The sequence below is a fragment of the Apteryx mantelli genome, chromosome 18, assembly GCF_036417845.1.
Source record: "Apteryx mantelli isolate bAptMan1 chromosome 18, bAptMan1.hap1, whole genome shotgun sequence".
In the NCBI taxonomy this organism is placed as follows: Eukaryota; Metazoa; Chordata; class Aves; order Apterygiformes; family Apterygidae; genus Apteryx; species Apteryx mantelli.
The window spans coordinates 15696833-15979158 of NC_089995.1; the positions used below are offsets into that span (position 1 = coordinate 15696833).

The following is a 282326-nucleotide window of genomic DNA, read 5'->3' on the forward strand; positions in this document are numbered from 1 at the left end:
TATAGTTCCCACAGCAAAAGATGGCTAGGGCTGCAGCTCAGTGTTTGACTTGCAGTAGTTCCCAAGTTAACGGGTAATATGTTGCCCACAGAGGCCCTCTGGTGCTGATTTCTGGACATAGGGGGGAAAAAAAAGTTGCAGATAAGGCCAGTAAAAATAACAGCGGATAGTTTCTGTTTGGTATTTACTTTATAACCTTGCTTTTGGGAAACAAAGCTTGAGCATCACCATTCCTTGTCTTAGTGAAAATGGAAAAACTCTTTTTAAACCTAACAGGGGAATCAAACGTGAAATGCAGACCTGATCCATTCTTGCTGTTTTCTTTCTCCCTGGCCAGTGCTGATAATATTTGGCTTGGTCTTAATGGCCAAAGCTAAGAGATATCCAGCTGTTGTCAGCTATTTTATGCTTTATAATCTGTTGCTTAAGATCTGTTATTCTGCCCTACATGATAAAGCACAGTTCAGTGTGTAGACATCAGCGTTTTATTTCAGCAAGTGGAGAACATGTACTGTTAATCCTTCGTAAATCACTTTGGAAATGATAGTTACTGGAAGTATAGTTATTGGAAGTTAGTAGAAGTATAGTTATTGGTGCAGTGATCCACAAGTGTACTAAATGCTTTACATATGTTTAGGCTGTAAACTTTTTAGAATGATGCTGAGCATTCCTACATTGCAGTGTCCAGGACCAGTGACTGATTCCATACTTTTTGCTATTGTAAAGGGTATCAAAGATTGATAACATATAACATGGCACCAGAAGTGTTCCAGGAATGAAGTAAGGAGAAAGAGGGGCAGGAATCAGTGATATAAGCAAATGGAATTGCCAGTGATTACAAACACCTTGTTCATGATTTGTTGGTGGGGTTTAATTCTCTGAGGTATCAAGATGCTCCATGTTACTTCTGTGTCAGACTCTCTTGTCTTGTCTTGTTTTGCCATGTTCTTGGACAGCAGTCAGTGGGCCAGAGCAGCAGGATCTAGTGGTAGACCATGACAGAAAAAATCCTCAGCTGTGGTCCATCTGCCCTCCTGCATCACAGCTGTTTGGAGAGGAGCAACATGAAATGGGGGAGGAGCAACCCAGGAAGTCTCTGAAGCTTCATGGGATAGGTATGGGAGTAGGAGATTAAAAATTCCCATGGTTACTGGGCTATTCCCATCCTGCACTCCTCCCTTTCTGGAAAAAAATAAAAGCAGTTGTTTCTTCCAAGTTCATCCTCACAGGCTTGTCGCAGCTGGGCTCCTTTCCTCAAACCTCTTCTGATGCTTGAGGGAGGAGCAGCAGCAGTGGCTGCTGGGGCTGTGCTTGAATTACCCATGTGTTTGTGCAGGGTCATAGCCACTGGTGCATGAGAGAAATCTAATCAGGTTTCTGTATGCAATGTGAAGTGTGACACTGTATACTTCAAGGGAAGTCCAGGAAGAAGTATTTTGGGGTTCCTCCATCTCCCCAGCCGAACACCTTTGTGCAGAACAGACTGGCTCTCACTAACAGAGCAAGGAAATAGCTTTGAAAGCAGTTTTATTCTAAAAAATAAATTTCGCCCATGGCTATGAATCAAGAGATGCTAGTGCTGATAGAAGGGGACTTTGTTATATGTATCGTATCTGTACAAATTACTGAATACAAAATGCCAATATAACTTGGCTGTATTGTCTTCCGCAGGATCTTGCTAACTGGGCTTACTGGCACACTAACATCTGTAATGTCAGGTTAATGTTGGGATCAGAGGATAGTTGTGTTGCAGGTGTGTGATTTAATGAGTTATTAATTGGATGGCAGGTGGAGCATAAAGAGGCAGCACAAAGGCTGCTGAAATGCTAATTGTTATTTGAACAGTTAGCTCTGCAATGCAGATTAAAAGACAATAAATATGTGCTTTGGCTTAATCTTTCCAAGAATATCTTTTTTTTTTTTTTTTTACAAGCCTCAAGATTACCTTTATACTGGAAATTCCTATTTTGGGGGAGACTGTACCCTATAATCTGGAGATTTTTGTCTTGCATAAAAGTTATGGGAGGAGAGGCTTTCTGAGAGAGATAGTGTCTTTATTGGACCAACTGTACAGTGTGTGTGTGTGTAGGGAGAACGGTTTAGCTTACAGCTCAGCATTTCTTCAATAGGTCTACAGTCTGATCACTATCCTAAAAGTCATATTTTGATTTTGAAACTATGGGGACTTTGTCCACTTCCATTAATAATGAAATTCATTACCATTGTGAAAGTGGCTTTGCTATAAATTAAAACCTCATCCTTGTATTGCTGCTGCCTGGCCTTTAAAGACCAGTTTTGTTTTCTTCTGTTTGTCTTCCATACTGCAGTTCCCAATGCTATTCCCCATTAACAAGTTTCCTCATCTTGTTAAATAGGGATTAGTTGTGCCTGCACTACAGAGGTCCGGAAAGACTGAAGGTATTAATATTTGGATGGTAGATTATATATGTGTGCCAATAATGATAAGGGCAACTATCTTGATAATAGAACAAAGCTACCTTCAGGCTGCACTCTTGATTTTTTTCTATGCAATTCTGAGACTTATTATGTGGTATGTGCCCATTTTTCTGAGACATAAAACATAGCTGACAGGACAAAGGCAGAGAGATTTTTATCAAGCTTGTTTTAATATAGAGATTGTGTTTGTTCTTCATTTTCCTACCAAGAGTAATTTTTCATCTCCTCTTTCCTGATTGAAATAGAATTGTCCAAGGAGGCCTTAACAGCGTCTGATTCTCTTATCCACAAACTATTTTTTCCTCTGCCCTTGTTTATATGAAATACCGCTTTGACTCTCTGAAGTATGCATTTTTTAGGCTCTATTCTTAGCTTATTACTATAATGTTACGTCACAAAGACAGAAGTATACATGTATTACATATGTATTTCCTTGGAGTGAAGACAAAAGACTAGCTATGCTACTAAACTATATAATTATGGTTTAATAACTTAGTCATGTCTGCATGCTTAATTTCAGTAAGAGGTAGCGGGCATGACTGGTTACTTTGTTACAATCCATTTTATTCTGGTAACATTCCATTAATTTTAATCGGAGTCACTCTGGCATAATGCAATGGTGACCCAGGCCCAGGTTGGTTCTGTTTTTATGTTATTTTATTTCTTTTTTCCTGAATGTGGCATTGCAGTATGCTCAAATATTGTTACTTTATGTTGTGGTTATTGGATAAAATAAGCACAAGGCTCTTCATTTGTTATATCTTATTCATATATGCTGAAAATGTTTTATACAGACTAAATTACCTTTTGAAATGCATGCTTTAGAAATGCACTTAGAACCAGACATATTAACACTGAAAAGTAGGACTGAAAACTAACTGCAGAACAAATGCATCTTTTGTTATTCAAATCTTCAGTTGGGTGTCTTTTAAACTTTGTAACTAGAGAAATACATGGTCAATAAAGGCTTAATAAAAGTATTTTAGAAACAGAAAATATCTTAGGTTTTGGATTGATTTTTAGCACATGGAAAGGCTTGGTCATAATTTTTAGGATTTTTCATTTCGATCGTGACATTTGGTTCCTCAGTGCTTAATTACCATTGAGATTGGAACATCACTGTTTTCCAAAGACATGTGAATCCCCACCCAATATATTCTTTGTACACACACTAATCAGGCATTGATAGAAGTTAGCCATTCACTGTCTAAATCTAGATGAATTAATCTTCCACTAAATGTGGAAAATGCTTATGAAGAAAAATATTTGCATGAGGCAATGTAATTGCTAAAACACTGGTTGTCAAGAAGACATCTGTGATATTACAGATGAAGTATCCATATTTTGATTATCTTATTCATGAAATCATACTGTTTTGTGGCTATTCATTTCCTGTTGTTTTCCTCTATCACAAATCAGGAAGATGCATTTGGCCAGCAAGTCGGCTTTGTCCAGACAAGACACACATTTATCACATTTAAAAAACAACCTGGTTAAAAGGTCACTGTATTAAATCAGCATTTTTACTGGGTTATTTTAGAAAATGTTTATTTTATTCATTTACCCACCCCCACACCAGACATGTAATGGAAGTTTAAAACATTAGTTCAAGTAAACAATCACTGGGACAGTGAGCTCTGCTAGAAAAACAAGAACCAGTAACATTTAGTAACTTCCCTGCCAGGAGTTGGGATTCTGAAGTTTGCCTATCTGTGTGACAGATTAAGTCCTATATTAGCTTTGTTTCCCAAAGGTCCTGACGGCCCCTGTAACTATAGATGTAACAAATGTATTTTATTTTGGTAAGCTAACTCACCTCTGTTTCTATATCAACAGAAAATTTCCAGTTTCATTAACTAATCTATTATCATCAGGAAAATGGCTTTGAGGGATGAAAAATTCATCTGTGTTTTCCCTTGTATCTTCTTTTTTTACACTACCCTGTCTTTGGGAGTGATTTATTAGCTTCCTTTTCCTAGTGGAAACTATATCGCAAAGAAGCTGAGGTCCAAATCTAGCCAGACAGTGAAAAGCCTATGTCCCACTGAATTTTGGGAATTTGGAATATAAGTATCTGTGTGTATTTTGACCCAAGCGACTTGCTCAGTCACATAGGAAACTTTGGCAAGGCAGAGGACCTGGAACTTGGAAAAACAGAGTATAGCACTAATCCTGTAATACCTTTTTTTTTCTAGATGGCTTGTACAAGTGTAATTTATAACCATACATGTCATATTTACATTTGTAGCTTCAACGTGCTTCACCTTGATATGTCTACAGCAGGACAAAAATACACAACTCACTGAAGAGATGCCCAGTTCTACCTGCTGCATCACATCTGCCTTCCCCCAAATTGGCGATACTCTTGCAAGGTATTATAGTTTTTCAGTATCTGTTTTACCTTTTTCATGATATTGCAGTCTCTTTTAGGATTTAGGATATTACCATTATTGGAGCTGACTCAGCTATCTCATTTTTTTTGAAGAGGAAATTCAGGATTTTTTTCCCCCAATAAATAAAACTTGATTTGTGGTTTGATAGTAACAAAAATTGCCATGTGAACATGTACAGTTTATTAACTGGTGCTGCTAATTCAGATAAATTATCACTAATTCTTTAAAGGTTCTGAAGATAGTGTGATTTTTTATACTTATTAAATGTATTCAAGTGGCTTTGAAAATTGATAAACACAGAACAGTTCCAGAATTGTATATTCAGCCAAAATGATCTTAGTGCTACATAAGATAATTTCATAATTTATCTAGTCTGGAACAAAACCAATAGTACATTTGACTAATCAGATTCACTTGATGAATGAGTGCACAGTATGAAATTTGCTTTTAGTGAACATCCAAGCTACAAAGTAGCTTTTTCCTCCAATTCATGCTAGTAAAGCCTGAGTGCTTATATATTATTGGAGGCAGTAATTACAGAGTCACAAACGTAATGGAATAAAGAAGGAACTTGTTCAAAGTTTCTCAGAGAATTTTCTGCTTGCTCTTGTCTTTGATAGATAATATATCCATTTTTCTAACACAGTTTTGTAGATCCTATCAGCACACAAATACCTCTTCAGAGATTGTTGTATAGCTTGCATTTAGGCTTAGTAAAGTTTGTTTTGTGTTGCTTTTGTGTGGGAGGCATTACTTCTGCTGCATTATTTGCTGGGTTGGCACATTGTCATGCCACTTTTATGAATGATTAATGTTAACTAGAAATTTTCCCTATTTATAAGTTGGGGTTGAAAGGTATTCTGCTAAAGTGTGCATGGTGATGGCACCTGGTGAATTAATTGCTATGCTGAGGTGAAAACATGGTTGTTCAGATGAGTTGATCATAATGGCCATAAATAGTTGATTTCCCTGTTCTTAGTCTTCTGTTCAGTGCCGGGGCTTGGGCTACCTCTTAAGATGACATGCGTTAAGGAGGCATGGTGATTGTATTTCTAGTTTTTCAAAGGAAATTATTCAACAGCCTATGTTCTCAGAAAGCGTTTTTGAGATGGTGACTTTGAAACAGAGCTCAGAAGCACGTGGGATTTCTGAGGGGAAATTTCTAAGGGATTTCAGCTTTTTATCCTTTCGAAATAGGTGAAATGTTCCACACACTTCATTCTGCATGGGTTCTTCCCAACGAGAATGTCAGAAAGGGTGTGTTGGGCATTTGAGTCCTCTGCTGACGTTTTAATTTGCCTTGTTGCTCTTTATACCTTGCAATGACAATCATTTGAGTGCATCTGATTCCAGTCTTTCCTTTACTCTAGAAGTAGCTATATGTCAGCATTCTTCTGTTTATGTAGTTCTATAAAGTACTTTGCAACCTTTGTGTAGATTAAAAGTATTAACAGCAACAATAGAGGCTCTTCCTACTTGTTGCTTTCATCAAATCTCTTGAATAATGGCTTAATTCCTAGTTATGTGAAGTCTTAACTTAGGCTTCATGCAAGTGTTATACATACTATTATTTTATCCCAGTATATCCCAGTATATCTCCTCAGAGATATTAAACAGTGCTTTAGCTGTAATGGTCTATTGAATTTGTGCTTCCTAGAGTGTAAATTCTATTCTTAATGGAGGTTAATCACTTTGTTTTGTCAATCTGTCGTCAATTCATGAACATTGTAGGGTGTACATGCAACCTCATGTTCAAGGAATTATATATGCAGCTCCCATTATTGTTTGTTGTTCAAAAAACAGCTTCTAATGACTGAAAGCTGTGTGTGAGCTGTTACTTAACTCTTAATGGCTAAAGCATTTGCCAGAACTGTCATCGCCCTTCTAGCAGAGAGCTTGCTGTTCATGAATGCTTGGAGATATCCCGAATAAGATGGTTAACTACATTGAAAACAATTTTCCTTCAGTGTTAATTGTGCTGCTAAGTCCTTAGCTGATATGTTAAAAAATAATTCAAAAGTCAATGTCCCATCACAAATGCATTTTTGTGCTTAAAAGAAGGCCTGATGTCTAGCTGTGGACACAGTCTGCTTATAAAAATTTAGTTTGTCATGAACCTTGCATTTACATGCACAGAATGGATCCTTGTGTTGTCTGTACACACGTGCCACCTTTATGCTCTTTCCTTGCCATCTCTTCTGTATGATCATTGTATATTATGGCAGGGGGCCTTAGGAGTTATTGACAGATATTTGCTGTATAAGAAAAGCTTTAACAACGCAACACAAAAGTCCTGCTTGGCACATCTGAGTCATTTTTTAAAATTATATCGGGTTGTAGAATTTCACAAATGGAAAAATAATAGTCTTGTTCTTCCCCCACAAATGTGCACACATAGCCCTATCTATAATGTTTGCTAATTGGATTAAGTATTAGTTCCGCTGTGTACTTGGACTGTGCAAGCAGCTTGTAAATTAGGGAGTAAAAATGTGTGGCCTGTAAATACCTAGTAACAAGTAATGCTTTTGCATCCTGGACTATAGCAATAAAAATGGTGGTGATTTAATGAGTCATCAGCATTCCTGAGCTCACAAGAGGGATTTACAGACAGACCTGGGTTTCCTGCCCTTGAGGTATGTACATGTCATCCCCTCCCAGGAGCCGTGGGTTGTGTTTAAGTGAATGCCGATGACACAGTTTTATATCTCAGTAAAATGACGGTACCAGGTTATAGCGGACACCTTCCCCCTGCAGATTTCCTGGTTGCTTTTCTAAAAACGGTACTTCCCTAATCCTGCAAATGCAACCATATTGGCGGAAAAATATGTTGTGAAGTGGAAGAAAGGAGTAGATTCAACTCAAGGTTAGGTGAACATGTAAGTGCTGTGAGATCCCTGCTATCCACAGGAACACCTGTGAAACCTTGCATGATAAAGGCTAGTTTTGTGATAAAGCAAAGTGTTAGAAACCTGGGGAGCTTTTGCGGTCTGTGGCAGTTATCCAGGGTGGCTAGCAACATGTTTTTATTCTCTGCCTGCTATTCCCACCTCTGAAGGGAAGAAAATAGTCCTTATTCTGTTCCATCTATTTGCTGAATAAGCTCTGCAGAGTGAGGGATTCTCTTCCAAGACCAGGTCTATACTTCAAGTTGTGCTGGTATCACTGCATGGGGAGCTGGGGTTGTGAAAAATTAATCATCCCTCTTAGAAATCATGTTGTTAAACTTCTCTCTAGCAAGGATACTAAGCTAGTGTCTTTCTATCCCTGTACTGCTATGAAAATGAACGTTCATTTATAAACATGGAAGGAAACCATTCACATTCTTTCAAATCAAAATACAATCACATCTTCCTGATTTCAAAGATTCTCTCTCTCAGCAAATCTCATTAATTATCCCAGACAGGTGTTTTTCAACAAAAGCTCCTTCTTGTGCTGTCTCTTCTCTAGCCTCCTGCTTGAGCTAATGAAGCTTCAGTGATGTCTCTGGAACAATGGAGCAATTTATATAACTACAGGTTAGGAGAGAACAAATAAGGAATCATAATTGAGGAAGGGTGCTGAAGAGAGGCTGTGGGAGCAAAGTTCTATGTTTGTAAAGAGATATCTCATTACTGGTGATTAGGGAGGAAGCATTGCAGCGCCAAAAAGAAAGTAGCTGTGCTGAAAAATGTTCTTTGATAGTTTATTGATATGCAGACACTGCTCTATGAAAGGACTAGAGACCTCTATTGCAGCCTTTACATCCTCTAGTTAATGGAATGTAGGTTTGTATTAAGGGAACTGGCATTACCTCCAAACAGGACTTACGGTCAGTCACTTAGCCTGATTCTTTAAAAAGCTTCTGGGTACGATTTACAGCTGCATGAACGTTGTTTACTAACGCTCCCTGCAAAAATTGGATACTTCTCTCTGGAAATAGGCACAGAGGAAGAAAACAGCTATGTGCTTCTGCAAATATCTGATGTGTATTCTTAATTATGGGAAGTCTTCTTTCACTTTTTTTGAAAACAGCACCTGCCTGTTCAGTTTTCTGCCTATAAGATAGAAATGGGACTTTTTTTTAACAGGTGTGGTAATCAAATATAGGAACTGAAACAGTGTGTGTATATATAGGTGTTTTGGTAGACCAGTTGACAAGAAGCCCTGCCTTGTCCTATGGTAACATGTTTTCACAGTCCATATTCGATCATGCCTAGGAGCTCCCTAGTGCCTACCTTTTACAAATGCATATAGACATTTACATTCTGAACACTAAAAGTCAACAGAACCAAGTACTCCTTTAAGCATATTTGAATTAGTCATCAGCTACTCTGAAACTTCAAACTAGTTCATAGCATTTTCAGTATGGAAACCGGGCTCAGGTGCGACTGCAGATACAGGCATAAGTAGCTATTTTTCTTTTTTTTTTTTTTGGCAAAGCAGGAGCTCTTATTTCAGGAAGGAGTATAAGTATCTTCCCTGCAAAGTCCACCAAATGAATAAAATCACTTTCAACAAGGTTTTGGTAATTCTCAGAAGTCACCTTTTAGAACCATAGGATATGGATAGAAAGAGTTCCCCTTCCCGCTCAAAATCATGGCTGGGCTACATTTTTATTCAAGAAATATTTTATTTCTATCCTTAAGCAAGAGCTATTCTTGTTGAAAAGAAACTTGATTATTGAGTTTGACCTATTCATATCCTTCTAGAAAAAGCAGGCAGAAGGAAATCTCTCTGAAAGAGTCCAGTGACAACAAATAGAAAGCATAAGTTAACCAGGAATCACTTGCTTACCTCCCAGCAGAGAAGGCTGTGGCCTTGGAGACAATATTACTTGGGGATTCCCCCAGTCCTGCTCAATCCTTCCTGTTTTCCAGGAAATTGTTAACCAAACAGCAGAAAAATGGAATTTCTTTCTGACAAATTCATAAATCATCTATCTGCCTATAGTCAAAGATCTCCTAGTGCTTTAAGGAGGATTTTGCTCTTGGTGTTACGTGAAATTTACTTTCTCCTGCACTGCTGCAAAACCTGTGCTTGGATCTTTCAAACAGTATGAGACTTGCTATGGAATTCCTTTAGCAGAAGTTTACTGGTGCCTAGGGAGAGAGGTGAATGAACGATATTCTGGATGCCCGCTCAGTGCAACAAAACTGTAATGCTTGTGTTCATTCTATGCCATTGTGCTTGCCAACTACACGACTGCTTTCATAAATACTATGTAATTATGCACACAATGTATTTTGAAAAAGAACAATATTGTATATGGTTCTGATCACCTTATAAAGGAACGGATGCATTTGCATTTTCCTCTACTTTGTTTTGATATTGTTAGCTTTCATACACAAAAGGAATCAATTTTGAATGTTAGAGGTAAGAACAAGAAGGTACTTTTAACCTCTCCTTAAAAATAAATGAAAATTTTCTTTGCTGAATTGTTGGTGTGCCAGTCCATAAAGTATAGGTGTTGATATTTTGCTGAATAAGGGTTGACTCAGCAGAACTCTTAAACACGGTAGGTCAGGGATCCATCACTTCTGGGGCAGTAAGCCCCTACCACAATCTGTTAAATAATGTGTAATTTAAGTCCAGGCTCCCAGGGCTGTGAGTCTTGAATGCTCTGTCTTCACCTGCATACATCTGACCTCTGCAGTAGGTTTTTTCCCCCTCTTTGATAATGACTAGAGTGTGTCTTGAACAAACATTTTACACTTCAAATGCTTCGTAGAATTCAAAATCCAAACCTTAATCTTTGCTGATCCACAAAAAGAATATTAACGTCTTTCAAAGGAATTAATCAAGCATGAATGTGTTTAATCATTGAAACATTTATTTCCAAGCATGCATACATGTGTGGGTACAAGCATGGGCATATATACATATATAGTCTCTCATATAAGATGAGATAATATGCTACAAAGCATTCTAGAAGTTCACCAAATCATGTTTCCCTAGAAACTGGTTTAGAGGGAAATGAAGCTTTACTCCTATCTTATTTGAGAATTTATAGTTCTGGGACTGTTTTTTGCTCATCTTGACAATGCACATGGACACAATTAAAACATTACCTCTGTCAATGTGATGGAAGCATCACTGATTTCTCCCGTTTCCTTTCCCGATGTCCATGGTTTTCAATCTTCATTTTATCATGCAGGGATAAAAGCTCTGACTGTAAATCTCACTGTTCCTGATCGGAAATGAATTGAACGGCTCCTTCTGCCCATAGGGAGGTCAGAGACCACACAAATACTGTGCAAAAGGCTCACAATGAAATGTATCCTTTTTGTTACTCTTTGGGAAGGGACTTTTGGACCAAATGCTTGCTCCATTCGGACAGCACAAAGAAAAACACCAATAGATTTTAAATTATACAGAAATATATTGATGTCACTGGTGGGAATCTAAGAAAGCAAGGCACTTGTAAAGATGGTATGTGCACTTCAGTGCAGGTACATCATGGTCTTACAGAATACTGAAAGCAAAGCCAATCTCCACCAGCCCCATGCGAGTTAGTATTATGGTTTTTAGAAGTCTCTAAGAACTGTTCCTTAGCTCTGGTCTTCTTGCCTAATAATATTTTAATGTGCTTGATGTGTATTGGAATGTGGAAGAAATATAAAAAAAAAAAAAGCCTCAGCCATCTTCACATTTTATGCTACTAGAAAGTCCAATTACCTGTCCTTAGTCTGGCAAATGTCTCGTATAGGAAGGATTGATAAATTCTTTGTTCGTTCGTTCGTTTAGTCAGGAGTAACGAAACCACGATCAGGTTGATAATCTCTTGCATCTGATTTGTCAGAGATTTAGCTGTTAACCACAGACAGCTGTGGTTTTTTACGTGGAGTTTTATCTTTTCTGTTAAGTGTCCTCTCTCTTAAAATGATGGAACAAGTGTCTGCTAATAAAAAGACTGCCTGGCTTTCTGTTATGTTTGGGGAAATTTCTGTGAAAAACAAAGCAAGCTCCCCAAAATGGGAGAATGGAAGGAGCCCAACCAGGTGCTTTGTGCTGTGATTGTATTCAGTTTTGTTAAATGATATAACTGGTATCTATTTTGACTTAAAGGTTTCCAGAGAAATCTATTTTACTAACAGATGTAAGGACGAAGCTTTCAATAGTTAGCTGTAGCATCATGCTAGTTTGGGTGGTGGTAGATGGCACACAGTCAATGTTTATTTGCAAGTAGACTGAGGACTGATGGGCAGAAATCAGGGCATCAGATGGATATGTGTTCTACAGGTGCAAGAAATATTCTCTTGTGTCATGTAGGGGCAAGAAAGAAGTGATACAGGAGCAAGCATTGTGGGCATAACTTAAGGAGCTGATTAAAGCTTCCTGGAGAAAGGTGCCCCTTTGGATGAGGGAAGACCACATGGAATGGGGCCTACAATTTTGCAACCAATTTAGTATAATTTTAATAGATGGTTGGCCTCTACTGTATTTCAGAGACCTTCCACTGACCCATGGAAGATCATGTAGGGTGGTCTCTTATTTTTTAGTTTAAAAGAAGATAATAAAATCCTTTTTCTGGACAATAAGAATGGGAGAAGGTAACCGCTATTTAATACCAGATTGTAAAAACAGACAATAATCCCTCCACCCTTTTCTTTTGGTATAATATAACTGTTACCTTTTCTATAATCTGAATAAATGATCTAGTAGTCCTATCTCTCTTTCTGAACAAATGAAGAGAAACACGGCTGGAAACAAGTAACTTGTTCATATTATGAATTCATCTTTTTTAGGCAGACCAGTGGATTTCATGAGTCACAGGAAGAGTTAGTTTCAGATCTAAATTGTGTGAAACACGCTCTGCAGAAGAGCTAGTCTTGGAAAGAATTAAGTGGTATGCTTTCACCACGGACTTAATGTGCTATCAGGGCCTTGCTAATCAGTGGTAAGAGAAATCTAGTTGTCTGAGGAGCTTGTTTTGGGGTTGTTTGCTTGTTTTCCAAATGTATAGGCTTTAATTGTGTCCTCAGACAAATCTGTAGGTGTTCTGCTTTTCAGTTGGATTTGTAATTTCCAACAATGCCCTGTTTACCGTAAAGTATTTAGCAAGCTTCATATAAAAATACTTTATTGAGGTTCTCGGAGGCTGGTAGACACTGGGAAAGGTACAAGCAGGCTCAACAGTGTGCAGACTAGCTGCTCTTGGTACGCTTGTTTCAAAGGATATGTTTTAACTCGTATATAATGGTCTGACCGAGCATGTTACAAGACTGAAATATCATATACACCAAACAAGACATCATTTAAAACTTGACTTCATATGACAATATTGATCTACTCAACAAGTATCACTGGAATAAAGTTCAATAGTATTGTTTCTTTTATTCCTACCAACAGCCAAGAAACAGTTTGCTTACAACAGCTAAGTGTAATTGGCAATCACAACATCATAAGCTTTTGCAGACTACTTTACAGTATTTGGGTTTCTATTTGTAAATGTAGTTTTCAGACTTACGATTTTGAGCTCCCCTGTACAATACTGTTAGAGATGAGTTTTTGCCATGGCAACTAATTACGTATTTGTATTACAAAAGCACTGAACAGTGCCAACAGAGATTGAGAGTTACAGTCTTTTGCTTTATGTTCGTACTACCTCTGTTCCCACAGCGATTGTAGACTAAATAGGCTAGTATGAAGTGTGAGATGGGAAGCAGAGACAAAATGCCCAAGGTCTCACATTAAGGCTGAGTGAGGATAGAGCCCTGGTCTCTTGAATCTGGTACCATATCTGTGAAACTAGTTGACTGGTTGTTACTTGGATCAGCTAGATTAGGGTCTCTGTCCAAAATATGCTTCCCATGGAAGTGTGCAAGAGATTTGGAGCTTGCTAAAATTAAGAGGTCTGGAACTAACTTGAAGAGCAGAATACAAACTTTACTTCTCCTACTGCCTGTTATTCTACAACACATTGCCAAAAGAGAATTTTTAAGATCTTGCAGGAGATATTTAGAGACACCTTTGGGTCATCAGGAAAGAGACTACACGGAGAAGCTGACACCTTTCACGCAGGCCCAACAGCCCTGTTCTTCCGATTTGGCAGGACTCCCAGCATCTGTGAGGACCAGTGACTACACTTGCTCTTGCTGGGCATCTCCAGTCTGAAAGTCACTCACATTGCGTTGCTCTTCTCCATCCGTATAGTACATTGCAAAGCCAGTCAAACAGCTGAGAGTCTAAATGGGGAAAGGCAGACAAGTCCATTGTGGGACATGGGACCATGCTTGAGGAAGGATGCTTGAGAGAAGAGAGGTAAGCTTTCCAAAGGAGGCAAGATTGATAAGAATACACAGAAGAGGAGACAGGAACCGTTGGCAAGGAGCAGAGGGCATTGCTCCCATGGGGGTGGGGACGTTGGCTGGTGCATGGCTGTCTGCGAAGGAAATTTTATCAGTTTTGAAGCAAGGATCAGGAAATGCCAACAGGGTGCTTGAGGATGCTGGGGCCTCCTAAGTCTGGCTGTAAACTCCTTGGGGCAGAGATTTGCCCCTTTGGGGGCGAATACCTATCGCACCATCTGCAAGGGGGATCTAGATTATGGTTGTAGTTGTAGCAGCACAAATGAGGTGTTTTTTTTCTTGAAAAAAAGTTTGAAATTCTGCATCATTGCATATGCATAATATTATAAGTGTAAGAAAAAAACCTCTCATTCACAAAAATATCTGTTTTGAATGCAGGTAAACTGTAGTTCAGTCCAATGTTTTCAGGTTAGATATTTGTATTTGTTATTTTTGTTTGTTTTAACAAAATGCTGGTGCCACTCTGGCTGACTAGGTGGCAGCAGAGCTCTTTTATGGCATCTTATGGTAGAGGATGCAGATTTTGGGAGCGTGGTTAATGTCAAAAACTTACCCCTCCATTCTGCATGTTTCTGCTGTTGATGGACTGGAAGAAATTTAATACTGATCTCACTGCTGCCTTCCTCACATCCCTCCAGACCAGTGCCCCCAGATGCTTCTTCAAGGAAGCAAACTACAGTACTTCTCTGTAACACAAGTGAATTAAAGGAGGCTCTTCTCATCCATACGCAGGGCTGGGTTCACTTCCAGCAGTTCTGAAGGGGATTGTGAGGTTGAATCTTTAGCTTCTTCGGGCAGAGGAGTTTAATAAAAGCTCTTCTGAAGCTGTAGTGACAGAGAGGGTATAGGACAGGGTTGACAGCAGAGTTGATCCACAACAGCCAAAAGGAAGTCTCATACCAGTAATCAGAGATGCAGCGGCCATGGCAGCCAGCACGGATGATCATGAGGAGAGTGTATGGTGCCCAGCAGATCCCAAAAATGCTCACAATTATTGCCAGTGATTTGGCCACTTTCTTGTCTCTAGAAAGCCTGAAGTGTTGAGTCATGCTCTGGGAGACTATCTTCATTCGTTTTTCTAAGGACAGAGTAGATGCTGAATTTTTACAGCTCTTTTTGTTGTAATGCTTTGGTTTTCTGGAGCACTCTGGGCTTGTTGTCAGCGCATCTTTTGCGCTCAGGCTGGCAGTGGAGGCTCCTTGTTGTGCTTTGCTCTTGGAGAGGTCGAGGATTTCAGCTGGCTCCTTCTGCTCCCACTTATGGCATTTCAAAGAAAGCTTTTCTTCTGGGCTCATTTCCATCTCTTCAGTGAAGGACTGGTTGTGTACTCTGTGGAAAATATCCAGGCGTATTTTGGTACGCTTCTGTATGTTCAGGTAAATGCTCAGGTTGAAAAACATTACACTGATGAAAGGGGTGAAGAACTCCAGCGTAGAGGCTGTCATGAGAAAATACCAGTTGTAGAAAAATTCAGCGTAGCATTCCCCGGTGGGTATGATACTCTGGCCCGATATATACTCCCAGCTGATAATGGCAGGTCCATAGAGCAGGAATGCTAATACCCAAACCATCACCATCTTCAGCACTGCTTGCTTGGTGTTGCCTTGCTGGGCTCTGTAGGCGACCTGCAATGGGGATATCTTTTCTTAGGAATGGCCACACACGCCAACTGGTTGAGGCTCTTCACAAATGAACTGTTAGCATTTCTGGTAAAGTTGCTAGGCAATATCCCAGCAGTGTAACAAATTCATGTGCCATAGGCAACAGGAGCAATTGCTAGATAAATCACACTCCCGCGGGGAAGACTTAGAACCCTCATCTTGCAGCTCCAAAAACATACTTGGCTTTTCCAGGTGGAAATGTACTGACTTGGCTCGAGCTCGGCAGTCCCTTGCCTGAGTTGTCCCTAGCTACTCTCTGTGACTCCTGGGCATCAAACCCCCAGGCGAGGCAGAGATTTTGCTCTGGCTCTCTCTGAACTTGGGCTCATTGTAGGTAATCTGTATCATATTTGGAACCAGAGAAAAAACAAACAGCAATCCGATCTGCCTGTGAGTTGCCAGCTACCTCCTGCAAAATGCTGAGTATTTTCATCTTACAGCATAATACCCAAACACCTCAGGGCAGTGCCCTGCAGAAGTGGAACTGAAAGCTACTGCCTTGGTAGCCAAGGAGAAGCTAGGAGTCCTACTGCAATCCACTTGCTTGTCCTGGAGATAACAAGCCCCTGGAAGTTGGTAACAGGTCTGCTTAGCTTGCTGACTCACTTGTATATTATCTTCCTGGTGTCTGAGTAGGGAACACCTGCACAAGGGGGTTTGAACCTTAAATGATTTAATTGTACCAGGAATACTAGTCTGAAACCACAACTGAATTATGTACTTGTGGATAATTATTGCTTTCCATCAGCAGGCTGAGAGATTCATAATTTCTGGAGGATTCAAAAGGCTTTTAATTATTGCAATGAATCTGGAGAATAAGGCAAGGGGAGAATATTCCCCTCTCAGCTGCTATGACAGGACTCACCGCTCTTGTCACAGAGAGAAATCTGTCATAGCTAATCAGGACGATGTTGAAGACCGAAGAGGTGCAGAGCAGGTAATCAACTACCAGCCAGAGTTTGCAGAGGCTTCTGCCGAAGATCCATCTCCCTGTCAGCACATAGGGCACGTACAAGGGGATGCAGAAGGCACCTGCAAGCAGAGCCGTTCGTTCACGTTGAAAGACCGGAGTCTGCACGGTGGCTGCCCCGGGGGAGCGCGCAGCCGCCGGGCACCGGAGCGCAGCGCCTCCCCGACGCCGCGACACCCCCGAAGCCCCTGTGCGGCCGCTGCTCCGCCCGGCTGCAGGCACCGGCCCGGGGCTGCCGCTCGCAGCCGCGGGGCTCCGGGCACAGCTCTTTGCCATGGCCCGGTCCCGCGGGCCCGTGCAGCCCGCCCGGCGCCGCGCTGGCCCCTGCGGCGGCTGTCGGTGGAAGGGACCCCGGGTGCTGCTGGAGGGGCGCCCGGCGCCGCCGGGGGCGTCGGTGCAGGGAGCCCGGCGCCGCCGGGGGTGTCAGTGCAGGGAGCCCGGCGCTGTCGGGGGGGGGGGGGTGTCGGTGCAGCTGCCCGGCGCTGTCGGGGGGGGGGGTGTCGGTGCAGCTGCCCGGCGCTGTCGGGAGGGGGGGGGTGTCGGTGCAGCTGCCCGGCGCTGTCGGGGGGGGTGTGTCGGTGCAGCTGCCCGGCGCTGTCGGGGGGGGGGGGGTGTCGGTGCAGCTGCCCGGCGCTGTCGGGGGGGGGGGTGTGTCGGTGCAGCTGCCCGGCGCTGCCGGGGGTCCCAGGGCGGCGGGGCAGGGCGCAGCCCGGCTCCCCCGCCCGCCCCGCCGCAAGCGCTCTGCGCGGAGCCGCTGCGCCCCAGCCCGCCGCGAAGTTTTCTGCCGGGCCGGGGGAGGCGGCGGCGGCGGCCCCGCGGGCGCGGAGCTGCGCGGAGCTGCGCGGAGCGGGTCGGCACTTTACCTACTAGGAAATCCGAGATGGCCAGGTTGAGCAGGAAGAAGTTGTTCTGGGTGCGCAGGCTGGAGTCCACCACGAAGGCCAGCATGACCAGCGCATTGCCGGCCACGGTGACGGCGATCAGCAGAGCCATGAGCGCGCCCAGCGCCGCGGTGCCGGCGGCGGCGAAGCGCCCGGCGGCGGCGGCGGCGGCGGAGCCGTTCAGCGCCCCGCCGCTCTCCATGGCCCGCGCCGCGCCGCGCCGCCCCGCGCCCGCCGGGCTGCGTCCCGCGCCGCCCCGCCCCGCGCCGCCCCGCCTCGGGGCGCCGCCAGCCCCGCTGCCTCGGGGCCGCTGGCACCGGCAGCACGTCCCCAGAGCGCCCCTGCATCCCCCCGGAGCATCCCTGCAGCCCCCGCCCCGGGAGCATCCCTGAGTCCCCAAGAGCATCCTTGCATCCCCCCAGAGCATCCCTGGACCCCCTGCCCCGGGAATGTCCCTGAGTCCCCCAGAGCATCCCTGCATCCCCCCGGAGCATCCCTGCAGCCCCCGCCCCAGGAGCATCCCTGAGTCCCCCAGAGCATCCTTGCATCCCCCCGGAGCATCCCTGCACCCCCTTCCCCAGGAACATCACTGCATCCCCCAGAGCATCCTTGCATCCCTCCCTGGGAGCACCCCTGCATCCCCAAGAGCATCCCTGCACTCCCCACCCCAGGAGCATCCCTGCATCCCCAAGAGCATCCTTGCATCCATCCCCGGGGGCACACCTGCATCCCCCCAGAGCATCCCCACATCCCTACCCAAGAGCATCCCTGCATCCCCAAGAGCATCCTTGCATCCATCCCCAGGGGCATCCCTGCATCCCTCCAGAGCATCCCTCCATCCCCCAGAGCATCCTGCCACCTCCCAAACAGCATCCCTCCATCACCCTGGAAGCACCCTCCCTCCCTGCAGAGTATCCTTCTCTCCAGCCAGGACATCCCTTGGGACCCCCTGGGCCAGCCCGCCTGCCCCCTCCTCACCCTGCCGGTGGTCCCTGCCCCACTCCGCTTTGGGGACGCGGAGGGCCCAGGGCGTCCTGCCTGGCGGGGCGCCCACCTGGGGCTGCGGGCGATGCCTGGTCCCTGCGGCTCTCCATGGGGACATTCCTTACGAGGCTGCCTCAGGCTCTCTGCCTCGATGACGAGGAGCGGAGGCCAAGGCTTAACTTGTCTCTAATGGGCTAGGCCTGGCCATGCCACCAAGGAGTCCTGCCTGCAGCTCCGGGCCCGGAGGGGGCTATTTCATGCCCTGTCTCCCCGAGTGCTTCATAGCTAAGGAGAATAACCTTGGTTTGAACAGTCTGAACAGCTGGCGATACTCGAGGCTGAAGTCACCTACCCCTGCAAAACCCGGGTGCACAGTGCCTGCTCCGGACTGCAGGCGTGGAAATCTTTGCATAGGTATCGTGTCGCTGTAGAGACAGTCACCTTCCTACGGTGTAGCCACCTCTGGAGAAAGGCACGGGAAAAATGCAGGGCAGCAGCGTTAGACACCACAGAAAGGCCCTGGCTGGAGACGCTGGCCAGATACCTTTTTCTTTTCTGGGGAAATCTGGTACGTTGTGCACCTTTCCGAAGAACAGGGCTCAAGCAGCAAGACTCAAGAAACACGCGTGGAGCTACCGCCCCGGGAGCTGTGCCTTGCCCTGAGCGCTGCAGCCCCCCACGGGGGAGCGGCCGCGCGGGGGAGCCCGGGCTGCGGCGCGTCCCCACGGGCGGGCGGCGGCGCGGTGCCGTGGCCGCGGCAGCCGTGGGAGCCGCCGCGCACCGGGCCGCCAGGCAGAGCGGGGGGTGCGGAGACGGCGCGGAGAGAGGAGCCTCTTCCAGCCGGGAATGAGCTGGGGCTGAGCCGGCGGTGGTCGGTGCACGCCTGGGGAGACTCTGAGGAGCTTTCTGCGTGACTGCAGCGCTGCTTTGAGGAGGAACCGATCCAAGGAGGAGGCGGACCGGATTCCCGCTGATCCGGTGCTAGGTGGCGAACGGCAGATCAGCTCTGTAATTCCGCCGTGGTCACGGTCTGAGTGGAGCTGCTGGATTTTGGGCATATCTCCTCATAAGTGATGGAGAAAGTGTTTGTTTTGTTTGTTTGTTTGTTTTTTTGATGCTGTTTAATGAACCAGCAGGCCACTTCCATTCTGCTGCTGTTTGTGATCTCCTATTACTTGTAACCGCTAGATATTCAAAGAGTCATTAATATTCATTAAAATGTTTACAAATGCCGAATTACTGTGTGCATGCTGCAGTGTTACCACTATGAGCTGTTTGCTGTTTGTCAGCCGTCATTCATTATTCACAAAGTTTTTGCCATTCAGATAGGAAGCAGAGACGGTACTTTGTACCTAAGGTAATTTCCAAAGTGATTTGCAAAATGTGATACGGACAGTTCTAAGTTATTGTTTATCCAGAGTAATTTGCCTGGAGTATTAGATAAATAAGAGATGACAGAGCAGAGCAGACTATAGTTTTCCTGACCATGATATTTATCTCTTGTTTCAGTAGAAGGACAAAAATATATCTAAGATACTTCAAAAAACCATGGTACCTTGGTAGTGAAGCAAAGGAGATTGTCCAACTCAGAAGAAGAAGTTAAAGCAGATTAAATACGGTATGCAGGTGGATGGTAGGATGGATAACATTTTGACCTGATTTATGCAGTTCATATATGACATGCAGATAGCACATGTTCGTAAGCACTTATATCGTATGTGTTCGGGCAGCGTGTGTTGACCACCAGTCAGCCCACAGGGTCCTCTGCAAGGCTCAGAAGCCTCCTGAGCCTCAGCGCTTTCATACCACTTAATCCCCAAGGGCCAAAACGGGACCTTGCCAGAGGGTCTGAGCTGTAACTCAGGTATGAGCTCTCCTGAGCCTGGTTTCGGTTTATTCGGAAGTTTGTGACTGAGAAGCAGGGATGGCCGACGGCGGATGCTGAGGTCCCAGCCCAGAGCTCCCGAAGGCGCCTGCCCTGCTGCAGCGATGGCTCAGCTGGCTGCGACGAGGCAGCTGAGGACCACGGTGCTCAGCCTAGGTGCTAAGGCAGGTTTCCTCAGTACACACTGGTCTGCCATGGCTCAGGAGCTGCTCCCCGACCAGCGAGGTCATTGCTGGAGGCCCCAGCAGAGGCCGGGGCAGCAGCCCGGGTAGCCGAGCTGCCGCGGCCCGGCAAGCTCTGCCTGCGGGCGCCGGAGCAAGGCTTGGCAGCTCTGCTCCCTCCTCTGCTTCCTTCCCCGCTCTGCTCCAGGGAGCCGTTAGCTTGAATATGAATCCTGCAGGTGTCGTCTCTCTTTAAAAAAGGTGGAACGGTAGCATGTGACCATTTTCAAGGCTGTTTTATAGTGAAAGAGAAGTCTGCACTTGAAAGTTGTTTTGGATTCATGCAGTGAATGAATGAGGAGTGAACAACCCTCCTGTAGGCAGGCTGGGCTGGGGAGCTTTTCCGTGATGCCAAGCCTTTCGGGCCAAGAGGCGAACAGCTTCCGAGACCTTCCGAGGTCTGGGACGCTTGAGCTTTCGATGTAATTTTGCAGCAGGCCCTATGCTGGGTGCAGGCCTGGCGAAGCGTGTGCTACCCCGTCAAGGATCAGTGCCTCCTTGCTCCTGCTGCTGGGCTTGCTAAACCTTGCTGGTGAGCATCTCCTTCCGCTTTGGGGAAAGGGGCAATCGGTCTGACTCAGAGCGTTCTGCGTGCATGTGGCTTCCTGACACCAGCTTCTGGTTCCGCTGTTTATTATTTTAGTTTGGGGGTCCTAGAGGGACCAATTTGGAGTTTCCTTTGTATATATTTCCTCTGTTCAGCATCTCATTTATGTTTTCTCTTATGACTTGCGGGATTGCACACAGATTTGTAAGCGGGACAGAAGAGGTATGATGAAGTTCTCTCTTCTCCAAAACTCTCTTTCAAATAAACAAAGTTTCAGTGTGGGCTGATTATGCGGCCACTGGTGCTGGGACTGATCTGTCCTTCCCAGTGGGGCATCTTCTTCTACAGGCCAGGATTAATTCTCCTTGTTTCTAGAATTTAACATCCTGTAGTTTTATTAAGTCCCCATAGTCCCCATGCTATAAAAATGCAACAGTTTTATTATTCTCCCAGATCAAGATGTTTTCACTGTAACACTCAAGAGGTTCCTTGAGCTGCAAGACATATACTACAGTCCATGTGAGATCTGAGCCTGTGTTATACATGCCTCTATCTTGTCCTAGACCGCCACCACTTTGTCTTCAGGTTACCTCACGCGTTTGCAATTCATGAAGGTCTCAGACAACATATGTCAAACACTGGATGCACAGAATCACACTACGAAACCCGTTCTCAGATTCTTAGCAGTTTTGAACTTTTGTTGCAGTTTTGAATGAGATTGAATGAGATTTTGTCAGATGCTTTTTCAAGTGCTTAGATTTTGTTAGCCGCTCCTTATCTTTCCAATGAACCAAGAAGTCCAGCTGCAAGGAGCTGGATTGCTCCCCTCTCCGGGAGGCATGTCAGTGTATGTGAGGAGACAACTTCCTCGGCTTGCTTGTTGCTTTAATCTGATCCACTTAAGTTTTATTCCACAAAATGTCTTTTTAGCTGCGAAGAGTACATTAAAGTGTTTCTTAAATACAGCATCGTCTTGGCCGCAGGTAGCCCTTACCTCTCAAGGGAGCTTGCAGGCCAAGCGAGGACAGACTGCCCCCGGCAGGACAGACTCCCCTCTGCGTCGTCTGAGCCGCACGACGAGCGCGGGTTTAGCGCTCCGCGGCGTTGCGGTCACGCGGTAAGGACAGCCCCGGGGACGCTGGCACCGCGACGCCTGCACCGTAGCTTTTCCATTGCTTATTCCTGTCCCGTGGAGCCAGCTCCTCTGTGAAGCAAACTGTGAAGAACGGGGGGATTAAAAAACCTCTTGGCGCTCATGTCCTTGCTGATGAGGGCTGAGCGCGCGCTGGTGTTCCCACGAGCGTCTGTCAGCGCAGCCCGTCTCCTTGCTCTGCTTCCTTTTCTTCTGCCTTTCGTGGGGGGAAATGTTTATCCGGCTCGGAAAAGTCCCTTCTCTGAGCTCCGCTCGCAGTTAGCAGTGCCGGCGGGGAGCAGAGGGGAGCGATCCCGGAGCTGCGAGGGCGAAACCTCCGGAGCAGCCCCCGCGTTCCCGCTTCGCCGGACCATCGAGCTGCTCGGCTGCTGCACAAGCGCAGTGCCAAAGCCCGATACAAATTTTGAACATGTGGCCTCAGAGGAGGGTACAGAAAACGCCAGGGGACCATCTCCCGTCCCAGAGGGGCCTCTCCAGCGAAACGCGGCTCTTTGATATATTCCCCTTTTAAAAACGACAATGACAATGGCAACTTGTCTGTTAAACCTGGGGAGATACCAGGCTTGGAAAACAGCGTGCCGACACAAACCTGGACGGGACATAACGGAACCAGCTCTTGGGCGCGCTTCGTCCTGCCGCTCAGTCAGGTGGCAGAACGACTTCTACTGGTGGCCAAGCGTGTGGGTCTGGCGGGCAGCGGGTGCTGCGCCTCTGCCAGGGCCAGGGCCACCACCGCTGCCACCACCGCTGCCACCGCCACCGCCACCACCGCTGCCACCGCCACCGCCACCGCCGCTGCCACCACCGCCGCCGCCACCGCCGCCGCCGCCGCGCGCCCCAGCCTGCCCGCACCGCCGGCGCACCGGCTCCCGCTGCCCCAGCCCGAAGCCCCTCCGGAAGGCCAGGCCGCCAGCTCGTCACCGCTGCTCCCGTCCTCGGTGCCCATTTGCTACATATATATATCTGCACACAGAACAAGTCCTGTGCCTCTTTCCTTCTCTTTCAGTGCACTTCCTTCCCTCCTTCCTTCCTTCCTTCCTCCTTCCCTCCTTCCTCCCTCCTCCCTCCCTGCTTCCTTCCTTCCTTCCTCCTTCCCTCCTCCCTCCCTCCCTCCCTGCTTCCTCCCCCCCTCCCTTCCTTCCTTCTCTCACGCTTCCTCTCTCCCCTTCCCTTCCGGGCTTTAGCTGTAACCTGCACATACGGCCCCACCAGAGCACCAAAACCCGTATCCTTTGGCACGAGCGAGGCTGTTTTCACTTGGACCTGTCCCAAACTGCAGCGACTGTTTTTGGCTCCTTGGGGACTAATTCCTTAAAGTTACGGGTCACTGTCACCAAGCAAAGCCGCGTTCCCAGTCTTGCGCAGAAGCCAACTGCAGCGCTCTGAGCCTGAAAACGCTCAGCTTAGCTGCTCTGGGGGAGGAAAGCAGTTGAGCGGGATGAGTAATACGGCTAGTAATGAAGAAGCTGTCTGATCAGAATTAACACCTGGTTCTTGTCAAGGCCAATTCAATATTGCGTTTTGAAATGAAAATTTCAGAGCACAAGGGGAATAAGAACAAAAGTCATCCTGCATCTGTCAGCTTGGACTGCTCTGGCACCTGCTAAGACCAATAGATGTTTTCATAGAGAGATGGCAGGGTCTGAATAACAAGACATAATATCTGTATACAACTGGTACCAGCTACGCTGGAATCATTTTGCCGTGTGGAAGAGTAAATGTTACAGTTCTATGGAAAAAATGTCAGTTAAACTTGGTTCTCCATCAGGTGATGCTTTGAAGAAGCAGGGCTGGGCTTCGTTTCTAAAGCTCTTAATACGATAGGTAGCTTAGAAGATGAGCAGGGGCATTTGAGAAGGACTGAACAGTTTCTAATCAAAACCGGTTTTGTTCCCATGCAGATGCAGAAAAGGAGCAGCTGCAGAGAAATGAGCTGGGTTCTCTGGACTTCGGCGGGTGCAAGCTGCGGGACCGTGTGCTCCTTACTGCTTAATCAAACTTTATACAACTTAATGACACTTAGCAATTAGCAGGGTCTAGTTTAAACCCACTTCTGGAAGCCATAGTTTTCCTCAGAGCTCCTCCAGGCTTCCTATGGGAGACGATGTGCAAATGTCAGCTCCCCAGCTCCCCGCTGGCCCACGGAGACCCGGAGGCAGGGAACTCGTTGGGAATCTTATGTAATATTTAACAGACTTCCTGAACTAATTAAGCATATTACTTTATATAGAAACTAACATATCTCTAATATGTATCAAAGTTTAATTCCGTTTAATTCATTACTGCCACTCAACGTGGGGCCCAATTCTCCTCTCTCTGACAAGGGGCAACCACGTGGACTCGTTGTGTGCAACGGGGAGGAGAACGTAGCTCTTCCAGATGAATTCCACGTGGAAATGTAATGGCAATTTTGCTCTTGTCTGACTATTCGCACTAGTGTGGCTGAAAGCAGAAGCTGTTCAAAAACCCTCAGATAGGTGTTCAGTGTAAACTGGAGTGTCCTTCAAGCACAATATTTGAGGAGCTTCTCTGAAAGTCAAAGTTTGGACTCACAATCTGGTATTTATTCCATCAGCATACTTGGCTGCAAAAGCAATGCAGCACGGAAGAAGAGCTAGTCCTCCAGAGCCCTGAAGAGCAGAAGACAAACGCGATCTTTGTGGCTGAGATCAGAAACCAGCTCCAAAAATTCTTAGCTTCAGGGAAATCAGCAGTCTATCTAGTTTTTAGTTTGGCTGATTTGACCATTTGACTTCTCCAACACCCTGATAATGAAGCCTGTTGCCTCCAGGCTGCTGGACAGGGTCTAGCCGAGGGGCTGCAGACTCGTTGCTGTGCTCGAGCTATTGGGTGGCCTCTGCGAAACAAACTGACAGAGTCTATCCAGACCCGAGGGACAGCAACCTCCTTCACCCAGACACCATCCTTCCTCCAAGTCCCTCCTCCACGTAAACAGGGTCATGTCTGCTGCTTCAGGTTGGGCACATCTCTTTGGGATGGGGGACTTCGCCTGAGACCCGCGAAGGTCCAACAGCTTCATAGTCCGTTAGCGAAGTGCGTTTCCATCGAAGGAAGATAACCTTCGTTGGAGGAGTGAACCGTGTCCGTCTGCTCTTCCAGCCTCATCAGCGCTCCTGCCGAGCCGCAGCGGCGCGTCCTCCTCCTGCCCTTCTCCTGAAACTCGCCTGGGGAGGGATGCTGCCTCCTCAGCCCGCCCGTTTCCCTCCGAAGCCCGAACGGTGTTTTGTGGTCTGTGGGGCTCCAGATCAGTTTAATCTAGAAAGAACTCCATCTGCACAAGGATTTTCCATGACTCCTGGCTTTTCTAATACAAATCTCTTTCTAAACCACGTCTCTGGCTGCTTGCGACAATGCCGAGCCTGCCCTTAGATCCGACACAGGCAGATGGAAAATGTATTTTGCATCGAGCCTCTGTGTGCCTAATGTATTCTCCTCTATTAGCTCTTGCTCTAGGTCCTGATCTCTGGTTCCTCATCTTTTCAGGCTTCCTTTTGATGTTGTTATAAGCCAGCAGAGACTAATAGCGAGTGCGTCAGGCATCTCGCTCCAAAAGCCTGGGAAAGAGGGATTAAAAGGGACCAGTGGCAGGAGAGAGCCGAAGCATTTAGGAGGCATCAGCTGCAACGACGCTCAGGGCGTTTCTGCCTGTGGTGGTATCTGCTCACGTCCTTCTTCCAAGCATGGAAACACGCTCCTGGCGTACGAGGAGCCTCGCGCCTTGTCCGTCCCTTGAACCTCATCCATCCCCTGGTGCCCCCAGCCCCTCGCTCCCGGCTCTGTCGAGGCGTGCACCTCCGCCTCGGGCCGTTTCCCCCTTTTCTTGGTCTTGTGCCATGTTTCAGCCTCCTCCGCCAGCACCGTGCAGCGCGACGGAAGAGGGAGGGAACGCAGAGCACGGAGCTAAATGAACCGGCTTTGCTCGGGTCCCAGAGGAGCTGTCCGGACCGAACCGCGCTCCGGCGGGGTGCGAACCCCTGTGCGCAGAGGCCGTGCCGGGGCCGCGCTGGGCGGCTTTTGAAAGAGCCTTGGTAATTCCACCGGTCAAAACGCACCACGTCCCGCCAAGGCTGTTTCCAGCGCCCCGCTGGCGGATCCTGCCTGTCTGCAAGCAGGTTGGGAACAACAGGGGAGCGAGTCTAAACCACGTTTCATGGGATAGCTGGTGTTTAAGAATACTACGGCATTGTTTTAAGGCCCTTCACCCGTTTCAAAGCAAATCTGAGTTTGCATGTATGAAAATGGGCTCATACATTTGCAGGCATCGACATTGAAATGTGCGATCTCCCAAGCACGTCGCAGCCCCTTTTTGTGCACCGGCACCCTATTTTGAAAAACGGGTCCTACGAGGACACCCTGTAGTGAGCAAGAAGTGAAAGCTTTCGGGAAAACACACGGGCTGCCCTTTAGAACAGCCAGACTTCGAAAAGTCTCAGCAAATCATGGGACCTCTCGAAAACAAGGAGAAAATATTCCACAGTTTTCCTTTAATTCAATTGTCTTGATTAAGACTTTTTTTTTTTTAAATGATGCTGATTTTAGCAGCTCCGAGCGGATGAAGCGGCTCTGCCTGCCCGCCCGGGTCCCACGGAGGCAGAGCGGTGCGGAGGTCGGACGAGCAGGGCTGAGGGGCTTTCGGGCACGTGCTTCGCGCAGCCCTTCCCTGCAGGCTCGGGGCAAGCGTCCGGCACGGCGCGGGGACAGCGAAGGCAGAGGACTGTGCCGCTAATTGCTGGGCTGCAATTATCTGCCATTGTGCAGAAGTTCTGCCAGCTCTGCCTGGCTTCTCTCATTAGCGTCGGGTGGGAAAACACTTCCCTGCATCACTGCTCCGTCTGCGTCATTATCCGCACGCGGAGCAGCTCGAATCCGCCTGCCCTGGGGGACAAGGGGAGACGACCTTCCCCCGGGCAGTGGGGCACCGCTGAAGAAGGCGCAGAGGCAGGATGCAAACCTCCACAGGCCGGCTCCGCTTCTCCTGCGCTGCCCATCGCTTGCTGGAGGCAGAGTCCCACATCCCAAAGAGCCCCAGGACCTCAAAGCTCCCAAAGCACTTTGCAATTGGAGGCTGATTTTCCAAAGCATCCGCTCCAAGCGTTGCACTATCCCTGCGGCATGGCTGACACGGAGGAGGGAGGGAGGGCTGCAGCGCGGTGGCACCAGAAAGCCAGTTTTGAAATGTGCCTCCTCGCCCCGTGCTGCGTGCGGTCATTGCGCGCTGACGTGCAGATGCAATCCTGGGCTTGCACAACCGCAGCGGCTGCATGTGCAAGAGAGATGCGGGAACAGATTTCTCCTCCCGGGAGGCCGTGCAAGGAGAAAAGATGGTGAAGAAGGTGCCAAAAAAAAAAAAAAAGTTGCATCCTGCCCAAAACGGGCTCCATAAGTGACGTGCGGCAGGGCAAAGCCTCTCGAATTTTACTGACGCACACAGGAAACAGCGTGAAGCCGAGCTGCTCCCTGCTGAAAGCGGAGACCGAGCTGCCAGGCTTAGCCCTGAGGTCTGGTTTGTAGCGCAGGGCGACCGCCGGCGCATCCCCGCAGACGGAGGCTTGCCGTCCCCCCTCGGCGGACGCAAGCGTCTCGGCGTTGGGAGCGGAGCCCGAGCGGCTGCGTGGAGCGGGAGAGGGATGAGGCAGCGGCACAAGGGAAGACCCTCGGGACCCCGGTGGCCCGCGCGCGCCGCAGCTCCAGGCAGATAACGGGCAGCGCCCCGACGACGGGAGGGCATTCAGCATTGCACGCCAAATCGTGTGAACGCCGGCTTGAAGAATAGATATTGCAGCAAAAAATCTGCCTTTGGGTTCTGAGTCATCGCTTCGTGCTCAGGATTTGGTCCACTGTATGTCCCGAATAATTATTAAGCAAGTCCTGACAGAATTTTTATTTACCCAGCCTCAAAAAGGAAGAGAAGAATCCTTAACAGTTGATTAGATCAGAAAAGCGTAATTTATTTTTCCGTAAGTGCTTTAGATGTAAGATCAATGGCTTGAGGTTGACTGACGGGAGCTGTTTGCAAAGACCTCAGACCTAACTGCACTCGGGCAATCACCCGGACTTTGCTTTGACTAATCCCAGACACCATCCCTCCGTGCGGGTGGGGGAGGCACCAGAAAATAGCAGTGCTTTGCATTGGAGAGTTGCTCAGCAACTGCCCCGTATTCTTTTTGAGTTGTCCTCGAGTACAGCGTCCTTTCTCTTTGATCTTCAGGTAATTTCTGTTGCTGCTGCTTCTCACAAAAAAAAAAGACAGACAACATTTTGAAAGAATTGCACCTCCATTTGCCACAATCTTTCTTTTCAAGCGCAGGTGAAGCCTGATGACACCAGGGAAATCAGTGCATCTCACTGCGGAGGGAAGGGAATTAAGGTCCATCTGCTCCGCCAGAGCCTTTCAGGGGGATCTGGGGAACCTGGGCTCCGACGGAGAGTTAGCCTCAGCTTCTGTACGTGGTCCAAACACGAAACTCAGATGCACAATAACGGCGCTTAGCTCTCGGCACTGAGCTGCCAAGCAGCCCATTTCGGGGCTGGCCGGCAGGGCAGAGGAGCCAGACTAGCGCTCCCGTTTTGGCAGCGTTCGATTACGAAACAGCATGGGGCGATTTGTCCAGGGAAGACAGCGCCAGAGCCAGGATTTCTCGCTCTGCTGCAACCCCGCAGCCCCCACCTGCAAAACACCGAGTCACCACATGCAAAAAGCCCAGAGAAGAAAATAGCTCATGAATGTAAATACCATTTGCAAATATGAGTCAGGAGCATTTTTCCCCAAATCTCCAGACGTCAGAGTTGTGCAGCAGCTGTCAGTCACGTGCACTAAAACCGGGACAATTTGGCAAAGACCAGCACAGGCACCGCTGGAGGAGACACACCAGCTCCCGAGCGGGTTGCATCCCGGCTGGAGGAGGGCAGCGAGGGAAACGAGCAGTTTCACCATTTCCCCTCCGTCTCGGGGCAACCGCACTGGGCAACCGCTTACACAGGCCCCAGCTGCAGAACCGCAAGCAGGGGGAAAACTGCCTTTTTGCACCCTTTTCCCGGTGGTGGGTGGCAGAAAGCAGCCGGTTTGTTTTGCTGGCGTTGGGGCAGGCACCACACAGAAGTCTGAAAAATGTCTCCTGAGACTTTTAGTGCAAATCGACTCCAAAAGCAACAGAATGAGGTGAATTTCATTTCTATGTCTAGTAGAAATCGGAGCTTGAAAGGCCTAAAAATAAACTTTTCTTGCCTGGGGAATTCTAGCCTGGCTTTGTAACTCATGGTGCTAGAGATTGTTGCCTTCATAATTTAAATGTTGGATGGGTATAAAATTACTCATGTGGGAGTTATTCAATTTCTGGTAAGTACATTGACATCAAAGAGCGGCTGCGCGTACAAAAGGCAGGAAAAACCTTTCCACTTCTGCTTGCCCGAAGCGGGACGAACACGTGCAGCCTTGCAGGGCATGTGGCTGGGAGCAGAAAAGTCTTTTTTTCCTACCGAAAACCTGACAAAGTTGACCACGGCTGCAAGGGCAGTTGCGTCTCCTCTGACCCAGGGCATCGGGCGCTGCTGAACTAATTCCTCCTGGGGTTGGAAAACCGTCCCGCGCCGATCCGAGCGCCGCCGGGGATGGCGACAGCGACGGCACCGGCTCGAGCATCGCTTCGCAGCTATTGCATTTGGTCACCGCGCTCCCACGCGGGGCGGGTTTTGGGGACACGCTTCCCGGGCTCCCGTTTCTGGGGATGAGGCCTCTTCCCCCGTCGGCCGCCCGGCGTGCCCGGTGTGAAAATGGGGACGAGGAGGGATTTTCTCCTTCTTTCGCTGGCAAGCGGGAGAATGGCAAATGCAGCCGAGCTGCCCGGAGCACTGGCGACCTCCAGCTTGGCAGGTAGCTCCGTTAAGGTAACGAACCCTGTTCCTCCCCAGTGCCCAGCCTGGGTCCATCTTACTTTCCGACCACCAAATACGCGCACGGAGTAATCAAAATGATTCACAGTGCTTTAATACCCACAGTATTGCTGTCCCGTCCCCCACGACCAAGCCCCTTCTCCACCGCTGACAGCCGTTCTTCCACCTAATAACTTGTTTTCTCCCGTTTTCTGAAGGGCTCCCTCAGACAAAAATAATGCGGAACACGTAAGACATCATTGCGAATATCAGTGAAGGGTTTTCTTTTCCCTTCTGCTCCCGGTTCCCTTGCCGGGCTAAAAGCAAATGCAGTCAGCTGGAGCGGCCGCCGCGGCCGGGGGGGGACACGCCGGATTGCCGCGGTCGGGGACTGCTCCTCTGCCAGGCTCCGGGGCCGGAGCCAAACTCCCGGCTCAAACGGGGACGGGATTTGATCTTAGCGTTCACACTCAAGCATTCTGTCTATTCGATTACTTGCTTTTGCGGAATTTTGTGATGAGACCCTTTTTACACTTTCTCTTTGAAACCCATCTGCAGGACCGGTACCGCTTGTTTCTGGAAGTTTTAGATGATAATTTTCTCGCACACGAGATGGTGCAGCGACATGAAATTAATCCGGATCTTATTTTTGAGGGACGTGGGTGAATTAGTAGTTACTAATTAATTTGTTCTAGTGGTTGCCTAGGGACCAGTGACCAGCATTTTGTCACATTCAGCGCAGGAGACTGTCCCAGCAAGGAATATAAGCATATAAATATTGGTTTGGATCAAAGGTGGATCAGAGGTGCAATTTTCCAAAGCTAAAGAAAATTACAGGCCAGATTGATTTGCAACAGCCCATAGTCCATGAGTAAAAGCGCTTACAGGCTGCTACACCCAGGTCTTTCTGCAGGTGTTAGAGGCCGGTACCCTACCACCAGCAGTAGCACTAAAATCCAGGGATTTTTAACAAAAGTGCGGAGCTGAACTGGCTGGAGCCTGTCCCCGGTGCTGTGCCGGGAGGAGGCGGCACTGGGGCGCCAGGGCCGATGTCCCCGTCCCGTGCGGCCCCGAGGTGTCACCTGGAGGTGTCCTCAGAAACACCCGGAAAAGGCACAGAAATGGTTCGCTCTGCTGCTCCGTCCGCGACGCAGACAAAACGCAGAGGGAGCTGGCGCTGCGTTTGGGGAACCACGGTGCTACCGAATGAATAGTAGCTAATTCAGGAAATCACTTCAAAATTAATTTACCCAACAACAGCAACACATCCATGCTGCTTGGGCAGCAGGAATACGTTCGACTTCCTGACTTCGCAGGGCGGCTCTCCATGGACAACGTCCCTTTGGCAAGGACTGGGAAGAACATCCCTTCTTCCCGTCTGGAGCGCGCCCATCCCGGCGCCGCTTGCGACGGCGAGGTCCTGGGGACGGAGGTACCGTCAGGGGAGCGGGTTTCCGAACGTCGGGGGCTCTGGGATCCCTTACGGCGCTTCCCAAGCCCTGCACAGATGTCTGGGGATTAAAGTTGGGAGTCAAAACTCATCCGTCCCAACGCACCCTGCTGTGGGGGTGCAAGAAAACCGTGGTCCAGCATCCCAGGGAGGGGAGAGGGGACGTGGATCCGGCCTGGTTTCGCTCCCCTGTCTCAAGGCAGAGCACAACCCCCGTTCGCCTCCACGTGGTTCCCGGAGCCAGCGCTGCCGCTGCCAAAACTCACATCTGGAATTAGAAGAATTCGAGTTTCAGCAGAGAGTAACGTTTGGGAGAAAGCACGCTTTTTAAGGCGCTTGCTTGCTTGCTGTGGAAAGCCCCTTGTGTATTCAGGGGCCAGCTCTCACACTTTTAAAACTCTGACTGTGTAGATTTGACTGACCGTGCAGATTTTCAAAACTTTGTTTTATGCTGCAGAGAGATGGCTCGGAGCCTGAGCTGCCGCGAACGGGCGCAGCTCCCAGTGAAATTATCCCTGGAGCGCAGGATACGCCCTGTTGCGCGCTTTCCTCTCCGTGCCATTGCAAAGAGCATCCTTATTCAGCCTTTTAACAGACTGGCTATTTCTACTTAGCAGCTTTTGCCTTATTGTTTATGGATTCCTCTTTCTCTTGAATTGCTTTTCTTCAAGCTTCTGGTTAAAATCCACGCGCTTTCAGTGTTACCATGTTCTTCACTAAAGCCTTATCAGTATTACTATTGTCTGATTTTTAATGTGTTTTTTATATTCAACAGATTTATATGACGCACAACTTATTCACTCTACCTTCCTTTTTTTTAGTGCCAGGAGCTCAGAATATGGTATTACAGGGAACAGAATTTCTAATATATATCTTGCAAGACGGGACAGGCTATAGGAGGAAATCTTTATTATTCAGATTGTGCGTGGGTGGAGGGAAGAAAGCACCAAGCAGAATACTGAAACTCAGAAAACATATTGGCGTCATGCAAACATTTGGGTGTTGCACATTTTGCGCAGCGGTGCCTGGCTCGCTTTTAGCTGAACGCAGCCTCCTCCGAGCCGGGAAGCGGGAGAGCCCTCCACTGCAAGCTCTTTGAGGCAGAAAGTTTCTTTTTATTCCGTGTTTGTACAGCCTCCAGCACGGCACGACACTAATATCGCACGGGCGTGCCGTCTCACTGTCAGAATAATCATGATTAATATTTAACGAGGAAACGGCACCGCTCCATTGAACAGGTGGTGCAAAACGCAGTATCCGCCCGCGGCCGGAGGCAGAGCGCCGTGTCCGGCTGGTGTCTGCCCCGGCCGGGCGAGCACCGGCTTCTCGGCGGAAAGTACCCCCGATGCGTTAACCAGGCACGGGCGGCTGCCCCTCGCCTTCGCCGGCTCCTGCAGCGGGGCCGGGAGCTCCCCCACGCCGCCTACCCCGACCCGCTTCCCTCTGAGTGCACCGAGCGTCTCGCTGCTCCATGGATTTTGCAGTTAGTGACAGCGTATTTAATCAGTCATTTTGATACTTCAGGGCTGATCTGCCCAGGGTGATACTTTGGGGCAGCGACTGTGCTTTTAATTCACACCCCGCCTCAATCCAAATTAACTTTCAAGTGTAGGCAAGCCCCAGACTACAGGGTGCCGCTGTTTGCAGACAGGAGCGGGAGCGCTCCCATGCATACTCCGCCTGCGGCGTAAGGCTGATGCCGTGTCTTTGAAAGTCTCTCTAATACGAAGGGGAAATGCAGGATTTGTCAGGGGATTTCCTATGCGCTGGGGTGGCTCAGGCAGAGCTGCGTGCGGGGAAGGGCCGGTCTGCTCTGCAGATGTGCCGGCGTGCGGGTGTGCTGCTGTGCAGGCATGCAGATGTGCAGGTGTGCAGATGTGCGAGTGTGCTGGTGTGTGGGTGTGCAGGCATGCAGATGTGCAGGTGTGCAGGTGCAGATGCTGCGACTCCAGGCAGGAGATGCTGCAGCACTCGCAAAATAAATGTTTTCTGTTTTGAAGCTCGCTGGCTGGGAGTCATCGCTGGAAAAGAGCAGCCGGTCGCAGAGGTTAGCGCTTGCCCACACTTGTTGCGGCTGGAGCGGCTGCCTCGGTAGATTGGCTTATTTGGAGGAGGAGAGGAGAGACATTTGTCTCTGCTCACATACAGCCGGTGAAAAATGATCGGTGTTTTTGCTGTAACAGGCCGCGTTTTGAGGGATTATCTCTGGATCGCAGGATTCATTGTGTTTTGTTTCTCCATTTTGCCCTTCCTTATTCTGCTGCAATTCAGGTTTTGTAAATCTGCTGCAGCGACAAGGTTTTCCTGGAATGGTTCTTCAAGCAGTTTGCATTGCTCCACAGCACCTGAATAGTTGGCTTCCTTATAGGCAAGGTTGATAGTTACACCTAGGCATGAGACAGTTGCTCAATACTTTCCACTGTAAAACCCCATTTTAATTACTTTTTAACATTGCAAAACTTTTGCCAGCGAGGCAAAATTTTCCATGTCATCTCCTGTTAAAGGCACCTACTTGTTCCCCTCACTGCCAACATGAGAGGGAGACAAACGAAGATCTAGATTCTTGTCCCTGTCCTTTTTTTTTTTTTTAATTCCAGAGAGTAGAACATCCTGAACATTTTACAAAGGAAGAACTTTTCAGTTAGCCTTGTTTTTGTAAAGCATGGGCATTTATCTCAAATGCTCAGAATAAGCCTGGGAGAAAGATTTTTGTGGCAGGTTCAGCACTTGTATGCCTTCAGTTAAGATCTGAAAAAGCTGCCACAAATTGAGTATTCCTTGGTCATCTAATTGGCAGATTTCTCTTTCCGTGAGCCACTCCGAGAACTCATCCATATCAGCTGCTTAATCATGACCGAGGCCTGTTCAGGCTTATTTATGTGCAATACTTTATGTTGCCGAACACAGGTTCAGAAAATAATTTAAAGTCATGCTCAGTTTCTTTGTGGGGGCCTTTGCATAAAAAGCTGCAATGGGAATATTTATGTGCTTCATATTAAGCCTATGGGCTCACGCGTTGCTGAATCAGGACTTACCAAAAAAACCCAATCACCTTTCTGTGCAAATCAGGAAAATATTAAAACCAGATTTGGAATGATACAAATTATCCTCTCGTCCCAAAGACTTTTAGTCTCAAAAAATGAGTCCAACAACACCTACCCTCTAATTTACCCTGCGTGAACGCAGGGGTGAAACAACACGTGGGGCAGGGCCAGGAGCAAGACAGGATCCAGGGAGACCAACAGACCTCCTCGGAGCCAGCTGGGCTTCCCACAACACGCGTGAGAAATTCCCCACGGACATTTTATTTGAAAGCTTACAGCTGCCAGCCCATTTCGGAGCGAGTAAGGCTCCATCATCGACGTACGCTGCGCCGTGCAGAGCGCCTGAGGACGCGCGGAGGGAGCCACGCTGCAAACCGGGCGCTGCTCTCCCGCTCCTGGCGCGGTGGATCGTCCTCGCCGCCCCGCTGAGCGACTGTGTGCTTCGCACTGAGAACGTAGGGCAGGGTTTGAAGGAGTCTCGTTCCGCGTGGAGAAGAACGGGAGGAGAAGATCACTCCGGGGATAAACGCTTCTGTGGCTCGTCCCCTCCTTCACGCCGTGCGGTCCCGCATTCAGCCTCCAGCTTGTCCGTCCCGGGCGGGTTTTGTCCACTCTCGTGCTAGCCCTTCGTGACCGCCCGCGCTGTTTCCTGCCGAAGAGCACGTCAGAGTCTCCCTGGGCAAACACAGCAAGGGCTCCTTTCGTCTTTGCAACGCGCAACGTGCTTCACCCAGACTCGGTTTTCTAGCTCCTCAGGACAGGCGCTTGCTATCTCTGCTGTGCATCTCATGAGGCATTTTGCTCTGTTTGCACTTTGTTTGCAACCTGTTTGTTCAGTTTAGTTTAGTTAGTTTTTTTTTTTTTTTTTAAGTCTTGGTTGCTGGGTGCAGTGAGATTTCATTTGATTTAGCTTCCAGGTACAAAAAGGGAGGGAGGGAGAGAGACATTTGGGAGGAAAAGAGTTTCAAGTCTCTCTGATTGTGGAAAAAAGTTCAGCGCGTGTGAAGGAAAAGCACCTTGCAGACTCTGACAGCAGAAGGTAAATAAGAGCAGAACAGGTGTTGCCTAAAAGAACTGTTATGAGTCAAAGCCGTTTCAAAGTCCTGAGTCACGGTTTTGGTGCTTGCATCAACATCTACAGACACTCTCAGTTGCTTTAGCATGACAGGTAGCTACTCTGCAGTGAACGGGGCTATTGCGAACTTGCAGCAAGTTAATTGCTGTGTACGAACAAGTGCAAGTTCAGGACCAGTGCAACAAAGGCGCCTGCCAGCTCCTCTCCGGGCAGGGTACTCCTTTAACCCATGAGCTGCCAGCCCATGGTTTTGTTGGCCATTTCTCTGGGATTTTGCCCCATAGGCTGCTCAGAGCAGTAGCACCGACTGCAACTGCGATGCTGGATGTACCAAAATCCTTGCCACGCGGCGCAGCCCAACGCCACGTCGTGCCTGCAGGCTGAGGCCGCCGGGCTCACCAGAGGCTCCTCAGAGCCGCTCTGCTCGCGCGCCGCCCGCGTGGCACGTGCCAAGCTCACGGCCCTGGTGCAGGCTGGGTGCGTGGCATGGATGCGGCTAGTGTTTGCCAGCTGATGGGACTCGCTCTGGGAGCCCCCGGGCAGGACACGGGGGAATGAACACGTGACCTGAAAATCCAGATGTTGCATCCAGTGGCCTAGTGGTGACATGTGCTATAATCTACATGCAACTTGCCTCAAACTTGATTGGAATATTAAAAAAAATACAAAAATACCTAATTTCTATCACAGCATAGCAAAGTGTAAGGCATGTATAAACCTCCAAGGTGACCCTCGTGTACCAGGACGTGCCTGCCACGAGGTGACAGGCCAATACCACACAGACCGCAAGCAAAGGTGCCTAAAAACAGAAAAAAAGAAATTTTCTAACTGCCAGACCAATAGGAGCCCCTAGCCTCCAAAGGTTATGGTGAGGCAAGCTCACTTTTCAGGGTGGAGGACAACACAAGTACCAAACAAAGCACACGCTGCTGGTAAAAATACAGCCCAAAGGCGTGTGTCTGTGGGCTGAAGGGTTCAATGTCCCCTTCAAGGCGGCCCCAGGTGAGGCGTGCGCCGGCCTCCCCGGCCCGGGGGCTCCTGGTCCCCGCCCTCATCTGCATAGACACGCCCCCGCGCGCCATTGGCCGGCGTTCTCCCCAGCGGTGGCGCGGCCGTGGGGCTGTGGGGCGGGGTGCCTCATTAGCATTCTCCCCGCCTCGGAGCGGGAGGCCGGAGGCGCTGATTAGCCGCTTCGGGGGCGGGGGGGCGCGGCCGCGCTCTGTGATTGGCGGCGCGGCGCGTCACTCCGGCGCGGCGAAGACCGCACTTCCGCCTCGGTGTCAGCGGTGCCGGGCGGGGGGGGGTGTTGCTGCGGCGGGGCCGTCGCGGGAGCGCGGTGCCAGGTAACTGCCTGCCTGCCGGCCCCGGGTGTGGCGGGGGGTCCGGCCCCCGCGGCGCGCTGCCCTGCCTCGCCGGCCCTGCCTCGCCGCTGCGCCGAGGGGGCTCGGCTCCCCCCACCTGCCGCAGCGGCGCCCCCCGGCCGCGGGAAGGGCGGGAGCGCCTCCCCCGGCCCCGCCCGGGCCTTGCGCGGGCCCCCTTCCCCCACGCGCGGCGGCCGTTAACGGCTCCCCGTCAGCCGCTGCCCTCCCAGGCGCCCCGGGGAGGGCGTCGCGCCGGGGCGAGGGGGGCCCCGCCAGCCCCGCTCGCTGTGCGGTGTCCTGCCCGTGCGGCCGGGGGCGGAGAGCGGCGCGGCCGGGGGAGGGCGGCTGCCGCCCGGCTGAGCCCCCCCGCGCCGGGGCCGTCGCGCTGGAGCAGCGCGGCTGACCTGAGCGCTGCTCTCCTTTCCCTGGCAGAAGCAGGATCCCGGACCTGCTGAGTTGTTTCCTCAGGGCTCTGTGATGCGTAGGCCTGTACAGCTGAATAAATAACATGTTGTTTTGAATTTATGCTCCCCCCCACCTTATTTTTTTTATTATTTTTTAAAGCAACGGTGGCAGACCTTGAATGCCCCCAACCGCGGGCCTCTGTAGCAAAACCCCTCTGTCAGCTGCGGGGCTCATACCGGGCAACGAGGAAGGTAGAGCGGGCAGAAGGAGGTTTGTGTGGTGAGCGCGGCTTGTGAGGCAGCTGGGCTCTGCGAATCCCAGCGTAGGGAGTTTCTCTTCTGGTTGCTTTTGGATCCAGGTAGTTTAGCGAAGATGTCTGTAACAGCCAGTTCCCAAGGCGGATGTGTTGAGCTTGGCTCCCGCGTAATACAGGAGCCTCAAGGGGCTTTTTAGGCCGCAGCTAAAGCACAGACAGCAGTTAGGATTTCTTTCAGTTTGTTTTTTGTTTTTCAGTTACCCACTCAATGTTTCTCTTACAGAGCTCCTGAAAGGGAGACAAGCAAGATGGGGAAAATAACAGGAAAAAAGCCTTTTTTTTAAAAATAACATGCCACAAGAACTTCTGCATGGTAACAAAGGTATAAATTATGTTGCCATTTATTTAATTTGAATATTAATCTTGTTTGTGCTCTCTGTATGTTTTGACTCAGGACTCCCCTAGGAAATGGTTTGTTACTGTACAACACTTGCAGAGTGGAATTTGAGATGTGTGCCCAAAAGCACTTTCTGTTTATTGTGTCTGCCATAGGCTTGCCTTTCCCCTCAGAAATACCTGCAAAAGCGTGTTCAGTGCAAGCGCTTACTACTTTCATTCACTACCAGTTTTCTCAATTAAAATACATAGTCTTCATTTAAGCTTTCAAAAAGTAAAAGTGAAAAAGAGAAGCTGATCTGCAGTGTAGATTAGCATTAGTGTATCACTGTTCTCATAGTGTTTTTGTTCTTCAAGCTTATCCATGTAGGTAAGAAAAAATAAAAATAATTCATCTTTTTAATTTCAACTTTTCCTTCAAAAGTTCAGTAACTCCACATTCATGTTGGTATGTGGGGTCAACCAAATGTGTATCATCTTACAAACTTTGTACTAGTATGTTGTGGGACTTTTACAACCTGAGGGCAATTTCTGGAAGCAGTGATTTGGGCATCTTCCAAACGTAAAGCACTATATTGTGGGATGGAAGTAGGAGAACTGGCTAAACTAGCACGGAAGCACGGGAAATTCCAAGCAGTGATTTTTCCCTAGGTATGTTTTCACTTAGTGTAAACATAGCTTATTCTTAAAATGATTGTCAAGTTATGCAAATGACTTTATAGTAGTATAATGGAAACTTTTTAATTGTTGCCTCTTTGGGTTCCCAAAGTAAAATTAAATTGGGAGCTTGCAGCAATTGCTAGTTAGATGAAAGTGTTCTGAGTATAAAGCAGGTGGTAGATCTGAAGGGACTGATCTGCTTTCTTTTGACCATGTGACAGAGAGTTGAGGGGTACCTAGGATAAGATCAGGAATGATTCTTAATGTTGTTTTCCTTCACCAAGAGCACCTCATAATGAACTTATAATGTCAAGGAGTGCTGAAAAGAAAACACTGAGACATCTGCTGTCCAGGAATAAATATGCAGCTTTTTCAAAAAACTGGCTCTTTGGCCATGCCAATATAATGTTATAAACAGAAAAGTTAAAGATGGAAAATGATGATTAAATAACAGACTCTATGCCTGGAAGTAGTTGAAGACTAGATAGGTCAAAGTAAAAGTTTTGGTTGATGTGATGCTGAAAAACAAGAAAATCAAGGCTGGTGCAAGTAGTTAGCTATGTTTGGTAACCTCTATGTAAATGCATTTGTTTTGATAACTGTGATCACTGGGGGCAGTTTTCACTGTTCGATGCTTTCTTTAAATGAATTTTAAAACTGTTACTGCTTTTGGTGATAGGTTCTTGCTTAAGCTGACAGGTCTTGTGATTGAAACTGTTATTTCTTTCAGTCGTCTTTTGAATTCTACTGTGTGAACTTCACACATGCTGACCTAGAACAAAGGTGGAAAGCTTAGCTTTCTGTTATTTTAGTGTTGGTTGGAAAACATACCAATCAGGCTCTTTTGCTTTGATAACTCTGTATTTTTAAAAAACTCTTTTTACTGCCAGTCAGATGATTTTTGCTTGAAAGCAAGCTTCACATGTAAGTACTCTGAATCTTTAAGCAGATAATTCATTAATTTTGGTATTTGAAATAATTTGTTTTTGCACAATGCAATGTTACATCATACTACTTGATAACTAGAACTTCCATTTACAAGTTGGCATTTTTTTCCTGTCCTTCGCTCAACATTGATTTTGTCACCTGAGTCATGAAGATAATCTCTGAACAGAAATGACTGTGACACTTGTATCATGTTTTGAAATGCTGTTTAATCTATTCTTTTAGAAATAACTAACATGTTTGTTTCTTGTATATTTTTTCCAAAATGCACAAAATCAGGCCCACAAAGAATATGCTTTAAACATGGAGTTCTGAACATCTTGACTATTTTTGCCAAGTCTGAATAAGTAAACGGTATGCTTGTCACAGGAGCATCTTCCTCTAGATGAATGAAATGGGAAATTAGAGCCATGGAAAAGTTGGTCATCCATTATCTGCCGCTTGGGTACATATGGGACTTTGTGCTTCCTGATGCAGAAAATCTAGGTTATACATTGTATTGATTTATATCTTTTTTATTTTTTTATGCAGTAGACCACTATAGAACTTGGAATTAAAAATTACATCATCTCAAGCCTCTAATTTTAACTTACTATGCAGAAGAAAGTGTGATGACATAATTAAATATTTATTTTGTATTCTGAAAGGCTCATAATAGAAAGCTGTACGGAAGCAAAATATTTAGAATGTGTCAGATGTGGCTTACAGTTAGTTGCAGGTATACTCTGAAAATATATTGTTGATCCAGTACACAAGACAGTGTTTTAATTTTCAGGATCAATAGCATATAAGAATAGACTAAGCTTACTTTAAATCTATTTTTATACCATTATAATTGTAAATTAATTTTCTGGCCTAGACAGATCCTTCAGATTATTTCAGTATATTTTATTATGCACATGATTTAATCGTCTAGTACCGCCAAGAAAGTTGAGATGACTTTTCAAAAATTCTATTGACAGAATTTTTAGAGCCAGATTTTTAGTGATTTACAGCTGCCCTTCATTCAGAAGATGCAGGAGGGTGGATAGCGGTGTCTGCTTGCGATTGTTTGTAAGTCTGGCAGAGGATACGCAAAAGGTGAACTGTGCCTGCAGCTGCAGAAGTGCATGCGGACCTTTTAGTCTTGGCCCCTTGGTTCTACGGTCCAAAACTTAAATTGGACATTGCACTGGGCATATAATGTCAATACTTGGTATTAGATTTAATAGCAACCTTAATTGGCAGGATTCCTATTTGAGTTCGCTTCCTTTGCTGTGTTGTTATTATTGGAGATTTAGATGCGATAGGGATTGTGGCTGTTGGTATGCTGTGGAACTTTGAGGTCTTACAAAGGAGTTTGGCTGCTCATGAAATTTGTCAAGAAATGCATTTTCATGAATTGATAATTTCATTGTATTTTACTAGTGTTATTTGAACTTTTCTGAGTCAGTTTTTTAGGGCCCCCAAAGGAATCTGTTATTATAGCTCATTGGGTTTTGGTACTAGTGATAGTTCTAAAGTAATTACAGTATAGAAACTTTTAAGATGGTAAGCATCTGCAATCTAGATATCTCTGTGGTTCCCACACATTTCTCTCACTTCAGACCTAACCAGCTCAGACGATTGAAGTGGTAGAGGCCAGTGTAGACTGTGCTGCTTACAATATGTTGGTGCAATTGAGCAAAAACTACAGTCCTTTTAATAACTCTGAATTAGAAAATGTTAACTCTACTGAGAAGTTAGCTCATCAGCCTATTTATAATGGTTAGTTTAGCAGTATGTTTGTTTACCAGACAAAATGAGGTCTTAGTTGGAAGAATATATATTCTCCCACATGCATGTGTTCTTTTAGTCTTTACCAGAAAAAAATAAACTATTGAACAGTTGTTCAATACTAAAACAAAAACGTTACCTGTATTCAGAGTTGCAGACAACTAATTTTTATTTATATGGTCTTATTTTGTCTTAAACATAATTATAAGTGCTTTGCAGCCTTTTTATTATCAAAGTGGATAAATATTAGGAAGCAGGTGGCTAGGTGGAGTCTTTATTAAAATTGAGCAGTAAATAGAGATAGTTTCCTGGCTTGAAGTCAAATTCTATCATTTTTTTTTAGTTCTTGACAACAGCAAGCACGGTGAGAACTCTTATCCTGCTATCGTAAGATACCTGTTATGAGCATAGCTTTAAAGGAAACTCATAGCAGAAACTCTGACTTTAGACCCCCAAAATTAAAATAGCTTTTATAATCTTAAAACTCTTAATAGTCTGATAGCTTCAAAGAAACAGTTCTATAAGCTGTTTGCATGCGCTGGTACTGCAGGATTTGAGTACGTGAGGAATTGGTGGTGGGCATAAAAAAATAGAGTTGTTTAACATGGTAGTACTTTGCACTAGGTTAGTCAGCTGTTATAGTCCTTGTGGCTTTTTTTGCAGTATGATTATCATCATAATTGTTCAGAGTCTCCATGAAAATGATTTATGAGATACTTGTACAAAATAAATGTAAAACTATACCAGCAAAGAGAGAATGGATGCACAGAAACAAATGTTTAGAAGTGCCTGTGAGTAGGAAAATCAATAAACTAAACCTGTAACCATTTTTACTATTTTAGTGATTTTCTCCAATGAAGTTATATGCCATAATTGTCTTCATATTCTTAAATTTCAATGATCAACTTGTTTACATCATATTTACATGATGATGAGAAATATTAAAGCATACTTAATTGTATCTTCAAAGTACGTTTTGGTTCAAAGATAAATGTTCATAGATGGTTAATTATATATCTGCTGACGTTTGTGTCCAAAGCTACTGTGCTTGGAGCTATTGATTACTTCCCACGTTGCCCTCTTAGAAATATGGTAAAACAAATGTTCAGGAAACTAGTAAGAAGCAACAAGTTTTACAAGACAGTACTGATTTACTAATTTTTTTTTTTAAACGGTACGGCTAGAAATGAACTGGTGTATCAGTCATGATCATGTGTGGCATTATGCGTCATGGATATGGAAGGCATGTAAAAAAAGAATTTTATGATCTTTTACAATTGTGGACAATGAAAGGGTTTCCAAGAGAAGGCTACATAGTTTAAAGAATATTGTACCAGATGCACTCAAGTGGGAAAATGTCTCAAATATTGATGTAGTGTTAAAAAGTTGGAGAACAATTACAGAATTCTGTGGGAATTTCAATTAAGTGTTTTACACCAGAAAATACTAATTTGATGGAATCAAGTTTCCTCACTTTTTTTTTTTTTGTTAGGTTTGGTAACAGTTCTGCAAGTCAGCATCCTTGTCCATAGAATAGAATCTGTGGCCAGAGTGAAACTGGGAATAGCCATCAGTTTCATATGTGGTTAATCACTATACTGCTAAGAGTATTTTTGGTCCAGTTTCATCTATACAGGTTTCATGTTCAATAAATCATGTTCTGATTGAAGAGCCTTGTGATGGGGCACACTCAGGAGGTGGGACAGTTATTGTAGTTTGTTCTGATGCAGAAAGAAACAAGTGTTGTAGCCTTAACTCTGTAACAAACCAGAATCCTGGCATCTCAGTTGGCCCTAATCTTATGAAGTATCACCAAAAATCTGTAGGCCTGAGAAAACAGAACATGATGCCATCTGCCATTAAATCTATTTGGCTGATGTGTTCAAAGTTAAACTTTCAGATGTGCAGTTTGCTGCCACCATTGTTTAAAGTGCTTTAAAAATAAGTTCAACTAAGCTATCAGCCTCATATCCTTCACCTTTGGGGTACTCAGAACTGGCCCTGGTACATTTAACTAACTCCCAGCTACTCCAGTGAAGCTTTATAATAGGGATAGCTGCAGCCTTCAAAGAAATTGAAAGGTGAAGGTGGGCCAGGTTTTCAGCTGGTCCTCCTCACTCAACCTTTCTACGCTCTGTTTAACAGGCTTAGAGAAGGAAGTTACACTTCTCTTACTGTGGATGTTGGGTGAGTTTAATCTTGCCAAGACATCTTGGCAGAAGATGTTATTACCTTAAGGCTTTGGAGTAAGAAACATGTCTAACTGGATAAATAAAATTCTCTTCTGGATGCTGCCAGCTGTTCTCTGGTTGAAGAGATTTTAAGTGTGTAATAATTACAGCAGGTATCTAAGTTGCCAAATAAAATGGTTTCTTGGCAAATTTTTATAGATGTTTTAGATCCAGTGTTGTTGGTAGCCTAATTTCATAAGTCAATTAAGATTCATCCTTGCTGAAGCTTTCATTCAGAGATGAAACACTGCAGTTTGATGCTTTGAGGAGATGTATATGAAGCAAAAACACATGAATATTTATCTTCTAGTTCAAGCTATTTATTTCTGTCCCTTGAAGTACTACTGCTATGTTTTATATAAGCTGGCAACTCAAGAAAAAATGGGATTGGCTCTTATTCTACTAGTCATGCTGTAGGACTATTGTTTTTTTAGTTCTTATATAGCCTTCATATTGGCTCTAAAAATATGTATTTACTCTTCTACTGACTCTTTTTGAGTCTCTTCCTCTGGACAAAAGTTGTATCCTAGATCCAAGATAGCAAACTAATGAAAATGTTGCTCTTTATTGCTAGATGGATTAAAGAGGCCATGAATAGATTTTCCTTTGCATCAAGCTAATTTTAAATTCTGTCCAAGCTGTTTCTATTAAATTGAGCTTGTGTCTTTTCGACCTATTAAAGTGAAATTCTGAAAATTGAGCATCTTTTCGGAGTTCATGTGATTTACCCCTTCTCTTCCTTCCCTCTGGCAATAATTGTGCAGTATTTCAATTATGTGAGATTTGACAGAAAGTTTTCATTAGTTACTGCAATGAAAGCCTCACTTGACTTTCGTTTTTCCTTTCATCTCTTCTCTTTTTCTTGCTTGCAAGTGTTCTCCTTTGGAGTTAACAAAGTTACTGTGTTACTTTGTTTTAAAATTTGGTGTGGAGGTACAGGTCCAGCAAAACCTCTCTAGGCATGTGAAAAAGTTGATGAAAATGCTAATTCATTAGTTCTTTGGTGGCAACTTAATTCCAGTGTATTGAACTTCTGGTATACTACTGGTTATGCTGGAGAACCCTTTATTTATTTTCTTGACAGTTTATTATTTCTGTACTTGTTTTTATTTATTTCCTGATCTCACAGGTAGATTCAATGTCTCTATTCACTGGCTGTGTAATGGTCATGTTCTAGTGTTTATATATTCATCTTGCAGAGCTAGAACATGTGCTTTGAGAGTGAAAAATCGGATTTGTAAAGGTAGAGGAATGTTGTCAACAAAACATTTGCTTCCCAGAATTGCTGCATGATATTAAATTGCAGCTCTGGGTCCAGAGGTAAAGGACACTGCAGATGTAGTCAGTCAACCAAATTTCAAAAATGATCTTGGTGAACTGCATTCCATTCAAATCAGTTACTCCAGCTGTAATGCTTACCTTTCTGTAGAAATGTAGATGTTTCTTCCAGGGGGAGTAACTTCTTTTGGTTAACCCAGCTAGGTCTTTTTGTTGAAGATTAATATATAAGAACAAGTTAGTAAGAAGCAACTAGTTATGTTGAATTAACTAAGCCATGGTAAGTGCTTGTTTAAACTCTTGCACATTGCTTTGAGCAGGACTTAGTGCCTTTTTTGGTGTCTAAATGATGGGAATGTCAGGATCTTGGCAACACAGACTTAAGTTTTTTTTTTTTTTTTTCTTCTTCTGTTTAGGAATGGAAGTTGAGCATATCTTGTAACGAACTTTAGGAACTACTATCCTAGGTAGCTAAATGGCATAGCAAACTTCAACTTCTAGTACTTGGCAGAGCTATAAACAAATGAAATGGTGTTATGGGCAACCATTACAGATAACATCACCAGCCTCGTGTAGCTGTGGTGAGTACAGGAAGCAGAAAGGAACCTTTCCCATCTCATCAGGCAGTGATCTCCACACCGCTGGTTTCAGAGAAAAACCTGTATAGGATTGAATAGGATCTCTCTCTAAAAGGTGTGCATGTATGTGTTCTCATATAGACACTTGTATGCATGTTGCAGAATGCATTGAGCAGGTTAGATACTGTATAAGTGATTTGCAAAGTCTTGTACTGTTGTTGTCCTATTTTAAAAAATAAATGCATGTGAGGCGAAATGGTAGTAGATCAGAACTGTGCAAAGTCTGTGACTGGCCTTACTGATAGGAGAAGAGCCTGATACTGTATCTTTGGAAAGCTGTTCTTTGTACATTCTGCTTCTGGGGACAGTGAGTTTGTACAGCACCCTCTGATCTGTGCAGAGTTAAGCTTTTGAAAGCAAAGCATGTTACCGGAAGCCAGATCAGCTGATGTGTGTTACTGTCAAGTTACCAGTTCAGTGCAATACTTGATAGAACACTTTGTTTGACATTATTCATAACCAGCTGATTGACAGGTACAGTGCAACTTTCTTCCTTCTTTATGGGAGCTTAGCTTTTGCTGCAGTGGAAGTGATAGGAATACTTTAATTTTCTGGTTAGCCCTAGCCTACTGCTAATGTTCTGCATAAAGGCTGTAAAGCTGATCATTGAGGGAAGCATGTTTTCCTCTGAGTGACTGACTCTCTTAGGATCTGTTTTAGTGTCAGCAGTGCCTGTTGGGACCGTTGGTGTGTCATGCATGTTCAGGAACAGCTGTTGCTCAGTTATTTCTTGTCATCCATGACAGTTGCGTTTCTGGCAGGCAGCATGTCAACCTTAGTAATTTCCTCCTCTCTGCAGAATGTACTGCAGGCTGTGTTCTGAACTTGGTGCAGGTGTTTTCTCTTATTTCTGCAGTGTTTAATGCAACTGCATGCTTTGTTTTATCTCTGTGTTGTATTTAAAAGTACTTTCGTTTTTATCCCTTCCTCCTTTTCTTCCCTCCCCCCTCCCCCCCCCCCCCCCCAAGAGGGGAAGCGGGCTACTAGTCAGGTTTTCAAGTTGTCTTACAGGACTTTTTTCTTTCCTCTTGAAAGAGAGTAAGGCCCTTATCTTGGTTTTCTGTTTTTGTCTATTGGCTTTTATATTACCATCCTCGTACAGCTCAGTTTCTTTCTGTGGTAAATTTAAGGCACTTGGATTCTTAGACAAAGCATGAATGTCATCCAACTGCAGTGCACTTCTAGGATCCCAGGCTACAGCTTGTTCCAGTGGCAAATGTGAATGAAGTCAGTGAGAGTCCATGGAGGCTTTCAGCCTGCTTATAAAAACCAAGGGCCTTTCTCGTAGTGAAGATAGAACACATAGTAGTTTATTACATGTAAAAATGCATGTAAAAAATAGACTAAATTCTGTTTCTGCAGCTTAATGACTGTTTTTACACCCCTGATGATAACAGTTTTTCATGTCTTCCTATGTTTTTGCTTCCAGCAGCAAGATAAGGAGATTTTTAAAATTGCCTTTTAAAGAGCAAATGAGCTTTAGCTTTTAATTTGTAAACTTCTGCAACTGCCTTTTAGATTGTCTATCACTTGGGGCTTTCAAAAAAAACCCGCTCATGGTAAATTGAGTACTGCTGTGCCTTGGCAAAACATCCTAATGCCCTTTAAGAGGAGGAATGTCCATGGTTATCAAAGTCATGCAGGAATGCGCTAACCTTTTCTGATAAATCGTGAGGATTCGAAGGAGTTTTAATGGAGTAACTTGCTTTTGGTCAGCTGTACTTGTGCAGCACTGATGACGCCTTTTAACAATGAAAGTGTGAAACAGACTTTGTGCACAAATGACTTGTAGTTAGTGTTATATTTCAGTCCCTCATGGTTCAGATTGTTGGGTTACTTGCTTGGGACCAACCTGGAATTCTTATTTCAGTGTTGGTATTAGCATTTCTAAGTTGTGTTATAGGACAGTGTAATATCTTGTTTGACCTGTTGGTGGGTGGTTTTACAATGTCACTAAGGTGCAAAGCTTATTTGAGAGGAACAGAAATGGTAGTCCTTTGATTAGAAGCTATGAAAAGCTCTTGCAAGTTTTTGGCTTCCCATGCTATGCTTAGCTTAACTCTTGCTAGTCTGTTTTTGTATATTGTAGGTATTTGCAGGCAAATAGGTAAAATGACTAGGAAAAACTAGCACCTACCAAAATAATTTCTTCTTAAAATTTTGCTTCAGGAAATTATGTTAAACTGTCTTCTGTTAATTGCTTTGCACCTGCTTCAAATGTAATTGCAAAGAGTAGAATTGTTTTGTGAATGATCTTGACAACTTAGTGCAGAGAATTTCTCGGAGCAAAATATAATAGTTTACAGTTCAGATTTACTAACCAATAATAAAGTTGTAGTGTTGTGATGGGCATGATAGCTTTTTTTATTTGCTTTATCTGTTTTTTGGTTTGAGCTTTAAAAATATCATCTCTCCTGAGGGGAAATCAGTCTATTACAAACATAAAAATAAATGTGGCAATTTTTATGTGTGCACACAAAATGCAAATAAAAATTAGTATATACCAATCCATAGCCTTAAAATATGAGGAAAGATATGAGCTTTGTGATTTGTCTTATAAACCATGAAACTTGGGCTGTTTGTGGTCAGGAGAAATTAAATCACAAGTTTCCAATTCTCTTAAGAATTCTCTGCTTGCAGCTTTTCCTATTATTTATAAAATAATTTATTTACAGTCTCTCTTTAGCTATGAATTGGCAACAGACAGTTGGGCCTCAATCCCCAGACCAAACCATCTTTCTGGGTATCTGTGCTGTAAGTATTCAGGCCCAGCCTGTTAGCACTGGGTTTTAAAGTGAAGCCCAGTAAGCTAATTTTCACCTGTAAACCAGCAAACGCCTTTGGCTAAAATAGTGTTCTCCAACCTTAGTTTCCAAAGAGCAAGTGAAGTCCTAAGGAGAAAAATGGTTGTGGTATGTACATAGTGTTCAGTAGGAATATAAGAAAATACCTAAATATACTTTATATTTCAGCTACACTGTAGGGCTAAAAGATGTGAGCATGATACAATGTTTATGCTTTATGAGAGATTTTCCAGGATGGGAATTGATCCTAGGCTTGGAGCTTTCTTATGCAGGAGTATCGTGTCCCTTCCTTGAACACGTCTATGGTAATTTTGATAGAGAAAGCTGTAAACTGCAGTTGCTAGTGTGTAAGTGAATTCTTCTTCATACATGATGGAAGTGTAGGGGGAAAGGCAGATTACAAATGTTGAATATGAAGCAAACAAGATGTTTTTGTCTTCTGACATTTCAGCTTAGTTTGAGGTAACTTTTTGTTGTTGCTTTTAATAAGAAAAAAGTACTTTATTGTGGCCTTTTGGCTCAGGAAAGCCAAATACTGCTATCAGTTCTGATGCATGCAAATTCATGTTATTTCTGCTAAATAAAGAGTTGAATTTAAAAGATGTGTACAAGTGTTAAGCTATTCCCAGGTTGCTTTGAGAAAGTTGATTACAGTCAGCTATTCTGACTAGTTTTCCCATCACGATGTTGTGTGACTCTGGTGCAAAATATGTTACTTTATCATTTTTTAAATCCCCCTAGCCCCTTAAGAGAATGCTGTGGCTATTTTTTAAAGTGACTTCCATGAATATTTTGTTCTTTGTTTAGGTAATAGCTACAAATCTTGTTTATAATTTACAGGGATATGACTGAACTTTCATTTTCAAATAGCCAGGAGCTTAAAGTGTAGTGTGAGGTGCATATCATGAAGAGAACTTATTAATAGCATAACTCTTACTTTCAGTTAAATAAAGCCTTTCATGCCAGTTACTTCAACTGTATTTGGTGAACGTTTTTTATAGGAGAGCTTCACTGTCTTTGTAGTGGAATTGTGTGCTATATAATACAGTTCCAATTTGCAAGTCCTTTTGTAATGCAATGCTTATCATGAGGAGGAGGGAGAAGAGAAATTGTCATTCATCTATATGACCTTGTTTACTATAAGGTTCTTAAAAATTGTCATTTATCCTATTATCATTGCTAAGTCACAATTCTTATGCCTGAGTGCCTTCTATGGAAGACTATAACATACTGGAGTTCTTGTTATCAAGGATCTGTAAAGCTTGCAAGCTGATATGTAACGTGGTTGTGTTTGGCTAGGCAACCTGAAGAAGTGTGCTTTTTGCATTTGAACTGAATAAGGGTGGGTTTTAAACTAGCTTGTGTGCATTTTTTTTGTAATGTGTTGCAGGTAGCTGTCGCTGTCCCAGACCAGAATCTCACCCTGTGAGCTGTATGCAACAATAAGAGAATCCTGCTGCAAGAGCTTAAATAAAAAATAAAGATGAAACAAAAACAGAAATGCAAGAAAACACTAAAAAAATGAGAGAATTGTAGTGCTGATCTTGAGAGCTGCATATTGTGCATATACAAGTTTCCTTCTGGAAATATTTGCTGCAATTTTGCTAGAAGGATGCAATATTTGTGGACAGATAAAATGGTGAATGTCTTGCATCTCCCAGGATATAGTTTCTTGGAGAGATAAAGAAGCCCTCTAATGTAACTCCTTTTTTGGAAAGCCCGTGAAGCCATCTTAGTATGGTGATAATGGCTTTTTGGTGAACAGTTGTACTGAGATGTTGAGTTCCTGTTTTCTGTAGCAACTGTTTTCTTAGGATTCTTCCCCCATCCCCAAGTTAAGTTAAAAGGTTTATGTAGCTGCTTCCTCAAGGACAGATTTTTTCACAAGAATAGGATATAATTGGAGACCTTTGTAAGTGGTACTTGCAGATACATTGCTGGTGTGGCTGAAAAGCCTGGAGAAACTCTTAAGACTGTCAGCTGCTTTGGTATGAGTGAGCATTTCTTACAAAGCCAAGGACTAGCTTCCGCTAGGCTAGATAACACAATGATAGCTACGCTGATTTGTACTTACAGTACAGATTTCAGTATTTAATTTTTTGGTAGTGAATTATGGCTGGAAAGTTCGTTAATGTAAACAGGCATTTAGAACACCATAATTCCATCTACTGTTGTTTTGAGATGGAGTGTAACGTCCAGTTTAGTTGATCCAGAAATCTTAGCTAGCTACTACTTTTGAACCAGTTATTGGTTAAGAGGGTTTCTGTCTTTCTCTGGTTCTGTAGCAGCATGATTCCTGGTCACCTGAACTGCCTGTATCTTTCTGAAGTGAAGCTGCTACTCCTTTGCCTTCTGCAAGCAGAACATCTGCAGATAATCTTTCACTGAAAGTCTTTGGGTATACGTGCTTCTGACTTGTTAGTATTTTGAGCTGTTGCATCCTTCCCTAGGAGAATGTGATACTTTGACATATCTGAATCAGAAACTTGTTGCTGATAAGCAAGAAGGTTGAGGAAGGTTTAAAGGTCTGTCACTGTAGAACAGCACAGGAAAAAGAGAAGGAAACTGTCATTCAGCTGAGCAATTGCAACAGCAGTGTAGTAACAGTCAAGAGAAGCAGCTGCATATAGTTTTGTCCTTAATGGCCTTGTAAATAAGAAATAACTGAAGATTTTTGTGGAAGCTCAGATACTAACAGTGGTGCAGAGACAGATACAAAATCCTATGATGGCAAGTAAAATAGGGAGTTCCTGAGGGAAAAGTCCTGAGAGAGCAAGTGACAAACTGAACTACCTGGCCTTGACAGACATAATGAATGTAGTGTTTGTCTTGAAGTGTTAACTTAGATGAGCTGTAAAATAGATAAACTATTTTAGCTCTTCCTTCTGAATGAAGAATTGGAAGGACTGTGTGTGTATGAGGTATTAAAATAGTTTTCTTTCTGGGCAATGAGTTAAAAAGACTTGAAATAGAAGGGGAATCATGCAATTTGATTTCTTGCAGAGAGGAAGAGAAGGAAGTGGCTTCAGGTGTGGCAAGCTGAGACTAGGAATAGAGTGCACTTCTGTCTTTGTTTCTGTTAATTGGAATGGAAATGTGCAAGTTATAATTACTCTGGAAACACTCTACTGTCAAAAAAGCAGTGGGATCGTCAAGGATCATAAAAATTGAGACTGACAGATTTAGGTTGTTTTGGAGGTGATATTGATAGCATGCTGTGCTTTCATTTAACACTGTACTTGGCTGGTCATTGGTACCCGGTGAACATTTGTAAGGGTGGAAACTAAATTTTCTGATTCTTCTGCTTTGACTAAAATTGGGCGAAATAAACATGTTTAGATTACACCATTGCCAACCATCTGGAATAAATCTAATTTATCCTGTGCATAAAGCAGAGCTGGAATGCTTCATAAATGTGTAACTTATTTGCAGTGTGTGTGGCTTTACTGAGAAAAAGTATTTTCTTTTCTTACACCCTCTCTCTAGAGGGAAAAATCTCCAGTTGTTTCTTCAAGAGTTCATAGCAGTAGTCTGACAAAACTTCTGTAATGGTCTGACCAGATTTCAATAGATACTGATGGCGTGGTGTAGAATGAGTCCCAATCTTTCTGTAGTAGTGAGATTTTTGGGATATAATGCTCTCTTGCCTGTTCCCAGGTTTCTGTGTTAAGGATGCTGTAAGGTTTACCCTGCTTCTGAAGAGGGAAAAGTTTTACTTTGCTAATTGTCCTTTTCCTTGTTCTGTTTTCTGCTTCTTCTAGCTCTCCATGCCTGTATTGCTTGCATGAAATTTAACTTACAGTATACAAAGTATATTTAACAATAATGTGTATGATGTATTTATTTACACACAGAGAACAAGTGTGACCTAATACATCATTTTTTCTTGTGGGAGGTAGTATCAACTTCAGAATTACTTTGGTTTAAAGACTATTTACCATGAATACAAGAGTCCAAGTGTGCAGGCTTTCTTTAGTCATGGGAAGAAATGGGAAAATTAATGTCAAGTGTGTGTGTGTAAGAAATGTGGAAGGTGCTGATTCTTTTTCCCCGTCTTGTCAAATAGATCATCTGAAACAGCTTGGCATTTGCAAACGAAGATCTTGAGAGCACACAAATACTTAATTTTTAAATCAAGCTCAACGATGCATTAGAAGAAGCTGGATTGGCTGTACAGAGATTTCATGCTGAAGGATGAACAGTGAAGAAGAGTTTTATGATGCCGTTACGGGTAAGTGATGGGCACAGCGCTGAAAAAAACTACAGACTGCATTGTGTTTGTGCTGAGGGGATAGGAATCTATTCCTGTTCAGAATAAATAAGAAACTAAAGGTCATAGCTGCGACCTTTAGTAAAACCTTTTTTTTTTTTTTTTTCAGAAGAAGGAAGAAATATAATTCCAGTTCAGTGGGTTTTTTTGTTTGTTTTTAAACACTTGTTGCTGGCTATCACTGTTATCACTGTTAGCACGATTAATCTTTTAGCATCAATGTCTTGCTTTCATTTTCGGTAAAATGTAGGCTATTTAACAGGAGCTCAAGAAGTGATGCTGTTAAAACACTTTGAAAGGTGAAACATCTTCCATAGATGTTCGTTGTTGTTATTTTTATTTATTTATTTATTTATTTTAATGGAAAACTTATCCCAAAGAACTGAAGTAGTAAAAGTTTCCTAGTCAAAAACAAATTGTTATGAAAGTATGCTTTCAAGATAGGGAGCCAGAAATCTTTGCCATCTAGTGTTGTCTATAGAGAAGCAAACATGAATCACTTCACGCTTGAACAGCATATCAAATAGTACTTTTCTTTGAACTGATAAGGACAAATGGTTAGTTATAAGAGCCTTACATAGTTTTAGTGGTGAAATGAAATGCTTAAACTATTTTAATAAAAAATCCTTTCAAAAATTCGAAACAGCTTAAAATTCCTCCACTTAAATGTCTCCTTAGAAATTCTGTAATAGAGGCGAAATGAGAAATGCTGGCAATAGTGCATGCAGAGTCCTTAACTTAGAAACAAACAAATGGAAGGAGAATAATGGGAAGCATTAAAATTGAGGGAATAAAAGTAGTATGGCAGATACAAGTGGGTAAGGTGGACTTAGAGATGGTTGGTTTGAGGTTCCTCTGAGGAGTAAATCGAGAGGGGCAGGTGAAACAATTTGACTTACATCATGGTGTATATGACTTCTCAAAAGTACGCCAGTGAGAGGAAAAGGAGATTTGGGTTGCATTCATGTTAGCTAGTGGTGACACGCTTGTGCTCCACATTCCTCTGTAAAATCCAAATAGTGGTACTGTTAAAACCTTGAAAACCGCATGGATTTTTCTAGTACATTTTTGGTAATCATTTGAATCCAAGAGCTCAGGACCACACCCATGAATGAACTAGAAATTACTCCACTTAAAAAGGTGAACAGAAATACGTATCTAAGTTTAAGGTCAGAGTCTTACAGCCTTGATGATGTTGATGCATTCCTTTTGTCTCTCGCTGTAGAAATGCACAGCCCTCAGTCTGAGTCATCTGTATTTGAACAGTCAGTTCTTCTCCTCGCCTTCTAGTTCCCCTTTCCCCAACCCCAAAAGGTTGATCCTTCCTGCAAGCTCAAGGATTCTGAGCTACTGTGAGCAAGATGCTCATGTGCCGTACAGTTTTTGCTAGCTCCAGTTGGAAGCAGAATGTTGTCTCAATTCTGAGAGCATTCCTTGCTCCATCCTAATTTTATCCTCTCACAAGGAGGAATATGATGGGAAGAGAGAATATCCTAAGCAAAAGAAGATGTCTTGATGTGTCTTGTCCTGTGCCTTGATGTGCTCTCAGCACAGCTCTCTTCTGGTTGAGAGTGGTCAACAGCACTTCAGGAACTAGACATGACTAAATTTTTTTGCCCTTATACAGGCATACCTCGGAGGTGTTGCGGGTTCGGTTCCAGATCACCACCATAAAGCAAATATCGCAATAAAGCGAGTCACAGATTTTTTTGGTTTCCCAGTGCATATAAAAGTTATGTTTACACTATACTGTAGTCCATTAAGTGTGAAATAGCGTTATGTCTAAAAAAAAAAAAAAGTACAAAATGTGACACAGAGACATGAAGTGAGCACATACTGTTGGAAAAATGGCGCTGATAGACGTGCTCGATGCAGGGTTGCCACAAACCTTCAGTTTGTTTTTAAAAAAGGCAATATCTGCAAAGCACAATAAAACAAGGTGGGCCTGTATCTCTTGCCCTGGAGGTGTTTTGTTTAAGTGGAGTGCTAAGCTTCAAATAATGTGTTTAAAATTCTTTCTCCCTCAGGACTGTCTTTAAAGGCAGATGCTTGCTGTCTTCCTCCAGCTAGATACTTTAGAAGATGCTGACAGTTTGATGAATTACTTACACAAACCAAGTAGAGTCTAGAATTAGTTTTTCTTAGCTGTGTCTTCTCCAAGTCATACATAAATGTGATGTGAAGTAGAACTGTGAATAAGTCTTTCTGCACTGATATCCCCCATCTGTTGGTGCCTGTAGTAATTCTTTTCTCCTGTTAACCATATGGACTGTGTGTCTTTTACACAGTGCCTTGCCTGGTTCTTTAGATTCCAGTGGATCCTGATTGTGCCTATTCTCTTCGTTTTTGGATGGTCTGGACATTCTAGAGGTAGACCCAGTATTCCCAGGAGACGAAGTTCAGAATCTAGGGCCTTTCTGCGCCAAGGTGAACATATAGGTTCCACAGTGAAAACTTCAGGATTTGGGCTTCCAATTTTTGATTAAAAATGAAATGCCCTTGGCAGAATCTTCAGTCTGTTCTTTCCAAGGATACTGTCCTTCCTGCAGGTCAGATCAACAGAAGTCACCTTTAGACATGTGCTTGTTTTGCTCTAAAATTCTGGTTGGGATGCAGCTACCACATTCTCCACCCATTCTCCAACTGTCTTAGCTCCATGTTGAGATGAAAACAGTGTGCACACAGTACTCTTTTGCTCTCACTCCCTTAGAGTCCTGTGTCCTGGTTTCCAAAGAGGGAGCTGCGACATGTTCCCACAGGTTCCCTGGTGTTAGTAATTGATGTGCCGTGGTTTGTGCCCTTTCAAATAGCAAAGCAGGTGTACAAGACTGGATCTAGGTTGTTGGGCAGCTGAACTCCGTGGGAAATTATGCTTTAGAATTCTGCAGAAGTCTTAGCAGCAGACGAAGTAGGATGCTCTCCAATTTAAAGAATGAGTTCACTCCTTCAGGCAGCCAGAAGTTTTCTGTAGTTACTACTTGATGACATCCACTTCTAGGACATGAATCTGTCCTAAGGAGACCTGCTTTATGTCAGGATGGATTTCATCTCCTTGTTATTTTTTCTGCTTCTGACATTGTCCCTGTCACATCCAAAAGACAAGCTCACATGGTGGAATTGCATGCTGTGTGCTTGGGAAACATCCTCCTGGCAGATGATTTTACCCTGACCGGATGATGATTACACTTGTAAACATGCAGGATGGACTGTGTTATATAGGTGATGAATCTTTTGCTTGAGCTTGTGAATGGTGACCAGTTTCCATGGAGAGAAGTTTCTTTGCATTCAGAGGTTATTACCTTTGCTGATTAGTTGGACATATGACATCTTACTTCATGAATGAATACATACCTTGGGAATCTTTTGGAAAATCTTAGCTGTAGTGTCCATTGATTGTTGACAGCACAACATCTGCTGTGTTCACAAATACAGTCTTTTCTGAGACTAGGTCAGGTAAACTTGTAAATTCTTAGAATTCAAAATTTTCAAAATATTATGCAAGACAGGGAGCACATAGCTTTGATCAATTCCTTCTGGTCTGTGTCACCCTGGGTTTATTAATCTTGTTGTGGACTTGTTAGAGGCTGCGTGCCATCCGGTTCTGCTGTGTTAGAACTGTATCTTTTATTTAATTCTGTCAGATATCTGTTCGCCAAAGTACTTTGTGAAAGGATCGCCCCAGAACAGCAAAATGCTTGGCTAATTAGCAGGATAATTTCCTGTTTTTCAAAAATAATATTGTTTTGATTTTTTGATTATTAACCTGCAGTTCCATGGAATCTCCTGTCTGTGTCCATGAGGTTAATCTGGCCTGGTGTATCTGTGAATGTGTTGCTCTTCTGGTTCCTACTGCTCTATGATTGTTCACTGTAATCTATTTCTTCCTCTTGGGGAGGAAGAAGTGAGGCATCAGCTGCCAAATTCATATATTTTCATAATGTTTGGATCTGTCTGAATCGGGAGATTCTGCCGTGGGGTTTAAGTAATGCAAATCTTGTGAAAGGTCAGCCTGCCTCCTATTGGAAATAGCTTGATACAGCTACATGTTGTGATGACGGACTTTATTGAAAAGTGGAGAATGTAACCTCTGGCAAAGAAAAAAATTACCTCATTTTACTTGTGATCTACATTTCCTGCATACTGATCCCTAATCTTTGTTCCCATTCTAGGTCTGTAGGTTTTTGGTACTATGCTATTTTGATTCCCTTTCTGTTTTGAGTGACAAGGTTTAACTAGTATTTAAGGAAGTTGCTGACTGTATGAAAGGGGCGGTCTTGTGTCTTTATATATGACTCAGAATATTGTGCCTCCTTGTTGCCTCGTAGGTGGATGTATAACATAGTCTGAGTGGACTTTTCATTTGCAGGATGGGGAAGAAGAAGACTATGAAAACTAGAGTTACTGGCAAGTCATTTTTCTTTAAGCTCTTGAAATAGATTGATGTTGGCACCCAACTTAAATATATGTTCTGTGAATGACTTTGAAAACTTAAGGCTTTTTAAAAGCTTTCGCTTCCTCCTTAACACAGATAAGTTGGGACTTTTGATTTAGCTAATTGTTAACACTGTGTCTTTCAGTGTGTGGTTCCCCTGCCTTTTAAATCCCCATTTTTGTCCTTATTCCCAGGGGTTTTTCACTACAAAATCTGGCCTGTAAATAGAACTTACCTACTCGGTTCTAAGAGTTCAAGGCTTTAATGACAGCTGGAGAAATTTTTTTGTAACTTAGAAAAACTGCAACAAAACATTTCATTAGGTTTTTCTTCTGGATTGGTACTTCCTCTGTGAAGAATATCCTCTGGATAGTTTTTTGTAGAACTATAATGCTTTGCATTTTTTTGACAAGCAACTTTTATAACTTACTCAATTGGCTTGTAGTAGACAAGCCAGCTGTTACTTAAAGGTGGATGTCACAGCTGTTGAAAGACAAGTGATTACACAGCTGTGTACCCTAATAAAAAAAAAGGAAACGAAAAAATGAATATAACTAGGTAAAGATGTGCTCTAATGAAGAGGACTGACACTTCTGATATGTCCTTTTGTTCTGGAGCAGGGTTTTAATTTTTGTTGCTTGTACACTGAAGACAAATTTGTTAGAACCAGTATTTGTGTAGTCATCAATGACATTGTTGTCCATTTACACATGCACGCGCACTCCCCTTCCTCTCCCCTCCAGTCTGAATTCCTATTGTGATGTGCAGGGATGGGGCAAAACACTTGTGAATCATGGAGAAAAATAAAGAATAGTATAGATAAAGACCATGGCTACTTCATAGAATTTGCTGGGTTCTAGGTACAGTGTAAAGGCTGTAATTCCAGTGATGTTTTTCATAACCCTTCCCCTATAAGCCAGTTGACTTTTCCTTTTATGAAATTTTCCTTTTGCATTTAGGTGCGTTTACCTCTTTGAAGTGCCTGTTAATGTTATGCTATGTGTGTTTTATCAGCTTTCTGGGTGAGGGCACATGTACTTGAAAGCTCATCTGTTTTTTCCCCACTTCATCAGTTAGACTAATAAGTTATGTTGTTATGTGATACAGTACTTGCCTTTTCCATCTCCTTGTACCTTAACAGGTACCAAAAAAAGCTACTATATAATTAGAAATGCCATTTTTAAATAATGAATATTCTTTTGTTGTGGGTTGACTGAAGATAGGCATATGTTTTTTTTTTAAGACAGGTGTTTCAGGGTAGTCTTCATTTTAATGACCTGAGCATATATAACTATCATACTTTCCAATTAAGTACTAAGACCTGCTAAGGTGTGGTTATTGCTGTGTAATTATATGCTTGTGACATCAAAATGTAGGAGAGAGATTAATACATTACATCACCCTTTATACCTGCTATTTACCAAATAAGATAATATCAATGATACTTCCTTCTGCAGTTTTGAAGGTTATCGTTATGGTATTTATACCTGCTGAAAATGCAGCTTTTTCATTCTGAATGAATGCCTTAGAATTGCTCTAATAAAATATAAGTGCTATATTGGGGATACTTTTTATTATGCTAATACTTGTGTGAAATGTGTGTCTTTTTACTTAGGCTTTAGTTTCTCCTAAAACAGATTGGAGAAGCTTTTACAAAAATGGTTTCAAAGTAGCTCTGCTGGCTACAGAATTAGAAATGAAGTTTGCTTTGCTATGTGTGTGTGTCTTCCCCCCCCCCCCCTTCTGTCCTGGGCTTATCTCGTGTCCATCTCTGTAATGAAGGATGAGGTTGCATTGCAGCCTTTCTTTCAGTGTTGACTTTAAGTAATTTTCCTGGGGATATCAAGATAGAAAGAAGTGTGACCTGATATTTGATGTCGTCTTGTCATGCTGTTATTGGCTGGAGTTGTACCTGTGTGTTTATGCAAAAACAGGGTTTTGTGTATTCAAGCACTGAAAGTGCAGTGGTTGAAGACTTTACTCTGATGTGTTTGGATTCTTTTATGGGAAGTTTCCTTTTTCTTAGACTTTTTCTTTTTTTTTAAAGGAGTCCAAAACTGCTTTTTTTTTAGATGCATGTAAATTGTTTAAGGAATCTGCACTTGCAATCATTAATTCCAATGCACGGAATCCAGTTGTTCCTTAGACATGTGCAAATGTGTGTCTGCATATATGTATGTGTGTATATATATATACACACATATGTTTTTACAATTTTCTTACTTCATAGTGATGATTTATTTTTGCATACACTTTTTTCTAACTGAAAAATGAGTAGTTGTTTGACTACAGAAGCTTGTGTTCCTGTAGATTCCTGTTGATTTAACTTTTTTGATAATTAAAGCTGTTCAAGGCATGTTTTTATTGTGGATACCAGCATTTAGCTATAACAATATTTCCAATAGCTTTTTTCCCAGGTATTTCCACTTCACAAGTGGATAGAGTTAAGTTGTAGGAAATGGAGCCACTTATTCCGGGTCATACTTTGGGTCGCTTGTAGAGCTCAGTGAATGATTCATCTGGGTTTCCACAGGTTTCTGCTGTAACCATTAGGAAAGTAATACGTGCTTTGTACAAATGGATGGCAAAAAGAAGTTAGGTATCTTAAACTTCTGTTGCTGTAATATCCTGGTTGTTTGCCATTGAATTATGATACAGCCTTTTCCCTTTTTCATATGTATTTTTTTCTTCCTTATCTCTTAGCAGTATGAGTAGTCAAGCTTTTTTTTATTTTTTAAGGTCTTTGAGAAAAAACATGTAAGTGAACAAAATTATCATAATCGCACTGCAGCTCTGAAGAAGAGAACAATATACCTAATCTGATTAGGAGCTATTGAAGAACTCATAAGATTCTAAATTGGTTTTATATTCAGCAGCATAAAAAATTAGTTGAGGATGCTTGATTCTAATGCAGTACTTGTCTCTAAATACTCTTGGAAATTAGGTCACTTAATAAAGGTTCTTCACTCTGATATTTTAAAAATAAAATAACCTGGTATGAGTGTACTTCTGCTATGAGAGTTTAAAAAATGTGAGTGGCACTCTGTGGGAGTGATAAGGCTCCTAGGAAAACTATTGTATTATTATTTGAGGGTGACAGAGCACTGGAACAGGTTGCCCAGGGAGGTTGTGGAGTCTCTTTCTCTGGAGATATTCAAAACACGCCTGGACGCAATCCTGTGCAACGTGTTCTAGGTGACCCTGCTTGAGCAGGGGGGTTGGACTAGATGATCTCCAGAGGTCCCTTCCAACCTCAGCGATTCTGTGATATTATTATTATTTTTTTAAACAGGCTTTGATTCTGACAATTCTTCAGGGGACTTTTCAGAAGCAAATCATAAAGCTGCAGAAATGCTTGATCTAGATCCACACCAAAGCAATAGGACTGGAAAACATAATGGAGAGACAGAGATTCAAGAAAATGGAATTAAGAGACACAGGTAAACACATAGTAATGCATAGTAAAGAAGAAATGTGTATGTGCTGGCTCACTATCTTTTGGGGCATTGAAGGCTCTTACCATTAGAAGAGGTCATTTTTCTGGAACTCCAAAGACAATTCACTTGTCTGCCTCTTCTGTCAGCTATAGAGCAATGCTTTGCTGCTTTTGTGAAGTACTTCAAGACCTACAAATGAATATGTCCCTTCATTTAAGGGACTGATAGTGATAATTGTTGTTTTTTCCCTATTACAGGACATCATTACCTGCCCCGATGTTTTCTAGAAGTGATTTTAGTGTGTGGAGCATATTAAAAAAATGCATTGGACTGGTAAGTTAATTTGGATGAACTGTGCTGCTGTTAGGTATCCTAGCTTCAACTGGTTAATTTTATTGTTTAAAACTTGGACACAGAAGAATACCTGATGCATTTTTCATTTGTAGGGATCATCGTAAACTGCAGCTCTTTAAATCTCAGCATCCATTTAGTAAATGGAACTGTTTCCTTCCTTGAGTTAGCTGTTGGAGCACATGGACTGGCGTTTCTTGTGCTGTCTGATGAGTACTAGTCTAAAGCCCTTAGAAATAGTCACATATGGTTTGATTGACACAACCCTCTGTTTTTCACTTTTTTTACTCTGTACTTAGCAGAATTTAATTTGAGGCTTTATTTTGATTTTTTTCATAATCAAACCAGTATGATACCCCAAGAAAAATTGCTTTCCTCTGATTTAGGGGATAGAAGTGTTTGGGATCTGTAAGTGTTTCTTCTGACAGAGGCTGGTGTGTAGGTTTGGGCTGTTAATCGTGTGTTGTAATTGGGTCACAAGATTTATTCCTGGAGTCAGGAACGGACCTTTACGTTGGTCTTCGTTGTTAAAGGAGCTGAGTGCCATCATTGATCTATTGGCCATCATTACTCTTTTCCTTTAATCCTTTCAGAACTGGGTTTCATGTTTCACTACTTCATTTTTATTAGGAATGAAAATGAGGTTCTAGACTGGAGAGCCTTGCTACCATAGCTGCTTTTTAGAAGTATTAAGCAATTACATTCATATCTAGTCTAGGTCTGCCCATACAGTCCTTTGAGTGCAACACACAAGTCAGCAAGCCCTTTCGCTAGCTTAACTTGTGTCATCTAGGAGCTGGTATAACTGTACTGACAAAACTCCTTTTGTTAGAACGGGCGACGTAGCTGCCAGAATGCTGTATTTGAACCAAATCAATTTACATCGCTTAGGGGTGACATTTTTTCCTTACCACCTGTGACAATGTGAGGAAAACATTGCATTAACTTTATCTGGTGGGATTTTCCGTTCCACTAAGATGTAAGCACTTGAGTAAATGCTTAAAATGCTCAGTTGTGAGTGCATTTCTTCATTAAAACAACCAGATGTGCTTGGATATAGTAGAAGAGCTTGGGAATTAGGAATCTATGTGAGATACTGACGTGGAATGAAAAACTTTCCTATCTTTGTTACAGGACACAAATAACAGGTTGCTTAAATAAAGCCACTAAAATCTGTTAAAGCAATTTAAATCCTATTCTTTGTGTGACTGTTTCTTTGAAACAGATAGGCTTTGTGTTGCAGAACAGTGCAGAATCTGTGGTTACAGCACTAAAATAGTCAGATTTTATGTAAATAGACGTGAGGGTTTCAGAGGAAAGCATGGTACTTAAATATTTGTAATGAGCTGGTTGGCATATCATTGCTGCTAAGGATAGAAATTTTAACCTTTTCTGTTTTATGTAGAACACAAAATAGAAGGTAAAGTTTGTCTTGAATTTACTAGGTTAGCTTGATCAAATTTTGAAGAGTTCTGCAGTGCTTCTAGCCTCTTTCATCTGAAATACTTAGACGTATCCTGTAGGCTTGTAAAATGTCTTTTGAAGACTGCTACAGCTAAACTAATTATTTTCACGTGCAACTTATTTTCAAAATTCTTGTTCTTGTCATTTGATAATTTAGTGTTGTGTCTACGAAACTAGCTTTTACTTCTGTTGTCTAGGAGCTGTCTAAAATTACGATGCCCATTGTCTTCAATGAACCATTGAGTTTCCTTCAACGGATAACGGAGTATATGGAACATATATACCTCATTAATAAGGCTTGTAGTCATGCAGATCCCGTGGAAAGAATGCAGGTATGTAACAGCTTCCACCTCCTGATTAGTTCAGAAAAAGTGTTCCTCTCCCAGAGTCTTTTCTTTAAGACAATTTTTCACTGGAGTGCATCGCATTCTCTGGGGTTGATCATAAGAATCCCCATATTGGCCTCTCTGGACAAATTTCTTGTTTCATAGCGGCTGGTATCAGATGCTTGGGTCACTTTCACGCTTGATGCTGTGCATAGATACTGAGGCAAAAGTCTGGTGCAGGAGAGTGCCACAACTGACCATGTCCAAGGGCCTCAACCTTTTCAGTACTGCTTTAACCGTAACTTTCTTCTTGTGTTTGTGTGTGTTGTGAAGATGAGATCTTACCTTTAAATTACTCTAAATTGATTTGTTGAGTGGCTCCATGATTTTTAAATTAACAGATGAAAATTGTTATGACATAGACAAACTTTATCATTCTTCTGTTCTTCTCCAAAGTGGATTGTTTTGAGGGGTAGAATATAGTATCTGACTAGTCTCACAGTAAGGGACTGGACATGATACTACCAGGCCAGTGTATGTTAGGGTATACTGGTATTGCTCATAGCTCTATTTTAGTTAAGAGAAATTGGAGTGTACATCTTGTATTCTGTGTTCGTATAACACACACCCCTACTTATCAGCCTGTGAGAGCTTCTAAGTGTCATTTGTACCTGCTAGTAGGATTCAAGAAACATCCCATCTGCATTAGAAATGATGCTTGCCTGACACTTGGAAAAGCAAGACTTTGTTCCCAGTATACAAGTGTGGGGGACAGTCAAAATAGGGGAAAAATAGATCTTAAAAAAAAAAAAAAAAAAAAGGAGCTGTACTTTTAGAGGTAGGTGGAGAGGCAGAGTGCACCTTGACAAAGTACTAGAGAAAACGATTGCTGGTTGGAAATGAGACGCTTATTAACTGCATCTGTTTCCCCGGTTCTATATTATTTAAATCCTATGGCTCACAAATGTGTTAACCTTAAGCAATATATAGTTCCTTTGTTTTGGACGAATAGTAAAATACTGTAATATGGAAATATAATATACAAAAGTTGTAGTTTTAATGTATTGTTCTCATAATCTATTCTTATTTGCTTTTAGGCTGTAGCTGCTTTTGCAGTTTCTGCTGTAGCTTCTCAGTGGGAGAGAACTGGCAAACCATTTAACCCACTTCTAGGAGAAACCTATGAATTAACAAGGTAATAATTACTTTAAATTGGGAACTATTTGTGTTGTTAACAAACTGTGGTGCCAGTTTGGTTGTTTATGCAGTGAAATAAATAAAAATCTGTTAAAATACATTTCTGAAGTGCAGCTATTTTTTTCCCCAGACTAACACAAAATCTTTGAGAAGTTATTATAAAACTAAGAATTTTATTTCTACCTTTAGATAGTTTTCTTTGAATCATTCAGAAGAAAAATTGGTCTGTATTCTTCTGACAGAGATTTCTCCTGACCGGATACTAATGGCTAACTAATTTTAAAAGTGTTTTGCTGACATGTCAGATACAGGAGTTAGGTTGAGAGACTTTTAGCTTGCTTAAATGGGTGATATGTATGTTGTGGAGAAAATGACTTCCAGTCAGATCTACTGCTGCCCAAGTAGCTTCAGAATTTTCAACAGTTATTTTAAACAGCTTCAGATGCCTTTCTGGGTAAAAGTCGTTTAGGAGTTTTGATTGTGGGTTGTTTTGGGGTGTAAGAGAAAAGGTGTTCACAGAGTATAGTTTCCTTCATTTTATTGATTGTGCGCCATGGAACTAGAAAAAGAGAAATCTCATGTTTAATGTAAAAATCCTTAAGGCTTTTTTTTTTCCCCTTCAAGTGCCAACTAATTTTTTTTCTGCTGTAATGTTAAAAATTGTTGATCAACCACTCAATGCCCCCCCCCCCCTTTTTTTTTTTTTTTTTTAAAGGGAGGATTTAGGTTTTAGGTTTATATCTGAGCAAGTCAGCCACCACCCACCTATTAGTGCATTTTATTCTGAAGGCCTCAATAAGGACTTTGTTTTTCATGGATCAATCTACCCCAAACTAAAATTCTGGGGGAAGAGTATAGAAGCTGAGCCTCGGGGAACAATTACTTTGGAGCTGCTAAAGTGAGTATGAGAAAAAGGAAATATTTTTATGCTTATCTTCTTAACATTTAGTTATGTAAAAATAGGTGATGACATCCTATTGGTTCCTCATAGACGAGTTTCTGAAAACCTCTTGTCAAAAGGATTGTAAGGGTTTATTTACAAGTCATTGTTCACTGCTTAATTTCAGGGCTCTCTTGCTGGAATTATGTCATGCTTGCACAGCTGCAGCAATTAAACCCTGTTTTTCTACTATGAAAATTAACATTTCTTAAAAATTGAATGCTACTGAAAACCATTTCCTTGAAGGCACGTAAAATTTAAATAAAGAGCTAAAATTCTATTACCAGGCTATTCAAGCCCATTGTACTTTTAAATTTCATAGTTGGTTTTGATCATTTGAAAATGTGTTTATATGTTTTTGTGGAAAGCATCACTTCAGAATAGTTGCTTTATGATACAGGGAAACCTGAGGAATTCATCAGGATTTTTATCACCTATTTAACACTTTTTCTTGTGTGTGATCACCTTCCTAATAAAATCACAAATGCCTTTCCAGATTACTTCTAGGCTTCTTTCTAATTGGTTATATCTCTTAGTTAGTAGCAGACTCAATTTTGAACTCAAATTTTGAACCACTTAATCTTGTGATTCTTATTATTTTATTGGTTTGAGTAGGTCTGAGAACTACTCCAGAACTGAGTTCATAACAAATAACTGTTTAGGTCACAAAATTGAAAGTCAGCCTAAGTGCTGCATTTGTTAACCATGACTGTATTTTCAAAACACGCATTAGAAAGCACACTTCTTCCTCACTCCTCCAGCACATACACTAAGATGCCTCAATTTGTCAGCACTGGGCATGAGTGCCTTGTATTAAATTTTATGCTATGAAAAGCTTTTGCTATCAAGTAGTTCGTGAATAAAAATTTGTACTAAGGCTGATGTGATAAACCTTTTCTTTTTCTTAGCAGTCATTGTTCTAAAGTATACTTGCACGGCTTGCCGTGGAAAATTGTCAGACTTCACTGATCTGCACTGTACTGGGAACTGCCGGAACAGTTGGAGACATTTAATGTTTGTGTTCCATGAATACTCCACGGAAGTAGTAGCATAAGGCATTTATCACAAAAAGGACACTGCTTGTTTTCTATATTTTTGGTATTAAAATTGGGTTTGCAAACTTTCCTTAGATATCTTGATTGTTTACCAGGTAGCATTAGCATTTCTTTCATCAGTACTGAAAATGAGTGAAAATAGAGGACTTTGACTCTGCCAAGCCAGTGATGATAGGAAACCGGTTGTTTAACATTTTGACTACTTACAGAATAGTTTCTTTTAAGGATGTAGAATTGTTAACTCATCTTTCTAAAGCTTTTTACAAAACATGTTTAAAAAAAAAAATGAAGTGGAGAGTTCTTCAATTCTAGGACTTTTCCTTTAGTTCTTCTCAGTAAATCTTGGGGAAAGGATTGAGTTGAGTAATAAATTGGATTTTTAAATGTCATATTTATGGAGCCTGAATATAGTGCCATGGTGTCACACTGATTTAAAAAACAAAAAACAAAAAAACCCCCAAACCCTTAAAAACAAACAAACAAAAAAACCAAAACACCACCACCACCACCACCACAAAACCCCCATACTTGGTAATGTGTTGGATTGTGTTGAAGTAAAGGCCTTGGACAGAAGGTTTATTTAAATAAAACAAACCAAAATCCCACTGCATTCAGTGACACTGGAGCAGGCTTCAGGTACTGATGCACTTCTGGCATATTTGTGGGAAACAGCTGCACTTTTAATTTTTTTCCCCTCTGTATGCTTTCTTTCTAATCCCTTCCACAGCTTGCCTGGGAGAAAGGGTCTTGGTGTTAGCAGCTCAGTGCCCTTGTCTAGTTTGCTGACTCACCTCGTTCCCTCCAGGTTCAATAGCTTTTACCACCCAGTGTTTGTATAAAGAATTGTCTAAGTGGGTTAGTCTGACTAACTCTTAAGGAGGAGTGTCTTCATTTCAAACCTTGACAGTGACTAACCTCCCTTCTGGAAGTCTCACTAAAAATACTCATTTTCAGCCATGAAGGCTGAACTACTTTCTTATCACAAAAAGGTACTCTCTGGATTATGGTAGAGGTTTATAATAAAGGTTTTTGTGGGAAGAAGTTTGCAAAGCTGCTGCAGTAGTTGGATAAAAGACTTCATGCATTATTCTGTCAGTCCAGTTCTCATGTGAGCATTGTGTTATATCACGTATGACTTCAGAGGTGCAAATGAAAAAGATGGATTCCTGTACTATTGTTTATGTTGGGCTGGAATTTGTAATCAAAAGCATAGCAACTCTAAAACACTACTTCAACTCTATAAGAAGCAAGAAAAATAAGGGGGATATTGCTTTATTAACTGGCTCTGATGTTTAGATATAACACACTGTTGGTTTATAAAGAAAAGTCTGCTGCTTTTCTGTTTTGAAGTTAACTGTCTGCTGTCCCCAGGAGTACTAAATATTTTGCCCTGCCTCAAATAGAATTGAAAATAGGTTTACGTTGTATCTCAAGTGCCAGAAATGGATTTATTTTTCTCTTTTCTTTACAGACATAATGAAGCTTACACATGGACAAATCCAACTTGTTGTGTACATAATGTAATTATTGGTAAACTGTGGTTAGAACAATATGGAACGGTAGAAATTGTAAATCACAGGTAACACTGATCATGAAACTGAGGGTTGGCTTGTAGGGGCTGCTGCATGGTCATTTTCACGGTTGTTACAAAGCAGATAATCTTGCTTTTTGTCAGATACAGGGCGCTTTCATTTTTAGGTCCAAAGTCTTTGTTTTTTTTCATCTGACAAATGTTTACTATTCATTGGACTGGGCTTAGTATTATAATGATATGAATGAAAATGCAATAGGCTAGATGGCGTATGGGATACAAAGACTGAGATTTTTGTGAGTACCCGTTCAAATTCAGCCCTACTGACGGGGAATTGAAACTTCGTTTAACCCCAGAATAGTTAAATGGGAATAGTTGTTGGAGGCTTGCAATGGACCTCCATCATGTTCCTTGTGATTTGGCACTCTTTGTAGTTTTCATAGCAGAGGATGTTTTAAATTAAGGGTACAACACAGAAAAATGACAGCAAAGTAGAATAATGTGAATTTAGAGCATGTCAGTTGCTCTGCTAACTGCCCATATGTAAGCTATAAAATAAAGGAGAAAATTACCTCCTGTAATGATGAGGGAGAGAATTTTGTGAAAACTGTGCTACTTCTGCCCGTGTTTTTTGGTCAATAAATGGGAACTTTAATTCAACAGGGCTGCTGTTTTGATACTTCTTACAATGTCAGATCTACAATTCTTTCAGTTATATTCCCATAAAAGACCCAAGATGGTCTCTGTATGCTATATGCCTGACAGAAACTTGGCCAGATGCCTTACTGGGGGCGATTATCTGCATATGTGTACAACTCGATGTAAGGAAGATGCTGAAATACAATGCTGGTGTATGTTTGTAAAAATCTTAGTTCAGAATTTCTGACAAGTGCAATTTAGAGAGAACTTTTCAATGCACTTACCTTGGTTTTCCTATGTAGGTCATTCATAAAAGTTCTGTGTATCTTGTTAAAAATTAGTTGTGAAAAAAATATTAATTTGAAATATGGTGTGTTAATGGTGTGGATTAGGCAGTCTGCAGGACTGCATTCATTTTATTCCTAATGTCTTCAGTAAATTTTAGATATACATGAAATTCAGAAGTCTATTCATATTTTCAGTTGGCTTTCACAGGCTTATGATATCCTTACGTCCACATTGTTTTCTTACTGTTTTTTTTAGTTTTGTGTGATTTTGAAATTTGTGTGCCTTTTAATGCTCTGGTCAGATAATAAACTATAGTTAAAGAAAAATAAGTAAATAAATAACTAGACCTCCACCTCCCCCCAATTAACTATACGTATATGAAAGAAACTAAAGCGTGGATAAAGAAAACAAAGTAAACTTATTAGCGTATATAGGGGCTTGCTTTGTCAGATACACAGGAAGTTTTGTTTATTAGGTTCAAAGTCTTTGTTTTTTAAATGTTCTTGTTTCTTTTACAGTACTGGAGATAAATGTGTCCTTAATTTTAAACCATGTGGACTGTTTGGGAAAGAGCTTCACAAAGTAGAGGGATACATTCAGGACAAAAAGTGAGTGATAAAAGCCTCTCTGCTTCTCTGTTTCTGAGCCCTGTAGCATTTCTTTAGTGCTGGCATGGTGACCACAACCAATGTGGATGCAAAGTTCCCGGCAATGTAGATTGTAATCATTTCTGTTCTCTGTGTCAGTATTAAAACCCTTGATTCTAGTGGTTTTATACTGACTTTTCAAGCCATATTAGGAAAACTCTAAAGTCCAGTGGTTTGAAATAAAGGCATCCAGGGAAAATGCAGAGTAGTTGCAACTGATTTATTTTCATTGTTAACATATTCACAGTTCTAGTCTTTAGTTTAAAATACTGAGAATACTGAGAATACAGTTATTAGAAACTTTTAATGAAAGCAAAACCTGTCATGTGGCCCTGGGTCTCTCTCTCTTACTCTGTTGGCTTCTTTGCGCACACACACTCATATTTTAATTGACAAAAAAGCATATGACTAACTCATGAAGATATGTTCTGCGGGACTGAATACCAGCAAGACTGGAAGAAGCTGAACCCTTTTCCTGGCATTAGTCAGATTTTCTGGCTTCTAAGAAATCTGCAAGCAAAAATAAAATGCAGCCAAGTAGGAAGCTGGGTATTTAATAAGGATCAGAATTTGCATGACTTAGCTTAGAAGGCTTTCTAGAAATGAAGCAGCAAAAGCTAAGTCTCTCCTTTGCTTACTCTACAGCAAAAAGAAGCTGTGTATGATCTATGGCAAGTGGACAGAATGCTTATGGTGCACTGATCCCACCGCATATGAAGCTTACAAAAAGAATGAAAAGAGAGGTGGTGAGCAAAAGAAACCGAAGCCGGTAAGATGTCAGGATTTTTTAGGGAGAACAGATATGGAAATAGGAGAAATGAAAGGAAAATATCTCCTCGTAGCAATATCATCTTTACAAAAGTAGGCAGGTGGTGGTGAATGGAGGGTTAAAACAGTCTGTATTTGGCGGGGGTGCAATGTTAGACCCATGAGATGGCAGTGCACTTTGAACTTGTGTTGGCTTTAGTGAGAGCTGCTGGTATTTAGAGAGCTCACAGAAATAGCATTTGCTAGTGGATTTATCAAAGAAGTCATCAAATATCAACTCCCAAGTTGATGTTGTCCTGTCCTTGAATAAGGAAAGTGGCTTTGTTGCCAACTCCAGACGTGAAAATATCAGGATTTGGGGGTTCTAAAGAAAGAATGTAACTATATGCTTTTTTTTGTTTGTTTAGTACCTTTGTGTTTTGTTGACATGACCTTTTAGAATTTCTCACATCGAGAGGCTTGACAACAAGAGGGTCTAGAAACTCATGTGGTTTTCTTTTTTTTCTTTCCTTTTTTTTTTTCTTCACATATAAGCAGAGTGTCTTGTTCAGTTAAGTTACTGCAAAAGCCTGGTGTTTTATGAAAAATGCAAAATGTTGGAAGATTCAACAGAGGACTGCTGGGTTTCCTGATATCAATAGAAGTCTTGCAGAGCCTGGTTGCTTGTTTGAAATGAAAATGATAGTTTAAAGTTAAGAATGAATAGCTTCAGTTCAAGAGGCTCAAAACTTGGGTTGGGGGTGGGAAACATTTACATGAGAAGAATCTAGATCAACAACAGGCCTTGTTTTTTTGCTCTGGATTCTGTCATGGTGCAGATTTTTATTTTGACTTTTGAAAAAAAATTTTTTTAAATAGTAGGATTCTGTTCAACTTATGAAAATCAATTCTTTCCTCCCCTCCTTCCTGTTGAATTTATATTTAGATGGGGAACCATCTAACAGTAAACCAGATGTTGATATGGAAAGTAGTCTGAAATAGTCTTTTTAAAAAATGAATACTCAAACCAAATGATTTGAAATTAGAATCTTAACTGTATGGAACCATTTTCCAGCATGTAAAACTGGGTCTGTTTAATAGAGTATTTTTTGAATAAAATAAATGAGCTATGTCAGATGGGGCAGAAAGAAAAGAGGAGGAAAAAAATAAAAAGGTGGGAGAGAAGGAAACTCTGACATTGTCCCTCTAGGAAGTTATTGTCTCCAGCTTCCCTTCTGGTGGCTTTAAGTAGTTTCTTATGGTGAAATCCTCTGAGCATTTATAACTTAGCTGTCCATGTCCTAAGACAGTCAGATTCTCCTATAGATCAGGCTGATGGCAGGAACCAAGTATGTGGGAAACAGATTTTCAGGTAGGCTGGGGAAGCTGCCAGATGATCTGTGGTTTGTGCAGTTCAACTAGATCAAAAAGCATCTGGTGCTACAGCTTGTGTTGTCTGGCCTGCTCCTCTGTAGACAGAATGCTTAACTTGTACGTGCTTTGCCTGCCTCTTGGCTTTGTGAGGAAGATGTTATTTTCTGCTATGTTTGTGCTCTGTGCCGTCTCTTTCTTTCCTCCAAGTGTCACAGAACTAGATTGTATTTTCTTCCTAAAACAGATAAAGCCATCACAAAAGTGATTGAGATCAGCAGAATGGTCAGTAGAATAAAAATAAAATAGCAAGGTGCTGAAGTAAAACTCTTCGTCCTGTTTTTGCTCCCACATAAAACTCAAACTGTAGTCCAGCTTTGTGAAACTGCTATGCTGATGTTCTTCCAACTTTCTTTCTTTGTAGCGCTGAGCCTGGGAATGCTGGCCAGAACCCTGGGAAATATTTCTTCCTTTTAAAAGCAGTCATTGAATTCTTAGTGCAGCTTAGGCAATGCATGTGTGCATCTGTATAATCTTAGTTGGGGCGTGAGTCCTGGTGTGGAAAGGTGGCTTTTGTTAGGTTGAAATAGATAGAATTGGTCAGGTGTTCTTAAACACTTAATTCCCTAAACTAAGTAGTTATTCTACCTCCCTGGAGGCACTAAGAATAGTAGGAACGTGAGGTGACAGCTCACTCCAAGAAAAGAATGATAAAAGTAAGTAGAATTAAGACCAGTGGTTGAATGTCACACTGTTTTAATGTCAGAGGGTCCTGTAAAGATTCACTTGGTAGTTGGAAGCCATAGTGAAATTTTTATTCAGATGTCAGCAGCTGAGCAGACTGTAGAAATCTAAGTTACAAGGACATCATTGTCTTTTCCAGTGGCAGGCCTAAAGGTCCTCACAGCTTCTTAGAAGAATGTCTGAACTGGGATGTGGGGATAAAAAGGCAATACTTTTCTGTGCTTGAGAGCATAAGAGCTCACTGCACTCCTAGATGAGCTGTAAATGAACTCTTTTGTTGTCCTTTTATTATGTACAACTAAACGGAGCCTGGAATAGGGCAGCTGTGACTTAGTCTACTGAGAACAGCCTCTTGAAGAATACCTCTCTTGATTTTATGTATATCATAACAGTGCATCACTGATTCTGAGAACAAAGGAACTTAGAGAGAAATATACTATTTATAAACTTAAGTACAAAGCCTTCATAGTGAGAAAACTGGCAGTGATAACAGTTATTAGAATTTGGATCATAGGAAAACAAAGATTGGAAGAAGGGCATGAGCATATCTGTTTTTTAATAAAGCATCAAAATTTTTTGCAAGTGATGAAGTATTAACCAAGAGCAGACATGGCCCTATTCATTAACTTTCCTATGTCATTGTGGGAATTGGTTTAAATTACAGTTTTAACTCATTCCAACCCAAAGAAGTAATAATTATATAGGCAAAATTAAGCTATGGGGTGGGGCAGAAGGGAAGCCAGAGAGAAGATTCCTGAAAGACATGAATTTACTACTTTTTTCTTTAAACAGAAGGTGAAGTTGTACATAGGTGGTGAGAGACTGTTCAGTGATAGTAGGAACAAGACATTAAGATGAAAATGAAAGGAACAAAATATGGAGTGAGGAAAAGCAAACAGAAGGGGTAAGGCAGAAATCCTGGAGAGTGTTTAAAACCTTGAATTTTAACAGATTCTTCAGCAGTCACTCTGTAGAACTCTAGATGATTTCCCTTTTCCCCTGCCAAATGTTATCTCTGTTTCAGAGTGAAGATGTTATTAAATCTGAAAATGATGAGGCTGATGATATGCCAGAGGTTCAAGACACAGTGCAGTTCATACCAGGCAGTAAATTGCTTTGGAGAATAAATTGTAGGCCACCAAACTCATCACAGGTAACTGTTCCAATCAAGTTGAGTGTTGGAAAAGTGACTTTTCCAACATGAGTAATGTTCAAGGGAAACCCTGTTGATATGTCTGCTTATTGACAGGTTCTGGCAATTCTTGCTGCAGTATCAAAATTATAATATGACAAGCTGTCTGCTTAGTCCCTCTCTATATATGTATATAGACTTGACTATTGTCTTGAATAAGTCCAGAGTCTTGTCTTCTGAAATTGAAGAATGCATGCTTTCATGAGAAAAATTATTTGTCTTTTAGTTTTAGGCTTTTCTTTTATAAAATCATGATATTAAATGTCAGACATGGAGAAAAATCTATTATGGTCTTCTGAAGCAAAGACTGCTTAAAAAATTAAAGGTGTGATTTTCCCCCCCCTTCCCCCCACCCCCCAAAAAAGAGCACTTTTGTATGAGCCAAACCCTACTTTTGGGGTAGCCCAGAGGAGCAGTTTTGACTCAGTGATTACTCTTGGAAATTTTGGTGTATCAATTTGGTGTAGGGAACCCAGTGCCACTTTGCCAAAATAACTTGTGTGTTATCTTTAATTTCCTTTTAAGATGTACAATTTCACCAGTTTTGCTGTGAGTCTCAATGAGCTAGAAAAGGGTATGGAAGCAATATTAGCTCCTACTGACTGTCGGCTGCGTCCGGATATCAGAAACATGGAAGACGGAAACATGGGTACGTGTTTGCTGGAGGAAATATTTTTGTGTTAGTAAGTTTGAGAGGGATGATTGAGGGGAACTGGCTTGATACAGGAACACAGTGTTCTGTTTCTTATTCCTGAAGTTGCCTTAACTCTTTTTTTTTTTCCATCCTGTTCTAATGAACATACTTTTGAACAACATGTAAAATCTGTTTCTGACTGAAAAGTCTGGGAGAGCAGATGTGTCCGAGATGGATCCCAAAGGCTACTATGCTGCATTATGGTGGGAAATTGGGGAAATTGGCAGACAGGCTTTGTTGCTCTAGAATTTGTCTGGAAAAACATGTGGAGAACAGATGTGCTCTATTGTTCTGGAGTTTGTCAGGAAAAGCACATGGTGAAATAGTGAAAAACGCTGTTTATTATGTTCAGTCTGTGTTCTTTCCCACTGTCTGGGTGCAGTGTTTCTGAGAGAGAAAACACCAAAATTTCCGATTCTACTCTACATTTGTAGTAGCAACCCTTCTGAAGTGATGGCTTTAGTTTTGTTGACTGAGATTGTCAAATGCTTTCTCTTGTTTAAGTGAATCGTATTCTATTTCTCTGCAGTCTTTTCCCTGTTTTCTGCTTTTTGGGGTTTTTATTTTGCTAAATAACCAATTCTTATTGAAATGTTTTGTTAGATCTGGCTAGCAAGGAAAAAGAGAGACTAGAAGAGAAACAGAGAGCTGCTCGCAAGGAGCGTGCAAAAGATGAAGTGGAGTGGCAAACACGGTAAGGGGGGAAGAAGTTGGGCATGCATTTAATGCTTGGGGTGGTTGGGTTTTAGTGCCTGAAATCTTTTTATTCAAGACAATGTGTGCTTGATTTCCTGCATGACAGCACAATTTGTAGTGTCACTTAAAGCATTCGCTGGGTCAATGTTTAAATGACGTAACTGGAAGCCAAGGTTGCTGATAATTTTGTCCTGGAGAAATTATCTTAACAATAAACGCTGAAAGCTGTCATAATTAATTACTGTGGCAATGCTGTATTTCTTTCTTTCTTTTTTTTTTTCCCTCCCTACAGAGGTCATTTTCTTATGTTAGTGAATAAAACGTTAAGTCTCATCTCCCCTATAACTACTTCCTGCCCAGTTTTTGGCAGTTGAGTAGCATGTTGTGGCCCTCCAGGGCTTTTTACTTTCAAACTGTCAGGACTTTTTGGCTTGCTTACTTCAGATATTGCTTTTTGATTGCACATTGAAGTGACTTCTCAGTCATAGACTGCATCATGAAGTAATGTGTGATTTGGCTCCTGCTTCTGGAACCGGTTGCTTGTACAGATGCCAATGCTATGCAGTCAAATGTTGTACACACTAGGCCGGTTTCTGCAGGTGTCTCCTTTAAAGGCAAAAACTTTTGGATGTTCCCATGATCTCATGAAATTCAGAGGAGAAAGTATTTTATTCCCAAAGGCTGGAGGGAACAGCTACAAACTCATTCCAGTTAATGCCTTTGAAAATCTCTTCTAGAGAACATAAAATTGATTTTAGTCAATATGGTCAAAAAGTGAGCATTTGTTGACGTTCTGTGCAAAGTACAGCTCCATTGAACAAAACTGTTTTTCTTGTTTGGACAGGCTTATGAAAAGGATCCTGGAACCAATTTGGCATTCTTTTTAAGGAAAATTATCATATATGATCAATATATGATCAAAAATATCAATATATTCTTTATATTTAGAATGGAACAGCAATTTAAAAATCCATTTCATATCCCTTCTTGACTTTACATTAAAAAAAAAAATAAAGATGAATTAGAGGGTGGTTACCATTACATTGGAAGTTTAATGCCGTACTTCTAATGTTCTAAATATCTCTGGAGAGAATAGGCTTTTTTCTTCTGAGAAAAATCAGTGTCTCTTTACAATGTCTTGTGAAAGGAGTAAAGTGTGTTTTTGTTTTTTTGTTTGTTTCCCCCCCCCCTTTTAATAACTGTTCCCTCTCTTACCTATTTTCTTTGTTTTTTCTCTTTTCCTTTACAGATGGTTTCATCAAGGCACTAACCCATACACTGGGACTCCAGATTGGCTGTACTCAGGTGGCTATTTTGATAGAAATTTCTCAGACTGTCCAGACATATACTGAAATTACTGAACCAATAGCTCATCTCATCTGGACATCTAGTTAATAGATTTCATTCTAAGCCAGTTACTCTGGTTTTGTTAATAGCAAAAACCAGCTTTTCTAAGTAAATTTTAACAAAAATTCTATCACTCAACAATCGAGGATTTAATTATCACTAACTTTGGATTGCCAAATATTTAAATACTGTTGCATTTTTTCCATAAAGCTGAAAATCATCATGTCTTCACTAATTTTTAAAGGGACCTTTGGTTCTTCATTTTTTTTCCTAGTTTCTTTGTCAGAAAGATATGCTGTATCTGGTAGAGCTTGTAACAACCTTGAAAACTATGTAACTTTATTAAAATAAATAGAGATAATATCCTTGTTACTTAGTACAGCAGTGAAGAATCTGAGTTTTTGGGAACTTGGAATAGAGATGAAAAATTAGTACAGTACAAACATGATTACATCTAGTACTGTTGCTATTCCCCGTGAAGAGATGTATGTGAAGTTTTTAGATGGTATGTAGCACTGCATGGGGATTGGAGCTCCTGGCCCCTTTCTGTCTCTCTCTCTCTCAATACGGTTCAATACTTCAAAGACTTGCGGGAACAAAACACAAAATGTTAGCTTCTCAAACTGTAGTTGTCTGTTACAGAATCTTCCCAATCTTTGGACACTGTGAGTATTAAACTGTGTACCTGTGATAAAATTGCATAAAACATAGGAGAAGGGAAGGTTGCATTAAAAAGAGTCTGCTTTTTCTGAAGTAAAATGCTGTTTTTAAACTACAGGAAGCTTCAGAAACAATTGTAGGCATGTTGAGGTGGTTACAATGTAAAATATATTGCTTGCTACCACTTGGAGGCTTAGATCTCCAGCACTACTTTTGGCAGCTTTGGCACTATATATGCTTCTAGACTAAACTTTTATTTGGAAGCACTTGGTAGACATATCCACACACATTCATATTTTGGGGATGTTTTTGTTTGCATGTTTTTCATTATTAGGTCATGTCTGTTCTGTATGTTGTGAAAAAGCAGAACCCATTTAAAGCTGTGGCATAGTTATACCTATTACAAGTTTTCAAATTTTCTGTGAGCACGTGTTGTCATACAAGTGGAATTTTTTTTGTTCAATATTGAAATATCAAAGCCATATAATACTGGAACTATTTGAACTACAGATCAATTACTGTATTGATGCATTCATTTTCCTTCAAAGTGGTACACTTCTGGGAGGGGGAAGGAGGCTTGAAAAATTAGGTCGAACAATTTAAACTAATTTTAATGTTTCTTGTTTTTTTTATGAAAGCTTTTAATCTAGTAACCAGGCAAAACTGCGGAGTGGCTGCAGTGCAGCTAAGTTTACAGTAATTCAGACATTGCTGGTGTTAAGCACCAGCAACTTGAAGAATTAGTGGAAGAATTGATCTGATTGATGCCCAAATGCACTTGTGGTTTCATCCAAAGACTAGATTTAGAATTGCTTCTCCCAGACAGAGGATTAAAAAACAAAAGAAAATAAACATCGCCCTGGTGAAACATTTTTATATGAAAACATGCATTTAAAGATCAGATTAACTTTAAATTTGTTGGGATTTAGTTGCCTTCTTCATTGCAAAAATAAACAAAAGAAATTGTAAAAATTCAAGGCAATAAATAAGGGCATAATCTGAAATGTGCTCATGGCAACTTCATTCTGTTGCCAGAAATTGGACTTTATGCTGATTGCAGTCTTTCGAACATAAAACCTAGACTTGGAAATATGGTGCAGACAATATTCCTAATAAGTATATAGACACTTGGCTTTTAAAAGACATTGCTGATCCTCATGGAACAGCATAAAAATACTTTCAGCCTTTTTGTAAAAATTTAACTATAATGGCTTTTACAGACACTGTACCCCCCTTTCTAAACTCACTGTAAGCAGAATAGGGAACCATTTATGTAGGTGAGGCTTGAAAGGATTCATATATTAAGCTGGTTTAAAATCTCATGAGAGTTCAAAACTTGTTTAAACTAAATAGCATGTCCAATGTTGTATTAGAGTTTTTAAAACATTATGTGTAAATTGAAATTGCCAGAATGGAAAAGTGGTATAGTAATTGCTAAAGAAATACTTTATTTATAAGAAGTAATGTACAGGTTAGCAACTCTCTCCAAGTCATGATTTAAATTCAGAAGACCTAACCCCTTTTCATTATGCAAAACCATGAAAAGATAGTAGCAGCATGTTTAATCTGAAATGCATTATAGCATTTTCATGGATTAAAAAAAAAATTGGGAAGACTTCTAAAATAAGATCATTTAATTATTTTTTTCTTTATTCCCTTCTCCCCTTCCTTTAGTGTATTGGGTTTTTTTGGTAAAAATTCTGTCTTGGTTCCAAGTCTATTCTCTGTATATTTTATTGTTCTTCATTGAAAATATTTACAAAATATCTTCTCATCACTGATGAAAAGTATGTGTTTGGCTGGCCACGAGATGCATACTACAAAATTTTGTTTACTCTGAAAGTGGAAAAGTTTTATTTTAAATGCAGATCTCACCTCAGTAGTTTACCTGTCAAAACATTGATAACTTTGCACCTTTTAAAAGAATGTCACTTTTATAACTTGATTATACACTGACTGTATATAAAATAACTGTGTTAGTATATGTTAATATAGCTATGTAGAGATATCATCTAGAAAGAAATTATAATAAATGCTTAAAACCCTTTAGACCTCTAGATGGTGAGAGAGGGGTTTTTGTAAAGTGCGACTTTCATACTAGGGCAACTGTTTTGTAGGGCAAGAAAACAGTTGGAGATTACTCTGGCTTTATTGCTGAGCCAGTGTCAGATCACTTACATTTTGTATGTCCCTTGATACTTATTAGACAAATATGACTTAAATTAGAGCTTTGACACCCCCCTCCCTCCCAGATTTAGTTCTTTTTCTGCACATAAGTGGACTCAATTCTTTAACAGCTTGTTGCTGTGCAGTACATTGGATATAAGAAATGTGGGATGATACCAATGTGCACTGAGAGCTGTCATGGCAAAGGACACGTAGTTGGTGGAACTGATTTCTGAAACGTGCAAGGTAAAAGAAAGGGCCTGGGAGTCTTGTGGGAGCATTTTAACTGCAGTGGGAGCCGCACAATACTATAGGCTAAAAGAAGCCAGGTGTTAATTGGAGAAGGGGAATAAGTGGACTTTTACTAAAAAATTTTAGTGGAAGTGAAAAATTAACTTTATGGTCATTGTATAGCTTCTTGTTCTGCCTCTTTGAGGCAATGTCATATTGCAAATTGGGAGCAGCTTTTTCAAACATCAAGCATTTATATAATTACTAGTGCCCAGATTAATGACAGGAAGTGTATGCTCTAAATTACTGCTAATTAGTTGTTTTTCTGACTATTATCCCATTTTAATAATTAAAAATCAATTCACCACTCAAGTTAAACATTGAGACTTTTTTTTTGGCTGAAATTTAAAAATAAAAAAAAAACATTCCCCCAAATCTCTTCTAAAGTAGAACTGTTGCAAAAGACTTCAGCTCCCCGACTGTAGACCGTTGTGTGTGATGAAGTAGCTGGTCTCTGTAATGGCAGAGCACAAATGCCCCCTCGGGTCCCTCCTAAGTGTAGCCCTTGGCCTCTTCACTGTTCCCCGAGTGTCCTTGTGCTAGACATAAACATATGTATTTGTTTATTAGGCCTCATGCTAAACACTACAATAATTTGGTAATGCACTGTAGCTTGCTCTCATTGAAAACACCTGTGACTTGGGTCAACTGTATGACAAAGCAATATTTAAATTATGTAAAGCTAATAGTTCTAACACCTAATTTGATTCTTGGTATGTTTTTATAGCATGAAAAGATTAAAAATGCTTATATCCTGAATTCCAGTCCACTCTGATTTATACTTCTATGAAGCTGCTTCTTGCCTTACTCGACTGCTGTTTCCCTGTTCCTCGCCCCCGGTGTCTGCCTTGCCCATCTTGCATGAGCGTGTCGATGACAAAAATGCTCTAGTGAAATGGATTTATTTTTATAATATTTAATAACTGTCAATACCCATCTCTCTTAACAACCATTTGGCTTTTTAGAGAAGTCTGTACAGGTTTGTGGACATACATGTTAAACTGTAAAACTGTAAATCTGAATAAAGGTCATTTTGCGAAGACGCCCCGCCTGCGGCCTCTGCTTTCCTCAGCGCCGGCGCGGGGCGGGGCGGGCGCGCCGCCATCTTGCCCCGGCGGCCCCGCCCCGCGGCCGTTATGACACAGCACAATGGCGGGGGGCGGTGCCGGCGCGAGGCACGTCGGGCCGCCCGCGCTTGAGTGACGGCGGCGGCGCCCAACCCGCTGCGGCGCGGCGGGCGGCGGGCGCGGGCGGCCCCGCGGCGGGCGGGGTTCCGGCGCGCGGAGCAGGAAGAGCGGAGCGGGGCGCGGGGCCTGCGGGCGCGGCGGCGGCGGCGGCAGGTACCGGCGCGGGGGGCGCCGGACCGGGCCGGACTCCGCGTGGCCGCAGCCCTCAGCCCGCCGCCTCCTTGGGCAGCTGCACGGCGCGGCCCCGGGGACAGCCGCGGGCCCGGTCCGGCCGCGGTGACTAAGCGCTGGCGGCGGAAGCAGCGCTCGGGACTGGGCCGCGCCGGCGGGGGCCCGCGGGCGCGCTGTGGGCGGGCGCGGAGCCCTCTCGAGGCCCCGGCGTGTCCCCGCGGCCCTGCGGAGCGGAGCGGCCCCGGCCCCTCCTCGCGTGCAGGGCCGCGGCGCGGAGGAGCGAGGGTGTTTTGGGGGTGCCCCGTCCCGGCCAGGTGTTCGCTGGGGGCGGCTAAGAGGAAGCCTGAACTGTTGTTTAGAAGCATCTTAAAAATCAGTTGCGAAGTCATTTAGGCTGATATCGTTTGCTGTTTTAAGACCGTAACGTCTGTACACGCTAGGTTGGCAAATAAATTATTTGGGAAACATAATCTTTGTGCTGCTCAGAAACTGCAGTGTATGAGGCTCTGGGGACATACAGTGTTCGGTAGCGAAGAGGTTAACCACGGAGATCAGTTTTGGCACTAGTCGCTGAAGCAGGAGTCCGAAGATCAGAATTACAGTAGAGTTTTATGCAATTAAAACGTCGCTGATCCTGTGAACCATGATATAGACCAGAGGAAAAAGTTGCAGGGAGAAGGTGATTTCATTTTCAAGTGTGTTAGCAGAAATGTTCATTGTCATTAATGGAGTTATATGGAGGAGCCTTTCTTCGTTCTGCTTTCTGGGGTTCTGTTTTGGCTTTTGGAGTGCTTTCCAACTCCTGGAGCCAGTGGAACAGATTCCTTTTGCGAAGTTCATTCTATAAAGTCTTATATTGAGAGGAGAGAATATGGGAAGCTTTCTGGTCATATTTGCTGATCTCTTTCTATTCTAGGATGTCTTCAGGTGCATTGTTTCCAAGCCTGGTGCCAGGCTCCCGTGGCTCTTCCAGCAAATACCTGGTGGAATTTCGGGCAGGAAAGATGTCCCTGAAAGGCAGCACTGTAACCCCAGACAAGAGAAAAGGCCTTGTTTACATCCAGCAAACTGATGATTCCCTCATTCACTTTTGCTGGAAAGACAGGACTTCAGGCAATGTTGAAGATGTAAGTATAGTTTTGTATTTCAAGGTATTAAGTCACAGTGTTGTCTTGTTTCTGTTTTGTCAGCATTGCTGAAAGAGCTTTCTTAAGGCACATTAGGATGAGAATGTCACTGTGGCTTGACAGACAGGCATGTTTAAATCCTCCTGCTCTGAGGAACAATAGGGAAGAGGGCTCGAGGAGGAGGACAGAGGCCTTTGTGGGAGGCTAAAAGGAGTAACAATTATTTCCTAAAACATTTCTTCCTACTGCTGTATTTTCCAGGATTTGATTATTTTTCCTGATGACTGTGAATTCAAGAGGGTACCTCAGTGTACTACTGGTCGTGTGTACGTGTTGAAATTCAAAGCAGGATCAAAACGACTTTTCTTCTGGATGCAGGTTTGTGAGAAGTAAATAATGTAGGTTTTGAAGCAAAAAACTTCCAGTTTGTCTTGAAGGTATAAAAACTTTCTTACAGGAGCCGAAGACAGATAAAGATGAAGAACACTGCCGTAAAGTGAATGAGTATCTCAACAATCCACCAATGCCTGGTGCTTTGGGTGGTAATGCGAGTGGAGGCCATGAGTTATCAGCATTAGGAGGTACAGTCCATTCTCTGCTCTTTAATGTGAGAAACTTTTTTAGAAAATAAGCACTTGTAGTTTCCTAGGAAGAAATTCCTGAGGACATTGGAGGGTGAGTTGGGAACGATGTTAATACAAGAAGTATAAACATGCTTTTAGCAAAATAAAATGTGCTGTTGTAATAGGTGCAGGTTGAAGGTAAGACTGCTAGAAGAAATCTCTCTTGTTGCCAACAGATTCTCTGGAGTCTTACCTCTTTATGAAGCCAAGTTGCATTTATCTTTTATGAGCATCATGAATCAGTAAACACTTGAAACTGTTTTTTTCCATACAGAATGTGATGCCAATTAATCTCCTGCTGTTTGAGCCGGAGTGCTGTGAAAAAACTATGTGAATATGTTGTGTTTCAGAATGTTTTTGTTTTTAGGTGAGGGTGGCTTGCAAAGCCTTCTTGGAAACATGAGCCATAACCAGCTCATGCAGCTGATCGGACCAACGGGCTTAGGAGGACTTGGTAAAATGCTTTAATATCTTTACGCCAAAATGGTATTTTCTCCTGCCAGGTTAAATCTTACCTGACGATGAATATTTTCAAGTAGTGCTATTGATTTGAATAGCACTTCCTTGACACGAGAAAGCAAGGCCCTACCTCAAAGATGAGCTAAGGGGCAAAAAAAAAGGATGCAGGAAAGGAAGGGAACCAGAGCGCGGCCCTCCTTTTAGGGCTTGATCTGCAAGGAACATAGGTTCTGCTCCTTGCTCCACTGGATCTTTCACTCTTTTTTTTCCCCCTCTTCTTCCTCCTAAATATTCACTGGAGCAGGGATTAAACAACAGGAATTTTTCCCAGGTGGATACCCCAGTTATCAAGCTATAGAGTCTTGCTCGTGTTGTCTCTGATACAGAGAATACTTGTGTGCATAGTAGGATGGCTTCAAGAGGAAGGCTGGAGTGTACCTACCCCGCTGCAGTTTATAGCTCAGAAGGGCTTAGGGCTTTCTCTTCTGGGCACTGCTGGGAATAGCTTGAATCACTGAGCTGTTTTTCTGAAGGGAATGAGAGATAGGTTGGGGTCACTGTTGCAGTCTGCTCTTAACACTGCCCATGCGTAAAGCCCAATAGAGCATTTCCTGAGAAGTCAGACCGTGCTGTTGAATTAGGCAAAGGAATGCTTTGGCAATGACAAAGGTTTGGTGTTTAAGCTCCAAAGTCCTTTTTTGTGGATCTAGCCTTAGCGTCTTTGTAAGCTTCAAATGCAAATCTGATGTTGGTGGAGGAAATGTTGGAAGATTCTGACTTCTTAGGATGTGTTTGGAAAAGGCTTTCTTGCTTCCTTCTTGAAGCTTCACAGGACTCCTGAAACTTATTTCCTCTTACTCTCAATACTTGCTGTCAGCAGCTCTTCTTTCATTGCCTTTACATCTTAATCGTAAGACAGCTTGACATGAAGCTAACTACTGTAATGCAAAGAAAACCATCTGCTTGAGTCTGCAAACAGTGGTTATGGTGAAACTGGATGGATCTTTCTCTCTAGTAGTGTATTGTTCTTTTACATCTGGTTTGCATCTCTCAGGACTCTGTCTTTATTGCAGCTCCTGGGTAAACTTTTCCTAGCAAGGACAAACTCAGTAGAGTAGCATGTGATATAACCTGGTTAGCCTTACTCTGCTGTTTCTGCTGCTGTGGAAGCAATGTGATTAGTGAACAAGCAAACAAGTACCAGACAGATGGCTTAGTACTTGCTCTGACCTCTGCAGATTTCTGCAGTTTCAGTCAATGATGTGTTTGCTAATGGAGCACTGTCATTCTGTCCTCTGTGTTTGCAGAGAGTTCCCAAAAGGTGGATGATGAATGCAGATGCTTGTATAGGAAAGTGTATCTACTTAGGTGGGGTATAAGAAACCCTTGAATGGGAAGCATGTGGTAAATGGAGCATTTGGCCAACATGGCTCAAAAGAATCCTAGTCACCGATAACTCTAATGGGTCTAGAAGTCAAACCATTCCCTAGTTCTTTTTAGCTGATGTTCTTGATGCTGCTGCAAGTTCTTGGTAGTTGTGCCTAGCAGTATGGATGAAGGAAGCTGTGATTCTAATTTCTTTTACATATGACAGTTGGCTCAAAGGCCAGGTGTTGGTTTTGTGCTGTTTTTTTTCTGTTTGCTGTTCTGCTGGGAGCACTTTACTCATGCACAGGAATGTCTGTATTTTGCCCTGCTTATGAAGTGTTTAAGGACTCAGTTTCTTCTGCTGCTGCATCTCTGTATTAGATTTGAAGTTGCAAAAAGTCTGGGTATATGGGGGAAGACAGTGATGGTGACTCAAAGGTTGCCTCTACAGTCTTTCTGCTGAGGGCCTTGGCTTTAAAGTTTAGAGAAAAGTTGGATTTTTTGGAAACTAGTAGATAAGAGGGCAAGGATTCTCTGATAATGATTGTGTATGTATGGCACAAACCAAAATCATTTCATCCTTGTGAACAGCTAGAAATTGAGTAATGTCTAAAACATGCAACTATCTTTAAGACACTTTTCTAATAGGGATGCAAGATCAGAAAATGAGAGCTGTTTATTTACAGAAAGGGGGGAGGGGTTGGTCTGGGTTCTTTCACCCCCTCCTCCTTTATTTTAGCCAATAATACCTTTCAGGTACAAGAATGACCTCTCTGGACCAGAGAGGTGCAAAAAAAGAAAGAAAGAAGTTTCTGAATCTGTTCTTTTTTTATCTTTATGGAAGGTGGGCTGGGTGCACTGACGGGTCCTGGGCTGGCTAGTTTACTTGGAAGTGGGGGACCACCGACCAGCAGTTCATCATCAAGGTATGATACCTATGTGGTCTGGGCTTGTAATATTTTTGTAATGTAAAATTGCCACTTATGTGGGAGGAATTGCGGCCTACTGAGCAGAAAATATAACGGGAGGTAAGACTGCTTATTACCTCTCTAGAGTGACGGTGGTGGTTCTTTATATTGCAAGGGCTTGAAAAGAAGTTGTTTTGTTTTGTTTTTAAGGGGGGGGGGGGGACTCTTTTTGCAGGTGATTAGTTATCCTAATTATCTTTCCAGCTCTCGCAGCCAGTCAGCTGCTGTGACACCATCTTCCACGACTTCTTCTACACGTGTAACGCCTGCCCCGTCTGTTCCTGCGGCTGCATCTGTGACCAGTCCGAGTCCTGTACCGAGTTCGGGTAATGGAACCAGCTCAGCCACAAGCCCAACCCAGCCCATTCAATTGAGTGACCTTCAGAACATTTTAGCTACTATGAATGTGCCATCTGGAGCAGGAGGACAGCAAGGTAACAGTATTCTGACCAGACAGCTTTTGGATCCAGGAGTCCTTTGGAGCTGTTTTACTGTCCTATCCTGTTCCAAATTGGTTTGAAAGGTCTCTTAAATTTTTTTGTTCTTTTTTTCATTTGAGTGCTATTCTTCTTGACTGCTTCAAGAGTCTTAATCTTGCTCCAAAATTGGGAGGAAGAAAGGATGCCGGCAATTTGCTCAATACATTTCAGTACTCCACTGACAAAATCATTTGGTTAACGTGGCAAAATGTGTTTTTTGTACATAGTCTAACAATCAACCATTTATTTTCTTCCTAGTTGACTTGGCTACTGTTCTGACTCCTGAGATAATGGCTCCTATTCTGGCCAATGCTGAAGTTCAGGAGCGGTTGATGCCTTACCTTCCCTCAGGGGAATCTCTGCCACAGACAGCTGAAGAGATTCAGAATACCCTGACATCTCCTCAGTTTCAGCAGGTAGATGCCTAGCTATCGCTTAAGTGCAGCTCTCCTTTTCTCCTCCCCTACGTGGGGTGACTTGTGTTGTCCTGCTTTTTCAGGTTTCTGCCACTGTTAGTGGCATAGTAGGAAGCTATTCTGTAGAAGTGGAAGCAGAGAGGGACATGACTTAATGCAACACTATTCTTCCTGCCTTTCTGTGGTTGCCCGAGGGCAGATTAGAATATTTTACTTTCTCTTTTGGAATTGGGCTCTACCTTTCTCTGTATTATAAATGCCATCTCTGGCAAATTACAGCAGACGTAGTAGCAAATTCATTATTTTCTTTTAAAAAATGGCTTCTATGCTGTCTTAAAACTAGTTTCAGGTGACTGCACAAGTGACTGGAAGGGAAGAGAAGAGGTGCTGGTGTTTACATCCCTTTTTTCTCTTAAAACACTATGTAATTTTCAAAGTATGTTTGGGCTTACTTTATCAGATTAAATCTGGTTTATTGTAGGCCATCTTGAACTATGCAGACTGAAATTTGTCAGTATACAAAATTTCAATGGCTAAGAAGGATATCTTTAGGTTAAAGTATGACAACTCTTTTGTGCAGACACAACTTCAGAAATAATGAGGGATGTTTTTCACTGGATATTTGACAGAGTATTCTGCAGGTAGATGAACGTTCAAGTTGTCCATGCTCTAAATTAGCTGGAAGTTATGTCACTGTGTTTTGGTGCGCTGCTAAGTCTGCGTTCTAGCAGGACATATCAATTGGTGCTTTCTCCAGCAGTGATCCTGGCTCTGTGCCATCTAGTTGGTTAAAAGCAAGTATTGTTCCTGATGCTTGCAAAATACTCAAGGGCCTGTGGTGTAAAGAGGCAGTTCAGAGCCTGACCACAGCGCAGTGATTTCTTTTAAAGGAGGGAGGCTGCTCCCAGGTAGGGCATACGGTCAACGTACCGTAATAGGTTATGGAAATGTACAGAGAATGCTGTCGTCATTCATTAGATTATTACACGGCAGCCATGTGGTGTTGGAGAAACATGATGCAAACTTTATTTGATGCTGTTGGCTTTAATCCACAGGCATTGAGCATGTTCAGTGCTGCCTTAGCTTCTGGACAGCTTGGCCCCCTAATGAGCCAGTTTGGCTTACCAGCAGAGGCAGTAGATGCAGCAAATAAAGGTGGTAAGTATTTGTGTTGTTGGGAGCATGATTAAGTATTCCCTTTTGCACTGCATGTAACTGTTGCATGTAGATGCTGAGTAACTTTCAAAAGCTGATTCTTGCACTCCTCTTTTTTTAAAATGAAAACTGTGGCTCAGGTTTTCTTCAGCAGATGCAGCTATTGACATCAGACTGACATTAGAGAATTCAGGTTTCTACAAAGAGATGTGCTGAGTAGCTTTGTGATGGTTTTTTGAAAGAGATGCAAAAAATTCTGGAAACGTCATAGTCACCTTGTTTAGGAATGCTTTCTTTTGTGAGAACCTTTAATGATTCATTTGAAATAAGTGCACAGTTGGGGCCTTAAGCACTGTGAGGGGAGGGAGGGTATCAATTTTCCCTGATGAGCTTTTGGAATCCCTTCCATTACTCAAGTAAACCTGTTCTTAGGCTGCCTGTACACAGTGTTAAACTCTGTAAAATGCTGGTGATGTCAGAGGTATCCAAACATGCACTACATATGAATGAATGTTAAAACCGTTTTCTCTATTAATAGTGTCTTTCTAAAGGAACTGTTTATTTTTCAACTAAGGAAGCTTAACCTCCTGTGGAGAATGAATCCTGTCCCTGAAAATGCAAAGCTAAATAACTAATGTGTTTAACTTTTAGATGTAGAAGCGTTTGCCAAAGCAATGCAGAACAGTGTCAAGTCAGACCAAAAGGAAGGCGACTCTAAGGACAAGAAAGATGAAGAGGAAGATATGAGTTTAGATTAAGTTATTTGCTCTTCCTTACAGATATTCCTAGATACTAACTTAAGCAACTGCAGTAGGACTACTAACTTCATATTATGCTTATATAAATCTACAAATAAAGGAATTTTCTTTATCTGCCATATTGGGTTTCTCAGTCTATTTAGCATGCACTTCAGTAGTACTTGCTGTTTATTTTCAGTGGAGGTGCTTACAGTTCAGTTCAGTTTTAATGCGTTTGACATCAGGCTAGCCCAGTTCTTTAGATTTCCTTGTGATGGAGTCCTGAGAGTTGAACAATATGTAGTTGGATAGAATCTCAAGTGTAAATTATAAGTGGAAAATAGGAAGTTACTTCCTTGTGCTTTGTTGTGTTGCCGCTTTGCATTGCTGTAAGTAAGTAAGTCGTAGAAAGTATTTTACTTGGGTAAGTAAGTAGTGGATAGTTACCTTAAGGCTGGGGGCTGTATAACAGAGGGGAATGATCACTTCCCTCAGCCCGCCAGCTACACTCTTGCTAATGCAGCCCAGGATGCGGTTGTCCTTCGTAGCTGTGAGGGCGCACTGCTGACTCACATCCAACTTCTTGCCCACCAGGTCATGTTCTGCAAAGCTGCCAGCTAACCGAGTTGTTGTCCCGCATATACTGCTGCGTGGATCGTCCTGTCCCAGGTGCAGGCCCTCACCTTTGTTGAACTCCATGAGGTTCAACTGCATGAACTTCAGAGCACTACCACCGCAGGTAGCGTGCTAGGAATTACGGCAGTCGCTCCTAGAGACACTGCCGGAGAGGAAACTGCTTGTGGCAAATATGAATGTAGGGTCCCATGGTGACATTTCCTGAGGTGGTGGTTATTCCTCTTCCAGTTCTACATAAATCTCATACTTGCTCTTCACTAGTCAAGTGAAAGAGAGTAACATAAAATTTTATTCAATTCCAAAGTATGTACCAGTGATTTACAAAGACCATCTTTAATACTACAACTTAAAAACAGGTCATAATTACATTTAAGATAGACATGTTAAAAACCCATTTTACAATATTTACCCCTCATAAAAAACAATATAATGATATAAGTTATAAGTCCATTTCAGAAGCAAGATTTTGTCCCCATGTGTCTAGATATATATATACACACACAAATATATATATGACGTGTAAGTGCACAAGTGAACTAGGTGGCTTGGGAGAAAATGGTTTTGATTTCAAGTGAAAACTGCACTAGAATAGGAGTGAGTTAAGCCAAACAGAAGGTAACTGTTGGAAGGGCAGGTGAGGGCAAAATGACGTATCTCAAACCTAGCCAGGCTTAGAGGTAACCTTTCTTTATTTCTTCCCTTTCAAGCAACCGTTTCTTACTTCATACAACAGGACTTTTGCCAGTGTATCTATCTAATGGCACTGAGTGTAACTGCAGAGTTATGAATCTAGGTGTGACATTTGTGATGTCTTTCTACTTTCCCTCAGCAGTTCTTCCAGCCTTGTCCTTTTTTTTTTTTTGATTGTTTTGAATTAATTTGAACAGAAGAGGCTAGTTCTGTAAACAGAATTTCATCTTGAAGCCCCCCCTGCAGAGCTCTTTGCATAGCAGTGGCAGGTGAACCGACAGTGACCTTAGGGGTTAAATGCATCCTTGCTTGTAAAAACACAAAAGTGACAGAATTAATCCAGTTTGTCCTAATTGCATTTATTATAAAACAGAGGCTGCCTAGAGCCTTTAGCAGAAGACAGTCCGTGACTGTTATTAATAGCCTCAAGTATTCCGTGAACTAAAAATCTACATGCATTGTAATTGTGGGGAAAAGGGAACAGGATTGAGTGCGTGGCTGCCGATTGCCCATGCTCTGTAGAGGACACGAGCCACGTGTCAGAAGGAGTCCTGCTGCAGATGCTTGACCACTGGTGAAGGAGTGAGTTAGCCCTATCTCCTGTTCAAACTTTTTGGTTATATTTGTAAGAGAGGTCCCTGAAGCGCCCCCTTCTCCCACCTTTCTCCCCTGCCCTCCTTCCCCATAGATACCTGGCCCATCTCTGCTTTTGGCCCCAGACTTGCACCTGCAGTCTCGCTCTGCAGTTGCTGGAGATCAAGTAGGTTTGACCACTGTTAATCAAATCTAGTAAGTAACAGCTGGGGCCCAGAGAGCAGTGCAGCTTTCTGTCCTTCAGGCTTTACACTGAGGTGCACTTAGAGCATGGGGCAACCCTTAAGGCCAACTGAGCCCCTGACAGTCCCAGTTTGCAGCAGGCTCACGTGGCTCCGGTTAATCAGCAGATTCCTTATGCAGCCCACGTAATGAGGGAGGGGAGGCAGTGGCCATACTGTGCTTGCCTTGGCCATCTCTGCAAAAGAAAAAAGTAAAACCAAGTATTTATTAGTCTGGTTGCTGAGAGGCATTGCCAAGCCTGGCTGAGCGCCACGAGGGCAGGGGCTGCGGCACAGCTTCTTCGGGGCTACTGGAACAAGCTCCAGTCTGACAGTTGCTGCGTTAACTAACGCGCCCTGTGGCCTTGCTGATTGGCTGTGTGATAACGTCAGGTTCCCCCAAATGTCTCTGGCCATGAACCACAGGAGTCTTTGGGGTAAGTGAAATACATCATAGGAGGCTTCCCAAAAACACCTCCCCCTGCAAGTGCTGTGAGACCTCAACCAGTAGCCACTGCCAGCCCAGGGCTACCGCTGCAGCTCTGCAGGACCCCAAAGAGCTACTCTGGGAAGCCCACCTTGAACTGCTGCAGTTTTGGGGAGAAAAGGGCATGCGGCACAATGAATTCATTTGAGGCTGAGCAGGGAATTAAGTGCCTCTTAAAACAGGAATAGTAACTCCTTGGGCTTTGTGGTGGTCTGTTCTAGAGCCAAGATGTGCTCCACCGCCCTCCCAACTCACCTGGCAGCCCTCCTAGGTGGAATGTTGCCCTGGCACCGGGTGCAGGAGTTTGGGACCCCCGGCTGGGGCCCACTGTGTAGTTTCTTTCTGTGTCCACATCAATCTGGATTATGTTTTTCCTTTTGATAACTTAGAAAGGAATTGAGAGTCAGTATGGCTTCCTCACCCAGGGAGCAATTCCACCTCCTCCCTCCTGCAGGGGCCTGTTACCCTCCCTGCACCAGATAAAGGGCCCCATGCCAAACCTCAGCACTGGCTCAATAGCAAATGCTCTAATTGCTGAGTTTTGCAGCTCACAGGTGTGATAAAACACTCCCCCTCTAAAACACCAATCTCAGCTGTGGGGTTTGAGCCTTTTGGACGCAAACTGAGCCAGGCTGGAGGCAACTGGGCTCTTGTTCCTAGCAGAAAGCGTTAATAGTGGAACAAGCGGAGGCTTGGGACTATTTCAGGGGCTGCAGTAGGGTACTGGGCACCCAGAACATCCCCTGGCCTGGGCCAGGCACCACTTCCCTCCTGTTCACCAGGTGTGACAGCACTAACAAGACCAGGCAAGGTAACTAATTAGGAAATGACTTACTGGCAGCTACAATCTCCTAAATTAAGTACTTACAGGTGGGAGCTGGGGCCTTAAATACTCCAGGAAGGGGCCTAGGCTCCCTCCTAGGAGGTGGGAGCAGAGCAGCAGGAGCCGAGCTCCAGCCTGGTCTGCTCTGAGCTGAGCACTGGCTGTCACCTCACCTGTGATGGTGTGCCACTGCCCGTCGCAGAGAGCTGGGTGAGCCACCGATGTCGAGAGCTCGTCAGTCCCGGTGCTGGTGCTCGCGGTGACCTAGGGCAGCAAGACAAACCTGGTGGATCAGGTTCCTCCTGCTACTCTCCCCCTGCAGGAAGCTCAGCTGCTCCACAGGGTCATCTCATCTTGCAAGAAAAGGTGCAGCTGGGAAATGGGGACCCTCCCCATGTCCCTCTGGCCAGGCTCCCCCTGGGAAGCCCCAGTGCAGTGGGGTAGCTTTGGTGTCACCCCTCCTTCTCCCAGCTCCGGAGGGGCTGTGTAGAGCTGGGGGCTGGCTGGGCACCCGCTGGGCCACCCTCCCGCTACCTTCGTCTCGTCCATGTACAGCTGGAGGTGGGGGTTTCTCCTTGTGCCGATGTGGAAGATGCAGCCGGAGGTGCTGCGGGGACGGACCTCTAGTGTCACCTCCAAGTCCTGCCCAGTCGCCACTGTGTCAGCTGGAAGGAAAATGTCACTGGTGAGGAGGAGGATAAGGACAAGGGGCCTCCTATGAGACATGTCCCTCCCCGTCGGTGGCTGGCTCAGAGCCGCAGAGCGCCGGGGGCCGTGGGGGCCAGCCCAGGCTGCTGTGGGTACCTAGGATGATGGACCCGCCCTCTGCAGAGAAGAAGACTCCGCTCTCCTGGGCTCCCTCGTAGCACGGCGTCACCGCGACGGTGCGCGAGGGGGGCCCCATGGGCCTCCCGTCCAGCTGCAGGTTCCTCAGGCACCCGTCGAAGCTGGAGGCAGAAGCAACCTGCAGAGAGAGGCCGCAGGAGTGAGCGTGGAGGGGCCAGGAACGATGCATGTGGAGCGACGCCATGGGACCGCCGACCCCTTACCGGGATGTGAGCCTGGGCCATCCCGGCTGGTGTTCCCCCCACATAGAAGGGGGTCCGAGCTAGGAAGTGTCCTGCGGCGGTCACGGCAGCCTCCTGGGCTCGCAGCCCATCGATGACCAGCTGGGCTCGGCTCTGGTCGCGGCTGAAGAAGATCTGCAGGGACCAGAGGTTAGTGCTGGGGATTTCTTGGTGCAGAGGATGCTGCATGGGCTGGGCAGAGCCCCTGGGTTGTGCTGGGGAGGGAGGGAGGGTCGCAAGGGCCCAGCAGGCCCTGGTGTCAGGTGGGTGCAAGTCCCTGGGCATCCTTGGCTCAGAAGTTCAGCCAGCCCCAGCAGCGCAGCTGCTGCTCCCTTTGCTCCTGCAGCTTGCACGCCACCCTGGCACCTCGGATGTCCCTCATGCAATTGGGAGCAAGGCCCAGGGAAGGGCTGAGCTGAGCTGACCTCATGCACGGGCATCTGAGGCGGCCAGTGATGGCAAATCTGCAGGAGTTAAGCCCCTGCGAGCAGCAGGAGCTGAATACTGAGATGGGTTGAGTCCTCCCTCCTTGCTGAGCCCGGGGTCCCCCGCTCACCGTGTGCCACCGCCGGTCCCGGTACTTGTCTTTGCTGCGGATCCGCAGCCGGCGCCCACCAAGGTCTGCCAGGAGCACGAAGCGCCCGTTGGAGACGAAGAGCGCCAGGAAGGCGCCCCGCTCGCCGGCGACGTAGAAGAGCAGCCCGTTGGAGGAGCTGAGCTTCACCTCCAGCGAGAAATAGGACCTGCGGGAGGAGGACCGTGGCTCTGAGCACCTTGCCCTCCTGCGGCCGCGGGCAGGCAGGGGCACCTGCTCTCCGCAGCTTGCCCTTGGTCCCCGGACGGTGCCCAGGCACGGAGCCCGTGTGGGGTCGGTCCAGGATGAGCCTCACCTCTCGCGGAAGGAGTCTGGGATCTCCTCAAACTCCCAGTGGCTGCTCGGGGACCCCCCGAACTGGAAGCTGCCTCTCGCCGCGTGGGGGTGTGGGTGCAGATGGCAGCCGCTGTCCTGATCGTGGCGCCGGTCCTTCGAGGCAGCCTTGCCTGGGGTCTGGGTGAAATGAGCCCAAAAACGGGGTGAGGGAAGCACCCTTGCGGGTGGCATCCCTCGGGTGCATGGAGCAGGGATGTGCCAGTGTGGATGGGCAAAGCGGAGACTGGCAGCAAGTCCCACAGCAGGGCCAGGAGCCGTGGGTGTCGCGGGACCGGGGTGCCCAGCAAGGGAGGGAACGGGTGGAGAAGACAGGAGAGATGTGGGGAATATCAGCAGCTGTGGGGCCCCGGGTCAGTACCTTGGGTTTCCGTCTGTCCTTCTTCAAAGTGACTCGGAGCTGCTGCGGCCGCTCCTCCCAGGGACAGCTCATGGTGATGTTGACGCTCCGCACGTTCTGCTGCAGGTCCACAACCATCTGGGGGTCCAGCTTCCTACAGCGCAGAGGGAAGGGGTCTCCCATCACCAGGAGGGCACGGGAGGTAGGAAGGGACCGAGACCCGTCCCTGGCTCCTTCCGGCACCCACCGCTTCACGAAGACGTTGCTGATGCAGCCGCTCAGGTTGGCGAGGGCGCCCGGCTCAGGCGAGCCCCCAAGCTGGAAGAGCTGCCGGTCCTCCTGCCGCCGCTGCCTCCGGCTGGGTCCTGCTCCCGGCACAGCCTCCTGCAGCTTGTCGTCCACGTACAGCCGGACCCTGCGGGGGGATCAGCGCAGCCTGAGCGGGGCGCGCCGGTGAGCCGGCAGCCCCAGCCCCACGAGGGCAGTCTGGGACGTACCCACGGACGTCGCTGTAGAAGGCCACGTAGTGGGTCCTGTCGTCCGCATAAGTGTTTTTCGTGGTGAATTCGGTTTTCAGCATCTTCAAGGCCAGCTGGCCCCCCTTGAGAGACACCTGGCAAGTCCCCTCCTGGGAAAAGCATCGCCCTGTTACCGTTGGGCGGCCAAAGCCCAGGGAAGTGCCCGTTTCCCACCCCGCCTGGAGGAGCTCAGGTGCCCGCCGGGGCTCCCACCTGGGTGGCGTGGTGGTAGAGCAGCCCCTCGCGCTGGCTTGTCCGGAAGCTGAAGCCACTGTAGAAGTCCTGCAGCTGGGGCACGTTCTTCAGGGACAGGGTCAAGTAGCCATGGCCATGGAAGTTAACGGAGCGAGCCACCTGCGAGGGAGGTTGGGAGAGCGTGACCCACCAGCCCCCCCACAGCTCTTCACTGACCCTAGACAAGCCACTGAACATCTTGGTGCTGCAGTTTCCCATGGGTGGGATTGTAGGGATGGTGGGAGGACAACCCAGCTGCTCGGGTCCTTGTTTGGTCAGAGTACTGAGGAGCTGCTGGCTTTATTTCCCATGTGGTTGAGCCTGTCCCTGCTTTTGTTTCTCCAACAGACCCTTTCCCTGGGCCCGGGGAGGCAGGTGAGCGTGCAGGCCTGGCTGCTGCAGCGTTTCACTTACCAGGAGGTCCGAGGTGCACCCGTAGCTCACACCGACCGTGCTCATGCGCTTCAAGTCAACGTATCTGCCGAGAGCCTTCAAGCCCTTCATGCAGCCCCGGATGGACCCCCCCGTGGGGAACAGCGCTTTCAAGCTGCGGGAGAAGCAGATGGCGTTACCAGGCTGGCCCCGGGCAGGGTCTGGCCCCATGGTCCTGTCCAGCCCTTCACACACAGCACCCATGCAGGACCACAAAGCCTGGGAGTGTCTCTGGTGCCTCGAGCATGAGGCTGCTCCAAACCACCTGGCAATGCCAAGGAGGGCTTGGTGACATCAAGGAGCAGCTTGTTCCTCACAGAGATGTTGGGTCCTCAAGCCCATGGCGATGGGCTGGAAGAAAAAAGCTCCTGGGAGCTCTGCAGGGACCCCACCAGCAGCCTGGGATCTGTCGAGGAAGTGTCAATACCACCCCAGCCCTATCCTGGGGCGCTGGGGGGGGAAGATGTGAACTCTGGCTCGAGCACATGTCCTTGGCCCTGTGTTGCCTACTTGGGGCTGGACCCACCTGGGGGGCAGCACAGCTGGGGGCACACCACCCAGGTAGTAGGAGGCAGCATTCTCCAGGGAGTTCTCCTGCTCCACCATGAAGATGGTGAGTCGCTCCAGCCGCACAAGGATGAGTTTCTTACCATTCATTTTGAGAAGGAAAATCTGGATCTGGAGACAGAGGGGAAAATGGGGGCAATTGGTTCTGTCTTGAAAGACTGCAGAAGGTGTCCAGTCCACAGCTGCAGGTGAAGAAAACCCACAAGGGAGGCCCAGAGCCTGCAGGCTTCAAACCTTCCCCTCCAAATGAGGGTCTGAGCATCCCATTTGCCCTGTGGATGAACAACCCTGGGAGAGATGGAGCTGAGATCAACACGGGAGCTGTGGCAAGGAGGAACCTCAGAGGATGGACCGGCCAAACCCATCTGGATACCCCACGAGGGTAGTGCAAAGCCCAGGAGAGCTGGGCCACCCTCGCCCATGCTGCCCTGCCAGGGGCTGCGGCTGTGCTCCCTGACTGGCAGGAGCCGTAGCCCGAGGCTGGCGTGTGGCTGCTGCATCCCCGCTCGGGACCAGCCGGGCACGCACGAGCAGGGCACACGGACGCTCCTTACCGCTTGGTTTGCGGTGCTGCCGATGGCAAGGGACGAGGAGTTGCTGCTGGGTTTTGCCATCTCCAGGCCACCACTGAAGTCGTAGTAAAGCACCAGCTTCCCATCCCGGATGGCCAGACACAGGAACTGTCCCTGGGGGAGACAGGACAGACGCTCAGCGCCCCTCACCCCGTTTGCTGCCGCTGAGTCCAGCCTGCCTTCTAGCACCAGCGGGAGCAGGTCCCACCACTGGTGCCTTGACCCGAGTCGCAGAGATGGTGACGGGGGATTTCTCTGGAAAAAGCAGCCCTGTGGCCAGGCATGAAGAAGGCACCACGGGCTGGAAATGCCCCTTGCAGCACCACCTGCCCCAGTGAAGGCTGGCCTGGCAGGTCTATGAAGGTGCATGGATGCCCTTGGAGTTAAAGGGAGTCTCTCCAGCACCGGACAAACTCTTCCCATCCAGTCCCCTGAAAGAGGGGATGGGATTTCCCCTGCCTGCCTGCTAAATGGAAAGTCTCAATCCAGCCCCCCGGGAGAGCTGGGGCAGGCCTGGGTGAGGGACGAAAGCTCCCTGGCTGCCCAGAGGCCCCACAGGAGCTGGCACCTGCCTCGTTCTCCAAGAAGAAGAGGATGCCATTGTAGGAGACCACGCGGATCTCCTGCTCAAAGCGCTTGGTGATGCCAGACTGGCTCTCAAACTTGATCTCTGCGTAACCGGTGCCGTCAAAGTAGGAGCCATCTGTCAGCCAGGGGTCTCCTGTGGACTTGGACCTGAACCATGGGAGAAGGGAGGAAGCATCACTACAAAGCCAAGCCTGCACTGCTCTGGGGCAGCCAAGGGTCAGGATGGGGGCAGGAGCTGCCCTAGGCCTGGGCAGGGTGTCCTACCTTGCACAGGGCTTCTCTGCGGTGGTATCCAACTGGAAGGTGCGCTGGAAGTTGTACAGACTCACCACCTCCTCGTTCAGCGTGTCCAGCTCCAGGCAGCCACGGTAGTTGGGGTAGCGCAAAGTGGGAGGGGGCTGGGAACAAAACCGGCCAGTTGGGGCAAGTTTGATCCTGGTTTCCCCATGAAACAAGGCATCTCTCCCCAGAACCTCCAAAGGTAGTGCTGAGGTCTCCAGAAAAAAAAAAGGTCTCCCTCCCTGCTCCCAGTGCCCATCTCACCGTGAAGCTGGAGGGGTAGCCACCCACATAGAAGACCACGCTGCGTGGGTCCAGATTGAGCAGCCCCTGCTCCCCCTTGGCGATGCTGTCTCCCTTGGTCTCGTGCACCGTGTGCCTCTCCACGATCACTGACATGTGTCCGTACTGCAGGATCCTGCGGTAGGAGGGGATGGTCGGGATGAGTGGAGACCCGCAAGGAGGGATCAACCTTGCTCTCCCCAAGCACAAAAGCCTCCTTGCAGACCCCTGCAGAAAAGGGGCCGTATCCCCCACGGAGGAGCCCCATAGCAGCAGGGCGCTGACAGGAGCCAGGCTTAACATTATCTGCATCATCACAAGGCTGAATGGACTTGCTGCAAAGACATCTTCATCTCTCCTCTCCCACAGGTGCTCTCCAGCCCCTCTGTGATCTGATAACACACTATCTATCTCCTGCTGGTTTTTGGAGGTATCTCAGCGCTGACCACATTTAGGGATGACTGGAGGTTGGAGTCCACATCACCTCTGCAAGCCCGAGGCCTGCCTGGGTTTGGATGTTGCACTACCTGCATCTGCTGCTGGGACAGTCCTCTGAAGAAATTCCTGAGGATGTGTCCCACAACAGTCCTTCTCCTGTTCCTCCCCTCCTGGACTCCTGCCATACTTTAGGCAACTGCTGCATTTCCCCCTTGGAGGGGTTCACCTGTTCATCTTTGTTCTCCCTGCACTGGCTGTCCCTCAGAAGAGCCTGCCATGCTCAGTGTTTGCCTCTGTCTCCTACCTGTTGAGGCTAATGGTGGCGAACTGCTCTCCGATCTCCTCGTCGATGGTCAGGGAGGCCGGCTCCTCGTCTCCCAGTTTGTAGACCCACTGCACTTTGCGGTCCTTGAGCACGATGCCCAGGTAGTCTCCGGAGGCCTGAATACAGGGAACAACAGGGCCACAGATTGGCATTCAGCCCCTCCAGGATGGGCAGGAGTGTCAAGTGATGGTCTCCCCGATGGAGAGGAGCCCTTCTCCACAGCAGTAGGACATGGCTGCATATCCCTTACCCCTGCATGTCCAGTGCTGAGCAAATCCCACCACCTGCACTGCCCTCCCCATCACTGCATCCTCCTGACCCTCTCTGCCAGCAATGCCCAAGCAGCCCTGTCTCACCTCTCGGCTGCCCAGGTACAGCACGAACCGTCCCTCTTCAGCCCCGTCCTGGCGCCGCTGCCTGCTCTTGGGCTCGGGATTCTGGATGTAGAATTTGAGGGACGTGTAGGCTGCCAAGTCCTGCAGGTTGCTGGGCATGCGGACCTGCACGCCCGAGCTGCCGTTGAACTTCATTGGGACTTTCACCTGGAGGGAGAGAAATCCAACCCCAAGGGACTGAAAGCACTGTTATCTCCTCTCCTTCCATTGCCAGCTCTGCCAAGTCAAAGCACTTTCTGGAGTTTGTGCACGAGAAAGGGACACTGCCTGGTGGCCCCAGAGCTCCTCTGGATGCCTCTCCCACTCCTGTACTGCCCTCATGTTTGCCCTCATCCACCCCAAGCCCCTGACACCCCCCACCCAGTGCTCTGCAGCCCTCATGCTCCCATGAACCCACCTTACTGGCCGCATTCCTCGCCTGCGTAATGAGCTGCCGGATCCTCACGATGTTCTCCGACACGGTGGCATTCTTGTTCCTCCTGTTCTCCAGGCTGCTCAGCTTCCCCAGCAGCAGCGGGATGGTGCTTTCCAGACTGGATACTGGGTTTGGAGAGGAGCCAAGGTTTATCAAGGTTAGTGAAGGAGAGAGATGTGAAGCTCAGGCAGTTTTGGGACAGGCAAATCAAAGCAGTGGCAGTTGGGAGCAGAGCCACAGAATTACCCCTAAACCCAGCAGCCTTGATGGTAGATTGTGAAAACACTCCAGTGCATGCAAATCCCTGCAGTAAATGCAAAGGTGACATGCACCGCAGGGCGAGGAAAAAAATAAAGGGGGTAGGTTTGAGGCACCCAGTCTTAGCTGCCTGCCTCCCTCTACTCTTGACTTGAAGCTGCACAGCACAGCTTCTGAAAACAAGGTGCTTGCTAAGGGCAGACCTGTCACTTGATCCCAGCGAGCCCAACAGGCTCAGCACTCACCGGACTTCCTGGCATCCTGGACCGCCTGGTTCAGGTCTTTGTTTCGAAGGTCTCCGTATTGGTCTTTCCATTCATCTAGGTTCTTTTTCATGGTGTTCAGGGCATCTTCCACTCTTGCAGCTGTTTTGTTGGCCTCAGCTGCTGCTGCTTTGGCATTCTGAATTGCCTCCTTTGTGTCCTCTGCAAGAAAAGGAGAAAAATCGCTGGGATGAACAGGCGAGAGGAGGAAGAGTCCAGCTCGTAACTGGAGTTAGCTGCACGCCAACCCTCATGAGGAGGCACAGGCTGAGGGGCTTGCAGGAGTGATGCTGGAAAGGGAGACCTCTGCAAACCCAGGTACAGGAGGACGTGTGCATGTTTACCTAATGCAAAGGGCTCCACATTAAATGAGGTTGTGATTCATTCCTGTCCATCCAGGGACTTCTAGGATGGAAAACTGGGGTGGGCAGTGGGAGAGCTGTATATGAGTGCTGTACAGCCTGCCTCCCGTGGGAATGCTGACCCCTCTGCCTCACCCATGCTCAAAGTCCAGCCCTGTCCACAGTTCCCCCACCTTGAGAGGGAAGGATGTAGATTACAAAGGGGTTTATAGGACCACCCTACAAGAACAGGTTGTGTGGAGCATGTGGGTCATGGCCCGGGTGTGAGGAAGGGGGCAGGAGCAGCTGCCCAGCAGCAGCTGCCCCAGGACAAACCTTGGTCCCTGCCCAGCATGTCCTGTACGGCCTGGAGCTGGCTCAGGAGCTGCTCCTTCTTCACCCGGAGGTCGGCCAGTTTGTCCTTTGCTGTCTGCAGAGTGCCTTTAATAGCTGCAATTAAAGAAATGTATAAACACATATGCCATGTGCTGGGTCTCAGTCCAGCCCAAAGGATATCACACCCTGCTACTTCCACCCACAGCCACCACCCAGCCTGCCCTAACACACACGCGAACTGCTTTCCCCGCACAGTGATCTGCTGTGATTTCTGCTCTCTTCCCAACCTCCTTGTGTCTATGCAAGGAGCCTCTCTCACCCCCATTGAGTTTTCTCTGCTCTCTCTTCACAGCCTCTTCGAGGTTGCTGCTGTTCTTCTTCAGTTCTTTCGAGATGGCCCCAAGGTTTTCTGACATGACGTTCTATAAAACAAACATGCACTGCCTGGGCCACGGCCTGAGAGTCTGGAAGAAGAAATCAAGTCCCTAGTCCTCGGGGCGTGCTGCTGGGCTGTGACAAGTAGAGGTAAAAAGAACTGGACTTAGGGACACCAAACCCCAGGAGTCTGGCCCTGGCCTCAGCAGGGCCTGGAGAGATGCTGTTCTCTAGCACAGAGCGAAGTGCTGAAGTCCTAGAGGGAAGGGGCAGACAGAGTCCAATATGCTGGTGTGAAAGCTACGGGGGGTTGTTGAGGGGACAAAGGAGGGCTGGACTTTGCTCATCCACACAGGGCTCCCCACAACACATACCATCAAAGCCTCGCTGGCTGCCTCGTTGGCATCACGGGCAGCTTGCTCGGCTTTTTTCACAGCTTCGATGATGCTGGCATAGGCGTTGGAGGCGTCAATCGCTCGCTGGATAAAGCCATCCTGGTTTGTGCCCTGGATAATGCTGTGTTTGAAGGTGAAGCAGTCAAGTCCTTGCAGACAACTCAGGGTGGGCTCCTGCCCTTGACCCCATGGTCGGACCCCTTCAGGCTCCTCATTGCAACACGTGCTCTGCACTAAAGCCCCAGAGACTGCACCCCCTGCTCCCCTGCCACGGCTGAGGGTGCAGCACCCTGTCCCCAGCACCACGGGCACCAGCTCCCTGTGACGGCAGAGGGCCACGTGCACGTCCGCTTTGAGAGGCAGGGTACATCTCGGGGAAGGAAAGTGCTGTCTCCCTGTTACTGCTGCTGGTCTAGAGCAGTCAGAATACAGCCGGATCAAAGAGGTCAGCTGATCCTGACACAAGTGTCACACCGCCCCAGCACCAGCTGCCCCTGCTTTCTGCTGCACTCAAGTGATGGGATGGGGTGCTTGGCAGTGATGTGCGTGTGGAGCAAGCTCCATGGACATAGCTTTGGCTGGGGTGGAGCTCTCTGTCCCAGGAGAGAAGGCTGGGTGATGGCTCAGGGGTTACCGACTGAGCGGCAGGGAGTCAGGTGGATGCATTACCTGGACAGGTTCCTTGCGAGCTCGTCCAGGAGCCGGGCATGCTCCTCAGCCTGCTCTACAATTGGGATCTTGCTGCTGGCTGGGGAGAACTTCTTCACTCGCTCCGTCAGGGGCAGCTTGGCCCCATCCAGCAGGGCTGCCAGCTTCTCGTACTCCTGCAAGGATGCGCGTCACTCCCGAGGGCCGCTTGCCACCTCCCCAGCGTTGCACCAGGGAGATATGGACACCCGTGCGGAGCTGGTCACCTGGTTCAGTGGTGCCAGAGCCGCTCTGTGCTCTCCTCCTCTCCTTCACCCACCCCTGGCATGGAGCTGTGTGGCCCCATTGCCTCCACGCTCTCTGGCCAGGCTGAAGCACCTCCATCACCCACCTCCTTTGCACTCTCCATCTTCTGCAGGAAGTCGGAGATCTGTGCCAGCGAGTCCTTGGCCATCCTCAGGGTGTCCTGCACCACCCCATACTGCTTTTGGAGTTCCCGGCTCTTTTGCTAGAAACACAGATGTGGAGTTAGGAGCCAGAGACGCTAGGACAGGCCCACCCTTACTGCACTTGTACTGCATGGTTGCACGAGTTCACCCAGGGAAGGAAGGTCTACCTGACTCTCCTCCAGGTTGTTGCGATTCAGGCTGTTCAAGTCCTCTGTCTGCCTGGTTTTGTTCACAGCCTCATTGAGGGCATCACGGAGGTCCATCAGCTCAGAGCTGTGCTGAGCCAGCCGCTCGCGGATGCTGTTCACCAGGTCCTGGTTAGCCTCCCAGTGGGTGTACAGCTCATTCTTCACGCGATGCAGCACTGAGGACAAAGGAGACAAGACCCGTTTCTAACCTGTTCTCCTGTGTTAAAGGGCTCTTTCTGTGTTTGTGCTGCAGAAAAGCCTGATTCTGGTCTCACTTTGCAGATATTAAGGCCAAAAGAGACCGTCCTCCCTTCCTCCCCCCTTCTGCCTGCACAGCACAAGATCTTATCCAGGATCATCTCCAAACCCACAACGTTAGTTTGAGGGACAGCATCTCTTTCAGAAAGACACCCAGCCATGACTGAAAGACTCCAAATGATGGACAACAACTAGCTAAGGTTGGTTTCAGTGCCTCGTAACTGTTAAAAAAAATACCGCTTATTTCTAGTGAGACCTAGTTTATAATTCTAGCCTTCAGCTGCTGAATTTTGTTGTGTCCCAGCAGCGCCTGGTGCGCCCAGCTATGCAGCAGGGCTTTGCGTGGAAGCAGAATCTGGCCCCTCTCTTCCTGCAAGAGATGCCCTCAGGATCGTGGACCTGGCGTCTGAGCCAGTAGGGTAGCAGGCTCTCTGCTGTTATTCTGAAAAACTCTACTGGGCAGTGAACACGAGGAAACATGAGGGGATTTATTTGCATCCATATATGATACATATATAATAACAATAACTCCTATTTCTAAGTGTTGTCATTTTTCATCATCAAACAGAACTACCCAGCTATTAAAATCAAAAGTCAATTAAAAAAATAAAAATAAATCTCAGAGCCAGACTCACGCTTCTGAGCCTCCTCATGCTCGTGCCTTGCCAGAGCTTCCTGGCTGCCAAAACTCCGCTCCTTCATCTCCCTCAGCATCCTCTCCACCTCGGCCATCTTCTGCCGGAACTCCTCGGTGGAGGTGGTGCTGGTGTTTGCCGTCCCAAACTTGGCCATCTGCTGCACCACGTCTGCAGGGAAATCCAGGTCCCCCACTAGCATCAACTGACCCTTCGCAACCCACCCGAGCTCTTTCCTATCTCACCCTCGACAAACCGCAGCCAGCTTTTGCGGCAGTACTCAGGCACCTCCTGAATTGCTCGAGATCACTCAGGAGCACTGCCACATTTCTGTCCCCTTTGCCCTTACCACAATACATGCTGCACCCCAAGCACCTTTTTGTGGATCTCTCCTAGATCCAGTCACTCTCTGTTTTGCTAAATCTCTCCTGGAACAGTAGTGCAGACAGCCCCCGTTTTCTGCATTTTAACAAATATTTGTGCAAGTTTAACATGTTTTTCCAAAGACGGTGCTCAGCCAAACGGCTGGGATTCACGACAACCCTGGTCTACTTAAATAGCTAGAAGCCCCTGGGGGTCTCCATTACATTTGTATTTCCCCTTCCTTTTTCCAAGGCGTGCAGTACACAGTGCTGCTTGCAGAGCGAGAGCATGGCATTCCCAGCAGGAAGAAACCCACAAAGCAGAGGGACGACTTTAGCACCTACCTGCAATGCTTTTCTGGATGCTTTGGATATCTAGCAGGAGCTGCTCCCCCCTCTGGTAAGTCTCCCTTGTGTGCTGCTCTAGATGGTTTGCTTCTCTTTGAGTCATTGTCATCTACAACACAAAATCCTGGTTTAACTGAAGCATGAGACTATGTTTAATGTGACCTGTCAGAGAGGGCGCGATGTACCCGAAAGGCATGCTAGGTTTGGGAAGGTGCTGCTTTTGAGCTCCGTGAACCAAGAGTCGTGTCTCCTGCAACGGCCTGCCCCGTGCTGCTCTCCTACGATGCCTTTAGCGATGATCTTATTCACCACGTGCACAGAAGCACAAGTGAGACACCCAGCTCCCAGTGCACCAGGCTGGGGCTCCCGAAACGCTCCTAAGACCAGAGCGGACAGCACTGTTCCATGCTTGTAACACAGTGCAAAGTCCTAGAGCCTGGGGGCAGACAGACCCGGGTGCTGAGCAGGAGACAAGAGGTCTGGGTTTGGCCGTTCAGAGCTCGTACACAGAGGTGGGCATTTGTCCGCGTAGCCCAAGGGACGTATGTCATCCAGCAGAAACTTTTGCCTCTCACTTAGATTAAAACCAAGGCCTCAAATCCTGCTCAGTTTATAGTTTCCCTGAAGACACAACTGGTATTTCTTTACCGTATGTAGACTGACCCTTGCAAAAGGTATTCTTGGACCGAGGCCTCCAAGGACGGCTATGATCAAAAAGGTCAGTTCTTCGGCTGCCAGGACCAGGGCTCTGCCTGCCGCAGCCCGGGTACCCCTAGGACAGACCCAGCCATTCGCATGCCTTCCTCACATGCTCCTTCTTTTGAATTTATTTTTACCAGTTAAAGTTGGAGATGCCTCAAAAGCAAGTAGTAAATCGAGAAATGACCAGAAATATCACAGTAAGTTTAGCAGCCCTCCAAGGGACCAATCCAGATAAGCTAGTCCGGGCATGTGAGTAAGAGGCCCTGACACCCACAGCTTAGCGCTGGGCTGGGCAGGTGATCCAGCCTGTCTGAACGAGGCTCCTCATGGCCTTCAAAGCCATCATTTTTAGTAAAAGGAGGGATTCACACTCTGGCAAGGGGAGGAAGACAGGCAAACACCCTACTTTGTGCTGCAGCGCATTGAGGTCCTGCGTGAGGTCCACGTTCTCGTCCTCCAGCTCGTCCACCCTTTGCCTGACCTTGCTTAGGGCTCGCTGGTACTCGCGCAGGTGGTTCTGCAAGAGAGAGCAGAAATCAAGCAAATGGGCCGGGAAAAGCGGGCAGAAAGCGGCGCTGAAGCCTTGCACGTACAGTGATGGTGGCCATAGTGCTGTTGAAACCGTGGAGGCGAGCCCAGGCGATGGAGCTGGCGTTCAGGTTAACCAGCTGGCCCCGAATCGAGGGGAAGGACGTCTCGATGCTCTGCAGATCTTCCAGCAGGAGCAGGACACAGCTGTCGCACACTGCCGCGGGAAAGGAGCGGTGAGCAGAGCGCCCTTTCCCTGGCTTCCCTGGCCACCTTCCCCAGGACTGCAGGAGGGACGCAGCCTCCTTTTCCAGCCAGGCCACCCCAACCCTACTACACCACCACGTCTGGGCAGAAGGGAGAGGGGAGGATGGGTCACAGCACGATACAGACCTTCGCACCTCATGCTGTCCGGGCTGTTTGCCACGAGGACCTCGTGCTTCTCCTGGCAGACGTCGCACTGCTTCCCCGCCAGGCCGTTGGGGCAGGTGCACTCGCCCGTGCGCGGGTCGCAGGAGCCGCCTTTGCACTCGCACTCTGCCGGCGAGAGAGGGGAGGCTGGAGCGGCCCCGCCGGGCGCCGCCACGGCCCTAACCCGCACCGGGGAGCGCGGCGGTTTGCTGCGACAAAGCAAACCTCCATCCCGGGAGCAGGCACTAAGGGCTGGGTTTGCGGGTTTTGAGTGGGAGAAGGATCAGCTCAATCTTTGCTTTCAACCCTAAAGGTTAGAAAGAGGAAAACAGCAGTGGCATCGTTTTGTGCTGTTGCCATGCTGGAGGGAGGGGAAGGGGTGGTTTTATTCCAGGTGCGCAACTGCATCTCTGCTTATCTACATGGTTTCAACCCGGCAACACGCACAGGATCCGAGATACCAGGTTTTCCTCTTCAGCAGTTCAACAAGCGCCACCAAAACCTTGCCCAGCTCCTCCACGCACCAGAGCCGGGAAGCAGGACTCACTTGTGCAGCCGCGGGGGCCGAAGCCCCAGTAGCCGGGGGCGCACTGCTGGCAGCGCGAGCCGCTCACGCCGGGCAGGCAGCTGCACTGGCCCGTCTGCGCGTGGCAGCGGGGCCCCACGGAGCCCACGTCGCAGTCGCACCGCTGGCAGCCCGAGCAGCCCTCGAAGCCGTAGTAGCCCTCCTAGGGAAAAGCAGGGCGGTTGGCCTCCCGCTCAGCCGGAGGAGGGCACGCGTGCCTCCGTCCGGAGACACGGGACCCCGACCTCGCTTCCCAGAAGCGTTTTGACCGTCGCAAAACTCGTACCAACACCGCAAAGACCGGGAGCTGCAACAGGGGCCCATCACGGGTGGGCAGTTAAAGCAAATGCAGCATCAACCCCCCGGCTGCCACCTCGACGGTGGCACCGCTCTGCTCCCAGCCCGCCCTCCCCGTCCCCCACGCGCCGTCCGGGCCGCGGGCTCCCCTTACCTCGCAGCGGTCGCAGTGCTGGCCCGTCACTCCAGGCTTGCAGAAGCACTGGCCGGTTCGCGGGTGGCACGAGTCAGTCCCGCAAGGCGAACAGTTGCACTCTGCCGGGGAAAAGCACACCCAGCTACACCCAGCCACCCGCAAACCTCCCTGTTCCTGGTGGGGAATCCTATTTTCCCCTTGTCTATCACGGGCAGAGCAAACACAGCACCTCTCTTCTCTTGGATTTGCTCCTGCCAACAACTTATTGCCGTGACCCTTGTCCAGGGCAGATCCCCTTTTCTGAGCTATAATTTGGCTGTTGTTCCTCAAAGGGGAGACAAGCAGCGTTGGGAATGGGCTGTGCAAACCTATGCTCCGATGGGAACGATGGCCAGGTGAGCTGCAGCCTTACTGCTGGGGGAGCTGCTTGGGTTGAGACCGTTCCAGCCTGGGTGCGGCGTAGAGCCTTGCAAACGGGGGTGGGTAGGAGGTTATGGAGTTGTGATGCTGGAGGGCAAGTTTTTGGAGTCGATCTTTTCTTAGTAGAGTTTTTGGAGGCTGCCTGCCCCAGCATGCAGGCAATTCAGTGCGTGATTCACCCGGGCAATGCACAGAACGGCTAGGGGCTGCACACGGTCACGGTCCACCTGTCCATCCTCCCTTCTGGTGGTCGCGGCCCCCTGCCCCGCCGCCCGCCCCACTCACGTGTGCAGTTCTTGGCTGCCACCGCGTCCCCGTAGTAGCCGGGGGCGCAGGCTTCGCACCGCGCGCCGGCCGTGTGGTGCATGCACCCCGTGCAGGCGCCCGTCAGGGAGTCGCAGCTGTTGAACAGCATGTTGGGATCCGTGTTCCCGCTGCAGTCGCAGGGCTGGCACGAGCTGCCGATCACCAAGGGATTGCCGTAGTAGCCCGGGGCGCAGCTGCAGAAACACGGCATGTGAAAGCACAGCCGGAGCATCGGGGGAGCCCCGCAGCGCAGGCCTGCGCCGCGCAAGCCCTGGGCAATTATAACCGTGCAGGCATCCAACGCCTCTACTTGCTGCAGCCCCCGGGGATCCCCACGCACTTTGTGTTTTACCTCTCGTTACCCCAGAGAGGTGCCTTTATCACGGCCCGCAAGTCAAGGCAAAACACGGCGAAGGGATGCACCCACAGTAACACGCTATATCGGCAGCGGGGACAGTAATAGGGTATTTGCAGGCTGAAAGGGACTGAAACAAATCCTGCCGGAGCGAAGCACGCTCGGGACAGAGCCGCCCACTTCCCCTGCAGTTTCTGCTAGGAAAACTTCTCTCCTGCCACAGCGGTGGCTGCACTGGCTGGCGTGGCCCCAGCCCCGGAAACCCTGGGTGCCATCGCTCTTACCGCTCACAGTTCGGTCCAGCGTAGCCGGGCTTGCAGAGACACTGCGTGCTGGAGCCCTTGTGGACACAGCCGACGGCGAAACTGAAATGACAGGGGCGGACACGAAGGAGCGGTCACCTCGCTTATGTAGTGCCAGGGCAGCCGATCATTCGGAAGGGCTGCCGGGGCCTCAGGTAAGCGAGTAGGTTTGGGGCCAGCTCACGGATGAGGCTATTACTGGGACACCCACCAGGGCCAAGCCAGTGCCCAGGTGCAGGACAGCCCGGTTCCCAGCAGTTAAACAGCGGGCCCAGAAAGGGAACCCCATCCAAGCGCGCTTACTTGTTGGAGGCGACTGAAAGAGGACACGGGCATCCGACACACTGCAAGAGTCCTTCGGCCGAATGGCTGCCCACGTAGCCGTCCTTGCACCGCTCGCAGTGGTCCCCCTCCGTGTTGTGCTGGCAGTTCTGCAAGGACAAGGCGGGCTACGGGCTCAGCACGGACGGGAGGGAACCGTGGTTAGGACAGACAATTCCCCGTCAGATAACTGGACGCTTTGAACCTTCTTCTTTCCCAGACCTGTCTTTCACCCTAAGCTGACCCAGAGCCAGGCCATCCTGGAAATGGCACCTGCAGCTAATGCACCTATTCAGGCATGGTCTATATGCAAAGAACCTTTCAATCACGTGCTACAGCCCTTCCAGCTCCAAAATCTCAGCACTTCACTGGCTATTCACTTACCAGGCATATCCCAGACCCTGGCAGGCACTGATCTGAGTGGCCGTTGCAATGACATGGGATGCATTTTCCCAGAAAGAGCCCCTTGGTGTCCCTGTAGTAGCCTGGAGCACATTCCTAAGGACAGAGAAAAAGAGACAGACGTGTAAAAAAGACAGAGATGTGAAAAACAGCCCGACGCATTCAGGCAAAGCAAAGAGGCTGATTTAGTTTCCATTGCAGAATTCCCACAGAGTTGTGTCAATGGAGAAGAGATTAAAAGCAACAACAGTTAAAGATTCCTCAGTGCAGCTCTTTCCTTCTCCTCGTCAATAGAGATAATTGGCCAGGCAGAAGGACCCACGCCCAGGCACTGCACGCCCTTAATTTTGGCCCGTAACACCTGCGCAATTTCCCCACCATTCCTCTTCCACAAGCCCTAGCACACGTCTCCCAGGTGTGTAGCGTTGTGGTGGGAGGGAGCCTGTGAAAGCGCTGGTGCGCGGGGAGCTTGGGAGCAGCTGTTTCTTCCTCGGGCGCAATCTGAGCTGTAATTAAAACTAGAGCCCTCAGGGGCTGGCTTGGAGGCTGGTGCTCTGGCACCATTGCCGTGCATACAGCGAAGCACATCCAAACCCCGTGGCTGCCAGCCGCGCTGCACGCGAGGGACGGCCGAGGCCCCCAGCGGATGGTCTTCGATCCCGCTCTGCCCAGCGCGGCCGTGTCCCCTTTTGCCCCTACCTGGCAGGAGTCTCCCTGGTAGTTGGCTGGACAAAAGCACAGCTCCACGTTGCTGGCACGGATGCCTGTGGCCGTATCCGTCACCATCTCCAGGACCACGCGGCGCAGGGACACCGAGGAGGAGAGCTGAGAGAAGAGCGCCCGGATCTGCAGCTGCTCCAGGTTTGCCAGCACCATCATGAGTTCCTCTCTGGACACAGGGTTGTGCGTCTCTGTGTGCCTGAAGTTTCCCTAGTGGGAGAAGACTTGACATTACTGGCAGGAAGCACAAGCCCTTATTTTGTGTCAGGCAGCTGCAAAACAGCCCCTGGCTCTTCGCAGCCACTTCTGCTGCACAGGCGCAAGGAAAGCCAGCCTGCCTGCTTTAGGAGCAAGGTGTTTCCGCACCTTAGGGCTGTCTTAATGTCTCACTATCACATACGTCCAGCAATGAGGCCATAGGCCCCCGAAACCTAGACACAGCTCAGCTGTCCTAACAAGTCACACCCAGCACAAGCAAAAACCCTGAATCTAACACAGGCTGCCAAGTCCGAGGCTACACCACGGTGATCTTTATTCCAGAATGACTGGCACTAGCCTTGAGAGCAGATGGACATCCAAGAGGCCAACATGTGCTGCTGCAATTCATGTCGGCCTCAAAGATAATGATGCAGAGAACACATGTTTTTTGATGTTTCAAGTGAAAGACTCAGACCTTGGAATCTGCAAGAAATTTGTTCTATGCATGCTTGAGAGCTCAGACAAAAAAAAAAGTGCCAAGAACTAGTAGCAACAGGCAGCACTTAAAACTACTGAGTTCAAAGCAATCCTCCCTTCTGTCTACATCCTAATCTCATCCTTCCATTAGCATCTGAGCACTTCACTTGGTACACACCTGTGTGTGCAAACTCACCTCCACCAGCTGCAGCTGGCCTTGGTGTACCTCCCCCGGCGAGGGGTAGGTGCCTTCCAGAAACATGATGCTCATCTGATTTCCCTAGGAGAAGTAAGGAAGTTGGCAGTCACCATCTCGTCCTGCTCACACATAAGCAGGAGGCACAGGGGCATTTCTTGGGCTCTACCTTCAGGATCACGTCCGGGCGGGACTCCATGGGAATGAACACGTCGCCCCTCCGGGGGTCTGAGTGAAGCTCGTAACGCAGGTGCCCACCGTAGGATGAAACCTAGGGGAGAGCCAAATCATGTAGCAAAGTTATATTGCTGTGAGTCAGGATGGAGATGTGCTGTGATGAGCTGTGTCACAGCTGTCCGTGCTCAACCGGAGCACTGAGCAACACCTGCATGGTGCTGGGCATGCCACCGGCACACGTGTCAATGGAGGCCCAGGATGTGTGTGACTGCTGGTCCGGCTGCCTCGGGCCAAGCACGTGCTCTTACCCGGTCCCCAAGGTAGGAGCTGGGCGCAACCCAGTAGAGCTCCTGATACGCCTCAGGGAGGTTCCTGAGATCGGCACGAAGGAGCTGCTCCCGCAGGCTCAGGGTGGTGGGCACTTCCTGACGGTCGCTGCTCAGCAACACCCACCCGCTCATGTCGACAAACTAGGGGAGAAACAGGAACCATAGATGTTTCCAGAGCTCTTTGTGGAGCTGCAGAATATATTTGGATGCTGACACTGCAGAAGAGTAATTCTTCCTGCAGTGAAAAAGATGCCTACAGGGTCTTAACCTCGCTCACTGAAGTCACTGGGAAGCCGGGCACCACCCCAGCCTCCCACCTTGCTGGAGTTCCCATGGCACAACACCAAAGCTCAAATACGGCGACTTCCCACCCACGAGACCAGGAAAATGGGCTGAACGTGGGAGAAGGGCACAGTAAGATGAAGATAACCCTCCTCACATCAAATCTTCCACCGGGGCAGGACTAGTGCAGGATGGGAGACCTGAGGGCACTGGGAGCCAGGAGGGTGGGAACACATCCGAACAGCCTGCTCTAGCAGCCCCATGGCCCCCGGCTCCACTCACCTCGGCTCGGTACTTCTCAGCACTGCGGCAGCGATCGGTCGCTCCGAAGCAGAAACACTTGGTGCAACCTTTGGGGTTGCCGGCATCCAAAGAAAACGTCCCCAGGCGGCACTGGTCACACCTTGGGCCCTCCACGTTCTCCTGGAAGACAAAGACAGGCAAAGCTTGACACGTCAACAGCTCCTCGCTAGGCTTTAGTGGAGGACAGACGAGTTATCAAAGCATGACAAGTTGTGCTGCTGGAGCAGGAGGGTTCAGCTAAGCAGCAGCACCCCGTGCGAAGGCGCTCAGAGGACTGACCTTGCAGTGACACTGCCCCGTGACTGGGTCGCACACACTCGCTTCAGTGCCAGCCTGGTGGCAGTCGCACTGCCGGCAGTTGGGGTAATGGTAGTAGCCAGGGGCGCAGAGGTCACACTGCCGTCCTATGACGTTGGGCTTGCACCTGGACGGGACGCAAGAGCGGCGGTTAGAAACCTCTGCGTTGCGATCCCGTGCAGGGAGCGGCGAGGCGTTCAGGGCTTCACCCAGGCCGGCGCGGGACGCAGCACTGACGGGGATCTCCCATCCATCGCGTCACCCCCTGAAGGCCAGGGAGGCAGGTGACGCTGCCAAACGTGCTCCCTCGGTGCCCCTCACCTGCACTGCCCGCTGTCCACGTCGCAGCCCGGCTCCGCCAGCTCTTGCACGCCCGGCCGAGAGCAGTTGCAGTCCTCGCAGCCGATGAGCGGGTGGCAGCCGAAGGTCTGGGGCTCGCAGACCACGCACTCGGGCCTCAGCGTGTGCGGAGGGCAGATGCACTGCCCCGTCACCTCGTCGCAGAGACGCGCCCCGCAGTCGCAAGCTGGAAGGGGGAGAGAGGTGCTCAGCCACGCTGCTGGGAGCTGGGCTGTTTTCTGCCTCCTGCTCAGTGTAGGTGGACCCATCTCAGGCCGAAACCAGGGCTGGGCAATGCAGCTGTTTCCCAAATCGGCCTCCCCCCGGCAGGAGGCAGAACGGCCACGGCTGGGAAAGCAGAGCTTCCCCCGGGTGGGAGACAGGACAACTCACGCCTGCAGTTGGGGAAGCCCCAGTAGCCGGTGGCGCAGCGGGAACACTCTCGCCCAATGACGTTGGGCTTGCAGGGACACTGCCCGCCGAAGGGCTCGCACTGGCTGCCCCGCGCTCCGGCCTCGTGGCACTGGCAGGGCCGGGCCCCGTTGTTGTAGAAGAGCGAGAGCGAGATGGCGGAGTCGCGGCAGAACCTCGAGGACGTGACGGGGCTGCAGAAGGAGGCACGAGGAGTCACCGCGCTGAGCACCCCAGCAGCCTCCCCACCGGCCCACACTGAGCGTCAGTGCAAAATCCAGCAGGATCTCCCACAGCGATTTACCCTGAATTAGTGGGAGGGAGAGCCCAGCGACTCCAAGATCTCCAAACATCCAAAGGTTTGATACTTAGATAAGGAAAGCAATTAACTCTTCCCCTGCCACCTGCAGTGCCCCGGGAAGCGTACAAGTGCTGCTGCTTTTGCTTCCTGAGGAACATGCAGCCTGTGGACGACAGAAAGAGTACCCCAAAGCCAAGGATCTCACTTGATGTAGAAGCTGTTGATGCCACAGCTGCTGATGAAGTCATAGGACTTGTCCAGGCGTTCTTCCTGCAGGTACTGAGAACTGTAGCTTTCTTCTGGCACCACGAGGATGTAATCCTGCCGTGAGAAGATGGATGAGCCAGGCTCTTTAGCTAGGCCAGACAGACACAGTCTGAAATGAGCTCACTCAGTAGCCCAAATGCACCTTTAACTTCTCATCAAGCCATCCCTCCATTAGGGTTTATCCATCAGGGTCCATCTACTCTAACCACCCATGTGAGGAGTGACCCAAATTCACTGCAGTCAAGAAAGGCAGAATACCCTAAAGGGGCAGCAGAGGCTGTGCTTCAGCATGGAGGCAGGCAGTCGTTGTCACCTTAAACTCCTAGCTACAAAGTCACATGGGTTCCAGCCCTATCTTTCAGCCTTCTAGTCCTTCTAGCCTTCGGTCTTCTAGTCGTTCTGTGCCTGAGTTTAGGATAACAAGGACTACCTGCTCCCATGATGAGACATGCCTGGACAAACAATGCCATATAGGTGCCAAATATCACTGGGGCAGGAAGAAGGTTTATTCTGGGTTATCACAAGCTATGCAAAGCAACAGCTTCAATTTCCACCTTGCTTTGGTATCAAAACCACACAGCACTGGGAAAACGGTGTCATACACAGAGCCTGTCTTTGCGAATTCTGCGCTCAATTCTGCACCACTAAGTAGGTTTAAGATTGCGGCTTTACAGGATAGCGCAGAAACTGAGTGATGGTGGGAAACATTCCTATGGTCACACAGTAGCAAAAATCCTCAAGGACAAACTCCAGCCCTGCTGGAGGCAGGTCCAGCAGGCACCCGGAGTCTCCTGGAGAGAGGCTTACCAGCCACAGCTGCTTGCCTTCCGGCACTCGCACAATCACGGTCAGGTCGTTGTCGGTAACATCCAGGATAATCTCATTCTCAGAAACCACCAGGCTCCGGCACCCATAGCCATGTGGGCAGAAGGTAGCATTGGTCTCCCCTGAAACGACAACAAACCCTTTGGTGTCCCATTTCCTTTGCAGTCCCCATCACCCCCTCCACTCGCTCTCAGGGGAATCTCCTTTCCAGCTGGTCACCCTTGCCTAGGCTATTTCTGCTAGGAACAGTGGTCTGCAGACCCCGAAGGGCCTCCCAGACTGCTTTTGAGGGGCGTGCGATAACTGGTGAAGAAAAGCAACTCTACTGTTAGTGGGCTGCAGATGCCTACACGGAAGTCCTCATCTCTACAGCAGATTTTTTCAGCGTTTCCAAACTGAAAATAGTTGAAAAGGACAAAAAATGAGAAGGACACCTGACACCCTGGAACAGACCTGTCTCACCCTGCTGCCCTCTTTCTCCACTCTTGGTTGGGACTGAAGAGACTAGTCAGGCACATTTTGTTTTTCACACTCCTCACAGAACCTGCAGTTATCACCTGGCATGACAAAGGTTTCTGGGGCCCCTTTTCCAGGAACTTCTCCCAGGACTCAGCTCTTCTTACCTTGCCAAATGCGCCCACCGTTGATTAACACTTCCACAGGGAAGGTAGGATGGTTGGGCTGGTAATAATGCAGGATGAAAGCGTAGCGTCCCAGCGTCTGGATCTGACTGTTGAACACAACAGCAGCCTGGCCCAAAACAGGAGGACAGACACGAGAAACCTCATCAGACATCTGCACTCATATCCAGGATAGTTTTTATTACTGCAGAAATTTGTGCTCTTATTGCACAAACATGAGTTAACAGTCGCACGCTCCTGAGACTTTTGGCGACTCGACGCCCAACACATCTTCACAGTTAACCCCCTGAATGGTGGCTCTCAGGCTGCCACCTACAGCGATCTGCAAAGCTTTTCGTGGGAGCCCAGAGAACCAAGCAGGGTTGGATGGAGGTAAGACAGGAGAGTCCATGGGAATTACAGGCTCAGGCGCAAGTCTAAATCCCTGATTAAAATTAAGAGCTAATAACCACAGAGGGGAAGCTTCTCCACGCACTCCGGTGCCTGCGCTGGGGCAGCCCGCGTTCCCGCTGCAGCAGGGCCCGTGTGGCGCCGGTGAAGCAGCCCACCCAGCACCCCCGTCGCTACCTGCGGGGGCTGCAGGAGGATGAGCTCTGCCGAGGAGTCCACCGCGGTGGGAGGCCGAGGCGCAGGCTCCGTGGGGACAGCAGCTGGAATGACGTGGACCGCCTGAGCCAGGGGGGTGTCAGGGGTGATGGGCAGAGCCTGGCCTCCCTCCAAAACGATCGACTGAGAAAGTTTCAGGAACCGCGAGGGAACGCAGAAACTGCTGCGAGGGAAGGAGAAAACAGGATGTAAAGACCCCCAAGAAGGAAGGATGGAGGCTGCTGAGGGTCCTGGCAGGAGAGGGGACGCCCTGCAACACCCATCTGATCACAACGCGTGCCTGCTGAGGCAGAGCCTTCTGAGCAACCCTCGGGGGCTTCGGGATAACGTGCTCAGCAGGAGGAAGAGGAATCTTGCACAGGCTAATTCCTGTGCAAATATTTATTCAGAGCAGTGTCAAGCATTTGGATACCGCGACCATCTCCTGCTGTACGCGAGTAAACAGAGGAAAGCCTATTTCACAACGGCACTTCAGTACGTGCCGCAGGAGGCAATGCAGCGTGGTGCTCAGGCAAAGACCAGCAAGCTGCCTTCAGTCCTTCCTCCATCACTGCCTCCTCGGCGGATGTGGGCAAGGCACGTTGCCTCAGCCTCCTGCGCCCCAGAGATTTCTTTCTCCCGTGTCAGGAACTCAGAGGCACCAAACTTGAGGGAAGAGGGGGAAGCAATTGCTTTTGGAAACAGCCACAGTCACACTAAAACCTTGAGGGATCTGAGACCCTGTTACCTGTTGGAGGAGAACGTGCCATGGAGGCTGATGCAATGCACCTTCGGCTCAACGAACTCCGTGGTGAACCGTGCAGCAGGTACGAGGTACGCTTTGTACTGGCGCGCAGGAAAGGAAGAGAGGCCTGGTTACACCACGTCCCCTGCCACCGGGAGCCCACAGCTGCTTTTGTACCCCCACAGATCAGGCTGAGCACGCTAGGCATTCCCTTACCAGGCACTGCACAACCTGCTAATGGCTAGGGAGAGACTTTGGGCATGGTGGAGGACAGGAGCTGACCACCTCTGACCCTGCATCACCAAACGTTACTGTGAGAGAAGCTAAAGGCACACAGGCTGTGGGGTAAGCAACGCACATCACCCCCTCCGGAGACTGCCATGAGCATCCCCTTAATCCTCCACGAAGGGGACAGTACTGCACAGCAGGTCAAAACCCTGTTTACTGTCCCTTCCTCCTGGGCGCAAGCCCTAAGGTGTTTAGGGGCTCCACTTCTTCATGGGATCCTTCTAATCTTGGCTAAGCAGCTGGGAATGCTTTCAGGTAAAACAGGATGCTGCACTGGCACGTTGCTGCAAAGCTCCTCTACAAAGAGCAGCTTCTCTTTCCTATCATCTCCCAATTCCCAGTCCCACGATCTACCTCAAAACACATCGCTGAGCATGTTCTCCACCTTGGACTGCTCATGACATAGATGTAGATCTAGTAATCCATCTAAACAGGACCAGAAAGCCCTTCTCCAAGGTAGGCACTGCTCCTATCTCTGCTCCTTGCAATGTGCAAACAGAGCTGTCCTCTCAGGAAGCCTTACCAGGAAGAAGTCAGCCTGATCAGCCATGAACCGAATGGTTGCCTCCGAGGTAAGTTCAAAAGTTGCCAGGCGGCTCTGAGAATCTACAGCCATCCCTCGACAAAGGAAACTGTAAGATAAAAACAGATTTTGAGGCTAGCCTTGAGCAGGGTCATGACCCATTTCTTGTCTTGCTAGCTGTATGTCCTGAAGATATTTATACAAAGTCCCTGTATATCTTTTGATGCCTTTTCTGGCAAGTCATAAGAGTGAAATATCCCAAGGACACCCCAGATCTTTGTTTCCTATTGCAAAGGTTGCGATCTGAAACCAGACGCTTGTGAGCAAGGGACAGGCTGTTTGAACCGCACCAGTAGCTCCAGAAAACATTTCTGTAGGCCATTCCCTAAATTGGGGCCCTTCCCAATTTACCCAGCTGCAAACGGGAGCAACATATTAGCTACTGGCAGAGGCATTACAGACTATGTTGGCACACGGTTCCCAGGGATGGCTCATCTCTAAAATCTATATCCAGCTAGAGCAAGTTCAGCCATACACAGCTTAGAAGTACAACACCGAGGCATTGCCTTATTCATGTGATAAAGCAGAAAAGGTTGAGCTGAGGACTCTGTCCTTGCCATACCGCACAAGGACTGACCCATCTTCCCCTGCCCTTTCTCTCAGCCTCTCGCTCAGAGCTGACCGTACCTGTAGACACACGGGTAGAAGGTGAACGTGCCCTGCTGCATGGCTAGGTGTGGCGAGCTCACAGCAACACCCACTGTCTGCAAAGCGTTGGTGTTGGCGTACTCCACCACCAGCACGTATTTCCCAGGCTGGGGAACAGGCAGAGACAGCTGAACTTCCACCTGGAGAAGAGAGACACGACTGAGCTGGGGTCTCCTGGCCCCAGAGTGAGAGCACACAGCACGCCCATGCTACCAACCAGCCTTCTCTGGAATGAACCCACACCCCCTGCAGAGCTTGCACCCCACTGCTGTTTGCACCCCTCTCAGGCACAGATACCCAACAGCACTCATGTGGCATTTTGAGCGGCCCCGATTGAAAAGGTACTTCCAGCTCTAGTCCTCAAAGCAATCTCCCCTTGTCCCTGTGCAGAATGAATCGGGGCAGGAGATGCCCTACTCAAAGGCATGTGCTACTTGTTTGCCTGGGGTCATCTGTTCCAGGTGTATATACCTTACGTTTTAGCTCTCTATGTCCGTATGTCTGCAGAGGGTATCTTTACTTCTGCTGCTTGTGGGCTGCAGGCTCTCAGGGATACAAGCCGGGGCTGCAGGCGACTGAGGGGACTCTTACCACACATCATGTGTGTCCTTGCAAACCCTTTGCACGGGAGACACTGCTTTTGGGTGCCTTGAGTAGCAGAGCGTGCAAACACACAGCTCCAAGACTGATGGGGAAACGGGGATGCACAGAGGTGCAAAGCCCTTCTGGTAGCCTGCCCTGGTGTATGTAAAGCACAAGGTGGCGGGAGCAGAAGGATCAGTGCTGCAGTGCCTGTGTGAGGCATGAAACAGAAAAGCTACTCACATCACTGCCGCTGCATGTCGCCATCCGGGGATGGGAGGGGGTGAGCTGCTCCATGGGACACGCTCTGGGTAACCGGTTGTCCAGCCTGCACACCGCCTCCACTCCTGATGCAGTGGGGAAGCCATCCACCGACAAGTACTTATACAAGAGGCAGCTAAAAGCATTAGGAAAAGATTTGCAAAGTACTGTTGTTACATCGAGATTGTAGAGGAGTCAAGAGCAATCCCTTTTTGAAAAAAGCTTTGGTAGAACATGAGGGCTCCACTGCCCAGAAGAGCACCCCTGGATGGCAAGGAGCAAGAGGTGATGTATTATAGGATAAGCAAGGGCAGTAACAGTGGAAAGATTCTCCCCTTGCAATGAGCTGCCCTTCTTCCCATAGATCCTCGCTCAGTGCAGAGGGAGACTGGTCTCCAGAGCCCATCCAGCCTTCCTGGCAACATCAGCAGGGAGGTCTTGGGCAGAGCAGGCAGATGCACTAAGGTGCACTAAGCACTGACCAGGCACTGCAAACTCATTTTAAATGGTCTACTAAGCACCAGCTCATTGCTAGCCATTTGCCAGGGTTGTAGACTGATGCACAATCCAGTGCCCAGCACTATGCTCTCACTGGTAGCTTCAGCTCTCCACTGCCCATGAGCAGAACACATGGCCTGCCTGTGCCACGGACATAGAGATGGACATGGCTTTCTGGGCCAGCCAGGTTCAGCAGGCATTACCAGCCATGGCAAAGTGCTCCATTAAGCGGCTTTACTGTGTCCAGACCCAGCCAGCTCCAGGTGCTCACCCAACTGTTACCCGAGGTATCCCTGCCCCATCACCTCACAGAGTATGGACTGAACGTATTTCTTAACCCCAGGCCCAGAGGAGCTGAGCAGGTCCCACACAGCACAAAGACGTGGAGATCCTTACTTCTGCGTGGCTCTTTCCGGGGCTGGCTGGTAGGTGCATGGCTCTGTGACCTTCAGCTGCAGTATTGGAGCTTCATAGTATGAGCTGGGTAGCAAAACCAGATAGTCCTAGGAGGAAAGAAGGGAGAGGGTGTTACGTTTGGGATACGTGCTGCTGGGTGACTGCTGAAGCCTCCCTTGGTGCGTGGAGACTGGTCCTTACCAGCAGCACACCCTCTGCTTCAACAACCAGAGACCAGGTGCTGGGGTTGAGTACGAAGGGCTCCCCAAAGCTGTTCTGGGGGACGGTGACAAAGGCTGGTTCCGTGCTGGGAGCAAAGACGATCTGCTTGGTCTGCTCTGTACCTGGGGTGGGAAGGACGAGAGGCTGTGAAGGCACTGGGGAGGGGTCGGGAAACCTGGGGCTGCAATTTGGAAGCTACGGGCAGGGAAGCAGCTCTGTAGTGCAGCGGGGAGTCCTGGCTTGGAGCTGCCGTAGCAGATGCACCACAGTCCCACAGTGACCCATAACAGAGATATCCATGTGGAATCTGCTCAGTAACTCAGTGGGAGAAAAAGAAAAAAAAAAAATCACTGCAATCCTTAATGCTACTCCACAGCCCTCACAGTGTGCTTTGCATCCCTGGACTGCAAAGCATGGAGTATTGCACGCCAAAGAGCGTTTCGCCAGCTAGAGGAGGAAGGAATTCATCCACGAAGAATTTATTCTGAGACAGACAAAAGAATTGCCCAGATATGTTTTTCCACAGGGATATTCTGACCCCAGCTTCCTGGGTCAGATACCCGTTTTCTAGCAAACTCTGACTCCCAAGCTTTCCTCCTGTCTTTCCTGCCAGCCACAGACTCTCTGCAGCTGAGATTTAGACATTAATTTTAACTGACAGGACTGAATGGATTTAAGGCCTGATCTTGCTGCTGTTGAACAGCTCCTTGCTTCAGCTGACATTCTCATAACCTTTGAATTCATTAACTTTGGATGCAATAATGATACAGAACCTAGAAACAGACTGCCTGCCTGCCTAGCAGTCTCAGAAGTGTTTTGAAGAGCATGGACAAGAGAGATTCACCAAGAACGCAGCTGCATGGGGAGCAGATGAGATGAAGAAGGAAGTGGGGAACTTCACACGCTCAGCTGCTGACTATCCTGGTGTGGTGCATGGACATCAAGGCATAACGCAGAGGGAGGGAAGCTATAGCAAGGGCTTGTGCTACTCCTGGGACTGGTCACCACTTCCCACGTGGGCTATCCCTATTATGTGACCAGCATTAGCTGAGGCCAAGCCCTCACTTTCTCAGAGAAGAAGCAGAGAAGGTGAAGATGCAAAGGATGAACAGCATTTCCCTGAACAGGCAACAAGGGGTAGATGTCTCAAAGAGCTGAAGTTTGACATCCCTTGGAGAGGATACACGTCTCAAGTTGAAATGGCTTGTGGAGGTGGGGTGGGAGAAACTAGTCTGCAAATCACACACTCAAAAAAGGCTTTTCTTTTCACAGGCCAGATCTTCTGATCTTTTTCAGGCAGGGAGAGATTAAATGATTGAACTTGGTGTGCTATTTTCTTTCCAGGCCACTTGTCCTTCACCATTTGAAGCCCATTCCACCCAGGTAGAAGGTGGCTCCACATTTCTGGAGCCAATCTGGCCTAGCAAAGGAGCTGCCCTCCTGGACTCATTTGCTAGTCCATCAGTCTGGCAGTTTGCCTTCAGCTTCACCAGTGTTGCTTCTGAGCAAGGAGGAAAGCACATTACAAAGCAAATGAGCTCTGCCACTGGATAGGGCAAATTAAATCCTTCCAGACCATTGGTGGGATCTTGAGGCACAAGGGTGGCTCACACTTCTCATGTTTTTCTGCTGCGTAACATGACTGGCCACAAAAAATAACCAGATCTTTCATTAAAAAAAAAAAAAGTGGAAAAATAGTATCTTGGCATTTCAGACTTGGCATATCATCTTCAGCTGTTCACAAGTCAAAACGTCTTCTATGTCAATTCAAGACAAGGAAGAGAACTTCACGTACTGATAAATAGGTAGCTTGTGTCGACTTGCTCTGTGCACACGCAGTCTGGAGGGAGAACCTCAGCAGGACAGCGTCTGTAGGGTCGTCAGAGTGGTAAAATCAATCAGACAGCCGTGCACCAGTGCACTTGTACAGCCTGAGTTCTGGCCCCACGTGATCTTGCTCACGCTGATTGCCAGTATATTCAGCACAGAGGTCTCAAGGCTTCTTCAGTCATCTTTTCTGGCTTTTCTTCCTCTTCAGTGGCTCATGTTGTGATAGCAACTAACCACCAGAGTGCAATGCCAGCATAATGTGTGCAATTCCATGCCACTTCCAAACCTGGCACCCTCGTGAGAGCAGCCAGGTTTGGGAGAAGCACAAGGCAAGGGCAGCCCTGCTCTGGATGGGGACCTGAGAAATAAAACCAGGTCCAGCTGCCAGAGTCTGGATCCTTTTCCCAGCACTTGGCCCATTCTGATTTTGTGGAACCTCAACTCAGTTCTGTCTGGGGCACCGGGGTGACACTCCTCTGTCCCTTGCAGGGAAAGCTGTATCTAAATGTACAGCAGCCTCATCCAACAACAGCTTAGCTGGTGCCAGTCCTCACCCTGCACGGCCCCAGGACAGGGGACCACCGCGCTGCTGCTTTGTTAAATGAGGGGGCTGCAGGCTTAAATCAGCCTTTGAATCGGAAAGGCAGCACTTATGGGATAAAGCCATATATGGAAGTCTCTTCTGGAAAAGATGATGCAGGAGGTTGCCTGGGATGGGGAGGAGGTGGCGATGGTGCAGGGGAGCAGAGCGGTCTGCGATCCTTACCTCTCCTTCGTGGCTGATAAGCTGTAATTTTGCCATACACAGTGGCCCCTCCTGAATTAATATACCTCAGGATGACATGGAACAGATAGAGCTCTGCCTCCTCCACGTCTACAGTGACTCTGACTTTACTCTGCAAAAAGCAAAAAAGCACATCGGGCACACGTCACCGGGGGGCCAGCTCCTGGCCGCTCGCCCGCTCCGTGGGAGAGCCTTAGCCGCCTGCCTACCTGCCTGCCTGCCTGCCTGCCTGCCTCGCTTCCCCCTCCCCGGCCATCACGGGGCGCCGCGCCGGCCGGTCACCTGGGACCGGCACACCTGGGGGCAGGAGAAGGGCCAGAGGCGCAGCGTTGCAGAGTGGGACGGGCTGAGTTAGTCTAGAAGTGAAAAATGCACTTACAGTTGCCACACACATTAAACTTTCCTTCCTCAAGGACCGAGACCCTCCCTTGCACACTGGCGGGCCCCCGGCTGACGTAGCGGAAGACGACGCGGAAGAGGTCGGGGGAGGTCACATTGAGAGTCACCACTACCTTGGGCTGGTGGGAGAGAGAAAGGGGAGAGAAGCAGAGCACACCTTCAATTACCTCCACCGCCGCCAGCCCAAGCGCAGCCGCTCGGCGCACTGCTCCCAAAGCAACATGCCACAGCGCAAGGAGGAGACAAGCAACTGGCCCTAGCGCGCAGCCTGGGGACAAGGCGGCGCGGCGTTCCCGCACCGCAATCCCATCCCGTCCAGAAACTGGACCGGGGTTGGCCGTAGAGGGAGCAATCTGCCTGCAGGATGGGGATGGAAAAGCTCCGACAACATCTGGAAGATGCTCTCACGCAGCAAGGTGGGTTGGCTATGCTGGGGCACATCTCACACAAAAGGAAAGGTTTTGAGAAGTTCTTTCTCTTGTTATTGGCATAATGTTGCTTTTGGGCTTTGTGCCATAACCCACCGGCAGGTACCGAATGCTGAAGCACCTGCCCTTGTGCTCACAGGTCTCCTGCCCAGATGCCTCCAGAGAAGGCTGCAAACGGAGCCCATGCCTCATCCCCAGGAACCTGCAAGGCCAACGCCTGGTGTTGCAAAGGGAGGGTGCCGCTGAAGGGTGCCTCAACCCTCTGCCTGCCCTCGTGCCAGAAGACATCAGTTAAGCAGATGCTTAAGTCCTACCAATTTCAAAGATATCTAAGCACCTGCTTAAATACCCTCCTGCATACGGGACAAAGCGGGGGTTTGCCCAGGGACACTCCAAGTGTGTTCCTCAAAGCTCCAGTTACACACCATCTTCTCAGAGCGAACTGGAAGGACCTTGCAGAGAGCAAACTACAGAAGAGACCTGCCAGCAGAAAGCCACGTGCTAGCCCTTCTCTCGAGGACTATTCTATCTCAAATGGCAACACTGGATGCAAAGCAAAGGCCATAGGCTTGAGGCTCATTCTTAAGCTTTAAGGCTGGGGTTTTCTCAAGCCTACAGGAGTCTGTTGTCTCCCTAGTGCCTACAAATTGAATGGGAAATAGCTAACACATCTGTCCCCGCTGTTATTTCACCTAAGCATGAAAAAAGTGAGGAAAACAGAAAGTACACGCATCAGAACAAGCAACATCTTATACAGGACAAGACTACAGAAATCACGTCAGAGATCCCTGCGCTACACCCCGCTCCCCAAACACACGCAGACACACAAGCGACACTTTCGTAGGGGCCATGCAGAAGAAGAATCCACCAAGGGGGAAGTAGATGAAATAACTTCACCTCTGGGGCTTAGACAACTGCAATTTAGCGTTAACCACCTTTATGACAAACCACCTATCAGCAAGAGTCTGGGCAGAGCAGTAACGAGAGGTTCAAGCTGAATATGGCAGCCAAGGAGAAGCTGCTTTATTTTTGGAAAAGGGAGGGAAGGTTATGCAGAGTTGTAGGAAAGAGCAGAGTCAGATGAAAGAGCCGCAAGCAAACCCAGAGACAGTGTTTACAGACATCCCTGTAAGTAATTACCAAGCTACCACCTTTGTCTAACCGGATTAGGATGTCAGGGAATTCCCAATTTAGGATCTTTCCTCTCATCAGCCTGTGTTGTCCCTAGCACTACAGGAAATCTCTGCACAAACAGGCTATATATACACTGCGCTGTTTATGTTGGCCACCATGTGACTTTGGGGCTTTGAGAAGCATTTGGGGTGAAAGATGAGTGCCAAAAGCACGTCAGCCCTCTGGCCATCCACATCCTCCCCAGGGGGGAGCAAGGCTAGGACGGAGACGTTAGTTGTACCTGGATGGGAGACATCTGTGCGTATCCTCGCCAGCTGAAGTTCTCAAACTCCAGGGGGTTGTAGCCAAAGCGCACAGCCCGGCCAGCCGGCGTGGTGCCTTCTTCCAGCTCGAATTTCAAGTGGTGAAGGTCAGGAAAATAATGGTCCCTTGCAGGTCTGGGGAAGAGAGGAAGCGCCATTACCTACCTGCTAGAGCTATCCAGATAGGAGGGCTCTCATCTCCCCAGCTAGCGTCCCCTTTAGCTTTCTGACGTTAGTGGTGACCCTTGTGGGCTGCACGTCAACATGTCCCGCTTGGGGAGAGCACCCTGGACTGACCACCTCCTCACGGGTGCTTGGGGACACGATGGGCAGGAGGAAACCTCCTCTGGGATCAGCGCTGATGAGGTCGTGGCCCAGGAGATGAGACACCTGGCACAGCGTGGCCTCAGGGAGAGGAAATGGGACGTGGAGCATCCATCAGCAGGACGCCCACCACCCGCCAGGGGACAGGCCGGTACGTGGGGATCTCCCGCCAGCATGCACGGAGCGAGCTGTGCATGGGTGGCTCCGGGCTCTTACTGGGTGCACGTGGGGCCGCGGGTGCTCTGCCTGCAGGGACAGGCTCCGGTGCGCTCCTCGCAGGCCGGCCCCACCGAGCCGCCGACGTCGCACTGGCAGCCTGAGGACAGGAAGCACATGTTTACATTCCAGCCATGCTAACGAGCTCCCGATAGCGCTAATCAAAGGCGCGCCCCGGCCAGAGGGGAGGCCAGGGCACTATTTTTATTCCATTGTATCCGTTTTCATATTGGCCCCGGCCCCATTTGGATGGGCTTCTCCTCCATCTCAGCGCCGAGCTATTTCCAGGCGGCCGCCAGCCGCCAGGAGGAGCAGAGCCTGCAAACCCTCATGGTCCAGCTGCGAGCCCGGGCCCTCCAGCACCCGGCTTGCTCTCCCTCCCCAGCCCGAGAGCAGCCAGAGCTCCTCCTGCCCCTCTTCTCAAGCGCGTGGAGGAGAGAAGCCAACTCCGTGCATCCATGCCCACACGCTTCCAGTAAGAGCAAGTGGTTCCACTCGGAGGACATGGCCAGTGGTTAAACACACCAGTTTCTGTAGCAAGCAGCATCCAAGGAGGCAACTTGCACAACCTTTCATTCCCCCTAGCCTGACTGATCTGTGCCCACCAGTGGCAAAAGGGTGAACTCAGGCCTCCTGGATCCTCAGCAAGACCTGCCCCTGCTCTATGCCTTGGCATGGTCAAAAGCAAGTGGCAGGACACCTCCCACTCCTGCTCTCCAGGGCTACCGTCCAGTTCTGTTCACACAGCCACTTGCTCCAGGGACTGGCTCTCGTGGCCCCCTCCTTCATCAGACCTAACACACCACGAAGGCATCTCACCTTGGCAGCCAAAGTAATTGGCTTTGTCCATATTGAAGAATCCGTCTTTGCACGTCGAGCAGAGCTGCCCGCAGATGTTTGGTTTGCAGAAACACTGCCCATTGCCCTAGGAGACAGCAGGCACGGGGGTCAGTTAGAGCGCGTTCCCTCCCCATGGCTCATCACAGCCGAGCTGTTTCTTGGCTGTTTGGGTCCTAGTCTGAGACACTGGAGAAGCATTTTGAGTTTCATGTTCTGCACTGCTTCCTGTGTGTGGGTGGGCCAGAAAAGTACTAGATAAGTGCAATTACCCAACACATGCAAACAAAAATCCAGGGACGCCGGGCCAGACCAAAAAATATTTAGGTGTCTAATTTATGACAGGTCTTAATCCTATGTTCTCATGCAAGCCCAGACTGCGGTGCAAGCTCTGAGCACTCAGTGTCAGGACAGGCCTCTACAGCAGCTGTCAGGAGAGACGGAGTTGAAACACTCTCCATACAGCACAGGCCTGGAGATGCCTGGATGCAGACTGGAGCAAACTTACCTGCTGACACTCTGCAATTTCACTGATGGTGCCCTTGGTATCACACTTGCAGCCTGGAGATGGGAAGAAGAAAAACAAGAAAGCCAGAAGATCAGTGCAGCCCCTGAGGTGTTAGCAGCCTGATGGAGGACAGTATCCACCACATCAGAGGACACCAGCTGTGACCTCTGTCTGGGATTAGAGAAACTGCCCAAGGGCTCAACTTTCATTTTGGACAGTTACTGTTGCGGACACAACTACCGAAGGCATTTGACTTTTTTGCACATCTCTCCATGAAAACCCAAGTGTGCAAAGTCTGAAGGGAGGGCTGAGAATGCCACAACTCACTGCATGAACTCTGCTAATTCCATCCTAAGCAAAAAGCTCCAGACTCCAGCCTTTCCCCTCCCCAGGTATGGGTTACTCAGACCATTACAGCTCTGACATGTCACCTCACGGTGAAGAATGAAGGAAAGGTATCACTTCCATCCAACAGTGATGGTGCCCACTCACTTGGGTTTGGGTCTTGCCCCATTACACCACGGGGGAGACGTTCTGGGGCCACGCAAATAGCATTTCCTTACTCATACAGCCGTAGGGGTTCTCCGGAGTCAGGTTCCAGTACAGCGGTTTGCATCTGTCGCAAGCTGGGCCTTCAACATACGCCCGACACGCACAGGAGCCCTGAGGAGGGAGGGAAAGACGAGAGCAGGCGAGAATGGCAGAGTCTGCAACAGCGTGGCTGAACGCGAAATCTGCTCCTCTGGAGCGGGTAAGGGCTGCTGGGCTTAGGGAAGCACTCGGCTCCAGGGCAGGGCAAGGGGATCAAGCAGGAGTGAGCCGCAGAGACTGGCAGCTGCATTCGATACTCACCGGGGCCAGCGAGGGGTCCGCAGGCACTAGCCCTGCCGGGTTACAGGAGCCCACTGGAAAGCAAAAGCACAAGGGGAGGTTTGGAAAGAGATCGTTCCCCCCCCCGGCTAGTCCCAACGGGTGGCCCCGGCCGAGCAGCAGCAGGAGGAGGCGGCTACCTTCGCAGTGCGGAAATCCGTAGGCCCCCGGCACGCAGGTGTCGCAGCGCAGTCCCGCCACCTTGGGCCGACAGCTGCACTGCCCGGTGTCCTGGTCGCACGTGCTGTGGAGGGAGCCTTCCCTGGAGCACTGGCAAGCTGCGAAACAGGGAGAGCGACCGCTCCGGAGCCCGTTCCTCCCGGCGAGGCTCGAGCGTGACCTACGCGCAGCGACGGGGGGCCGCAGCCGAGCAAAACAGAGCTTCTGACACTGAAAAGGCTGCCCGCGGTGCAAACCCCCAGGACAACCTCTGCTCGAGTTAAGACCTCCCGAAGAAAACATCTGGAGCTCTGCTCAGCTCCCCGAGCCACCACCGAAGCGGCCCTGTGGCTGCAGGGACACAAGGACTTCTGCCTTCAAGGCTTTACACCAATAAGCTCTTTTGTCTGCCTGACCTTCGCCATCGCCAAAGCAGCCAGAAAAATGGGTTGAAAATAACATATGCACTCATTCTTTGCTTTCAGTTAAAAACACCCTATTAAGAAAAACAATAGAAGCTACAGTGCTTATCACGCCTATATATTTCAGCGAGAGGGAGGAGCTATGGGGTTAAGGAAAAGGAGGATGCAAGATCGAACCCTCAAAATGTTGGCGACCACCTACAAAAGGCCATTTACACCCAAACATCTAAGAGCAGCGTTCGGTTCTGCACCGTGGACACGAGCGCGTGCAGCACCAGGCCGCAGGGATCTCCGGTGCCCGAGAGCGGGAGCAGGGAAACGGCTTTGGGCTCCCTGGACAAGCTGCCTCCTGCGAAAGCACACGCAGATCCTGCACCCTATGGGATGAAAGGTCAGCGAGCCGCCAGGGAGCCACCCGCTACCCCCGGCCCAGCCAGCGCTCCTCAAATCCCTGCGCTGATGCCAAGGGGGCATTTTAGGCTGACACCTGCAGCCTGGCTAACAGGAAAACATTGCTCATAAAACAGCAGGTTTTCAAGGAAAAAAAAAAAGAGGTTCTCCTCCTCTTTCCCCGCTACGACTCCTGCACAGCTCTGCACTTTGGATGCTGCTTCAGGAGGGAAGCACCAAGCGACCACTGAGCTCCGGCGAGCCCGTTTCACCCACGCGGGTGCCTCTTCAAAGGCGCCGCGCCGGCACCCGGCTCCGCGCGACGGGCGCTGCCAGCTGGCGCCGGCCCAGGCGGCCGCGGGAGAGCGCGACGGTGCGCGGCCGCCGCTGCAGGGAAACTCCGTCACCGACCGTCTTCTAACGAGCAGCGAGCCCCGGCCGGGGGACGCGAGTGCAGCTGGCTGCCGGCGTGGCTGCCCACGGGGAGGGAGGTGGGGACGCGCTGCCCGGGGCCGCGAGAGGGCTACGGAGGAGACACCAGCGCCGCTCGCTCGCTCGCTCCCGCTGCACATCCCGCTGCGAGCCGCTCCGCTCCGGTGGCGGCACCTCCTCTCCGGGCACCTGAGTATACTCTGACCGTCTGGTTCGACACTTCTCCGGGAAAACATTACCCAGCCCAAAGCCCTGCTTTGCCCAGCCGCAGCCGCTCGAACCTGAGGACAGGCGGACAAAATTCAGCACGCTTTACGCCCTTTTGCACGCGCTTTTTTCAGAGGGAGAGTCGTTCTGGGCCACCGCCGGTCCCCACGTTGCATTCCGCGGGTCTCCTTCTTAATAGCTCAGCGGGTTGGAGGCCGTAGAGCCAGACTGTGCTCTACTTCCCACCGGCGCAGGCAGGCTGCCCTGCTCCTGCTGCTAGCGACAGGGAATGAACGGGGGGAGAGCAGCCCCGCGGCTCCGGGGAAGCGCTGCTGGGAGATGCTCGCTCGCTACGGAGCGCGCCCGTCGGGTGAGTTAGCCGGGTGAACCGCGCACGGAAAACGGGTCCCTGCCCTAAGAGCCGGCTGCGTTCATACGTAATCCTTGGAGGTGGATTAGGGAAAGGAAAACCATTATAAAGCCAGGAGCAGCAGTTATTTGGTTGTCTCCCACGAGACGCCCCCGCCGGGGCAGGTACTCACGCGTGCAGCTGGGGTACCCGTAGAAGCCCAGGGCGCACTGGCTGCAGGTGTGTCCCGCAAAGTTCGCGTGGCATCGGCACTGCCCGGCGGGGCTGCAGTCGTTGTCCACCGAGCCCCGGGAATCACAGGAGCAAGCTGCAAGAGAGGCAGCGCGAGAGCTGAACCAAACGCGCAACCCACCGCCCGCCGCTGCCGTTCAGAGCTGCCATTCAGTCACGGGAATCAGCTGCTTCCATCAGAACTGAATTAATTCATTTCTTAATCCGCTGGAGAGACAGGGAATACTTTCATCTAGAGTCATTGCCAGAGCAGGAAAACGCCCTGGAGATTTTTTTACAGCCCGTTCAACGCTCCCCAGCAGCAGTTCAGTAGGTTAATGCACTAAACAGACAAGAAGGCAGGAGCTGGGACACCAGATCGCAGCGGGGCCGTGACGAGGAAGTGTGACTGATAAAAACCGCTTTGTCTTCCAGGCTTTGGCATCATCTGCGACCTCCACAGCAAGCCGGCCAAATTTGCTGTGCAAATCACATGGGTTTGGGTTTCGAGAAACACCAACGTCTTTCTAAAATAGGCCTGTTTTTTGGAAGGTGACGGAGCAACAGGATCTGAACAATAACCCTTATTAAAATGTCCCATGCGAATAACCAAAAATTTGAGACGTGTTTGAGCTACATTTTTTTTACTGGCTGACACAGGCTGACCTGGGAGCCAGGCTGGTTTTTTCCTCTGCCTTCAGCTAGACGTCACCCAACACCGCCCCGAGGAGACCCCCAGACTCGGCTGCCCCCCCTGCGCACGGGACGGCCCGTCCTCCTGCAGTGCGTTAACCGTCCCCTTTGACGGCTTGTTTCGGGGAGACACAAGCACCCTGTGACTTCTTTCATTACACTGCTCTAAAACACAGACGTCTCCACCTATTTATCCATCGCGCCGACAACGCCGGCTTGCTCCTTACCGTAGCAGTGGGGGTACGAATGGTGTCCGGGGCTGCAGCGGTCACAGTGGGGCCCGTCGAACTCCGGCTTGCAGAAACATCTCCCAGAGGCGTCGCAGCCTCCCGGCAGCGTCCCGACGGCGCTGCAGCCGCATACTGCAATGGAGAGACACCTCAGCGGTGGGCAATGGGGGCTTCCCCCGCAGCGAGCGTGGAGCAACACCCATGGCAAAGTGGGGCTTTTTCTGAAGTTCTCAGATGGGCATTCAGGTGCTGTTTTAAGTGCTCAAAGTGTCAACCTCTGCATCCGTTTGCTGGGTCCCCTTTGTCAACATGTGAATCATCTACATGTCCCATATCCTTCCACCCCTCTCCTCTTTATCCCTTCTCTGTCCTGCTCCCATCCCTGATCGGCTATGTTCACCCAAGGGCCCAGGGTTGCTCCCTTCCCTGCTGCCGCCCGTTGCAGATCTCCTCCAAAACACCCACAAAACCACTTCCCAACCCCTCAACACCCTTCCAGAAGTCTCTGGCTTTGCTGGAACATCTACCCCAAGGTGACAGAGGCAGATTGCTCCTGCCACACTGACCAACACTGAGTCACCGTTGCCACGTGCTCATTTTCCGATGTCTCTCGCCCAGTAAAGCGACCGTAAGCAGGGCAGAGATCGTCTTTACAGTGTTTGCCACCACCCAGCGCAAAAGATCTCAACCCTCTTGGGGCCTCCCGAAGTCGGCGCTTGCACGGGCAGCTGCGTGGCGCGCGCCGGGGCGGATACGCACGCTGGCACAGGGGGTAGTTGAAGTAGCCGGGAGCGCACTGGTTGCACGCGTGCCCTTCAAAGCCGGTCCGGCACAGACACTGCCCGCTCTCGCTGTCGCAGGTGCCGTCGTACTGACCGGGGCCGGAGCACTGGCAGGCTGCAAAGGAACAAGGACCCTTGAAAACCGCCCCAGGTGTTCCTCACCCAGGGCAAGGTTTTCTCTCCGGTACGCAGAGGGCACTGGCTTTTCACAGGCTGGGGGGAAGGCCAAAGCAACCAAATTGCCCACTCCTCCGGGGTGGAAATGCAGGCACCGGAGCAGCCGTGGGGAATCGAGCGGCCAGGCAGCATGTCCAGCCCAGAGCTCACGTCCGTAGGGAATTCCTCGAGAAACCCCCAAGGCTGAGAAGGTCAGGGCTGGGTGGGAAATACCAGCAGAAGTCATGGGAATTTGTCACTTGGAAGCGGGGCCGGAGAATTCCTGCTGCGCGGGCCGAGCAGGGGAGGGGGGAGAGGCGCGCTTCCCGGAGGGAGCCCGGGGCCGAGGCACTCACGCTGGCAGCTGGGTCCGTAGTGGCCCGGCGCGCACTGGTCGCAGTGCGCTCCCTGGAAGTTGGCCTTGCACACGCACATGCCCGCCCGAGGGTCCTTGCGGCAGGCGTTGCCTTCGGTCCCGCCGGCGTAGCAGTCGCAGTCTGGAAGGACAACAACGCGCGCCGCTTTCAGGACATCCCTGCCGCGAGGCAGCCTGGACACCCCGGCCCCGCTCCACCAGTGCGTTCCCACCAGGACGGGGAAGGGGTTGCAATGAGGGGTCTCTGGTCACTCCAGGAATTTCCGGGAATTTCCTGTTGCCAGGGTGGGCTGGGGCTCCAGGCCAGCAACGCCGGGACCCTCGGCCAGCCCCGCATTCGCCGCCTGTCCCGAGCACACAGCAACGGCCTGGGGTGCAGGGCTGGGGGATGGAAGTGCTGAAACCGCCTGAGAACTGGAGGAAGGAGGAGGTAAGGAAATGAGAAGGGAGTGAGAAATTCCAGTTCAGGAAGGAAAAACCTGCCTGGAAAATACAGAGTTTAAAATATCAGAAGGAAGGAAAAGGTTATCTGGAGTGCACTGGGAAGCAGGAGTTCACAAGGGAGAACTTGGTGGGAAAAGAGACAAAAAAAGACAGGGGAAGAGAAGGACTGAGAAGGGTGAGGACGTGAGACGAGGGAGGCAGAAGGGAGCAAGGATAAGGGCAAGGGAGAGAATTAAAAGCAACAGAGAAAGCAAGATTGACCGGACCTGACATCTGCACGTGCTTCCCAGACGCTGGCAGCAGTGCTGCAGGGGCACGCACACACCTGTGCCCCAGGGAAGGCTTGTGTCGGAGGAGGACACGGGCACAGCCCAGCCGTGCCTTCCACCCCTGGGAAAATGAAGAGCGTGCAGATGTGGCAGAAGGACAAGTTTGTATCTAAGCTCAAAGGCCGGGATTTGGGAGAACCGAGCTCAGTTTCGAGCTCAGCCACAGCCTTCAGGTGATCTTGGGGGTTTCCTTGCAGGAAGGCCAGAAGGACCTCCTCACGTGGCGCAGACGACAGAATCAAGCACACAGTCATGCGGCTGCTCTGTGCTAGAGTTTCCCCATCGACAAAAAGGGAATCACAAAACTTCCTTCTTTCTACCCTTCAGCTGCCTCCTCTCTCAGAGCCACAAGCGCTGCGTATCAGGGCCGTCACTGACAATGTACGTGCCCAGGAAGCCGAGGACCTGATCTTGCCTCGGGTGGTGAGATTTGATAACAATACTAGCAGTATGATTGCCAAAGCAGCAAGTAAAATTGCATCGCTTACTTATTATCTGTCCTGCAGGGAGCACTTGTTCTCCTGTATCGTTGTGAGCGAAAGCCGGAATAGCTACGTGGAGAAAGAGATATTGCACAAAGTCATGACACATGCGCTCAAAGAAATCCTGTTTGGAGTATCAGCAGGTTGATGGTCCCAAAACTGAACGGGCCGAACAAAAACACGCACCATGAGAACAAAGTGCAGACATCCCACCAACCAAAAACTAATTACAGCCATTTTTAACCTTCCCCCGGGCTCTGGAGAGACCTCTTTCTCTCTCCTACACAGAAAGCGAAGGATGAGCCTTCAGCCAAATGGAAAACTCCCCAGTGACTCCAGAGAGCCACGTTCCTCCCAGTTCTGCACTGCTCCAGGCTCCATCGAAGCCAAACGGGGGCTTGTCCGTGCCTGTGGGTACCCCTGCTGAGGGCAAGGGAATTCAGCAGCGCAGAAAGATGCCTGGGGAGCAGATCTGATGGGAGCCGGGGGCTCTAACGTTAGTCCTTCTCACACCTGCTGGATCTGGAGGGTTTCAGACCTCGCCGCCCGCGTGCCAGCTCCCCGCAAACTGAGCTGCCCTGGCACTTACGGTAGCAGTGCGGGAAGTCGAGGTACCCCTCGGCACAGGCATCGCAGTGCTCCCCGGTGTAGTTGGGCTTGCAGTAACAGCGCCCGGTGAGGTCCTCGCAGGTGCCGTCTGTGAAGTCCGACTCACAGTTGCAGCCTGCGGAGAGCAAGAAGGCCACAACGGTCATCCCCGACAGCGACCCTCACCAGCCGCCGGCACAGGAGGGACGTCACTGCAATCATCAGCCAAAGAGCAAGGAGCCTCCAGGAGAGGTCCCACTGTCTACTGCAAATCCTCTCCAAAAATAAAAGGTTTGATTGCCCCTTTGAAAGGGGTCTGGCTTAGGGGAACTGCTGCCACTGTCCTTGTCACACTGTGGGGGCCTAAGAAAAGCAGCATAAACCCAACTCACTTCTCCAGAAATTACCCTGGAGAGAGGACACTGCTGCCAGGAGGCAGCGCAGAAGAGCCAAAATACCACAGCTAGCAGAATGAGCGGGTTTCCCAGCCAGATGGCCACAACCAACTGCTGCCTGGAAATCCCTGTCTACTGCACGGAGAGCTACAGACTGCTACTGCCAGCTGAAAGGATGCAGAGATGGTAGCTAAGCCTGGACTTCTCTGCAGGCATGGTGGGGTTGACAACACATTTTTAGCTCATTCCAGTTTTGGAATATGCAACCACTTCTGATTTCATGGCTGCTGTGGACACACATGGCGTCTGTGTGCATGGGTGGCTGCGTGCACATACACATTTCCATGGGCAGCGTCAGCTGCAGGAGGAACCACACAGCTAGGGTCTCACGTGGCCCCATCTGTCATGGTGCTGCTGGACCATTACACCAGAAAAACCTCTCAGCCTGACACTCCAGACCACCCTCCCCAGTGTCACAAAATCCAGGACAGCATCTACGACCTGCAGGGCAAATCACACTCACGATAGCAAATGTACGGAGAGTCGATCGGGTGATCAGGGGACCGGTAGTATCCCGGGATGCACCTCTCACAGTTAATACCCGTGGTGTGATGCTGAAAGACAGAGAGTTAGAAGGGCATGAGTTCCTCTGCCAAGCAGGAGAGGATTTAAGTTCATCTGCCAGATTTGCTGGCAGCTTCAGGATCAAGAAGGAGCAACTCAGGAACGTCAGCACATGAAAGACCCAAATCTGCTCAAAATTCCACATACGCCAACTTGAAAACGAAGTATTTCCTGCAAACTGTGTATCCTCCCATAAGCCCAATCCGAGTTTCAGGTTCACATCCGATCTTGAGCCCATTCTGCTTGTTTCAGATGGTAAAATGTGCCGACTGCTTTGCGCTAGGAGGACAGAAGTGATCCATTTCCTCATAGCAAGACTGTAGAACTAAAAATCATGCCAGATTCCTGCCACAACATGAATCAGCCCACTGTCATCTTGGCAGCAGAAGAGCTACTAGACCATTCTACGGGCACTTCTGTTGGAAACCTCAAAGGCTGAGGAGATCAGTATTTCAGTGGTCAGGCAGCGATCCAGAGAGACGGCAGCACCTGAGCATTGCAAACTAGGCAGGGACTTTCCAGCGTGATCAGCATCAGCCTTGCTCTGTTCCCTCCGGAGGTCAAAGACCAAACTCCCCCAGCTCCTGGGAGAAGCAGATGCAAACCAATGCTCGGTGCCTCAGAAGCCCTACCCAGAAAGCGTTAGAAAGGCAACGTTATTCTAGCAGAGGGACGGCTAGGAACTCCAGTGCTTTTTCATTAATAGTGCAGATGCCTTTAATCTGTTGCCAAGAGCCCAAATTTCCAGGATACCTAATTAAGATAACAGAGTGTGTGGGGGAGAGGGAGTTTGCCAGAAAGGCAGCACTCCGGGTCGACAGTGGAAACAAACACAAGGATCTGCAACAGCTTTTTCTATCATACACCTTCTGGCCTACCTGACAGTCAATGCAAACACCTCCCCCTTCAAACTTGTCTTCATGGCTTTTGCTGGCTTTGTGGCGATCCACCTCGGGGTCGTAGTAGCAGTCGTAGGCATGGCCATTGCAATTGCAAGCTGAAAACAGAGACATTAGTTAAGCCACTGCTCCAGAGAGGTCCTTCTGCCACCAGCCTGATCTCAAGATCAGACCTTTCCTCATGGGTTTGGTACTGCATGGGTTACATTTCCATGAGGAACGAAGCTCAAATGCATCTGCAGGATTGCATGCTCTTTCAGAGCTTCCAGAGGTCTTCAAAAGCATAGAAGAACAGGCTTTTTCACAAGGTCTAGTCTGCAAACCAAAAAATGCAGCAGGCACAAACCCAGAAGTAAAATAGGTACAGGCATGTAGAGACAAGAAAGAGAAATTATCCAGTTTTGGGGCCTCAAGTGGTCTGGTGTAGAGGGCAACATTCCCAACTGTATCTGCTTCTACCCCATCAGGGATGGAGGTGAGCTGGAAAGTTCAACACGGGGTGAGGGTGTTCTTTATAAACCCACAGGAATAAGACCCAACTGTCCTTTGCAGCTCTGCATTTATAGCAGGTCAAGTGATGTAATTACGCTCCATGCTTTGCATTCCCAGTGCGGCATAAATTCCAGTGTCGGCATCTAGCAAAGGGTTCTGCTAGACAAATAAAGATGCCCTGTATGTAAGCACATCCAAATGCAATTCCTCTCGGACACAGAACTGAGCAACCAGACTTGCCTGCGTGAACCCTAGGATCAGATCCGTGCTTTGCTCCTGCCTGCAAAACAGCTGGAAAAGAAGGAAAACGCAACTCCAGCCACCGACAACTTACGCTGGCATTCGTTTGCGCTGTCGGCGGTGGCTGGCTTCCACGGGAACTGGTTGAAGCCGGGGCAGCAGCGATCGCAGGAGCCGCCGCAGGTGTTGTGCTGGCAGTCGCACTGCAGCCTGGAGGGGAGAAGGCAGATTTTGACTTTTGAAGTTTGCTGTTTTTCTATGAGCTAAACACCAAGATTTTCTCTTCTGGTGCCATTCCCTCCCTTTTTTCTTTTTCTCCCCCATTGCCACTTCTTTCTGTACAAGGAGACAAGGAATAGAAGAAAATTATTCCCATGTCCAGCCAGCTCCACAGACAAGAGAAGTGTGAAATGGCCGGAGGGGGCAGCAGCAGAAACCTGAGCCGAAGCAAATTACTTGACAGGTTGCTGCTGGATGCACGCGACGAGGAGATGGTCCTGGTGCTGAGCAGGAGCAGCATGGAAGGAATAACTGCTAGCCCAGAGCTGGAGAGGGATGAGGACACACAGGTCACATCTGATCCTCCAGGTGCACCTATGCTTCCAAATAAGAAGGCCATGAAGCAAGAATTTAGGCAGGATTTTAAGCTTAATTTCAGCAGACACTTGCCCCAGTCTCTCTGTGAAATGCACCTCTTGCTTTTCTCAGCTCGCGTAATCAGGGCTCTGCTGAGTAAACAGGCAGCTCTGGAGACACCGGGCGAGCAGTCTCGACAGCCGACCAAAGGCTGTCGCTGCTCGACCGCAACGTTAATTCATTAACGTCGGTGACATCACCTCCAAAACTTCCACTGAGCAGGCGGCGATTCCCCGTCCAACACAAACGCTTTCTGTTGTATTAGACTTATGGATAATACAGCGTGTTCCAGCTTTTATCTGTGCAATTACTCATTCCCCAAGGGCAGGCCTGCCACTCCCAGCTCTCCCCATGCTTTTCCATTCAAAAGCAGCATTTAAAAATAACTGTAATTTCTTAAAACATTAGAAACAAATGAAGCAGTCATGCCGGGTGAGAAGCAACGACGTGGGCATATTCTTCCACGCTGCAACGAGCTGCTACTGTTGGGTGTTTTCACCTACGGGTATTTTCAAGATGTGGGACCCGCAAGCGCATATATTGTGAATAGCCAGACAGAGGCAGCAGCATGGCACAAATTAACTCATTTTCATGAAATATGGAATGAGCTGAAAGTTTGGGGGAACCTGAGCTGAACACACACACACAGTTCTGCTGAAGACGTTGCTTCAGAAAGCAGGGTGAGCCTCGGGAGGTCCGTGCTGTGCCCGCCGCCTTGCCCAGCCCTCCCGGCGTCCTCTCCTGGCAGGCTCCACCAAACGCTCGGCTGCAGCTGCCTCTCTGCACCCTCCTCATGTCCCTGTCCTCACCGCGTCCCCAGGCCAGGCTGTGGCCAGGCGTGACCAGGCAAGAAGCTGAGCCCCAGAGGCGCTTGTTCGTAGCCTCAGTTGCAGAAACGTGCCCTGAAACATGCGCATTCACCAGAGACTTTGTTCTCATGATGCTGTGCAGACCCAAGAGGGAGACCTGAGGAGAGGCTAACATCTGGCCACACTTCTATAACGAAGCTGTTCACAACCCCCTTAACTGGCTGACCACTTCCCAACACTTCCAAAGAAACAACATTTTCCTACGTTTTCCACGGCAGCAGTCAGAGATAAAGACTAAACTGTGTACAAACACATGTTGAGCAAGATGATCACCGTGTCCGGGAACGTATAAACCTGCTGAGCAGTGTTAGTCTCACTAACTTGAGGACGTGGCTCCAGCCGCCCACCCTGGCTCTCTAACAGTCGAGATGTTTGAAAAGCATTGGTTCGGTTCCCAGAATGCAAAGAGATGGCACTCAGGGAGCAAAAATGCACTTTTCAAATGGAGAAGGAGCTATTTATTTAGTCTCTGCTGTTTCAAGTCAGCAATGACCTCTCAGAGAGCTCATCCATCACAGCAGCTTTACTGCACCTTGTGTCCAGTCTATCCTGCTAATGAATTATGGGCAAACGTACATAAGCTACAATATTTACATGTTTCATTGATTGAATATATACAAGGAAGAAGAGGGAGCATCTGTGTTCACATAACGCACGTATTTCCTGGTCGTCCTGCCTTAAAAATAAAACCTCAGCCTTTCCCCTGGAACTGATGCTCAAGAGCGGAGAGCACAAACAGTTTCCAGTGAGCAGCTCTGTCGGAGCTCATGGCGCAGCACACAAGGCACGCAACATCTGGATTTGGCCAGGACAGAAGGGTAGCGCAATCGGGGAAAAAAAACCCTTGTTCCAATTGCTCCTGACGGTGCTGAGGGAAAGCCACCCGCAAAACGGACTTGCTGGGTCCTCGCGGGGGCTCGTCTCGCTGCTCACGTGGGTTTGCCAGGAGAAAGGTTTGTGTCTCACCCTGCTGGTGTTCACCTTTAACCAGAAGATCTTTCCTTCCCTTGCCCAAATTCAGCCCAGTCCATCTTTGTGCTAACAGAGCCAGCTGTGAAAAGTGCAAATGGCCCTCGGGGAGGCTGTAGCTGCCCGCACAGCGCAGGCCCTCGCGCTCAAGCACCAACATACCGGGATAAGACCTGCTGCCAACTTAGCACGGCTGAAAGTGCAGCTGCTGTATCTTGGCACTTCAGAGAAACTTTCCTAACTTGGATAAACATTTTCATTTATGGCCAGGAAGTCAGCTCATGAAACATGCTCCATCGTGTCCTAAAGCCTTTGCCAAGATTTCCAGCTCACCTCACCTCTACCAGAGTGTTCCTCCTGCCTTCCTGGGCAACAGGCACAAAAAACACAGGCATGTGCAGAACAGAGAAGTTAAAACGGGAGGCAGGGACCTCCCAGATATGCCGAGACATCATCAGGATTTCTAATAGGGCCAGAAAAAATGGACTCCACGTCTCCCTCTGCTTGCATCTCCTTGCCTTGCTGCTGTCAAATGCCAGCTTTGAAGAGGCAGGACACGTGCTGTCGGACATGCCGCGCCTCCCTCTCCGATGGGTTGCACAGATTTATGAAAGAACAACAGGGTCCTGACAGCTGCGGCTGACGACACGGCGGCCCCGGCTGCCTCTGCGGATGGCTCTCGCCATGCAATGTGACACCAGCTATCGCCACACTAGCTCCACGCTAGGGAGACGTTGCGTCAGGACAACGGGGTGGGAGCGCCTGTCCGTTAGTGCCTGCCTCAGTGAGAAGGCTGCAAATAGCTGCTGCCGGAGCCTTGGAGAAATAGCAGCATTTCCACTGATTACTCATTTTCTCAATTTAAATGCAAGCGTAATTTCACTTCCTCCCATCCAGCCACACTACCTGCTAGAGAGTATGGCTGGGGGAAATGTAAGAAGTAAGGGCTCAAATCCCACCGCCTCACTACCAACATCTTTTTGGAAACAAAATCTGTTATAGCTATTCTTGAACGAGTATCGAGCTAGCTGGTCCCCCACTATCACACTCCTGCTGTCGTCTTTGCACTCCTGGGCTTGCTAACAGGTCACAGCAATACCATGAGAAGTTCTCTTTACCCAACTTCCTTGTCCGGATGTGTCCCAAAGGGCCTTGCAGATGTTATGTGCTCACTGTCCAAAGCACCCAAGTAGGAAATGTTTTCTTCTCTAGGCAAGTGCAATCTGCTCTGTGTGAAATGCGACAGCTGTTAACGAACACACGCTGCTACACTACAGCGCAGTTTGGGACCAACAGCGAAGACACCAAATGCATCCAAATGAAAGTGGAGGAGGGAAATTCAGGGAGGCAGAGACAGTCATCAGCAGAATTGGCGTTGAACAAGGTTCCCAGCTCATCTATCTTCCCTCAATTTTCCCTCCCTTCCTAGAGCACCCTGAGCCATCAATATACCCGAGAAATTTCAGTGTTAAAAAAATCACTTTGCACCATGAAGACCTTCTGTTCTGCTACACTAGTGTACTGTGCATCCAGCAACACCAACGTCTAAAACAAAACTAAGGAACAATACATTCAAATATTTATGAACTTTCCTTTGTCAGGGAGTTAAGCACACTGACGCAGACTTGCTTTTCAATACGTCTTTGTTTTAACACTTAGCAGCTTTTAATCTTGGCTGGGACTCACTGGAATTTTATTTTACAAGATCCAAAAGCTCTACGTGATCCTTACGAGAAATAAATATAAGCTTCCTTGGTCCTGCTGAATCTACCATCCCATTTATAAAGGCAACATTCAGGCTGCAAACAGATGGCAAAGAAGCAACACTTTCATGGTTTGAAGCAGCTCTTTGGCATTTCAAGTAGCTAAGGCTGACGGGAGGATTCCCATGAGCCAAAACGTAACTGCTTTGCACGCTCTTGCTCTTTTGCAAAGAGTATTTGCTTAGTTACATACACCAGCAAGTCCACAGTTCTTGTGAGTAGAACTGGACAGCAGAATCTTTGTTTTTCTGAGAAACCATCTGTTTATGACAGCATTGCCCCAATTCTTAGGAAGCCATGCGTGGAGCAAAGGACATCTCAGAGAAGCTGAGAAAGCTCCGTGTTCAATGACAGTAGTGGCTTTGCATACCCACCCTCCCATTTCAGCACACTGATCCCACTGGGATGGCAAAGCTGTAGACAGGATGGAAAACCAGACCAGGAACTGATCTGCCTGCAAAATAACCCAACAAAAATGTTGCGTTTTTGCTATTTTGGCTGGACCAGTTGCTGGTTCTCTGGGCAGACTCAAGAGCAATGGTGCTGGCACAATGAAGAGTGCAGGACAGGACACAACTCACACTGGCATTTTTCATTCTTAGCACAACAATTTAAGATCTGGGACTCTTGAAAACCCTACCTGTAAGGGTCATTAGGGTCTTTGGCATCACAGACGTCTGCATGGCCATGACAGACACAGCGCCCTCCAATGCTGATATCTTTGATGCTGTAGTAATACTGGAGAACACAAGAAAAGTCGGCCGTGAATATTTTTATGAATAAACCTCACAGGTGCTTCCACCTGCACACATAGACCATGAAAAACTGCCTTACTCGGGATTCAATAGGGCTTTATTTGCTAAAATGACAGTTCCCTTACATTGGCAAGCTCAGCCTCATTAGAGCCAACGGCTGGCTGTAATCTCTGCCTATGGTAACACCTGCCACCAGTAAGAGAGGACATTAGCTGCAAGCTGGGACTCCCAACACAGCCAAAAAGCCAGGTGCAACACCAGCAGGTGTTTCTCAGTTTCACATTTCTGGCCTGAAGCATGACTCTTCCCCAAGTGCTCAAGGCAGGAGTCTCCAACAGTGGCGTCTGCTGCAGATGCCTTCACCTTGGCCAGAGCAAGAGCACAGAGAGAGAAGAAACCCAAAAGCAAAACCCAGGGATGTCTTCTCCCCAGAGATGGCACGCACAACCCTCAAACACTTCCACCCCTATAGCAAGAGGTCAAGAGGTATCAAGGACTGCCTTACCCTCCTGGTCACAGTAGGGTCTCTTAAAGCTTTTCCCATCAGATGCCCCAGCAGAGTGTTTGTCTGCAGGAAGCGCAGCCTGATATTGGTGGCTTTAGTGAAATTCCGCAGGAGAGGAGAATAGGAGAAGTTCATGGCTCCCGGGCGCCCGTTTACCAGCGAGACGACAATCTGCGAGTGTAAGGAGGGAAAACAAATCAGTGCGATCCTTTGAGATGAGAGGAAATTAATCTCTTCCTCAGCCAAACCCAAACCTGACCTCCCTTCAAGAAGACTGAATCAATTCCCTGCCAGTCTCATTCTCTAGACCTGTGTAGCTTAACCGATATCCAAAAGAGGGAACCAATTACTAAGAGCATCTACAGTCACTGAGAAAACAAAACCAGAATTCTGTTATCTTCTTACACCCCTAAACGACTGCCAAAGAAATCAGCTCCAAAGACCTATTCCCTAAGCACGTTTTTGGCATTAAACATAGTGTGGTGCTCTCCCTCATGCCAAGCCACTGTTCATATCAAGGCTGCTGAATCCCCTTGGACACTGAGTGTCCGGTCCAGTGCAAACATTGGCACTGATCGCTCTCTATTTTTTTTTTTTACCTGCTCTTATAGAGGAGAAAGGATTTAGCTTTAGTAGTGCCTGATTTGCAATTTTTTGTCATCATGCCCTTTCCATTTTCTCCTCCTCTTTGCTGTCATCCTCGAAAGCCTCCTGTTCGACCTGTGCTTTGTACAGAGAAATGCCTGTGGGGCACTGACCCTTTCACAGTTTGCTGTGACTCCACGGGTTCAGGCTCGGCCAGGGCAGCAGCAGAGAGGGCAGTCACACGTCAGCAGCTGGAAGGATTCCCGTGACTCACGCTCGGAGCACAATTGGCAGCCGGATGCCGTCCTGTTCCTCCCAACTGCCGCACCCCATGGCCATTTATCATTGTAAATGTAGGCACAAAAGGAAACAGGTAATGTTTCCACGCTGCTTCCATGAATGGACATGAACGTCCACCTCTGCGTGCTGCCTGGGCTCGTACGCGGGAGGGGCAAAGGACTTTCTTTGTCCACACAAGGAAACAGCAATCAGTGCTGGTCCAGCGGGAATCTTTAGCTTGAGGAGCAGCAACCAGCAGAGGAGTCCACAACCAAACCCACCCAGTCGCCACTCAGGAAAGGGGGAAGATCCCCTCAGCCCTCAAAGGCCTTTTCCCTGCTTTGGGAGCAAAATTCAAAACTTGCCACGCACAAGCAGAAGCCTTTCCAATCTCAGAACAGCCAGAGTCTCCTCAGAGACTCTTCCACCTATTTCAGTGCCCAGTCATCTCACCAATTTTCTCCCAGACACAGAAATCCTGGAAACGCCAGGTAACTGCTCACCTCCCCATTTTCTAAAGGCACGATCCGGGAATATTCAGTAGTGCAGATGGCATGGTCATCCTTGGTGATACGATCCACCGTGTGCAGGCCAAACTTCTCTATGCAGTCCCTCTTGGAAGCTGTTCATCAACCAGAGAGCAGAGCAGTAAGAGGAGAGGAACAATTTGGAGCCCTGTATTTCCCCATACTTGCCAGAAGGAGAGAAGGTCATATGCTCTGTGTTAGGCATTCACTAGATATAGATTGCCTTGCACCACTAATTCTCTCACCGCTAAAATATATGTCCTCCTCTCCAAGCCTGCCGAGAAGGGAGGGAGTCACTATGAGAATAATAGGCATGGTCAGAAATCCCCAGAAAAGGCCCCATTGCAGCGAATGAATTCAGCCATGGAAGGTGAGAATGGACACTGTGTGACCACCTGCGGAGCACCAGCAAGAGAAACCTGCCCTGTAATTTTGGCTTTAAGCTCATAGCTTAACTAGCTTGAGCTCTACGTCTAGTCTGGATTTGACCGGCTTGATTTGCCAGGCACTGGCTTTGCTACGCTGCTTCTGCTGAACTGCAGGGTTGTTTGGTTGTTTACCGTTCCCTACGTAAGACCTTGCATGATCACATCCGTGTCACTTCTTAACCTCTTGTGCATCTCCCAAAGAGCGAGCTAATGAGGACTGCAAGACACGGAGCAGCCTCCTAACCAGAGCGACTGTGGGGCATTTCCCGTAGGACAGAGCAGGACTGCGGCCGTGGAGCGGGAGCCTGCGGTGCCGGGGACAGGCAGAGCAGCCGGCCACAGGACATTTCCTTCCCCAGCAGCCACTTGCTGAATTCTGCAATTGCTCTTAAACCAGCGCTTCCAAACAGAAATGCCGAAGGTGCCTGCGAGCACCCCTCGGGGACAGCAATCCGGGGCTCCTGCCACTAAGTGGCAATGCAAGGCTGGCTAAAGCCCAGGGCCAGGCGCTGCTGGTCACTCACGCTGCCGGCCACGGCACTGGCTTTTGGGACCCGAGTCAACCGCCCTGCCGGGTTCCCAGGAGCCGGTCTGCGACAGTGTAACACTGAGTGTCTCCTCGCAGCCGTAGGAGCGTCCTGGTTCCCCTCGCACAGCCGGAGAGGTGGTGTCACCGACAGGCGGGCAGCCCTGCGAGCCCTCGTCCCCGGGACGTCTGACACCCCAGAGCCAGCAGAGCCGACAAGGGCGGTGCGGGGCTGCCCGTAACAAGGAGGGCATCTCCCCAGAGCCCCTGGTTCCTTCAGGATTCACCATGAAGCTGGGTGCTCCAGCAGGGATGCAGCCAGCGTGGGCGCTCAGCATCGAGGGGGTTGGGACAGCGTAAGTCAAATAAACCACAGGAAACGCACTGGGACAGTTAAGGGCCTGATTCTGCAGGGTGTACACCCAGACCTACCAGTGCAAAAACCCTACACAAAACACTCGCTGGGGCTGCTTCCCTGGGTGAGAGCCTTGGACAACTTCTGCTGCCTCCCTCTGAAGCAGCTGATGGTGACAGCAGCAGGGACAGGGCCCGGGAGAGCCCAGCTTGGAGCCAGCACGGCAGCTGCAAAGCCTGGAAGAAGGCAGAGCTGCTCGGATCTCGTGCTCTCAAGAGAGCATCCAGGCTAGGCATTGCATTCGGGCGTCTCCAGCTGCAGAGTGCTTGGACAGAAGATATTGGAGTTGATCAAGAGAAGGGTGAGAGGGATTTCCTCTCCCACGAGTGCCCAAGCACTGTCTCCTGCTCTAGTCACCTCCATTTTGGAGATGAGGAGACAGACATCTGGAAACAAAATCACAGAACAGTTGAGGTTGGAAGGGACCTCTGGAGATCATCTAGATAGACCCTGCTCAGGCAGGGTCGCCTAGAGCACGTTGCACAGGACCCTACCCAGACGGCTTTTGAGTATCTCCATGGATATGACCCCGAAGGCCCGTGTGGGATGTGCACCTTGCACTTCAGTCCCTTTCTGCTCCGACTCGTCTTTCCTCGCGCTGCTCTCACCGCTCCTTCTGCTCACGCTATACCTGTGCCAGGAGCCCTCAGCAACTCGTGCCAAAGCGCAAGTCGCTGCAGCGTTACTGAAGGTGTTTCCAGAGGGAGAGGAGAGAGCAAAAGGCAGCCAAAACCACCAGCTGCTCCTGCCAGTGCTGCTCAGCTCCTCTTGGGAGCTGGCGGAGAAACTTTAGCCCAGTTAATGGGAATAATCCTCCAAAATCTGTTATGGTGCCCCTGCTGCGAGCGTGCCCCTCGCATGCACGTGCTGCACGGACGAGCTAAGCCAGGCAGGAGAACCAGGGAAGGGGGGAAGCGCCAGGAGTTGTGTCCACCTCCCCTGCCTTCCCTCCCACGCGAGCCGTGCAGCACGTGCCCACGCACGCTCGTCCCCCTTGCGCGAAACACCGCCCTGGCAACGGCAGGGGCTCCGCTGCGGCCGCGCCACTGGGAGACGGCGTGGAAACATTTGACATCGGGCCTCTGGGTTCACTTAACCAGCTGCTTTTCTAGAGGCAGTTTATTCTGAAGCCCCCGGCGAGGAGCCTGTCGCCGTCACTCGGAGCAGATTGCTTTAAAGAGCGCTGCCCGGGCTGAACACGGACAACATCCAGTCCCGGAGACAGGATGCTACGGAAGAGCAGTCGCTCAGGAAAACCAAAAAGCGTCCCCAGCGCAAGGCCAGGCTCTCTGGGCAGCGGGGAGAAGGGCGGTGGGAGAAGGGGCCACTTCCCAGGCACCGCAGATCTCCGAAGCCAAAACACAGGTTACTATCCGGGAGCCGTAAAACGCCGCCGCGCCGTACGGGAACGGCAAGGCGGGACTAGGCGGGCCGACCCGCGCCCCTGTCCCGCAGAGCGCGCGGAGCCGGGGGCCAGGCACGGCGGCCCGGACCACCGCCCGAGGCCAGCGCGTCTTCCACGTCCCGGCCCCGCTGGGAACGCTGCGCGGGGAGTCCTTTACGCGGATGCAGCCGCCACCATAAATCCCTCGCCAGCCCTCCCCGGTTTCTCCCTTGGCGGCCGAGGGAAGCGCGCTGCCTCCCCGCCGCGAAGCGCAGCCGATTCCCATTGCCACGCGCTCCCGGACCACGACCCGGAGAGCCCCCATCGGCTGCGGAGACGGATGTTTTCCACGACGGTCCTTTCCGCCCTGGGAGCTCAGTGGGCATTTTGGCGGCATGGCCTTGGGGACACGGGGTGGCCTGGGGAAGGGACCTCCCGACGCTGCAGCACTGCTGCCGCGGGCAGGAACGAGCAAGGTGGCCGAGAGCTCCCCGCGCTCGAGCTCCCCGCGCTCGGCCCCAGCAGCCCCGGACCACGCAATAACGCGACTGCACCGGGCCCCGGGAGAGGCCGCGGAGCTGGAAGGGGAATCCCAGTTAGGGAAGAAAGAAAAAAGCAAAGCAAGCGATTTGACAGCACTAATTCCCCCCTGGCACGCAGCAGCGGGGAACACATCCGCGCTGAGCAGGAGCTGCCATGCAAAGGCACCACAGCGGGGAAACCGCGCGCAGTTCCTTCCTGCATGAAGGAAGGCCAGCAAAGATAAAACACAGGCTGACAAGTAAGCCAGAAAAATGAGCCTTTAGGGGCACCCCGGGGCAAGGTCTCTGAGGCTCGGAGCTCCTTCCTCGCCAGATTTCAAGCTCTAGTCGTAGATCTTCACGCACATCATCTCCCCGTTACTGCTGACGCTTCAGGGAGGGGCCAGCGGTCAACATGTTCCTCAAGATCTGCTACCCCACAGACCCTTTGGGACACGGGATTTGTAGAACCAGCTGTTTCTACAGGGATCGGGTTTTAATCAGAGTTGGAAAGAAGGGATCTCAAGCACGCACCCTCGATTTCTGCAGCCTCGCGTTTCAGCAGCCTCTCTCCGTCCCCGTCCCCTGCGTGGCAGCGGGACAGCAGTCCTACCTGCCTGCACGGCCGGCATCGGCCCCCCAGGAACCCAGCTCTGATAACCATGGACAGGGACTGCTTCCTGCCTCCCCGCTTCTCTACTAGAGCAGCAGGACACAAGCTGCCGGTTTGGGTCTTGAGGAGCTGAAATTTGCCACTCTGGATACGGGAAAGGGCTGAGAAGCGAGGAGAGACGGGCAGAGAGAAAACAACAGGAAACCTCGTGTTCCCGATCTAAACCAGCAACGTCCACCGCTGGCACCGGTGCCAGCTACGGCACCCACAGAGATTTGGGTGGGCACCAATGGCAATACTTTAAAAAATACCTTTAGCCCCAGAGGGCAGTGGGGTTCCCCTGCCCTAAAACACCTTTGAGGAGCACCGCAGCTTCGCTGAGGCAAGTCCCAGCCGCTCCGATCCAGCCTGCAGCTCTGGGAGCCTTGCTGGGCGGGAGAGGAACATCGCAGCAACGACACCGAAACAACTCCAGACCCGGTGCGTGCATAAAGAGCAAGGTGGCAACGCAAAACAGCCTGGCTTCTTCGGCCGGGCTTCACCCCCCGGCATCAAGCTGCGGCTGTCTGGTGACAGCGCCGTACTTACAGGCAAAATACTGCCAGGGCTCGTAGGTAAGGCCGAAGTCAGTAGAGCGCTCCAGCACCCAGAGGTCAGGACGGGGAGAATTGGCAAACTTGATCAGGACGTACGCCACGTGGAAGAGCTGGAAGAGAGGAAGGTGGAGTTAGCTGGCTGCATGAGGTTTCACGAAAACCCGGGAGAGCTTAGTGGCGGCCAAAGCGACCAAAGGAGCAAGTGCTCTGCAGAGCCCACCGCTCACAAGTCCTGGACTGCTGAGATTCACCACCCTAGCAACGTCCCATCGCGCCTTGCTCTCAATATCACAAAATCCTGTTCTTACGGCTCTCCACACCGGGCAGCCCTACTTCCCCCAGGTGACCTGGCTTTCGTAGCCGGTTGCGGAAAAGCCCCAGCCCAGCTCCTTGTTGCAGGTGCCACAGGGACGGGAGCCCAGGAGACCCACTTGGCTTCGGCACAGCTGTAACACTGGGCTGCTCCCATTTGTCTGGACGCTGATGTGTGCACGCACACGTCCTTGCCAAGAACAAAATAAATGTACTCTTTAAAGAGCTGAAATGTCAGCGCTAGAGAGAAACAAAAGCTCCAGCAGAATTTCCCTTCCCCGGCTGGCACGAACACGCTCCAAGAATCCCCACTCCATCATCCTGTCAGAAAGCAATATTTAAAGGCAAACGAAGTCCTCTTATCAGACAAAATTCCTAACGTCAAAAGCAACCCCAAAGGGAGGTTAGTGCTTGAAAAGTAGAGATTTGTGGCTCGAGTCCCTCCTCACGCCGAGCGAGCACTGCGGAGCATCCACCCCCGGGGACCAGCAGGTGCCCAGAGAGCCGCCGCTGCGACGCGAGGAGGACGGCACCCCTGCCCCAGCAGCACACATGCCCCGTCAGAGGGCGAGTCTCAGTAATAAAATACTTCAAAAACAGCCCTGGCAATCAACAGGAGACTTTTTAAGGGGAAAAAAGAGATGAGGAAGAGGCATGCAAAGCCGCCAAGTCACCCATAAAGCCCGCTCCTTGCTGCAGTCGTTCAAACGTATTGGGTCTGTACGCGTGGAAACAGTGCAGGAGAAGGTCTGCAGCCCTGCGGATGGACCTGAGGCCAGCGACGACCAGGCTGACCCTCAGCAGAGCCACCAAAGGCAGCGCCAGCACCTCGGCACGCTCTGCTCACAGCTGAGCAGGGGGATTTCCCACCGCCCTCAGGGCTCGCGCTGGTAGGGACTGGGGCGATCCTGGATCAAGGATGGAAGCGGTCACCCAACGGAGCTCCCTTCTTCCTACGTGTTGTCACGGCCCCTGAGACCAAGCTTTCTCGGAGGAGCAGCCTTTCTGCCCGCTGCCTCCCAGCAGGACCCGTTCTCACATCTGCTTCTCGGCATGGCAAGCAGAGCTGAGCACCAGCCAGCACAGTTACACCTTCCCTCTGCTATAAACCCTTCTCCGGCTTCACTCTCCAGGGAACAGATTAATGTTCCCGATGGAGTCTGGCGGGGCTTTCGGCCGCACAAAACGCGCCGCGGCTCCCGAGGGCGGCAGGGGTTCTGCTCCCAGGCGCCAGGAGCACCAGCGGGCTGCTCGCCCTTCGGAGCGGGCAGGCCAAGAGGGACAACCCGCCTTTGCAAAGGCAGACGCAGAGCGCTGGCGGTACAAAGCGCCATCGCAAAAGCGTCAGTGGCAGGAGCACAGGGAAACAGGGAAGAAGGGACCGCTCGAGACCAGGGTCTTTGCAGGCAAGCTGTGCGCTTAGCCCGGTACCCCAGAACAAGGCAGTCGGGGTACCAGGCGCAGCATCATCATCCCACGTGGGCCTGGCTCTTCTAGTCCCACCAGGAACCAGCAATTGCTATCCAGCTGAAAAGGCATTTTGGCCTGAAATCGCCAAATAACAGCGCCTGCCCTGTGCTTTTGTGGGAGGATGACTGCCAAACAAGACAAACTCACCCTGCTGTTGGGAACCTCTATTTTCAACCAGTGAATCTGGTGACTGTGATTTTGGGGTGCCCAGCTGGAAGTGGCAGGAAGCACTTGAAGCTCTTTTGGGAAGTGAATGGAGCCGCAATGAAAAATCCCTCCGGTTGCCTTTAATGCCTGTTAGCAAAAACAACCAAACCCACCCGGCAGCTCTGAAACCCACACGTGGCGCTTTCCTCAACCCAGGGGAAATACCACCTGCACCAAAACACTGCGCGGTTTTACTCGCAGTGCTTCTAAATTGCTTTGATATCCATAGAGGAAAGATGATTCCAGAAAGGTCACCTGTTTTTAGGAATTTCTGAAAGCAGGGTGTGTATTTTTGTCCTCACGCTCAGGGGGAAATGCTCTGAATGAACAGCAACCGCAAACAAAATGAGAAACGTGAGGCATATCGGTATCTTCTGCATTTATCTTTTTTTAAAGACAGCCAGCTATGAGTTTATAGTCAGTAAATCCCATGGTTTTTGATGAGATCTTCCTTGCTGTCTAGTTTCATGTTGGGAAAGAGACATTCCCAGTTAAATGTCCCCGAGTCCAGACTCCTCGCAGGCTTCTGCCTCTCAAAAGTTGGTTGCTTCTGGAAAGCACCGACTGCGACCAGCCAAATCAGTGCATGGTGAGGGTCGCTTTTTGCTCAAACGCTGAAACTTGACTCTCAAACAAGCCTAGAGCTCAGTGCTTTTCAAAATGAAAACAACAGCCCAAAAAAGAACCAGCGCTGCCGGTTGCAACCTCAGCGTAAACGTCCCTGGGGCAGGGGAGCGCCGGGGCCGGGGCGCCGAGAAGCTCGCCACCCGCAAGAGCTATGCTCTTGGCTCGGCTGAAAGAAGAAAATCGAGCTGGTTTCAGTACATTTGACGTCATCGGAGACGCGGGTTTGTGCGTGCACACACACGTAAGGCTGTCTCCTCCGCCGAGGAACGCGCTGGGGAGAACTTTCTCCTCCTGTCTTTCTCGCACCGGGGAGCCCAGAACTGGACACGGTGCTCCGTACTCCAGCACTGCATCCACGCTTCTTGGGAACTTCCCCAAAGGCCCGTGCCACCCACACCGCGAGGGTTAGACATCCAAGGCTAGGGCTAGGATGCTAACTTCATCTGCTCTTTTGTGGCTTTTCGCAGGAAAGAACCACCACCTCCGGCTCCCTGCTGCTTTGGCCACAATCTCTTGGCTAAACCCCAGTTCAGGTATCCCGATCCTGCTTCCACTCTCCGAACCAGCCAGCTTTCCTCTGCCCCTTATCCAAAACCGCGGTGGTTTGCATCGCTGTGCGCTCTTTGACTGCTGCTAAATTTCACCCCAGCCACGACTGTGCTTTCGGGACAGCGAGAAGCAGGCGCCGCTTATCCTGCAGACCTGCTCGGCACAGACGGATTAGGGCCAGTCTTAGACCACAGCAAATATTCGGGAGTCCGTGACCACAGGGAACCCTGCCCAGGACAGGAGCCGCAGCCTTGCGCTCAGAGGAACTTCTTGTCAAATCTGGTGACTCCCCTCCATCCGACAGCCTTATCGTCCCGAATATGACAGCCAGCCGGAAAAAACAGAGGCAGATTGCCTGCTTCAAGTGTATACGTTGGGAAAACTCACAAAGATACAAAGACTGCGCAGTAGCTCTAAAAATAGAGAGAACTGGCAAGAAGGCCAGACTTTTCATTCCATATTTAGTTCCAGTACAGTTCTGCCCAACCAATATTGCAAAAGAAAGTCTTTTTTTTTCCCCGAAGTCTTTATTTAGCTCCTATCATCAGTCCAATGAATAAAAACCTCTATGCTCCAAGAGTCTTAGTTATTTTTTTTCCCTCCTCCATAGAGGAGGGAGGTGAAACACCAGATTTAATGCACACCCTTGTCTCGGTACCAGCAGATCCCTTGCTCCCATCACCTGCAAAAGCACAGATACAGGTCTGGGATTGCAAGAAACGTAAAGGAGGCAGCAGAGCCAGAGCAGCCGGAGACAAACCCGAGAGCTTCGTCGCACGACGGGGGGCACCGTGCAAGAGCCTCGGGGTGGGAAAAGAGAAGGGAAAGGGGAAATGCTGAGATGTCGGTGCAAAACACCCTTGGCCGAGGGGCTCCTAGGGCCACACAGCTCCTTCAGGCCTCAAGGGATGAGGGGTTTGGGGGAGGCAAAGCTAGGACAGGAGAGAGGCGGATAGAAATCACATTTCCAGGGTAAAAAGTGGTCACTTTGTCCCTGTATGAGTTAGCGGGGTACAGCAGCCCCCGGGCGCGGGGGGTCTGGCCCAAAGGGGGGCCAAGGCTCATTTCTGAGCTGGGCCCTCCAGCCCTGCTCCAGGCGGCTCCTGCCCAGAGCCGCGTTTGGCGGCTTGACGGGGAGCAGCACAAACCGGGGGGGGTTCAGCCAGGAAGTTCTGACAATCAGCAACCGACTTTCTTTGCAAATAGTCACATCTTTATCTCCAGCTGATGTTGCCGTGATGGGTTTTGGATCGCGTTTCCCTGGCAATGACCCTTTGCAGGCTGCCCCGGGGCTGGAGGACGGGACAGTCTGCCAGCAGGGAGAGGACGACGGAGGCGAAGGCATCTTCTCCACCTCCCGCCTGCTCCGTCCCTTCGTGCGTTTGGATAGGGAGCAGCTTTTTCCAGTGCCAAAACCCCACGAAGATGCAATTCTGACTGCTGCTCATCGGGACAGCGCAGAGATTTTGAAGAGGGAAACCAGGACCCTGGGAGGCAAGAGCGGTCCAGCTCCTTTCGGATCAGTGCGTTCCTCAGGGATACGTCCTGCTTCTCCCTCAAGCACAAAGCAGCAAACACACACGTCTGTCCTCTCTTCCCTCCCTAAACGGAGAGTTATTACCTTTGGCTTTGATTTATTAAAAGAGCACCAAGCAAAACCAAAAGAGTCTGTCTCTTCCTAACCGCTGCTGAATATCCCGCAGCAACGCGTGCATGGATAGCGTTACCTGGGCTGCCGTATTTCTGCTTGGGATTTCCTGGAAGCGTCGGATGGACCGGCCGAGCAGGTGCAGGCCGCGGGTGCAGCGTGGGGGCGATAGAGCCAACGCTTCGGGGCACACGAGGCCTCCAGGATCTGCACCCCGCCGCGGCGCGACCCAGCACAGCTACAGAGCTTCCGAGCTACCTCTGAACTTCTTGCGGTCGGTGATCTGCCCCGCTTTCATCTTTTGCCTGCAATCACTTATTCTCATTGAAGCAATCGATTTGCACATTAACAACCTAATCGTCTCCCTGCTTAGCTTCAGCTGTCAAACCCTTATTTATTCCTAGCCCAGAGATCAGAATCCTTTAAGAGAGTCTCGCGTGTGGCTGCTGGTAGGTACGTGCGTACCTTTCATTTCCGATCACGCAAGAAAGGCTTCAACCCTTCTAGGCAGCTTAAAAGGTGCTTCCCCTCCAAGCAGGGGTGTTTTTTTCTCTCATTCGTTTTTTTACAAATTTCTCGAGGCCTTGATACCACACAGAGAAATGCCAAGCGCAGAAATCAGAATCTGAAAGTCTGGTGTTCCACTGTGCACCAAAATGCACACTTTGCCCCCATCTCTCTTTTTTGTTCACCGCCTCTCCCACCTCGTTCTGTTATGCCTGTGCCTCAAGATCTCACTCCGAAAAATGAGGCTTTTCCAAATTATTCATTCACAGCTACAAGCTACTGAGTGAGAAGTTCCCATTTGCTTAAAAGAAAATCAAAGATTTTGACAGCCAAGTTTTCGAAATGACTAGCAACCTCTTTAACTCTCTGCAGAGTCCATCGCAACTCATCACACCTGCCAGCCCTGCTCAGAAGCCCTTCAGGGTGCCCCGCGCCTCCCGGAGAGGAGCCAGCACTACGTTCCTCGTCAGGTGTGGTAGTTCTCCTCTTCCCACGGTAGCTCGCTGACGGAGGAGCCTTGCTGGAAAGCACCACGGTCAACGCGCTCCTCCGCTCCTGCGGCACGCGCGGACCCGGGGCAGCAGCTGCGCCCAGCGCCCGTCCCGTGTCCCACGTCCGCGGGGACCCCGGCTCGCTGCAGCTCCGGCGGGGAGCGCGCCGCGTGCCCTTTGCACGGGGTTTTATCGAGAGAGAGCAGAGCAAACTCCAGCCTGGAAACCAGCGGACAGCGTGCAACCCGTTCAGCGTCCCGACCGCCAGCAGCAGCACCCCAACACCTGCTGACGTTACTTCCCCAACGGCGACTCTTCCCTTTTTACGCGGCTCGGCCTCGGCGCACAGCTGCGAAGGCGTTTTCCACAAAGGCCTTTTCCTAAACACCGCCGCGAGAGGGATTTGGCTTGTTCACGGGCAGCGTTGCTTTATCTCTGCACCCTCCTCCTCCCACCCGAGCTCTTCTCCCCCGGCCGGTGCCAACACCCGCTCGCTGCCAAAAACGCTCGGAGCACTGGATCTGCAGCACCCGCGGTGAGGCGGGACGGAGCGGTGCCCCCAGCGCGGGGCTCGGCGAGCCCGCGCAGCGCTGGACCGCCCCGAGCCGGCAGCAGGGCTGGGCTCGACCACGGGCTTGGGGAGCGTCCCGGTCGGATTTGGGGCTTTCTGAAGAAATGCACGCAGTAACCCCGCGCGGCAGCTTGGTTATACGTGCAGAACGACACGGGCGATGCTGATGCACCGACCCGGACGTGCTTAAGCACATGCATGCGTTCAAACCGCTGGAGAAGGTCACCAGCATCCCATCCGAGTCCAAAACCAGCCCGTTTCTGTGCTTGCCCCAAGGGCCACCTGAGAGCCGCTTTCTGAAGCCGGACGTGCCCCAGGCGGACGGAAGTTACTGGACATTGTGCCAAAGCACAGGGAAAAAACAAACCGCAGCTGAGGAGGGGATGGCTGGAATTCCTCCGAACGAGACTTCGGCCACTTAGAGATAAGGACTGGCCCCAAGCGAGGTTTTCACCGTGCGCTAGGAGCTATCCCGCAAGCCGGCTGGAACTGCCTTTCCAGGCGGGCAGCAGAAGCGTAGAGTAACCATTTGGAGACAAGACTTAAATATTTGTCTTTTAGACCGAAGTGGAAGCAGCCCCAGCCCCAGTCCCGCAGGTCGCCCTCCGCCGCAGCTGCGGGCAGGCTCCGGAGCACGGAGCTACGCAGGCGGGGAGCGCCGGCGTGCTCCTCCGCTGCGGGCGGCGGGACACGACTGCTCCCTTTTCCCTCTCCCGATTATTCCTTCTAACAAACTGGTGGTGAAACGGGATGCTGCATTTACAGTCCACAAATGGGAGGTGGCAGCGCACTGGGGGAGGAGGCGGCGCTGCCTGCAGACGATTGCAACCTCAGCCATGCTTTGCAGCTGCTGATGGAGAGCCCCAATTCCCACCGCGACTCCTTCTCCCGTCCTCCCTCCTTCCACCTTTCACCCTCCCCGGTTGCTTTAATCCCTTCATAAACACTAGTACAAGCCCAGCACAGCAGCAGGAAAGATGCCCTTAAAACTTGCTAATGCTTCCGAGATAAGACACCGTACCGATATGCGCCATTTCAGGTTCTCAGACTATTTACTCTGAGCTGTCAATTTTCTTTGACTGCTAAATGCTGCCAGGAAGCTTCGAGGAATGCTCTTTGGAAGTCAAGTATTCTAGGAAAATATAGGCATTGTATTGCAGAATACACAGGTATGAAGCAGAAAACGACAGTATGTTGCCTCAACCTTTCCCCTCCTGGCTAAAAAAATAACAACTTAAAAAAAAAATCTATACGTCACTTCTTAGAGGAGCTGCTAGATGCCTTGCTCAAGACGAGGTTCTGCTGTGCTCACTATGGGACACACGAATAGCAGCAAGAGGTTAACAACAGGTTAAAACCAGACCGACATCCGCCTGCTTTGCAGCAAAGATGCAAAAAAGCTCAGTGAGGGCGATCCTCCAGCAGCCTGCCCGGCGCTCCGGGTGAAGAGCGCACCACCGTGCTGAGGGTTACCCAGCCCACAGAGAGCACAGTACATTTATAATACGCATATGTATTTTTTCTTGTTGCATTTGTCAAAGGTGGGGTGGGGAGAAGGTCTAATTTTAGTGAAAAGCCCGTCTTTTTTTTTACCCGTTTACTGACCATTCCAGCCCTGCAAGCACTAGCAGGGCCAGCGGCAGAACCGGCCTCGGCCCTATCTGCTGTCACATGGTCCCAGCAGTGGTAAACGCAGCAGGTAAGGTCTTACAACACCTACGTTCCTGGGACAATTACAGAAAACATTTGAAGTCAAGAACTGCAATATTTCTTAACACCTATGGCCCTGCCTGGTACCTCCTGTTTATCAACACAGAGAAACTAACTGGGTTGAAACTACAACCTTGAGCACAAGGTAATGAAAAAGTCCCATCAAAAGACCACGTTCATCCCTCTACAAGCCAAGGACCACGTCCCCCACGGGGGGATTTCAGCAGCAGTTTGCCAGTCAGAGCTCAGGGCTGAGCCTCATCTCACCGTCTTCTCAGAGCTCGGTTAATTCGGGTAGCTGCTCGCCCAGCTTCAGACGTGCTGAGGTGCAGAGAATGAAATGTCCAGAGCCACGGACCTTTCTCTTTGCTTTCAAAACACACAGAAGGCATCCGTGACTTTGGCAGCAACCGCGACAAAAGCCCGTCATTAAACTCGCATACCGAGCCCAGATGTCCGGGCACAGCTGGCGCAGCTCCGCAGCCCCCACCGCAGCCGCCCGCGTTGCTGCAGCCGCCCGCGTTGCTGCAGCGCGCGCTGGGAGAGCTCCTGGGGGCGGCCAGCGGAGAGCAGAGGGGCTTTTTCACACGGCTCCACCGATTTCCGCTCCTGCAAGCGGCTGCCGATTCGGGGCATTCGCCACACGGATTGCAAGATGCAAACTGCATCCGTACAAATAAAAGTTGAGGCAAAGCCTCAACGGGTTTGCGAGCAGAGCTGCCTCCCCCGAGCCGCGGGCTCCCACACAGCCCGGCAGGAATTTCAGAGCGCAGTGGGCCAAAATTCCTCAACTTCCTCCAAACAGCTCCTAGCTAAGAAATCTGCTCTGACCTTTCATACTGCTTCATTTCTTCTGTTCTGCAATTAAAAAGAAGCGGCAGCCTGGCCATCTATTTTTGCACAACGGCTGCATGGAAACAGCGTGGGCCACTAAAGAGCAGCTTGGGGGGGGCTGAAAAAAAAAATCACTGTGCTGGTATAATATATGGCACCTGCATTGTACTGCTAAATCATACCGAAAAATAACCCAGCAGGTTCGCACTGCCACTGAAAAGCAACTTGGCGGGTCCAAACCGTGCCTCGGTCCGAGGGAGCTGACGGAGCCGTGGGCTAGCGCGAGGCGAAGCCCTGGCTTGCTCGGACGCGAGGGCAGCGCCCCGATCCCCGCGCGCTGCACAGGCCTGTGCTCAGAGCTAAGCGGATACGGGATATTTCGGCTCAGATAGTCTCTCTAGAGCAAGTGCCAAGATAGCATGGAAAAAAAAAAAGTGCTTGAACACTGCAAAGTAACAGAGCGAGGGGACGCTGCTGGCAGGAAGGACCAAAGAACAGGAAAAACTGGTACCTCAGCCCGGGAGAGGGAGCAGAGCGGAGGGGAGAGCTGCTCCGAGGGCGTCCCCAAGCTCTGCAAGCACTGCTGGCAGTTACACACCTAAAACACCCCGATAAAGGATGGGGCACCCCCCACCGAAGGGCCCCCTAAGGCATTTCAGGTCGGCACGGTCAGAAAGGCCGGTCTGCCCGGTCCCAACCGAACGGGAAGGCAGAGAGCAGAAGAAAACCCCTCTCAGACTCCTGGATGCTTGGCAGGTTTCAAAACCTCCTCCCAGAACGGGCTCTGGTTTAAAGGAGGCTTAAACCCCCCCGGGGCCGGAGCGATCCTGACGGCGGGTCCCGAGCTCGTCGCGTCTCCCCCCGTCCATCGACAGCTCCCGAACTCGGCAATTCGAGCAGAAACCCGCGGCGCACGCCGGCAGGAGACCTCTCCCCATGGGGGTAACAATCCCCGAACGGTATAAAGCCGAATTCCTAACAAATTGGGGGCGGAGGGGGGAATCGAGCCGAGACGCGCAGTACGAGACGGATGAGTTTCTGCTCTTTGAAGAGGTAAACGTCAGGCATCACGAGATGGATTAGCGGAGCAAGAATTCAGGGGAGGAGAAACGAAGGAGGTTTCAGGAGACCTTGTGACTCAGGCTGGGCCAGGTAGACGAGCAGATCCTTTAAGCGGACTAAGATTCAGCTTCGTTTTGTTTTGTTTGAAAGTGAAGTAATATGCATGATGCCATAAGGCTTTGAACATAACGAACTTGTATTCAACAGCAAGGTGGTCCAAATTAAACACACTGGAAGCTATTTCAGATATGCCACAAGCCAAGTTGGCTGCACAGAGAGGTCCAGCGAGGAAAACGAGCGTCTCGATCGGCACAAAGTTAAGATTTCCTTGAACTTCTCCGTCTGCTGGTTCAGCCGTATCCTCTGAAGTGCATTATCTCCACTCGCAGGATTTACTCCAGCCTTTCATTCTCTTCTTATCTCAAGCCCCTTCCTGCCCCAGCTTCAAAAAGAACATTTAACATCCCAAACTGAATGGTGTGAACAAGCTAAAAAGGAATAAATCTGAACTCTTTGGCACCTTGGCTATTCAGCAAAACGTTTGCAAAGGCAGGAAGGGGGCTAATGCACAGGGATGAGGGGAAGCAGTCTGTCTCGGTGGGGGGAGTCAGCACAAAATTCCCCCCAGCACCCTGAACGCCGTTTGTTAAAGGGGGCTCGCGAGGGGCCGAGCAGCCTGCCCCGCTCTTCACAGCCCGGGGGAACAAGCCCCCCAGCCCCTCTTCTCTGCCGGGTTAAAAAAGCCCCCAACTGCCCGGTCTCAGCTCTTCCCAGGAGGGTCCCGGCGCGCGAGTGGCAGCCGCAATCACAGATCCACTCTGCCATGGGACTTGGATTTCCCTAAGAGGCCACTGTCCTCTGCAGCTATTTACTCATTTCAAAATCCAGCTCGGGCATCCCAGCCACCAAAGCCTGATGCTAACGAAGACCCGTAAGCAATTATCAATCCCCCAGCTGCCTCCTCTGGGGTGGGGGTGGGGGCTCCAAAACCCAGATGTGCTGCAGAGTATTCACCTAATTCGGCTACGCTGCGAGTCTCTTGCAAAGCAACTTCGAGGTCATCGGGGCTATGCAAGTTTTGTGTTATTTTTAGGACTCCAAATTACGGAGGGATATCCGGGAAGACTTCACAAATCTAGTCCAATTCCCACAGAGTTCAAGACCCAGTTGCTCACAAACTCATTTTATCCTCAAGGGTCTTTTCTTAATGTTTGGCTTATGCCCTCCTGCTTTTATTGGTATTTTAATTTTTTTAAATATTCTTATTAAACGTTATTTTAAAGGGAAAATATGCTGCAGTCTTTGTGGGTGGGACGGATATTTTAAAGTATTTTCCACATCGGGAATGAAGGTCTAGAATGGCTGAAAAGTCCATTCACGCTCTCCCCCTTCCTTTAGCTTAGGGCTGTGGTAAGAAAAATCGGGGGGGGGGGGGGGGACAAAAGGGATGGAGCCACCTTTAACGGTGCACAGGCAGGAGAGAACAGCAGTGATTTATGCTTCAACTCAATCTTTGCAGCAGCGGCGGTTACAATTCAAACTCTTGGGTAACTTGCTCCACAGGCAGTGTCCAAGTCCATTCCCGTGTCCGGTATGTCCATGTCTCCTTACGTCCCCTAGCAACCCCCGGCTGTGTGAGAGCTGTCATTTCCCGGCGGCAGCAGAGGGACCGCAGTGACCACACCAGGACTGCAATAAAACTCGGTCTCGGTCAGCTCAAACCATCTTCCCAGTTGCCGGGCTGCTTTTTCCTCTCCTTTCTGAGGAACGTTTTAGCTGCATTTTCCAGCTCTGCTCTTTCTCTTTTGGTGATCACATCTCTCCCAGCCAGGGCTCGCACTCTTCTGAGTTTCAATTAGCCCATAGCAAAATTTCTGATGTTTTTGTTCCTCTCACGCTGAATCACCATCCGCAGCATCAGACGCTGCTGTTCAGCTCCACAGGCTCATTCACAGGTGTATCGCGATTACAGCACTGCTTTTAGCTAACGGGCTGCTTTTACACCATCAGTGACTGCCCTCTCTCTCCGTTTTTTCCTGCCTTTTTGGGAAGTTCCCATCACAGCTAGACACTGCCACCACAACCCAGGCCATCACTGCCTCTGCCGTCCCGTGCTGCTCGCCACGGGATCCACTGGGGCTGCTCACCACGGCAGAGAAGGGCAACCCTTGCCGAGGCCCAAATTCATCTCCGCTAGCTCTAGGCCCCTGCGTTAGAAGCAGAGTCACCCAAGGTGACCAACAGACGGGGTTTCGGTCTCCCTCTGGCCAAGCCTCATTTCTCTTGTTGACCAAACAGGGAAACTATGTGCCAAACTTAGGCAGCTCAGTTATCTAAGATTAGGTGGAATAAGTGCAAGCCTGTGTCCTAGGACCTTCCTATTTGTGGAAGCGCCCTGGCCACGCTGGCCCAGCCAGGACCACTAGAACATGCAAGCTGGAGCATCCTTGGTATGAGCAAAGCGAGTGCTGGCAGAGGAGGGAACACTCCATGGAGCGGGAATTTATCCCTCCTCCTCTTAATCCAAAATAGCTCCATTGCTGGCTCATCAAGCTCGCTTCAAAACCCGACTGCTCCGGGGTCAGATGAGGAGAAAGCAGCCGCAGGCTGGAGATGTGCTGTGAAGACAGCAGCACGCTTGCCAAAAGGTGGTGGCACTCAAAGGTTAATATGAAGGGGCCGCTGAGGGCTGCCGATTTTTTAAATTTTTTAATTAACGCGAGGCTGCCTGGTGGCAGAACCAGACACTCGGTTACTGAATCTGCATCCAAATAAAGAGAGTGACTGTGCCGGCCCAGGCACAGCTGACGTACCAGGGCAAGACCCCGGTCGCTCCCGCGCCTGCTCGTCGTGCCCGTGTCCGCACACTGCTGCGCGCAGAACAAATGATCCCCGCTCGCTTGTCTGCAGCACGTTACGCTCCGAAATATTTATTGCCACCCTGATCGGAAGAAAGAAACATTTCTCTCTCAGACGTAATGAAGAACACATTTTCAGTACTTAACAGCTGGAAGCTGGAAAGGTGGCCAAAGAAAATCCCTAGCTGTTTTTTTCCCTTTAAAGTAAGCATCTGGAGAACTTGTTCAGTGGGGCGGAGGAACTCCCCCAAAGCAGCGCGGGGAAAGAGGCAACTAAACCCGGTCACAGCTCACAGGCAGGGGCTGATAAGATCGACGGCTATCGCGAGCGCGATATCAACAGCGTGTTTCTGTCTGCTCCCGGCAGCTCGACTTCAGTAGGACAAGAAGAGGCTGCTTGCGTTTAATGAAGCCCAGCAACTCCCCCGGGCAGAGGTTGCGGCACAGTTCCTATCAGCTGCTTAAATATCAGCAAATCCTCTCATCTCTGCCCCACAGTTCTTCGGCTGAGGCACCCATGGCCAGCACCAGCGCGTTCCCGTCACCACGGGACGGCAAGCGAGACCCCACCGTCCCCGCCGACGCGGCCACAAGCTCCGAGCTGCCCTGGGAGCAGCTTCTCCAGCCCAGGTCAGCGTGGACGCGGCAGATGGGAATGACGACGACCACACATCCGCAAGCACGCAAGCGGAATACTGTTTCGTCCAGGCCAAATTTTAACAAGAACCCTTCCCGACGGCCAGGGAACTGCTGCTCCCTTCCTCCCCGCCGTCACGGTCACCGCCCTTCGCCTGCACCCAGCCGCAGACCTTCCCTCTACGCCCTGAAGGTCCTCCCGAGGTCCAGAGCCGGTCAACGATCGAATGTCCCCGAGCGGCGGTTTTGAGACGGGAACGAGAGGGAGCGGGGCTCCGCGTTGGGTGCTAGCGCGGATCCCGGTCCTTCGTCGCGTCCGGGCCGCGCCGCCCCGCGACGGCGCTGCGCTGCCCCAACCTCCCCGGCGCCCGGGCGCCCTCCTTCGACAAGGCCGCTGGAGGCCGTGCCGCAGCGGAGCCCTCCGAGGCCGCGCTGCCGGCGGCTTTCCAGCCTTCTCGGGAAAGCCCCGCGGGAAGACGCGCAGCCTGCCTTTCCCAGAAGCCCGAGCAGCTGACGAGAACAGAAACGCTCCGCTCCCGAGGAGCCGTCCGGGAGAGTGTTTCTCCTCTAAACTTCCTGACAGGTTTGGATTCCTTCGCAGGGAGGACTAAGGCGGGCTTGTTATTGTAACTAACAACAGGAAATTAATGGCTCGCCACGTGGTGGGACAGCAGACAGTCCTGCCGGGGCGGGCTGCCGTCTCCGAGACTGCCAGAAGCACCCGACACCCCTCAAAGGACGCGGCAAGGGCAAGAGGAAAGGCGCCATGCAGAGCCAAAGCTCTCCCATGCACTCCGTTCCACCTATCTGGCCATCCTTTGTTGTGGAGCAACCAACGCCTCTGTCTAGTTCTATCTACCCTGGAGCCCAAAGGCACTTCCAGGCTGAACCATGCCACCCTGCCCCTGCCTTGGGGACGGACGGACAGACAGACAGCCTGCCCTTCCTTTACCAGATCCCCTTGCAGCCACTCACTAGTTGCAGGAGAAGAGCCACATCTCCTGGCAAACGCAAGGCTTTTTTTTTTTTTGGAGAAACAGAGTCAGCTCCTGCTGTTTTCCAGCACTCAGTTATCTATCTCAGCAGGCAGCCGGGCTTTGCCAGAACAAACAGGACACCAAATAAACACTGCATTAAGACGAAGCACACTGCAGACACGTGCGGTCGCTCTGGTCTTGCTCCCGCGGCGCAGGCATCTGCGGCTGCCTTGCTCGCCGTAGGGCCTCACCCCTCCCCGACCTGCCCCAGGACCGCCGCGGGGGCGCTTCGCTCTCGAAAGCCCGTCTGGCTGCTGACGGACAAACCCGGCTCAAAGGCAACGGTTTTACCTAGCTGAGGGCTGATGCTTTCAACACATCTCCAGCTATCCCGGTCAGATATACACCAGCACGCAAAGAGGAGGCCGACTGCAGACAACATCATTCGTCTAAGTCCTGCCACTCAGACGACACCTAACCAAAAACAGCACCAATCCACCTGCTCGCATGTTTAATATTGAATTTCTGGCCGATGAGGCACGGACAAAGTCCCGCAGCCAGGGACGGGAGGAAAAGGCACAGCCCCAACTTCCCTGGCACGAACACACGGAGCAGGAGGGGGTTTCGGGTCGCGCTTCTGACCTAGTTTCAAATCCGGGCAGTTTCTATTCGCAGACGAGCGCGGAGCGCCGCTCTGCACGGCCGGGGCGACCACCGTCCCCGTAAGGCACCTGTCACCCCTCTCCCTTTCGGAAACCCAACCCGGGGCAGCTACACCACAAATTCGCCCGCATCCTGTCCAGGGCTCGCCCTGTCCTCGGCCCCAGGGGAGGCCACGGCGCGAGGAACACGAATACCAAATTGCGCAGGATCGCGCAATCGAAATGAGACACCGTCACGGTGACACGAGGAAAATGAACCCCAAAGCCTTCAAACATGAGCACCAAAGAGTCTCCTGGTCTGCACCACCACAAGCTCGCATGTCCTCCTTCCCAGTTCTGTAGGTGAGTGGTAGCAGAGCTACACGTCTGTCCTACCAAGCCTCTCTCCCCGCTCATTCCCCAGAAAATAGCATTACCAGGGGGATTTATTACCCTTCAGCACAAGAAAAATGAAGAGCAATTCAAGTCCCTGTTATGGATACAGTGTAAGCACCGGCTTACAAGCTCAGCATGCCATGGACAGCTGGCTTGTGTCCTTCCCGGGGAGAAGCAGGACCACCAGCACAGCTGGCAGAGCCCACCTCACCTCCACTGCGCTCCAGGATTTACTTGGCTGTTCAAACACGGACAGCGAAACAGGCAGCATGCAACGGCACGGAGGGAGACCTGCTCAGCAAAAGCACTACCCAGCACAGCCGCTAATTGCTGCTGCGTCCGTATTGTGCATCTGAGCCTCGGAGCAAGACCTCTAGACATTAGGCTCTTATCTGGGAAGCAGCAGGAGCGCTGTTGTAGCATCTCACGCTACCACGAGATCAACAGCGAGCTTTTAGCAAACTGGTGTGAATATCCCCAAACACCTCTACGAAGGCTGCTGAGAGCAACCATTTACCGTCTATTCTTTATTGAACGTTTTCAGTTCCTGCAGAGACAGGCAACTCGGAGCGTAATTCGGCACTGAAAACAGCACCGTGTATAATGATGATATAAACACTATGGGGTCAATAATGAGAAGTAGCTACCAGGGGAAGGAGACGGTATCCCTCAGCAGGATGCATGCTAACCTGAGAGGGCTTGGCTCGCAAGCTGTTAGATATCTGTACTTAGCAGTCCAAGGGAGCCCACTGTACTGCACAGCTCAGCTCTCAAGGGGAGATTTATAAATATTTTCCAGGATAAACATTTGTAAACAGTGTCTTTCAACTTGTCTGAGACCAGACTCTTGATCTCCTGTTTCTAAAAAGCGTCGTCATCTTCAAAGGAAGGGAGGCAAAGCCATTCATGCAAACAGGGGAGCTACAAGGAATCAGCACTGCTTGGCACCAGTCTCGTGGAAGTTGTTGTGGTGGGTGTTTATAGTAGATGGTGTGTCCACCAAGCCCTCCCCTCCGATTCCTCCCAGCGCCGTTCCCAGACGCAGGGTCCGTCACCCTCACGGCCTCCAGAAACCAGATCTGCTCAGGGAAACGCGATCGTCTCAATACCTCCACTGCTGAGGGACAGGGGTCACATTCTGCTAAGATCAGAGCAAAGCAGACTGGCATCCACTGCTGAACCGCGCAGCTCATGAAATCAATATAGGCTCCACGGTAGTAATTTCACCTCTTCAGCTCTTTGAAGAGTTCCCTCCCTTCCCTCTGTGCTGGCCAAGAAAGTAGGCTCTGGGTGGTCCCTTCCAAGACAATAAATTGGCTTGTTGAAAGCCTGAGCAAGAGAAAGGTCAGACGCCTTATAAACTAAGCAAAAACAATAGTGTAACAGAACTGTTGGCACGTAATTCAAAGGATATGCATGTCCATAGAGCTGGCTGCACCACGGAAGGTGTCATATCTCATCCAGACACGGCCACATTGTCCAGGGTTCCCCAGAAACAGAGCAAAGATGCAACCCTCATTGCCATGCCCCAAACCTTCAACTCTGTCTACAGAACAGGGCCAAGGTGTAAGAAGTTGAGCAGGTGTCGTACACCATCGTGGACAGTACCCCCCCCCCCCCATGCAAAAAACATACCCCTTTGGGGAAGCAGGATTCAAATTCTGCACTCCCTCACTCATGCAATCAAATATCTCCTTGCAAGGAGCAGCAATAAAACCCCCAGACTTTTCTGCAGGCTCAACCACGAGAAGGCAACACCATATACACACATGCACCTGTACACACACACACACACACACACACACACACACAGAAAAAGTCAATGCAGAGACTGGGGGCTGCCTAGAGGTGATTGCACGCTGCAAAGCCACTGCTGAACGTTTACTGTGGGACAGCAAAAGAAAAAACAGAAGCAACCACAATATTTCTAACCAGAAATAGCAGTTCCACAAGCCGGGTGGGAGACAAGCCATGCTGTCCGCACAGGCAGCGTTACATGCCACCGAGAGGCCGGAGAGCGCGAGGGCTGCCGGCACCCGGCGGGGCGCAGAGTGCACCGGACTGCGCGTGGCACAGCAGAAGGGAAGGCTCGAAAAGCTGCTCGCCTGCATGGTCAAACTCTGCAACGCAGAAACGGGGGCACGACCTGCGGACCAGCACGTCAGCCCTGCTACCAAACCGCCACTTAACCTCAGACCTTTCCCTTCTGCCCATGCACTTCTCAGCCTGCTCCAACGCGATGGGCTCTGCGCGGCTTTGCAGGACGTTTCCCATGCCTGGGCTCTACAGGAGTGTTCATTCTCCCTTATCAGCTCCACGGCCCCAGCTTCAGGAGCTGACAGTCAGCCCGTATCCCAAACGCAAGGGAGGAGATGTGTTTTCCTCCACAAGGATTACTTCTCTTTGGTCTGCCTTGGAGGTAATACCGGCACACCCGGCTCTTCAGAGGCCAGGCAGAGAGCAGCTGTGGGTACGTGTGCTGAACGGTCCTGAGATCCCAGGAGGTGCTACCCATGCCCCTGTTGAATGGGCCCACTCCATCTCCCCTACCCGCACCCCTCTTTTGGTTTCCAATTTTCCTTAGAATTGACACAGTTTTGTTCACTGATGCCTAGGATGTTTCCTGAAAACAGGGAGCACAGGATGCAGAGTGCAGGATTCACAGCGATGACAAACATGCCAAAAGCTAAGCGCCCAGAGCCCTGCCAGGCCAGATGACTACCAGCCCAAATGGAAAAACTGGTGCACACCCCTGCCTACCTCAAGAAGGGTGCTAACCAGCACCACGCACACCCGTGCTGCAAGCTCTTCTTCCGCGCACCACGGCAAAGCAGGGCAAAACTGCACAGCCAGAAAGTTACTGCGCTCCTGCTGGCTCCAGGCATGTGACGGGGCATCTTCTAGCCCACAGTGTTCCTGACCCGCAGGCCCAAAGGCAATGGGAAAATTCCCCTTAGCTTTGGTGGCAGCAAAGCATAAACACGGGGTAGATCACAGCCACTGAAGCTATTAGTACCATGAAGATTTGTTAAGATTTTTAATTCTGGGAAAGAATGTCTCATGTTTGTGCCTAGCTCCGATTCCAGCTTACGATGGGAGCTGGCAAACGCAATGGTAGTACGAGTATTTTAAAACCTGGCTCTTACCCTTACCTTCATCTCTACACAGATTATGCACGGCCTCCAATTTTTTTTTTTTTTTTTAAAAGAGTTTCCACACCAGAGCCCCCTCCCAGGCTCTGCTATGTACAGAGTGGTTGTTGATTTGCCTCCTGCCTATAGTGCAAATCCTAGCAAACCTTGTTCCGAGATGGGCTGTGACTTGCCAAAGTGCACAAGCTTACTTGTCCCACAGCCTGCCTAGTATTATTAAAAGCACCTTCCCAGGACTTCACTGCACCTTTATTCTGATGGTCTCAAAGAAGGCAAAGCCTCCTGGATGAGGAGGAGAGAAAGGGACAGACAGCAGGGACAAAACACACACAGCCACCTGAGAGTGACCTTCCAGCCAGTTTTTAGCCCCATTCTACGAGCTGGCGCTCACACTAGAAACTGCGGCTTTGCACTGTAGCAACCTGCTCCAAACCCCACTGCCTCAGACCTCAAAATGAGAATTGCCTTCCAGAGATTATAACTGTCCAGCAATTCAGAACCCCCCAGCTGTCCTAAAGGCGTTCCTCCTGCTCTGTCTGGCCTTCTGCTGGGAGCCACGCAGCATCACTGCAGGGCAAACATGCATTTACTGCTTGTTCAGCCCCTCCTGCTCCCACTGCCCAGCCCTGGAAAAGAACAGAGATAAGGGGAGTGCTACAGAGAAGGCAAGGGCTTAAGAAAGCTGCGATTTAGTGGAGATAAAAGGTATGGGTGTGTAAGCCCACACCGTTGAAAGAAAGACCACTGCTGAAAGAGAGAAGGGCATGTGCAAAGGTATGTGTCTAGGGAGGGGGCATAGCAGAAGTATGTCATTTACTTTGGAGGCTAAAACTGGGGTTTTGAGCAATGAGTGCCCCAGTCTGATGAAATACATCCAGCTGGCTGCACAAAGAATGGAAATGGCTCTTTGCAAATGGCTCAGCAGATGTCTGGGCACCCTGGTATGGTGGAGAGAGGGGCCCCGCAGCTCAAATGAGTGCCCATTCCTCTGCTCTGCAGCTTCGAGCAAACACTTGAGCACTTAGGGAAAAGGCAGAGTAGAGAGGGAAGCAGAGCCACACGGCTCTCATCTACGAGGCCCATTCCACCCTTGCTGGAAGCAGACTTGCTTCTCTGCAGGGTGGGCTAAAGCCCCCATGTTCATCCTGGTTAGAGTGAGAGCACATGCTGGAGAAACCTAGACTTCCAGCTTCATACAATCAACTCAGGAGACCCCGTGAACCACCCTCTGCTCACATTAATGGTGACACACACCTGACAAGGTCCGGACTCTCACTTTTTCTGCACACCAGCTTACCTAACAGCACTTTTAACATCTCTCAAGGTCACAGCAGAAGAGAGCCTGGTCAACAGTGTTGTAGCTCTTCCTTCCTCACTGCCCTCCTGCTGGACACCTGCTCCCTCCACCAGCTGAGAAGCACTTGCGCAGTCCAACCACCTCCAGGGAGCAGTTTCTAGTCCTTGCGCTCAGAGCGAGAATTTAAGCCAAACTCTAGATAAATGAACGTGGTGGTGGAGACGGAGTGCTGAACGGGAGGAAGACCTCCCGCATAAAATACAGGGTGTAGGCCAAAGTCTTCTCCTGGCTTGGACTGAAGAGGTTATGAACCTAACCTGGCCAAAAGCCCCCAGCCCATCAGACCCGCTGGGGGAACTGCTCTAGCAGGCATCCCTCTGCAAAGACCCTCTACCAAAACTGTTTGAGATAACTTAGCTCACTGACTGAAGACAAAGTAGTGGAGGGAAGAAAATAAGGAATTAACCTCACACAAAAGTCACATCTCCAAACATCAAGGGACTTGCTGTATCAAGGGGCAATCCCCCCTCTCAAGTCCTTGCCGAAGGAGGCAGGCCTGCTGGACGCGGAGCTGGAGCTGTGGCAGCTCCACAGAGCCCAGATCAGCTACAAGCTCCTGCCCAGTAAATCACAACTCTGAACCATGTATTTCAGCTGCCCGCCCAGGGCACAAGCTAAGCCAGGAACAATATTTCAGTGTAGCCCTTACTCTGAGCACGCAGCTCCCCCGGTTCCTGAATGAGACGTATTCATTTTTCACGCTGCTAAGGGGAAAGCAAACAGCTTAAACGTCTCTGTTCCTACACTAACTCTCAAACACATTTACTGCATATCTTATCAGCACAGCTTTAGGAGCCTTTCTAAGTTGTTTCAAGACTTTGGCCTTCAGAAACCTGGAGCTGGGGGTGGAAAAAAAGCTTCTATTCGTACTTACCAAAGCATAGCACATTTTCAAGAGGACATTCCTACCATCCAGAACAAACAAAGCTTCCCGACTGTATATTCTATGTATTGTTTAAGTTACAGTAAGTAATACCTATCCAGGTTCATTGTGCAAGACAATTTAGATGCTCTTAGGAGTTCCTGGGCCAATTTACAACTGAAATGGAGAAGCTGGACAAAAGAATACTTGTTTCTGCCTTACCAAAGGGTTCAAATTCAGACATGGCAATTCACTACTTTTCTTGCCACAGTCGTTACAGATCTGAATTTGTTACAAAAAGGCTTTCTGCAATGATGGGAGGACTTGGGTGTCACCAAGAAGAGCCTGCAGCTGTAACATGGTGAGTCGTGCAGGAGCAAGCATCTTAACCGCACAACTAAATTCTCCTAGAAAATCCAGGCCTATCACAAGTTTGGCACATAAGTCACCTAAAAAACCACAAGACCAATTTTAATCTTGACAAGGCACAACTTGTATGGCTGTGAGACAGCAATTTCACATCAAAGAAAGGCTTTCAGACCCAGCCGGTCCATTGCCCACACAAGTGGTCTCCTTCCTTGTGCTTATGGAGCCAAAGAACATCCTGGTCACACATTTCACTTCCAGAGCCGCAGGAAACCTACTCCAATCTGCATGCCAACTTCAGCTACAAGCATTTCCTTGGGCTGTCCTTTTGGAGACTGGGAGAACAAAGCCACCTTGGCAAGTGGCCACGGCTACAAGTAAATATTTCCCCCATTCTCTTGAACTGAGTGGATATCCTGTTACAAACCTGCAACCATGGGAAGGGTGAGGAGGGGAAGGAAAGGGAAGAGGATGAATTAGCTAAAAATTGGCACAAAGTGATAGGACTCAGCATGCCACAAAAGCCACCAAAGGGTTTTTCATTTTAAATGGCCAAATGCAGAAGACTAGCAAATCACACAAACCTAGAGGAGGCCCAAATTCATCAGCACCCAAGAGCAGTAGTACCTAAATTCTTCCGAGTGTAGAGCTGGTTGGAATCACCTAATCTCTATCTGCTTCTGACTGCAGCTCTACAAGGAGGTGAATGCTACTTCCTTCCCTCTCTCCATTCCCTGTCTTGTTTTCACCTCATCTGCTCCCAGGGCAGAGCACCGCTTTTGGAAACTCCCTTTAGGGGCCACCTTCAGGCAGCAGCTCCAGGTCACACAGCTGTAGAGAAGACCCAGCTCCAACAGCGGCTCTGTGCTCAACCACAAGCATGGGAAGGACATTCCCATGCTCACCTAAAGCATGCTGCCCTGACAGCTCCTTCTCCCTTCCTCCAAAGGGGAAGTCTGGCAGGGGTCAGATCTCACCTGAAAGCTCTGGCTCCCTGGCTGGGCCATGCTGATTTTGCTAACAACGTCTTGGGGAAAGCGGCTTCCTTGCATCATGCATTAGCTCCCTGCACCAAGCCCTGACTGAACAAGCTTCCAGACCTTTCAGCAATACCACTTTTTAGTAACTCTTCTGCTTGGTTCCTGCAAGCCCTGGCAACACTGCGCTTGACACTACAGTTGTTAGCAAATTTCAACAATGCCAAACCCGACACGTGCAAGCAAGTTTATTCTTCTAAAAAATCTGTGTTCTAGCCATGCTCTATGCTAGCATTTGTCAGCAAGTTTCCCCACCATGACACCACCATTCAGAGCTGGGTTAGCTGACCCAACAGCAGCGCATACCAGGGCCACAGTGGGATTAACATTCCCGATGCCACTGCTAACAGCAGCAGAGAGCTGCAGCTCCAGTGTTCGCGAGGCAGTTCCTACTGCCATTCAGACACACAGGGTTCACAAATACACAGGTTTTTGTAGTCACGCAAAACCCAAGAGAACCTTGTATTTGCAGCCCCATTTACACATACTTGAAACAAGCCTACTCCAAGACAGAAAGCAATGACTGGTAAAGAAAGGAAAAAAACCCCAAACCCATCCTGGATCCCAGCCAAAGTTTGATGCCCACTGAAGTTTGGGCGGATGCAGACTTTGCAAAAGACTGAAAAAGGATTAAGCAACAGCTTTAGCAAACAGCTAGGACAACATGATGAAGTCAGTGGTACAGATTTCTGTTTGCAGTCCTGAGTCTGTGTTTACAGTTTGCAACTATGTGCAAATACCAGAAAGCCATTCTTTTCCTCTTCCCATCAGGGCTTGGCATCATAGGCATTTAACTGGATCCAAGAGATGCCTACAGCAGCATGCCAACTGTTTTTTGGTCACACTGCATGCTCTGATCCACAGTGACGGGAACTCATGGGAACCCATAAATAGAGCTCAGCTGAGTGTTTGTGTATTAGAGCTCAACAGTGCTCTGTATCAAAGCAGGCAAAGAAAGAAATGGGAAAGAGCAACTAAATGCATTTGTCAAAAATTGTGTGTCAGCTCTCAGGATCTGGCTGTTTGCTTGTCACTGCATGGGCTGTGCAAACAATCACCAAGAAAACTCAAGATGCCAAGCAGAAGATGCAAAATTATTCTCAGCCAGAGCACAACAACTAGAGCTGAATTATACCTACATACTTTGCTAGTAAATCTGCTCAAAAGATGTCATTTTCAGCACATGCAGGTACAATGGTACAAGCCATCAACGATATGCAACTTTACTAGGAAAGAGGCACCTTATTCCAGCAGAACCTATTCTGATTTCCAGGTAAGTTATACCATTCATCCTAGACAAATGCATCTCTGCAAGAGGGGCTCAGCTAATTTAACTCTGTTGGCAGAGCGCCAGAGCTTCTGAAGGTAGATGTGGCTGGGAACAAGAGGGATCAAGTTTTCCACCAAGCCGGTGGAAAACTTGATCCTTATGTCTTCCATAAACATTATTCCAGCAGCCAAATGCTTCCTCCACCCCTTATTTACTGGAAGGAAGGACAAGGACAAAACAATTAAATCACCGTCCAAACACAGTCCTCCAGGAGCTCTGGCCGACGAGCCCAGGCAAGTCTTGCTGCAGCAGCTGAAGCAGTTGCTGCCCCCGCTACCTGCTCCTCTTCTCTGCCAAATGTTAGCACCCCTGAGCACAACCGTCAGGAAGGAGCATGTCCCCATTGCTGCTGCTCTGCAGCAGTCTGGTGCCTTCGCTGTGGCACCAGCATGTCGGACTACGGAGAGAGGAGGTGCACGCACAGTTTGCTCTGCACCTTTGCTGTGCTATAGGGACAGAAATGGACAGCTTGGTTTAGGGGACAGGGAAGGGTTTCAGTTGCCACAGTGACATCCACCAGACCTTGGCCAAGATCCACTTTTGTCCCAAGCCCCTTAGGTCCAATGGGTCCATGATCACACAAGCAATGTACTGCTCTAGGAGCAGGGTGGGCAGCAAATATGGTCCTGAGATTTGCCTCCCCTGTGGCCTTGCCCTTGATAGCTAGCAGGTGATATCCAGATCACCAAGCCTTAGAGACCACAACAAACCATCTCAAAAAGAGGACTAAAAAGGGAACTAGATGCTGAGCCCCTTAAAGGACACCAACAGCCCCTCTGTTCTCCCTGTCTCATGGTAGCTGTCCTTCCACAGCAGCAGTCACAGGACACAGGTCACTTGGAGGAAGCCAGCACTGCTGCCTCCTGTGCTGCCATCGTTTCTTGCACAAACAGGAGCTGGTCCACTCCTGACCTACCTTCTGTCAGCAGTGATCCCATGTTAATAAAGGCCTTTTTATAGTCACGCTTAGCAAGTCTTTCTTTGCAGCACAAAATAATGTCATTCCACCCATCCTTGTCAGTCTCTGGTGATCACATCCAAGGTGATCTCCAAACCACTGCACTGTCCTTGCCTGCTGCAGAGTCATCAAGGCCTTGTCCTCTCTGGATCTCCTAGTTGACAAATCCTAGTTCCAATCTTACCTCTCTATCCATCCCTTTACTATGCCTCCAGAAGCATAAACTCAATAACCAAGTCCATGAGAATAGGCCATGTTTCCCTAACTCGGATTAGTCATCACTGATCTAAACTTCACCTTCTATTTCCAAAGTGTGCTTGTGGCTGTCCTGCCAGTTGATCAAACCCAGTACACCTAAAACAGTGGTTTGAATCTTCTCTTCTCCTTCTTCCCACAACCACTTTGGATAAAACCACCATCCAACCCATTGGTTCCTCTTTGTAACATAGACATCACCTTCAAATTTCAACTCCACTCCTTGTCCAGACAGCCTGGCTCCATCTAAGCCTCACAATCAATCTCTCTATAACTTGTCACAGCTGTTTCCTAACCATCCTCAGAGCTAAACCACTTTCATTTGTGCTCCAAACTTCATCTCAAGCTTGCTTTTCTTCTGTGTTGACCAACACAACTCCAACGTACCCATAAGCCATTTAGAAAGACTTTTCTGTCCCATCATTCCAGGCTTGTGCCTCTCACCTTGCACCTTTCTACACACTTCCCTTTTGTCTTCTATCAAAACAGAAGCAGCGTATTATTTATATTGCACTGCTTGGCATTAAACATAGGCGGGGAGGTGTGGGATTTGAAGAGCATTCAATCCAGAAAACAGGAAGCAGCTAGGATCAAGGCTGGGCACAGCCCGGAGGCCCACATTTTACGACTATAATAAAAGGATGAGGCAGAGAGATGAAAGCAGGGCTGCGCCAGGCTTGGTAAAGCATCAAAAGAAAGGAGCAGGGGGGATAGAGCAGGCTTGAGGCAGCAGAGAGGTTGATTAGGCACATGATCACAAGCACGTTTCAGCATCTTCCCTGCCAGCCCAGTGGATTGGAGCCAGGAAGTGGCAGCACAGGAGCTGCAGAGGCCAGGGACAGCTCCCGGAGACCTGCTGCGAGGAGGACGAACTTCCCGCACGGAGGGACTTTCCACAGGGATCAGGACAAGGGGCAGGAGCTGACGTTACTGTGCAAGGCCACAGGGCGAGTGCATCTCCCCAGCCCACGCCTGGGTCACAGAGAGAGCAGAGCCGGCAGCGTCTCCAAGCTAACAGGCCTTTGGCTTTAGCAGCACGCCCTCGGGTGCACATGCAGGGCACGAGTCCAAGGACAACTAACTACCCCCCAAGGCGGTGAGAGATGATGTTGCTTGTCTGAGGAAGATGGACACAGCAAAGACGAAGGCAGCCTCAAGGTCAGGGCTGCACGCAGCAAAGCCAGGAGGTTCAGGGGGGCCTTGGCTCAAGAAATCATTCTCCTCCCAACAGACCAGTTTTGTACCTGTCCCTCTGACACTTTGGGTGCTCTAGCTAGGTAGAAGGTTGTATGCACAAAACAAGGGAGACGGATGCATTATTCCTGTTTTGGAGACAAAAGCGAAAGTACAGAAAACACTAACACACCTGCTCAAGATGCCAGAACACTCGGACACTCGGTGCCAGAGCTGGGTACACTGACCTTTCCAAAAAAAAAAAAAAAAAAAAAAAAAAAAAGGCCCTGTAACATCCGTTTGCAGAAGGAAAACAACTTTCTGGTAAACAGAGGCCTGACCTAGATGGTTCTGGTCCGTTTTAACTCGCCTGGTACAACCCCGACCTGGCTGGCTGCAGCCGACCCCGGGAGCATGCCTACCCGCGCACATCCACACCCGAGTCAAGGCAGCTCTTGTTTACCAGCGCAGCCAAGCAGACACTTTCCAGGAGAACAGCAAGGAATACAAGGCTCGCCTTCCAGCTACTCACTGCAAAGCAAAGCCTCCGCACCGCCAGCTCGCAGTTTGCCTGACCTCTCCCTGGTTCGCGCCTGCCCCGAGGCTTTCTCCTCGTCTTTGAGGAATCCCAGGGAGCTCGGCAGGAACGGCAGCCTGACGGCGGGGAGGGGAGCCCAGCTCGGGGGGAGACGCTGCCGTCAGCTTCCTTGCTGCTCGTCACGCCAAAATAATACACAATCATATCTAGGAAGAAATTACAGTGGAAATCTTGCATGCACTTTTTAAAAACAGTAATTATCCTTTCATCCGTCTTTACCTAGAGCCGTTGTAAGGAGCAGTCTGAAGCTTAGTTTTAACACCTGAATTCTCCGTACCTGGCTCAGGTCTAGGCAGAGCAAGGGTAGCCCCTGGGAACACTGAGCAGTTGCAGCACAAGGGTCATGTGTACAAGATGCAAAGGAAAAGCAGAAGCACCCTCCTGCGAGCCCACAAAAGGTGCCGCAACACCGAGCCCTCGGCTCCCGCTCCCTCGGCTCCCGCCAGCCGGGAGCCTGCTGTTGCCAGCGGCTGCAGTCGGACAGAAACGCAAGGGCATGACAGGTCTTTGGGGAATCAGAAAGGTTACAAGTGAAATATTATCTACTCATTCCAGCCCTGGAAAATTGATTTTAAGCAGTACTGGTTCATGTCATAAGTAAGTGTAACATAGAATTAAAATTCACATGTCATCCATGATTCACCTAAAACGGTATTCTGCACATTTTTTCCCCTAGCAGCAGTAACAAAGAGGAAAGAAATCTCAGCCTTGGCTGCTCGGGATCCTGGAGAAGTGAACTTGGCATCTGCCTCTGCAGTGCTGTCTGAAAGGGAGAGGACGGGTTCGCTCCCCCGACCGGAGGGGACTCGGACCCTCGCTGCATTACCAACCAGGCACTCCCTTACTTCTCACCTGAGCGGCTCCCGCACAGCCGCCAGAGCCAGGAACCTCCTGGGAGCTGGCCACAAGCACAGAAAGGTCAAGAAGAGCCAAGTGAAAGCAAAGTCTCCCCTTATCAACACAAAAAGGGCTGCTGGTCTGGGTCAGGGGAACTGCAACTTGGAAAAGCCCAAGAGGCCTTCACAAGCAAAGGTCTTTCAAACGAAAACGGGGAAAATATCCTGGGAGAGAAGAGAAGATCCAGCCAGCCGGGCTCCGTGCCAACTCTCAGCTCTGCGCTCTCTCTCACAGTTGCACCTTTTCTGCTCTTGCCGGAAAAGCATCACAGATACGCACCCCTGCTTCCCCTCGACAGCCACGCTGAAAGAGAGCGGCACGGAACAGGCTCCCTCACCCAACCGGGAGCCGCGAGCCATCGCAACGGGGGAGCTAGGAGTGTGAAGATCATAAACAGACAGAGATCTTGATCTACTTTTGAAGGATTTTGTGGCAATTGCGGAGGACTCCACGCAGAAGCAGCTGTAGCCTCAGCAGGTGAGGGCAAAGGGTTTCTATTCAGCCTGCTTAACACGCTTTATTTTTAATACAGCTTTTGCTCCAAGAGCCAGAGAACAATTTGGAGAAAGAATGTCTTTGTTAGGGATTTTATGCCCTGGCCCTTTACGTAAGGTGCAAAAGCTCATGCTATGCTTCACTAGGCCCTGCCACCCTTTCCTCACAGAGGTCCCCTCACATGATGAAGACCTAGTAGTCTTTAAAGAAAGAGAAGAGAAAAACAGAATTATGTACAAAAATCTCAAAAGCTTCATCTGTTCTTGCAATGCCCCAGCAGATGAGGCTGCCTGAGGCCCCGAGACAAATGGAAGCTGTACGTTTGCTAGCAACGTGTGCTGGGGAAAAGGATGCAGAAGACATCCCCACCAAGGGGAAAGAAGGAAGAGACACATATTACCTCTCCCTCTATGCACAGCAAGAAAGAATGGGATGCCTTAGAGAGAAACTATGTCACCCACACACAGCTAAGATATTGCACAGCAACTGAAAAGAAGCTGAAAAGGGAAGATGAAAGAAAGGAGAGGTTTATATACAGTTTTTAGCAAAAAATTCTTCTCAGATGACCACCACCCCTATTCCACCCCCAGCTAACAGCAAATAGCCACCAGGAGAATGGCTCCCTTCAACAGTAACAGTGTGCTGTCTCCTGAGATTTCATGAGTTTTCTAAATAAGATGGATTTTATTGTATTAACTAAGACAGTGAATAAACATGAGATTCATATGTATCCTGAAAGTTTTTGCTAGGGACAGGGAGGTAAGCCTCAACCCATCAGTCTGGAAGGCTTTTCTTCCATCAGTCCTTCCAAGAGTTCTCCTAAAGGTCTCCAAGAGCAACTTCCATTACTATTTTGCTGTAAATGAAAATAAAAGGGAGGCTAGAGACTAACGAGAAGGAAGAGCATTGTGCCAGGCCAGTTACTATGTTCACGTTCAATGGTGTTGCTTTAGCATTAGGCCAGTGGCATTTCACCCGCAGAACCCAGCCCAGACCTATCAAAAATTATTAGGAATTTAATATTCGTTAACAAGGAACCAGTTTGCTTAAAACAAAACGCACAAAAGGGATTGACCTGTTCACACAAGTTGGGCATTCAGCCACGTACCCAGAACCTACAAGCGTCCTGCACATCTAACCCTCGTGCAAAGCAGGTCCCAGAGGGCCGTGTATGCAGCGCAAGAGGGAACAGGAAGAAGGTTCGTGCCCTGGAAATCCACTGCAGGAAAAACAAACACCTCCTCCCGAGAGAAGCCTCACACTGAAAGAACAGCAGCCTGTTGGCCAAGGGCCGTTGCGTGGACACAACGCCTGGTACGTTCTGTGCCGACTGACACCTTACGATGGAGTTAGAAGAGCCTGGCACGCATAAGCTCGCCAGCTAGCCCAACAAGGGGCCAGGAGAAACGGTAGCTTTGACAGATCCCACCGTAACTACTAGAAGACCAAGAGACACTTCTCAAGATACAAGGTAAGCTGTCAACCTACTCCCTTGCCTAGACACATCTCACCGAGACTATGAAAGGCTCCTTCAGACTAGCCCTGGGAGCTCAACTCTCAATCCTTTTCATTTCCTTTCTTTCTATTTTCATAACTTACCAATGAACGCAACTTTTTTTAATTTTTTTTTTTTTTTTAAGTCTAAGGTGACCTGCATTTTAAGCATGTTGGTTGGTAGCAGTAGCAGCCTGGAGCTCTGCAAGGGAGGAGGTTTCTCTTCTCCCAGGGGGACCGAGGTGAGCGGATGTAGCTGTTTCTCGGGGTGGCCAGGGACGGAGGGGAGCTGCGTGCCCTCTCTGAGCAGTGCTGCAGCAGGGCTGGGCAGCATCCTCACGAGGCTGGTTCCAAGCACTGCCAGACACGGCTCTGCCAGACCTAATTTACCCCTTAAGTAGAGGCTTTCAGACATAAATCCTGGTCCTGAGTAGGATGAGAAGTAAATACCTCTGGGGGTGTAAATCAAAACTCCCTGCAAAGCTTCATTCCAAAGTTCTGCTGTTCTCCAGTGTCACCAGGGCCAGGAATCTTGGGGGACGGGGGCGGACGCTATCCAGCCACCTTCTCGCTGTGGTAATTAACCCCAGGCAAGCACTGGCACGAAGCTCCTGCTCTTGCATGACTTGCAAGCATTCCTCTCCACAGCATTTATCATAAAGCACCAACTATCCATAAACATCTCTGGGAAGGGCTGGCCTGGGCTCACCTTCATGCAAGGAAGATGTCAGGCCCTGGCAGAAAGCCAATCATTCATGTTTCTTTAAACCTCCTGATTTTTGTCAGCTCTGACTCAAACGACCTACTTGAAGAAAAAAAAAAAGAGAAAAGAAAAAAAAGAGAAAAGAAATCTTCCATCACACCCTTTCCTCCCCTCCACCCAGTGTGGCACTTAATCACAACAGGATCACAGAGGACAATTCCAGCGGTGGCAGTGAGTCACGGTCTCCTGTCCCCTGCTTGGCGTGCACAGCCCCTTTGCAGCAGAGGCCCCAACCACCAGATGCTTCCCCATTTTCCAGCTGACCTGGAGGCTCCGGGCAGGAAAGGGAAGACCTTGGAGCTAAGCAGCAGTGGATGGGCTCAGTAGCCTCGCAGTCCCACCACGGGCCTTCGCCCTTCGAGCTGGCTAGAAGAGGATGACCTGATCTGGGGACAAGTTCAGATTACCCAGCAATACCACAACACACTATTGCCCCCTCATGGGGACGGCGTCCTCCAGTTCCTCCACCCAGAGAAACTTGAACTGTGCTCCAACATGGTGCCATGACATTGTATTTTGACTATCCAGACCCATGGAGTCACCCGATCTTTCATCCTAAACTATAAACATACTAAATCTTTAAGCACAAGGTTATGATTAAAAGCAAGAAAACCCATCCTCTGTTCATTCTCTCTTCCCAACAGCTCCTAAGATCCAGTTAACTTTCCTCCTTGGAGTTGTTTGCCTTATTTCTAGCTCCCAGATCACGGTATGACATGGGAACTCTAGGTGACTTCTCTTCCTTTCCCAGTTTTTCACCCTAACCATTCTGAAAAGAAAAAGTACCCCTCCCCAAGGAGGCAGGAGCAGCTGCAGCATCGGAGGGAGCAACTCGGACCGATCCCCCCCACCAGCAGATAACCAGGCACAACCTCTTCCCGTCCAACGGCGCGAGCTCTGATCCGCCTTGCCAATGAAGCCGTTAAGATTAAGCCACCGCTGGCACTAAGATGACATGATGCGAGTATTTAATACACTGGCGCCAGCTGGGTGGCCAGCCTGAGCGGTTTTTTAAACTGTTGTTTGCCGGCTGTGACCAATATTCCTCCCTCTCTCCTTCCCGGAGGATTTTAACATCCCTGTGAGGAGAGTAAGCTTTCAGCCAGCAAAAGCAAAGACCAACAAGCCGCTTCACTAACTGCCCCTCTCCCAGCTGCCACGGCCTGGCCGCACGCTCGAGCGGCTTGGTTCTGGCTAGTAATTAAGCAGCTACGACCCGAGGAGCAGCGGGGAAGCAGCGCAACGAGCAGCCGGACCTCGGCACCGGAGCCGTCCCGTGCCACCACGAGGGCCGCTCCAGGGATGTCCCGCGCGGCAGCACCGCGCCGCCTGGCTGTCCTCCAGCGCCGGCACTCATGGCACTCGTAATCACCCCAAAGGGGCAAGAGCTTTCAGCGACCCTCAGTCCCTCCAGTTAAGCCTTAATTGGTCCAAGGGCTCCCCGGAGGGCTACGGGGAGAAGGAGAAGCCTTGTTTGCCAGCCAAAAAAGCCTGCTCTCAGACGAGCCTTTGAGGGTGTTACCTGCGCTGTTTCACAGGTATCCAAGGAATTTCCAAGCCTCGCTTCCAATTACAGCAGCCTGCTCGAGCGCGTGCCCTGCGGACCCGGTTGGGTCCTGAGAATTCCTTTCTTTACCTTCCTCCCTTTCAACCAGCCTCAGCTTCAAAAGGAGGAAATTAGTGATTCTGTACCATTTCATCTTGTTTCTATTGCCTGACCCGCCGAAACAAAAGAGGGAAAAGCAAAGAAGTGACTCTCATCAGGAGCAGAAACAGGTTATATTATACATGCCCTTATTGTATGCAATTGCTATAAAGAGGAAGCTGCTAAAAATGGGCTGAAGCTTAAGGCTTGTGCTCCTGTTGGGACAAGCTGGGCAACCACGTACTTTGCAAAGGCAGGAGGGAACCAGAGGGATCTGTAAGCCCAGAGAATAAGCCCAGCAGATGAGGCAATCACGACCGCACCGCACGTGCAACTTTTGCTACCAACCTTACTGGGGCGAGGGTGCAATCCCACCCCCCCAGGATATGGGTGAGCAAATACAGAAGCTTGAGAGAGGAGGGTGGAAAAGAGAAGGTAAGCTTAGGCCAGCACATTTTTAGCAGTATTCCAGCCCCCCGATATTATTCCAGGCACCAGTTCCCAAGCTCTGCAGGCTGCAAACCCCCAGGAAGCCAAACTTCAGCAGCTTGCAAGCATGCAGCACTGGTTAACTCTGGCCTGAAGCCAGAAGATCTACACAGAGAATGACAAATAGGAGAGGAAGATTTCAAGGTAAGTTGGTCTTTGAAGACCCCCTCTAAGATGAGCAGCGAGCGATCAGAGCGAGCTGCGCTGTGGGCTGGCCCTTGGTCAGAGGGGGGAGCGCGAACGATCCACCCACCCAGCAAACTACTGTTAGTCGGGAGGTTTCCAAGAAACACAACAGATGCTACCTACATCAGTTAACGGGACCAGCACGCTGCCTCCAGCTCCGGGAGGCCTTGCCCACGGAGCTATTACGTTACGTGCATCGTGCCCGGGGCGTTGGGGGATATTTTGCTTTAGATAGCTGGCCCTCATGGGACAGAACAGGTTTACCGAGAGTGCTGAGAAGACCCAAATGAGCGCTACAGCTGGCAGGGAGTGGATCAGAGAGCATCTTGGGGACTAAAACATTTGAGACATCTACCAGAAGGGTATGGTCATCAGTACATCCCAGATCTGTAGAGATCCTCAGTCAGACACTTGGGCTCAGATCCCTCGCAAACAACGATGACAAATGAGCCTTTGCTCCGGTGTGAGAGGGAAAAAGCTAGCTGCAAAGCTACTGCCAAGCTTTAGTGCCCACCCAGACGTGAAATCACTGCAATCCGAGCAAACTCCCAAATAAAGCGGCAGTCCCGTCAGACCCCAGAAAGGCCACCCGAGCAATCGAAGCGGCCCGTGACCTACGCAAGGGGCGAGCCGTCCGGAGCTGCTCTGCTCCCACCCCGCAGACCTCCCAGCCGGGCTTTGCCCAGGGAGCACCCGAGCTCAGCCCTTGGGTGCCGCGCGGCTGGTCGCAGAGCCCAGGGAAGCGCAGCGGAGATGAACACCTAGCCCTGCCCGCTCCTGGGGACACTCCAGCAGTTAACTGCTAAATTGTCGTAAGGAGACTCCAGAGCAAACGTCCCAAATTTTGAATTCCAAGGCCTAAACTGTTCCCAGCCTCCTCCGCCTACCCTGTTCCGGCAGTCGAGGAGCCGGGGCTACCGGCCAGCAGCCTCCCCCTCCGGACAGCGCGTGCTCTCTGCAAAGGACAAGCTCGGGCACAGCTTCGGGTCAGACCCGCCGGCTATCTCCTGGGAGATGCTCCGCTCCCCTTCCCTGGGCCCCATGTGCTGATGCCCTGCAAGGCGCTGGGGCTATTTAAATACTGAACGCAAGTACTGAATATGCAGCCGGGCGGCACCGCGGGGAAAGGAGCGCCTCCCGTGCTCCCTGCCCCTCAGACCAAAAAGCGGACACATCCCGCAGCCTTTTCGGTCTCTCGGTTATAACATCTTCCTGCCCCTGCAGCTTTCAGAAAGGACATCTTTTCTGACACTCTCCCCTGTGCTGAGGAAGGTCCGAGAGAACACCACGGTTCGGTGCTGAATAGGAGCTGCAGAGGAGGCCGCGGGGGCTGGTCGCCAGAGCTATTGCAATGTTAATGCTCTTTGACTTGCCAGCGTTAGAGACCAAGGATCCATTGTCATTCTTTTCCTTTTTTTCCTGTTTTCTATAAAAATGCGAAGACCTTCAGAACGAAGTTGCTCTTTTGAGAGCCCCAAGGATTTAAATGCACCAGTTAAAGTTTTACAGCATAACCTTAAATTCCTCAGGGATGCATTTTGGGTCTGGCAGCAACATGTTCTGGGGTGAAGCTTACCTATCCGGCTGCCCCTTTGGTAGCCAGGTGCTCGCTTTCCAACGGCACCTGTGTAGCGCGGCAGGTTTTCATGAGTGGTGTTGGCTGACCCAACTTTTAGGGAGACCCTAAGCGGTAACAGCAAATAGCAGAGACTGCATTTAAGACAGACAAAAAAGTTTTCTCCCCAGAGTCTCCTACCCTGTCATTAAACAAGAGGGTTTGGTCTCACTCCTTGAGCAAGGATCACTGGAGCGCTTTGAAAGCGCAGAGGTGCAGGTCCTTGCCAGCATGGCCTACAGCATCACCAAAGAGGACTTGGGTTACCTGTCCAAGGTCCAGGGTGACGTTGACTTGGTTGAACTCCAGACCCCTGGAGAGAGGAGGGCTTTGCCACCAGCGCTCGGTCCCGTCGATGGCATTGCTTATGGGATGAGCCTTGTTGCTGTTCGCAGAGGAGCAGATGTCGCAGTACTGGCCCTGTTGGAAGGAAAAAAAATAGCATTTAACTACAGCCAGAAAAAAAAACACAGCACCAAAGCAGCGGTACCCTCCAACCTGCATCTACGAGTACTGGGAGAAAGCCAGACTACCCGGGCGAGAACAAATTCTAACAGGAACATACAGACACAAAGCAGACAGGTACCGGAGCAATTCAGAAAATGCAGGATCTGAGCCTGATGGTGCAAACTGATACATAAACTTTTTGTATGCACCAGTTTAGAGCAGGGACTGAAAAAGGAACAAGGAAAAGCTTGGAGGAAAACAAACACACACACACCAACTAATGTAGAACTTGGACTGCCCTTCTGTATTTCAGACATGCACCGAGCGTTGGGGTAGAGGGGCCTGGGCAGAAAGTGGTGGCCAGATGCCAAAGAGGAGGCAGCAGGGAGCCCAAGCCCCTCTTTGCTGTCCCCAAGGTAAGCCGCTGCACTGCCGCGGGGACCGAGCTCCAGGGCCATCCAGCCTGAGCTCCAGGGCCATCGGCCTTCAGCTTCTCCGCGGAGGCTGCCAGCCTTGCAGATACCCCAGAGATCCTGAGCTGGATCCTGACCATTCCCGGGCTAGGACGGAGGCAGCCTGGCAGTTCTTCTATTCAACTCACAGCCCTCTGGTGCTTGTCAGCCTATTCATTTCACAAGCACAGTCCTTTCAACTACATTTTCATGCTTAATAGTCTGGCAGCCAAGTCCCTTTTTGCTGGTGATGCTACAACGCGAGGCCAGAAACGGACAGCCCCTGCTGTCAGCTGCCCCGGCACCTAGCTGCAAGCAGACGCACGAGATCTTTTCCGTCTTGCTTTAGTGGCGCGGGCTGCTTTGTCACCTCTCTGGACACGCTGCCAGGGAAAACAGCTCCGCAACTTCAGCAGCACCTCCCCGGCAGGATCAGACAAAGACCTGAGCTCTTTCCCATTTAATCCACAAATGGATTTTATCAACTCTTAATGGAACCTGCAAACATCCCCGAAAACCGTCAAGTTGTTTCGTGCAGCCTCTGTTCTGTCACTTCAATTGCTGCTGTGAGCGTCCCACAAGGGAACTCTGTTCTAGGCACCTTTCCTTTAAAAGGTGCAGGTATCCCCAGGCAAGCAAGCCGCCCTCGTCTGTCCCAGCCGCAGCCAGCTTTAATATTATACCAGGGCCATGGTCTTGAGACGGGGGCAATCCACTTCCCATTACTCCAGCTGCACCCCCCAAGGGCTGAAGCAAGACAGAGATCCCGCAGAGCAACCATTTGCGATTTTCCAGATGCCCCAAACACTGGAGGGGATCACAATCCTGAAGGAAATGGAGAATTCCCAGCATTCTTCCCCACAGCCTGGCCGCATGCTATCCACAGGCAATTATGCAACACAAACCGTTCTGAACAAGCACACCTTTTAATTAACTCGGCTAGAGATATGAAAACAGCAGACAGGCAAGTGCAAGGCCAAAGAACAGGGCAGCTGAAACCGTCCGGTATAACCCCCCTGCCCACGCGATGAGCTCCTGCTGCACCGGGAGGGTCAGGACGCAGCCACTGACACGTGCTTCGGAGGGGGAAAGACGTTCACCGGATAAAGCCGACCCACCGAAGAGCAAGCCTTTAAAGGGAACCGGTGCAACAGGTTGCGTGGAGATTCCTACGGCACTGTATAAATCTCAGGGTGGGTGGGGGGGGGAGGGAGATGAGATTACAAAATGGGGATAAATAACAACAAAATAAAATGCTTTCATGCTTTAAATTCTTGCTACAGAATTAAAAACAGTTTTGAACCGAAGTTCACATTGATGTACAATGGGCATTTCAAGTTTAATGAGAGGGGACTAAAAATTAGGATGAGCTACCACGCATTTGTAACGCCGATGTTTCCCTCGCCGCTGCTGTGCGGCTTGCACGTGTTCACTGTCGCGATCGGGAACAGGTCAGCAGCTGAACGGAGCTCGCTGTAAGGGGTGTCATCGGACCCTCGGATGCACCAGCTCCAGAGGCAGACAGAGGTTTCCTTCGAGCTGAGCCTAAACACGACAAGAGTCTTTTCCAGCTGCTCATATTTTGGAGCTGCTCACTCTCCTGAGCAGCACTTCAGATCGCTACGGGGCAGAGAGAAGCTCCGGCATCAGCAGCGGATTTTAATTAAAAAGCCACTGCAGCTCGGAGTTGCCGGCTTGGAGACAGCGGATTCCCAGAGCAGGAGAGCAGCGGGCATCACCCAGCTCAGCCAAAGAAGGAGCTTAAGAAGCGCGAGGAAGTTGCACAGGAGCGCAGAGAACCCAATACCACCGCTATCGGAGCGGACGGCAAAGGGAGAGAGGCGAGGAGGAGGTCTGCAAGGGAGGGCAGCCTCCAGAGCCCTGCGAGGCCTGATCCCGCTCCTGCTCCAGCAGCGGGAACTCTGAGATTTCCCCGCAGCACAAAGACCGGCCCGGCACCCTGCCGGCACGGCTTGCCTCGGCCAGAGCAGATGGCTTTGTCCTGCTTTATCTGGCCTTGTCGTGACCCAGCATCAGTTCTCCTCACCTAATTTATTGGAAAACCGCAGGGAGTGTGACCCAGCGCTGGCTGCTCGGGATAAGGTAAACAGGGCAGGAAACGGAGGGATGAAAAGTAATATTTCAGGCAAGGAAAGTCCACGTTTGCAAACTGTTAGCGGGGCTGTCCTCGCAAATCAAGTGGCTGCTTACACAAAGTTAGGCAGGTGTTATTTCACTAGGTGTCTTTTCTGCAGGCAGCTGTAACTTGTTCTAAAAATTGCTTGTTTTCTGCTGCAATTAAACCACTGATGTCAAATGCTTTCATATATGTAAACACAGAAGAGACACGTACAGAGAGGAACAGCCGCAACTGTCCCATTTCAGGTGGTTGCCCAAACCATCAGAGATCCCAACTGCGCAAAGCCCAAGAGACAAGGCAGAGGATAAAAAAAACACAGGGCCAAAAGTGCCATTGGTCACTTACCACTAGAGGAAATCAAAAGAAAATGCCACTTAATTCAGAGACATTCAGGTAAAGAACAAATTCAGACCTCACCTGTCAAAAAACCACCTGGAACAGTGAGAGGGAAAGACCTCCGGAAAGCTCTGACGCTGCTCAGGTGAACGTCAGCTCAACGGGGTGATTAAACACGTGGACAAGTGTTTTGCAGCAGCGGGACTTAGATGAAGAAGGATTAAATGAAAGCAAGAGACATACTGATTTGAAATCAGTGAGGCTTGTTGCACTTTTAAAGTCTAAATCCATCTTGGAAGCCAGCCAGCTGCAAGCATCTTCAACATAAGCTTGATCAGAAAAACCCCAAACCTCTAGTCTCCCTTTTGCCTCAACTCCCCTATATTAGTCAAACACGCCGTTCATTACGGTGAGATTGCCCACGCTGATTAGCGAGTGGGACGAGGCTGGCAAACCTCCATACAAGACCCTCTCGGTGCACCTCAGTATCGACGTGCATCGTATCTTTACAGGCTGTGAAGCCTCCTGCAGTTAGGAATGGTGTCTTCTGCCAAAGAGCCTTGAATAAAGCGAAGGAAACTCCTTGAAAAGGTTCAGAGCCTTCCCACAAGCTGTGCCAGAAACACTGCAAGTGTCTGCAGGGCAGCATCGCTTTAGAAGGCTTAACGATTCTTAAAATGTAAGGAATATCACGTTTTAAAGTCTGCGGACTCCCTTTTCTGAAAGACTGCTACAGTGTCAAACTAAAACCAGCAGAAAACAAGAGAACGGACTGAACTCATCAATTAGATGGTTGTACCAGTGTTTACAGTAGGTCTTCACTCCGGTGAGCCCCCTTCGCCACCACCGCCCGAGGAGAGCTCTCTGAAGCCCCGAGAAGCATTTTTCCAGAATTCCTGACCAAAGGCGCTTTGATGCCACGGCTGCACCGGGCACCAGCAGCACGGAGCAGGGAATGGGGCCAGGAGGTGACTCGACCTGGCCTGGCGGCATTCGCGTGGAGCTCATTATTGCCACTTCAGCCCTGTAAATTGAACACTTCCCTCCACCTCCCTGGCCGCTTTAGTCCCCAGGGGGTGCCGAAACCCCCAGCGGGGATCAATCGGGACCTCTGACCTCTAGTTTCCTCCCCTCCCTCTTGGGTGCTGCCTGCGGTCACGGAAAGGAGCCGCCACAAAGGGATTTTTCTAAAGCTTTCGGAGCGACCGAGGGCCGCCGGCCTAGGAAGCGGCGCTCACATCAAAGCGCCCCGGTGCCAGAGCCGCGCGGAGCACGGGGAGCCCCACTCGGCACCGGGAGCAAGGATCCGTGAAGACCGCGGGGCCGGCAAGGGGCTGCACCCGCAGGATGAGTTACAAGTGCCCCCAGCGCCGGCACAGCCCGAACGTTTTGTCTGAGCTGCCAGCGCCTTCCGCGCGGTTTGCCAGGGCAGGCTCGCGGGGCGGCAGGATCGCGGGCGAAGGGCAGCGGACTGAGAAACGCCCGCCAGCATCTGCCAGCTTTTCGGAGCAATCTCACGCTACTAGTTTTGCTTGGCAGATCACTTGCATTTGTTTGCAACTGCACATAGTAGCAGCTCCTTCTTTACCCTTCCTTACTACATTTTAATATGAAAACTAAGGGACAATCACTCTAGATGCAACAACTAGATCCCTACAGTCTCCTGCTACTACTACTTAAAGCAAAGTTTATTCAAGCTGCATTATTTTACAGTGTAGCAAATTGAAACAGATCCCTTAACTTTAAAAGGTGGCAAAACTCGGAGAAGACGATGCTGGCTTTTCCCCCCTCCTGTCACATCTTTAACAATTTCTGCTACAAACAGGGTGAAACTCCACGTCACAACCACACAATAGCCCAAAATCTGCAAATAGTATGACACCGACTTAGGACAACGTGGCCAGAACAAGAGAAATGCTTCTAAAGCTAATCTTAAAACAAAGCCACCCCTACCAAAAGTCCAAGAAAGGCTTGATCTGAGAAGGTGACAGTTTTCCCCGCTCTCCTTTTCATCACCAGCACATACAACATGGACAATCCTATTGCTCCATTGCAACAGGTGAACGGGTGCTGGGAACCTCAGAAATAACAGCAGAAAACACCGGCAGGCAGCAGCAACCTAACTGCAGTGTGGTAAGCTTCTCTACGCCGCAAGAGCAGTTCAGATTATAGTTGCTTCTCCCTACTTGGGCCGCTCCACGGGAGGGCAGCGGGTCTGCAGTTCCTGGAACTAAAACTAGCATTTTACAAGTCCTTTTACAATTGTTCTTCCCTCTTTTCAGCGGAGCCATAGCCGTTAAACCGCACGGCAGCTTTTACCATCCGCATTCCCAGCTGCAAGCCGCCTGGGCTCCACTGCAAACGGGACCCTGAGAAAAGTCACCCGACGCTCGCGTACCCAACGCGCGCTCCTAACTTCCTTCCCTCTCTCTAAGCCGCCTGCTCATCCCGACGCCCCGCTGAACGGCCGGAGCCGGGACCCGCTAGCGCCGGCCGCGCTCACGGCTGCCGCGCTGCCGCTCCGCTCCGCTCCGGCCGGCGGCGGCGGGGTTTAGCGGCCGACTCGCCCGGCGTTGCGTCAACCTAAAAACCGACACCGTTACAAATAACGTCACGGGAGGGCGGCGAGCGGCGGCACGGCCGGGCGCGGAGCGAGCACGTGCGCCCGGGGGCCGGAGCGCCGGGGGGGGGGAGCTCGCCAAAAGCCCGCGCGGCGCCGCTCCGCCCGGCTCCCCCCCGACGGGGCCCCCGCACCCCTGGTGCACCCCCCCCCCGGAGGGGGGCAGGGAGGCGGTTTTGATACCTGCACACGGCTCCCCCCCCCCCAACTCCCAGAGAGCTGCCCGGGGCAAAGGGGGGGGGGGGGTCCGCCCGCCCGCTCCCCCCCCCAGCTGCACCCCCTACCTGGATGGTCTGGTTGGGGTCCCCCCCCGCCACCGGGCCGCCCACCAGCTTGCAGTAGAGGTCCTCCACGGCGCGGCCGCCCGCCGCCTCCTCGCCGCAGGTGGCGGTGGCGGCGATGCGGGTGCCCTCGGCCAGGTTGAAGTAGGGCGGGTGCAGGCTGTGCCCGTTCACGTCGCCGGGGAAGGAGGCGGGCGGCCGGGCGGCGGCGCCGGGCAGCGCCAGCAGCAGCGGCGGCAGCAGCAGCAGAGCCGGCCGCGCACCGCCCCGGCCCCGGCCGCGCTCCGCCGCCCTCGCCATCTTCACCGGTGCTGCACGCCGAGGAGAGGAGGAGGAGGAGGAGGAGGCAGGGGAGGAAGTCAGGAGCTGCCCCCCCGCCGCGGGGGGCCCGGCGCGCTGCGCGCCGCGCCGCGACATCGGCATCAGCCTCCCCCGGCCCCGCTGCTGCCGCTGCTGCTGCTGCCGCTGCCGCCGCCCCGGTCCCAGCTCCGGCCCCGGCGAGCGCCTGGTGCCCGCGGCGGGGAGGGGCCGCCGCCACCGCGCCGCGCTGCGCCCTTAACCCCTTCGCCGCGGCCCCGCAGCCCCCGCCCCGCCGGGGAGGGGGTGGGGGGGGGCGGGACAGGCCCGACGGGACCGACCGCTTTAAAAAAAGTAAGAATAATAATAACCGACAGAGGAAAGGGATGGGATCCTCAGGGAAACAATGTGCCTATTGTCTCTGCGGGGCTGCGCTGCCTCCGTCCCGCTCGCTGGTGTTTTAGGACGTTAAACTCCATTAACCAATAGGTTGGTTTATCTGCAGCAAAAGCTAACTCTATTACTAATTAACAAGGCGCTGGAAGGCCCCACAAAACGTCCAAGTGACTTTTCTCGAGGTGTTTGTTTCCGTCGGGTTTCGACAGCGAGGAGTCACTTCCAACTTCCTCGTCGAGCCTGGCCGTTGGGAAGGGCTTTGCTTTCTCACCTAAGGGCGGAAAAGCAGCAGAGCAATAACCCCCCTCCCTGCCCATCCCTCCGCTACCCAAGCGAGCCGCACCACGGAGGGACCGCGAAAGGACGGACACATCGTCAGGTCTCCTCGCGCTGCTGGGGGACGATGTCCTAAAGACAAGAAACTGTACACGTTACAAGAAGTTATACGCAACAGTGCATAAATTAACTCAGCAAAACGCTACTTTGATTTTCTAGCACACAGAGACCTTTTTAAATCCAAGAACTGTATGATACATGTTACTAAAGAAAACGCTGTGCCTGAACTGGCCAACACTGTTTCTTTAAACTAAGAAGATAAATGATAGAGACAAACTAAGATCAGGTCTAGAGTCCAATCACTTGGATTGCTAAAGTATTTGAACCCTATGGGAAGCAAAACAAGGTCTTACGCATGCCCGAGTCTTTGCAGTCTGCTGCTGAGCATTTGCCTGTTATCTCACATCATTCTCTCTGTTTGTCTTTTGTGGACAGCCTACGAGGAAACAACCCTCTTGGAAATGGTACTGTCTTAAATACGAAAAGCTTTTTTAAAACAAAAAAAGAATTATTAGGTGCTTGGTTCAAACACACAGCTAGCAGCACTGCACACACGTACCCATTGGCATGTACCTAACAGGCTACGCGGTTACACTCATTTCAGCAGAAGCCCTACCAGCGCTCTCAAGGGCCTTTGGAAGATCCTTTTTGCTGCATCCAAAGCACTGTACGTGACCCACGACATAGCGATACATTGCAAGATTACCGTATTGAGAGAGTGGAGCCGCGGTCGCCGCAACGCCCTTTGCTGCAGCCGGTCTGACACCGGCAGCATTTCACCCCGGCGCCGCGTGGAGAAGCTGGTGGGTGCCATACGGCGAGGTGGTGGCGAAACCCAAGCCCGCCTGCCAGCGCGCACGGGGCGCGGGCCAGCGCCAGCTGTGCATGCCTGGCACGGCGCCGCGCGGCATTGCATTCGCGTGACCTCACGGCCCGGCCCGGCGGCGGCTGGAGGTGCTGGTTCCACATGGCGAGCGAGCGCTGGAGCACAGCGCCAAACCCATTCGCTCAGAAAGGCTTCCTAAAGGGCCTCCAAACAGCTTTTAACCCCTTCCTGCTTTTCAATTCTGCAGAGATTCCCTCCCGGCTTAGTATAAAACCTTACTTAACAGATGACTTTGTCTTTTAATAACTAAATAAAACCTTTTGAGACAAATCCATATTAAAAAAAAAATCAGGCAGTTTTTGCCCTTTGAACTGCGTATTAAAATGCACAGCTGCCTCTGGAGAAAGTGGACCAGCCACCTTTGAGTACACTTGTGCTCTGTAGTAATGGTTAACTAACATGTCCATGTACGGGAGACCAGCACTCCACAGGACAGGAATTAAAACTTCCTTAGCTTTATCAAATGCCACACTTAATTAGCTGCTTATACCCCATGGTATCTGTGAATATATAAAAAGAATTAACAATGAAAACAGGGCACAGATTAGGAAAGTAACTTTCTTCTACTCCCACAAGAGTTACATGGCAAAACGCTAGGGCCAGTCTAATATCTCTAATCCCTCTAGTGGTAACGTTGTGGCACATAATTAATCACCCTTCCAAAATGCAATTAAGGAAAGTGAGCAACCCATGCAGAGTGAAATCACAGCGAACACGTGGGTTTTGTGGCACAGAACCAGCAGCACCAGGCAGAAAAACCACCTTTCGGCAGTCTGCGCTGGCCTCCTGTTAACTGCAGAGCAATTTTGCAAAGACAGTTTCAAAGACTGAAAACATACTTAGGCTATTTTAGGGTATCTAAAGTTTTCAGAGATGCAACGGAAAGAGTTTGAAGACAAAGTTCTGACTTTTGGGTTTGTTTTTTTTTCCCAGCATAGAAATCACAAAAAGAAAGGGGCAGAGGGCTTATAACATAGTTAAACATCCTATTTTGAGGTTAATCGAAAAATTTAGGTTAACTGCCTGAGCTCCTATTCTGATGCCATCTCAGTCACGCTTAGGAAAACAAGATGTGTGTGCTAACCTGGGCCAGAAACAGTCCCATCTAGCAGCATCTCATCTGAGAGTCACCAGCGGCAAATATTTTGGGTGAAAACCACTTGCAGGCAGAGGACGAATACTCTGTTCCCCAAAATGTCTCTCATCTATAACAGCCTCAAACCAGCCTGAATACTGAAGCCTTTCCGCCCTTTGAGAAGCTTTTTTTAAGCACTGACTGGATATTTATCATTCATGTTATCTACTCGAATCCCTCTCTTTGAATCTAACTTCTTAAGCGCAGCAATGGTGCTTCTTGGCTTGGCTTCATGAAGCTATTGCCTCCAGTGAAGCACTCTGAAACAGGAGGTGTTGAAGCAGAAGGGAGTTTTCTGTTTAAATCCAATCCACTAACAGTGAATGCAGAAAGAACTGCAGAAATCTAGCCCGTGGCAATCTTACCCAAATCTGTTCTCTGACCCTACATGTAACAACACGATTTCAGCCACACTGCTATCCATCTGCAGCCGTTAAAGGCAGCCGAGCTCCACTGAAGCTTTATTTTTACCTCCCTAAAAATTGCAGGACCATAAGAAGCTTGCCATAAGAAACAGCGAGCTCTTTAAGTAAGCAAGGTGCAGGATGATAGCAGGGTTTTGGGAAGGTGCAGGGGCAGGAGGAGTTTAAAACAGATCTGAAGACAAATTTAATGTTTGGGCTCCCAAAGTCTTCCCTGATTAGGGAACTTAGTTGCTAAACCAGAACAAAGATTCAGGAAATACCAGTCACCACTTTTCCTAGCTATGCACCCTTCCAGCCTACTGCAGAAGTGCAGGGCAGCGTCCGAGTCCCACAGGTAGAAGCGAGGCCTGTCAAGAATTTCAGTGTCGATGCTGAAAAGTTCTGCTTGCCTAATTATCTTCTCCATTTTTTATGTTGTCTATTACACAGAGAAAAGAAAGAAGATGCTCCTCCTTCGGGGAAAACCAGCGTCTGGCCAGTCAAAGCAGAACCATTGCCTTCCCTTGCGGTATTGAGGCACCGTTACGTTCAGAGAGGACAGCAGAAGGCCAGTGCCTGAGCCAAGGGATACAAGTCAGCACATGAATTTTGTGCTGTGTGTTGTGTGGGGTCAGGAACACTTCATCTTAAGGAAGGTTTGATTTCTTTTCTACTACCCTTCTGCAAGTAGCATGGAGGAACATGCTTCCTGAGCTTTGGTCTGTGGTGACTGAGAAGTGTGATACAAGATGGCCATTTTCATAAGCACGGCATGTCTTGGCATAAGAGCGTCAAGAGCAGCTACTAGATGCTAAGAACTGATTCCGCGTGAGCTGGGCTTGAACCGACACGAGCAAGAAGAGCATCTGATAGCCTTCCAACACATCTCCGGAATTATAATTTTACAAGAGAGACTGGAAAAGAAAGCCAAAAAACCCTAAACAAACAAAAAAACTCCCCCACCAGCAGGTTCCTGGTCCTCTGCCTTTCAGTGAGACCTGCGCTGAATTTGCTCAGTTCACAAAGGCCTGGAAAAGTTTCCCCTCCTGTTCATACAGACCCTTGCACACGTGCACACCCAGACACTTCTGCAAACTCAGCCTGCAAACACAGCCCCAAGGTACATTTTCCCTGTTTGTTCTTCAAACTGACAGCTCAATTACAGCTTTTTAAACCCTTCTGCATAGGAGGAGCTAGGGCAAAGTTTGCATCTACGGCGGGAAAGGAGTTAAGAGTTTTGTCGAAGGCATGAGGAATTTGACCAGAATCTGCCTCTAAGACTGGTTCTTACAAACGTATAAAACCAAAGGCCAGAAGGGATGATGAGACTCATCACACTGCCTAATCTGGCCTATTTACCACAAATCATAAACTTCCACCCTGCACTGCTACACCAAGCACAACTCAGCTTGTGTAAAAACACTGCTGATGCTGGTTTTGCAGTGTTAGCAGAAATAGAGTTAAAAATTGGACAAGCCTAACCAGGCTGATAAGGCGATGCAACAGGAAACAAATCCGCTAAGATAAAAAGTCTCCTTTTTATCTTTCCAGAGCTGAATTACATTATGTGAAAATGCAGAACCCTAAAACTAGCAAGCCCCAAGCGAGCATTAGCAAGAGCAGAATTGGGAGACATCTGGAATTAACGTTTTTTTTTTCCCTCTTGTAAAATTACTTTAAGGTATCTTATATCCTCACTAGTCTTCTCTCTTCCAACATTTATTCAAATCCAAAAGACTGTTTTGACTCAAAACTTCTGGTCAATTTGCCAGGCCTGGGCAGTACCTTTAAGTTAAAAAAGGGGATGTATCTGTGTTTTGTCTGCCGAGGACATTTTCGCTACGAGATCAAGAAGTTTCATAATCTAGCGGGACACGTTACTCTACACCAGCAAATTCAATTCCCTTGAAGGTCAGGCTGTACCTTCCCTGTAATCAATGGCCCCCGAGCCCTCCCGAAGCCAGAACAGGTGTTTCATTCATGCTGTCTCTCTACCTGGCAAGAGCCCAAATACTTTCTTTTAAAGCCCAAACTCCATATTACTCCGGGGCGCGCTGAGGACATACATATGTGCTGTCTCCTAGACACGCTTCAGGCTTGGTCATCGTTAGCTACATGTTTTTCTTTGCACCAATCATACAGAAACAGCTGCTTTTATGTTAATAATTAAAGTATGCTTTAGATTTACGCCATCCAGCTCTCCTTCTGGCTGGGAGGATCGTGAAGGGCCCCACGGATTTAACGAGCTGACATGTCAGCAGAGATCAGTTCACCCATCGGGAAAGCGCAGCTACTTCTGCGTGAGGCACGGTAGCGGGTTCTTTTCTAAGAGATCTGGTGCTAACACCACAAACTGCTGAAAACAACAGGTCCTGGAGCAAATTAGTAGCTAACATCCCAAAAGAAAGATCTCATCCAGATCAGCAAGGCAAGATACCTGCTGCCTGCTCTGCAGTCTGCCTCAGCCTGCCCTGCCTTCCTAACTGCATCTGTTCAGCCGGAAAGCTAAGGGCTCGCTTAGACCAGGGAAACGCTCCGATTGCATGAGCACGACTGCACCGGCACAACCAGAGCTTGCGTCCGTGTTTGCGACGCAGCTGCCTGCAGGGAACACAACGCTGATGCAGATATACCTGCTCCCCAGGCAGCCAAAGAGCTTCCAGTATGAAAGCAACTTCTAAGTCCAGAACTGTCCTTTTGTTCGTATCTTTTGTCACCTACACTTCCAGGTCAGGGGCTTTAAGGTTAGACTTTCCCTTTCCTGTAATCAGGTTGTTCCAAACCAGCTCTTCTAGCTTCGCATGAGAAATCATGGTGCTCGTGCCCCAGATTTGACTCAAAGGCTATGTCAAGATCAGCGTGGTAGACTTAGCTTGGCTTCAGCCTTGTTAGGCCTTCAGGCATTGCGGCTGTGCCTAAACAGATGTGCAGATGCATGCTGAGATGCTCTCCTGGGTTCTGGTCTCCAAAATCCAGAAAATCTTGATCAGAAATCTCCACCTGGCCCACATGCCTGGACTGACTTTCAATGAAAGGAGAGGGGGAGGTGTCCACCGTTGCCACATCGTAACTGGAGCCAGGACACAGCAGGGGCACATGCTTGAACATGCTTCTGATTCCACCAGTACAGACATAACTGGGGTCCCCACAGGGCAATAATCACACTGTCATATCATATAGAGGCATTTTCCCCAGGACTGACGAGACCTAAAATCATGCACTAAAGACCCCTCACTATCAACTTCTAGTACGTGGACTTGATGGGGAGACCATCTTCTCTGCCATACAGGATAGCACCATTCACATTTTTCTACTAAGTTTTAAGCCCTGTTTCTTTAATGAGAATTAATAGATGCTGTTCTTACCTGAGAAGTGTCATTAAGAAGAAGCAACAGGCTCCAGCGACATTACAAATGTCAAAACTGCTCTGCAGAACAGGTCTCCTTAACAAATATCCCAGACCAGCAAACATCCTTTGGTTTGCATAGGTGTTTTGCAAGCTGAAGGGCATGCCCAGCCTAACGCACACCAGCTGTGGCTCCACGAAGGAATTAGCAACAGCTGAAGCTGAAGAAGGTAGTCAGCTGCCATGAAAAAAAAGTGCAGAGAGCACCACCCTTTTGTAGCACCCTTGCTTTGAGTCAGGAAACTGCGAGTTTATGCACATGCTGTTTTCCCTGTGCCCAACCATTCAAACAGCTAACAGAGATTTGTACGCAAAATGCATGTACAAACTCATACAGTTGCATACAGCGGTGCAGGCAAAGTCTCTCTCCTTGCAGATACAATTTTAAGAAATGGTATTTGAAAGAACAGACAGTGGGATGTTTGCTGGGAATCCTGGAGAGCTTCACCCTCAAATACCACGCTAAAGCATTAGCTGCCTTCCCCATCAAGGTGAACAGTTTTTGCAGGAGTTTCTACATGGTTTTGAAGCTGTAAATGTTCCAGATATCGTTTAACAAGTAATACCAGTCCCTTATCAATCATAAGGAATACAGTTAGAGGGAGGGGCACAGCCCTGGCAGGCCAACCCAGTAGATCTATTGAATTCAGAGGAACAAATATTTAAAGTTGGGATTTCCCTGTAACCTCCAATCTGCAGTTGAGTTTGATATTTAAAAATGCAGCAAAACTGAGTGAAGCAGCAAAGCCACGTTCCAGATATAAAGCTCCAGTTTTTGCTGCTCCCCAGCAGCTTTTCTAATTGCCCTGCACATGTATTCCCAGATGCAATGAGAACTGTGGGGCTTATAAACAGTGCCAGCTGGTAAAGAGGTTAGATGCAAAGCTTGAAAAGAAAAATGTTAAAAACGAAGGGTTTCTTCCCTCGTCCCTTCCAAAGCAGTTCTTGAACGTGGGAAACAACCTCATTCCCCAAGTCCAGGAAGCTGAATGGCCAAGGCCAGCAGCACTGGTACAACGAGCGCGTGGGGCCTCTGCCAGAAGCCCCTCTCCCAGCAGAAGCATCTCGAGCACGCGGGTCCCTCTGCTTGGGGGCACTGACCGGCCCCGGCGCGAGCTGTGCTGCAGCCAGCCTGAGCGAAAGCCGGCGCTGCGCCTCCGCAGGGAGCCTGAGCATCGTCTGGCCTCGATGACGCTGAGCTCCACGCTTTCATCCCTGCCCTTTCCAGTTTCTCCTGAGCTGGAAGGAGAGAGACTAGCTGTTACCCGAGACCGTCTCCCCACAGGGCAAGGGCAGTGCCGGAGGATGGACAGAGCTTAGCTCCAAAGCGCTCCAGCTGCGCATTGCAGGCTCTGCCTGTGCGCAACGCCTTCTTTTTTTCTTTTTTTTTTTTTTCTCTGGGACACACTCAATCCAAGCACAATATTGACAATAAATGCTTCTTTCTGAGATTCCCAGTCCTAATCCGTGGGACTTGGAGAGGGCGAGAGCATTGTAATGAAATATTAGCAAGAGTTGCCTTGGTAACTGCCCAGATGAAGCCCTCTTATATTCACTGAAGTTCTCCCAGCGTGACTAATACCTCCCGGGCTATAGTTACACCACTCCGAATGTCCTGAATGCATGACCAAGTCAGCAGAGCAAACACACTCAAGCCCCATTTATACGGTTATGGCTTAATCTGATTATTTTGTATTTTGACCAAGAGCAGGAAAAATCTGCAGAGTTGCACTCCGCAATCACTGGAGTTGCACTCTGCAGCCGCTTTCATCTCGCCCCTCTCGCTAACTCAAGCTAATATTTCCCATGCTGCATTTCCTAGTCGGAAGAAACAGCAGCCTAACAGCTGAGCGCAAATTGCAGGCATCTGTTAAAATGCATCCGGCGACATTTTCTTCGCCCCGTTAACCTCAGCAGCGAGCGTAGCAGGTGGGGAGCGCCACGGCCTTCGTGCCGCGCAAAGCAAGGAGCGCTTCGTGCACAGGCTCTGCCGGTGCCCTGCAGCAAAAGCCAGGCCACAGTTTTCAGCCAGTTGAAACAGCTGGAGAGAGGGAAAACCGGCAGACCATGGGACACGGGGCAAGGCGCTGGCAGAGGCGCTGGGCCCCCATCGCTGGCCGGCAGAGGCAGCCCCGGGCTGCAGTCCCGCTGCCCCGGCAAGGCCCCCGCGCAGCACTGCCGCCGCGGCGGAGGAAACGGCACCGGCTCCTTTGCGAGCTGCAGCCGGCAGCGGCAGAGCCCTCGCATCGCTCCGAACCAGGCTCACGCGCTGTACTGTGTCCCCTCACCCCAGCTGCCCGCCCAGCCCTTAATTTTCCTGTGGCAAAGCTCCTTCCGCTGCCAGGGCTGAGGATTTATAGGTCCCAGTGCCCCGGTTCCTCCCTACCACTCAGTCTGACTCCTATTTCCCGGGGCAGGATTTTGACTTGTCGCTTCCCCTGCGCGGCACTGGGGACACAGCACCCGCAAGGAGGAGGACTAGCAAGAGCAGGAACGCTCATCTGCTCGCAGCTTTTTGGAACTGCGCAGCATTATTTCCTTTGACAGGATAATCTCAAAATTCGGACACCCATTTCCGTCCAGCAGGCAAAGCTCCCAAGACTCCTGCTTTCTATCTGAGAGAAGGCAATTGCGACACATTTAGGCACATCAGAGAAAGTTGGGGGCTTCAGGAGCTCTCATCTCCAGGCTGCCAGGCCAGCTCAGCGAGCCCGGGCGCTCTGCTCTGGGTGCGCGCACACGCAGCCGGCTGCACGTCAGCGCTAGCGCCAGGGCCCGTTCGCTGCGCTCGGGCTCGCGCTCTGCAACGTGCATTAGGCACGGGAGCTCTGGGAGGGCACAGCAGAGAGCAGAGGTTCAGGTTTAGGACTGCTGTGTCAACGCCCGACCCAACGGTGAGGACGCATACTGAGATTTCTTTCTTCTTCAGTTAAACGGTGGGGGGAAATTAGTAGCTGTCCAGGCATTCGAGCAGAAAGCCCGAGGACGGCTCAGGGAACGGCTTGCAGCTCCTCCAGGGTGACCACCGAGCTGCGTCTTGCTGTGGCCACAAGATACCTCGACTCTCAGCACCTGCCCGTGGGCTTTCATCTCCCCGTGGGGCCTGAGCACAGCCGTACCCTCCGCACGCAGTGATCAGCCTCAGCTAGCGCGGGCCTTGCTCTCCTGGGGAAAGCACAACCTAGCAGCACGTGTGCATCTCCTTCATGCAGCTGCAAGCGCTTCCCCAAGGGCTGCTACTGCATTGCCGCTGCGATTCCTGCAGACGTACCCAACTGCTACCAGCATTGCTGCTCAGGACAGAGCTCCTTCAGCCTCCAACATTTGCCCGACCGGCTGGTTAAAAGCAGGACACCTCCCGGTGCTCTGCTCAGCACAGCGTATTCCTGCTCATCTTGGTGGTGGAAAAAAGCTTCTCCAGCAATGGGGAAAAGTAAATACGGTGGCCCAATCTCTGCTGGCACTAGGGGCTCGCTGTACCGTTTGCTTCTGGGCTGCGCTGACTTGCATATGAACCTGCTCCTGAAAGTCAGTTTACGGGGGATACAGGAAAACATGTTGTCGCCCGGCTCTTAAGCAATTCGCCAGTCCCGGCTGGATCAGCCTTTAAACGCAAGGCGCAGTCAGGCTGTGCTGCAGTAAAGGAGATATTTATACCTTGCATTAGTATTGGTCTCCTGCATGCAACACAAGTGAGTTTTCACACCTGTGTCCAACAGAGATAAGAACTAGCCATGGTTTGGGCTCCATGTCAGGAAAAGATTTTACATATTTCCATTGTCACAGGCATTAATCTGAAATCTAAATTACTTCCTATTTGGGAAAGCATCTGAGCTTTTTCCATGCAGATTATTCCTGCACTAGCTTAATATGGACAGCTAGGTATTTTGCACTTAAAAATAATTCCCCCCAGGAGGAAAAGATACCAAATAGGAAAATAGGAGCCTTCTCCAAAATAGAAAAGCTATTAGCCTGTTTCTAGCATCAGAAAGATGGTGCCACAGCCAAGAAACTAATCTACAGCTGAGACTCAAATCCCTTCTGTACTATGGTTTACTGTGTGACCTTAGACAAATCACTTAGCTTTCTCTTTGCCTCTTGTCACCAACTTGAAATGAAAACAGTAGCAGTCATAGGGTGTGATGAGAATAAAAGCTGTGAGATACTCAACCACCAAATGTTAGTGCATTTTTAAGTCTGTTAAAAATGGATTTAACAGCTAAGCCCTGCTTGATTTTGTAGGTTCAATAACCTTCAGTGAAAATCCTGCACATGCTGCCCAGCCTCTCTGGCTCGCCTTCCAGGAGATTAAATAGCTAGCACAAAAACTGGCAAGTTTGTCAGAGTTTAAGCAGTTCAGAAACATTATGGTCCCTAAACTCAGCTCCGGGGACCAACAAATGGAAAAGCCATCACCAGCTCCGACGCCCGGGAACGGGCACAGCCCGCGAGGTTCCCGAGGCCATGAGCTCAGGAACCGCGGCGGGATGCACAGGCAGCTCTCCGCAAACGTCCCTGCTGCTTCAGGCTGCCGAACTGCAGACCTTCAGTTCGTCTCGGAGGACGAGCTGGTTGCAGGACGGCTGCCGGAGGTCAGCAACCCTTGTTCATGTGCGCGCTGAAACACTTGGGGATCCTTCAGTGCAAAATGTTGCGTGCGGTTTTGCAGCTGTAACACTTCTAATAAGGTAGCTGGAAGCACAGTAGAGACTAGTCATGGGTTTGTTCTTTGGCTAATGGCTTTCAGCATGGGATTTTCCTCCCTTACAATAACCTGCAATTTCCTCAGCGCTTTAAGGATGTTTGCATTGTGCATAGCTTTTGTGCAATTGTCTATAACCTGCGTACTGACATCCAGGTAACCAGAGATGCCTTCTTGTGCTCAGAATGGCTGGTTTGCCGTGACAGATCTTGTTACCGCTTTTAAATGCGCTGCGTTAATATGAAGGATAATATTTAAAATAAAGAAGAAAGAAACCTCAGAACCACAGCTGGGCTATTTGTAGGAGGTTTCTCCTCAGTTTTCAAAGATCCTTGAAAAACTGGCAAGGAAACCAAAAGCTATTTTACCTTCTTTAGAAGCACTAAAGGAAAAAAGGTACTTTGCGGATTAGGAGATTAAAATTACAAATACACTGTATAGTAATTTTATAGTGATTAAAGTCATTAACTTGAGTGTATGCTGCCATTTCAGCCAGTCTGGGCTTATAAAATTTTATTTGAAGGAGCCACGTTATTGAAGAGCTTCAGATGTGGAATTACTGATGAGAGGTATCCACTCGGGATTGATTCATAGCTCTGAACTTTTAAGGACTCCAGAGATGAAAGTCATTTGGAAACCCCTTGTGTGATTTATGCATATAGTGCCTGACATCCCCATCTTCATGCTAGGGGATTTATTCCTTCCCTAATGAGGTGAGGGTCAGGCACGCCGTGTGCGCTCCTTCGGGAAGCGGCGCGGGCATAGGCGTGTGCCCATTGGCATTCTTGCCTTGAGCTCCGCGCTTCAAGCATGAGGTAGGAATAAAGGAATTTAATTAGTTCTAGCCCGCTTCTATTAAACCGCTCTAGAGGGAGGGATGAGGAGACAGTGTAATAAAGAGGGTATGTGATTTGCATGCTAATAAAGGCACATGCTCTTTCTCCGGACAAGCCTTGACTTGATACCAAGATTAGAATTTGCACAAAGCCCAGCTTCCTTCCAAGATGAGCCTGCCACCCACAGCAGTGCAGGTTTCACGGAGTTTTAAAGTTAATTACAACCTGCTCTGCTTTTGCTGTTTAATGTCTCTCTGACTGTTGCCTGGCCTGCAGCTGGCTGAAAAAGCAGATTAAGTGCTTTGGGGTGTTTATCAAATCCTTATTATTACAGGCACTCGCTGGGTTCGGGGGAGGAAACGTCAGATTCTCCTGTGCTATTTGCTGACGGTGCTGGGCAGGATGGAGGAGACCCGCTGCCGGCCCAGGAGGGACCCAGGCCGCGGGCCGACAACGTGTTGCCTTTGGCAGCGGGATCCACGTAATCTGATTCTGCTCCCCTTCCCCTCCCGGCTGCGCCAACACAACCATTTGCGGAGCCAGGCTGTGAACCAGAACAGGGAACCGACCCAGCTTTAAAAACGGGTGTAAACAACTTTTTGTGGTTTTTTTTTCTTTTTTTTTAAGCTAGCTTAGCCTTTCGGTGGCTAGCCCTCTCTGTGGGATTGCACCAGTCAGGCATCTGGAAACAGCTATTTCTGCAACAGGCTGGTAACACAGCTAAGCGCCAGAAGCTGTCGAAAGAGGGGACATCCAGCTCTTGCTGATTTAAGACAATGGAAAGACCATTCCTGATATTAAGAGCAATGATGTAAAGAAGAGTGGAGTATCACCAGGCCAGAACCAGAAATTGTGCATCCATTTCAGGGGAGAAGACAACGGGTCAATGCACCCAAAGCGGAGGGGTTTTTATTCTTGGGAGCATGTGCAAGTTCTGCTGTTTCAGCTGGTCTTGCAGATCTCGTAAACCCCAAATATTTTGCTGAGGAATTTCCAGTCAAATCCAGATAAGTGGCAGGGACAGCAGAGCTAGTGTCTGGAAAGATGAATCAGCAGCAATAAAAGAAAAAAAAAACACAGTTACTTGTTGGAGTGCTTATCTGGGAGCTGGGTCGAGTCCCTGCTTTGCCAGGAGCTTCCTAAGCGGTCTACAAGACTCGCTTGCCTGCCGCCCGGTTTCCCACCCACCGCAGGTACAAGACAGCAACGGGATCTCCTGCTAGGAACTTGGAAGCACAGCCGCGTTCTCAGGGAGATCTGGGTGGTCTCCGATGCGGCTTGCAGTGGTAATTCACAATAAAACACCGTCTCGGCAATGCACCGCAGACCCCTCCCTGCTAAATGGAAGCCCGAGGTTGTCCCTGCAGCGTGCTGCTCGGCCTGACGTAGCTGCTCCGAACGGAGCCCAAAGGCGCTGCGGAGGGTGGGAGGTGCACGGGAAAACCCTGCGGAAGTTAAGTCGAAACGCCTCCGTGTTCCTCCAAAGACCCCTCAGTTTACAGTCCCGGTACAGCTTCTCCGGTGTCGCTTTATCAGGCAACAACCGTTCAGTCCGCTGGGTTCGTTGCCAGCAGAGCTTTCCTGCCCCGCTGAACCGCCGCTATCAGCTGGACATGGGACCCTCACTGCCCCCCCCCGCTCCGTCCATCCCATCCCAAAAGATGGGAACAGCATCCCTTTTGTTGGGCTGTGTCCAGACCTCCCCAAAACGGAGGTCTGCAAAGTGACAGGCCTGGCGAATTGCTGCTGGCAGCTTGCCCGGGACCCCTGGAGAGCTCAGCCTTTTGCTCGCCCCGGGAACAGGAAGCCGAAGGCAGCCAGAAGCTCGGCTCTTCTGCTCTGCCACCCGCTGTGCATCGACTATCAATCATGAACCTCCTCCCATGCTATTATAGATGCATCTCAAGACTCAAAACACCGTAACTCGCAGGTGTGGATAAAGACTCGGGAATTTCAATGCGTTTCCCCTCCTCCAGATTATATCACTGTTATCTTTTAGTAGAAACTTATTCCAAATACGTTTCATGTGTGCAATTGATTGGATTTGCAAAACGCTGCAGCTGTCAGAACCAGGTTCCCTGAGTATTCGGCTCTTTGGACGATCCACCTTCTCGCTTTTTGCCCCAGAGCATTTCCTGAGGTGTACAACAGCACCAAGATTTTTTGAGAGGTATGTGACTCGCAGTCCACATTTGTACACCTTAAAATGGTTAAATTTTAAGGTAACCACTGAACTTCCACCTTCTGAAAACCAGACGTGCTACACCAGACACCCGAGAGCGTTAGCTGCTTTTGAAAGCGCTGCCCCGCATGCACACGGTTGGAAGAAAAGAATCCCGCACGGATGCGCTGAAACGTATGGAGCGACGGAGGGCTGCTCTTCTTCCCCTGTAACAGCAACTATCATGCTCCTTCCCTGAGAACAGCACAGCACCGTCTAAGCCAGCCATCAATCTCCCCAATTCTTTGACAAGCAGATACATCCTGTTGCCCTGCTTTACAACTGCAGAAATTCAGGCAAACAACAGCCATGTCATTTACAGAAGGTCACAGGGAGTCCATGCCGGACTCCATTAAAAATAGGTGAAAATTCTCCTCGAACATCTCCACTGTCTCCAGCCAGGGAGTAAGACTGAAAGGAGATGAGCTGGGGAGCAGGGCAAGCTCCACCAGAGGAAAGGAATCCCTGCAGAATTCCTCAGGAATGCAGAAAAACCCTGCAATTTTTCCCGATATTTTTTCCACTCTCTTAGCGATTACTAATCCTCATGGCGTTTACATTCCACGTATCATTTTTATAACCAGAGATCAGAAAGGGATTACAACCAGGGGCTGCGAGCTATTCGCACAAGGACCCTGCTTATCTAAGCAAAAAGAGCAGCTCTTCTGCTTTAACCATATAAATACTCCAGTGCTCGTAGCAACGCTACCAGGTGGGACACGCATAAAGCCCGTTTACTGTCCCGCACCAGGATACATTTAGGTGGTGCCCTTTTCGTCGACAGACGCATATTTAAGTGCATAGCAGGCACGAGCAACAACAATCCGCCCCAAGCAGATTTTCCTTTTTACGCCCAATTTACATCCAGCTTCTCCCGAACGTAATGTCAGTGATTCTGTCCCTGCTCCCACACTGCGGGGTGTGTGCTGGGAGCTGGAAGTGCTCTGACGAAAGAGCGCCGTGACCCCGGGACCTCTGGCAGGCATAATTTAGAAAAGTCACGGTGCCGATCTAAATTCATACTAAGGGTCAAAACATCCTCTGGGGGTTTGCTGGGGCCAAAGCTCAGCTACAAAAACCGCGCTGCCCAAATTGACAAGAAAGTAACTGGAGTCCCGCTCGCGTCGCTGGATTTAGCGTATCTCAATGGCCAGTCCCCATTCCCTTGGATGAAAAGGGTTTTTTTATTTATTTAAGATGCGGCTGCCACCTCTTAATGATAGCAAAGCAATACAGTTTGAAAGGGTTCCTTTGATCTTCAGCAAACGTTGCAGTCCCGATACGCAGAATAGCGTAGCTTCTATTTTGAAGCCATAAGTGGTATAGCCTAGCCTCTGCTTCCCTTCTGATCTGGAAGGTCAGAAGCAAAAAAATTAAAAAAAAAAAAGAGCAAAGACAGTATGCCTTAAGATAAAAAAAAAAAAGGCAAAAAAATCTGTAAACATTCAGCTGCTAAGAAAGGAAATTGGTTCCTTGATGCATAACAGCATTTTCTTAAATAGCAGGAAGAACAGAATCTGCACTAATCTATAAAGTACTTAGTAAGAACAAAAGCAACCGATGAAGGGAGAAAAAATGGACCTCAGGAGACTTATTGGAGCAGCAAAGGGTTCCAGATTACGGCAAAAAGGGAGAGTCACGGATTTAATGCTCGTGAGGTCCCATTGCAGACTTGCAAGGGAGCAGATTGTCCCCAGTGTCTGCTTGCAGAGCGTCCTCGTGGCCTGGAAGTGCTATATAAATTACAGAGTAACCAAGAAAGGAGCTGGACTTACTGGGCTGATAGGCCTTTGCCCCCGTCTAAAGACCGCTCCCTCAATAAAGCCACGCGCATGTTACTTCAAAAAAAGTGGCATCCACTCATTTTTCTTCCCGGCTGTGTGTTTCATCTCCTACCTCTCTGCTACCATACTGCAGCGTGTATCCCCAGCAGATACAAGCCTACCACTGCCCACGGTCGCTGCGAGGGGCCGCGCAGCCGCTGCCCTGCCTGTGCACGGCGGGGGAACCGGCGCGGGACTCTGCTTTTGTACTTTGCTGTAAGATAAGCCACGGACTAAGCTGCTCTAACATCGGGAAACTCTCTTTAAAAAGATCCCCGAGCCAGAATTTCTGAACTTGCATGTCCGGTTCTCTCGCTGATGGGGGGAGGAAGAGCCGCTTTGAAACGAAGCTTGGCAGCCCAACCTGCAGCGGACGGGAGCTGCCTGCTTGCGGTACGCCGGCTCCAGGAGGTGCTCCGCGGCCTCTAAAGGCTGCAAGCGACCTTCCGAAGCGGCTCTCAGCCCCCCTCAGCGCTAGCCAGCCCTGCACTAGGGATTGCTCCCCAAAAACAGAGCTTCTGCGGGCTCGGGCTCAGCTCGTGCTGGGAGCCCGGGGGCAGAGACGGGCTGTGCCGCCGCTCGGCTCGGCGCTGCGGGAGAGCCGCCCTCGGACACAGCCCCCGGCCGCACCAGAGGAGCGAGGAACGGGGGTCTTCCAGGCTGCTCGCTCTTCTTGCTGCCCGCTCCCACCGCTGCGGGCACAAGCAGCCCCCCAAACCCACCAACGCTCCCCACCCCTCCCCAGGGCGGCTGCTGCGCTGCAGTCAGAAGCAAGCCTTGGGGACAACCGCCAGCCGCTCGGGGAGGCGAAGGTGGCAGGTGTGCCCCCCGCTCCCCTCCCAGGAGCTCGCGGCGGCGGCGTGCTCTCGGGCCCTGGGGAGACAGCTTGACGAGTGACATGCCACATCAAGGCTGGCAGCTTCCCCGCCTGGGAGGAGCGGAGAGCTTCACCAGCATTTTTCTCCTCTGAAATCATTCCCCTGCCTGACCGCCATTTCTAGCCCCTGTAGCTCATTTCTTTTCCTAATAAACTGTTTTAAAGATAAAAGGTACCAGGCAAAGATCGCCTCCCGGAGGCAGTCGGCAATCCATGGATCTCCACGCTTCGCGGTTGGCAATTTTCCCAGCTAGCTCCTGGCACTGCAAGGTGGCTCTAGTAGAAGGGGCAACTGCCAAGGGGGAGCTGGCGTCATCTTGCACATCTTACCATCTTACAGTTTGGAGAGACAGAGCAGCTCCTCATCTCACAAGTCATCCACTAACTGCAGTGCTCCAAAGAACCAGGAGCATCTGCTTTATCTTCATCCTTAGCTCCAGTCATCCTTCTATTTCGGGCAAAGCTGAGCAATGCTGCATTATCAAAACATAACCCCTCAGAGTCCCTTTGTAGCTGGAAAGTCCCCTTCTGCTATAGCTGGAGGCCCTCTAAAGTCGACAGGAGCATCCCCAACGACACCAGCAGTTTTGGATCAAGCGCAGGAATCTGCTCTTCAGGCCGTGCTGCAGGACTGTCGGCGCTGGATCCTGCCCCAAGCGCGGGGTAGCGCCGTCCCAACACCGCAGCGCACGGCACTGCCCACGCAGTCTCACCTTCCCTGACCCCAGCTCCCCTGCTCATTAAAAATCTGCAGAAAAAGCCAAGTCCACGTAGAAAAAGATCTATTTTATTTCAAGTGAAGGTGTAAGAAATGACCAAGACTGCAGATTTCTTTTTACCAGAGGCAGGCAGAAAGGGCAAGAAACACAAAGGAAGAGGCTAAACACCAGCAGCTACGGGCATCACTCGGACAGCGGTGCCGTGGCACGGACACCGAGCGCACGGGAAAGCGCAGCCCGCTGCGCCCAGCCACGTGCAGGAAGGGCCGAAGCCCACCCCCTGTTTCGGCAGCTTCAAGTGACGTGTCAGACTACGGCTCATAAATCTCAGCTAAGCAGGGCATTTCCTTAGGCCCCCAGATCTTTAATCACTTTCCCCAGACCCCGCTGACTCTCCGGATCGTTGCACGCGGGAGCCCAGCAGCTCCAGCACATGCCCGGCGGCTGCCTCGGCCCCGCGCGAGAGCGGGCGCCCGCCGCCGTCCCGCGCGCTTGGCAGCGCTGAAGTTCTCCGGAGCCCCCGCGCCAAGAGCCAGCCGGGACAAAGCTTTACTGTTAGCTTTGCCTGCTTGTGCGGCTTAGCATGCATCATCGGCAGCGCTGACAAAGATTAAATGAGTCATCCCTCAGCAAGCGTTCAGCTGGTCGAACCCGGTCTCGGGGGGATCCTAGACCGTAACTCAAGCTACTTAAATCTGGTCTACATTAGACTCCTGTCAGCCAAAAATGACTTAATTCAAAATGTGTGTTTGGGGGGTAATCACGCTTTTCAAGGCAGGCTCAACAAAGCCCAAAGGTGATTGAAAACCCAAGCTGTACAAATGACTTTTCACGAAAATATCCTAAATATGTAAAACAAGCAGTCTGCTCTTCCAAGACAGCAGGAACCTGACTCAAAATACACCTCAATTAGATCATGTCTCCATCTGATACTGTTCCATGGGAAAAAGTTGTTATTAGTACAAGATACAGTAGCAAAGAGTTTATATTGTCCATGTCTGGGGACTGTTCTTTGAATTTTCAGCGAAGGCTTGCTATTAAAAAAAAATCTCTGTGCTGTAAATAGTCCAAAACCAACTATAATTTTAGCTTGGGACTTGAGCAGAACTTCAAAATTATTTTAAAAGCAAAACAAAAGATGCTTCGCTTTCATTTTTGAGTAGGCAGAGTTGCTACTTAGCTGAGCTTGGATTTGGGGAGCCACTAATTCACCTATAGAAATAAAGAATGAGACAGTGAGTTATTTCACAAACTTTTAAGCATATTTAGCACAAAACTCCAGAGAAGAGAATGTCCCTTTTATCCTGGCATTTTCCATCACTGGAGAACCCTAGCCTAAGGTTTAAAAATTAGAACTGGTGTTCTCACAGGATGATAGTTAAATCTTTTTAACAGGGAAAACAGCTTGGCTGGCAGTGGTGGTGAGGATTAGGTGTTATGATGCATTTTTATGAACGGGGACAATCAGTCAAAGAGCTGTCAGAATGGCTTTAATTAGGATTACCAAGGCAATATCCAGAAGCAGAGAGGTTCATAGGAAACCAGATGCCAAATGCAGCCATGTTTTGCTTTGCAAAACACAGTTAGCAGATGGCTGAAGACTCGTTATGTAAGAGACTCACCATGAGTATACATAGACACGCACACATTCGCAGACAGAAAAAAAGCACGAAGAAATATATTGTCCTGATTACACTTTCAGAAAGCCTCTAGAACAGGACTCATACCTGCCCCAATCCCACTGGCTATCCTTACTCCCGCTGCATATACCAGTGTAAGCCCGTTAAAAGTGATGTGCAATAACGAACCCCATACTACGCCTCAATGAGCTATTTCCACATGCAGAGGATTTGTATCTGGGCAATAAACTGCACAGGAAGATACAGCACGTTTGCTTCCACACCCGCTCCCCCCTCGAGCAGACGCACTTGGCAGGGGCTATGCCACGGGCAGCAGGCTCGGTTAAGACACAGCCATGCTAGGAAGAGAAGGAGAAGCTTTTGTCCTCTAACGTTTCTGAATGGTGTCTCCTAGATCAGTCCCTGAAGCTGGCACGAATTCCTGCCGGCATCTCTCCATTCAGTCCAAAGACAACACACTTGTGTGAGCACGAGTTAATCTTTCCAAACACTTGAAAGACGCTACCACAGATGGTGCAAAGAAAATAATTCTCACTTGCCGCCGTGCCATGCTGTACCGCTGCAGCAAAACCACGGAAACCCATGAATGGGGATAAAGGCAGCGTAAACAGGCAGCCACCGTCTGTCATCAGAGCAAACGGCCCCTACAATTAAGAGCACAGGCTCTGTCTAGTTTTGGCATCATTCATTTCTAATGGCTGCTGCCGTATCACGTGCAGACGCTGTAGGTGAAACTGAACCTGGAACACGCATGATATATCATTTTTATCCAAACCACGCATGGGAAAGGTATGCTAACACTGGAATGTGACAGTTTAAGTGCTGCTCCTGTCAATCTTCAAAAGCTTTAGCAGTCAGCTTGAACTGCCCAAACTGCTCTGTTCTTCAGCTGAAAAATTAAAAGTAATAAAAATAGCGATAGGTGATGAGCAGTGGAGACAGGTGATGCTGAAATGAATTAGCAGGCAAAGTCTTGGAGACTTATCTGTATCCCTTCATTCAGCGTAAACCTGATCCTTGTAATATTTTGGCGCGTGATCTTGGTTCAGGGGAACAGAGACAAGTGAAATCTGTGAAAAATGTGGTTTCTGTGAGCATGTGTCCATATCAGAAGCACTGAGGTGGGGCAGGGGAAAAGGTAGTTTTTAGACAAGAAATTCTGATCCCTGGGGGCTTCCACGACGGGTCACAGGCGGACCGTCCCCTCCAGCTGCTGCAGCAGCTAAGCAGTTCCCCTCGCAGATAACCGACTTCTCCTTTCCTCACCTTTTGCCCCTGGGTGCCCGGGCCCCGCAGGCAGCGGCGAGCACGCTGTGTTTCACAGCCGTACACGCTCCGAGCCCAACACGTGCACACCCTTTTTCCACATGGGAAGCCCGAGGGAAGCCAGACAAAGGGATTTTTCAAAAACAAGGGTGTATTGAGAGTACCGCAGCTACAAACAGGATAAAAGCGGGACCCAGCCTCTCTCTCCACCCAGAGGACACTACTGCAGCGGTACTGTCTGCCCGGGCTGGCACAGTCACATCTCCTTTATCTTTGCAAACGGTGTCCTCAAGTCCCCGTTCGTCTTGTTACTTCTAACACAGCACTTAGTTAATCATATACCACAAGAACAGAACCCCTTTTGTCAGAGCCCTGCACGCGTAAAGACTGTTCAGGCGATGGGTGGGTATCACTCGAATTTATGACACTAATGAGGGTTCAACACTCCTTGTTTCCCTTCCAATAAGCCTGTGCAACCCAGGGGAAAACCTCGGCACCCAGTGCATGCAGAGGGCAGCTGCATCCCGCCCCACCTCACGCCTGCGGGGAAGTCCTGAGTGCAGCCCACCGATGCCAGGGGTCCACCTCATGGCCCAACCATGCTCTCCTTGGAGCACCTCCAGGCAAAGTCCTTCCCTGTCCCAGGATGGAGGCTCCAGCAGCAACAGGATGGTTTCATCTGGATACTGCAGGGACAAGGACTAATTCAAGGCTCTACAAGCCTCAGCCCAGCATCTGACAAACTCAGTTCAGTCTCAAGGCAGGGAACCACTCTCCAGGTATCCTTTCAACTCCAAGATCCTGGTTGAGGCAGAAAGGGTTGATGCCCAGGGAGGAATACCTGTACCATTGCTTCCCACCCCTTTCTTGCCTACTGCCAATTAGAAATGAAGTTTCAGTACTGGTAGCCTCTTGTCTTGGCAGAACCCGTGTCCTTGACTTCCCCTCCATGGAGGGTCAGCCCGGTTTCATGGAGAGAGACTAAGGTAACTGCAATGAACAGAAAATTGCACTGCATAAAACTGGCATTCTTCAATGGTCTAAAATATATACCCGGCCTCTGGTACTGTAGCGTCCCTGAACTTTACCTCATTTTCACAATATATAGGGGAGGATAGCAAGTAGTAGCATTTCTCTTTGAAAAGACAAGAAACTGAGGCACAGAGGTGCATGAAATTAATCTACTAACACCAAAACATGCCTTCATAATTCAGAATAGCAGTGAAGAAAAGGTAGCTTGGGTTCTGAGCTAAGCTACTTAAAGAAAGTCTACAGGGAGGCTGGCATTCAATTTAAACTGCAGTTTGAAGTCCAGATGTCATTGCATTCACTGCTCACAAGCCCATATTGCCACCTGTGCAGAGGAGAAATAAGTTGCCCCAGGCAGACATTTGAAGCTGGTGTCTCAGGAGGTGTCTAAAAGTCTGTATGTGCCTGTGCCCGGCAGCCTCCAGCGCAGAGAAGATGGAGAAGTTAGGGTTCCTGCCACATGCTGTCATTGCAGACTTCAGTAAGTCATTTCATCCCTCTCCTTCCCACTGTAAACACTGCTTCCCTTCTTTTGGAATGTGGCTTGAACGCTACAGTAATGCAAAGTGGGGTTTTACACAAACTCAATCAGCCTTCTCTGGTCAACTACACCATGACATCTCAGCTCCTTAGCTCTTGGAGAAGCTTAATGGATTTGGTTTGCTCAAGCGACAGCAATTCAACAGCAGATTCTGGAAGTGCATCTGTTGGGACTGAACCTAGAAACAGCCAAAATCACTCCACAGATGCACCTTCCATTGGCTTGGGTTCAACCACCAGGTTTATGGGGAAAACCAAAGATGTGGTTGTCTGAGGTAAGCCCAAAGTGGAATTAGTAACCTAAAAGGTCCCTTCACTGCATTGCTATAACTGTATTTTTCAAAACCAAAAATCAGGAGAGAGCTTATGTTGACTTGGGCTGGTAAATGGCCACAGACTGCCCTGCGTGGGCTGACCTACTGTCATCGCAGGACCTACAAAAGCAAGAAGAAATGTGCGTGGGCAGAATTCCCGATTCCATAACCAGCCTCAAAAATCAGATAATACCATGGGAAAATACAGGGATGACCCCTGGGGGAAGCAATCCTGTGTCCCCTATAGGCAGCACAGGATAGTGTCAGCTTCCCCGAAAGCGACTCAAAAGCTGCCTTCATTGCACAGAACGCCATTAATTGCTGCAACTTCAGTAAACGCCTAGTTGCTTAAGATCTAACTATACAACACACTGCTTCAATCTGAGTAATTAAAAAAGCGTATTCTATCAGCCAAGTGTTTAATTAGCCAGGCTAGTAAGTACAGCATGTAGCTAATGGAACGGCTTTAGATTTTCAAAACCAGCTATTCCCACTGCTCAGTTTATTGGAAACAATCGACATACATAACAGGAGATGTGAACGCAGTTTGTTCTTGTTGGTACCACCCTGTTGTGGGCTGCTACGGAAGTACTGCAGGTCTGAGTACGTGCTCTTTAGTACGCTCTCAAGGGAAAAAGTGGACTAAACTCAAAAATAAAGCAAGGGTTCCCATTACGGAGAAAATTCCCTTGGAGGATTTGTATTCCCCTGGCCATAGTTAGCTTTATGTCATCTCTCTGACCTCCCTGATCCATACAGGAGATTCTTTGGTGGTCTGGACGAGGGCAGTGCCGAGTCCTACCATTTCCGGGGAGATCTTGCACTCCTCCTGCACTGGAAGCACTCCAGTGAGATAAGACTGTCACTGAACGATGAGCCCGTGAGGACTGCTGACACAGAGTTTCTTTTCAAATGTAAACAATTGTTTGTGGTCCGAGAAAGCATTTTACACTGCCCGGCCCAAACATTTGAAAATCCCCCTCTCCCCAGCTGAGTTCCATTTAAGAATCTCAATTTAATTTTCATTAAGTTAATGAACTCCAGTGTTTTCCACCTGCCTTTTGATTTCTGGACCATCTTCAGGTCATATTTCAAGTTTTTCCCTACAGTCTTTATGAGCAGAAATACACTTTTAAAAAATGCAAGCAGAAAATGAAGCTTCAAGTAAAACATCTGATACTGTGAGACATGATAAAATCACTGAAGCTGGCAGAACTGGCAGGCTGCCCTCTCCTCCTCTATCTGTGGCCCATGTGAATTGGCCTTTGTTTGCTACAGATTCACTCCAGCAGTTTCTCACCAAAAATTAAACCCTGCTTTATCCAAACCTGGCCCAGAGGGCCTCTGGCTCCTAGCCAGAACATACATAGCATTTCTTTTTATTTGCTCTTCCTTTCTCAGTCTCTTTCCCTTCAGGATTCTGTTCCCTGCCGATTTTACTGATTAAAGCACTTTCTTTCATGTCAATACAATTGTTCTGTATGGCCTTTGGGGTCGCAAGGAAGTACAAATTATTATGGATTTAAAGGGAGCTAGGAGAAGGGCGAGGAGAAAAAGGGATATTAGAAAGCATTCCTTTGGCGCTGACACACGGGCCCTGATATTGGCCTCGTGATGATTCAGAAGTGGGGAGGGAAATAGTGATGGCTGCAACGAGCCCAGGGAACACGCAGTTATCAGGAGGGCCATGTCAAAGGACCCACTGTAAGTGTGGTGGGACGTCAGGCACAGTTGCTGCTGGGCTGGACCCAGGGAGGCATCCTAGATAAAGTGCCTCAGGCTTCAGCTTTCCCACAAACGCAGTGTAGTGACTCACCCTGCATTGCTTTTCCTGAGCCCACCACAATACGCAGTGCCATTTCCCTTAATGTCATAGCTTTAAAATTGCAGGGAATATAACACCCAACCAGCAGTGGGCCTTGGCACAAGCCCAGGGAAGTCCTGTACTCTAGTAGGGAGATAGATGCCCAATGCCAGGGACAGTCACTCCAGACCATGCCTCTGCTTAGATGCATCTGGCTCACATGTTTCACCAGTTTGGGCCAGACTTGTTGTGCTACCTAGACCTGTCCATGCTGCAAACTGCTTTCTTCCTTGCTCCTCCTCTCTTCTTGCACAACATAGGTTTCTTGGCTTTGCTCCCAATGAACTTCTAGGCTGCTGTCACACACCACCACCTCCCTAGTGCCAGTCCTCTGCTGTTGGGTTGCTGCCCTGAGAGTTAACAAAACATCAGGTTAGGAAACTTCAAGCGGAGATTGCTGTGGGCTAAACCTGCCCACAAGGCTTAGAGCTGGGTATAAATCCAGGGGACTTGAAAGGCAGATGGAAATCTGCATCTGAGAGGCAATGAATCCTGCCCTTCTTCAAAACGTGGAGGTCTGAGATCAAAGACTTTTATGGTGTGCAGTGCACAGGTGCTGCCGCCTTCCTCATTCTCAAGGTTTGGAGAAAACAGGGCCAGTGGAGTCATGAGCATCCCAGAAAGTATCAGCCAGCCCCTGCACACTTGCTCTGTACAAGCAACCATGCTCCTCTGGGATGCCAGCACCTTGCTCTGACTTTGGCCTACCTTGCTGACTCTGCTCTCAGAGTCCTGAAGACATGGGTGAAATCTCTGAGCTGGCAGAAAAAACAGAAGCAAATGGGGAAATATCAGAGGCTTGGTAGGACTTGAAAGGTTTACTTCAAGACTTCCTTCCCATCCTCCTATCTGCTCCATTCCTTCTTCATTGCCTAGTTACCATTTCCATCTTCAAGTTCTCTTTCCTGATCTTAGAGATCTGACTGTGCGTGGGCCCCTTCCAACAGATGACTAGCTCCTACCTAACTTAGCCATTTCCTTGCCTCCCTGCTCCCTGTGAGCTGAGACCTTGTGCAATTGCTTGGTTGCTTCCCCCTAAGGGCTGGCTAAATCACCTTGCCTTCCTCTGATAAGACCTTGCAGCATTTGTTAAAGAGCATGGAGGAAACAGCTACATATACAAAGACCTCAAGCAGACTACAGTATGAGATCTTTATCCAAATCTAAAGTCAAAGGACTTTTAAAATCAGTTTGAATTTAAACAAGATCCATTCTTCCCTTGTTTCTCTCCAAAAATCAGCCCTAATCACAGGGCACTTTCATTCTCACAAAAGCTGGAGAACAGAGTTTGTCCCTGACACGAGTACTGGGCAATTTATCACAGGAGATTACCCCTGGAGAAGGTCCTCATGTGATTAGGATTTACTAGTCAATTAAAAAATGCCAACGTTTCTAACAAAGAAGCTAGGATTAAGGAAGGACTGCAAAATGACTTTTCCTTTCTGTCTCTGATGTCCACCTTGGGAATCTACCCATTATTAACCCCAATGCTCCATTCAAGCCAGCTGGAACAAACAAAATTGCTTCTGAAATTTCATTACAATGGGAATTGTACAGCTAGTTCTGCCATCAAGGCAACCAGGCCTGTAGGAAAGCAGGCATAAAAAGCTGTCTTATGTCTTAGACTTTATCAAAAAGTTTCCAACCATGTGTTTAACGCAAGTGATTACATTGCTGCTGCTGAGGTCATTTCTAATGAGCAGACGGGAAAGTGCTACTCCTTTTTGACATTAACCACTGTCAGAGAGCTCAAATGAATACAGCACTGCCGGTTAGAAAGTACACGCATTCAGCTGTGATTGTACATGCTTTTACAAAGAACACATGGCAGCGCAGTGCTTGCAGAGTGATCTGAAAGTCTGGGCACCATACAGACCATAAACGCACAAAAAAGAAAAAAAGAGAAGAAGAAATCCTTCCCAAGCAGATCTCGTCCAGCAGGCAACAGAACAGTACCTTCCCTCCAGATCCCAGTGTGGCTTTCCATGAAATTTTCCTGAAGTCGTGACCACTGAGCACCTCTCGGGTCCTGTCACATGCTTGCTCCTTCCTCACTGGTCCAAGAATTACCTGCTGGAACGTGCCCATTACTGCTGCCTTTATCCTGTATTAACCCCCCTTACAAGCAGGGAAGGCCAGGCATGGAGAAGTGAACAGACCCACTCCAGATGCTCTGTGGATTTCCAGCTCTAGTGGCAATAATTCCAGTTTTGTAGCTTCCCTGCTCTTTATCTACCAAGCCCCTCTGCCTCTCTTCAGATCTCACCTCTCTTATCTTCTGCTATGCTCCATTTGCCCTCCCTTTCTGGCTGCGAGAGGGGCTGCGTCCAGCTGCGAAACATCTCTTATTCACCTAGCGCAACGCGTTTCAAAACAGCACAGGAAGCAAAGCGTATCACTGCACAGTCTCTCCCGTACCGCGTGACATTGTATTGGGACGGTTTGAAGGCAAGAGCCCAGGCTCAGCTTTTATGTAAGCAGCTCATTTCAGAACAGGAAGGAGAACATGTTACCTGACCCGTACTCACCTTTCACAGAACATTCCTCTCCACTCCTTTCTTTCAGTGACGTTCTGCAACAGTAAAAAAAAGATGATTGTGTCAGCAATTTTCCATTTTATCAACCTCTTCCCCGAAACTCTGCACCCCAGAGCTGTTCATTCGGTATGCCAGTTCACAACTGGTAGGCAGAACAACCCACCTTCCCACCTCCTTCCCTGCCACGCTGCCGTCTGCCATAGAGACCTGATTGACACCAAGCCCCACTGGTTCCTACCTAACTCTCCTCTTTGGGGGGTGAGTGCAGGGGAATTGCCCAAAATACCACGTCCCTCAGAGTTGATCCCAGCATCCTGCTCTGGGCAAAGCCTCCCAGCAGCCTTTATCAGATCACGCCATGATCTGGACCTTGTTCTGCGAGGTCACCAAAAAGTCATGGTCATGGGGGCAAATATCCCCTTATCCAAAACAGCCACACCACACAAAAAAACCCAGACCACCAAAACCAACCCAAACAATGAAAACAGACAAAACACCACAAAAAAAAACACAAAAAACCCTATATAACACAAAAAAGACAAAACAACCACACAATACAAAAAAGCAAAAAACACCCAAACAATCACACAACTCAAAAACCAAAAACGTCCGAAAGCAACCAAAACAACCACGACCCCCCCAAAACACAAAAAACCCCCACACAACACGAAGAGAGAAAACCAACCAAAACTACACAACCCCCCCAAACAACAACAAAGTCCCAAAGCAACCAAAACAACCACACAACACAAAAACCCCCAAACAATTCAGAATTGGTGCGTCAGAAACTAGATTATCATTTGCTGGAAGAGAAAAGACAAAATGTGACCAAATTAAATCTACAGAATATTTCCTAATATAGTTGCTAGACTAACAGCAAGGTCATGTTTCTCTCGTTCCCAGGAATAACTGCCACATACTGTGGCTGACTACAACGCAATTCGGTTTGCCTTTCACGTAGCAGGAAGGAGTTGCTGAGAAGTCACTAAGAGCAGAGACCTGCCAGACAGAGTGCCCACCATGCCTAACACTGACTGGGACCAAATACTTTCTGCTGGAGGTGCTCATCTTCTCAAATCTAGATCATTTTCAACAGTAGGGCCATAATTTTCTATCAAAGCTGTTCCCTCCCCCCCCCCCCGAAGGTCTGCCTTATTTTTAATCAAGCCATAGTACCTCAAAACAAATGTTTGAGGCAAACCCAGAGTTAAGATGCATAGACTACCATGGTGCTGCCTCATGTCGTCTCCTCAAGCTTCATCTGCCACCAAGCAGCGTAGCTCTGTGACACCAGTGATGACACCGGAGGGTGATGGCGGTCCAAAAAAGGTGATGCGATCTGCAGGTTCATGCTTCAAGGAGCTGTTAGGTATCTAGTACAAGACTCAGGAGAGACATTGGCAACATTTTTTAACAGAGGCTTTTCAGACTCCAACACATACTTTCGCCCAGAAAATCAGAACCCAAAGTCAACATTTTCCATTGTTAAAAACCCTCCATACTTCTGGCAAGTTGTTTTTGCCAATATATGTTGTTTTATTCATGAGTGCATGTCCTAGCTTTCCAAGTGACAGCCAAACAGTAGTTAGGGACATGTTTATTCAAACGATAACATGTTTTCCTCCTTCTCCCAAAGGCCATACAGACAGTCAGCATCCCCACAAACATTTTCCAGGAAATAGTGTCTTTTGGGAACCTGAAAGATTGAGAATGGAAGTTGTTGATCAGAACAAGCAGCTGTACCTCCCTGGAGGCAAAAGGCAATGCAGAACGGGATGCTGCATGACGTTCTGTTTAAATTGGGTGGATTTATGAGCTTCTCCGATAACAACTGCTATCTGGAGCTAGAATCAGTTACCGCCCCCTTTGCTGGAATTTCACTTGGTTTGTTCTGTTCCTGGCTCTGAGCATTGATGGACGGTGTTTGGTGTGGCTTTGTCATTGTTTTGCAACTTCATGAAGATGGGAATCCAAACCTAATGGTGTCCTGTGAATTTACATAAAGGCTCTATTGATCTAGGAGGTCTGAGAAGTCTTTAGGTTGGGCCAGAGAGGTAGTAGCAAACATGGCAGCTACAACTAAGTGCCTTAGAGAAGCAGTAGTTTGCACAATGATCAGTCCTCTGTGTTGTGCATGAATCCTGGGTTCCAGTTGTTGATACGAGAAACAGGTAACTGAGAACAGGCTCCCCACTTGCCTTACTTTTTGCATTTTGGATTCCCAAAATACCAGAAGCGTTATCTCAAACTGCAGAGCACCGTAAATCAGAGTCACTCTTTCCAGCACTCAACTTTGATATGACCCTCCCTCTCATTACCCACCCACTAAAGGAAGAAAAGAAACCCCCTGAAATGTCCTGCCCCCATAAATAGTACAGGATTCTGCAAAAGGGAAAAGATACCTGAATTATTTTACCTGCATGTCCATAAAATTCACAGGTGGTGCAAAATTCCCCTGGTGAATAAAGAATAAAACCAATGATAAAATAGTAATTAAGGCATCTGCCTCTGGTTCAACTCCACTGAGTTTATTAGAGGTCATCTTTAAAGAATATATTCCTTGTATGGTAGTTCAAATAACAACGCTACCTCACTAACATCACATTTTATGAGCATCCCTCAAATCAATTAGAATTTTGCTACTTCTTCCATCACATTCATTTTAGAGATGGGTAAATACTGGCATAGGAGGTACTAGTCAAAGTGTCTTGCTTAAAACAAATGACGTAGCCAGAAGTAGAAACTAGGTCTCCCAAGCCCTGGCCCCAGAGCTCTAGCTTTTCTGAATGCCTGTGATGCGCACCTGGAGGGAAGTACAACAGGGAACAGCTCTCTGCTCAGCAGAAATCAGCACAACCCTTCTGCCCCCTTTTCTATTTAAGACACTGAAATCAATCAATGAGGGTCGAGTAACAGAACAGACATTAGCCACAATATATTTGACGAAGTGACATAATTTGAGATTTTTACATGACCACATACAGAACTGTAATATGCATGAGTTTCTTGAATATTAAAATTTTCAGGAATCACAGGAATCACTTTATCGCTTGTCCGGAAGATGACTGATAAGACACCATTCCCTCTGTGATCAAATGATCCAAGGCTTGGCTCAGTTATGGTCTGAAACAGGATGCAGACTCTCCAAAGCCAGTGCTGTGTCAAGATGTGCTGGGCTTCTAGAAATACGAGCTCTGTGCTACAGTGATCAACCCCCCTCTCAGGTAATATACTTTGCAGCCTGAAATCCACTTCCTTAATCTTCCTTTTGTAATGCACATTTCAATTGGCACCATCTGGGATTAGCTTCCTTTTATTTACATATTTTTGGGTACATGCAGTCTTAGATCCTCAGATTTGGGCCAGTCTGCCTGGAAACTATTCCAAGTTTGAGATTACCATGAACTATATCAAATGCTGGGATGATGGATTCCAAGTGCTTGAGAGCAGACACAAGACAGGAGCAAAAGTGACCCATCAGCAGACACTGAAGTTAATTGCAGTGTCAGTTTTTTAAGGTCATTATTTCTTCAGCACGAATGGCCTGTGGACTGTATAGTCACAGATCTGGCTCTGGTGCCTGGCTGAGTGATCCAGCACAAATGACCCGATTTTCCCAGGAATGCAGAGGGAGTTTGCTGTAAGCATTGCTCCCATTGGCCAGAAGAGAAATCACACACGTAAATCCCCTTCTCTTAGCACCAAACTGGTCAGAGGGAGAATTAAATCCCCAGCCCTTCCAGCCCTCGCAGAGATCTGAGGGACTAACACGGATGAAGCAGGGACAGGCTGCAAGCAATGACTTCCTATCCCCTTCCCAGTGCAGTACTCACTTTATTTTTCAGGGCTATTTTTATTCAGTCTTAGATATAAAAAAACCCCTTCGGTCTTAAAACACTTTTCCAAGGGCATAATATCACATTTCCCAGCATGAAGAGCATCCAACTATCAAACCATATAAAGAGTCATGCTAAACATTTTATGAAAAACTGTTTCATGAAAAAACATAGTGTCTCAGCATTTTTGCTCAAGCCTATTTACCTGACAGACACCGCAACTCACTTCCGCAACAGCCTGCCTGTTTTCAGATATCAGTCACGGTAAGATTACAAGCCTGGCTTAATGCATGGCAAAGCTTCCAGCCAAAACACAGAGTTATTTCAGGAGTGGCCGACAGTCTAATATTATACTTAGATCCATATCAGGAAGCCAGCACATTCCACTCTGGTACGTGTTGATAGCTGCAGCAAGATCAAGGGTGCTTCTCGGGCTCTGATGCCCTACAAAACCAGTGAAAAGACTTGATTTCATGCAGAGCTGCATCAGAGACCCGGGTATGCAACAGCTACATTCTGATGGATAGGGCACGTCCTAGCACACAGCTTACAGTTAGCTCATCAAAATGCAAAGTATGACTTTTACTTCCATCCATGCAATAATCTCAAATCAAAGCCCAGCAGATCTACTCTTTGTGACAGGATATTGCTACGTCTTCTTAAAAGAACATCTGGTGTGAGTTAATGGATAACATACTTACAGCTCTGAGACTCTTGAAGATCTGCATTTTACTCCTGGTGCTATCAAATGCCTGATGGATGACCATACCTAAGTTCACTTTGCTTTCAGGACATCATCACTTTTCCAGATGCAAAACAAGGATAAAAACATGTACTTCTTAGTAAGGCCCACGGAGATCTACTGAGGGAAAAGTGCAACAGAAAAATTAAGCATCACTGAAGTTTCCCATGAGTTGTAGGAGGCTTAGCATACAAGACAAAATTTTTGTTATTAACTACCCCATCATCTGTGCCTCTTGATCAGAACTAGAGTGTAAAAATCAGCAGAACTGCTAACAGAAACACTCTGTCATCACGAAAGGGGAATTCACTGAAAGGATCTGCCTTTAAAGGCACCCTGCCATCTCTAATACCACCCATTCTACTCCCCTTTGTAATTACCATCAGCTTAAAGATCTCATATCATTGCTTGCAGCCCCAAACTGAAGTCCACAAATTCTCAGCAGAAGAGGCACATGCTTACTTGTCTGCACAGTTCTTATCCAGTAAAAAAACTACAGAACAGAATTTCTTGGCAGACTAAAGCACTGGTGTGTACATTGCAGGGGAATTCATTTGGTTCAATCTGACCACACTTGCTTTATTTCCTATCAGCCTGCTATCTGAGAATAGATGTTGAATAAGATGCCTTTTTCACCATAGTACACCACACTGACCTTATTAATAGCTCTTAATTCTTAAAATCCTAATACCTGCAGTTTCAGTTGAGGATTTAGCCAAGGGGAACTCCTGCCTGATATTAAACAATAGTGTATTTCCCAGCAGAAAGGAGTGCCTAATTGGTTTTCTATGCTTATTCCATGGTTGATTAGTCCAACATACATGTGGGAAGCTCTCCCCTCTGGGATGCCTAAACAGAAACTGTCATCAGTGAATTAACTAGAACCAAAACCACCTTTAACCTATTTGGAGTGATATTTGCAGCAGAGAAGTGTTTTTATCGCAGTGTATCATGAAGAGTGACAGCAATCGGACAAAACAGGAGATGGTAACAGAGAGCCCTCCCTGACAGCCAAACGAGAAACAAAAATGCTGCCAGGTCTAGTGTAACGGCTTAGTTCAATCCTCTGGCCAGGTTTCCAGCAAGCTACAGCATCGCTGCAGCTCTGCGCCTCTGCATGCCTTCAGAAAATGAACTGCATCTGCTCAGGTGCGGAACAGAGCGAGCCTCCCTTGCAAGCGATGCCGGCTTCCCCTCTGTAGGGAGCACCAGCGACACAGCCTCCGCTCCGCTCTCCAGTCCGAACCTGGCAGCCTGGGAGCAGCAGCAACAGACACACATGTAGGCTGAACACATCCCCAGCCCTTATACTCCTCTTTGAAGTCACAGCTCTCAATACCTTTCTTCAGCAAAGCACAACCAGTGCCAGGGAAGCACAGCGCCTGTTGTCCTCTCCCAGCCTGGGAAGTGCTTTGCCTGTTTGGTGTCTTGCAAACAAAGCTCGTTATCAATGCTGCTAATTCTGTGCCCCCAGCGACAGAAGATACAGTGGCCTCCTAACCCCAGACCTCTGATCACAACACACTTACAATTAAGATTGTCTAAAGCAGCTTTTCAACACCATGTAGGTCATTGAAAGAATGTCTAGGCTTAAAAGAAACCAAATCGGTGTTACAAGACATCCACAAACTCCTAGCAGAAGAGGTGTTTTAAAGAGTAGATAGTTGGGCTCTGCCTGGGCAGAAAAATTTTGGCCAAAGATACTGAAATAGCCTCAGTTAAATCAGATGTCTTTAGGATGCCACTGCCAAGTCCTTTTAAGTAACAGAAAAGAATTTCACGACTGGGTGCAGTGTAACCATGTAAGGGCAACTCTGTCCATCTTGTACAGTACAAGTACAGTTCATTCCCTTTCATGGCACTAGAAGATCTGAACTATTCCTGTCGCAGGCAAACAAAGGACATTTTACATCACAATACTAGAAAATGCAACTCAAAATTAATTTTTAAAGGGACACATGTTCTCCCTTGTTATGATTCTGCAGAAAGTTTTACAAAACCTAACGCTCTGTAATTTATTTCCAGTGAAGAGGGTGTGAACTTCAGGATCCCTTTGTCATAGCGCCAGTTCGTGTCCAGTTGAAGCACATTTTAGGATATGGCATCATAACATTTCATATCCTTGTTCTGACAAAAAATTAGTGTTTTGTCCGACTGAATTCTCTGAACTTCTGAAATACATGTCAGCTGTCAGTATTACATAGCAGAGAAAAAGTTTTAAATTAAAGCATAGTTCTTAAATATACAATTAAGACTGTAAATTTCATTTGGTATAGTCATATTCTAATGGACTGTTTTTGCTTAAAAAGACATTTGAGAGACCTCAAGTTCATCTTGAGCTTTTAACCTCAGTTCATTTTGCATTATGGGGGAATTCCACTGAAATCCACAAGGATGAACAGAGTCTCAGAGGATTAGAAACAAGTCAACAATATTTAAACTTTTTGGTAAACTAGGCACTTATCAGCAGTAAACAGTTACCGATTTTATTTAAAGTTCTACCCTAATGTCAAGGCAGAGCAGCTAATTTAAGATATGTCAGTCATTTAAGATCAAGTCCAATTAAAACTTATCTCCTTTTACTGTGTACAAAAGAAAGTAATGAGGACTGGACACAAGCCAAGCCTAACTCTCTCTGGTTTGGAGACAGTATTTGTTTTTCCAGAAAGTGTTTTCTGAGATTTATCTGCTGGAAAAATGAATTATTTCCAGGAGAATCACAAATAACAGTCTCATTTTCTTTTGGATGGACTTTGATGCAAGACAGCAGTAAGACCGAAAAAAGGGGAGGTTTTTTTGGTTGTGGTATTTAGAAGGTGCCTCTTTTGCATTTTGTATTGGGAATTCAACATGAAGCCTTTTTTGGTCTTTTCAACCGAGTTCCTGCTTACTTGAGACATACAGAAGTTTATTTATCTTTTTAAATTCTATCAGCTTGGAGAAGGGCTAGAAAATGTAAATGTTATCAGTGGGAAGACAGAATGTGCAACCAAGTATGTTTTAGTTCATAGCTAAGCTAAAAAAGGATAGTAGCCTGCTGATTTCAGCCTTCTCTCTGCTGCAATTGCGCCTGCAACAAAGGTTTATTTATGTACTTCGGTATATCCATACAGTAGCATACACATGAAATCCTACTTCAGTTTTTGACTTGAAAAAAAGATTCAAATTAAAAAATGTTTTATACTGCAATTAAACATTAACATAACCTGATTTACTATGCCTAGTTCAATAGATATCTATGCAGTGTTAAAAATGTAAGACAATCTTCCAAAGTATGTTGCACTTCAAAACGTCTAAGAATTAGACAAATACAGCTAAAGATACTATACAACGGACTAGTTTACCCTCCTCCTTACTTTGGAGGTGGTAATATCCCTATTCCAGACTGCTCTGAGGGAAGTCTGAGATTTAAGTCTCCCACACCCACATGAATCCACAGCAACTTGCAAACATGTCAGAAATAAGCTACATGGTAACTAGCTCTAGGTGGAGACTGCTTACAGCATAAACAGGAAAGCATCACCACGACTGTTTCCATCACATGAGGAAACCACAAGAGAGGGTCTGTGCAGAGATTTGAACAGCGGTAATCCTATACATCGTCCTACTGAGGATGTGGTGCAAGTCTATAAAGCACCGAAGAGTCTCTGTACTACCAGAATCTTGTCCAATGGAAGATCCCACAGGAGTGAAAATTGTATAATCTGGATATAACCTTTCTTAGCAATTCTTCAAAATACACAGATGAGAACACAGTATGAAGGACGGTCTGTTTACTGGGATAGCTACACCTGGATCCTGAAGGGCAAGATGCTAAACTTTAAGATTTTCTTTCCTTTAGAAAGTCTTTCCAGAGAGCTTCTCTATTCTTACAGCCAGTAACCATTTTTCCTAACCACACAAACAAGTTGTATTGCTTATTCACAGTGCTTATTCATAAATACAGTGCTTAATATTGTTGAGACATAAGGAAGTAGTAATATACTGCCAAGGCACCAGAGTCCACCTGGGTGACATGTGAGATCCCAAAGGTCCATTAGTACAGTTACAACACCTTGGGAAAAGCTCTTTATAAGTAAAATATGAAAGTCTATTCAGAAGAGCTGAAAAAAGTTAGAAAGAGAAGACAGATCATGAAATGAGGTATTTCTGGCATATTTATGCACACTAAGCAAGAACAAGTTCAGAGATATTAGAACACAGTATTGCAATATCAGGATGGTTGCAAGTTCGATGCACCTCAGTTTCACAGTACATCTAGGATCTCAGCATTGCAGAATAATCCGTATCTTTATTTCTAATCTAGAACCTCAAGTTAATGCCTGACACAGACTCAGCAAAGCTAACAGTTTCTTCAGAGTGTCAGTGTGGTCTGAGCCAACAAATGGTATTTTTCCTTTCACAATGACTTCTTCATGACCTTTAACTTCAAATTCTTATCAGCAAACTAACCAGTTCCAAGTAAAACTAAATATCTGAAGTACAACAGGTAAAATTTTGAAACAACCTTTTCAAACTAAAAGTAAGAACTTCAGTGTGCATTGTGCTAATAGTGGTGGAAATTAGCCAGAGACAGGGAACTGGCAGATAAGAGAGACAATGTCAGCAAACGTCTCATTCAAACTGCCTGACCCTCCCTGGGTTCTGCTAGTAAGATAACTAAAAATAACGCATCATCAAGCAAAAATTTTATCTAGCCATTCAAGGGCTATCAAGCTATTTATTAAAATATTGCCAAATATTTGGTTATTCTCATCGAATTATTTCCCTGCTTTTCAACACTGAGGTCAAAAACAGAAATAAAAAAGTAAAGCCTTCTTTAACAGTCTCTTTCACATGGCAACCAATCTGCTAGCATGCCAAGAAGACAACCATTTCTGATAAGACCGCTCATGAATTATGGTTTTAATAATTCTCTTAGAGCCTGTGTGTCAATGGCAGAATACATGCTGTAAGCCTCTGTCAAGAGAAAAAAGATGCTAAGCTTTGATACCATAGCCAAAACAACCCCCTTATAGACCATATTCTGTGCAAACTTCCAGTGAAACAGCAGGCCAAATTAAGACTGCTGCATTGCAAAATGTGCTACTACAGATCAAAAAAGGAGACTAGCTACAACTGCAAGACTTATTAAATCTGAAAAAGCTGACAGTGAACCAGAATGGTTATGATCAGAACAAAAGACACAGCACAAGATAGATTTGAATTGTTTATTTTACATCAGATGTTCCATACCAGAGTTTCTTCAGTTAGAAATTCCTAGAAAAGAAATGAAACAAACACTGTTACAAACTAGTATGCTTCAACAGCTTGAGTAAATGTTTTTGACCAATGCTATAAGCATCCTATAAATATAGTGTATACATTTTCATTCTAGAACTTAGGTTTGGGTATGGAAATCATCCTTGCAAATGTTACCAAGGATGAGATAAACATACGTACTTTGAAACAATTCCATCATTTTTTGCCAGACGCAGAATGGAGTCATCCGATTCCCCCTTTAATAAAAAAGATAATTCTGAAGAGACCATATTAAAAAGATAGAGAAGTAAGATCATTGCATTTTATATGTGCAGATTAGCATTTTTAAAAGAAGCTGTTAAATTCTCTGTCATACTGTAGAAAAAGAAATAGTTTTAGTTTGATAAAATGCACACATTTGTACTAACAAGATGTATTTCCGAGTAAACAGGCTTCTGACGAACTCTGGGAAGCTTCACATCATGTTTGTTTAATGTTAAATTAAGTTATGACAGCACCAACTGTAAACAAACAAACTCTTACAAACAACAGATTAAAAAAGCAAAGATATCGGTAGCTTGGTACATTCGTATAGGAAAAATTCCACTTTTATTTTATTTATTTTTTTTAAGAGAAACATACATAATTCTCCAAACTAAAGAACTGAGAAAAAATTTAGAAGAAACTGATTCTGCAAGTGAATTTGTTCATGTTTTCAACCTGTCTTTATTATCCCACCAATGTGCCTTCATTTCATTCTAGAGGAAGAGCTTCTGTGTCTTTCCGTGATTATACATGGCCTAATCTTTTTCTGCAAGCAAAACTTGCATCCAAAGAACGACTAATCAGTATCAAATAAGCACTATCATTTCCTAGCTCAAGAAAACACTTACCATCCTACGAATTGCTCCGCAAATGGCATATGTTTTGAACTGGCCATTGACTCTGCCTGTTACCTTGTCAACCTGTAATTACAAGCAAGTTACTCCACACAAACAGGTTCTTACAGAATTCTTAGAAAATATCACTTGCAAAGCATTTAAAGATGAAAGCTACTTGTTAAATTTTGCAAACATATTTTTCTGCAAGCTACAAAAATCCAAGGCAAATAATTTAATTAGAAAAAGAACTGTAGAGTAAATGTAAATTTACTGTGAAAAGATAGAGTTTATTGCATAGTGCAACTATAACATTTAATGGATCAATAAGCATTAACAAGAATACAATAGAAAGCAGCAGTTAAAAAAAAGAAAGTACTTGAGTTCTATAGAAATGGAAAAGTCCAATGTAAAGGTTGAGTATTTTACCACCTTTATTAAAAAAAGTCTTTTTTAATTAAAATCAGTATTATGGAAAATTGGGGTGGGAAACAGGACAGTCTTGTTACACAGGTAGAACAATGCCTAAGTCAAGGGATACAAATTATCTTGCTTCCTAATGTGCTGAGAAATTTATCAGGGGGAAAAAAAAAACCACTAATCACTATCCACTGTGAAATTAAACCCTGTGGTGAACCCTATAATACTTCATGGCTTTGTTTTTGAGTACTGCTAATCTCTGATCTTTTGAAAGTAAGAAATAGGGATCACTGAAAGCATGAAACACAGTGAACAAGAAAAGTATTTGCCTTGACATTTACCGGAAATCATAAAAATTATTTTTAAAATGCTCTGTTTAATTCAGAGAGAAAACTCAAGAGATCCAGTCGTTTAAAATATGGGAATGTAGACTTGGGGCCTCTCAACTATGACAAGAACAAACTCTTTATGTACAATACCAAGTCAATATAAATAACCAGCGCTCCACATATAAAGTTCTAAGCATATAAAACCCAAAACACTGAGTTAATGAAATGATAATGCTGCACAGAAAAAAGCAAGCAACCTTATTTTTCATCTATCAAGAGCAGCAGCATTAACAGCAGTGCAAAACACAGAAGATGGCACCCTAGTTAAGTGAAGTAGAACAGAAATAGACTCCTGCTCTGGAAACTACATTTTTCTTAAAGTTCGGACAAGCTAGAAAGAACACAGAGAAGATCAGCAAGAATATAAATTTAAAAAACAGGAAACACAAGGAAAGACTGAAGATTTGTACTTTTTTATAGATAGGTGAAGGCTGAGAGAATAAGAGTCTTCCAAAAGCAAGCATTTATTCTGCTTATTCCCTTCAGGATGTGAAATCCCTGTATTTCCAACCTTAAAATATTTATAGTCAGGAAATTTTATTTAGTCTAACAGTTAAGCACAGGAACAGACTGTTTATTAATTTATGAAATTCCCTCTACCGAGTATTTTCCAATAGGTTAAAAAATAGCCAGAGGTGACCTAATAATATAACTACATGTTTGAAGGTCCTCTAATTTTACTCTTATGTGAGGGCTAGTGAATTATTTGCAAATGCCTCACAACCTTTTATATTTCCTACCAAAGCTGAAGTTACAGCTTTTTCATCAGATATTTCCATTATAAAACTTACCTCAGAAATATTTATCTGAATAGAAGCATGATCCTTGGCACCAATTATTCTGTTGCTAGCAGAGCTGAGGAATAAAATAACAAGGTATATTTAGAACAAAAGGAAATGGACAGTGACAATGAACAGACTATTAAAGCCAAATCTACAAGAAATTAAATCTGCACAAGAAGTTTTGACAGTAGCAGTCAAGGTTTCAGACACTCCAGACAACGCCCAGAAAGTTAAAATGCGGTTTTAAGACCCTTTAAAGGAGAGTAGTGTTACAGTTAAGTTGGTAGCATTGGTAATGTCACAGTTAAGTTGCCTACTAATCCCTTCAATCTGTCCATTACCTGTCCAGTTGTTTCCTATACAGTGCACACAGTGGCACAGTCCTTCAAGACACATGTAGAATAAGAAGTTTTTCTTTTCTAACACGCAAAAAAATAGATCAATCAAGGTAATTCATCAGAATGCAGTTTTTACAGCTTTTTCATTGGAAGCTGTTATAGCTATCAAAGGACACTCAGGTTGTCTAATGTCAGCTCTCCAAGAAATCACACATTTTAAGAAACATTTAAATTTAAAAGTGACTAGAAAACAAACCATTTGTATGCTGTTAACTTTATTAGATTTAATAAATGTATTTACAAGAAGCTCCTCACTATCCATTTGCTGTAATCTCAACCTTACATTTAAAATACATTATCAAGGCAACATGCAATTTAACAGGTTCAGACTGAGAGCTCTTAACGCAGAAATGTTACAGTTTTACAAATATGCATGCGCACTTCTCCTAAAAGCAACTGCAGATTAGCTGTTACTGCCACTGTGAGGTTAAGCATTATGTAGCAGAATGAGTTCAACTTTCTCTTCAAGGGCTCTAGTCTCAACTTCATGTGCTTTAAGATATTTAATAAATGCTTATGCATGCTTTAAAAAGGAAATGAAATTTTTACTACCTAAATCTCCTCCAAAGTATGGAAATAAAAAACTTTCAGACTAAGCTATCTCAATTCAGACACAGCACATAACCACAAATTCGTGTTACAGACACTATGGTAGCTCACCAAAGCACCGATGACTACTAGTGCAATGAGGGTGAATAGGCAGTAAATTAGAAACGTGGTTAATCCCGTTCAAAGAAATTGGTATAAAACGGCACAGAAAAAAAATCAACAGGAGGAGGAAAAGCACTGAAGTGATTTTTTCACCGAGTGTTGAAAATAGCGCTTTGTCCATCAAACGAGAGTGTTAACTGTTACATGGGAACTGCCCTTGGACACATCAGGCTCTGGTCACGCTACTACCAGGGTACCGGCGCCCCGGGGTCCCCAGAGAGCGCGGGGGGAGAGCAGCCCCCGCCGCCGCCCCGCGGGAAGCGCTCACCATTTCCGCGGCACGTAGAGGTCCACGAACTCGCCGGCGTCGTTCTGCATCTTGCGCGCCTCACGCCGAGCACAGGCACCAGGCGACACCTGAAGGAGGCAGCGCAGCGCTGGCGGAGTCCCTAGGGCGCCGGGCCCCGCTCCCACCGGCTCCCGCCTCGGCCCTGCGATGAGCGGCCGCCCTCCCCCCGCCACCGACAGCGTGGCCGCCCGGAAACCCGCGAAAGGGCGCCCCGCGCCGACCCCCCGCCTCCCCAGGGGCCGCCGCGCCCCGCCGCGCCCCAGCGCCACCTCCGCAGGGCGCCGCCGCCGTTCCCCCCTCCGAGCGCCGCCGCGCCGCGCCGCCTACCTCGCGCGAGCCCGCGGCGGAAAGGAAGGAGCCCAGCACCCGGAAGCGGAAGGGCGACGGAGTGCTTCCGGTGCGGCGTCGCGAGGGGGCGAGGCCTCAGCACCGCCCCGCCCCCCCACCGCGCTTGCGGCCGTTAAACGGTCGCCGTGGGGCGCCTCGCCCCACCCCTCTCCCCGCGCCCCTGGGGAGGGCGGGAACAGCCCTGACGGGGGTGGGCGTGGGGAACGCGGAGCGTTTTAGCGAGGGGGTTTGTCGTTGTCTTTAGCCTCTTGGGCTTTGGGCTCTGTGAGTTATTGCAAACCCAGAGCAGTTCAGCCCCGTGCAGACGCAGCCGAGTACCCAAACCCCGCTGAAAAGAGCTTAAAGCGACCCAAACGCAGCCAGCTTCCTCAGCAGCAGGAAGGAGCCTGGGAGCGCTGGAATATTGAAGGAAGCTTAAAGACCATTCCAAAACAGGGAGTTTGGTTACAAAACATGTATCAAAACAGTTTTTATTTCACAGCATCTTAAATTTCACAAGTTCATTCATGTGAAATATATGTAACAGGCTACACTTAAATTAATAGACTAGGACACAACCATAACAGTATTGTTTACAGAAAAATGTACAGCCTCTTATCAAGAGAGTTCTCCGTGCTGAGTCAAAGCAGCATCATATTTACACGGTACACAGACTTAAACCACCCCTCAATGTAAACCAACATTTCTCTTCAAAGCAAGAGGAGTTCGACTGTGAAAATGTAAAGCTGGCAGATACCTTATTTTGGGTCCCATTTTTAGGTTATTAATCAATAATGTAGTAATACTTCTTTGCCACATGGTGGCAGCTTTTAGGTAAAGAGATAAATATTGCCACACAGGCTTAAATGAACAGGACTGCAAGCTACACTCAAGAAATAGAAAACACATACACACATAAGTTACCGTATCTCTGCAGAATGACTCTTTCTGCACAGACGACAAAAGAGGTACCAATTTAAAAGTTGCAGACTAAGTGTCTGGCTGGCATCAGTCCGAAACTAATGTTCTGCAGTGTCACTCGAGAATTGCCTTCTGTTTATTCCAAAAATGTAAGCACAGTGATCACTTTGTGTTGTCATTTTTGGCCTGTACTCTGTACAGCTTTTGAGCTCAAGAACTCTGCATGTGCCGGACCAAATATTTAGTTCTCTTTAAAATAGTATTCAGCATTTTGTAATGCAATATTCTTTACCCTAATTTGTTCTTCTAAAAAGTTAAAAAAGAAAACTTGCCATTTTATGACATGAAGCCATAGCTTCCATTCTGCGACTGTTAACTCCAGCCCAAATGCCCACTGTAACTAGGCAAACTTCCACTGAATAGAGAGCGCTAAGAGTTCAAAAAAAAAAAAAAAAAAAAAGCATTTTTTTTCTAGTTTGAGAAAGGAAAGTTAACTGTTAGAGAAAACTCTTTATATACTAAACAGGAATAAAAGTTCCTGGAGAATTACATTCTCTGACTACACTCATACTAACTGAAGTATACTACTATTTCTGGAGATACTGTGTGAGAAATTTCTATGCTCAATTTTTCCTCTCTTCCCCTTCACAATTAGTTTAGTAAGTTGTGAACCACTATAGTTGAGTTCACCACTGTTTGCTAATTTCAAGGCTTATGTATATGCTAGATGTTTAATATGTAGGTATTTCTTGCATGCAATGACAGTTATGTTCAGTAGAAAGCTTAACTAGTAAACATTTTGTAAACCTTTTGGAAGATAACTGGCAAGCTTATTGTCTACCTGGTTAGCTATCATCTCATTTTAGAAGACTGGAAAGTCCTTTTGTGTTAAAGAGAACTTACGAACATATTAAACTTTACATGAATACCTTGTTACATACACAGAATTGAACACAGTTACAAAAGGTTTGATAGTCACTGTAGTTATATGAAAAATACATCTTGAGCCCTTCTTAAAGAGGAAGGGGCTCCAATAAAGTTTGCTGCAATTCTAATGAAGCCAAATTAGCTTCAGGCAAAACATGGCTGAAGATCAATTTCAGCTTTGTTTTTATCTACAACAAACATTGAATACAAGGACAGGAATTTACATTACTTTACATATTTGAGAGCAGATATCCTTACCTCAGTACGAGGTCTAGTATTTCATTCAGGAGTCAAACAAATTACAGATTTCTTACCATAATAGCCAAGCGTCAGTTTTGTTCCTTGCAAATGGACAGTTACTTGTATCATTATATTGCTTAGGAAAATAAAACCAAGAGCCAATATCACAAAAGGTTCCACTTATATCTGAATGAATCCCCAGTCTGGATATTTTAAAAATACACAAAGGAATAGTCAATGGTCAAAGTTATTTAACCTCTGCATAAGCCTTAGAGTGCTGCTGGACATCAGCCGCTAAGTGGCTGTTCAGATGTGCAACAAATGCCAATTTCATGAGGACCATCACAGTGACACAATGCTTGGAAGAACAGAGAAAGGTTAAAAAAAAAAAGGTAGCATTTTCAGTATTGAGCATGCTTTGTTTCATTGGCTTAGTTTGGCAGCAATAACTCTGACTTAAATATTTGTGTTTAGAGCATACAAGATCATATATGACAGTCATACTAAAAAGGTGCTTATTACAAACTACAGAACATTGAAACACACAAAAATCATAAATTATACATTTGACAGCAAGTTGCTCTTAGTCAAGTGATCATTTTCCACTGAAGAGTGAATTAGGATGGCAATCACTTTGCTGCACCTACCTTGTTCAACACGTCGTATTTCATGACAGATTTTCAAACAGTCTTTCTTTTTTAAATAAAATGTATATTCTTAAGGTTAGTTAACTAATTTGAAACAGAGTAATTTCAGTCTTGCTACTTACTGATTTATAGTATAGTATAGATGCCCTGTGTATCATTAGTGCAGATATACTGGAATTGTTTTCCCTATATGCAAGGCCAATGCAGGTAAAGAATAAATGGCTATATAAATTCAGGAATTCCCATTAAACAACATAACTAACTTAAAAAGTACTGGTTCCAGACCAGCCAGTTTTAGGCACATCTTTAAAAAAACAAAGTATGCATTTCATTAATGTCAAAGTGTGAGAAGATTCTTAGAAAGATCTGAACTTTACGATGCCTTGGAATGGAAGTGATGCTTCCTTTAGTTTCAAGGAAGCAAATAAAAGCCTTAAAGAAACAAAAAACAAACAAACAAAACAAAACAAAAAACCCACAATTACATAGAATTCTTCATAGGGAAGAACAGTTTTAGTAAAACTGAAAAGATAAATAAGGAATAATCAGCAGCTGTGACAGCCAACTGGTGAATATTTGTGCTTTAAACATCCAAAAGAAAATAAAGTTCAACAACTCTTTCCGTACCATCTCTCAGACTCAGCATACATATCCATAATGCACACCTTGACAGTTTAAAAAATGCTGCAGACTTCAAAACTAGCTGTAGCCATGACAGGATGCGCACTGTGGCATAGAAAGGCCAGGGACAAGTTCAGCAGCAGTGTTCAGTGATGCTATTCCCAGAGCCACTGGCTATCACCTGGAATGTAGCTTTGGTTAAGACTGTTGTGTGAGCCGTCTATAATGAGGTAAAACTTGGTTTTCAGGAAGATAGAGAGCCAGTTCCAAAGCTACGAGCACGGTGAATTCAAAACCAATGAGATCTCTTCTGTTGAATCTGAATCTCTCTTCTAGTTTCTATGATAGTACAAAAAAGAAGAGAGGGGGAGAAACAGAATCAGTTATCCACAAGATACCAACACACTGTCCGATTAAGTCAGCATAAAATAGAAGTGCTGCGTGGCCAGGACTGCACCTATAGAATCAAAAACACTGCTTGGGACCAAACAAGTAAACCAGCTTATCACCTCAGCTGTGACACACACACAGCAGTTACTGTTTCTCACACAAAAATATATAAATGAAAAATAAGCTCACTGCAGGATCATTATGACGTGGACTGTATCATTCAGGTACCTTTCAAGAATTAAAAAAAACATCAAATAAGGGTCCTAATGAGACTTTGACTGAGAGTGTTGGTCTTAAATGCAAGCATGCTATACTGGAAACCTTGGCTTTAACCTTTGTCTTGTTCTATGAAATAGAAACAAGGCTTTGAGAACACCTGAAACAAATCTGATAGTACTTACATCTATAAGGTGTTTGACTTCGTGTTTCCTGAGGTCACTGCTGATCTTGGCCGCAAGCAGAACACAAGCACCAGCACACAGTTTGCGGTTCTGTTTGTTGAGTTTGCCTTGGAGAACAAGCTTCTCAAAGTAAACATAAGCCATGGACACAGTAACCGGCTCCAGATTGCACTCTTCACTCAGATTCCGCATCTCTCTTTTTAAGCTGGAGATAGAAGAAAAAACAAAACAAAACTGTCAAACATGATGTTTTTTATGAAATACACTAGAAACACTGCAGCATGGGAACTCGCAGAGCACACAGGCAAGACTTCTATTTGGAAAACTGTGATGAGTATCATCTTAGACCGGAGTAGCTCAGTTGGCAGCAAGCTGGATCTGACACACGAACTGATTTAACCTGGCTGGCAACATCTACTGTGGAAGAACACTTCCTCTGCCCACGGACATCAGCGGCTTAGCTGCCTCGCTGACAGATGGGCTATTGCCGTACAATTCCCTCTGAGCTCCCAAACTTGTCTGCTATTCATGTCATAAGACTGAATCACCTTGGCCTCTGCAATACCACTTGAAAGCGGTGTGGATCACAGTACTTGCTGCATAGAGTCCTGTTTACTACAAACATCCTGAAAGAACCAGGACTGAATGGGCAGCGAGACTGGTTTACACACTTCCCGCAATGGTTAGCTCTTCATTTCAGCATAAAGGCAAGCTGGCAGGGGACAGGTGCTACCTCTACCACTGTCATTCATGCTACACCTGCAGAGATCTCTCTGTGAACCTACAGTTCACAAAACATCTACAAAGAGATGGGCAGGATAGTCTGGCAGAAAATGTAAACTCCGATCGAGCAAACCTTCCCCTCAGAGCTGAGGGTTACACATAGCTGTAATGATTCTGCTGAATCATGTTTTCAGCTGGCTATTTCAGGGTGCCCTGACTGCATTAAGGCTAGTGTACCAGCAGCAAGATTACAGCTCTCTTTAGAAGCAACAGTGCATCTCACTGATGAATAGCCAGAAGCATTTCTAGAAGACAAGGAATTCTGCATGGCATAGTCCTACCTGTGTGAAATGCCTTTCTTTACTGAGAGTCCTCAGATCCAAAATTATTCTTTATACTAGAATCCTGTTAGAGTCCGTGGTCATCAGTTAGTCTTGTAATTGAAAGGGAAAAATAGCCGTATGGTTCAGAGAGACAATCCAGTTAAGAGTGGAACTGCACTGTAGCCAAACAATCAGGCTGCAAGTATCTCTTGCAAGGCCTAATGCTGATTCACTGTTAATTAGCTATTAGTATTAGTACAAAACAGTTGATGAAACAATGCCCTTTTAGGCTGAACTATGAAGAGACCGTTACCCTTTCACAGAATCCAAAGCATTCCAGTACAAGGCTGTAATCCTACAGTCAGCTCAACTGGCAACAAGAGATTAGTGTTTAATCATATATACTATTAATAGATTTAGTAGTTGCTTCATGCAAGTGGAAGATAAAAGCAGTTTTGTACAGTGTTAGATTTCCTCATTACTCACTTCTTGTTTCTTACCTCCTAATTTTGCTCAGTGTCAACCTGATGTGAGGAAACTTCTCTCTGAAGGTTTCATTCATATCCTTTTTAAGGTCCGAAGGTTTCACATATTCTATGACTGTTGTCTGAAACATAGGAGGCAAAATTTGTCATTGCTCCTGTTAGCAGTACTGACAGCCAAACAAGCCTTTCAAGGACACTTTAAGGCAAAACCAAGTTTTATTATTCACTATTTTACATTTCTGTAATGTCCTGCTAACTAATAGCCAAGGTTGAGTCTCTGCCACAGTCTTACAAGTCTTAATAAGCTGGTAAGCAAATGGTTACAAATAACAAATGGGAACACAGACATAAGTGCCAGGTTGGTTCTTGACAAGCTCAATGTGCAAAACCAACTGTTGGTATTTTTCCTAATCAGTTCTCAAAAAAGCCACAGCTTGTTTTTCTCCTCTCCCTAGGGGTAGTTCCTTATAGCAGGGTCTTCAAGCACTGTTCAGGGATGCCAGTCACTTACCATGTAAGAGGCAAAGATGAGAACACGCTTGTGTTTTCCACAGGGCCACTGAGGATCATCCAGAAGATTTGGATCATATTCTGCTGCTTCCCCAGCTTCATTTCCTGAAGGAATGAAGAAGGCACAACACTGGGCCACAAGACACATAGTTTTAGAAATTCTGTGTTTCCTCTTAAAAAGAGTTTTCAAACAGCAAAAATTAAGAGTTTGCCTGCATTCTGGGATCTGCAGACACTGCAGCTACAGCAGTCTGTCTGAATTCAATAAATGCACCAGTCAGGTATTGGGATTATTAATAAAAAACAAATTAAGCTTTCTCTAACAGATGCTTGATGTACCATTTTAGACTTAGTGCAATCTAATTGTTCATACTCCGCAAACATGCACAGAAAACAGCAGCACAAGACTGAATTCATTTGCATATACTCAAATCTTTCAGACATATTTGTCAGATGTGCACTTTTACAGAAGTGAACAGATTCTTGTCATAAACTCTTTGGTTAATGCATTGCTATGGGGCTGGAAGGCAAGGAGGACCACCTGTCCATCAGATGTTTCTTGTTGAAAAATATAAAACATTAGATTTACAAGGAGAAGCCTGCACTTCTTGAATTGTGTAAATACAACTAGGCCAGATATACAGAGGAATGTAATGAATGCGTGCAAGTCTCCTAAGACTCATCTTTTGGACTTCATTAACAAACCTTCTTTGCTAGGATGTACTAAAAACAGTCCCTCTCCAACTGCAACAAATCCTTCTTAAAAATGCATTTCACCAATTGCACTGTTTCTGACAAACATATTCATTTCATGCTGTGTGTGCAAGTGGTAACAAAGCTGGCAGTCGACCTTACCTATCTCAGATCCTGCTGGTATTGTTTTTGCTGTCACAGGTTTATACCTTGATCCAGGAAGACTCCGTGAAGCACTGGCTCGACATGGAGGAACAACACTATGGCTGTCAGTTTTGCGGACAACTAGGGCATTGGTTGGATACAAGAATTTTGCATAGGACACAACCTTAAATAAAAGAAAACTGCAGTAGTTATAAAGGGAACTTTATTGAAACGCTTATTTCCAACACCTAGGACGTTTCGAAACAGACACACCCCTGGAGTTTGTTTGGTGTTGGAGACCCCTTTGTTTACAGCAACAGGAGGTGAGGAAGGGGGAAGAATTTGGACACGGGAAAGACTATTCCATCACTTCAGTATGGAAGAGTTGTAGAGGATTTAGGGGATGGGAGAAGAAAAGGCAAGAATCACATCAAAAACATTCTGGCAGTACATGAATTTAATTGAACAGGTTTAATTTCTTCTATCAAATCATAATTCACAAGATGTCTGAGATCCAAGAGTCAAATTTTCCAGAAACAGAGACAGAAATGATAAGGAACTGACAGCCTCCCGAAGAGGAGCATTATCACAACTCAATCCCAACCCCTCAAACTTTAAGGATCTAAATAAAAACTTTCACAGCTCTGAAAACTAGAGCTCTCATTTTATGGATGGCGAAGCACAGCATAAATTAAACGATTTGCCCCAGGGTCATATCGTGACAAGGCTAGAAGAGGCTAACTCATCTGCCCATCATCCCCTGCTCCTGTCAGTAGTTTAGTCATCAGCATTACAGATTAAGAGATACAAAGCATTTCCTTACCTTGCCATCAGCTCCTAGCTCTACACCTTCCAGTCCAAGCACCATCTCAGTGGAGACTGAAACTCCCCCAGAAGGATGTCGTTGTTTCTGTCCGTCCATTTTTAGATCGCTAAATGCAGATAAGAGTGCACTAGTAGAAAATGCAGCACAAGCTCAACTTCCTCTATGATAAACCATTGTCTACAGCCAACGCCACAAGGTCAGAGTTCCACTATGTGGGAACAGGGCATCCCCTCAATCCCATTTCCAAGCAAGCATTAATCTTTGAATAATCTACTCAAAAATGTAGAGATTCTTCATTAAATAATCAGATTTCATCTCATTTTTAACTCAGATCTGTACCAATATAGCTACTAAAAGTAAACTCAGGTTTTTATATATAGTATTTCTGCATAAAATTATTCCATTTGTTACACACCAATGCTCAAACACTTGACATTAAGCATGATTTATATTACTAATTTTCCAGGATTAGAAACTTGCCTTTCAATCGCAATTTTCCAACCACTGTGTACACAAGCGCACACTAAAAATTAGTATTGCTAGCAGAACTCTGCTTCAGTGATGGCAGCATGCAGCATTGTCACCTAAATTCCAACGCAAAAAAGCAGCTTTCAGTTGAAGAACTGCATGGCCAGCTTACACACGAGCAGAACGACACAGTGCTCAAAACTGCTCTACAATAACTCCAGCGACCTTGCCGCTTTTCCATGAAATGAAAGAATAGTTTCCCATTGACTATTTTTATAGCAAGCATATTTGAATACAATGCAATTCCCACCACTAAACATCCGTTTCCTTCTTCCATATGTTATGTACAGGACAGAGGTGACGACACAATTGTCCTGACAGAAGTGGATTAAAATAAAATGAATATTTTTATAGCATACTTGTATATCACAGACCTTCACAGAATCATCTTAAGAGTTCACAAGGGACTGAGCAAAGCTGCAGGAAAATCCAGCTAGCAGGTTATTTCTCACGAGTGGTCTTATTTACAGTTCTATACAAAAATGGAGTTCAAAATAAACTAAATGCAATATTAATCAGGCTAAATTGTTTCGGTTTCTCTTAGACTGCAAATACAATGACACTCATGGCTTAGAAGAGCTGAAAGCTAAAAGAGCATCTTAATCTTATTTAGATATAGCTTCACTATAAACCCTTGAAGAGTTTTCAGTAACAAAGGTAGCATCCTTCCCTGATGCTCTGAGTTAGCAGAACAGTATTTGAGTCCATGTTATCCTGCAAACTGTCAGCATCAGTATAGCTAGTGATCAAGGTGGCAAAGGTACAGCTCTGCAGTGGCAGGATCCGGATACACAGGCCATCATGGCAACGGAAACACGTTTAAGGTACAGCTTTTCCTCATTCTGCTATGCTATTGTGTCGACACAATTGCTTGTCACACTAGGGAGAGTTGCTTTTTGACCACTTTAGGAGTATGGGAATACTCCTATATTGCAACAAATCATGTCACATATTCCCAGCTGGTAACAAGAATTCCACAGGGCAGGAGTCTTGAGCATGTGAATAAACATCTGAAGAGAAGCCTACCCTTTTCCAGTATTCTCTCTTGAAGTTAGAATGAACAGACGTGAGGGCAATGTCTGATTTTAGTGCTCTGGCAGCAAGCTCTTGTCCATATATTTAAGTGGCAAGTCAGATATGTTCACTTGCTTCAAAACAGGATAGCTACAGCAACTGTACTCATTTAAGAAGCTCTTTTGCAAACAATACCCCAGAAATTTCACAAAGCAGTTAAAGATGACTCACCTGATCCGTAAACTTTCCCCGTAAGGTAGGATAGAAAAAGCCACACACAGTGTTCGTTTAGCACAGATTAACACTATCCTGTAAGTAGACAGGAAAACATCAGGATAAGAATTAAGATTCAGAAGTTACAGGCAGCAAGAAGACAGCTTTTTAACGGAACACAAACACCAGATTTCTCTTAATTTGCCCTGTAAATTACATAAAATTCACAGCATTATCTATGTTTTGAGAAAGTGGCACAAAACCAGAAGATATATATATATATATATATATACACATGAAAAAAGCTGATTTAGGAGTGAGAGTCAACTATTATAGACTCTTGCTATACAAGAATCCCCAAATTATTTTCTGACTTGCTGGTCTGCCACCCTCAGGGATCAGGAGACAGCGTACCCCCAAGCAGTGTTGACTGCACTTTCCTCTCACTCATATTTGGCACTAGCTATTAAAGACAGTTTACCTGCTCTTATAAAGTAAGTCACTTTTCCCTAGTTGCTTTCCCACTTCTACAGGAATTTTGCAGCGGTAGCTTCACCTTACCAGTATCAAATGTGTGACCAGGTGACAGTTTACATAAGGCACCACAGTAAGCCTTAAAGAAAGGCTATCTGTCATGCATCTGATTCCCTTGGGACACATGCCCGCTTAAAGAGCCCATGCTATTTGTGAATAACACCAGTTTTTTTATATTCCATACAGAAATTCTCATTCTGAGTGCCCTTTTCCAGCCAAACAGTTCTCAAAAGTTCACTCATTTCACCTCTTTCTTTACTATGCTGGAGCTGACAGTGTTGAGAGAGATCTCACAAGATTTATATTTTATACTTACTTGGATGATGGTACTACTCAAAAATCTCATAGCTCTATGAGTATTAAATAGGGACACAGCCCCTTCTTTCTCTGCTGCACAGTAAATAAAAGTCAAGAATTAAGATAAACCAGGCCATTCTCCACACACCTTCCTCAGCTCTGATCTCTCTCTGTGCCAGAGACGAGGAAGCGGCTGGGAGAGAGTGATGTCTGCCTTTAACCTCCTCCCATCCTCCTCAAAGCAGGATGGCAGAACCATGGGAATATTGCTGAAGCTATAACAAATATGAACATGTAATGCCTTTGACACATATATATTTAAAATTAACAAGACCACATGGACATCACATATTATTACCACTAAGATGAAATGGCTAACCACACTGCGCTCCTGGAGTCTATTTTTGAGAGTATCCTATTTCCCATGAGTAAAAGGGGCACAGCTGATCTCCAGAAGTTACCTGCTGTTCTTCGTGTCATACTGCCTCATGTTCTTGATGAAGTGCATCTTCTTCAAACTTTTGTGTCTTGGAGACCCAGAGATGTGCTTGGTTCTGCAATTATTAAAGAGAAAAAAAGAAAACACCACCACACTCTTTATATGCTCTAAAAAAAGTCATGCCAGTTTTATGATCAGATGGCAGCACTAGCATGCAGGACCTCAGATATTGGCGTGGAAGAGGGTGGAGGGAGGAGAGGACTGCATGCAACGAGTTAAGATTAATGCTGCTTTTGAAAAAAAGTACCTTCGTACACTGGCATATTCCACTATGTCTTCTAAAAAGTCTAGAGAGCAGCGCTGGGAGATAAAACGCCTTCTGTAAAATGTACAACACCACGAAGAGTGAACAATATTAGTTCATGGCCTCCGAGTTTAGGAACTGCAACAGATCTATGAGCTCATACTGACAAAAAGGCAGTATTTTTTTTATTTTTATTTTTTGGAACAGCGCTTAGCTAGGAGTTTCAGATTTCTAAAAGGCCAAGAACTTTTTTCCCCCCATTCCAGGACCTTTACAGCCTTGACGTATTTTGAATTATGTATTTATACCAATTTAATTAACAAGAGCATTCACTATCTTCAACACATAGGAACACTTGCCTGTAAGTTATACACCTAAAAAGCTTCCAAACACTTGTTTAAAATCGTATAAGAAATATTACAAAAAGCCCCCCACATTAAGGCAAGGGAATAAGTCATTTTTAATCAATCTACTGATATATACAGATATAGCTGTATGATGATAGAACATCTCTATCTGCATTCTTCCTTCATGCAGGACACGGTATTTCTCCAGCATTGGGAGTCAGTCTAAAAGTCTACGACATTAACTCAATAAAATTAACAGATCTCTCAGAAAAACAAGAGGGAGGGCTATCAGAGGAAGCAAGGAGTATTCACTGCCCATCTGAAATCCCAGAATAGAAGATGTAAAAAGAAGAATAGCAGGAATTATGTGAGTTAGTATAACAGTAATGGGGTATTACATTTAAGCAGAAAAATGGACCTTGCCAAAGTAAGATATATTAACACTGTCAAAGTCAGCTCGTTCTTTGTTGGTAGATATTTACAAATGAATTGTGAAATCCTCCGGCTGCAATTTGCAAAGGAACAAAGCATTCAGATTCAACTGCCACCAACGAAATACTGAGTTCAGATTCCATATTTTATGCGTTGTTTAAGCATATATTATGCTATATTTTTAGCACAAGTCACATGCACTGAAGTCCAAATTTTTCTTTCAAGGTTACATAGTAACTCAATAGATGGACAATGCTCCTGTGGAAGTCAACTTAAGCGTACAAGACAAGTTGCAGGACTCTGGTTTAAAGGTTTTACAAGATCCACTTTTGGGGAAGAAAAAAAAATCTTTAAGCTCCACATATCTCATCCCTAGAAAAACAATAAATACTTTGAGAAAGAAATCGCTGCTGCTTCTAATAAGTTAGAAATCTGCGATGCAAGAGGCAGCAGTCATACTGCCTTGCAGCAGTCACTCTCCTGGGCTACGCGGCTGCACACTGCCCTCGGGGATGTCCGAGGTCTCCAAGAGCAGCTTTGGGAGCACTTGCACACACGAGTAGCCAAACTATTCAAACAGGCTGAGGCCAGGTTCTCAGGCTTAGAAGTTGGCATCCAACACTAGACTATAAGCACCGTACCTTGCATGGGTGCAGGGAAATAAAAGATTTCAGGATAAATGGATCTTGAAGTCCAGCACGTCAAGATTTCGAAATAGCTTAACAATCTGCTAATCCTAGTTACTTTGCCTTTCATCCTCTTCAGCCTGAGCTGGATAAGAAATACAAACACACTATTTTGTTGCTGCAGAAGGACATACACCAGAGTACTGGACACGAACAAAATCTGGCTGCTTTGTCTTAAGCCTGGTGCTGAGGAGTGCAAGTACACACTTGCTTGAGCGACAAAGCAGGTGCTTGCACCTCTTTTCCTCCTTCTTGCAAGTTATTTCCTCTCTTCTGAGTTACTCGGGAGTTACTGCCAGAGCTGCCTGCCAGGAGCTGTGCCAGCGAGACGTGGCAGTTACACTTTGCACAGTGCATCATAACGACCATGCAGAGTCACCAACACACAGCACTTTCTAGGCAATTACAAATTTCCATGACGAGCAGATTATTTGCAACAGGGGTATTTGTTCCTTTTGTTTAAAGCTATACCAGTTCTTCTTTCCGAGTTTAAGAAGCAGGAAAAACTAGCACTTCAGAAAAGTTGATGCTCTGGTATTTTTCCTTATACATTGACACAAGTGATATTTAAAAATGCTGATCCATAGGCAAACTTCTGCAATGAGGTTTCTAATGTTATTCCTGGAGTTGTACAAACCAACACTTATCGAAAGGTTTTCCAAAAAGACACTTCAGTCTCAAAGTATTCCTAAAACTAAATTAATTCCTCATTCCTCACTATACATTCAAGAGAATGTAAATTACCATTTTCCCTGTATCTTCAAGTATGTACTGAGAACAAATGCCAAACTAAACAAATGAACCTTTTTCCTCTTCTTCCCAAAGTTTGCTTATAATTTCCATAGCGTCCTTTTAAAAGGGAATTTGTACCAACTTACACTCCCATTTAAGGCTTTATTTTTCCCTTAAAGTAAATCTGATATTGCTTTCATTTCCTCAGCAGTGCTGTTCAGACATTCTTAAGAAAAAATAAATAAAAGAAAATGCAATAAACACCTACAACTCAAACAAGTAGGAGGCTGAAAAATTAGTGTCCTTTTCTGTAAACACAGGAGAGGGAAGTCCTCCCTATGAACTAACACCTTTATTATTGCTAGCGATTGCCTCCTACAAACCAGCAACTATTGAGGGAGCCGCTAAAGAACATCCCTGGCACGCCTAACAGATTGCCTTTAACACCCTTCACCAATACCTCGGTCTTAAAATATTTTTTTTGTTCTTTTCCAGCAAGAATAGAATGAGAAAATTCAACAATTTCACATCCACGTGGCTTTCCACTCTAATTTGGCATCTGACCTGCAATGAAAAAACCACCTTTGTGAAATGTGGAGCCCAATCTCACAGCTACTGGCATGAACACAGTTATTGATCCCTCCCTAGTCTTCCTCCCCCAGTGGGGGAGACCTGAAAAGAAGCCTCTCTCAGGGAGACTGAAAGCAGCCACGTGTGGGCAAGCAAAGGAAAAATGAAACCAAAGCCAACGACAACAGGGATGGGTATAAGAAGAGCACGCGATTCTGCAAAAGGGTGCCAATGCAACTAGCCGGCCTGATTCGGAGAGCCACGGCTGCCATCCCAGCGGAGACGGTCAGGAGCATTATTTGCTCTGAGCACCCTCTGCCTTTCCTCAGTATTGGGGATGAGGGGGAACAACCCCTGAACCTGCTGTTCTGTAACTGCATAGCTAAGTAAAGAAACTGCTGCAATGAGAGGAAGATCCTGCCCATTTGCTCAAAACCACAGTGACTCATCGCCACTGTGCCAACAGGAAGCGTCGTTTTTAGCTACATTTATAGCCAATATTTTCTGTCCTCAAGTGAAGTTGTCACCTTGGAGAAATTCAAGGTGTTGGGCAAGACATGCTCCTCAAATCTCTAGGTAGGGTACACACAGAGGTCTCACATATCCAGTTAGAGTTGGTACCTAAATAGCGTGTTTGCTCAAGTAAACATTTTACAGCAACACCATTCTGCCGCTGCAGCCTGCGAGAAGCTTGCTGGTCTCCTCAATCGTCTTAGTCAGCAGAACTTCTTTATTAGACGGTGCCTTTTTGGAGTATATTGCAAACTAATGCTTTCTGAGGCACCCAAGTTTATTTTGCTAACGGCCTGCTTTCGTTTTAGTGCTTTTTTCATGCAGTCAATTCACACTTCAGGAACAGGGAACACAGGATTCACTTTAGCAGCTGCTGGCTTCTGCCCGATTAAAAAAAAGTTGAGTCACATACCCTGAGCTAAGCAGATTCATCTAGGATAACATTCCTCGCCTGTGGTCTGATCCAATGGAATTGAAAGGATTATAATTAGTTTCTAGAGCGCATTTGTTGCCAAATGCCACCTAAATAGTGAAACAGAACACCAAAAATCTACACATGTACTATAAGTTACCTTACAAACACTCTTACTGACATACTGCTTGGCAATTGAAAGTTAAGGTATCCAATATTAAAGTTGTAATGAGTTCTGAGGAGCAGGTTATAACTTCAGCCGTACCCTGAAGACGGCTCAGACACGTCCGTTAGCCAATACCAACCGAAGTTCATGGCTGTGAGCAAACAGCCACTCGAGCACAGCTATTTCTTGACAAGCTACAGAGGGTTTTTGCTTGTCTGTTTGTACTTTTTTGGTCAAGAGATCACTTTTGAGGCTTACCCCCTTATTTTAGGAGCCAATAAAACAGGACATTCCCAGAACCCTGACATTAAAAATAGTAACCATGTTTATACAACCAGCACCTCTGGGGGACCCACCAGAAGACAACCCCAGGCAACACGTGCTCAGAGATAAGGGGCTCTCAAGTAGAGGAATTCTGGATTAAGCCTCTGCTTCTTATCTCCACATGGACACACACACAGTCCAACACAGCTGCTGAATCTGGGATGAGCTAAACATGAACATAAAAAAAAAAACCTTAAATTCAAAATTCTATTTTCACCTTCCCCCCAGTGAAGCAGTAGCCAACCCACATATCATCCTTTCGGATGGATTTCTCACTGAAGAGCCCCAACTGCCAGTACTCCTAGCTTCAGAGCTCTGTCTCCTTCGACTCCTGACAGCACCCTACCAAGTGCGGACAGAGAAACACCCGGCAGAGGGCAAACAAAGATGGCCAAGCAGTCCGCAAGCTTCCTGACCCAGAGGTTTACATGGCTCTTAAGTGTCCCAACCCAACAGGATACAGCTAAGAGCAACCTATGTATAGCATCAGTAATCCCCAAATGTCCCGACTTGCAAACTGAAGGGAAAAAGCTGTTCAAGTCACAGCAGATTAAAGAACGAACAGTGACCTTTCAGTTGACTCACCAGGAGTATTTTGCCCCTGTCCCAACAGGCCAGTCTACAGATACCCCAAAGGACAAGGGTAAAGCTGGAGGAATTTGCTGTAATTAGACAGGTCATAGTATCTGCTAAAGACTGGTCATCTCTAAGCAAATGCAAAAGAGACACTAACCCTTCCCGTGCTATCAGACATCACTTAAGGCACAAGCAAGCTTCTTCTGCTCTGGCTCATCCTGGGCCATACCACCCGCTTGAGTGACAGTGTCAGCCCTCCGCACCTTCTGGCCACCTGCTCCACAACCACAGAACCTGCTGCCGTACGCAGGCTCTGCTTCCAAGCCTTTTCTGTATAACCTTTGAAACCAGCAGTCTTCATGAATCTCATTTTAACTAATATTTCCATATCAATCTATTTCCTTCAGAGGCTTTCCAGCCTTAATATCCATCCATTATTTCCACTAGAGCGAAAATGAGTAGTCTGGTCTTAAAATTGTAGTGGCTGATGATCTTACTTAAGCCAGTAAGTGTAGCTGCTATTTCACCTTTTTGAAATGTCTCTGTTTAGCCCTTCTGGTTTCTGTATTTCTGTCATAGCAAGTGAACTGACTCCAACAGGTCTCTTCCCTTCCTAAGGAGGGGTTAAGTCAGAAGTTTCTAAAAATCTTAATAGGATTCCCCTCCCATCCAAAGTACCCCCCACCTTTCTCACATGGGCAGGTTTGCAGTTTGAGCCAACAAAAGCCAACCAGTCAGCCAAAGGGTCGGTGCAGTCAGCGTTCAGCTATTTTCACCTACAAGAGTATCACTCAGCCACACAGCGTCTGGACACTGTCTTCTGTCATGACTTTTTATCATGATTAGTTCCATGGCAGTTAAACAGGAGAGGAGAAACACTGCATTCTTGTTTTGCACCATTATTGCAGTTCTGGGCATATTTCACTTTAAATGCAGTAGCTTTCTGTTAACCTTTACAGAATTCCATTAAAAGTAACGAGCATGCTGCCAGTGATGCTTCAGGTAGTGCTGGGGTGCAGAAGCATGGAAGAGACCCACCATGAGCCTGGAGAACTCGCTACCAGCCTCAGCACTCTCTTCAAGCTGCATAAGCTACTGAAGTCATTACACCCCATCAGAGAAAGGACTGCAACATCTGATTAGGTACCAAGTTGCTCGTATCACCCAAGCTTCCTCCTGCACCATACTTCACGAGGAAGTTTAGTGACTTCATCATCAGGTACACTGAATGAGACTATCAAGAGATCAGGTGCTGCTCACACTTTGCTGGCTGGAAACAGATTTCCATTTCTGAACTCCAAATCAATCATTCAGCTTTTCTCTACCATAAGGGATAAACAATGCCTTATGATTACTTATGCTGAGTGGAGGCTCTGGAAAATGGTTATGGGGAAGCTAGTGGAGAATACTGGACATTAGCAGAGGTTTATGCACACTAGCAGCTACATGAAACCTGATACAACAATTCACTACATAAATTGCATCAACACCTATCCTAGGATTATTGCTAGTTTCACAGAACTTCTACAGGGAGCTCTGTGGACAGAGAAAGGAAAAAGTAGAAAACAAACCAGAGGATCACGGAAAGAAGGTGACAAAAGAACAGGAAGAACAACAGCCTGCACCCAACCTATATTTTTGCTCCAAAATATCTGGGCTCCTTCCATACCATAACACCACAAAGCAGCGGAATGAAATTCACTTAGATCACACGAGCTGCCTTCTGCTTCTGTGAAGACGACTGCTTTCAGGTTTGCTGCTGGCATAGCACGTTTGCCACCGGACTCCTGTCCCCACATCCCATTTTCACTGCACCTAGACAGCAACCGGATTCAAAGCAGGAGCAGAGAGCAGGAAGTCAGGCCCAGCGAGACAAGTGTTCAAAGATGCTACAAAAGCCAGACAATTACATGACTTGAGATCTCCTCCAGCCAAGTGCATAGGCACCATGGATTTATTTCAGATGGAGTCACATCCATCGCCCTTCTGCTGGAGGGAAGGGTGCCACGATGCATGCACGCCCACAGGCACTTGGCTAAAATTAGCAGCAAGGCTTAGATTCTCTGTTGCTCTTTAGCAATAGAGACTGCTAATAGGCGGACAGAACGGAGGTCAAGGATTTTTAATTACAGTGTGAAATTAGGGGCTAATAGAATTTGGTTTCCCATTTTTCACTTGGAAGAGTTTTATTTTAATATGGATGTCCCTTTGTAAGGTCTTTTACATGCCTCGGTATAATCACAGCTGTCAAGAGACTGAGTTATTAATATAACAAGGGCAAAAAACATTTATTGGTTTGTGGAAGCACCAGTTTAGGAACAACCATCAAAGAAAATCTGTACATGAAATCCAGCTCCCTACTTCTGTTTACAATAGGAAGATATACCTGTCAAGTTTGTTTTGTCAAGGCGTACTTTAAAGAATTAAGCTGTACAGTTTTCCTTCCTTACATGCAAGCCAACAAGCAGATATGAATTGATATTACCCAGTCTGACTGGGTAAGAACACTGGCATCAGGGATTTAAAAAAAATAATAATGAAGTTTAATTTTTCTCAGCTGCCATTATTTAGGCAGACCAGGAGAAATTTACTGTCTTCAGGCTTGCATTTATGGAGAATGCCTATTTTCAGACCAATGTCCCATGCCTTACCACCCTCCACGTTTGTATTAACGAGCCTCCTGCTCCTCAAAAGCAGATCGAGTACAACTCGCCAGTAGCTGCAACTTTTCAGTAATTAAAGCCAAAAGAAGTCAGAAACCACATTCATCCTGAATCCCATTCAAAACATTCTGTCATAACCACATGTTCGGTGCAACAAATCGCTTCAATGAAGAATCTGTGCCATCAAGTGCTGAGGACTGAGCAAGACATTTTCGCGGATAGATGTTTTTAAACCTGGCATCCACCGTGGAGCTGCAGTAGAGCAGAAGACGCCCTGCATAAGTGACAGTACAGCTACTGCCCAGCTCTAAAGAGCTCCTTCCTTACAACGTGAGCTGCTCACTGCTTTATGGCAACACCGCTGGATGCGCAAACACGCAGCACGCGGGCCAAAACGTAGAGCTCTTGCAGTGCAATTTGCATCGCAAGCCGCTGTCCCGGCAGTTCATTCTGACGCTTGTTTAAAATGCAGGACTGACAGAGAACAAATGCAAGAGTCACACAGGGGGCCTAGTTTCTCTCTCCAAGAAGCTTCATTTTCAAGAAGAAATCCAAACTGCTTATCTAAATTAGCATGGAAAGTACTTTTATGTTTCGGAGCAGGTCTCTGTCAGACCTCACAGGATTAGAGAGGAGGCCCAGTTCCTTGACCTCTCTTCTTATTCAAGGTTTGTTTACCAAACTGAAAGGGCACAAGGGGCTTTCCTGCATCAGAGCTGGTCCAAAACAGCCTAGAAAAAAAAATCCAGCATTTCTCAAAGGAAAGTAAAGCCACTTGCAAGAAAAAAAAAATACATCATGCAGCATACACAACAAGTGAGAAGGAACAGAAATGAAGGATAGATTGAATTAAGTTGGAGGCAAGTAAGCGAGAAGCTCACTAAGCCTGAAAGGCTCCATATACTAACAAGAAAAGAAATTACTGTGGATACTCGTCACAGTGGCTGCTCCTTTACTGCTGATTCACAACCCCATATGATTAAGAACCTAATGCTACTAAGAAACAAGCTTTGCATTCATTGCATTTCATATATCACATTGTTTTGGTACTAAGAGTGTTTAGACAACCCAAGGATTAAATAACGCCTTCCAGTTAAGTATTACGAAAACCGTATGTTGCAACAGAACCACCAAGCCAGATGTAAGATTTGCTGTGCCCAGAGCCCGCTTGTTCTGAAACGCATCTAAACCCTGCTCCTAAAATCCCAGCTGCTTCTCACAAAGCAAGCTGTATGTGCTGGCCAGGACACAACATTTTGTTATGTGACTTATTAGAATAAAAGCATCCAGCATAACAAAACTCCCAATTAAAAAAAGAGAACCTTTTACTTGGAGGAAGACAAAAGAATTCAGAACAGGTGACTAGAGGAAACCTCAAAGAAAGTTTAGGGAGGTCTCCTGTTGGTTTTATGCATAATTGGTTCTTCCCACAACCTTTGTCATCTCCTCTAACCCACAATCAAGAGGTTGTAGCTCAGCAAGGCAAAACATATGCTTACGCTGCAGTGACCACAACAGAGCAAATGCAAGCCCGTCCGTGCTGTAGACCAAGAAGCTTCGACTGGCAGTTCGGCCCGCGCTGTTCCCCGAGACGGTGTGGCTGGCTAGCAAGTTGAACAGCTATCCAGCTTTCTGAGGGGCTCCTGCAAGCCACGCTGAGCTCTGGTACCTCCATGCTACGCAAGAAGCGGCCCAAGAAGTGCTCCCTGAATATGATCTAGATGTTCAGCGCTTGGAAGGGAAGGGCTACCATGATCACAGCAGGTAGCAGGGTTAACCGGTAGCAAGCTTTTAGCTTTTAAAGACTCAGTATTTCTTATGAATCAGAGCTGTATCTCCTGAAATGTTCTTGCTTCCCTTGCACTTAAGAGGATAGTAAAGACTCCTCCTTTAACATCTTTTTCAGAAGTTAGACTAAAACAATTTACAGTAAATCATATACACAATAACTACAAACCAAAGGTTAAGAGTTTAAAAGCTCTGCATATAAAGAGCTAGCGTGACAGACTTTGTAGCTGAGCACCATAAATCTGCAGTGATCTGCTTTATGAACAATACCTCCTGCTCATTAAAAGATCCAAATTTCATTATGCATACGTGCACAACAGATTATACATTTTTAAACTCAAACTACAGAGCCAGCATACTTCAGGGCAGTCTTCAAAAGAAGGATCACAAGCATCTTCAAGCTCACTTAGCCTGACAGCCTCACAGCTTGAACTGTTTGACGGTTGGAAGAAGGTGGAAGCCAGGATAGCTGAAGTTAGTCTTCGAGATTTAACATGACCAAAAGACATGTATCACAGTAAATTAAAAAAAAAGGTTAATAAAGAATTTTGTGGGAGTCACTTTTCTCCTCCTCCCCCACCAAAACCACATACACAGCAGAAGAGCTGGTCTGTAGTTCAAAACTATTCTTTAAAACCGAAAGCAAAGGTATTTCCCTCTGTACTTCATTCCACTGTCAATACGAGTGCAGCAAACGGAGCACCACAGCTAATGATTCTTCTGAACTGGTTTAGTTACTGTGTCAAAAGCAAACAGCAGCCCTGACAAAGGAGCTTCAGCAGCAGATAAGGTGAACTAGCTGCCAGGTCAATCGGCAAAGCAGTTGCAAGTTTGAACAGCCCACTTATCTGCAGTTATCAAGGAGCACTTTTGTGCTAAGCGGAGTTATGGTAAAGAGCAATGACAATCTAAACATTTACTCAGCACGCACACTCACAGCTCTCAGCGTACAGCTGTTGCTCAACATGAGCTTTGTGAAGTTTGAGTGCTTAGACTCAAAGGGAGGCACTTGTTCACCAACAGAGATTTTGGGGGGGGGGGGGCGATAAGGAGGAGGAGGGAAAAAGATAAGTATTTTAGACAATGAACCAAAGAAGCTCTGTTTTAAGCCAGTACATTGAGTTCCCGCAGACTTCAGAGCTAAGAGTTACATTTGAAAATAATGGTCTAATAAAACTTCTATTATTTTGCCTGACTTGGAGGAAGCCTTGTAAAGTAAATAATATTGCAAGTAAACTGCTAGAAAATAGCCATGCTATTACATAAAGCTTTGGAAGTACATTCAAGTCCACAGTACAGCAGTATCAGAATAAGGAAAATCTGCTCGCAAAACACCAGGACTTGTTTGCTGGAAGCCTGGGTCAGGGCCCCACCAATTCCTCCCAGAAGTTAAGCTGCTCAGTTATTCATGTTTCATTTGGTAGCATTTTCCCTCTCAACTGACGACACATTGACTTGAAGAAGCAAGACAACATCATTTCTACTACCATCAGCACCTCCTTCAGAAAAGCCCTGTAAGCTGGTAGTGAGGGAAAAACGAAAGGTCAGAACGACACTCTTCTAGAGCTTCCCCTTTCCCGCGGCCAGTACACATCGCCTCGAAACACAGCTGTCAGGGGCGTTTGCACAATCGCTTTGAAAAGTTACAGAATCTGCCTGCAGGTGAGATCAACAGCAAATACAGTCACTGCCGTATGCAGATTCCTTCCAAACGGGGAACAAGGCTGCTTGTAAAAGCCTCTCGTCCTTTCCAAACAAAGGGGTCTAATAACCTTACTGTTAGAAGTTTCCATGATTGCTTGACCAGGAACCCCTCATGGAAGTGCATGGGATACAAGGACATGTATTTTCTGATCTCTGTGTTTCCTGCTAGGCATACGGATTACTTATTCTCTTTTTTGATTATTATATCTGGCTGGGAGCTTCAGATATTAAACAGTATAGGTAGTTACTAATCATAAGTCATAAACACTTAATATTGGACCCATGTAATTCACCTGCAGGTGTAAATATGAGAGAAGCAAACTGTATTTGCCGAGAAGGAGACTACAGCCTTCAGCTGAGCTTTAAATAAAGTACGGGTTTAGAAAGTATTAGTTTGTAGGTCTGAGCAGCACCTTTCAATCTATTGCTCTTGTCTATAAAGTCAAAGCCTCCAGACTCTGTTAAATATTGTTGCTTCCTGAAAAGCACCATATGCGCTCAGGTTACTCCAAATATAGCTTAGAAATTAAAACCAAGACCTTTAAACATTAGATTTCACCCACCTCAACAAAATATGCGTATCAGCAGCTAAACTGTCAGCAGGACAGAACCATACCTCAACCATCACAAGCATAAAAGCCTGACCAAGCATTTCTGCCATTTTACACATGGAACAAATTTGATCACAACTATGTCAGCAATATTGCATCCAGTTAACACTTAAAAGCAGAACTGGTCCGAAGTATTGCTGTTATCAACTATTGTTTAAACCCTCACCCTTAAAATGATCTAGATCAGCTCAGTCATATCTGATTTATCAGGAATAAATAAATAAATAAAAATCAGCATTCAGTTCAGCCCCCTGACCACTGAACATCAAGGGCAATAAAGCTTCAGTGGCAAATAATTTAGTCCCAGTATTTGTTCTTAGGCCCAGCAATGCATAGGGAATACACGGCAAAATGCATTACACCATACTGAAACCTCTGAAGTGCACAACAAGCAGTGACATTCAGGGCTGTTGTTCCCATTCTTTGTGCTTTCATAACCTGGCTATTTTCAGGGCTCTGTTATTTGTGTTTCCCAAGAAAGCTCTGCCAATTTCAGACCCAGCTGCAGAAATTCATTAAAATCTATGAATGCTGATTTGTTCATTATTTGCTGCCTCCCTCCACTGCTTTTTGTTAGGCTTGTTCTTTGAAAGAACAAAAGAATGGAATAAGATGGAAAAGGAGGAGGGATGACAAGCAGAGTAAGAAAGCTGGTATAGCACAGATTTGTAACTTGAGATCCTGTAAACAGAACATTCTTTAGAAAAAGAAAAATGGAAGATTAAAGTTTATAATGCTCAGCCAGCAGTGCATCCAAACGAGGCATTTCGATTAAACAGTACCTCCAAGGGAGCACTATTAACACACACCCAGTTCACCACCGAAGTTTCCATCCTGAAGGGCCTGACAGCTACACAACTCTGAGAAACTCAACACTGCGTCACCTGAGCACTTCACCCATGCCTTGGACCCCACCGGAGATCTTGTCTGCTGCTAACAAACGAATCCCGGCTCCAGCGAGGCGCAGCCGCAGCCTGCCCCGAGCTACGCCAGCCAGTCCCATCGGCTTTTCCCAGCTTCACAGTCAAGTCAAACAAGATCGAGTTTTCTAATGAAACTCTGTACAAAGAAACTGCCAGTTCTGGACAAATAAAGTGACCTCTACTGATGTGAGCACACACCAGCGCTATGAAATCACCAGTTACGGCAACACTGGTCGCCTAAAACAAACAGGGTAAATCTGGGAGCCCCTTCTGCCCGGCCCTGGTGCATTTAAGGGAGGCTCCACTGAGGGCAATTCAAAGCAACTCTTCACAGTGACTAAAATAAGGACTCTAAGGAGAACAGCTGCCTTAAGTGGGCACCAAAGATTAGATGTCCAGAGTAGCAAATACCGCCTCCTCCTTCTGCTCCGATGACTTCATATGCCTGTATATTTGCACGATGTAAACAGTTAACCCATGTGGTGAGTGGCAACATACTTTACCGTAAGAAGATATCTAAATTCCAGAGTCCTCCAAAAAAGGAAAACCATTTGGGTTGGCTTGTTGGTATCAGGCATGACAGAAAGATATGCAGCTTTTAGATGCTTTCTGAATCTTATTTTGCAAATACCACACCATACAGAAAGAGATGCAGTATAATAACAACTATCCTGCATGATGGAAACACATCTGATGGAATCACTCTGCGTATCTGCAACGAAAGGGGACACTGACATTGTGCAGGGACCGAGGGCTGCCACCACCTCGGGATGGATCATGAAACCAAACATGGAGAAAATAAAGTGCTCCAAGTCCCTCACTCTGAAAGCCTTCCCATCAGTCAAAATGGTCATTCCAAAGCATGGTCCATCTCATCCACTCTGGCACCCAACAAGACTGGTAGTAAATACTTCGGAAGAGTTTTTTAATACATCTCCACAGGCAGTGTAAAACTATCCTTTTGCCAGAAGGAGAAGGATTCAGTAAGACACGGGCTCATATTTAACATCCGAGAGACTGTCATCCATTAATTTGTTCAGTCCCTTTATTAAGCCATTTACACTTTTTGGACTCCTGCAGCAATGAAGCCGACAACTTCATCATACATATATAAAAAAAAGATGTGGCTCTTCTGCCTGACAATTGCAATGAGTGCTCCCTGCAACTCTTTTTTAAGACCAAAAAAAAAAAGACATGAACTTTCACTCCAGATCACCTTCATTAGAGGTGCATAAAATGATTAAGGCAATGCCACGTATCCTTTCAGCCCTCTGTTTTCCAAGCTGAAGAAAATCATAGTTTGTTTTGTCATTAGTCACACAGAAACCCTTTCATTCCGCTGATTATCCTCCTCACACTTCTTTCTACCATTTAGTCCTGATTTAACATTCTTTTCAGAAGGGTTGATTAGAATTATTATAGCGAAGCATAACAACATCTAAAATTAGATGCCATGGAAAGAGGCAGGAAGGACACCAAACAAAAGAAAATCCAAGGAGTATGTATTTAAAAATGTTCAGTTTGTGTCCTATTGACTTGTGTCCTATTGACTCGGCATGGAAAGGGGAAGGAGTGAATAATTTACATGAATTCCAGCTGTACAAAATTCGGTATGCCTGTGCACAGAGCATTCTGTGTCACACACAGAGGTAATTATACTTGTAACGCTCCTGATGCAAAACTTGCCCTCAAAAGCTTGATATGCAATATTAAAACAATAGCGCGAATGGCACAGCACCTAGTGCACTGAACAGGCCTTTGAGGACCACATGAGTGCTATGAAGAAGCTGTGTCATAGCAACACTGTTACTTTAGGCTTTATTGCACAAACTGCACATAACAGCGTAATCAGTGCATCCAGGGCATTAAAGTAGCAGGCCCAATTTCAATTTCTTCAAGAAGTGGGGAAAGAAGGTCCCTTCCATTAAGAAAGGGAAAGCAATGGGTGGTACATGACAATTCAAGAAGAAACCAACCTGGCAGGGGCAACTCCTGAAAACATTCTTACTCACAAATAGCTGCTTTCCTCTAAAATTCGCTGGAACTGCCAACTGCCATGGCTTGACTGCCATCATCAAGCAGCTTCTTGATGATCAAAAGGACATATCCGTTACGTGAACGTGCACTGAAAGGGAACACTAATCAACTGTATTAGCAAAGCTCCCCAGCTTTAAAGCACAGACATCTCTATTTCAGTCTACCAACAAAGCTCTGGAAGCCACTATAAAGAACATAGAGACTTGGATGTCTTTGATATTGTTTTGCATATATGTGCACTCAGAGGGCCAGCCCACTTTGCAAAGCTATTTCTGCAAGGAAAAGGCCTGACAAGAGTTTCTTTAGAACTTAAATCACAAAGAACAAGATCCTGCCTTTCAGCAGATTAGAAACCTCACACTTTCAGGCTGATAGAAGTCCCCTGGCTGTAAAAAAATAATTTCCCTCTGAAGGCCAGAATATCCTTCTCTGAAGTTGATTCAGAAACTTCCCAGCATACAAGCATGTATTAATATTCCTCTTAGAGCTACTGTGTAAACAAGCAGCAGAAATTAAGGGAAGGTACTACACTCAGTAGTAGTCACATTACATGGAGTAAGAGCTTACCTAACAACGCCTCTATTAGCCTCCTCTGCAAACAGAAAATTTCAAAGATCAGGCTTCGAAAAAGCACAAAGCATGAAGCATTCGGGTTACTGCAGCATCCCAGCTGGAGACTAAGCTGTCGAGATATTCTGCAAATCCGCATCACCAGACGCTTGCACAACTCCGGGCACTCTCTGCCTATGCAGCTGGGCAAATAGCTAAGCAGCGTATGCGGCGCTCGCAGCGCAGCTCCCGCGACTGCCAGGGCAGCTCAAGGGAGGAGGGAAGCAGCGCTGCGAGCAGCCCCCTTCCAGCACGGGCGCAGCGGGCGCACAGGCAGAGCGGCGGCGGGCATGTGCACAGCGGCGCCCGGGGCAGCGGCAGCGCTTCCGCGGCCACCAGCCGCGCGGCGCTCGATCCTGCCCCCGGGCAGCGCCGCCGCCTCCCCGCCGCGGGCAGGTGCCTCCCTCGCTCGCCGCTCCGCGGCCGCGGCTCGGCGGGGGGCGCACGGCAGCGCAGCGGGGAAGAGGCCGGCGGGGGTGGGCGGCAGCCCCCGTCTCCCACGGCCGGCCGCCCCCAGGGGCGGCGGTTTCCCACGCCCGGGCCCCCCCCCCCGGGCCCTGGGAAAGTCCGGCTCTTCCCAGGGCCGCGGCGCTTCCCACGCCCCGCGGCGGCGGCGGGGGGACCGCGGGTCCCGGCGGCGGGGGGAGGCCCCGGCGCGGGGGGGGGGGCCGTTCCCACCCCGCGGGGAGGAGCCGAGCCCCGGCCCCTCACTCACCTCTGCCGCTGCACCTCCAGCGCGAAGCCGCCGCCCGCGGCGCTCGGCGTGGGGCTCAGCAGCCCCGGCGCGCCCGGCTTGGCGGCCGCCGGCATCCCCGGCGGGGCGGGCGGCGCCGGGGGCGGCGGGCAGAGCTGGCCGCCCAGCAGCAGCTGGGGCAGGAAGATGCCCCCGCGGGGCGGCTCCGCGTCGCCCTTGGTTCCCGCGGCGGCGGCGAGGGGGGCGCCGGGCAGCAGCAGCGCCGGCGGGGGCGCGTGGGGGGCCCGCGGCGCCTGGCACGACGGCGGCGGCGACAGCAGGCGCGGGAAGGCTCCGGCCGGCTCCGCCGCCGCCTCCTCCCCCTCGCCCGGGCCCGCGGGGGGCGGCGGCTTCTCGGCGGCCAGGCAGGGCGGGCGCCCGTCCAGGGAGATGTTGTTGAGGAAGAAGAGGGCGGCCTGGCGCCGCCGGGAGTCGCCCCGCTTGCGCGGCGGCGGCGGCTGCTCGCGGGGCGGCCGGCTCGGCGGCGAGCCGCACGCCGTGGCCGCGGCCATTCTCCGAATGAGCCGCGACGGCCTCGGCCGCCCGGGCGGGGTGGTGCGGAGCGCGGCGCGGCCGGCAGCTCGCCCGCTCATTGGCCGCGGCGCGCCGGGATGCAAATGAGCCAGGCCGCGGCCCGGCGCTCATTGGCTCGGCTGCTCCTCATGGGTAGTCCCGCCCCCTCCTCGCCGGCCGGCGGGGCTCGGAGGTGTCCTAGAGCCGGCGGGGGCGCAGCGCCTGCGTCGGCCCCGCGCGGCTCTGTGGTGCCACCAGCGGGCGGGCCGGGCTGCCCCTGCCCCTGCCCCTGCCCCTGCCCGGCGGCCGGGCAGCCCGCCCCGGCTGTCCCCCTCCGGTCACGCACCTCCTCTGTCCCTCTCCCCGGCACAGTCACGCAGGCAGCCCCTTCCTCTCGTAGCTATGCCCCTGCCACCGCCACACACCTGTGTCCCCTCACAAACACCCACTGCATCCCCTCACGAACACCCATCGTGTCCCCACACAAACACACACCGTGTTCCCTCACAAACACCCACATGTCCCCACAAACACCTACCATGTCCCCTCACAAACATCCATTGCGTCCCCTCACAAACACCTGTCCCCTCACAAACACCTGCTGTGTCCCCCCACACACCCGTGTCCCCACACAAACACCCACCTCTTCTCCATACAGACACCCACCGCATCCCCACACAAGCCCCCACCGCATCCCCACACAAACACCCACCACGTCTCCTCACAAACACTCGCTGCATCCCCTCACTGCGTCCCCACACAAACACCCACCACGTCCCCACACAAGCACCCATTATGTCCCCTCACGAACACCCACCACATCCCCTCACAAACACCCACCGCGTCCCCTCACGAACACCCACCGCGTCCCCTCACAAACACTCACTGCATCCCCACACAAACACCCACCACGTTCCCTCGTGAACACCCACCATGTTCCCTCACAAACCTTCACCGCATCCCCTCATGAACACCCACTGCGTCCCCACACAAGCACCCATTATGTCCCCACACAAGCACCCATTATGTCCCCTCATGAACACCCATCACGTCCCCTCACAAACACCCACCGTGTCCCCACACAGCAGACACCGGCAGCCTCATGCTCCCAAGGTCTCCTGGCTTTCCTGCAAGCAGGGCAGACACGTCTGCTGAAATGAGCAGCACGCATTTGTGCACGTCAAACAATTTCCATAAAACCAGATAAGGACAGTTATTCTTATCCCAGTCCAGCAGCCTGGGACCCGAGCTCCCGTTGCGCCCCGTGGGCCGCTCCGGTTCGATGGTGGGGCTGGGTTTGGACACCAACCTGGTGGCTCTGGGAGCGCGGGTACCTGTGGGCTGCGCTGAGACTCACCTGCAGCACCCAAAACCGGCATAGAAGGATAAGTCTCCACGCGTCCTGGTTGCTGAGGGAAAGCGGACAGAGCACAGGGCTAAGTGTGGGCTGTATATGGAAAAGGCGGACTCGGAGAGGACTCAGTGGGGATTTGGGAGAACATAAACTTAGCATTATCTCCACAAAGTGACTCAAGGCGTATCTGCACAGCATGCCGCTTCTCAGACTCAGATGTTTATACTGCCCAGTATAAACATACCCCTCAGGCACTTAAACCGATGCCTCCCACATCCCAGGGCGATGCTCTGACCACTTGCCAAATCAGAAAACGATGCCGTCTCTCCACTGAGCTCTGAGGACTCGGATGTGAGCATCCATGTGGCTGGGCCTCGTGGAGGAGGTCAGAGAGCTTTGCTAGGAGTGAAGAAGCCTCCAGTGCATTGAGCATCAGGCTGTGGGTGCTGTGTGTGTATGTTGCAGGAAACTAATGGAGCTGTACTCTTTAGAAACAAAAAAAAATGGGTCTTACAGACCCTCAGTGCTTCCTACCTTACATGCTCTAGGTGGATTTTGCCCATAGACACGAACACCCGAAATCAAATTTGTCATTAAAGAGGGACTAGTGAGATATTTGCGGTTCAGCAGTTGCTAGTGTATTTGCAACACCGGACCCTTACAATGGTAATTTCTTTTGCCAGTTAGGATCCCATTTTTAAAGAAGCAATATGAGAATGACTGCAATTGTTTGCAGTTTACACCAGGAATCAAGCTGATGTCTAATGATATGACCTGAAATGTGGGCACTAAATAACAGGTAGATTTTCAAAATGTCTTATAAAACATTATATAGTTGCTAAGCCTTTTTATACAGCTGTTTCACAAGATCCATTTTTTTGCATACTGTTCTAAGTAGGACATCAACACTTGTGTTATGGTATTCATAGTATTTAATAATAATAATAGGGATAGGATAGGAAACATAAGACAATGTTTTCTGTAGGATTTCATTATCTATTAAGCTATTAAAATAATACAGTGCAGTATAAACTCTCCCCTTAAAATCCCAGGAACATCCTCAGTATATTGTGATATTCAGTATAGGTCAGATTTTGAGCCTAAATTATTTGGCAGAATCATCTCATATCATACCTGCAGAAAAAAAATAATTTGGGATAAAAAAGAATTAAAATCCTTCTTGCTGGCAAGCTCATCAAAGAAGCCATGGGATAAATGGGCATGGAAACTTAGCAAGGTTTTCTCCAAAGAGTTCTCCAGAACCCAAGATTTGAATTAAAAAATAATTTTCATTCTTTCCTTGCAAAAACAGCTGTAGGATGTAAATTGTCCCACTGAGTCAGCACAGGATGAAACAGAAAGAAGCCAGCCTCCATAGCTATCTTAGTGGGTTGCTAACTTCAAAGCTGAATTCAGAGGTTTGAACGTTGCTGCAGTTAACGCTTTAATGCTGGGGAGCTTTCATCTGCATCTGACAAGCAAACTGGTTCACAGCGAATGAATACAGCAGGCATATTGCTCTGTTTCAAGGAATCTGCTGCTAAAACAGATGGGTATAACGTCAGCAGCCTTTCCACAAATTACAGCAACGGGGTACAACCAGAGCGACCTTTTCTCCCTGACCTTCTCCTGCCCTAAGGGAATCACCATATTGTTGGGAGAGAGGGAGACGGAGCTCTGTTTTGACTGAATATGATAGTAATTCACAGCACAGTGAGGCTATTTTGGCAAAGGGCTTGACTTGTCACAGTGTTGCTGCACAGTAGCTTCAAGTTCTGGGCTGAGGCATGCCTGAATCTTAACTGCTGCAAACCCTCCAAGATAAATATTAAGGCAGGCCGTTTTGCACTTGCAGCAGCATTATGGCACAAATGTAAAGCATTGTTTTGAATATCTAATCCCTAACTCTCTCATTTGGGTCCTGGACTAAAAGCTCTACCTTATAGGAAACATTGGACTGCCTGGATATAGGTTTGAGCAGTCAAAGCATTGCTGGAATAAGGAGCTGCTATGGATGGGGCCAAACCTACAAGCCTTTATTCCAACATGATGAGGGGAATACCAAAGTCACTGCGAGTTTTCTTCATTCAAGAACTGCAGGATTTGGTCTAAGCATCTGATATGAGACAGCATTTAAACTACCTATGTGGGCTGGGTGTTATAATTTTGCAAAATCATGGCCCAAAACCAAGCAAAGATAAACAGGTCATGAATATATTTAGGCTGGGAATCAGAGGAACAGTGTTCCAGTTGGAGGAACTGCTAGTACTAAGATGAAGTGTGAGAAATTTCTGTACAAGTTTTTCCAGTAGAAGTGTAGTGTGGACCTGGTGATCCAACAGGCCTTTTCTAGTCTAGCATTATCATTGTTATATATATCACACTCTGGTGTCTTTTTTTACCAACTCCTCTCTTCTTTTGCCATCTGTCTCAGGAAAAGGGAAATGGAGAGAAAAATGCTGCTTTTGTCCCAAAGCCCAAACACACTGTAGCTTGTTAAAAAACCTGAAATATTTCTCTCAGCAGTTGTGGAAATATCCTCTGGTTTCCTGCGGGTACAGCAGCGCTCCTTTCATCCATAAATCTCAGGCATCAGCATTGCTGTTATTGGAACCTGCAGAGCAGTCCCGGCTGAGGCTGTTAGCACAGGTGACAGTCTCTCCCAGCTTTTCCATTCACACCAAACCTGTGTCTCAGAGATGAAAAGCACAGTTTCTGGAAGCTCTCTGTGCTTCTTGAAACAAATTTTTTCCTTAAATTGGCATGCCCAGGATGGCCATCATTCTTTGGAGCTAATCTTCACAATCACTGGGTCCATCTGTGGCACCCAAAGGCCACCACATTTGGGGCTATGCATTCTCCTGAGCATGTCCATGTGCTCCTACTTAGTATGTCTCAGAAATTTGCCGGGGTGATATCATTCCCTACATGTGTTAGACATCCCACAAATTTTCCTAACTGCATTTCACATGCATTTTGGAGCACTTCCTCTGCTCTCTGCTTGCACATTCATCTCCCTCAACTCTCCTCCTGCATCCCAAACCTGCAGGCCGGGTTTGATTCAAGTTGGCCTCACCAACACATTAACTACGTGACATGCAACGTTTTTAATATGACTACAGTCAGTTCCAGTTGGGACTCCTGGTTTCTCTTGTCACCTATTGGAGCAGAATGGACATTTCCCCTGGATTCCTAATAGATGTGCATTCATCCATGCCGAGTTACGTAATCCTCTTCTGTCACTGCAGATTTCCAGTTAAAGCATAATAACATGCTGAGCCCCAGGAGGAAAACGTTACCAACAGACCTCTGTGCTGATAACTGTGTGCCTTGGAAAATGAGTCAGGCTTTCCTGCGTGACATTAAGTATTTAAAATATACGGGACTGATTGATTTAATTGTATAGCTCTACACTAGGGAGGGCTGTGTGCTCACTTCATGAAAAATGTATGTGATGTTTACATGAGGATTTGTGAATGAATGACTCAAACCATCTCTCCTGAACCACATGGCAGAGAAGCTGCAGTACATGGCATTACTATAGACCAATAACATGCTGGTGACCAGTAACTGGGCTGGTTTTATAGCAGCAGATTTGGTAAGAGCAGGGAGTGCAGCACAGCCCTGCTAGAGCTGGGAATTCTGGAAGGGTGGATGACAGTGTTCAAGGGAGAGCGCCAACCGTGATGCCCAAGGGATACAGGAGGATCATGCACTTACTTTGGCTCAAAAATTCTTACAAGAAACTTTGCACCAGATAATGGACAGCATCATAGGAACTCCCAAATCCTCTTCCTTCCGAAAACTATTACTGCATGCTGCCCTCAATCACCAGACCTGCTAAATCTATCCATTATCTCTCAGTCTCTCACAATCCATCTATAATCCTTTCAAAGGTTTAAGATCTTGGCCTTATGCTTTGTTATGAACACACTTGAATCCTCCCTGTCAAATGTCCTACAGCCCCCTCTGACCTCCTAATTGTGTACTGCAGAACTGCATGTAAAGGCTGTCTAGACGTGTCACTGCCCTTTTCACGTATGCAGGGTGCATCTGCCCTTGGGAAGGACCTACACAAAATGTCCATCCTACTTAAATACCCCAAATGTGACTTAACACAAGACTTCAGTAGTGCCTGGAATGAGCTTTTCTACAGTGAACCGATGAATGGAGCTGTGTTTCCAAACCCGTCACTATAAATGGGCATTACTTACCGATCAGATCTCATTTAAACTCATTTAGCTCATCAGATCTCTTCTCTCACTACAGAGAGGGTGGTGATCAGCCTGGTGAAAAGGGCATGGGTTGAGACATGAGGGAAATGCAACAGAGCTTTGTTAAACATCTGATGGTATAGAAAGTTTCCCTGAGTCGAGCAGTAATTCCTTCAAATTAACGCTAACATTTCAACACTGAGGTTAAAATCACAAGGCTAGATTAGCAATCTCATAAACATATCATCTTCACAGTATTTACAGCTATAGAGGTAATAACACTGCAGAAGACTGTAAGGGAAGGAGGAGAATCTGATATGCGCTTCTCTATTTCTGCTGCTTTAGTTCCTGCTTTTCAGTCACCCGCGTCACCAACACAGTTCCCTTTTGCTTCTAGCTAGTTCGACTTCCTGGATTCCTGCTACAGCGCAGCAACATCTCAGTTACAAGTGCAACAGAGGAACCTTTGTGTGGTGGCAATTTTTTTTCCAGGATGGAGATTTATATCAATGTCTGAATTTGCACAAATTTACTTCTTACAAAATTTCACTGATAAAGTGTAGAGAGTAGCTGGAAACAGTTTACTGCTGAGTGTAGTGGGAGTTTCATGCACAGTAAAGACTAAGGGTATTTGGTATACATTCCCAAGGTTTGCAAGCTGAGAGCAATGATACATGCTGAAAGAATGATTCAACGTATACAAATGCTTAAGGATCAGCAAGCAAAGACTCAGGATGGTTTGTTATTGGGACTGTTTTGCATAACAATGCAGGAGCCAGCCATTGCTATTTTTGATGGAATAAAAGTGAGCAGGCCCCTAAATACTTGCACAGTTGTTCCTTCCAGTTTGTGGAATTTCAGATCCAGTCCCTGAGCTGACAGGGACCCATTCCTCTGGGAAACCAGTTCATCGTCCCAGTCATCCTACCTACGTTTCTTTACTGATGACATCAAAGCTATAATTTGTCTAAACAAAATAAACAAGAGCTGCCAGCCTTCCAGAAGGACTGATCTGTTCATGGGACAGCTTCTATTCTGCTTTAGTGCTCTATAGACTTACACACTATATTAAGGGTGATTATAGTGGCTTTGGGGGAAGATCGCTGTGTAAAACAGTCCTTGTGCTGAACAGAAATGTAGCAAAAAAAAAAAAAGTTTAATTCCCCAAAGAGTCAGCAGCTCCTTGCATATCTCAGATTATTTCCTTACAGCAGAACAGTGCAATCTCAGGCTGTTTGTGCAAGTAACACCATCAAATCAAAACATGCATTTACCTGTCAAGAATTACATTAACAAGAGATTGTCAGGCATAATTACGAGAATTAAAGGACTTCACCCTTGTTTCTGCAGCTAATGCAGAGCATGGGGGGAGCAATAACAGCATGCTATGGGTTGGATATGAGCAGAATTTATGGGGCTGGATAAAGTGCAGTGCATAAACTTATATTTCACTTCAGCAGCTTGTTCAGAGAAGCACTTTGCTCAGCTCTTACAAAACTATTTTTTGTTTTTATAGTTATGGGATTGTCCTAACTGTGAAATATGTGTCCCTGCCAGGCCCCTCAAACACATACTGCACAAAGATACAAGGGCATTGGCTGATGATGCCTGTTGGAACAAGACAAGAAACAACATAAAAGATGATAAAAGAAAAGCCCAGTAAATGAAGGTGAATTTTGTGGTAGTCTTGTGCAATGAGAGGAAAAAATCTCTTTGTGGAAAAAAAAAAAGAAAAAAAGAAATTGAAGACTTTGTTATCGTTGGCAGGAGTTTTGCACATTTTGCTTATCAAGCGATCATCGTAGGGAGGGGATTATTTTATAGTTGCATAAAAGTTCTATCCCTCCTTATATTCTTCTGATCTCAGGCTGTCTCCCTGCAGCGAGGGGGCCTCTCTACAGGATTATATTTGCATTTTCTTCTCTTGATTGCATCTTATTAAAAGACAGACTTACTCAGTCCACCATGCATACTCACTGCTGCTCTGGGTATTAGGTATTACTGCCCCCTGCAAGTCAGTCCGTGCCGGTGATAGATGTAATGCTGACTGCCCAGGACCAAAAGGGGAAGGAATCTGAGTTGTGGCCCAGGTCCGGTTTCCAGGGCTATGATCCGATGAGCACTTTAAGCTGGGATGAATCAGCACTGCAACTGTCCCTTTGCCGGTGCCCTGGCTGCTCGGCCCTTCCTCCTGCCAGCACAGCTCGTGTGTGCTGTGTCCAGATCAGAGCACTGCTGGGGCTACAGAATAAAAGATCTTGCTGATCTCTTACTCCAGGAATTAAACCTTTCGAGACGGTCTCGGGGAGCCCAGCAGGGTGGTTCCCCCCTGCCCTTTGGACTAGCCTGGCATTGAATCTGGAGTTTGAACTTGAGCAAGCTGAGGAGCCTGGTACTCTGGACCTGAATGTTAAATCTGGCCGTTATTGCACCTGATCTTGGGTATGGAGCGCTGTGTGTCCCCAGCCTTGCTCGTGGGTATTACCCGGGATGGCTGGTGCCCAGGAGAAGCTGTGCCGGCCGGGGGACTGGCCACCGCTCACGGTGCTGTGAGGGCCTCCGGCTCCCTTCTGTGCTGCTGGGATAAATGGGAATGAGAAACCTGGGACTTACCCTGCCCGCGCGGGGCCAGCCCAGGTGAGGGGTGGCCGTCCCGTGCTCCCGGGGCACAGACGCGTCCGCCCACTTGCCTGGGGACAATTCCCCACTGACCCTGTGGGGGCTGATGAACCCCACGGAGGGTGACAGACCCCATGGAAGGTGACAGACCCCACTGAGGGTGATGGACCCCCACGGAGGGTGACAGACGCTGCAGGGGGTGACGGATGCCCATGGAGGGTGACAGACCCTGCAGAGGGTGACAGACCCCACCGGGGTGATGGATCCCCATGGAGGGTGACAGACTCTGCAGGGGGTGACAGACCCCACGGAGGGTGACAGACCCCACCGGGGGTGCCTGCACACAGGACAATCGGTGGCAGCCGGGTTGCGAAGCCCTGTGAGATGTTGTGGCCGGGGGCTGCTGTAGCCTCAACGCATGTTGGCAGGCCGAGGTAACGCTAACACACACACACACACACACACACACACACACTCACTCACTCACTCACTCACTCACTCACTCACTCACTCACTCACTCACCTCCCCCCAGACACCCCCAGTCCCCACTCACACGCGCGCGCCCTCTCCCCGCCAGGTGGCGCTGCCGGCTGCGCGCCCCCGGCCGCGGCGGCTCCCGCGCGCAGGCCCCGCCCCGCGCGCAGGCCCCGCCCCGCCCCCGCTGCCCGCGCTTTCCCGCGGCTCCGCCGCCCGGTGCGGGGTGGCGGCGAGCTGTTCCGTTCCGTGGCGTCGGGCCGCTGCCCCGTTCCCCCCCCGCGGGCCCGGCCCGGCCCGGCCGTCGTGGCGCAGCGGTGCCCGCCACGGCTCTCCTCAGCCACCCCGGGCTGGGGAGCAGCGGGACCCCGTCGCTTGACGCCGAGGAAAGCGCCCCCCTCCTTAACACGTCAGAAAAAATCTTTCAAGAACAATTTATCCACGTGAAAACAAGCCCCTGGCAGCGCTGCCAAGGCCGGCGCGATCTGCTGAGGCACCGCTCCACCGCGAGCCGCGGCTTCGACCCGCGCAGCGCGCCGTGCGGGGCGGCAGGGTGCGGGGAGGAGCCGGGCGCGAGCTCGCCCTGCGCTGCTGCCTCCCTGCCCTCCGCGGGGACGTGTCGCTCCGCGCCCGGCCCGCGCGCTTGCTTCGCGCGCTTAACCGGACGAGAAAACCGCCGGCCTTCCCCTGCTCAAACGAGGGGGCTGCGCGGATACGAAACCTGAGTGGGGATTTAACCGATGCTGGTTTGTGCGTGGGCAAAGCGGGGCCCTGCCTGCGTTCAAGCTGGTCGTTGTCCTTCATGCAGCCACTGGGAAGCTGTATGTGGGGACTGTATGCGGGGTATGCCGGTCTCCTCGCGCAAAATCCCATGGAAGAACACGGTCCCGATCCGGTGCTGCACAGCAGGGCAGTCTCCTCTTCCTAGCATCAGGATGGGGACCCGCTCTGGCTGTGTGCCACCGAGTGCCTGTGCTGCTCCACCGGCTGCCCCGAGTCACCCCACACCCGTCCGTCTCCTTGCCTAGCCTCCTCCGGGAGCCCCCAGGATGGATTTCCAGGGTGCTCTGCTCATTACCGAGTCCTCACGAGTTCCCCGCTGCCCGGCCCAGCGCGGCAGGAGGAGTCGCGCTCCCAGCGTGGGTCGGGCGCGGAGGTCTCTGAGCCAGCGCAGCCCTCTCCTCCCGCACTGCAGTGTGCCCCTGTGGCTTCTCATCCTGCCCTGCCGCTAGCTCTCCTCGGGGGTATTGTGCTGGGAAGTGGAACAGTTCTCCAGGTTCTTGGTGATCTCCGGTGCCCCAGCTGAGCACTCTTCGGCTTTGACCTTCTTTCTTCCTCTCAGTGACTTCTTTGATGCTGTTAACGGGAAGATGACCACAGAAGTTAACCACAGAGTAATGGACTTAGGTGCACAGGGTCAACATGGCTTAGTCTGAAAATACTGACTGCACAGGAGACAGCGAGCTCAGCAAATGAAAGATGAAGAGAAACCCTTTCACATTTGAGAGGGAAAGGTATTTGGGGGAGGCTGTTGTGACCCTGAAAACAGAAACAACGTGTGAAGGAGAAGCAGACAGAGAAACCCATTTGGGCACAGAAGTGTACCTATGAGGTACATCCTGTTCCCAAATCAGTGGGATGCATTTTTTTTGGATTTCTCCCCCTTTCAGAGCAGTGCGCAGTGTGGTGCACGGTACACACTGCAGAGCGTGAGAGGGGTTGTGCTTCTCCATCGCCCCATCACTGCCACAACCGCATCCAGCCCTAGCTCTGGACATCTCCATCCAGTCCTGGAGCCTGCGCTCATGTGAGCTGGGCTACAAGCTGGGCTCGCTACAGTCCGCCCCAGTGCTGCTGCATATCTGCCCTGGGGAGGACAGGACAGCTTTCTCCTTATTGCTCCGAGAGAGGCTTCTTTTATAGAGCAGTCCCTCTTCTTACCTGCTTGCGATCATGTTCACGGTGCTAGCAGGCATCTCAGAAGGCCAGGAGGAGAGCAAGGGGCAGTGCTTCCTTGTTAAACAAGCTCCCTTTTATGCTTAAGCAGCAGCCCTCTATATATTTTCAATCGGTCAACACTGCCCTTTCTTTACTGACTGTTACTAGCAGGATATTTCTGACAGGGCAGTATTTAAGGCTTGACAGGCACACTGTTTTATCCTGGCCCTTATCGGGAACAGTTTTCTGCTTATTCACCTGTAGGAAACAGGGGTACAACACATTCCATTGTCAGCCAGGGAAAACCTCTACGGCCGCTCTGGAAAATCAACAGAGTTTGCGAGAAACTTTTCTCCGAATGTCAATAACTCACTGCTGGGAATTTGGCCTTCTCCAATCAGCACCTCTCCAGACTGGCTGAACAAACACGAGGGCCTTATACCTGTTAGCTTAGGTGTTCAGGAGCGCGCTCTGGGCCACTGTCGCCCAGGCTCACCTGGCTAACCATTAGCAGGGGGCTCCCCTGGTTGGAGATACACCCGTTGCCAAAACATGGCGCAGCAGGTCTTATCGCGGGGAGCCAAAAGACTCCACTGTATCACCTTGGGCAAACATTTGTTTGCAGCATGCAATTCATTCGGCGGAAGACCACCTGCCTCTCCGTGGGAAGGGGAGGCGCTGGGTGCCCTTGGGTGTTTCTCTTGAAAGGAGCCCCTCAGGAAGCGGCGGAAGTTGTAGCCCTGAGCTGATCCCATAAGGAACTCCTCCTTCCTACCTTTTGTCCAGGGATCCTGTGCTCTTTTTCTCTTCTTTAGCAGCACATGAGCTCTGTCTTTTGCACAAAAATATTTTCCTTCAGCTTGGGCTTCTTGTGGGATGTTGTGTTCATATGGGGCAGCGACCTACACCAAAGGGAAGACCAGTCAGTCTATAAATTAGTCTGCTTTCCAGGGAGCCGATGGCTGGGCTGGATTGCCATACCCCTGCGACAAACGTTGGCATTCAGAAACTCTCATGACTCTATGTGGAAAGAGTGGTGTCTCCATCCCTTCTTAACAAGCTGGGTGGCAATGTGGAAAAGGGGTTTGGCATCTCACGTAGGCAGAGCTGTCACCTCTGTCACCAGTGAGTCTGGGCAGGTGGACACTTGTCTTACGTCTCTCATTGCCTCCCAAAACAGGAATCCCCAGACCAAAAGCATTGCCAGACCTGAGGCAGTGTAAGTTAATGGACTGAGGAAAGCAAACAAACCTCACTGTCCGTCGTGTCAGGCTCGTCAGAGTCCTGCTTCCCAGACTCAGCATCATCGTCATCTAAGGAAATACAAAAGGAGGATTTTTTTTGGCTGGTATGGGGCCTGACAAACTCACGAGCGTGAAACAGAGCTCCAGGCCCAGGCTCTGACAGCGGAGAGCCTTCATTACCAGGCATCTGCATTCATGACTTTTCAAAATACAAAGATGTGCCGGGACAGTCCAGAGACAAGGCCACGTTCCCCAACATGCCCAGGCTGCCTGGGGCGGCAGCCAGCACGGCCAGCAGGACCGGGGTGCCCTGGAGAGCCTGCCCAGGGCTGTGCACAAGCGAAGCAGAAAACAAATTCAGCCATAAACTGTACTGCGAAGCAGAACCACTCCGAGCTGTACGAATTGAAATGAATGTTTATAGGAGGGCCAAGAAAGATCTCGGGAACCAAATTCCAATAAAACTGCATCCTTAGGACTTTGCTACAACAAGGTCACAAACGCTGCCCCAAAGTCAATGGCCATGTGCAGGTCATGAAATCTGAAGGTATTTAAAATCCCCAACTCTGCCTTCCCACTCGAGGCACAGACAGTGAGAAGCACAGCTGGGGAAAGAGGCCAAAATGGAAGTTCCCAAAGTTTCCTCCTGGTCCCGCTTAGTGGCTCTTAGTAGGGAACTTGCTAAGGAGGAGAGGAAGGAAAGGCAGGCGAGTTGTTTCCCTGCCCGACAAAAGGATTTTGTTGCACACAGGCCCTGAGGCTACACAACGGCAGACACGTACCTGCGTGCACCAGACACACACCTAACCTTTGCACAGAGAACGTCTGGCACAGGCTGGGGACCGAGCCCTGCCGGCTGCGGGCACCATCGCCCTGTCTGTACCCCCGGTGCGCACCTGCGATGGCACACCCATGTCGGCCACGGCACTGAAAGCGCAGCGGTGCAGAAGGGTGGCAGGAGGGCAGAAGGGGCTGGGGCTGTGCTCTCCTACAGGATTGCTGCCTTGTGCCCACCACACCAAGGGCTGCGGGGTCCCACAACCTCGCAGTAAACCTACCCCAGGTCTAACCGGGGTGGGATTGTCGGCAGTATAGCCTCCCCCCAGAAAAGCTCTCGCCTAGGTGAGAGAGCAGATCGTCCATGTTTCAGACACTCCCAGAGCCATTGTAGCCTGCTCCTGTCCTCACTTTATCCTTCCGGGGGTTAAGGTTCACTAGAAAGTGAGAAAGTATTTGTGTATTGTTTCCTGAGCTTTGTGTCAACCTTCAAGTGAGAACTAAAGAAAGTCCTGTATTTTCCCACACCCAGAATGTAATCGGTTGAAATTCTTCTGCCATGATGATATCTCCTTAACATGTAAATCACAGAGGACTCCCCTTTTTTTTGCACCGTGCAAAATCCTGCTCTGGAGAGTGTTCCCAAACCACTCCGACACACCCAGACCAACTAATCCGGGCGAGCTCAACTTTCTGGCCAAGCCAGTAAGGCTGGTACTGAGAAGCTCTCAGGAGACGTGCTTCTCTCTGCACTCCTCATGGCTACAGCCTCCCACCCACTGGGGGACACCTGACTTCCATGTCTCATGGTGGTCCAGCCAGGGAGGAAGCCCTGAGTGTCCCCAGCTGTTTGCTTTGAGATAGAAAAGGGCTTTAACAAGGGATGGAGAAGGGAAAATGGAAGTGTGTGCACTGTCCTACCTCTTGGAGGTAACAGCATCCCTTGCTCCATGCTCAACCTTATCTCTGTGCCAGCACAGGCATGCTTTGGAGAAAGGGAGCACAGACGGGGATGGTTTTTCTCTGTGCTAATCCTGCAAACCTCTTGCCTTTTCCCTGTCCCCAGTAGGAACAGTTCTGAGCTTCTCCTTTTCTGAGAGCGACCTGTCCCTGTGGGTGATCCTGTCTTGTGTTCGTGGCTTACCATGGAGTAAGCCTTGCCAATACATCAGTGCTAAATCAGCCTCTTTAGCTCCTTGAGCCTCTGTGCCCACCCAGCAGGTGAGCATAGGGTGCAGGCCGCTCTGCAGGGCATGCAAGGTGAGACTGGATGGGTGCCTTCTGGTCATGTGGGGCAGAGATACTGGACTCTTCTCCAGAACAGCCAGAGCTGCTTCTTCCCTAGAGACTGAGCCCGATTTCTGGGCATCCCTAGGTTTAAAAATTGAGTACTCAAGGATAGAAATGTGAAACCCAAAGCTCCCATGATGGCCCAAAAGATCTGGAAGGGGGTTCCTTGCTATTCAGTAATTCCTTTGGTCAGTAGGAATTGCAGGTGTTTGCAAAGTACAGCACAGAGAGTTTCCAGCTGTAAGTTGCCTTCACATGAAACAAAATGCATCTTTTGCTCTTGCCTTCTCAAATGTCACATTTGTCTGGGGCTTTTTACCTGGTTCTCCCTTCTGTGCCTTGAGAGACAGTCTCATCTTGGTCTCCAGAAGGACATCAGGGTCACTCGACGTTGACTTGCTTGTAGGATGAGCCCGTGAGAAAGAGAGCTGTAAGATACAGAGTGTAGCAGCCCTGTAAATGCTTGCTATTACCTTAGTTACTAGGAACGCTGCCTTCTGCCAGGCAGGAGAAAAGGCCAGTCCCCAGCCCCTATGCGCTGACTGTGACAACTGCAGGGACAAGCATTGCAGGGGCATTTCTGTGTAGCTGTGGCATGTTGCAGCAGAGCTCTGCAGGGACAGGGTGCAGATTCTGTCTGCACACCAGTACTCTAGCCTGGAAGAAAAATCTTGTGGACATGAGTGGGGAAGTGAGTTTCCAGGCTATTTTCTGATGAGGTGAAGAACAAAGACCATGACCAGGTGGCCGTGACTTTATCATGTGCAAATATATCTGTGTTGGCTTCACATGAGGCAAAGCCGTTCACTCGTGAGCCTTTTCAAAACAGGACATTAAAGTCATTGTAAGTGTGCTGGGCACCCAGCACCCGACACCGGACTCCCTGGAGAGGGGAAGGGGACACAGCTGATGCCAATGCAGGCTGTACTCACCGCAGCTGCTTCCTCCTCCTCTTCCTCCTCCTCCTTGACACCGCTGGGCTGGCCCCTGGGCTGGGCTCGGGCAACTTGGAGGTGGCGGTAGGTGAGGCACAAGTCATCCCACTCTGCTCGGTGCCGTCCGCAGGAGCCCCGGGCTGCCAGAGCAGCGGGGCTCTCCCCAGGGCTCAGCCGTCCATGGCCAGCCTCCCGTGGCTCTGGAGAGCTGGGCCAGCTGGTCTCCCTGCCACGGCCGGAGTCCGATAGGTCCAGTGGCATGTCTGTGCCATAGTCCCTCGCTGCCTCGGCCTTCTCTCTGCGCTTGGAGCCGTCCCTGCTCAACCAAAGCTCTTTCTCATCCTTCCCGTCCATGCTGTCCTCCAGGAAGGACCTCTCCTCTTTGCATCCTGGTGTGACGTTTAGCCATGGGGACAGGGGCCGCTCCTCGGGAGCGGGTTTTGGGTCGCTGTCCACCCTGGCGCGGAGGTCTTGCTGGCGCTGGTGAGCGAGGAAGTGCTGCAGCCGCTCCCGGTGCTTGAGGAAGTGGAGTTTCCCCTCCAGATGCTGATCCCGCATGTAAACCACAGCGGCGGGGAGTTTAAAAATGGCTGCACGATCTTCCCAGTCGTCGCGCAACCTCATGCTGCCTTCAGCATCTTTGGCCCTGAGGAATTGGCTGGAGAAGCTGCCGTCCCTGTCGGCAGAAGCATAGTGACTCGCCAGCCCCAGCTGGTGCAGGGAAAAATGCTTGTTGAGGAGGCAGAGCTGCTCTGTCCTGGCAGTCAATTTTAAGTTTTCGTAGGATGGAGCAACCTTGGGGGAGTCCGGTTTGCTTGCTGTTGCATAACTAAAAGAAACAAAAAAAATCCCATCACATTTATTAGAGAGTTTTCACATAATTTCCCAGCTCCTGCAGGTGATGCCCTTGGTCTCCCCCGCTCTTTCTCTGCCCCACTGACTGTTGCGGCTTCTGGCCCCTTGTGCTACACTTGCTTTCGGGTTTTGGGCTGGGAAGCCCCTGCAGCTGGCGAGGAGGTTCCCATCCCTGTGACGGGTGCGGAGGTTAGATACCCAGCAGCGGTGCCGCTTGCACTGCCGTAAGCCATTACCATCCCCGGCCTCCAACAGCGTGTTCCTGTCCCTGGGCCACGCTAGTACAAGGAAGGGGGTAGAGTCAGTGGGGGGGATATAGTGACAGCTCGGATCAGCATTGCTACTGAAAATTTACTTGCCAAACTATACTGTACAGCCAGAAACACCCTGAATTCCACCCACACCTGTTCTTGGTCTTTCTTAGTGGTTTGGTGGCCCTGAAGACCTCCAGGACAGTGTCACACCACTGATGAATAATCCCCTTTTACAGCCCTTTTAGGAAGGCCAGCATGGTGAGCAATCCTGCTCATGCAAACCAAGTCCCTGCTATTGCTTCTTATTTGGCAACTTCCATGCGCATGAGCACTGGGAATGCACGGCAGAGCTACTCCCACTCTGGGAAACTTGCTGTCTCTACAGGTGAACTTACTGGCTTTGCTTAGCGTTTTGCTTCTGAAATCAATGGGAAGGATAAGCCCTGGAAAGTGCTGAGCACTGCAGAAGAGCCCATTAGAATAGATAAGGAGCAGCAGGGATTGCTGCCTCCCGCTTAAGTCATCTTGTTCTTCTGCAGGCTGGAGATTGGGGCATCTGGTTCACTTTCTGGTTCTGCCTGATGAAACTGAAATAACTAGAGACTGTTCTCGTAGGGCTGGATTCCAGGCATTTTTTGCTGGTGTAAATTGGGAGAACCATCCCCCCATCCCCGAGGCTGTGGGCAGTACAAGAAGTTTGGAGAAGAAGGTGGGTAGTTACAGCAAAAACTAGCCATCTCATCACAGTCTGTTCAGTGAGATTTCCAGCCCAGCTTGCTGGATCCAGTATTTCAGCCTAGCCTTCGCTATCCACAGGGATGAGTGAGAGTGGCCACAGGCTGACATGGTGACGGGAAGATCTAGCTAGTGATGGGGGAAGAAACCCCCCCACGTGAAATGAGGAAGAGGACAGTGGCAGCCTTTTTGCTGCCTGCAGTGGGCTGCAGATCAGACCTATGTGAGCACACCGAGAACTGCAACAGGGTAACTCACGCCTCAAGGCTGGGGCTGTGCTCACGCTCCGACGACGGGAGAGGAGTCTTTCTTGCCGATGGGGATGGTGCAGCCCCTGGAGGACTTTTTTCCAGGAGGCACGGTCTCGAGCCAGGTCTCACCAAGGCAATGGTTCCATGCAGCTGGTTGGCAATCCTCTGGGATGTCTACGGCAGGGGGAAAGAGTCCGTGTGAGCCTCTCTGCTGTGCTCCTTGGACCAAGTAGGCTCTCAGAGCAATGCCTAGAGAGCCTCACTGAGCAGAGACAGGGCTCTTCACCAGTGCAAACAAGAAAGACAATTCCTAAGTGCTCTGTATGAAAGACTTTACAGCATCTTTTTTATCAATTTCTTCCCCAGAAGTGATAAGAAGTAATTTGATTCAATTCCAACCAACAGCTAAACAATATTTTTATTGGTTTTCCCAGGAAAGTTCCCCTTCATGTTTTCCAGGGGGATGTACATTATTTCTGGCCACACCAGTATATAGCCCAGGAGGTCATGTGCCTCCTCACAGGTCAAGCCATGATTCAGTGGCCTATGCAAGATAAGACCCTGCAAATTTCCATACCCCTATTTAGGCCACTAAACTTTATTCATTTGAGGTCCTACCATACCTTTATTTAATGGCTGTGTTTCCAGTGGAGGCTCCAACTGTGAGGCCAGGACATCATGATCTTTATCTATTGTCAAACAAGGCTCAGAACAAGTTCTGACTTGTCTTTTCCCTGCCTACTAGGAGATGTCACCAGCCTTTACTGTGATCCCCATTAATTATCCTCACAGTCTGCCTGCAGCCTTACCAAAACCTCTTTTCACCTGCTCTTTCAAGTTTTCTGTGGATTCAGGTAAGTGAATCCTGTGCCAAAATGGAAGCAGCTGTGTGGGTGTGTACGTGGGCTTGAGTTCCCACAACAAGGAACAGGGCTCCAGGTCTTGAAGTCTCAGAACCCCATGCCCAATATCTCTAAATCACTCCACGTCCCTCACACTCTCCGTTTCAAAGGCAAGGCAGGCTCACATCAATGCACAAAACGGCATCCACTGAGTGCCAGTTTCTCTGAAAATACACACAACTCTGCTATGGCTGCATGAGCATCCCAATATTCACTATGCTGCAGATGGAGAGACATCTGAGATGCTTATGAGCAGGGCTGCTGTGGTGTATTTGTGCTCTGCACTCAAAAGCACCCACAGTTTGTGTGTTTTCCATGTTTTTCCATTTTTCACAGTGCCCCAGCCTCTTGTCCCCCCATATGATGGAGAACTGAGTCTGTAACACAGGATAAGCTACACCAAAATGTGGGCCTGCATGATCTCCCAGGGTTTGTCACTCCTGAGAGGTTTCCCTAACAAAAAATCCAAGTGGGGAACCAGTGTGACGGGCAGAGGACTCAAGGATACTAGACATGTTGTGGATCTGTCATGAAGTATAAATATGGAAACAACCCGAAGATGTGGACTCTCACAGCAGGAGACAGGAAGCCTGTACCAAACTCCGAGTGCTTTTCTTGTAGCTAGTGGCAATTTCTGCAGAAAGGTTGTATCTGGCAATTGGTAGGTTCTCTCCTCAGCTCTGGCAAGGGCATACTGCCCACTTCTTTCACCCTCTAGGTGCTTCTTGGTCATTCACTATCCTATTCTACCCTGGTCTGAGAAGAAAAGACCTGAAAACATTAGGCAAGCTCTGGCAACTCTCACCATTTCTGCAAGGCTGGTTTCTTGGAGGACAGTGCTTGGGGAAGTCCTACTGCTTGGAGAATTTCTCTGTCCTGTAGACTTTTCTGCAAACAAAGACACAACCAGTGACTGTGATGGCCCCACAGGGTGACTCCAGGCTGGCCTGCATTCCTCTCCCACGTGCTAGAGTCTCACAACCTACTAATGACTATAGCGCGGAAAGCTAGCACACCACAGCTGGGAGGAGCTGGTGGGCACCAAGCACTTTCTATTGAAGATTTCTTGCCAAAGTTGGGCCAAAATTTCTGTCTGGCTCAAGCCAGCACCAGAATTAGTGTACCCTCTGTTGCATACGTGGTTGACAGCAAGGCAAACACATAGTCTCTGCACCAAAAGGGTAGTGGGTCCACACTTGCATAGCATTTTGCTTACAGTAATGGCACCCAGACATCTCCAGGGACTTTGCTCTAAAGCAGAGCAGAGTGTTTATCCCTTGACATGCAGTTTCCCTCATGGCAGCTATTCTGGCTACAGCAGTGTCTATCTGGGCTTCAAAAAACTTGGTCTCTGCTCCCCAGCCCCTTTCCCAGAGCGGCTTTGCACTATGCCTCAGTCATTCTTCCCTTCCCCAGTCCCTTCAGATGTGGCTGGGGCCAGCTGCTCTCACCTTCTCCCAGCTTGAAGCCTGGCACGTCGTGGTGTGCCTCTTCTGCCCCTCTCTGAGCTGCTTTGTCGGTGCTGGGGCTCCTGCTTACTGGGGACAGTAAAGCCAAGGGGGAATTGGGGGTGGAACTGCTTTCTCTGGTGATGAGTCCTGGGTACTTTATCTTGTCCCTGTTGAAAAGAGAGGGACATGAATGAGAAGAGGCAGGAGAAGGAGATCACCAGTTTGAGAGCCACTGAACTGTGAGTTCTGAGTTATAGAGCCCTATGTATATATGGATACGGACATACTGGATCCCCAGACCCACCTTCTTCCATTTCAGCTTATCACTGGTTCAGCTGCAGTCTGGAACATTTCAATAGCTCAAGGTCTGATTTCCCCACTTTGCTGTGGGTAACGTTGCAGGAAGCCACGATGTTGGGTAAGCCAAAACCCAACTCTGGCTATTGCAAAAGCTCTGTGAGAAACTGTCTGTCTCCGGCTGGGATTTCAGCCTGATGGAGTGGGGTGGATTCAGCATGTGGATTTGGGGACTGTCACCCTTTACCGTTTCCAGCTGGTGGGACTGATACTCTTAGTCACTATGAGGGAATTGCTGTAAGACTCAAAGCCCCGCACCTACGTCCAGCCCTAGCTGGACCCTGATGCTGAGACCTCAGTGTTTGGCTGAAAATATCCCTGTTGAGCAGCGCAGGGAAGAGCAGAGCAGGAATGCTCAGGGCTCAGTGAACCCCACCAGATCTAGGGCTAGAAAACTCCTCAGGCCTCGGAAAGCATCGGGACATAAAAGTGAGAGTTTCTCTTTAAATGGATGGAACTTTCTGAGCTGCAAAGAAAGACATTTCTAAACTAATCCCTTGGTGCTAATTCCTCTGGACTTTAAACCCTTGAGGAATGAGCTGATTTGTATATATTGGCTAGCCTGACAGGTTACTTGGCTTTCACCACAGCGCTCTGTTAAGATATTAACCTGTTGGAGCAAATCACTTCTCCCTCTTAACCCTGGCTCAGTCCTTTCCTTGCTTGTAGCTCTTATTCCCACACAAAATGCAATCTGTTTCCTGCAAACCTGCTCTACTGGCTTGGGAGTCTGCCTTTCCGCTGGAGTTGCACACACGTGCAGAGCCCCCGTGACTTTGTAAAGAGGTGTTAGGCCCTGCTGGGGGGTCTCTTCTGATTCACACAGTCTGGCTGCTGCAGGAGGGGAGCTGTTGACATGGAAAAGCTGTGAAATCCTACAGTGAAGACTGTGGCCAGGCAAACAGCCCCCGATTTTACTTCCCATGATAGTCCACCATGGGTGTGTGTTGAACACCCTCCGCTCCCCAGGAGACATGGGAGTCGAGATGCACTGCTAGCCAGGAGAAAGTTACTTTATCCCTTTCCCTCGTGGTGCAATCATTGCTCAGTAGAAGAACTGGACTAATGGGAAATGCAGGACCAGAAAATGCCCACAGCTTTCCTGTACACCCCTCCCCTTCTCATCCCATTATGTCCTGCTTCAGCCATGCCTTGCTCCAAGGAACCTGAAGATTAAATCCTTGGATGCAGGTGACTAGGGGAGTGAGCAAAGGTCAAAAGAGATTTAGATCATTACAGGTATTCTGGTGTCTATCTTCTACTGGAACCTATGGGAATTAGGCACTAAAATACCTCTGAGGACATGGTGCTCTGGCCGTAGCCCTGCTCAGCTGCAGGGAAGCCTCTGGCCAGACCAACACCGCACGTAATGAATTAAACCCAGAAGAGTGCTTACTCCAAGCTTCGGAGCCTCTTCACATCTTCCTTGAGAGTTTTGTTTTCTTCCTTCAGGCGGTTCATTTCATTAGCTGCAAAGAGAGGCGAAGGGTGCGGTGGGTTAAGGTGCTGCTGGGAGGGACGCTGGAGCTCCTTGCAGTTTGCTGTGGTACCTGCATTGGGGAAGAGGGGGGACCACACCAGATTCCGGAGGGGGATTGACTTTCCTTCCTTCTCTGAAAACACATTGGGTGCTAAGGATAAAAGGAAGCAACTTTGTGACTCAAGCTCGGCCAGGACTGGAGGTCCATTAGAGCCCACTTGGTTCCTGGGGAGAGGGCGACTGAGACGGGGCGACCGCTGCAGGCCGTGGTGCAGCGGGAGCGACGTAGCCAGCATCGCGCCCGCGAGCGCTGCCTTTCCTCCTCCGATCAACCGGCGCTGCATTACAGCTAGAAAATAATGCTTTGGAAAGCAGGAGTGACAGCATGATGGGGGGGATAAACCAAGGGCTGCTCGCACCTCTCCATCCCTCCTTACCCCTTTTCTCCTTCACCCCCACTGCCCTCCCTGGGCCAGTCAGATACACGGAGAAAAACACCCCGGGCTTGAGCAGCCATGGGAATTCTGCCAAGGGCTCGGGAGAAAATCCATCATACATGTTGCTTGATTTCCATCTACCCGCGCTGAGCCGCTGCTGCTGTGAATTTCCTGTCTTTTCCAGAGTGCTGCTTCTGCTGTGCCAAATGCATCTTTCCCCAGGCAGCTGACACCGCCTGGCCGGGGAGCCCCGGCTGCAGCCGAGCCCGGCGCTCTCAGCGTGACACGTCTCTCCTGTTCCTGGAGCTGCGGCAGGCTGCAGCCCCCCGGCTCTGCTGGTTCGTGCAGGCAGCTACCTAGTGGGCATGCCTTCCCTGCCGCTGGAGCGGGGGCGGCCAGCCTCTGCCCGGCCACCCGCGGGCCCCATCAGGATTAGCTGCAGCGGAGGAAGCTGCGATCTGGCCCCAGTGGTAGCCGCCACCTCCCAGACCCAAATCTGATGGGGGCTGCGAATGGGAGCCCTGGTTTTTCAAGGCCTCCAGGCTTGGCTCGGCTCCCTCCCACCTCCCCTGCATGTCAGCGAACACCTCCCGGGCGCGCAGCCGCTGCGATGGCTCCGGGGCAGCTGTCCCAGAGGGGCTTTAACCCGGGAAAAGTATCAGTGAGCCAAAGCCAACCTTATAGCAGACCTCGGTACCTACTGAGGATGAAGATGTGCTGGAGACTCTGGAAATGGGAGCTCTCATATTCATTCTGCTTCTTTTTCGCCAGTTCCTGCGTGACCATGCATCTGTCGCAGAGACCCGCTCGCAGCCTGGGTGAAGAGCCGGGAGCTGCGTTATCCGAGACCTGGCAGGGGACCTCGATGCCGCCCTCGCCACGGCGCGCGCACCCGCCCCATGTCCAGCCATGGTGGTGGGGGATGTTGCCATCCGTGCAGCCCAGCCCCTGCCCCTCTACCTCCCTGCTTCCAAGCCCACCACCGCTCATTTTTTGGAAAACACCCTTGCATTGGTTGAGGTGCCTCTGCTGCAGGAGCTGGCTCCCCCGGCTCTCCTAAAAGCAGTGTGTGATGAGAAAAGACCTTCAGGTGCTGCAGCCCGCTCCTGGGAGGACACCGAAAAGCAAGCTCTCCCTGCAGGAGGGTGCACTCACTGCCACAAAACAGTGCTGTCTTCAAAAATACATCTTACCTGTTTTCTAACACTTTTACGTTTTCCTTAAGGACCTTCTGTTGTTCCCTTAATTGGTGATTTTTTGCAAACAGCTCTTCAATCCGCTGGGCATCACTAATATGAGAGACAGCACAGAACAAGCAAACAAAAAGGGTTATTGGATTTCCCCCAAAGCCTGTGGCTTTATTCTGGGGGCACGGGCAACAGGAAGGATTTATCCTCCGAGTCCGCTGTGCCGCTCGCACTGGATGGCTAAAGTGCTTTTACTGGGTGCCAGGGTGCTGGGGTGAATGAGTGCCTGGGTGCATGAGTGCCAGGGTGCCCGCTAGCAGGCAAGGACCCGTGTGAGGAAAGTCCTGCTCAGCCCTGGGGGCAATGCAGGGGAGGAAGAGGAGGAGGAAGAGGCCAGCTTGCACAGGCACCGGCGAGGGCACTCGTGGGTTGGTGGGATTTTGTCTGCCTGTGTCCGGGGCCCCGCGTGGCGCAGGTCATCCGAAGGTTTAAACGCGGCGGTGCCCCAGCAAAGGCGAGCAATGCTCTCTAAATCAGGCAACCCCTCTCGGGACTTGTGGCTTTTGCAGGCACCTAGAGACACAGCAGCTTCCGAGAAGCTTCTGAGAAGGTCTTAAAATTAAGCAGTGCAACCTCTCGTCCACCCCCCACAGGCCTTTAACACCGCAGTGCAGCCGGAGAGCGGCGCCTGCGTTGCTCACCGGCATTTCTCCGTCGTCAGCTCCGTTAGCTTTGTTTGCAGACCTGGAATAATTAACAGAGCCTGAGAGATGGGCATTTATTGCAAATTCCAAGGCAGTTTGGAAACAAAATGCAACAATCTAACTTTAGGAGGGTGCTTCATTTTCAAGAAGCATCATCAATTTACAAACCTTATTCCCTGTTTGCCTGTGTTAGATGACAGCAGCTTAACATAACTGGAAAAGTTGTATAAAATGTGAGGACATTTTGTATTTTCATGATTTAATGAGTTTACATTCCCCTTCCCTTCCCCCCAAATCTGTTCAGTTTTACTTCTAGTTATTTCTAGTTACACCACGCATTTCCCAGGTGGACAGTATTTTATAATTCTTGGGGCTGCAAAGCATCTTGGAGAACATTTACAGCTCAACAAGAACTGCTTTCATTGATGGATCTGCAGACATTACATTCTGTCAACTCCATTTTATGCAAAATAGCTGTAAGCGTGTGGTTTAAATTGCTCAACAGTTTCCTCTGTGCTCTCTCATGGCCTAAAATTACACAAGACAAGAATGAATTCATAAGCCAGAATCCCGTGAAAGCACTGTTGTGTTCATAATATTAATACTGGGAATTATTCTAATAGGAAAACAATTGGATTTGGCATGTGTTTGCTTAACGTAATGTTTCTTATTTTAGTAATGTATGACTTGGCAACTCCCTAGAGGACTGGACTATCCATCCTTATCCTAAGGGTTGCTTTAGCAGAGCCTTGTAGTCCTGCTACTTCTGTCTTGCAGAATATTGCATCTTTCCGCTTCCCCTTTGATCATTCAGTATCCAGATAACAGTCCAAAGCCGCGTGGCCGCAGCAGAGGCACCAAAAATTTATCTTGCTCTTTGGCTGTGCTCTTTGGCAAACCGATGCGCCCCAGGTGCAGCCGTGCTTCCCGGGGGCTTTCCCAGCGCGTTTGGAGAACTCGGGCAATAACGGCATTGCTGCTGCCACATGGGAAATCAGATTTATCACAGAGCACGGCAGCAGGGCAGGAAAGGGTCAAATTCTCCGCGATTAACGCGTTCCCGCCGTGACTGAGCCCCCCCGGGGCTCGGCGCACTCTCCAGGGACCAGGAAATCAGGCATAAAAAGGGGCTGTTTCCTCCCTTCCTCCTTATAACCCAAAGAGTTGCTGATTTTCTCAGTAAACCTCAGTCTCCACCTGAAGGCTCTCCGGTCTGCACACTCGCCTCCTCCCGTCGGGTCATTTGGCACCAAATAGATGAAGGTGGCATTAAAAAGAAATGGACCTTGGCCATTTTTTAATAGGAGCTCTCGTGTCTCCTTACCTTGGACCTCTTTCTCATGGATTTCCTTGAGCTTATTCAGGAACTCTGCAAAACTGTCCGTGGTCATGTTCAGGGCTGGGCCGCGCTCCTGGGCTGCTGCGCACGGCAATCCTCCGCTTGCGCTTCGAGGCTGTCCTTCTCTTCTAAATCATTCAGGTTTTAGCCTAACGGACACACGCACGCACAAAAAAAGCCCCCAGTAAAACAGAAGCGCCGAAGTATTTTGTGCACGTTGTGTTTTGCAAAGTCTTAGAAGCAGGACAAAACAATACTTGCCCCAGTAGAAAAAGCAAAATCATTTGCTAAACTGAAAAAGGAAAAAAAAAAAATAGCATGCTCACGTGGAGACAGATATTCGAACCTGTGCAGCTTACGCGATGGTGACACGTACTGCTCCGCCGCCTCGCCGGCATCGCCCGGACTCCCCGCGCGGCCCCGCGGACGTTGCTGCCCGCAGCCTCTCTGAACCCTCGGGAGACACAAAACCGAGCGCTATTAGCCCTGTTTTACAGACAAGCCCGGAGAGGTGGAGAGGCAGCGTCGGCGTGGCGCCGACGGGCTGGGAGCACCCTGGGGTGCTTGGGCTGCCCCGTGCCCCGGGAGGCGTTCCCAGCTCCGGAGGCCCCGTTTCCCACGGCTGCTACGAGGCCGCTAACGCTGCCCGTGCTCTGCGCGTGGTCACTCAGCTCAGGCTGCGGCGTCCCGCGGTGCCCAGGAGCAGACGACATGCTCCGCTTCCTAAAAATACCCGGCTGCTTCCTTCCCTGTTGTAAACCCCCTAAGCACAGGGGAGGCGGAAAGTGGCCCAGGACACCTCCAGCTCCGTAAGCTGTGAAATGCACCGCGAAAGCAAACAGCCCCAAAATGGTTCAGTTTTTAAAATTTTACTCCAAACCCAGCGATCGTAATTTCTGAACAGTGCAGAGATTAGCGGGCAGCGGAGGCGGCAGACGGCCCCTCTGCAAAGAAAGCCCCGGAGGAGAGGTGGGCGCGAGGGTTTCGCAGCCCCGCGGCGGCGCGCGGAGGCTTTCGCAGGGCTCTGGCGCCCGCCCAGCGCCGTTCCCTGCCGGCAGCCCGCGCGCGCCCTTATCTGCCTGCAGAGCGGAGGTGTGCCCCGTCGGCTGCATATGCAAGATGTGGGCACGCGGCGCTGGAAGAGGAAACTTTCCCCTAAAGGGTCTGATTTTAAAAAGAAATTAGGCATGCGCCGGCGAGCACCAGCAGCCTGCGCTGCTTGTGTGCTCTTACCACGCTCGAAGCGGCGAAACAGCAGCCTAAATAAAGGACCAGGTAAATGCAGCGCTAGCCGTGATCGCAGGAGCTTGCAGCCAGCATCTCAGCTGCAAAAGCAGGGCCTGCGAGCGCTCCTCTCAGAGGAGTTTCACTTGCCTTCCGAGCAAACCTTCTACAAACGGAGCAGAAATCTCGTCTTGGGAAATAAACAAGCAAAAAAAAATCATCGTTCCCACTTCCCAGGGCAGAAACCAGCCTTTGCAAGCTCTGGGTGATCTCTGGCAGCGAGGGAAACGCATCCGGCGTGGCATGTCGCGGCTCGCACGGCGAGCGCGCTCGCTTGGGATCAGCCGCCGTGAAATGGCATTAGGCACCGAT

General features: G+C 48.3%; 7 protein-coding genes and 1 long non-coding RNA gene across 14 annotated transcripts; 2 read left to right on the top strand and 6 right to left on the bottom strand.

Annotated features, from left to right (window-relative positions):
- Positions 1 to 14877: 14877 nt before the first annotated feature.
- On the bottom strand, positions 14878 to 17866 carry HRH3 (histamine receptor H3). Its single transcript, XM_013952694.2, has 3 exons — positions 17632 to 17866; positions 16664 to 16830; positions 14878 to 15762 (listed from the first exon to the last, which is right to left on the bottom strand). Exons 1-3 carry the CDS (start codon positions 17849 to 17851, stop codon positions 14878 to 14880), a joined length of 1272 nt encoding a protein of 423 aa, XP_013808148.2. The 5' UTR covers positions 17852 to 17866.
- Positions 17867 to 37204: 19338 nt separating this feature from the next.
- OSBPL2 (oxysterol binding protein like 2) lies at positions 37205 to 80154 on the top strand. 3 transcript variants are annotated; one of them, XM_067307445.1, is made up of 15 exons: positions 37205 to 37241; positions 38204 to 38302; positions 52694 to 52858; positions 60622 to 60769; positions 61024 to 61099; positions 62779 to 62913; positions 64005 to 64102; positions 64820 to 65002; positions 67571 to 67678; positions 69076 to 69165; positions 69850 to 69973; positions 73091 to 73219; positions 73784 to 73907; positions 74556 to 74646; positions 75898 to 80154. In XM_067307445.1, exons 3-15 carry the CDS (start codon positions 52822 to 52824, stop codon positions 75998 to 76000), a joined length of 1446 nt encoding a protein of 481 aa, XP_067163546.1. In that variant the 5' UTR covers positions 37205 to 37241; positions 38204 to 38302; positions 52694 to 52821; the 3' UTR covers positions 76001 to 80154. The 3 variants fall into 3 exon arrangements, with proteins under 3 accessions (XP_067163546.1, XP_067163547.1, XP_067163548.1); XM_067307446.1 differs by lacking the exon at positions 38204 to 38302; XM_067307447.1 differs by lacking the exons at positions 37205 to 37241; positions 38204 to 38302 and adding an exon at positions 50244 to 50266.
- Positions 80155 to 80372: 218 nt separating this feature from the next.
- ADRM1 (ADRM1 26S proteasome ubiquitin receptor) lies at positions 80373 to 87940 on the top strand. Of its 4 annotated transcripts, none has more exons than XM_067307605.1 (10): positions 80373 to 80452; positions 81387 to 81597; positions 81859 to 81975; positions 82055 to 82178; positions 82588 to 82674; positions 84892 to 84973; positions 85220 to 85449; positions 85753 to 85910; positions 86966 to 87068; positions 87717 to 87940. In XM_067307605.1, the coding sequence occupies exons 2-10, from the start codon at positions 81388 to 81390 to the stop codon at positions 87821 to 87823; spliced, it is 1218 nt and encodes a 405-aa protein (XP_067163706.1). In that variant the 5' UTR covers positions 80373 to 80452; position 81387; the 3' UTR covers positions 87824 to 87940. The 4 variants fall into 4 exon arrangements, with proteins under 4 accessions (XP_067163706.1, XP_067163708.1, XP_067163707.1 ...); XM_067307607.1 differs by having other exon boundaries at positions 85220 to 85341; XM_013952704.2 differs by lacking the exon at positions 80373 to 80452 and adding an exon at positions 80731 to 81149.
- Positions 87941 to 88699: 759 nt separating this feature from the next.
- Positions 88700 to 187472, bottom strand: LAMA5 (laminin subunit alpha 5). Its single transcript, XM_067307608.1, has 80 exons — positions 187176 to 187472; positions 181164 to 181316; positions 146721 to 146838; positions 142222 to 142340; positions 140855 to 141025; positions 140235 to 140332; positions 135452 to 135567; positions 134605 to 134723; positions 133626 to 133716; positions 132709 to 132843; positions 132126 to 132188; positions 130845 to 130985; positions 130310 to 130447; positions 129548 to 129682; positions 128590 to 128724; positions 126578 to 126715; positions 126420 to 126472; positions 126131 to 126230; positions 125568 to 125620; positions 125042 to 125147; positions 124223 to 124322; positions 123661 to 123817; positions 121799 to 121937; positions 118785 to 118927; positions 118584 to 118690; positions 117672 to 117825; positions 116826 to 116986; positions 116139 to 116247; positions 115331 to 115428; positions 114565 to 114766; positions 113980 to 114106; positions 113339 to 113478; positions 112470 to 112585; positions 111946 to 112157; positions 111535 to 111739; positions 111196 to 111340; positions 110896 to 111036; positions 110311 to 110472; positions 109995 to 110096; positions 109826 to 109909; positions 108934 to 109164; positions 108217 to 108330; positions 107815 to 107942; positions 107494 to 107574; positions 106834 to 107048; positions 106147 to 106247; positions 105678 to 105858; positions 105113 to 105256; positions 104785 to 104936; positions 104598 to 104708; positions 103487 to 103598; positions 102780 to 102950; positions 101866 to 102062; positions 101641 to 101757; positions 101271 to 101425; positions 100581 to 100722; positions 100151 to 100253; positions 99832 to 99945; positions 99137 to 99316; positions 98616 to 98758; positions 98180 to 98365; positions 97803 to 97939; positions 97043 to 97196; positions 96764 to 96897; positions 96484 to 96646; positions 95894 to 96025; positions 95299 to 95450; positions 94755 to 94887; positions 94320 to 94460; positions 94086 to 94216; positions 93836 to 94003; positions 93610 to 93742; positions 93211 to 93368; positions 92877 to 93063; positions 92303 to 92455; positions 92058 to 92217; positions 91788 to 91918; positions 91427 to 91517; positions 90686 to 90814; positions 88700 to 90140 (listed from the first exon to the last, which is right to left on the bottom strand). Exons 1-80 carry the CDS (start codon positions 187470 to 187472, stop codon positions 89986 to 89988), a joined length of 11103 nt encoding a protein of 3700 aa, XP_067163709.1. The 3' UTR covers positions 88700 to 89985.
- Positions 187473 to 211886: 24414 nt separating this feature from the next.
- On the bottom strand, positions 211887 to 214774 carry LOC106490753 (uncharacterized). The gene is made up of 3 exons (XR_001293674.2): positions 214639 to 214774; positions 214392 to 214435; positions 211887 to 212213 (listed from the first exon to the last, which is right to left on the bottom strand). It is a non-coding gene; the product is annotated as an uncharacterized lncRNA (long non-coding RNA).
- A 9400-nt stretch (positions 214775 to 224174) lies between these two features.
- On the bottom strand, positions 224175 to 228511 carry RPS21 (ribosomal protein S21). Its single transcript, XM_067307827.1, has 6 exons — positions 228414 to 228511; positions 228066 to 228154; positions 226698 to 226761; positions 225113 to 225184; positions 224421 to 224476; positions 224175 to 224237 (listed from the first exon to the last, which is right to left on the bottom strand). Exons 2-6 carry the CDS (start codon positions 228113 to 228115, stop codon positions 224228 to 224230), a joined length of 252 nt encoding a protein of 83 aa, XP_067163928.1. The 5' UTR covers positions 228116 to 228154; positions 228414 to 228511; the 3' UTR covers positions 224175 to 224227.
- Positions 228512 to 228873: 362 nt separating this feature from the next.
- On the bottom strand, positions 228874 to 255931 carry CABLES2 (Cdk5 and Abl enzyme substrate 2). Of its 2 annotated transcripts, XM_067307931.1 has the most exons (10): positions 255402 to 255931; positions 239597 to 239668; positions 239312 to 239404; positions 238038 to 238115; positions 236262 to 236370; positions 235457 to 235622; positions 234603 to 234706; positions 234107 to 234213; positions 232561 to 232765; positions 228874 to 232108 (listed from the first exon to the last, which is right to left on the bottom strand). In XM_067307931.1, exons 1-10 carry the CDS (start codon positions 255929 to 255931, stop codon positions 231968 to 231970), a joined length of 1605 nt encoding a protein of 534 aa, XP_067164032.1. In that variant the 3' UTR covers positions 228874 to 231967. The 2 variants fall into 2 exon arrangements, with proteins under 2 accessions (XP_067164032.1, XP_067164033.1); XM_067307932.1 differs by lacking the exon at positions 239597 to 239668.
- Positions 255932 to 265070: 9139 nt separating this feature from the next.
- Positions 265071 to 280782, bottom strand: RBBP8NL (RBBP8 N-terminal like). The gene is made up of 13 exons (XM_013950265.2): positions 280716 to 280782; positions 279389 to 279431; positions 278694 to 278789; positions 278202 to 278314; positions 276980 to 277052; positions 275227 to 275393; positions 274581 to 274663; positions 272881 to 273047; positions 270776 to 271607; positions 270163 to 270271; positions 267784 to 267845; positions 267308 to 267434; positions 265071 to 265950 (listed from the first exon to the last, which is right to left on the bottom strand). The coding sequence occupies exons 1-13, from the start codon at positions 280780 to 280782 to the stop codon at positions 265823 to 265825; spliced, it is 2067 nt and encodes a 688-aa protein (XP_013805719.2). The 3' UTR covers positions 265071 to 265822.
- Between the last annotated feature and the right edge of the window lie 1544 nt (positions 280783 to 282326).

Bases quoted from the DNA above. Each gene is read 5' to 3' on its own strand.
- HRH3 (XM_013952694.2), bottom strand. From the start codon at position 17,851: ATGGAGAGCGGCGGGGCGCTGAACGGCTCCGCCGCCGCCGCCGCCGCC. The intron at 16,831-17,631 runs GTAAAGTGCCGA...CTCTGCTTGCAG, and splicing joins CATCTCGGATTTCCTAGTAG to GTGCCTTCTGCATCCCCTTG. The intron at 15,763-16,663 runs GTGAGTCCTGTC...TCCCCATTGCAG, and splicing joins TTCTCTCTGTGACAAGAGCG to GTCGCCTACAGAGCCCAGCA.
- OSBPL2 (XM_067307445.1), top strand. From the start codon at position 52,822: ATGAACAGTGAAGAAGAGTTTTATGATGCCGTTACGG. The intron at 61,100-62,778 runs GTAAGTTAATTT...TCTGTTGTCTAG, and splicing joins TAAAAAAATGCATTGGACTG to GAGCTGTCTAAAATTACGAT. The intron at 67,679-69,075 runs GTAACACTGATC...TTTCTTTTACAG, and splicing joins GTAGAAATTGTAAATCACAG to TACTGGAGATAAATGTGTCC.
- ADRM1 (XM_067307605.1), top strand. From the start codon at position 81,388: ATGTCTTCAGGTGCATTGTTTCCAAGCCTGGTGCCAGGCTCCCGTGGC. The intron at 85,911-86,965 runs GTAGATGCCTAG...TTTAATCCACAG, and splicing joins CATCTCCTCAGTTTCAGCAG to GCATTGAGCATGTTCAGTGC. The intron at 87,069-87,716 runs GTAAGTATTTGT...TTTAACTTTTAG, and splicing joins AGATGCAGCAAATAAAGGTG to ATGTAGAAGCGTTTGCCAAA.
- LAMA5 (XM_067307608.1), bottom strand. From the start codon at position 187,472: ATGGCGAGGGCGGCGGAGCGCGGCCGGGGCCGGGGCGGTGCGCGGCCG. The intron at 126,716-128,589 runs GTGAGTACCTGC...CCTGTTTCGCAG, and splicing joins CGGGTACCCCAGCTGCACGC to CTTGCCAGTGCTCCAGGGAA. The intron at 116,248-116,825 runs GTACGGTCAGCT...TTTATCTTACAG, and splicing joins TTCTACCCGTGTGTCTACAG to TTTCCTTTGTCGAGGGATGG.
- RPS21 (XM_067307827.1), bottom strand. From the start codon at position 228,115: ATGCAGAACGACGCCGGCGAGTTCGTGGACCTCTACGTGCCGCGGAAA. The intron at 225,185-226,697 runs GTAAGTTTTATA...TTGTAATTACAG, and splicing joins TTCAGATAAATATTTCTGAG to GTTGACAAGGTAACAGGCAG. The intron at 224,477-225,112 runs GTAAGTGTTTTC...TTTTTATTAAAG, and splicing joins GCGGAGCAATTCGTAGGATG to GGGGAATCGGATGACTCCAT.
- CABLES2 (XM_067307931.1), bottom strand. From the start codon at position 255,931: ATGGCCGCGGCCACGGCGTGCGGCTCGCCGCCGAGCCGGCCGCCCCGC. The intron at 234,707-235,456 runs GTAAGGTCGACT...TCATTCCTTCAG, and splicing joins ACCAGCAGGATCTGAGATAG to GAAATGAAGCTGGGGAAGCA. The intron at 234,214-234,602 runs GTAAGTGACTGG...CCTATGTTTCAG, and splicing joins TCATCTTTGCCTCTTACATG to ACAACAGTCATAGAATATGT.
- RBBP8NL (XM_013950265.2), bottom strand. From the start codon at position 280,782: ATGACCACGGACAGTTTTGCAGAGTTCCTGAATAAGCTCAAGGAAATC. The intron at 277,053-278,201 runs GTAGGTACCGAG...CTCTCTTTGCAG, and splicing joins CCAGCACATCTTCATCCTCA to CTAATGAAATGAACCGCCTG. The intron at 267,846-270,162 runs GTAAAAAGCCCC...GTATTTCCTTAG, and splicing joins GGCACAGAAGGGAGAACCAG to ATGACGATGATGCTGAGTCT.